The sequence below is a fragment of the Bicyclus anynana genome, chromosome 9 (assembly GCF_947172395.1).
Source record: "Bicyclus anynana chromosome 9, ilBicAnyn1.1, whole genome shotgun sequence".
NCBI lineage: Eukaryota > Metazoa > Arthropoda > Insecta > Lepidoptera > Nymphalidae > Bicyclus > Bicyclus anynana.
The window spans coordinates 13738036-14009083 of record NC_069091.1 but is presented as its reverse complement, the minus strand read 5'-3'; the positions used below and the strand labels follow the sequence as shown (position 1 = coordinate 14009083).

The following is a 271048-nucleotide window of genomic DNA, read 5'->3' as shown; positions in this document are numbered from 1 at the left end:
TTTTCTTAGTTGTTAAAGCGTTAGCGAATGTAGTAAAGAATAAATAAGTAACATGGCTGTTTACTGATATAATCTTCTGTAAATATTATGTCAGTAAAAAATAACTAACACCAGTACGCCTAGCATGCGACCAAAGACAGAAATAGACAAAATTTCGTCCAATCGAGGGGGAGTCCCATCCCTTCAAAACGCGAAAGGGATAAGCGATATTCCCGGATATTATCACCGGTTGCTAAGATATTGGTTGACAAGTGTCTATTTCTCTTAACGAAATACGTCGTTTGGTTCCATGTTAGGGCCAAGTTATTCGCAGATACAAAGAAAAAGAAAATCATACAACCTTATTTTTATTTTTATCTATGAATTGTTATTTAAAGTCTAGACCATTTCGAACTGGGTTAAAGTTGCGATAAAGATGATGTAAACGCCTCGGCGGCACACAGACAACACGTAAAAATTCTATTTAATTAATTCTATAAAGTGAATTTTAAACGTTAGAAACTTTATGTGCCAATAAATACGTGAACGATGGAGCAATATTTGCGAGTAACGTGTTTCGTTTCTATTTTTTCGCCTTAAAAATAGCATCGAGTTAACTGTCCGACGCGGATAGTTTTTTTTTAATTAATTAATTTTATTTTGAGGTTACACTTTTTAGGAGATAGTCATTTTTAAGGCACGCCATTAACGATGTTTGACAAACTTGCTTGTACAAATTGACTTTATCATTAAGCAACTAGTAGACGCCGTGGTTTCACCAGCGTGGTTTCCGTTCCCGTAGGAATACGGGGATAAAATATAGCCTTCCTCAATAATTGGCAAATCTAACACTGAAAGAATTTTTTAAATCGGACCAGTAGTTCCTGAGATTAGCGCGTTCAATCAAACAAACAAACTCTTCAGCTTTATAATATTAATATAGATGTTAGACAAATGCTTCTAACAAAGCCACAGATTATCACGTCTCAGGTTGTTCTAAGCGTTTTTTAAATTTGCGTGATGAAAAAGTAAAGATTGACTAGGTTGTTCTAGGAGCACTCCCAGGGATCATTTACTCGCTGAGTGTCAAGTTCTTAAACACAGAGGTCTAATTCGATACCAATCGGCTGGATGATCCCCTGGGGGTGCCCCTACAACGTCTATGAATTCCACTGTAAGAGAATATAATGGCCAGAGCTTCTTACAAATTGTACAAAATGAAAAAATCCTGTTTCGAAAGTTTCATAACGAGTCTTCAAGCCAGTCAGTATATTTTTGCATCTCTAGAGTCCCTTTTATTTGATGTAGGGTAACGTTCCGTTACCAAGCATCTAACGAGTAGGTACCATGCAATGTCATGTCGTGAACGCATATAAAAGTCATAGGTCAAGCATAAGTTATTCATGCTACACCCAAAACGCACTTGACCGATTTCGTTCCGCCACGAATAAAAGCACACACGTACAAGAGGTAACTGAGACGTCATTAACATAATGTAGTTATAATTATGTATAGCTTATATACATTGAACAGTCGAACTGTACAGTTAAAACTGACATGCTTAATGGTGTCTACACTCGGTAAGATTTTCAGTTGTGATATCTTTCCGTTTGAAGTTGAATGATAAAGGTCATAGCACACGAATGACCTCGGAGACGGATCGGCACCGTATCATCTCCAGCTGTAGCCGTTACTGATTCCTTTTCGATTCTATATGTGGCTAGATGTGCTTTAAATGATACTACGCATTTCTTTTGCTAACACACCTTCAGTTTAAACTGTACAGTGTTATCTAATGGTATTTCGATCATATGATAAGACAGGAAAAACGGATCTAATGACATAATGGTATCCGAGTGACGTCAAAAGAAACAGAGGTAGACAGACTAAAATATGGGAGGACGAGATCAGAGTGTCTAGTGGGAGCTTTCAATGTTTCATACTGTGACAATCGCGTAAACGTAAACGCGAATTTCCAAGGAATTGAAACAGCGCCATCTAAGCTTTCACTCGTACAAAAGACAGTACAGAGTGGAAATCTTTAGTTGAATCTTAGTCGAAAGACAAGCTGAATCAAAATATTGACCGTTAGCCGATATTTAACGTGGGCAAATTAAAAGAAAGAATAAACAACCAAAACGATAATAAGGATTTTTTTATTATTTTTTTAAATTTCATTTCGACTAGATTGTCAGTTTAACTATGTAGTTCTCAGATTTGCCAATATAGAGACGATTTAAATTTTAAATGAACAGTTTACTGTATTGTTTAAAAACTGAAGCTCTGTAACCCGCATTAGTATGTCTAGTATGGATTAGTAGAACTAAACCAAGAATCTAAACACTCGTACATGTATGAAGTAACAGTAAACAAAAACCCAAGCTATCAATGAAAGTTGCAACGCAGGAGGGAAATATTTAGAACCGTGTCAAAAGAATCGAGTGTAACATAAACATTGTACCGTAAAATATTTGTACTAAATGTAGAAAACTGGAACGCGCTACGCTACATCCTTCCCTGTTCCATTAGGAGCATTTCGCTTTATAGGGCCGGTGTAAAAACTGGAACTTGGAGATAAAATAGAACAGCAAGTTAACTGTACAACATTGAGTCTATTCCTATTCGTATTCTTCAGTGAACCCTCGAATAAAAATGTAAAGTCTTTGTATAAATAACTCCAGCGTGTGGAGTTGGACCGCTGTATGCAGGTGGCTCAAGTCAGTTGTCTTTGAGAGTCCTTACAAAAAGCCTATATCCACCGCTGGAAGTCCATCGGCTGATAATAATTAATTAACTATTGCTCGGCAATCTTTTCCAAGCTAATGATTCCAGTTTGTAAATCAGATCTCTGCCAAAAACGATCAAAATCTGTCCAGTAATTTCTGTGCGAACGGGTAGCATACATCTTCACACATTTCTGCCTCTTTTTTGTATTAGTGTGATTTTATTATTTGTACAATTTATTTTTACTGCGTGAAAGGTTATGTTTTTCGCGCATATCTTGTACATATGTGGCTATGTAATATTCATTATTATTATTACTAACTATTTGTAATTTATTTACTACTAACTTGTTTTACTCATTATCTCTCTGAGAGAATGTAAACCTTTGGTAGCGTTTATTATCACCAGCACTTGCTAATGATCTTTATCTTGTAGGAATAATAATTATTCTAAACCTGAGCTACTTGTTCGACGTTAACCGGTTGCGGAGGTCAAAAGACAATCGCTTGTCGCAGAGGTTAAGAATGTTATAATCAGATCCTAATCATTGATTGCATATTTTGAAGGTAATCGAATGGGTAAACAAAATGCAATGCTGTGTCTGCAAGTCTAGTTTTCACCACCGTTATAATTGCTTCTATAAAAGATCTGAGGCTTTGTATGACTGCTTTTTTTTGCGTCATAATGAAACAAAGCTCAAGAGAAATACATAAAATTACAAAAATAAAGTTATGCATGTGATTTAATTTTTTATTTGTCTTTAATGTGATTATAATTTTATGACAAGTTCAGAAACATTAAAGAACGTTCTTTAGCCGCCTTTTTTTTGTTTTATTGACACATTTTATTAAATAAAAATCTGCATCTAGCGCCAAGCGGAAGTAACCAAAAAGAAATTCCTAACGTTTATAATTAAGCCAGACGTTGCAGTTTAAAAAACAGATGTCCGTGCATTTAAGTTTATCGCTCCTTATCATCGTTTAGTCGGTACGTACATTGCGTAAGTAAATTTAGTTACATTAGTTAAATTGTTTGTATATCCGTCATGGTGATGGATTCCCAATGCTGGACATAGGTTTTAAGAGTAACAGGGTTCTGTAAATCCTTCTATCCTACCAATATTATAAATGCGAGTTTGTATGGATGTTTGGATGTTTGTTTCTCTTTAACGCCGCTACTACTAAAGCGATTTGGCTGATATTAGGAATGGAAATAGATTTTACTCTGGATTAACACATAGGCATACAGACTTTTTAGCCCGAAAAAATCCATGGTTTCCCGAGATTTGCGAAAACTGATGATTTTGATGTTGATATGAATGTTTGTTACTCTTTCACGCCTCGAATACAGAACCGAATTAGCTGAAATTTGGTATTGAGATATATTACAGCATGGATTAACACATAGGTTACTTTTATCCTAGGAAAAATTCATGGTTCCCGAGGGATTTGTGAAAAACTATGAAGTGCCATGAAGTTATCTCATGTCATTGTTGTTCATCTACTTGTAAGCCCAATAGCGTCCTTCTATTTAAGTTTACCATCCAGTACCTAGTGATAAAGATAAAGATTTTTCTAACCAAAATGCCTATCGAATCTATAATGGGGATGATGACTAAGTTTGAATATATTGATTTTTATGATACATTCGGGTAAATCGGGTCAATGTTAACTAATTTATACATAAAAAGCAAAGATTGACTGGATATTTGCAGAATAAATGAGTTTATAAAATTTCAAAATCTATTGAAAATATTTTATCGTAATTAGATGAAAATTCATACATTTTTAGCTTCGTTACATTAAATGTGACAATTTTTAATAAATGAACTATAAACATAAACGCACAAATAACAAAGATATTAGTAATTTTGTTTGAACGCACATACAAATCTAACGATCATTACATTGCCTACGACGTCATTAGTTCGTGCCATTTTGTATGGGGCGTTTTTGAGGTATCCGCGCGCCGCAAATCTGACTCTTTAATGACTCTTTAAATCCCTGTAGCTCTGAAAGTAATGATCGCAGATACCCTGTTCCTTTTACAAAATTGCTTTACTATTGGTATACTCTTAATTTATATACTACTAGCGGACGCCCGCGACTTCGTCCGCGTGAAACTCGATGTAAACTTTCAACTGCCCCTACCCAACTCTACCCCTATCCCTACCCTACCCTACCCCTACCCCTACCCTACCCCTACCATACCCCTACCCTACCCCTACCCTACCCTACCACTACCCTACCCCTACCTTTACTGATTTTTCTTTGCTATAAACCTCACGGAGCCCGAGACCTTTCCAACGAATGCAAAACCGTGAAAATCGGTTCGTACGTTCTGGAGTTATAGCGTCAGGAAGGAAAACCCGACTTATTTTTATATAGTAGATTTAAAAAACTGTCATCATCCCTATTCAAAGAACATGATTGTATAACACATTGTCGTATCTCTCGATGTTTATTGCATTACGTGTATGGTAAGAAGAATGGTTGTGAGGAATCCCTAGAAATTAATCTAATTTGTTATAAAAATAGGTCTGCGCTCGGTTCGATAAGGTTTCAGATGAGCGGCTTATTCTTACGTTATGAACATTAAGGCATTCCGGGCAGGGTATATAGCTAATTGTCTTCCACTAAAAACTCTCATACAAACTGTCTATATGTACAAAATTAATCATTAATGTAATGTTAATACTCTGTTTTTTGTAGTTCTTCGCAGTATTCTATTAATTCTTCAGAATACTTTAAATAAAATAGAATATGACAATGTTGTTTTCATAGTTAAATGCAGAAAATATAATTGCTATTTAGATTATAGTATGCGCGTTATCATCTGAGTCGTCCGGTCATAAAAGTCAAAAAAGATAGGAATGTGCAGCGCGCCTACCTGCGCACCCTAATTATCGATAAACGGCTACCTGCGCACGTGCTAATGATGAGTCAATAATGATTTGGACGATTCTGATTGGTCGGTTTCTAATGTAATTGCATTGCGTATTTTTTTTGCTATAAATGTGTTTACTGCAATTAAATAAATACATTCATGTGTTACTCGTTGCGCACTATGGATACTTTATTTTCTAACGTTGATCTGAAGAAATTACATGGCGATATTAGCCCTCAAGCTCGAACACTGATTCACAACGTATTCCTGTTTCTCAATGAATTGAAAAGTGATCCGAATAAAGTGGCTTCTCTAAATTTCAACAAACCACGTGAAATGGCCGCATTTGTTTGTGGTGTGAGCAGAGCGACAGTGGACCGAATCAAGACGGAAGTATCACAATCAGGCAGTACCTGTATACCAAGAACAAATTTTAAGAAACCACAAACCGTCACTAATATTGACGATTTTGATAAAAGTGTGTTGAAGCGAACTGTAGCTTCATTTTATGAGAATGGAGAGTATCCATCCGTGGCGAAAATTTTAGAAAAATTCCGTGAACAATTACCCGATTTTAAATGCGGCAACACTTCAATGAGAATACTACTGAAGGAGGTTGGGTTCCAGTATAAGAAAAATAGCGAAGGACGTAAATATTTAATGGAAAGAACTGATATTGTTTGTGCTAGAATGGACTTTTTAAGGAAATTGGATTTACTTAGAAGAACTAACGATCAGCGACCACGTTTCTATCTAGACGAAACATGGATTAATCAAAACCATGCAAGAAAGAGGATGTGGCTTGGAAGCAACGATGAAGGAGGTTTCAAGAATCAGCCTGTGGGAAAAGGCCAAAGATTAATAGTTTGCCATGCGGGTTCTGCAAGGACTGGCTTCGTTCCAGATGCGAAGCTAATATTTAAAGCGGTGAAATCAAAGGATGCTGATTACCACACAGAAATGGATGGCGAAACATATATGGCATGGTTTTCCGAATTCCTGAATCTACTTGAAGAGCCCTCAGTTATAATTGTCGATAACGCAAGCTATCATTCGATACAGTTGGAAAAGATACCCACAAGAAACACGAGGAAAGCTGAAATTCAAGAATGGTTGACAAAGAAAAAGATTCCATATTCCAGCAACGAAATTATTGAAGAATTAATAAGAAAAGTAAAAGCCAGTAACCCGCAGAAGGTCTACGCTTTAGACCATCTGGCAAATGAACGAGGTCATGAAGTAATAAGGCTCCCTCCATATCACTGTCAATATAACCCAATAGAATTAATTTGGGCACAAGTAAAGGGAGAAGTTGCGAAGAATAATAATACCTTCAAGATAGCAGATGTCGAAAATCACCTCCACCGAGCCATAGAAAATGTCACACGAGAAGACTGGGCCAAATGTGTTAGGCATGCCGAAGAACTTCAAAACAAAGATTTACAAAAAGCTCTAATTAGAGATCACGCGCCGCTTATAATAAATTTGGCAGAAGACGAAGATTCTGATGATGAAGACTCAGATGAAGATTAATTTTATTTAGTTAATAATTATATAATATGAAATATGTATTATATTAAATCAAATATTGTTAATTTTTTTAATTTTGTGAACAAGATACGATAATAAACTTTACTTATCGATAATATGTCTTTCATTGTTACACCCTTCACTAGACGGCTCCATAAGACCCATAAGTGCAAGCGAGATAGATATAGAGAAATGATTTATGGCCCTAAGACTCAGTTGTTAACGCGCGTACTATAGTTTAAGTTGCCTAACAAATCCGTGTATTGTACAGGAGAAATCTCATCTAATTCGAAAACGTAATCTATCTAATCTGGACAAATATTATTATAGGATGGATCAATACAGATTGTTATGGCCACAATGACGTAGCCAAGTTTCTATAGAGTCTTAACAATTTATAGATACTAATATTACCTTACCTTAACTTATCAGCCGATAGACGTCCACTGCTGGACATAGGCCTCTTGAATGGACCTCCAAGCACAACGGCCTCGAGCCGCAAGGATCCAGCGGCCCCTTGATACCCCCTTGATATCCTAGGTCCACCTAGTGGGGGGTCGACCAACAGTGCGGTTTCCGGTGCGGAGTCGCCATTCTAGCACCTTGAGAGCCCAACGTCCGTCGGCTCTTCGAACTATGTGACCTGCCACTTAAGTTTCGCGACGCGCTGAGCTATACGCGCTAAGCTCAGTGACTTTGGTTCGTCTGCGGATCTCCTCATGCCTGATTCGATCACGCAGATAAACTCCAAGCATAGCTCGCTCCATCGCCCGCTGAGTGCTTTTGAGCCTTCTTATAAGGCCCATAGTCGCTGACTATACTAATACTATTTAGAGGTAAATGAAGTATGTGAGGTTGATAAGAACAGATTTTTAAAATTCTTACCAATAGACAGCCACGTTATTTGTAAATATCATTGGTTATATTATTATTGGAACACAGAAAAGAAAAGTACGTGGGTGAAATCGCAGGGCGTCTGCTAGTTTTCTGTGTTCTGTAACAATGGAAGTTGTATCTGAAAGTAAATGGAAACCTTTTAGCGTTACTCTATGACTCATCAAAACACTGTCGCAAAATAAGGGTTACATTTGTTTGTCATGGATCCCTGAAAAGGAATGGTGTTTTTCATTCAAATTTTATTACATTAATGGTGTTCAAGGGCAGAGTCCCATACAATCACTACATAATACATTACACAATGTATTACGAAATTAATAGCAGATTGATTAATTGCCGCGATAGCCTAGTGAATATTACCTCTGCCTTCGATTCGGAGGGCGCAGGTTCGCATCCGGTCCGCGGCATGCACCTCAACTTTTCAGTTATGTGCATTTTAAGAAATTAGATATCACGTGTCACAAACGGTGAAGGAAAATATCGTGAGGAAACCTGCATACCTGAGAATTTTCTTAATTCTCTACGTGTGTGAAGTCTGCCAATCCGCATTGGGCCAGAGTGGTGGACTAAGCCTGACCCTTCTCATTCTGAGAGGAGACTTGTGCTCAACAGGTATCAACTCGTGCCGAATATGGGTTGTGAATGATGATTTTTTGCTATTGATGGAGTAACCTCAAAAAAATATATGAAGGATCAGTTTTATAATTTTGTTATTTATACACTAAACTTGTTCTACGAATCATCAAACAGGCCTAAAAGCTATATAATTTATCCATTTCTTGGATATGAGAAAAAAAATTGAATGAGAAATCTAAACCAGGTCGAGGCAATGGTGCAAATGGAATTTGGCCGTGGCGTGGTCAAATCTGTCTAATTTATCTGTCTAGATAAACATTCAAAAATGTAATGTATTGCTATTGGGATTTGCGAAGAAATTTATGTATTCAGGGCAAATCGAGTTTCGTCTTACTTACGATCTGACCATATGGTTGGCATAAATATTGGCTGCTTCATTATAGATTTTCGTCGCAAATAATACACAAATATATCATCATCATTATCAGTCTATTGTAACTGCTCACAACAGTAGAATCTCTCTATAGGAGAGAGGATGTAAAGCTTAAACCCACCACACTGCTCCAATACTGTCTGGTGAAGGATATGAACAGGTTGGCTATGGGGATATTAAATGTTAGAATCTTATTGACCATTATAATTGTTATAATGACCAGGGAATGTAGCCATGTGGCACGTCGCACAACGATCTCTTTCTACAATCGCAAACACTTCTATAATTAAAAAAATGAACCTATGGGACATTTTTGATCGACAGGACACCAATTTATCGATTGGATCTGACCTTCTCATACATTTTTTTTAGTTTTCGAAGCGTTATCGTTTGTAGAAAGAGAATCGACGTGCTACATGGTACTACAGGTCCAGAGCCGATGGCTTAACGTGCTCTCCGAAGCACGGGGTCTGACACCACCAATATCTCAACTCCAATATAAATAAGTATATTTAAAAAAAACTTAACGGTTTAGGTACCTATTATATAGTAATAGTATACAGAAATAATAACAGGATTTAGAGTAACTCTTTAAACCTTGAGAGCTTGTAACAAATGCCACTTTGTGCCACCGATCGAACATTCTGAATGCGTAACTAAAAGCAATTTATTAATATTGATTAACCACAAAACTGTGTATAATAACGTGGAAGCGTGACTCAAGGCGAACTCCTCTGGCCAATATAATAGAAACACCTTGCATACTGGTCAGAGCGGCATAGAAAAGTGGGAAGATTACAATCACTGCGCAAAAGTCTCCATAAATGACGCAAGAATGCGTAATACCATGGTATTGCAGTTGCATAGAGCAAAAACATAGATAATAGCCATAGAGATGAGTTACTACTCGTGGAGAGATAAGTTTATCATAAAAATAATTACTATGTTGACTCACTTTCAAACATAAACGCACAACTTCTCAATGTCTATACTCTATACATTGTTGTTTCAAATTGAAATGAATAGGTTGTAGATGTTGACATTAATATAAAGAGGAAAGATTTGTATTTTTATATGTACCTAACGAGTAAACTCGAAAACTACAGAAAAATTCTTTCACCAATAGAAAGCTATATTAAAAAGTAGTATCATATACTATATTTTATCCCCGTATTCTCACGGGAATGGGGACTACGCGGGAGAAACCGCGAGGTAGTACTAGTCCATTGTATGTTGGACGCTCTGCAAAGCAAGCTACTTTTTTTCTAATTATTTTTTTATCGTGCCTTAAACTTTTTATAACACAGGTCACAATATTTACGTAGTGTATGAAATAGATAATATTGTATAAAAAGGTAAATAAGTTTGGTTAGAACTCTCAGAATGTATTGAAACAGGTTGTTCAGGAATTATTGTTGCAACATACAACCTTGGAGACCTTGTAATAAATACAAATCCTACACTCGCGTTCTCTATGATAATAATTATGTACGCACAAGTAGTTGTCGGCATCGGTAATGCCAAAGCGTATATCTGTGTTAGTAATATCATATGTATACACAGTGCAAGTAAACAGTAAGCTGACGTAAGACTATTAGTGGTTGTTTTCTTTGATATGACAACAAGAAATTGGTTTCTAATGTTAATAGGTCAATTAGCTAATGATTTATTACACCACCTTCCATTACCTAGATATTTATTAGTGTTTAGTAATACGTAAACAGACACATAGTCACAGACATAAATGTTCATTTTATTCATTTACCCAGCTCCTCTAATTGGTCTATAATATCAACGGAATATCAATCAACGGAATGCAGAAAACAGTATTAATCTTTAGGGAAGACAAAGAACAGGTTATGAAGAAAGGTAGATGCGAGGAGGTCCCCTTTGTCTACTTTTTATCTTTCTGCATAATATGCATAATTCGAAACATTAATCTTTATAAAAATATTCCTATGATTTTGAAATCATCTGATTTTTTTTGGGAGCTTAGTCAAGCTGAGGGCTTTACCTAATAAAAATAAAATCCCATAATTCGTCATCATGATGGTTTTCGATGATTTTAATCAGGAACTATATAATATACACGCCCATATAAACCAAAGTTATATTTGGATTGTTGTGCCTATCCTATCCAAGAAAGGTTATGTAAAAGAAGACGAGAATATTATTTGTTTAAAACTAATGAGTACAAAAAATAGAGATTAGAAGAAGACTTGACAAAATTAAAATGTCAAGATTCTAGTTTTGTATTAATTTTAACACGAAATTGATTATTGTATAAAGTATCAAATTTAATGGTATTAAAGGCATTGTATCTTACTAAGTAATACCGTGTAATCACAATATGCTAGTTCAAGATACAATATACTATTGAAACTCGTATAAATAGAATCTATTATATTCAGCAATCTCCGCTTAAACAAACATCATAGAAGGTCTTGTAATCATTCAATTACTGCCCTTGTATTCCTTGCGTTTCGTGCGATGAAGCTATTTAATCTTTTTAGTGGATTATTATTACCTCGTATATAAATACATATTTAGATTGCTGCGATTCCTTTTTTACATGTATTATAACTAGCTGATGCGTCGACATCGTCTACGTGGAATTTTGCTCTTTTTGGATGTCAAGAGCATAAATATGTAGTCATTTCATATTTCTAACTTAAGAAATTCCGGCATAAAGGCAGCTATGTCCAATCTAGACTACAAGCCCATGGACAAAATTAACCTGTGAAACGTGAATAACGCTGTTACTATATCAGAAAATAACTCTGAGCACTATGCCGTCATTTCTGAGCGGTACTGGTGAGTACGTGAGTAATTGGAATATCTCAGGTACAAATGATGAATTACGACTTTTTTAGAATTTAAACTATCGTGAGTGTTATTCATATTAATTGATTATGAAACACGGCTAAAACTCACGTGATATTACGTCGGAGTATGCCCGACTAGTTTCGGACCCATACGGGGCCCTTAGTCATGAGCTGGTTCTTGCATCGCGGCACGATCCAAACTGCGAAGCGGCTGCGCGACGCGCTGCTGCACGCATTGCGCGCGCGGAGAGGGGTTGAGTGGTGGGGAGTGAAGGTTCCGTTACACTCTCCGACGGTTCATTAATGTTATCTTCATTAGACTCGTCTTCTTGTAAGCAAACCGAACTAATGCTATCTTGTTCCAAGTTTGTTGTATGTGACAATGAAAGAAATAGCGGTTTCCACGCTGTGGGCAGCAACCATCCATGATCCCGATTAAAACGACTTGTATGGCTTTCTTATAGTACCGTATAAAAAATACCTGGTGCCGTATAAAAAAAAAACTACTCGTCTCTCCATGAACAAATACTGTAGATGCATAATTTGTTAACTATACTGATTAATTGTAGTATTCAAAACATCCGGTGCCATTATCGCCTCGTAACGGTGAATTAAGCTCGTAAATTGGTATGTAAATCTCAAAAAAGCCATTACCAAACACCATAGCCGTCAGAGTTACTATACTCGGAGTTAAAAATAAACACAGCACGTGGGAGCATGAGTACAAAAATGACATTAATGGCTGTTTTTAATATACTTACAAGACGTATACACATATGTTAAATATATTAATTTAATAAACCAATTGAAAATATTGCTTGATCAAATTTAAATAATGTTTTGGAAATAGAAATAAGTTTATTGGATTACATTAATTACATAAAATTACATGCATCAAAAGTATTTACTTTAACCATTTTAACATAAGGCATTGTGCATTAAGAACATGGATTTTATAATACTGCTTGTGCACTCACTGTGTTGCAGTTTATTACCGCACGTCTCAGGAATGTGAACCTTACGCGATTGTGTAAATATTGTTTAATTTTATTTATATCAATAACTTATATATGATAGACGTAAAGATTAAATTAAATTGAAGGTAGTAGTAAAAATAACTTCTAATTATATTTTTTTTAAGAATTCTATTGTGACACATACCACAATACCTAAGCACTATTGTATCGTCTGATGATTCAACCACCTGAGCAAGGCAAGATATAAACTCAAGTGGCAGGAGCTTCAAAACCACACTGTCATGTTTGGCACATTTGATTTTAAACTTATTTCGTGGTTGTTCATTATGAATGTTATTTATTCATTTATGAATGTTATTTATTCCATGCAACTGGGTCGAAATATCGACATTAAAAATCTCGTCTTTTTATCGTGGTATGTACCCGTTTAAATTACATTCATAATTTGGCACATTTGTTTCTCAGGTTTGCGTTACTTTCTTTCCATATATTAAAATTACGTTAAATATTGTACTAATGGTCTTTACTATTAAGACCGAATGCAGTTCAATGACCATAAACGGTAGAGTCGTTTGTCATTTATCTTTATCAGATCCAAGTTTCCAAATCGTACAATAACCAACAAACCCAATTTCTATGTGAGAACCATGCGTGGTTGGTAAAGTTAGAATTGTCAAAGCACTTGTCCCTTTCACGTACGTAATGTACCGTTAAACAATTGCGTGGGAAGACGATCCGATGGAGACGCGAAGAAAGTTGTTTAGTTATTTGGATGAAGCAATTTTCGTTATATTACGAAATAGGACAAAGCCAAAAATGTATAAATACCTAATAGAATAACATTATTAGTAGCTATACATTTTCAAATAATAATGAATAGTACACAATATAGTACGAGTACTTATTAAAAATGAAGGAAGAAATTCTATATCTGATTAGAAAAAAACATACGAAATACCATTGTTGTGAACGCCTATTATAGAATCAGTATTGTAGATCTATCTAAATTGAACTAGCTAAGATTAGAATCTCTCAGGGTATTTTCTGATTATTATTTTTACAATGCTTTCGTCCAGTTTGCTTACTTTCATCTATGCCGCCATAGCTTACTGTGTTTACGAATTACATATTTTTAGTTTCAAAGAACATCCTTCAGAGGTGGTCTCATATAATTTTCAACGCTTCAGGGTAAACGTAGAAGTTTATTTCAGTAAATTTGTTGAGTAACATGATCTTTTACTTAAAATTACTACTACTGTTACTATTTTATACATTCTCTTCGGTGTCATTAAAAGTTTTACAATGTTCCGTCGGCTTTTACGGGGAAACTTTAACAAGGCCCATGTGTGTATGCCGACTATTTTAGTCTTGAAAAGAATATTTCAAAGGCAAAATGATTCCACAGACATTTTCATCGCCTTCAAATTATGATGTTGATGAGTTACGAAGAATTGTTATACATCGTTTATTGATTAAACGATGTATAACAATTCTTCGTTTATTCGTCTGCATCGTTTTTCTTGCAAGGTCTGGTGTTGAAAAGTTAGTCATGAGAATCAATAACAGCTTATTTAACAAATACCTATTATTTAAAAAAATATATTTACCTCTTCAACGAAGTGTACTTGTAATGTTATCAACATCTTTGACATGGCATCCTCAAATTCATCATTTGCAGCATCTCAATACAAATCCTGTTTCTAAATAAAGTCGCATCTATGTTTTTTTTTCTGAGTTTATTGGCACTCGTCGCATGTGTTATATCATAATGTGTGTGGGCTTCAAAGGATCGATTTCGAACATTTGGAATAGTAGTTGTAGCTATAATAAAATTGGATCAACCAACATTAATATAGTATCTTTGACATGCGCATTCTCAAATGCATCATACAAATCCTTTTTATAAATATACTCGGATATATGTTTTATTCTGAGTTTATTGGCACTCGTCGCATATGTTATATCATAATGTGTGGGCTTCAAAGGATCGATGTCGAACATTCGGAATAGCGATTAACCCGCATTGTCTAATGTCAAGCGGACACGTCCGTGTTGGCAGTGTGTTCGGAGTTAGCTAACTTTCTTTTGGCGACATTTGTACTGATAAAATTAATACTACCTATTTCTTTACATCTGTGGCTTGAATGTCAATAACTTTGTTATTTATTAATTTATTTTACCAAAATTTCAACTTATATTAAAAACATGAATAGGAGGTTTGTCTGTTTGTTACGCTTTTGCATAAATACTCATTCCATCATTACAATACTTCGCAGACATTGCGGTAAAAGTGCATACCTTTGCTTTTGAAAATAGTACTGTTTCCGAGGGATTGGAATATATTTTTTGTCGTAAACAATTATAAATAAGAGAAAAAAGTAAAAAATGGACAAGGAAATTGTTTCTAAACAACCGTTTCGTTGGTTAATTAGTCAATTACTATGGGTGACTGCACGTCAGGATTTGACAATGGTGTAGGTTCCTACATAGATTACCGGTTATCCGGACTTTAACACTTCCACTGTATAAACAGACATGATTTTAAACTTAGCTGAAATGCCCACAATTCTATAGGACGTCCAGTTTTTTTTAACTCGTAAAAATACGGGGATAAAATATAGACTATGACAAACACAATATCGTTGTTTATTAGTGGTAAAAGAGTTTTCAAAATCGGTTTAATAGATCCAGAGACTATCCCCCTACAACCACACAAACTTCACCTTTATATAATATTAGTATAAATAAACAGTATTATGTTACATATTTAGATTATGTTTTAAATATATTTTTTGTTGTAAAAAAATACCAGTGTATATATTTATAAACTAGTGAACGAAATGTAAACACGATAATTAGTGAAGCTCCTAATGTAAATTATAAAGAACATTTTATCACTTAAGTATGTTGGATATCTTTGAAATATGTTGTGAATGTCAAGTAAAACTCAAAGCTCTTTTTTTGTTTTAGGTTTTAATTAAAATTAAACATCAGTGCTGATATATAACTAAATAATAAATTAAACAATACTGATAGTCTGCGTTGATTATCATCAAAGTTGGATTAACTCATCGTCTGACGTAAACTGATGATTACTTTACCATAATAATGTGCTGTGCAAGAAACTATAAAAGCCAACTACATGAAGGTAATTAATTATTTTGATGTAAGCGTACTCGTAACTATGAATTATGTGACGAAAACATGCATTAACATTGAAAAAGCTCAAACGTGATCCTTATAAAAATAATAATTTTAAATTCTGAACAAATGCATCATAACAATTCATAGGTAATGTAATCCTAACATTTTGTTTAAAGAATGTTGTGGTGATCATAGATAGGTATTCACTTAGAATTACATTTAGAATTTCTAAATAATTTTAAACCTGTTTTAATGTCATTAAGTTTCAATAATGTCATTTAGTATTTCAATATTTTATTACAAATGTTATGACATGCTTTAATTTTATTTGATTTTGAATCTAATTTAATTTATTACTTCTTTTTGGTTAGTCAGTGGTTAGTTTTTTAACATCTCCTTACCATGGCTAGGTGGAAAAGTTCTCCTATCTATACTATCTTTATGCAAATACTTTAACTTTAATTACAGAAAGAATTACGACAAGTATCTCATTATAAAGCCTTATGTAATAACTTAGCTTCGCAAAAAGTTTATGAATTACTAGTGGACGCCCGCGACTTTAGTTTTTCACAAATCCCTCGGGAACCATGAATTTTTCTGGGATAAAAAGTAGCCTATGTGTTAATCTCGAGTAAAAATTTTAGCCAAATCGCTTCAGTAGTAGCGGCGTTAAAGAGTAACAAACATCCAAACATCAAACATACATCCAAACATGCATACTTTCGCGTTTATAATATTAGTAGGATATAAGGACCATTTTATAAGAATACCAAAAGCCGTTGAATCAAGAGCCGTTAATAGTAGTATGGTAGAAACAGATTATGAATCCGACCTAAAGGGAGCACGCGTAGTATTTTTAGCACACGCGACACCCTGGCTCGAACCGGTTGCGTCATTATAACTTAGATCAAACGACTGACACAGTAGAAAGCTTCCTTCACGGTCACAGTTTTAATCTAGTGTGAAATAACGTTTATCTGTATATCGTTCACATAGTTATTTGCATTTCTTTATGATTGTATTTATAATGAGATCTGTAGATTATGTTCGCTATTACTTATAATTATTATTATTAGTTTTATGTGTGTCTTTTCCTTGATGATTCTCTTTCTGAAGAAATATTCACTTCACATTTTTTAACTAAAATATTATGTGATATTAAAAATATGTATTTATATTTCTTATTAATAGCGTCTCGACATGTGGAATATGACAAATTTACAAGATTAATCAGTTGCTTTCTAAATCTTAGCTTATTAATATTATGATATTTTCTAAATATGTTTAAAAAATATATTTTTAAGTTTATCCAATATAGTTCTGTGCAGATCTCTAAACCAATATATTAATCTTTAATCTATCAAAACATTATCTAACAATATTTACTAGGAACACTAAATATTGTTAGATAATGTTGATAGGAAGTTTTAATGGTACCCCTATATTGAAGTCATTGAAGTAATAATTAATCAATAACGCCAAATAAGCATTGATAATGGGATAGTTACACGCGCCAGCTATAAATATATCGTAGTCAACGGGGCGCTCACTCTACAAACAAAAGTAATGACGTAGTAAAATGGAATACTCGTTAATATAAACTCCTTTACCACGCCTTGAAGGGGTCTGCAGTTTACATTGTAATGTAATTTAATGTTCCCATAATGGACTTTGATATTAAATTTCGTACGATCTTTGCTTGGGCAGAGAGTCTCACTTTTTGTGCACTAACATGTTTCCATTGTTCAAATTCTAAATACTTTGCGGTATTGCCTCCTAGGTTTTTGTGCCGAATTCTTGTGGTACCGCCTCCATTCGCTTACGAAGAAGTTGAACGCTTATTAGTGCTAATGTAAAGCGCCTTGGAAACGATCAAAATTGTTTGTGAAATCAAACATGTTTGTCAAATGATGAGTTTACGCTTAATTTGAAGAATTTGTCATACATTGATGACAAAGGCAAGTTTGCCAAGATTTGTTAAACATGTTTAATGGTTTCTAATGCCCTTAACGTTGTAATACGTATCTATATTGTTAACTTTAATAGATCATTGAACTTTACTTTTCGTACGACGTCGGGTGATGAAAATTGTTTCGATTTAAAAAAAACATACCAATCAACTTAAGAACCTCCTCCTTTTAGAAGTCAGTTAAAAAAGTGATGCTCGCATTTGTAATCTATGTTCATACTTATAAAATATGTGCAAGAGCAAATCATGTGCAATACAGTAATTACAGTAATTAACACTGTTCTTTCAACTTCCTTTTAGGTTTTATTGTTGTAAATGCGTACAACATAAATATAGGTATACTAGTAAATTGAACACTAAGTGTAGTTGAGTTTGCTCGTGTTGTTTTTTGCTGCAGGTTCTTAAACAAAGGTAAAAATTTCAATTGCTATTTCAAGATCTGTAATAAATATGTCACGCCGGCCAATAAACGAAAGAGCACTAACCTCGAAGGTATGTAGTGAGCAGTGACATAATACGCCTCATGCTCATTCCCAATAGGCTACTGGCTTCATGTCATCAATTACTCGGTTTAACTTGACTACTTCTGACCACACGGTTATCGCCTTAATCGATAATACCGGTTTAACTTCCCCTATTACTGTTTTGTCTTCGGTTTTTCGAATAGACGAAATCCTCGGCTTATCTGTGTTGAAATTATCTATAATTGGATTGTATTTGGGTGGTTGGTAGCTACCAGTAATATATTTTGTTCGGAGTTTTCATCGACGTGGAAACTTCAACGATGAACGAAATGCAGTGGGGTATCACATTACTGATGCGTCATCAGTAATTGTAGGTATGTGTGCAGCGATAAACGAGTATTGTTATTAATTAGTTATTGCTTGTTAGTCATCATTTTATAAAGGTTACAATTATTATCAATTTAAAGTAGTACAATCTTTTTGCGTCTATTGATATCGCTAATCTATTAATATTTAGTGCATTATTCGATTAGTCCGAGTGTAATAAATATTGTTGACTTCCTTACAATATATTATTTTATTGCTCTTGTGCGATAAATTATTAGATTAACTATAAAAGGGACTGTGTGTTAAAATTTACTTTTTACTAAAATTTCCAATTTATAAGATCAAGTAGTAACCTTGTTGAGCAACTTTCAGGAGGAATATTCGTTTGTTATCGGCTGGATCTAAAAGATGACGTGTAAGAAAAATGCCTCATCACAAAGGTTAGCTACGTTAATAATTTTGTCCGATTCATCATTGATGATACTTAATTGATATAGTTTGGGCAGTATGGTCTTAAATAAATATATTTTTCTTGACTATAGACTTACAGTCATGCCTTGTTTTCCTCAGTCACTCAGTCTTTGTAGTGTTGAGATATGTAAAATTTTGTATTTACTCCATTCTAATCAAAAAGTACGTTTACATAACAAGTGTTGCAAACGCTCGCAAGCTGCGGAGTGTTGCAGCGGTTCGTTGCATCACAAGATGCGCTGCAGCTTACATCGCGCACGTGTGAACTGGCACCTGTTACAATTGTACTGTGTCTTCACTTCTGTACTGTCTGTCGGATTAATATGATTGTGATTTTACTGCCTGACATTTTCCCCGTGTCCAAAATTTTAATCATCGTTATCATCCTATTATTTAAAGCAATGCAGTCTAAGTTTGTTGCGCGCTTGCCTATAAAATGTCTATTCACTCTTGCCTTGAAGGTGTTCAAATAGGTGGCAAGAAACACGGACATACATTCAGGGTATTAACTTTATCCTTCTAGCGCGTCGATCTATCCAGTCTAATGCATCAAGCAGGTAGCTTATGACCATACTTGTACACTAAAATTAAAGGTTGTGAATTTTTATATGATTACCAACTTTGTAAGTTTTGTCGTTTGGGACACCTTATCCTTACATAACGCATCAAATGCATACAAATAAAATTAACGCATCAAATACATATAACAGAAACTAAAGTATCTCTGTGATTTCCAAGTAACTGCTTTTTCAAATAGGTACTTATAGTTACACACAAACAAACTTCTTCTTCAATCGTCACTTTGTCTTTCCGTCTGATAGTCCGGACTAACCATTGGAACGGCTGAATTTATTATAATGGTATATCTGGTAGACAGAGGAGGTTATTGAGCGATATTTAGGCTTCTTCTATCCCATAAAAACCGTGGTTTTTGCTTGATTTATGACAAACAGATATCTACGTGTCGCGGGTGTCCTTATTAATTATTATTTACTTGTTGTATTGTTCTTGCGTTTGCGTTGGCGTTTCGTAATGTGCGATCAACACCGCCTATTCAAATGACATCCGAATAAATTAACAATAGGGTGGGACTTGGTCGTTGCGTGATGTTGCGCATCACGGCGTTCGCCGGACGCGAGGCACTTTCGCCCGTTATCCATAAACAATAATCGAATTTCACCTACATTTTCAGTATTCTAATTGCTAATAATGAAGATGCCGTTCTAGCTCGAACGCTCGATGAATAAACAACAGTTCGTTATTGATTCGTCGTTCGGTATTGTAGTACGTCACACTACAATACAATAACCGTGATAGCCTCCGATTCCGGAGGGTGTGGGTTCGAATCCGATCCGGGGCATGCACCTCCAACTTTTCAGTTGTGTGCATTTAAAGAAATTAAATATCACGTGTCTCAAACGGTGAAGGAAAACATCGTGAGGAAACCTGCATACCAGAGATTTTTATTAAGTCTCTGCGTGTGCGAAGTCTGCCAATCCGCATTGGGCCAGTGTGGTGGACTATTGGCCTAATCCCACTCATTCTGAGAGGAGATTCGAGCTCAGCAGTGAGCCGAATATGGGTGGATAATGATGATGAATGATGACTACAATACATTTTTGGGCGACCAGTGTTATTGTTAACCGATTTCAAAAAAGGACGAGGTTCTTTTAAGACCACAATTTTGTATAGAAAATGCTATATTATTGATCAAAGTCAAACTTGAAATTCATTTATTTCAATTAAGCCTAATTTACAAGCACTTTTGAGACGTCAGGTTGTTGGTTGATAATTAGTCAAATACTTAAAAATAAAGTCACGAGGGTTCTAAACGCACCTTGGTCTAAAACAAGCTCAGGATCCATATTCAGAGTTCTAATGTTTGTAGAACTGAAATTAAACGTTATTATTTACGCCTTTGCTACGCATTTCACTGGTTTACTGTTACATTTATTTTGTAAACATAAAAGAATTTATGCTTCCTATAATTCGGTGACTGCGTTGGGTAATCGGCCATAAAATAATGCAATGTTAAACTTGTCTAACCAGCACGAAGTCCTTGATTTCGCCAGCATGTGTTTATTTCGCTTGCGGCTTTACTTGGAGCCTACTATGTCCCATATCACCAGTAGGATGTTGGTTATAAAAATAAACAATCTTCGAAATGTTATTAACCCAAGTACAAATAATTTAGTACTAGGAGACGCTCGTGATTTCGTCCGCGTGGAAACCGTAACTCTTCAAAACTCAAAGAAAAGACTTTCGTACAAGTCCTTACGTATTCCCTTCACCTATAAAGTAATCATATGTCCTCCTTTTGAATATTGCTATCATTATCATATTCAAAAAATATTGCAATCCAATTGGTAGTTCCAGAGCTAAGCGTGTTAAACAAACATACAAACGAACTCCTTTATAATGTATAGATGTTAATAACCTATGCAAAGCTGAAATATTTTGAGCTCAAATTCGTAATAAAAGAAATAATTAATTTATCTTTTTATTAAAACACGTAATAACGTAGTTATAAATAACCGTGTCAAGTGATTTAAAATTGATAAACATCGTTGAGTGCAAAAATCAGCTAAAATTAATTATTGTTATCGTTAAAGCCGTAACTTAATACTTATCAATTATCGTCTATGTTTTTTGTGGATCAAATTAATCATCGTTATTATATTTTTACGCCCAAATAAAAACGGAGAAGCCTACAACAAATGCAGCTAGGCTAGGCTAGCTATTTTCTTGCATTTTTTTTTCAATGATTTAGATAAACGATAATAGAAAACCCTCGTGACAAGAACTTAACTTGTACTAACTCTTCAAGTTAAATTTATACACGGGCGTTTTAAAATTTAACTTATCGCATAAGGAAAACGTAAAAAGGCATATCACAACTAAAATAGACGTTCAGTTTCGTTTACGATCGACTTTACTATAGGGTATCCTGTGTTGTGGACTCGTCTTAGCTGTTTTTATTAAAATAGCATAATAAAAAAAGCGGAAGACGTTGTATCAACATTGGTATTTTCTCACTATAATTGATTTTCTTTCTAAAACCTCTGTATTTATTCCTATATACTCTATGTTCAGAGCAGTGATAGCCCAGTGGATATGTCCTCTGCCTCCGATTCCGGAGGGGGTGTGGGTTCGAATCCGGTCCGGGGCATGCACCTCCAACTTTTCAGTTATGTGCGTTTTAAGTAATTAAATATCACGTGTCTCAATCGGTGAAGGAAAACATCGTGAGGAAACCTGCATACCAGAGAATTATCTTAATTCTCTGCGTGTGTGAAGTCTACCAATCCGCATTGGGCCAGCGTGGTGGACTATTGGCCTTACTCCTCTCATTCTGAGCGGAGACTCGAGCTCAGCAGTGAGCTGAATATGGGTTGATGACGACGACTCTATGTTCCAAAACGATTTAACCACTAAAATTTATGTAATCATACTTTTAGTGACATTGGCCTTTGTGAGTAGAAATAGAAGAAAGGCTATTTTTGATTTTTTGCGCCTATGCCTTAAGAGAAATTTTGATTCACATCTCGGATCTCGGAGATTTAAATATACAAATTGTTTGAAGTCTGGTCTGGTCTTGCCCAATATTTATTATGACAAAAACAAGGCTTCTATTTCTAAATTATAACTAACGTAAAAATAAAATAAAAAATATCATAGTTAGAAGCTAAGATGAAAGCAAAAGCTATAGCATATTTGGATTGCATTCCGATGTGCCGGAAAAATAGTAGACGCAAGACAACTTATCATAATGACATAATGCTTGTGATATTGCCGCCTCCTTTACCCACTGACACTTATGACTCTGTTGCACAACCGGTAAATTGACTGCACTGATTGTGATGTGTCATACCATTTTTATAGTTATCATCTTATGTAACAGCTTTGGTATTTGTATTTGGTATTTTTTTATGAGTATAAGCAGTAACGGGGTATGATGATGAGGGAATAGCATATGTTAACTTATATTAATTAGTTTAATCATAGCCATCTCAACACACTTAAAAGGACATTATTGAACAATGCGCTTGTAATAAGACTGTGCACATTACCTATTTGATAAATGTGTGCATGTAATTAATCTCCCAAAAGTCTGCAATCCAATCCAATCACCCAAAAGTTTAGATAAGTTTATTGACAAAATTAATGCAGATACTCAGGGAGACTGATCAAAATTTAGTCTTCTTATGTAATCAATACATCTACGATCATATATCATTTAAATAAGTCACTTATTTTTGATTTTGTTCCTTAGTTCTTAAGTTTACACTCTTCTACATTTCAAAGAATAAATTATATTGTAATTTTGATTTGTATGAAATCTAGGACAATACAACATTAATAGTAACAGATTTGTTTGTTACAAAATCTCATTGTAACAATTGGAATGCTATCTAGTTTCCATTTGTAGTACGAGTATCAGTTTCAACATTTGTCCAGCATCACTTTTACTGTCCGCCATCGCCATTACTCGGTCACGCTTTCAATGATCGACGCAAAATAGATCTTTTCAATGTTTGTGAGACGGGAAAGTTTTGTTGTTGCTATTCAATCACGTGGTCTTGACTTACACTTGGCAACCGTGTCAAGTTTATTCACTAGAGTATTATGTTTGCAGCTGCATCAATATTACGTTTCGTTGTAAATACTATATCTATAGGTGTACCGAATTCTACGATACATTCTCGTAATGAAATCCCCGTACGTTATTTACTAATTCAATTTGACTGGTTGAGTGCTTTCAGTTTATATGAAAAATTGACTACTAACTGCTAATTCTTGATTTAGTTCAATTGAATTTTGCGATTTGAGAACTAACATCAACTGGTAGAGTGAAGTGATTAGCTTATGCTCGGCGTCCACAGATTCGCACCGCACGCACCGCACGCATCGGACGCATCGCAACGAAAGGATATTAGTATTCTTTGTATAGAAAGTCATACAAGTGCGTCCACTGACCCGCATCCCACGGATCGCATCAAACGGATTTTAACTTTCGTCAAATGAAAAATTCGTTTGATGCGATGTGTCCGATACGTACGATGCAAAGTGGATGCTGCATAAATTAATTTATCGTTTTCATATTGTCTTGTATATTAAAATCGCCACAGAAGCAATTGATATTTTGCAATTGCATAATTTGTAATTTAAATTTTTGCGGATATGGTTTCATTCCGGAAAGATTTTAAACCTACATTTTAATGCTTCTTTGAGCACTCTGATATATGTAATTGCTTCTTATACGTGTGATTGTGTAACACAATTAATGATTTTTATTCTGCTTTGTTTTATAACCAGTGTGAAAGAATGAGCTACCTCCTAAATTCCTTGCATGTTTAAAAATTCCTAAAATCCATACTTGGAAGTTATTTTTTTAACCACTAGTTGTTGTCATTTGTTTACATTGTTACTAGTATATCATCATCTAGGTCAGGCCTCTTTCCTTATAAAAGAGTGGATGTGGAGCACTTTTACTACTATAGAAGCTAGAGAGGCTTTTACTCGTAAATTACAGTTTAAAAAAAAATATCAAATGATAGCGCCACATTTACTTAAGATTCTTTTTAATCCGCTATACATTATTGCATCCGGGTCCTGCTGGTTTCAAATGTTATAAGCTGAAACGGCAATGAATCCTATGTTGTGATATTTTCAACCCAAACGTAATGCATTAAGGTCTGCTTTTTTATGTTTTTACATTCATTTCCTATAACCCGCCGTTTTACTTTGTAGTGGCTTCGAGGTTTTTGAAAAGACGTTCCAAACAAAAGATTTCCGATTGCCGTTCTCGGTGGATGCATCGCATCTTGATTCTTTCTTCTACTTGCATAATAACTATTTTAAAGCTGTGATGGATTTATATATGGCATCTTTTTTGGTGATCAATACTCGCCAAAAATCGGTATCTTTAAACCGAATAAGAAGCTTCAGCTTTCAAACTACAAAACCGCATCGATATCGGTCCATTTATTTACTCTTTTTTTTTTCACAAAATGTAATACATTTAGTTTTCCACTGGTTACGCAAGTAAAACCAAGGGCAAATACTAGCTAGATACAACAGTAAATCTGAAACAATGGTCGTGTCTTCCTTAACGTACTTCCTTTTCATACTCATAAATTATCTATCATACATGCATGCTCTTAATGACTACTGATTTCAATATACGATATTGCAAGGGCCTTCCATTAAGGCCATTGTCTTTGTCTTTGGACTAAAACCTGTGATGTCTAGTAATAATTACAATCGGTCTTGTTATTGTTACTAGACAATGTACGTTACTTATCAGGTTTAGTCGGGTTTGTTTTGTCTTGGCTTTGCCTTTACCAACAGAATTCGTCTATAATAAGTTTTATTAGAGTATAAACTTTATTTTTATGGGATCATTATCAATTATCAACCCATATTCGGCTCACTGCTGAGCTCCAGTCTCTGAAGAGGGGTTAGGCCAATAGTCCACCACGCTGGCCCAATGCGGATTGGCAGACTTTAATTTAAATTAAATTAAATTTTTAAATCTAGTGACTCTTTAAGAAACTTTTGCACTCACAGTACAATACAAAAATTGGAATACAAGAACATACCAATAAACTCATCACTCACCATCAGCTGAGATTGCAGTCAAGCGTAATCTGTCACCAAATTAAAAAAAAGAAAAAAGAACAAAAAATGTCCCACTTCCTTACTTTCGTTTTGTCTGTACATCCGATGCTCAGGCTTGTAGTAGGTAAGAGAAAGTACTAACTTTAGGTCATTAGAGTAAAACTGTCGCCTCGCTATGGTTACATATTCGGGCTGGCGTTCGAGTACGTGAACGAGATCAGACCGAAACACTACCAAGAAGAGATCTTTTGGCACTGGATCACAATGCTGCGCCAGTTTTTTCAGAAGTAGGTACTTCAAAGAGTATCTCAACTTCTAGGCAAGCGAAAAATATCCTAAGATTATTATTTCATCCATAGAGAGCTCTTAGATCTCGTTCAGCACCATCAGGGGCCCGCCGCTGTCGCCCTGACCTTTGAAATGAGAATAGAAAATAAAGAAAATATATCTTTATTAATGAACTAGCTGAACATAATATTATAATACTCTATGAAACAGTTGAGCACGTTTACTATTCACCGAAAATTTTGGTTTGACACAATTACGTTAAACTTATTCATGTGCATTATTAGTGATTGTCTTCATCTGTTAAAAAACCACAATATTTATTGCATGCTATTACCGTAGAGTAGTATGAAACGATGTATAACATTTTATAAAATGCGCTTGTGTTTTGATAACACTATAATTTAATAGTTTCAGATTATAATATTATATATTTCTACTAACATAAATAAGGCGCGTGTCTTTAACGATCAATCAGTAAGTTTTCAAAGGCATTTCATATCATTAATTATATCTAAGCTACCATTTGTAATACCTGCTTTCTAATGAATAAATCAATTATTATTATTATTCATCTAAAATCAAATTCTATTATGAAATATTTATTACATAATGTATGCTAAGACTTACATTAAACAGTGTGTCTTGGCAATAAGTGATTTAATTGTAGAAAAAAGTAAATCTGTATGCTGAGGTTTTAGATACTACTTTTTTGTCTCATTCACCTGAAAACAGATATTTTTATTATTCTATATTCTTGGTAATAAGTAATTTAGTTATAGAAAAAATTGGGTTTGTCTCAGCCCTGGCACAACATTCCTATTCAGTTTCGTGAGGCGGTGCGATGGTGAAATAAAGTGCAGACGGCAAGTCGCCTATTGTTTCTCTTCCGACGTGGAATTAGCAGAGCGCGACTTGAGGTAACCGTAACTCCTGTAATGGTACTTGTGAGACATCGCTCTTGTAATCAATTCAACATGTTGAAAAACTATATTAGGTAAACCGAGGACATCAAGCGGGTTGCAGGAAGCCGCTTATGTTGTTGGCTCGATACCTTTTTATTTGGAAGTCCTTGCAGTAGGCGTACATGGACGTGGACGTACATCAGCTTATAATGATGATATTGAATATAATATGTATCTAAATAAATGAACGCCGTAAGCTCGTACGTACGCGCATAACTTTAGAACAGCTGGAACGATAATATTGAAGTTATTTGCGTGTGTTTAAATGAGGACATAGTAAAAAAATTGGATGCGATGAGATCATACTCATTATTCAGCTTACGATTTATTGTATTTCAGATGTTATGACACCCAAACTTTTCTTCCACCGTTTCCACAATATCCTTAAAATAAAACAAACATCATTCGATCATGAGTTTGTAAATTTTGATATGACGTCCGTGAACTCTGCCAATATTTGTTATTTAAATTTTTAATCTTTTAATTCAATCAACAAATTGTTTAGATAGAACAGATATTTTGTCAACAAAAGTTAGTTGATTTTTCTTTGTTTTGTCATCAATCAAATGAAAAAGTTAATACACTATGATTACTTCAGACAGCCTCCGGCCTTGAATCCAATGCCGATTTTAGCTGTTGCGTTGTTCCAAAACATAGTAGGTACCCAATAGTATGAGTCACACGACGAAATTGATTAGGTCCGTGACCTCAGACTTACAAGTTTACTAGCACGAAAGTAAACATTACTTTCTATCTATATTACAAGCTTTTATTTAACTTTCCCTGATAGTAAATTCTTGGAAGCAAGTAAGCAATATAAACTTATACATTTTTGGCACATTTGTCAAGGTTTGCAGCTTCATAAAATATTTCAGAATTTAAACTATCGTGAGTGTTATTCATATTAATTTATCTTCATACCTGAATGAATCAATACTTGAATGAACATCTTCTTTTTAGATTGATGTCTTTTTTTCTAACAATGGCTAGGTATACTATACTACTGCGTGTTTTTGCTAAAATGTATAACAATTTCATAAACATCTTTATTCTCATAGTGCCATATTAGGGCTTTATGATAACTTACTCGTAGTCTGAAGTAAACGCTATGAAGTACGTTTACAAAGTAACAGCGATAAATGCGCTAGGCCTATTTTTACAGCTTCCCTGAATCCATTTGAAGGTATATTATTAGTATGACTCTCAGTTCATTGAAATGGATTATATTTGCGTTACGATCTGTACTCATACCGAGTTAATGCTAGTGATAAAATTATGACTCACTCGCACGACCTTTTCTGCGTCTAAATTTGCAGTTCACAGTGCCAATGTTCTCTTTGCGGATATTCATAATTATAAACCTGATTCATTTATGCATCTTTGCTCTATGTTAGTTTTTTGTCGTGAGTTTTAAATTCACTCTATGTATATTGGACTGTTTGTAATATAAATATCACTTTGTTTATTTCTATAATTTCTTATTTCTATAGGTCTTTCTCTATCTAATAAATAATTTTAAGGTTAATTAAAGAGCGGTAGGGTTGCCTTAAGTACCGGCAATATTGCAGTATTATTACGAGGGGTTACGACTTGGCAACCCTAGGTTATATTGTCAATAATACTGTTTAGTGTGTGGGACTACTAACTTGCGTTTCACGATGCTCTTCTTTATGGTCTTTTTTATTATGGGTCTTCACACATACCTTGCTACTTTTTGATAACGATCTTTCTAAATTACGCGGTCTTTTATACTTTTTTAATACCCACTGTTAATCTAAATCTCATCTGGATTTTGTTAAATCATTGTTTTATTTAACTTGACTTTTACGTCCATCGGTCAAGTTTCAAATTCTAGATCAAATCAGTTAGTTTGCTAAATAGGGTCATCTACGTTCCACGAATCTTCCCTTTTGAATTCTTCTTTATACATCAACAAGATATTTGTATTTATCAATTTTGTTCAGAAGCTAAATGTGCAGTGTTTTTATACGGTTTTATATCTATACTAATATTATAAATATGTAAAGTTTGTGGTATTTGTAGGGTTAACCCCTTGTAGGGTTTGTCTTTGGATCTACCGAATCTATTTTAAAATTTCTTTCACCACTAGAAAGCCATGTTATTTGGAAGTGTATGACACTTATATTATATCCACGTATTCTCACGCGAACGGGAACTACGCGCGTAAAACCGATGGGGGTCAGCTAGTGTATTAGATAGATGTTTGAACAAGTGTTTTAGCCTTGGTAAATTGATCGACATTTTGTTCAAATGTTACTTGCTGCCGTGTCAAGGTAAATTTGTACAACATTTGGTTTGCAACGGAAACAAAATCTCATTCAATCTTAAGGCAATTGAGTGTGAAACTTAGTTCCATTCAATAGAGATACTTGGTAAATATACCTACACCGCATCAAGTTTCCATTGTTTTTTAAAATATCATACGCCTTGTAACAGTCAGTTTCTTCATGTAAATCTAAAGTAACAGTAAAAGTAGTAAGTAGTAAAGAATACTTTATTTTTCAGTGAATAAGACCGTCGTTTTTGATTTATGACGTTACTTTGACTGTTAATTGCGATGAAGAAACTGGCCGTAAGTCTATGAAGTAATACGGTTACCACTTTTTGGATTTTTTATATCCGGATAAATTATCTGAATGCAAAATTAACTATCATGTTGTGTAGACAGATGTTTATTGTTGGAGTCTACAACCAATTACCTTAATTCTACATCATAAAACTGTCTATTTTTTTTCAGCAAAAGAAAGAATTTGACGGCCTCCGTGGCGTAGTCCAGGTCTGGGAGGCTTTGGCCGTGACTAGTTACCACCCTACCGGCAAAGACGTACCACCAAGCGATTTAGCGTTCCGGTACGATGTCGTGTAGAAACCGAAAGGGGTGTGGATTTTTATCCTCTTCGTAACAAGTTAGCCCGCTTCCATCTTAGATTGCACCATCAAATGAGATTGTAATCAAGGGCTAACTCGTAAAGAATAAAAAAAAGTCGATCAACAAATCGGATACCGTTCAACGATTCTCAGTCCGTCGAAGCCTCTATCGAAGTCGTATCAAAATAAGGGCATTATAAAAAATAGGCAGGCAGTTCTCTAGGTACAACTATGTCTTAAACCCTAATCCTATATCTAAGTATGGTCAAAACGTATGGAACAAACTTTCTATATTAGGACTTGCATGTAATGAATTCCGTGCTAGACACCGCCTTTGTGCCTTGTGCCACTAAGGTGAGGTCGTGCTACACCGGATGACCTACCAAATCCGAACGATACTTGCATTGAATACTAAAGATTGACAGCGCTTTGATATCGTGCCACCCATTGAGTTTACCATGTACAAACGGAAAGATTCAGGATAAATAATATAATTATCTAGTCGTAGTCGAAATTCTTCAGTTATAATCTATAGGTACTAATATTATAAAAATAAATAAAATAAAATAAAAATCGTTTATTTCACTTTCTAAATTTACATAAAGTAGTGCGAATTTGGAACCTTCTTTTAGGAGTAGTAAAACTACTTCTGTATTAGAAGGCTCCGCTCTTCCATAGCTAGTACAGAAATATCAGATTGTAAATGAACATTACAAAATTATTATAATAGGTTGTTTCACATGTGTGTGGGTGTGTGTGTGTGTGTGTGTGTGTGTGTGTGTGTGTGTGTGTGTTACTTTCGCATTATAAATAGAAAACCCAAATCCTATTTTGAGTTTTAATTCTAAAATTTCTTATATCACATTATATTTCGTAACCCTTTTCATTATTCATGCATTTATGCACGTAAAAATGCTGAAGGTCGAAAAAAAATATTTTATATTTAGTCCACTAAGAACGGATTTTGCGATAGGGCTGGATTAAAGGATTAAAGAGGTCTAAGGGCGGACGAAGTACTAGTAATAGATAATTAAATTAAAAACGATCGTCGACCCCCTGTAGATAGGTAATATGCTGGCGTTGATTGCATGCGGCTTAAAGCCGTGATGTTAGGAAGTCCATGCAAGAGGCTGATAATGATGATAAATGATGATGAAAATTTAAATATGAGGGTTTCTGTGAAATCGTATTTCTTAAGGCGTTAAATATACTTGTAGAAACATCTCGTAGAGTGAATAATCATTACCATTCAAAACTTGAATACTAATTAAATGGTGACGAACAGTTGCGGTTAATTTTTATGTAGGCACCTGAATATTTTATATGATAAGGTCCAATGTATTTGCCTATAATTTTTAACGAGCAATTAAAAAAATACCTAAGACATGGTCTTTTCACAGGTAGGTAGATAAAGTTAAGCCTAGAACAACGTTCAGGTTTAATTCATTGATGTTGAAAAAAAAAAAAGTGGTTCGAATGAATTCAAAATCCTAAATCGAAACCTTGACGGTCTCCGTGGCGCAGTGGTATGCGCGGTTTATTACAAATTGCAGTGATTTACAAAACGGAGGTCCTGGGTTCGATCCCCGGCTGGGCATATTGAGATTTTCTTAATTAGTCCAGGTCTGGCTAGTTACCACCCTACCGGCAAAGACGTACCGCCAAGCGATTTAGCGTTCCGGTACGATGCCGTGTATAAACCGAAAGGGGTGTGTATTTTCATCCTCCTCTTAACAAGCTAGCCCGCTTCCATCTTAGACTGCACCATCACTTACCATCAGGTGAGATTGTAGTCAAGGGCTAACTTGTAAATAATAAAAAAAAAAAGAATGAATGACTGTTTCTTTTTTTTTAAAAGCGCTATGCTACAAATAGACACTTCGGGCTAAAGTCCATTAATATGGTAACTCTACACATTTTTACCGTTACAGATTTAGCACTTTTGTGCGAGAAAATTGATTTGTAGAATTATATGCCTTAAACGAATGGTAACAAGATCTAGCGTTTTGACGTTTAAATGCCATATGTTCAGGGTATTTTGCGCCTGACTGCATGACTGCAGGTGTACTAAATTAATGGTACAAACATTAATATTTTTAAAGTATTACAAAAGTAACTCCATTAATTCGATTGTCACACGGAAACCACGAAATTTTGATTTTATTAGTTTTGATTTTTTTTTGTGGAGAGCTGACCATGAAGGTAAAAATTTAATAGTAACGGCATTTGGTTCACCTGATCGTGAGTAGAAACCCAGCGACTATAAACAAAGCAAAATATATTTCACAAAACATGCAAGGAATGGCAAAGTGCCGCCCTGTATCAACCCGATGCTAGCCACTCACCATCCGATATGTCCACACGACGCGACGATCAAACTGATCGTGTGTGGTCTCGATCGGCATGATGCCATGCACATCGCGACCAACACACGATCATTTTTATCGCTGCAGGCATGTGAGCTTATTGGTTCGTAAGTGGCTAACTTGAGTATAAGCCCCGAGGTTGCACCTGCGTAGTTCCCGTTCCCGTGGCAATACGAGGATAATGATAAATGCCTTTGACACTCACAAATAACGTGGCTTTCTATCGGTAAAAGAATTTCTAACATCGGTTCAGTAGATCCATATATTATATCCCCTACAAGAAATTTTACCTCTTTATAATATTAGTATACATTTAGTGTAGGTAGGTAGGCAATAGTCCAATATTTAGTGCACAACCTCTTCAACGTCGCGATAACGATACGCTGTACGAGTATAAAAAGCTCAAGGTTACAGCTATTATATCTGTGTGGTGCTAAAAACCTGTTGAATCATTTTCTGAATCATGTGGGAGATTGCCGCAAAAAAAACATAACAATAAGCGAAGTGAACTATCAACTGAATGCAAACAGCATTCTTTCCACTGGCTCATTATATAGGCAGACAATACGGAGGGAAGTAAGAACTAGGTGTTTTCGCAATGGCGTTATTGTTTTCTGTAGAATGCTTTCAAATTTGCCGCCTTGGTGTCGCGAGGCATCGGTGCAGCCGATTCACTGCAAGCGCACTATTCCCCATTCGCACGCGAGTTAAAAAAGCGATGTGTTAAAACCCAGCGTTGGCGAGCGTAGCGTATAGTATAAAGTTGAATGAAGGTCTATTTCTAATTCCCAAAATTGAAAATGCAACAGTGCTAAAAAAGCATCGTGTTTTAAAAACGCTGTCGTGTGAACATATCCTTGAGAATGCATTTGTTGTGTTTGAACGCTTTTTTTAACGGCCGTGAGTAAAAAAACTCTCGTGCGAATAAGGGCTAAAGGCATCGGAAACCAACAAACATTTGACTTTGCTTGTCAACCAATGTTTGATAAACGCTTTCAACAAAGCCGTAAATTATTTGACAAACATATTATTAAATCGTTTCCAATCGCTTTACTTGTTCCTATGAATTTTGTTACGTCTGTAGGTTACGTAAAGAACATTCCAAAAAAAAATCTAAATTTCCACCTTTAATGTCTTTTAAACATGATCCCTGTTTCCCTTTACACCGAAGTAAGCCTTTTCGTGTTTTAACCAATAATCCCCCATCCCCTCTGACTAAGCGAAATCTTGTGCTAGGGATGTACCTACACTATAATAGTATAGGATCCTAGACCTTACAAATTTTAGTTCAGCCTCACCCTTAGTGTTGTAACAAGTCGTCAATTTGACTTTTAGCTTGATTTGCATACTCGTAATATTAGATGTATGCTAGCCACAAACGGTCAATTATTCTCACGTTTCTGTAGCACCCACGACTATAATTGATCGTGTGTTGGTCACTGCGTACATGACTTGTATAGTATGCCGCGTGGGTACTGCCGTTTGCTTTCCAGGAACGTGAGAATAATTGACCGTTTGTGGCTAGCATTAGATAAAAATATAAGTTTTTGATATAAGAATCATTCTAGTTACAAAAGTTGTAATTACTCTTCAATTTTAAAACACAAGTGGTGTTTATCGTTTTGCTGTAATTTGAAATTTATCGCTTTTCGTACTGGTTATTTTATTTATAATGTTATGATCAATTACACATTCTGTGCAAATAATTTTTATCAGTCATTTGAGAGCTACGCAACACACGCCAAATTCATTCTTGATAGGCGGTGAATCATGTTCCTATTTGTGGATTTCTCTGACGTCGAAACCACAAATTTAATTGTGGTCAAACGAATTATAATATAGTAAATTATCACTATTAGTCATACATTTATAATGCATACAAATCTTACCTGAGTAACCTGTTGTATATCAAAAAAGATTAAAAAAAACCGTGTGGCAGTCGAGGACTGCCGTGGTAAAGCATAGAATTTTTAAATTTAGATAGAAGCAGGCGTTACTTTGCGAAAGTTCATCATGATTATTATAATGATTTATTTATTTTGCTATCCTCCGCGAAAAGCCGACGAACCCATGCGACAACGTCACCCAGGTCCGACGAAATACTCTCTACGTACGTTTCACACCGAAACCGGAGCATCCTCAGGAGATGTTGACTGTACAACGTGCAATTGCACGTTGAATAGAATTTTTTGTCAACTTATGCAATTATAATTATTTATTTATTTTATTTACGCAGTATTTTTTTTTCTTTAGAAAATAATAAAAAATAAAAGAATAAATAATACGTTCAGCTGAATCGTACTCTGGTTTAATTAAAAAGTTTGCCCCTTAGTTTCACAGCACTTGTCCAGTTGAGTCGATATGACAACGTCGAAATGCGTTAACTTGATGTACGGCTTGGGTGTTAGGTTTATTTTCGTTACGGAATTTCTTGATTCGGTCACCGCGCTCAAAGCCTGCGATAAAAGCTATGCAATAGCTTTTTAATAAACAATTATTTCAGACCCTCTTCCTCACTACTGATGATTGGGTAAAGTTTAAAAAAAATGGATTAAAATAATTAATATCTATGTACTTAAATTATCGGTTGTTTTTTGAATGGTTGTTATTTGAAAAAATATGGTAGAAGGTTTCAAGGACTCTGTACCCTTGAAACCTGCTACCTTCCAAAGCCACCACAGTCAAAATTCCATAGTTAGCTACTTATTTATTCACCTATAGACTGTTGAACTTTCAGTCTCCTAAAATTAGATGTCGGGCTATCGCAAGCCCTCGGTCTATAAAGAAATTGGTTGACGATGACATCGCACTAACCGGCCAACCGAATTCCAACTGAAACGGATCAATAAAATACCTACAATGACACTCGTTTTGCCATAAAAACATAGTCTGTAATGGCAGGCGTCCACAGATCCTCATCGGACGCATCGCTCAAACGGATTTTAGTATTCTTACGGATCTTATCTATCGTAAAATTAAAAATCCGTTTGATGCGGTGCGTGCGATTCGTACTATGCGGATCTGTGGACGCCTACCATTAGGGCGTTCGGACAAAGTAATACGTCAGACTCGTAATCTCGTATTGCGAACGCTTGCAACGACCTTCAAGGTTGCAGAGATATGGAACTGGTTTGGTGACTTGTCTTAGACGGCACTCCTTTGTTCACAGCCAGCCACACACGGTCAAGCATACCGTCATGTCTGCAGCGCGTTTAGGGATGTGGGTAATGAAAAAATATGGAAATAGCGTTATTGGGTTTCGATATTTTTTTTTCACACTGTCTTTTCTACAGACTTGATACGTATACTTGATCTTGTGTAGCTGGCTTAAGTAAAAGTCTACAAATACTTAAATACTTATATTGTAAAGTAAGAAAATTGTACACTATGAAACGAAAACGCGTATTAAGTTGTAAGCCTATCTTCTTTACGGAATAATGCAAATACAAAGTCAGAAGGTGTTATATAATATTTTAAGTATTTATGGTTCCGTACATACCTCAAATGGATAATAATAAGTATAAGTAATATAAAAAGAAAAAAAAAATCTATTAAAAAAAAAAAAAATTGTATTACTAATTTGTATGAAATAAATAAAGACTTTATTATTATTATTATTATTATTATTTACATACCTCAAATGGGCCCTTATAGGATCACTTTGTTGACCGTCTGACTGTCTGCATGTCTGTCTGTTAATCCTTAACTCTTCCAAGCCCACTACCATCTTAGACTCAACAATGAGGGGCTGTCCGCACTGGGGAATACTTATACTATAGCCATACTTGATGTGTAGGTAGTGCTTACACAAACAAATTAGAAATGAAGGTAGAAAATGCATGTCATTTCATCATTGACAACCCATATTCGGCGCTCAGTTAAGCACGAGTCTCCAGTCAGAATGAGAGGGGTTAATCGCGGCAATGGAACGAGTTGAAATTAAAACCATATACTCTACAGTCTATGGAAGCTATTTAAAATTTCTAAGTTAACGTAAAAATATTACACGACCGATAATGCCACAAATAACTATGAAAGACAAGTAATATCGTCTTATTCCTACTACAAGTATGGAGAAAAATCTAAGAACTATATTATATTTGTAAAAACAGGGTCCTTATGCGCAAGTACTTGTACGGAACCCTCGGTGGGTTAGTACAACTTGCACTTGTCCTTTTAAAGAATTTGAATACACGTACATTAATAATACCTATTAAGCTACACCACAGTAGATATAACAAGCAGTATAATAACTCGGCCGTATTTTTGAAATAAATACCTACAGCCGCGCGCTCCGTAAACATGTGATAGGGCTGCCCGCCTCCAGCATTTTAATTACATTTGCCAACTTTGTGTTTCCATTTAGTTATGTGATTGTAAATATACTTTTTTTTAAATAAACAAATAAAATACTTTGTAAATTGTAGTAAAATAGGAAGTTATCAATAAAATGCGTGTTGTTTTTTGATTGGTAGATTTAAATAAGGCTGATACTAATCAATGATCTTGAAGGACGTTCATATATTTATTTTGGTGATGCCATCTAGGTATTACCACCACACTAGGTGACCAAATAATAAAAAATCGATCAAGTGCGTTTCGGGCCACGCGCAGTGTAGGGTTCCGTAGATTATGTTAGCACTTTAATCCCTTATGTAATGCACAAAAATACCGATAACGATACCCCCACACTATAGAATAGACGATAAAAAAATTGATCCTGACTTGGCATGTAGGGAAGGAACTACAAAAAACAAATTGAGATTGACCGTGTTCGCTAGTAGTTTAATAAAAAAAATCTAGATAGGTATATTAATATCAGCTGGCTCTTTACTCTTTTTATTCAAATACATTAAAGTATGAGCAACACAATAATGTTGTTAAATTCAAACAACTTCTTTACTTAACTTCTTTATTACATTAAAATACCGGTATACAAAACATACATGTCATAAGATTTAAATCTATGTATTACATAATAATCAAAGAAAACAACCTAAATGAAGAAGTTAATAAATAATTATTTAATAATATTTTATTTATTACCGTTTACGTCATTTACCTATTTACACAATTTTATCATTTAAGCATTTATTTATATATATATATTTTTAATTATGCCTTTAGAATACAAAATATTAATCAAACTTTATAAAAATAAACTTTTTCCTAGTCGTCATAATTAAAAAATTCAATACACTGCGTTCGTCACCGCGGCACAGTCGCAACGGTCTTCACCCCACGATTACCCCACGTACGAGGTGCGTAGGTATAGCTCGCGTTTCGACCTTTAGTATGAAGTCCAACTACTGGTTATACTGTGGTTACACATACAAATTCTATTTATTATTCTTGCATAAGTAGGTATTTCTTACGATTATTATTAATGACTAGCCGAGGCTCGCAGTTTCACTCGCTTGGTTCCCGTTCCCGTGGGAATATGGAGATAAAATATAGCCTATGACACTCACAAACAACGTGGTTTTCTATTGGTAGAAGATTTTTTGAAATTGGTTCTGTAAATTCAGAGATTACCCTCTACAACCTTACAAACACACAAACTCACGAACTTCACCTCCTTACAATTCAGATGATTGAGCTTGATAAGTGGATCTCATATACATAACTATATTTACGACTAGTGGACGACCGCGACTTCGTCCGCCTTTAGACCTTACAGTAAGAACTCGCTGTAAAAATGGAGTAGCTTCTCCCGTTTTCCCAACATTTCCCTTCACTGCTCTGCTCCTATTTATCGTAGCGTGATGAAAAGTATACTTTAACTTGCCCAGGAGTATGAAGGATACCAAATTGTACCAAATTTCGTTAAAATCCGTAGAGTACTTTTTGTTTCTATAACGAACATACAGACAGACAGACGAAAATTTTACTGATTGCATTTTGGCATCATTATCGATCACTAATCACGCCCTGAAGATTTTGGAAATATATTTTATGTACAGAATTGACTTCTCTACAGATTTATTATAAGTATAGATATAGATATGTCAGCCACTGGCGATCAAGTAATCTCACATGCCTGCAGCGCTATCAGCATGATGTCATGCAAATCGCGACAACCACACGATCAGTTTTATCGGTTGTCAAGCCGTGAATATCGTTCCATAACCTCTTCGAGTTCAACTCTCACTTGATTCGTTTTTTTTATTATACGGGCTTATTTTTTTATTTAAATTAAAATCCTTTTATAAAAAAGTTAATATATAAATAAATAAAAAGTCTCCAATCAACTGCTGATAGGTTTAAGTTTTGCTTTTTAATTGGCTACATTTCATTCATTTAAAAGTAGCAAGTCGCAATTGACCGGTCTTTCCTAGTAATATCTGCCTACTAGGTAAGAAAATATAACGAAATGAATGTTTTTGTGATTAATTAATGTTTAATGGTAATATTCCCGTGTAATCTATATATTATCGTCATCAACGCATATAAATAGAACTGAAGTGTCTGTATGTGATTCCAAAGTAACTGTATGTTTTCAAGTGCTTATAGATATATACAGGATACCAAACCAAAACAAGTTTTTTAAATAAAAATGTGTTTTTGTTTGTCTGAGTTAATCTTTGGAACGGCTGAACCAGTTTTAACGGGACTTGCTTTGGAAGATAGATGAAGTTGTGGAGAAACATATAGGCTACTTTTTTCCCGAAAAAATACACGGTTCCCGCGGGATTTGTGATAAACTAAATTTCACGCGAACGAAGTCGCGGGCTTCCGCTAGTTTATATAAACGAAATGTTTCTTCTTGCTATTTGTAGTATCATTGTGTAGAAATGCCCTTTCCCTAGATAATCTATTATCCAGATTCAAAGAAAGAATCTAGAAGAGATTTAATTTAAAAAATGTTTATTTTGTGTTTAAGTAATTTCTTACAATATGATGAAGGGGACTGCAAAACTGTTAAACAATTGCCATAGTGTCAATAAAATTGTGATTCGGTGAGTAAACAAAACACAACAACTATGCCGTAAGCCATTATTATAATGTCTCTATTATCATATATTTTCGTTTATATTTGAATAATAACATTTTTATTCCCTAGTGATTTTTTAAATTGATTTTCAGAAGTTGGTGTCCGGTTAGTAGCGTTTCAAATAATGTAAATGTCTTAAGCAGAAGAGATGCTCACTCTACGATTGACACTAAAGATTTTTTCCATGGACCAAATGGCAAATTTAGAGCACTTCATTTATGGAACTATTTACGGTAGAAATATTTAGTTTATTATGTTGATTGAATTGCAAAAATCTAATGTCCATACACTTACCTGATTTAGGTATAAAAAACTAAACTGGAAACAATCAAGGAATATTATATATTTTGCATATAAATGTTTTCTTTTTAATTTGAATTTACTATTCTGTTTATATTTATGATCTATTCAAATAATATATATACTTAAGTTGAAATAAAATGATCTTGTTACTAGTATTTTTCAAATCATTTCATTATAGTATTTAATGATTTCGTAGATTACCTTTTATAAGAGATGGTCTTGTAGATGTAGCGCCTGGTGAAAAGTTCTCTACTTGTCTGAAAGGAAAGAAAATCCTAGATGTAGGTTGTGGAGCAGGGATTCTCTCAGAGGTAAGTGTGATAAATTAAACCTTATATAATTCAGAGAAAAAAACCCACAATGAGAGATAGGTAGAATAAGACATATATTTACAAACAAATTACTCTTACAATGTTTTACATTACTTACATTTTAATTTCAATATTTAACTTTACTACTTTAATTAAATTTGGCAATGCAAATCGAAAGGCATGTAAAATTATAAGTACAAAAACCGTATAAATAGGTGATTTTACAATATACTTTTTTTTTTATTCTTTACAAGTTAGCCCTTGACTACAATCTCACCTGATGGTAAGTGATGATGCAGTCTAAGATGGGAGCGGGCTAACTTGTTAGGAGGAGGATGAAAATCCACACCCCTTTCGGTTTCTACACGGCATCGTACCGGAACGCTAAATCGCTTGGCGGTACGTCTTTGCTGGTAGGGTGGTAACTAGCCACGGCCGAAGCCTCCCACCAGCCAAAACACTTACTTCACACTTACTTCCTTATATTTAATACTAGCAGACGCCGCGCGGTTTCACCCGCGTGGTTCCCGTTCCTGTAGGAATACGGGGGTAAAATATAGCCTGTAGCACTCAGGGATAGTGTAGCTTCCCAACAGTGAAAGATTTTATCAACGACGCCATTAATTTGTGCCGTTTTTCAGGGATCCGTGGCAGTGTCCCAAATCTGACCCTTTAAATCCATGTAGCTCCGAAAGTAATGATCGCAGATACCCTGCTACTTTTACAAAATTGCTTTACTATTAGCATACTTCTAATTTTAAAACTGTCATCATCCTATACACAATTTATAAAACTGTCATCATCCCTATTAATCATTTTAGAGTCTGGCTATGTACGGAGCCGAAGTTATTGGAATAGACTCGAGCAAACAAGTTCTTGATATAGCTGTAGACCATAGCTCTAAAAACAAACGCTTGGTCAGTAATAAGCCTACGTACATTTTATCTACAATCGAGGTAAGGACTATGACATTCTAAAATAATTAATATAGCTCTAGAATATATACTTTGACTAGTGGACCCGGTCAAGCTTCGCTTTGACTTATGTGCACTTTTTCCCTATCTCTACTCTACCCCTGCCCTACTCCTCTCTACCCCTACCCCTTGACTCTTAAATGTTTGTATGGGAAATAGGTTGTTTTTATGGTTTTCCCGGCAATTATTCTAATTTTTCTCACCTTTTAAACCTTCCCTATACCTTCACGAACATTTGAAGACCAAGATAAGATAAATCCGTTCAGCCGTTCTCGAGTTTTAGCGAGACTAACGAACAGCAATTCATTTATATATATATATATATATATATAGATAGGAGGTCGAAAGACAAAGGGATATGGTACAAAACTATTCAGCCACAGCCACACTACAGGGTAGGTGTTCTATGGATGGATGACTGCAGGATGGGTCGCCAGGAGCTGATTCTAGCTGTAAGACTTCGCTCCGGACATATTCCATTAAATAGATTTGCGTACACGATTAAAAGAGTACCCTCACCAAATTGCCCAGACTGCAGTGTACCCGAGGACGTTTACCATATCTTAGTGGAATGTGTCCGAAGCGAAGTACAGTTTAAAGAGTTTGCTGTGATAAATGTTGTTTTAGGAAGCCCTGCCAGCAGAAACGCAAGATTTTTGTACAAAATAGTAAAAGATAATTTAGATAAACGTAGGTAAAATTATTAGTCTTAAGATAGTTTTAGTTAATGAATGAACGAGAGCTACATAGTCACTTTACTGACTAAGCTCTTTAAAGGGAATGAAAAAAAATATGCGTCAAATTGAGCACCGCATTCAATACAACAAATAAAACAATATAATAAAATGTAATTTTATAAAGAATGCATTTTATAATCGGTTGTCTTTAACGTCGGTTTACTGACGATAGTTGAACGTGACAACGTCATAAGAAAATACTGATGGAATGGTTGCATTTTTTTTAAAAGAAAATGTTCTAAATTTCTATTTAATAATCTTCATAGACCAAAATATACTTTATTTCTTGTAAAAAAAGTTGGCAACCCTAGAGCGAGGGAACGACGCAGCCGGCTCCATTGAATTATCAGGAGTTTTCACAAAATACAAGAAGTCATTAAATACTTCATCATTATCATCATCATATCAGCCGATGGACATCCACTGCAGGACATAGGCCTTTTGTAGGGACTTCCAAACATCACGATACTGAGCCACCTGCATCCAGCGAATCCCTGCGACTCGCTTGATGTCGTCAGTCCACCTGGAGGGGAGTCGGCCAACATTGCGCTTATTAAATACTTACACACAAGTTATTGTGTTGATTCGTGTGATTTCCCAAATACGAGTATAATGCCATTTGATACTTAATTAAATGTTTTGTCTATTCCACAAATATAATGTTGTTATGAGAAAATGAATTTACACTAATTTATTGAGTTATATTTTTAACTATTACATTGTCTAATAGTAGAAAATATGTTTTTTTGTCATTAAAGCTGTAGTCTGATTCAGAGGCAAACTAATGCAAGTGGCTTCAATAAAAAAATTACTTATTATTTTAGGATCACAGTACTACAAACCCTGACTTCTACGACGCAGTCGTAGTGTCCGAGGTCATAGAGCACGTTGCTCAAAAGGAACTGTTCGTAGAATGCTGTGTACGCGCCACAAAACCGGGTGGAAAACTATTCTTTACGACGCCCAGTAGAACCCTTTACGCCCAGTTTACTTTAATATTTTTAGGTGAAAACGTTTGGCGATGTTTTGCAAAGGGTGTCCATAAATACGACAGTTTGATGACACCAGACGAATTGATATTTATGTTAGAAATGAGTAAGTAATCATAACTCTGTAGAAGGAGAAAATACTCCAATTTTTAAGCTTCCGTCGCCGTCGCGTGGTAGGGTAGGGGTAAAGTAAAGATAGGGTAGGGTTAGGGTAGGGGTAGGGTAGTGGTAGAGTAAGGATAGGGAAGGGGTAGGGTAGGGGTAGTAGTAGGGTTTCACGCGGACGAATTCGTGGGCGTCCGCTAGTCTATACTAATATTATAAATGCGAAAGTAATTCTGTCTCTCTGTCTGTCTTTTACCTTTTCACGGCTCAACGGCTGAACCGATCAAGGTGAAAATTTTGTATTAAAATAAATGGGACCTTGGAGCAGAACTACTAGGCTACTTTTTATTCCTAAAATAAAAAGAAAAGGGGGTGAAATAAGGGTTGAAAGTTTGTATGGAGAGTCGTTAATTTTTAGAGTAAAACAGTTTTGTAAGAGGGTGGTGGTAGGTTCTATGTCGCAGGGGTCGAGTTGAATGGATACACAATTATACAGAAGACTTTTTATTCTTCACTTTTCAGTACAATGGTTAGGTATGAGCGAAGTAAGTAGTCCTGTCCCTATTTGAGAGTCCCAAAGTATTGGAAGCACTCAAGGCGGAAGCAGGATTCCTATATCGTACAATGTCCAGCGAGTGTCTCCAGAGGAAAGCACACACCGAAGCAATGTACAGAACGTAATACCTATCTATACTACCACACAATAACATTGATGCTCGGCAAGCTATATATACATTTTAAACGACAAACGGTAGCGCGTGGTAATTCGACTAGTAGCGCCATCTGTTGATCGATGTTTTAAACTTTCTGTGTTACAATCTCCCCCTCAGTTTTCGAAGACGTCCCGACGAGGAAACTGGATAATACATGTCGTTACTTTCTTATTTATTCTTTCGAGGACGTCCCCTCTTCCGTAGGGGTTGGACCGGGGCTGGCAGTTCTTCCCTAGATCCAATATAGGGCTTAAGTGATGATGCATGATATGTTCCAATGACTGTATCAGGATCATCAATGTTTGCTAGCTTATAGGAGGCTGGACCGACCTGTGCTACTATCATATATGGTCCATCCCTTCTTGGGGTTAATTTAGAACTATAGCCTTTAGATGCTTTGCTTATAGGGTGAATGTTGGCTAGAACTAAGTCATTGGCCTTATAACGGGGACTCTGCCGTCTTTGCTTATCAAAATACTCCTTACGAGCTTCCTCCTTCATTTCTTGTACTTCTCTGGCTTTCTTAATAGTATATGCTAAGCTTTTGAGCTTTGGCGTGATTTCAGCAATAAAGTTTTCAGATTCAACGATTTGACGGAAATCATGTTGGATATCGTCGGTCGTTCTTAACTCTCTCCCGAAGGTCAGGTAGGCAGGTGTCTTTTCTGTTGAAGTGCAGACAGACGTATTCATGGCAAAACGAATACTTGGGAGCTTCTCAGGCCAGCTACTATGATTGCCTTCAACTAAGATTCCGAGCTGCGTTTTAAGATCTCTATTACGCCTCTCCACAGGGTTTGCTTGAGGATGATATATTGGTGTGAAGGTATGCTTGATTCCTAGGCAAAAACATAACTTTTGCATAACTGCGCTCACAAATTGACTTCCGTTATCGCTTGTCAAGCGCCTTGGGAGTCCATATCTTAGAATTACCTCATTGAGTAAAGTTTCGGCGCATGCTTCTGCTGTTGCACTTTCTAAGGCAAAAAGTTCAACCCAGCGCGTAGCGTTATCTTGTACTATCAGGATCCAAGCCTTTCCATCTGGGGCAGACGGTAGTGGACCGAACAGGTCGATAGCTATGGTTTCAAATCTCTTATTAATGGCAGTTGTTTGCAGTAAGCCAGCTGGCTTTAAATTGGTAGGTTTATAGCGTTGACAAGGTAGGCAATTCTGTACGTATGCCTCGATGTACTTGCGCATGCTTTTCCAAAAGTATCTCTTTGATATCCGAGCGTAAGTCTTCTCTGCGCCATAGTGTCCAGCCGAGGGATCGTCGTGATAAGCGGCAAGTATGCTTGCCCATTCGTGCTCGGGTGCAACTAATTGTGCGTCGTCAGCATCAGAGTCAGGTGCTAAACGATAGAGTAGCCCGTTGTTAGTGAAATATCCTTTGTTACTCCAATATGCAGCATTCTCATCGGCTTCATTTTCTAGCGTTTGTAAAATACGAGTGATAAAGCTATCCTTTAATTGCTCAGCACGTATCTCGCTTTGGCTGCGTGTTGGCATATCCACAGTAACAGTGCAGATACCACATTCCATCCTAGTTTCTTCAGTGCAAGGAGGTCGTGACAGAGCATCTGCAACAACATTGGTACGACCAGGTTTGTACTGTACGTTAATGTCGTACGCTTGGAGTTGTAAAGCCCATCTGGCTAGTTTTCCAGTAGGTGACTTTAAAGACATAAGCCACTTTAGGGATTGATGATCAGTTATTACCGTAACTGGTACTCCTTCGATGTATCCTCTAAACTTTGTAACTGCCCAGACTACGGAAAGGGCCTCCCGTTCTGTGGTGGAATAATTTCTTTCTGACGAGGTCAATAGGCGACTAGCATATTCTACCGGGTGTTCGTCTACACCCTCCCCCTGGATTAAAACAGCTCCCAAAGCGTAACTACTTGCATCTGTTTTGATGATAAAGGGTTTTGTTTCATCGGCCTGTCTAAGGATCGGTGCAGTTGTTAGACGACGTTTTAATTCATCATAGGCATCTTGCTGTACTAATGACCAAGTCCATTTGGCGCCCTTCTTTGTCAGCTGGGTTAGAGGTTCAGCTATAGCTGAAAAATTGTCTATAAATCTGCGGTACCATGAGCAAGTTTGTAGAAAGGTAACCAGGTGTCGCAGATTATTCGGTGTCGGCAGATTTGCTATTGCTGCTGTTTTTTCAGGATCTACTTTCAGTCCAAGTGGTGTAATGTAGTGACCCAAATATTTAATGGTCGAACAGCAAAATTTGCATTTCTTTAGGTTGGCAGTGAGGTTAAATTCTCGCATTTTGGCAAAAATCTGTGTCAGATCTGCAAGGTGGCTGTCGAATGACGTAGAAAATACGATAAGGTCGTCCAGATATGCCAAAATTTTAACATCTGGCAGAGACACTCGAAATCTGTCAATCAGTCTTTGGAAGGTAGCGGGTGCATTTCGCAGACCGAAGGGCATGCGTTTGAAGACATAGATCCCGTATGAACAAATAAAACCCGTTTTGTCTATATCTTCCTTCTTGACCTCTATTTGCCAATAGCCTGCTTTAAGATCAAGGCTAGACATGAATGGTGTAGGCTTGGCCTCATGCAGCAAGTCGTCAATCCGTGGGATTGGGTAAGAGTCAGGCACCGTTATAGAATTAAGGCGCCGATAATCCACACAAACTCGAACTTCTCCATTTTTCTTTGGAACAAGAACCACTGGTGCCGCCCATGGGGTTATACGTGGTTCAATAACTCCGTCTAGTATCATTTTGTCGATTTCTTTGCGCAGAACTTCACGGCGTGGTGGAGATAGACGGTAAGGCGGGACCGAGATAGGGCCATGCTCTGCAGTATTAATAGCATGTTGCGCGTATTTTGCTGGCTCACTATTTGGTGTAAAAACGTCTTCAAAAGTCGAGAGCAAGTTCTTAAGTTGGTTTTGATGATCTGGGCTTAATTCAATATCAGAAGGCAAATCTATATCCACTGTATTAATACCAACGTCAGGAAACAATGCTAGTGAATTTGGAGATAACTCTACATCTTGCATTTGAATGTTTATTTGAGCATCTCGGTACATATAATTCAATCTAGGCGAATAACCATCAAACAGGGTTTTGACACGTTTAGGAGTTCCAAAATTGATCTCTCTGAGCTCATATTTCCTATTCATTTGTTCAGTTTTATGCGGAAGGCTTGCCTCGTTCTTCGGGTCCGGAACAGAAACTAAACTCTCTGTGTCGGATGACAATGTACTTGCATTGGAACTCCAGGTTACTGCATTAACCGGTGCACATATTGTCGATGGTATGGCTGCATGTCGTGATGCGAATTCTTCGTTCTTGAACTTCACGAAATCTTCCGTAAACAATTCGTGTACATCATCGGGGTTATCCACGAAGTGCCATGTGAATTGCGGCAAATTCAATACCATCATTGCTGTTGTTAGAAATCCTATGCCCAGTAGGGTTTTATTCTTTCTGGATTCAGGTAAGATCATAAAAGTTGTAGGGAACACTCTATCATAAACTTCAACATCCACACGTACCGTTAATACTTTGCAACACCTAGACACTCCATCTGCTAAGGTAAGTTCTACTTTTTCTTCTTTAAATCCATATCCTTGTTCCAAGAGGCGGCAATATAATGAGTATGAGGCAATATTTGTCTTAGCACAAGTATCAACATAGGGAAATCCTTTTATTCCTCCTATGGTTGCAGGTATTACTGGGCGTGGCTTTGTTTCGTGGCGGATGCTTAGTGAGCAAAACCCGATTTCCTCTTTCTTTATGATTGGTTTTATCGTTTTCTGACAACATGTAGGACAATTCGTGCGAACTACATTTGGTGCACCGCAGCCGTAACAAGAAAATTTCGGTTGTGACGGTGACGGGGCCTGTGTTTGCGCCTGACCGTATTTTGATGTTTGAGATTGTTCGGCTCGGGACTCAATTTTTTTTTTCTTGCGGCACTCTGAAACTGAATGTCCGGGGTTCTTGCAAAACGAACAACGAATTTTGGAATGTTGGACATATGGGGCGTTGGGATGGCTTATCTTCCTTTCGTTGTTTATTTGCTCTATCCCTTTTGCCGTCTCTATCAGCTGATTATAGGTGGTGAAGGATGTTCGCGGCGCCTTGTCACGTATATCCAGACGCAGTAAATGATAAATCATATCAATCTGCTGTCGCTCACAGTGCTTGGGCTCGGGAAGAAGCGAAAATAGCATTCTTTTCTTTGTAATGAAATTCTCCGTTGATTCTAACGTGCCTTGAGTGATACTCATCAGTTCCTGGTATAATAGATGAGGAAGTTTTAGTGGTGAGAACTTTTCTCTTAAACGTGATTCAAAATCTGCTACTGTTGCTATTTCATTCTTGACACCCTGCCACCAGATACCGGCTTCTCCGCGTAGCACCAAGGGTAAGCCTTGAATGAAGTCTTCATCAGAAATTCCTTCCAGGTTTTTGAATAGAGTAATAGCAGAGAGGAAAGACTCCACCTTTTCTGTTTCTTTCTCTCCGTCAAAGAAGGATTTGCATTTGGTCATGTTTCCGCCTTTTTGCCTAGTTAAGGCGGCAATGAGGGCTTGCTGCTGCATGTAGTTTTGATCCAGCAGTTTTTGGAATTGTTCTGTTGTTAACGCCATGCTTGATTTTCTTTTCTTGTATAATGATGTCGTAACTCGACCCGATCTTGTAACGTAGGACTTTGAGCCTGTGGTGTTAGTTTCGCTCGTGTTGGCCGCCAGATTGTAGGAGCGGAGCGGGGCTTCGCCGCTCACGTTGTGCACCAGGTGTAGTGGAGGTGAGGCGTATACTGCTTGTAGGTGACGGGCCCCACGTTGGGCGCCAGTTGTAAGAGGGTGGTGGTAGGTTCTATGTCGCAGGGGTCGAGTTGAATGGATACACAATTATACAGAAGACTTTTTATTCTTCACTTTTCAGTACAATGGTTAGGTATGAGCGAAGTAAGTAGTCCTGTCCCTATTTGAGAGTCCCAAAGTATTGGAAGCACTCAAGGCGGAAGCAGGATTCCTATATCGTACAATGTCCAGCGAGTGTCTCCAGAGGAAAGCACACACCGAAGCAATGTACAGAACGTAATACCTATCTATACTACCACACAATAACATTGATGCTCGGCAAGCTATATATACATTTTAAACGACAAACGGTAGCGCGTGGTAATTCGACTAGTAGCGCCATCTGTTGATCGATGTTTTAAACTTTCTGTGTTACAGTTTTAAAATTTGCTCATAAATCTTGAAAAAATACGCAATATAATGTAATTTAAGAATTATAAAAATTCAACAAGTCAAGTCAATATGATTGATAAACAATTTAATTTCTTAACTTTTTTTTAAGGAAATTGGTAATTTAATGTAATGTATGTGTATTGGTGCGTATGTAATTTTTTTATAATTTTCACCTCTAAGGGGATTTAAATTGGGGAAATTGTCTATAAATAATCCGATTTTTGCGTAGATTTGCGTATATTTTGAAAACGTCTAATAACAATAATGGTGTATCTTTAGATTAACTGTAAAAGTTACTTGTAAATGTTTCTTTGCCCTCATAAAACTAAATTTTTACTGTATGCAATCGATAAAAAAAAGAAATAACATTCACGACCAGGAAAGACCGAGCTAGAATAGGATAGACAGAACTAAGTTTTCTCTTCTCTATTATTTCAGATGATTGCAATGTGGAAGTTTTAAAGGGTTACAATTATTACCCATGGGGGGAGTACTGGGCTTGGACTAATCATAAACTATTCAGCTTTGCTGTGCAGGCTGTAAAGTCACATAATAACAATGAGAATGACTAATTTCAACGTTGCGTAATATGCGTATTTGAATAAAAAACGCCTTCGCTAACTGTCTTATATATTTCTATATTGTACTTCAAAACTAACATTTGTCGTAGCAAATTAAATAAATATAATTTTATTATTACTATTTTAGTTTTTGTTTATCTTACCTATTTTAATTGTTGGCGACCCCGCACTACGAGTAGATGGATCAAGCGGGTTGCAGGGATCCGCTGGATGCTGGCGGTTTGAGACCGTTATGCTTGGAGGTCCATGCAAGAGGCCTATGTCCAGCAGTGGACGTCTATCGGCTGATAATGACTGGTTTGGTGACTTGTCTTAGACGGCACTCCTTTGTTTACAACCAGCCACACACGGCCAAGCATACCGTCATGTCTGCAGCGCGATGAAAAAATATCGTAATAGCGTTATGGGTATGGTTTCGATATTTCTTTTCTTTACAGTCTTTTCTACAGACTTGATACGTATACTTGATCGTGTGGCTGGCTAGCTGGCTTAAATAGAAGTCCATAAATACTAAAATATTATAAAATAAGAGAGAAGTAACAAAACGGTACAATATGAAACGAAAACGCGTCTTAAGTTGTAAGCCTATCTTCTTTCCGAAATAATGCAAATACAAAGACATAGGTGTTATATAATATTTCAAGTATTTATGGTTCCGTACATACCTCAAAAGGAAAATAATGGAGCCCCTTATAGGATCACTTTGTTGACCGTCTGTCTGTCTGCCTGTTAATCCTTAATCGCGGAAACGTAACGAGTTGAAATTAAAACCATATACTAACAGTTTATGGAAGCTATGAAAAATTTCCAAGTTAACGTAAAAATATTACACGACCGATCATGCCACAAATAAGTATGAAAGACTAGTAATATCATCTTATACCTACTGCAAGTATGGAGAAAAATCCAAGAACTATATCATATTTGTAAAAACAGAGTCCTTATGCGCAAGTAACGAAGTATGAATTGTACGGAACCCTCGGTGGGTTAGTACAACTTGCACTTGTCCTGTTTACGAATTTAAATACACGTACACAGCTTAATTAATAATACCTATTAAGCTACACATACAAATTCTTTTTATTATTCTTGCATAAGTAGGTATTTCTGACGATTATTATTAAAGACTAGCCGAGGCTCGCAGTTTCACTCGCTTAGTTTCCGTTCCCGTGGGAATACGGAGATAATATTTAGCCTATGACACTCGCAAACAACGTGGCTTTCTATTGGTAGAAGATTTTTTGAAATTGGTTCTGTTAATTCAGAGATTACCCTCTACAACCTTACAAACACACAAACTCACGAACTTCACTTCCTTACAATTCAGATGATTGAGCTTGATAAGTGGATCTCATATACATAACTATATTTACGACTAGTGGACGACCGCGACTTCGTCCGCCTTTAGACCTTACAGTAAGAACTCGCTGTAAAAATGGAGTAGCTTCTCCCGTTTACCCAACATTTCCCTTCACTGCTCTGCTCCTATTGATCGTAGCGTGATGAAAAGTATACTTTAACCTGCCCAGGAGTATGAAGAATACCAAATTGTACCAAGTTTCGTTGAAATCCATCGAGTAGTATTAGTTTCTATATCGAACATACTGACAGACAGACAAAAATTTTACTTATTGCATTTTTGGCATCAGTATGGATTACTAATCACCTGAAGATTTTGGAAATATATTTTATGTACAGAATTGACTTCTCTACAGATTTATTATAAGTATAGATATAGATATGTCAGCCACTGACGATCAAGTAATCTCACATGCCTGCAGCGCTAACGGCTTGACGTCCGATAAAACTGATCGTGTGTTGGTCGCGATCAGCATGATGTCATGCAAATCGCGACAACCACACGATCAGTTTTATCGGTTGTCAAGCCGTGAATATCGTTCCAAACCCTCTTAAGCAAGTTCAACTAGCGCTTGATTCGTTTTCTTTTTCTTTCAGTTATACAGGCTTATCTTTTTATTTAAATTAAAATCCTTTTAATTTATAATAATTAATCTTAATTTATACATAAACAATATAAAAGGTCTCCAATCAACTGCTGATAGGTTTAAGTATTGCTTTTTAATTGGCTACATTTCATTCATTAAAAAGTAGCAAGTCGCAATTGACCGGTCATTCCTAGTAATATCTGCCTACTAGGTAAGAAAATATAACGAAATTAATGTTTTTGTGATTAATTAATGTTAAATTCCCGTGTAATTTATGTATTATTGTCATCAATACATATAAATAGAACTGAAGTGTCTGTATGTGATTCCAAAGTAACTGTATGTTTTCAAGTGCTTATAGATATATACTATACGCGATACCAAACCAAAACAAGCTTTTTAAAAAAATTTGTTTTTGTTTGTCTGGCTGAACCAGTTTTAACGGGACTTAATAATCTGCGTAGGTTTCTCCTGGACAATGCGTTTTATGACATAAATGAATTTTTAACTTTGACATTTTAATATAAATTTATTCTTTTGACAATATGATGTAAATTGATTTTTGATTCATTTATTTTTTATTTGTATTTTCTTTTTTTCAAATTAATTAATATTGTTCTTCTATTCATCATTAAAAGTAATTTCTGGAATGATATAATATTTACTGTAAATGTAACTAATATAATATTTTGCATGCCAATCGGGCGTGATACAGAACAGATTATATTTATTTGTTAAGACCTTGTAAACTGTATCAGCAAATAAAGGATTGTATCTTTGTATCTTTGATTTGGAAGATAGAGGAGGTTGTGTAGAAACATATAGGCTACTTTTTTCCCGAAAAAATACACGGTTCCCGCGGGATTTGTGATAAACTAACTTTCACGCGAACGAAGTCGCGGGCGTCCGCTAGTTTATATAAACGAAAATTTCTTCTTGCTATTTGTAGTATAATTGTGTAGAAATGCCCTTCCTTATATACTCTTATCCAGATTCAAAGAATCCAAAGTATGGAGATTTAATTTAAAAAATGTTTATTTTGTGTTTAAGCAATTTCTTACAATATGATGAAGGGGACTGCAAAACTGTTAAACAATTGCCATAGTCTCAATACAATTGTGATTCGGTGAGTAAACAAAACACAACAACTATGCCATAAACCATTATTATAATGTCTCTATTGTCATATATTTTCGTTTATATTTGAATAATAACTTTTTTATCCCCTAGTGATTATTTCATGATTTTCAGAAGTTGGTGTCCGGTTACTACCGTTTCAAATAATATAAATGTCTTAAGCAGAAGAGATGCTCACTCTACGATTGACACTAGAGACTATTTCCATGAACCTAATAATAATAAAGTACTCGATACGTTTTGGGATCCCAAAGGCACATTTAGAGTACTTCATTTGTGGAACTATTTACGGTGAAAATATTTACATTTATTTAGTTTACCATGTTGATTGTGATGAGTTGAGTTCCAAAATTCATATACAATGGGGATGATGACTAGGTTTCAATATAATAATTTTTATGATACATTCGGGTAAATAAGGTCAATGTTAACTAATTTATACATAAAAAGCAAAGATTGACTGGATATTTGCAAAATAAATTAGATTTTAAAATTTCAAAATCTATTAAAAAATTTTTATCGTAATTAGATGAAAATTCTTACAGTTTTAGCTTCCTTACATTAAATGTGACATTTTTTTAATAAATAACTGTATTAATGAGCGCACAAATAACAAAGATATTAGTAATTTTGTTTGAACGCACATACAAATCTAACGATCTTTACATTGCCTACGACGTCATTAGTTCGTGCCATTTTGTATGGGGCGTTTTTCATGGATCCGCGGCAGCGCCGCAAATCTGACCCTTTAAATCCCTGTAGCTCCGAAAGTAATGATCGCAGATACCCTGTTTCTTTCACAAAATTGCTTTGCTATTAGCAATCTCTTAATTGATATACAATTTAAAAAACTGTCATCATCCCTATTAAAGTGATTTACATTTTGTACAAATGTTTCCTTTTCATTTTCAATTTGATTTTTTTATTTTGTCTATATTTTAATAATATAAATATATATATAATAGAATGATCTTGTTACTACTAGTAATTTTCAAATAGTTATATAAAAATATTTAACAGTAATTAATATCTGCAATTATCAATATTTGTTGCATACCTAAGAATTCTCTTAATTCTCTACGTATGTGAAGTCTACCAATCCGCATTAGGCGAGAGTGGTGGATGAATATCTCTATTATTTTAACTCCTCTATTATGAGAGGAGACTTGTGCTCAACAGTGAGGCGAATATGAATTGTCAATGATGATGATTAATAATATTTCTTTTTTAACTGGTATCTTGTAGATCACCTTTATTATATTATGAAATAATTTTGTAGATTACCTTTTATAAGAGATGGTCTTGTAGATGTAGCGCCTGGTGAAAAGTTCTCTACTTGTCTGAAAGGGAAGAAAATCCTTGAAGTAGGTTGTGGCGGAGGAATCGTCGCAGAGGTAAGTGTGATAAAAATATACCTATATATGATTTTCCACTGAAAACCAGCGCTGCAGTTAGCTGCAGCTTTATGGTGGTAGACCAGCGGTAGAGGTTTTTGACGTCCTTTGTGGCACAGTGCGCGGAGGACTTACAAGATGGAGGTCCTGAGTTCGTAATTCGTAATTGTTCTGACTGGAGGTAGGCTTCGGCCGTGGCTAGTTACCACCCTACCGGCAAAGACGTACCGCCAAGCGATTTAGCGTTCCGGTACGATGCCGTGTAGAAACCGAAAGGGGGATTTTCATCCTCCTCCTAACAAGTTAGTCCGCTTCCATCTTAGACTGCATCATCACTTACCATCAGGTGAGATTGTAGTCAAGGGCTAACTTGTAAAGAATAAACAAAAAAAAGACAAGACAAGACACAGCAAATCACAGCAAAAAAAAAAACAGCTACGAAATTGCCTGAACGGGCCGTGCAAGTGTCGTACGATGACGTCACGCACATTAAACGCGATGATGATCGCCTCTCGCCTTAAAATTCCATATTTTGAGAACTAATTAACGTATCGAAATAATTCTTTAACGAGATTTTTTGATTTTCAACGGATAATACAGAAAGCTAGCATATAAAAATAGTGTACATTCTCCATTATCATTTTAGGATCTGGCTAAGTACGGGGCCGAAGTTACTGGAATAGACTCAAGCAAACAAATGCTGGACATAGCCGTAGACCATAGCACTAAAAACAGACGCTTGGCCAATAATAAACCTACTTATATTTTATCTACTGTAGAGGTAACGTATATGACATTCTAAAATAATTAATTTATGCGTCGAATTCAATATAGAACAAATAAAACAATTACAATAAAATGCGCCGTGATAGCCCAGTGGACACCCTCCGATTCCGGAGGGTGTAGGTTCGAATCTGATCCGGACATGCACCTCCAACTTTTCAGTTGTGTGCATTTTAAGAAATTAAATATCAAATGTTGAAGAAAAAACGTCATGAGTAAACCTGCACCTACCAGAGAATTTAAGAAGTCTTAATTACTAGTTTTTGTGTTAATAAAAATACACAAGTTTTTGTGTTGATTCGTGTGATTTCTTAGATATACGAGTATGATGCCATTTGATACTTTATTAAATGTTTTGTCTATTTCACAAATATAATGTTGTTATGAGAAAATGTAATTACACAATTTTATTGAGTTTTATTTTCAACTTTTACATCATATAGTAGCAGAAAATGGTGTTTTTTTTTTCATTATTAAAGTCTGTTTCTGAGGCAAACTAATTCATTTTAGGATCACAGTAGTTTATACCCTGACTTCTACGACGCAGTCGTTGTGTCCGAGGTCATAGAGCACGTTGCTCAAAAGGAACTGTTCGTGGAATGCTGTGTACGCGCCACAAAACCGGGTGGAAAACTATTCTTTACGACGCCCAGTAGAACCCGTTACGCCCAGCTTACTTTAATATTTCTAGGTGAAAACATTTGGCGATGTTTTGCAAAGGGTGCCCATAAATACGACAGTTTGATGACACCAGACGAATTGATATTTATGTTAGAAATGAGTAAGTAATCATAACTCTGTTATTTACGTGTTCACCTCGCGCCTATCTATTTTATAATCTATACTATCTTTACTAATATAACAAATGCAAAATTAAGTCTGTCTGTCTGTTACCTTTTCACGGCTAAACGGCTTGATGATTTTTTTGTATTATGATAAATGGGACCTTGGAGCAGAACTTTTTATTCCTAAAATGAAAAGAAAAGGGTAAAGAAATAGGGCTTGCATGGTTGTACGGAGAGTCGTTAATTTTTAGAGTTACAGTTTTAAAAATTTGCTCATAGATCATAAAAAATACGAAATATGATGTGATTCAAGAATTTTTAAAATTCAACAAGTCAAGTCAAGGATGGTTGATAAACAATTTAATTTCTTAACTTTTTATTTTTTAAGTAACGCACGCATTTAATGTGATGCATTTTATGTGTATTGGTGCATATGTAATTTTGTATAATTTCCACCTCTAAGGGGAGTTAAATTGGGGAAATTGTCCATGAATAATCCGATTTTTGCGTAGATTTGCGTATATTTTGAAAATGTCTTATAATAACGGTGTATCTTTTGATTAACTGTAAAAGTTACTTGTAAATGATTTTTACATTGGTTTTGTCCTTGTTTTTATCGAGAAAAGGGTACATTTCTTCCGAGACTAGGTAGGTAGATTAAATTCAGATTGCATTAACCGCAAGTTTTATACTACTTATTATCCTTAGTTTCTTTGTCCTCATAAAACAAAGAAATAACATTCACGACCAGGAAAGACCGAGCTAGAATAGAATAGACAGAATTTTTTCTTCTCTATTATTTCAGATGATTGCAATGTGGAAGTTTTAAAGGGTTACAATTATTACCCGTGGGGGGAGTACTGGGCTTGGACGAATCATAAACTTTTCAGCTTTGCTGTACAGGCTGTAAAGTCACATAATAACAATGAGAATGACTAATTTCAACGTTGCGTAATATGCGTATTTAAATAAAAAACGCCTTCGCTAACTGTCTTATATATTTCTATATTGTACTTCAAAACTAACATTTGTCGTAGCCAATTAAATAAATATAATTTTATTATTACTATTTTAGTTTTTGTTTATTTTACCTATTTTAATTATTGGTCGACCCCGCACTACGAGTAGATGGATCAAGCGGGTTGCAGGGAGCCGCTGGATGCTGGCGGCTCGAGACCGTTGTGCTTGGAGGTCCATGCAAGAGGCCTATGTCCAGCAGTGGACGTCTATCGGCTGATAATGATGATGACGATGATTAATTGTCCTATACATGCAAACCTTAAAACGGCAATAGAAATGCTCCTACCCGTAAACTTGTCATCACGTAACTGTTATAACACCTACCTCTAAAATTTAAATAAAACCGATGAAGTGTGTGTCGATGTCTGACCAAATGGTATAGGTAGTATTCCTTATAGTAGGGGAGCTAGGGTTGCTAAATTTGCAGTTACTAAAGCGTCAGGGGGACTGATTACACATGGTAGATTTAATGATAGGAAGAATAAATAGTTATAAACTTTTTTCGCTTTGAGCGGTGGAAAAAAACTGCAGACTTTAAAAACAATTTTTATTACTTTGACTTACTGAAACTGTCTGAAAATTTTAGCGATTAATTAAAAGAACTAAAATATAAGGGTTTTATTTTTAACTTTGGGATTAACCTTCCATTCCATTACATTACGCTCAAATCGAAATGCACACCTTATACTAATAAAGTAATCTACTGTATCCTTATCTGACGTGCTGGTTGAGTATTTCTGAAGTTAGTTTTTTTGGTTGCCCTAAACGTACCCACCAATATAAAGGGCTTATACTTGATGGAGGTTCTCAACAACGTGAAAGGTATAGTCCCTTATGTTTATCTGCCGCGCTCGAGTAACTGCAATAATCCCCTCTTTGGCTTCCCTACTATTAATAGCATGTCACTCACTACAGTTCGTTTCACGTAGGATGGTGCAGGTGACAGACGGGTTGTTTCATTCTTGAAAGTTTGCCGCAATTCACGATAATAGTACGTATTATGAACGTCATAGCATATACATTAAAGAGATTTGTATATTTGTGAAAAAGAATCCTGAATATTTTAGAACTCGTGGTCTATTAATATCTCATACTGAACCAAGACACAAAAATAGACTACTTGCGCCAAAAATGAGACTCGTTCTGTTTAAAAGAAATGCCTTTTGTATGGCAATTCAAATATATAATAAAGTTCCAAGTTCGATCACAGAATTGACTTTTCCTGCATTTAAACGTAAATTACATGAGTGGTTATTATTTCATTGTTTATCTCTACGAAAGATTTTTTTAATTTTAGCTGAATTACTGATAAATCAAATTACATATGTTCTTCAATGTATTATGGATAATAATTACTACTGCAAATTGACTTATTGACATTTTGACATTTATTTTATACTAGCGGACGCCCGCGACTTCGTCCGCGTGAAATTCGTTGTAAACTTTCAACTACCCCTACCCTACCCCTACCCTACCACTACCCTATCCCTACCCTACCCTACCCCTATCTTTATTTATTTTCCCCCCCCCCCCCACCCCCGCGAGTCGCGTCGAGCGCGGCAACCGTTAGGTACACAAAAATAAGCCATATAGCATGAATTAATTCACGCGCGATGGCTTAGCGTATTTCTTGTATAACTTTGGTGTTTCTTTACCGATTTTTATGATTCTTTTTTTATTGAATAGGTAATAATGTAAACTTTTTTAGTTAGGGATGAGTGATGAGTGTTATAAACATAAGAGTAGACAAATATAATTAGAAAGCTCCGAACTGCTAAGCTATCGGGAGTTACACGTGTTATTGTGAGTCAACCATAAAAAATAGACATATATATGCTGTTGTGTTTTTATAGATAATTTTAAGAAGAACATTTCCGTCATACATGATTTCTATGTAGCTTTAACCATTAAGGCTGTACACGCGACGGAAGCTTCAAAAATTGAGTAACTTCTCCCGTTTTCTCAACATTTCTCTTCACTGCTCTGCTCCTATTAATCGTAGCGTAATGAAAAGTATACTATAACCTGCCCAGGAGTATGTAGAATAATTGTACCAAGTTTCGTTAAAATCCGTCCAGTAGTTTTTGTTTCTATAAAGAACATACAGACAGACAGACAGACAGACAGACAGACAGACAGACAGACAGACAGACAGACAGACAAAAATTTTACTGATTGCATTTTTGGCATCAGTATCGATCACTAATCACCCCCTGATGGTTATTTTGGAAATATATTTCATGTACAGAATTGACCTCTCTACAGATTTATTATAAGTATAGATTTTCCTCAGTCGCTATTTTCATTCTTTATATCTAATTTTTGAATTAAATATTTTTTCTTGTGAATAATTTTTAATTAATGTGTATAATATAAGTACTATTGTAAAATATTGCTAAAAATTTGCACGCTGATTTACTCGGTAAATTGTGTTGGAAATCATACCATTATTGTAAGATCTATTTGTAACCCACAATTTGGCAAAAAAATATTATTATTATTATTATAGCTCTGTCATAGGCGACTGTCACCGTACCTACCTATGCTTTCTGAAAAACACTTTAAGAGTGCTCTCTGTTTCTTTATCAAATTAATTTTCAACGGGATTTGTACGAAACTTTTCCTTCTCAAAATACATTTTATATGCTAACCTGAATAATACGGCTATCCGGCTATCCTGTATAATAATCGTTAAAAATCCCAAAATATATTTTGGGATTTTTAACGATTGTGGTGGATCGTTTTTACACAAAAAATTATTAAAATCCCCACCCTCTACGGGCTAAACGGTTGTTTATGGATACGTGAAAACTTCACGATAGTAAGATATACAGGAAGAAAATTTTTTTAGTGCGGATATTTTTATATTTTGTACATAAACAAAATTTAATGATCACGTATTTTTTCTTTTTTTTTTAACCGACTTCCAAAAAGGAGGAGGTTCTACGTTCGGCTGTATGTATGTTTTTTTTAACTCAAAAATAACAAAATTATCGTTAGCTAAAGTTATTTACTTTTGAACAGAATTTTAGGGTCACCCTATTGTGCGTTTATTTTATTTTCGTTTGATACCTAAAGGACGTCACCAGATCACTTTTAAGCTGAATATATCTTGTTTAGTAATAATATGTACATTATTTTGTTATTTTAGAGACATAAATTAAAAAAAAAATTACATAAAATGTATCGAACTGTTTGTAGATTTATATTCTATTAATGATACAGAACCACGAAAAAAAATATCCGCACTAAAGACCGAATCACCCTGTATAATGAAATTATATAACAACAGCTAATTAGCAATTGCTTTTTTAAGAGTAATAGTCGACCAACATAAAAAACGTAGTTGGAAATCGAAAATTGCGTACTAATTCCATCGTCAATTCAAAAGATAAAGCCAGTAAGAAGAGTCTGCTAAAACTAAAAAGATGAAATTTGGTATAGGTATGTAGTATATTATTTCCTTCTATAAAATGAATATAAGAATGTCTGAAAAAATATTTTTTCTACCCAACTGCGTCAGACAGAGGGTATTGTTTTTCGAGCGTATGTATCTGTGTTTGTGTGTATGTTTGTATGTGTGTATGTATGTCCATTTCTTTGGCACGCCCTACAGCATAAACGGCTGGACGGATTTTGACATATGAGGTGTCATTTGTCATTTGACATTGAGTTCGTTAGAATTGTGGTAGTGACATTGGCTGTATAAATAACTGTTTTAACACAAATTATCAAAAAAAGCGAACCAATTATATTGGGACCATCGAAGTAAAATTTATCAACTAGAAAGTATTCAAGTCAGGAATGGCATTGTCTGTACTTACTTATATTTAAATTAAAGGGTATGTCCTGAAGAAACTTAAAAGTTCGAAAAAAAATATTATAAAAACAAAAAAAACCCGACTGAACTTTCTTACGGACAAGAATGAAATACCAATGTTTGTCACCGCATGCGGCAACATAAAGAATTTAGTTAGAACTTTATACGTATATTGTGATAGCTACTTGTTTTTCTTTTTTTAGTCATTAAGCAGTCTGGTTTTTTGTTTTATAATAATATTTTTTTTAGGTTCCTTCCTTACATGCTAAATGAGGATTTATTTTTTATCGTCTATCCCATGGTGTAGGGTATGGTTGCCGGTATTATTGTGCATTACATATGGGAATAAAGTGCTAACCTAATCTACGGAACCCTACACTGCGCGTGGCCCGCACTTAGCCGGTTTTTAGTTTTAATAACAGAGATGCGATTTATTTGAAATACTTCTATTTAAAATGCAAAATACCTATTTTGTATTTTGCATTTAAATGCCTTTTAATAAAAACATTTTGTATTTAATTTGAAATACCTTTCGAGATGTATTTTGCATTTTTAATATTCATTTCAAAATGCAAAATACTTTGTGGTTAAGTTTGCCCAACATCTCCAGTCAATTAAAATGAAATGAACGATTGACGCTTGTATTGCCGATTTTGGGTAGTCTTTTTAGGGTTCCGTAGTCCACAAGGAACTCTTACAGTTTCGCTATGATCGTCTGTGTGTCCGTTCGTCCATCTGTCTGTTCGTCCGTCTGTCCGTCCATCCGTCCGCGGCTTAGCGCAGTGACTATTATTACTGGAAAGCTGTAAACTGAGGATGAATTTTTCATCGTCTATTACAATGGTGTAGAGTATAGTTATCGGTATTTCTGTGCAATTACATAAGGTGTTAAACTGCTCATTTAATCTATGGAACCCTACACTGCGCGTGGCCCGACACGCACTTGGTCAGTTTTTTTTTTTTCGTTGGGCTGAGTATGCGCTTTATATCTTGAGTACACTATTATTTATGGCATTGTTATACGTTTTTCTTTGGCTCGGCATTGTGTCTCATCTGTGATTTGGTCAAAAGGTATTTTATTTTGAAAAAGTATTTTGAAAATACCTATTTTGCATTTAGCATTTGAAATACGTAACGCAAACCTATTTGATATTTTGCATTTGAAATAGTAAATCTGAAAAGTATTTTGCATTTTGTATTTAAATGCTTTTTTAAAACCATCTCTGTTTAATAATAAGATTTATTGATTGTTCCTTTTGATTGGAGTTTACTTCTAAGGGCTTATATCATGTTTCCTGTACTTAATGTAAGTCCTCTCGGCAATTTATAATTAAGCTTGATTAATACATGGTACCTACCATAATACATACGGGATAGAAATTTCACCATGTATATTTCATTCGCTTACTAAGAGTAGCATCGATAGCAAGTAGGCGCAGATGGCTGTTGAAATTTTTAGTCATATTTTCTCAAGATTCTCATAATATATATTATAGGTAAGATAATATAAAAATACATATTTTTTGTGATAAAATAAATTTATTTAATTAATTTTTATTCTCTTCTATAACTACGAACACAAGAGATTTTTGTCCTTTACGGTGTCTTTTCAAATATTAATTCTAATTTAATTTTATACTGTATTGTATGTTAATGTAACGTTTGTTTAGTTGATTTAATTTTAAATGAGTTTTTTTTTTAATTTATATGCATGTACTCGTACCATGTCCATCATATTTTTCTGTTATTCACATAGCTCAAAGACGTGCTCAATATCCCGAGATTTCTAAATAAAAAAAATTGTGGTGTGTAAAAGTAAAATACTCAGAATAATTATGATGAAGACAACCGCAACACTAATCAATAGTGTCAAAACATTGAAAATTAGGTGAGTAACAGTATAATAAAGGAAATTTAATGAACTAAGGAACAGTTCATTAAATTTCCTTTATTATAGCTATGTCTATTTTCGTTAAGTTTTTTTAATTCCATACTGAAGATTATTTTTGTTAATAATATTTCTTTAAGGTTGTGTACAAGAAGTTCATTCATCGTACAATTACTTATTACGAGTACGTTTTAAATAACACATAAATCATTATCATCCGAAATCATGCTGCTGAAATCAGCTGATGAAAGTCCACAACCGAACGTGGGCCTCTATTATAAAGACTTCCAAAATGATTTGATTCCATAATAAGATACAAGGCACATTTTTTACAAAATGTAATATACCTTAACTGTCATGTTTAATTGAATAAATTAAATTAAACTAAATTTTTACCATTAAAATTCAAATAAAAGCTTGTTTTTAACAAGCTTTTATTAGAATGCGCTAAAATGTAAAAGTAAATTTTTACTTTGGTTTAATAGTGCTAAAAATAACTAGTCAGCCATCTTAGATACGCGATACCATATTGGATTTAAACTAACGTCACTTTATTTCTTAAATTATTCTTATTAAGCCCTTTTAATTTGACACCCATATTACAGAAGTGTACTACTATTACTAAGTTTAATACACTTCTGTAATATGGGTGTCTACTAATAACTAATCCGCCATCTTAGTAAGCCTTCATGTTGAATTTAGACTAACGTTACTTTATTTCACCAATTATTTTTGTGTATGTATATACCAAGTGTATCGCCATCTCAGATGTAAAATGACGCCAGAAAGTTAACCCGCATTGTCATCCAAAATAGCCCGCTTCCATCTTAGATTGCATCATCACTTACCATCAGGTGAGATTGTAGTCAAGGGCTAACTTGTAAAGAATAAAAAAAACCATCAAACAAAGTTAATGTATAGTCTAGTCTACGAGTATCTTGAATTCGACCATAATATAGGTATTACGAAGTCCCTTTAAGTTACAACTTTATGTATCTATACATACAATTTAGTACATCAATTTAAATTGGTTTTCAGAAGTTGGTGTCTGGTTACTAGCGTTTCAAAAAATGTAAATGTCTTAAGCAGAAGAGATGCTCACTCTACGATTGACCCGAAAGATTTTTTCCAAGTACCTAATTATAATAAAGTAATGGATTCGTTTTGGGATCCCAATGGTATATTTAAAGCGCTTCATTCACTGAACTATATACGGTAAAAATATTCTGTTTTTTAGTTGCTAGTTAAAGTATTTTAATATTTATAAATTGAACTATTCAAATAATAATATATACGTATACACTTACCTGGAGAGTTAAACTGGACTAAATGAATCTCCTAGCAATTTCCGAATTTCCATTTTAAGAGATGTTTAAAATGTTTTAACTTTAATCCTTAATTCTAGTATGAAATGATTTTGTAGATTGCCTTTTGTAAGAGACGGTCTCGTAGATATAGCGTCTGGTGAAAAGTTGTCTACTTGTCTAAAAGGAAAGAAAATCCTTGAAGTAGGATATGGAGCAGGACTCTTCTCAGAAGTAAGTAAGATACGACAAGAACCTTATAAATAAATGGAGAAATACTAAAGTTATAGAGAGCCGTGATAGTCCAGTGGATACGACCTCGGCCTCCGATTTCGGAGGGTGTAGGTTTAAATCCAGTCCGGGGCATGCAACTCCAACATTACAGTTGTGTGCAATTTAAGAAATTAAATATCACGTGTCTCAAACGGTGAAGGAAAAACATCGCGAGGAAACCTGCATACTTGAGAATTTTCTTAATTCTCTACGTGTGTGAAGTCTGCCAATCTGCATTGAGATTATCTCCGTATGTCATTCTGAGAGGAGACTCGTGAATACTAAAATTACCAAATCAATAGTATTTATTTTAACTTACTAATCTTCATTATGTTTAAATAACATACTAATATTATAAAAGCAAAAGTAGGTCTATCTGTCTGTTTGTTTGTTACCTTTTACGGCTACACCACGATTTGGATGAAATTTGATAAAGAGATAAATAGTATTTTAGAGCAGGACATGGGCTTATACCAGAAAAATCTATGGTTCCCACAGGTTTAAAAAAAACAGATGCGCGTCCTTTAGTTTACACATAAATGTGAACTTGAAATACGACAGACCCTTAAAACAATTCATTCACTTTTCATTTTAGGGTCTGGCCAAGTATGGGGCCGAAGTTACTGGAGTAGACACATGCGAAAAAATGTTTCAAATGGCCGTAGACCATAGCTCTAAAAACAAACGCTTGGCAAACAACAAACCTACTTATTTATTAACTAATATAGAGGTAAGGATGAATAAGTTCTGTGTTTAGGCTTCGGGAAAAGTATGCATCGAATTTTATTTATTTATTATTCTACAAAAAACATTTAAATTAAGCCTAACCATAGTGCAACACAAACCACAGTTGGTTTTACTGTGCACTGGTTATTATTACATAATACAATATTTAAGAAAAAATTGTGAAACACATTCTATTATCATAATGATGTATTATTATTCCGTGTTCTTTTTTTTTGCTGTACATGACGAACTCCGTGGCGCAGTGGTATGCGCGGTGGATTTACAAGACGGAGGTCCTGGGTTCAATCCCCGACTAGGCCGATTGAGATTTTCTTAATTGGTTTAGGTCTGGCTGGTGGGAGGCTTCGGCCGTGGCTAGTTACCACCCTACCGGCAAAGACGTACCGAAAAGCGATTTAGCGTTACGGTACGATGTCGTGTAGAAACCAAAAAGGGGTGTGGATTTTCATCCTTCTCCTAACAAGTTAGCCCGTTTCCATCTTAGACTGCATCATCTCTTACTATCAGGTGAGCTTGTAGTCAAGGGCTAACTTGTAAATAATAATAATAATAAACATAGTGCGAAGCAAACTAATGCAAAATGACTTTGAAAACTTAAAATAGATTATTGATTTCAGGATCATAGTATGTCTTATCCTGACACGTATGACGCAGTCGTAGTGTCCGAGGTCATAGAGCATGTTGCTCAAAAGGAACTGTTCGTAGAATGCTGTGTACGCGCCACAAAACCGGGTGGAAAACTATTCTTTACGACGCCCAGTAGAACGCGTTTCGCCCAGTTTACTTTAATATATGGCTTTGAAAACATTTTGAAATGTTATCCAAAGGGCGCCCATCTGTATTACAGCTTTATGACACCAGACGAACTTAAATTCATGCTAGAAACGAGTAGGTATTTATCTATACTAAATTAAAAAGAGATTCCAAGAAAATTAAATAGGGTAGTAACTAGTAAGTAGCGTAAGATAAGGTAAGGTAGGGGTAGGGTACATTTTAGGGTGGGGGTAGGGAAGAAGTAAGTGCATATAAGTTAGAGCGAAGTTTATTAATAAAATAAAATAAACACGTCATGATATATGTTTCAGTCCTAAAGAGAATAATACTCGTAGTGAGTAATACTCGTGATGCATACACTTACATATTTTTGTTTTTTGAACAATAACGTCAAATGATATAAAATGCCACCAATCTATAATAATCATATCACTTTTATAATCAGGAGAGCCCTGATATTTAAAGAAAAATGGGAGTCAGGACAATTTGGTAACGAATGCGCCACTATGCCATATCTATACGTACACTACATAAAATACTATACATGCACTAATTTTACCAATAGCGAACGTGTGTATGCGAAATTGTAAGTAGTTAATAGTTATTTATGTCACTGTATGAGGGTCATTGTAGCACGAGTGATTTTTGTGCACAATAGACAGCACGAGTGCTACAATGGCTAATTACGTGTATTTGCATACAATACTTTTTCTACGACCATGATAAAAGAATTAACTACGAGTAAACTTCAGCACGAGTGCTACAGTGGCTAATTACGTGTATTGGCATAAAATACTTTTTCTATGACCAGGATAAAAGAATTAACTACGAGTAAACTTGGTAAATAATAAATAGTTGGCGTTGTGCATGGCCTTCTCGATTGTGTATCGGCATGGCTTCCTAGATTTAGTCTCGGCGTGCCCTCCTAGATGTTCTCTCTTTTATGTAAGCCTGAATTTTTTGTAGCAAATGCCATGAAATCATTTACAAATAAAAAAAACCTTCTATGCACGGCTTACTCGTGTGGTAATGAAATTTTTCCCACCTTCTGGCGTTTTCGGAAAGAGGCGAAAAAGGGAGAAATTCGTTTTTGTTTATAACTTTCGTTAAATAATTCTATAGAGGTGGGGATTTTGAAAGATGGTGAAATTAATAATTACGTACCTTGTATTAAATTTCCCACCCTCTCAGGTGTCCGCAAAGGGATGAAAAGGGGGGCTTCGGGGTGAAGAGGCATAAACTTTTCCTAAGGGGTTGAGATTTTGAAGGATGGTAGAAAAAACAATTGGTTACCTTGTATTAAAACTTTCACCTTTTTTGTTTATTGCAAAATTCTTTATACATAATACAAACACGGTTTTTTAATTTCACCTCTTTTCACCCCTTTCCGAGCACGCCAGAGGGTGGGAATTTATAGGTTCATTTCTCAACGTATCTAACAACATCATACAAAAAAAAACGGTTTACCGCATATTGAGGCACATTTGTTGACTGGTCTATAAAGGGGTTTGAAGACTGTTGACTGTCCGCTAGTTGGTAGTAGGAACATTTCTGGTAGCAGTTTAAACTTATGCTTTATAAAATTTTATTTCTTCTCTACTATTTCAGACGACTGCCATGTGGAGGATATAAAGGGCTACATTTATAACCCTTTCTCGAACCATTGGTCTTGGATTAAACACAAACAGTTCAGCTTTGCTATGGAGGCTGTAAAATCACCCAATATTGAGAACAATAATAATTAGTTGCATTCTGAATTGCATCAAAAGAAGTTAATGCGTATTTTAAATAAAAAACGCTTTCATGTTCAATTTCAATTCAATAATAATTTTCTATTTAATAAAATAATTATATTATTACCGTTATAGTTTTTCGTTTTTTTTTTTCCATATAGAGCAGTCCGATCCACAGACTGTGGGCCGTATCGCGTCTTAGCTTTCCAAAGTCTAGATATAATTACAGACAAATAGTCGCATACTTTGCGTTTGTTTTTTTTAATTTTCCATCTTGACTCCATTGACTTGTCATGTTCAACACTTTGAATTCTTTAAGATTTTCCCGTAATCCATAAGTAGAAAGCAATTTTTTAAATACTTGTTTAAGTCGTTTCGGAGATAAGTCGGAAAGGTCAATTTTCATATAGTTTCTTGAAAAACTTGAAAATGATTTTTTTTATTAAAAATGAAAATTCGTTGTTTAATTATTTTTATTATGGTAGACGCCTACAAATCCGCATCGTACATATCGGACGCATCGCATGAAACTGATTTTTAATTTTACGGTATTTAAAATCCGTTCCATGCAATCCGTACGATGCGGATCAGTGGACTGAGAATGAGTGGAGAATGAGAATTATAAATGATGATGATAATAATGATACCTACCTATGAACTTTGATAGAAGTTGAATGTAATGTATTTAGATGTACTTCGAGGATACTTTGATAGAAATGGAACATAATAAGGACGTACTTCGGAGATGATTTAAGTGAACCGAAAAATGTTGTGTGCTTTGTGCAAAATAAAAATTCCCGTATCGATGAAGAAATATTAATTTTAGCAATTACCACAACAAAATGTTGACTATATTACAGCCTTTCTTGATGAGTACTGTTTACTAACAAACAAATTGAAAATGAAGGTATAATTCACTAGTTATTTAACACCTTATAATAATTATAATTTACTTGTTCTTTTTTTTTATTCTTTACAAATTAGCCCTTGACTACAATCAAGTAATTGATGATGCAGTCTAAGATGAAATTGGGCTATCTTGTTAGGAGGAGGATGAAAATCCACACCCCTTTCGGTTTCTACACGGCATCGTACCGGAACGCTAAATCGCTTGGCGGTACGTCTTTGCCGGTACGGTTCTTATATTAATGAAAATAAATTTGATTAATAAGCTTAGAACAATTAGATATGATTAATATATTTTATTTAACATTTTATAAAAAAAACCATACATAATTTAAAATAAATAATTTAGTACTGATCAAGAAAGGCTGTAGTATAATAGACTAATTGATTTATATTGCTATTATACCTGCGAAATACCGCGTAACGTACGCACAGGATATTCCGTCGGATCTGGGAGACCTTATCACTTGGTTTTTTGCATATAATAGCAAAATAAATCATGAGACTAAGAATGAAAGAAATGAGAATTGTATCAAATACAATTCCCATTTGACTTTGAACCTCTAGTTCCGTAAACGAGCCAATATCGTAGCGGCTAAAACCCTCATTCACCGTTTTACAATCTCAAAGTATTCTATCAACAAAAAGTACTTAACCAACAAGTTAAACAAACTTGGATTCAATGTATGGACTGGATTCGCCGACCGTGGGTGGACTGGTCCAAATTTACGGATTCGTTTTTCTAACGCCTCCGTGTGTAACTGTATCTACTGGTTACTACACGTCGGCATCTCAATGGGCCCACTAATGACACGTTGCTTCTTACATGTTTTTATTCTTTAAACCTATTATCTAGATTTTGTCTATGTTAAGTCTAATGACATTCGTCACTCTTCTTCTCTATGTCTCTTTTTCCTGAATAAACCGATATTATGACATTACTTACGAATTAGGAATAAGAAATGAAGGTGTATTACTTGATAGTTTCTGTGTCTATTCTACTCAATCCAATTACAAAAAAATCTTTCTTAAAAAACAAATTTCAGGAATGCGAACGAACTTACCGTTACGAATTTACCGGGCGATTTCAGTCTTGAGGAGATATTTTTACAATGTGATGTGATGTTGTTATTGTATTTACATTTGAGATGTCTTGGTAAAAATTTTAATGCTTGACGTAATTCATAATACTTTGATGCCACTTGATGATGATAAAATTACGCCATTTGATGATGATAAAATTACGTTGTAAAGGTAACTTCGTTCAAAAAACTGTGTATATTTTCTAATTTTTTTTTGTAATATGTAGTTAATATAATACTTTAGGTAGTCAATTTATGTAGGTAGTTTTAATATTATTTAAAATTTAATTTTTATATGTCCGTAGGTAATAGAATTAAAAAAAAAAAGAAAAGAAAAAAAGTGTCGTACACACAGACATTTGTAATGATTAAAATTATTATTTTGTAAGATGCTCGTAAAAAAAAAATATTGAGATTTTACAGAACGGGAATCAAAAGAAAAAAATGCATTTTATTTACAAAAAAAAAGTCGTTTGCATAAACGCCTTGTCGTATTTATGAAGCAATTACGCAGTTGAATGTCAGCGGTGGTGTTTTTCACATTTATGTATAAACAGGGTACCTACTAATCTAAGGTATTCTTTTTCCCTGCTTTTTAAGACTGCTTACCATTTACTTCTTTCTTAGTTTAATCACGATAAACATTTATTAAAAGGTTTCCATTATGCACGCTACTTCTATCAGCTAGTCCCAAAATACATGCAATCTCGCCATTCTTCTTCGGCTTTACTTTAATCACAATAATATACTCGTTTATTGGAAACACGAACTTTATATGCATATTGGCAGGGTTTCTTTTGATTTGCGTTTACTTTTTCAGGCTTAATAATAAATCCTCTCAGTAATTTATAATTAATCTTGATTTATGCTTATTTACATATTAGTAAATAAGCTTGCGTTTTATTTGGTTACATTCGCTTGTTAACAGTAGAAAGTATCGGTCTACTCGTACTAGGCAAGTAAACCTTAAATATATAGTAATAGATAAATTATAATTTAAATTCGCAGATTCTCTTCTGATCTATAAGGGTTTCTGTGTTATATTTATTTCTGACTAACCTGTTTTAAAACTTATATTCCATATACAAAATTTTATAGAATATTCTCTATGATCCACATATAACCCAAATTACGTGCTCAAACTCTGGAGGACGTTCTCTATTTGTGTGTTGAAAGTAATTTCTCACAAAATGTTGAAGATAACTGCAACATTCATCAACAAATGCAATAGTGTCAAAACTTTGATAATTCGGTGAGTAAGCAAAAATCACTTTGCCTTGGTCTATTAGATTTCCTCTATTATAACTATTTTTGATCAGTTCTGTTTTCTTATCTTGAAGATTATTCATTATTACATTACTATTTACAACAACTTAAATTTATTTACGTTTGTTTACAAAAAGTAAATTTACTATACAGTTCATCAACAGCCTGTATTCGTCCACTGCTGGACATGGGCCTTTCCGAGAGCGCGCCACCACACACGATCCTCCGCCTTCCTCATCCAGCCGCTTCCCGCTACCTTCTTGATGTCGTCGGACCATCTAGCTAGAGGGCGTCCTACACTGCGTTTGCTAGTACGCGGTCTCCACTCCAGAACACGTCTGCCACTTCAGTTTGCTAATCCTTTGGGCTACATCAATTATTTTCGTTCTCCTACGAATTTCCTCGTTCCGGATTTTATCCTTCAGAGAGACTCCTAACATAGCCCTCTCCATAGCTCGCTGAGCGACTTAAAATTTGTGGATAAGGCCAATCGTCAGTGTCCACGTTTCGGCTCCATACGTCATAACAGGCAAGACACACTCATTAAAGACTTTTGTCTTCAGGCTTTGGGGTATTGACGAATTGAAGACTCGACGCAATTTCCCAAATGCTGCCCAACCAAGCTGAATTCTTCTGTCAGCTTCCTTGTCGAAGTTATTCCTACCTAGTTCTATCATTTGACCGAGGTAGTTGTATTCCTGAACAACTTTGATGCTGGCATTATCGATAATTATAATAAATACAGTTATATTTTAAAATTTAATTTAATAGGTTTTGTTAAAAATATTTTATATTAATAAGTATTTCAAAGTCTCCAAGTTATTTTATTTACTTATACTTACAGTCAGTATATCAATTTCAAATGGTTTTCAGAAGTTCGAGCCCTGTTACTGGTATTTCAAATAATGTTAATTTCATAAGCAGAAGAGATGCCCACTCTACGATTGACTCTAAAGATTTTTTCCAAGTGTCTAATAGTAAACAACTGGAATCACTATGGGATCCCCATGGGATATTTCTATCGCTTCATTCGTTGAATTATTTACGGTAAAAATATTAAAAATCTAATTTAGTTCAGTGTTTCAAAGTCTTACAATATTTCTAAATTGAACTCTAAGTAGTAATGAGTTAAAGTTACTTAAAGTTTAAGTTTTTATTAAAATATTTACAGAAAAGCTAATTTAATAATAAAATAAAAATATTTTGTAGATTGCCTTTTATAAGAGACGGTCTTGTCGATATAGCGCCTGGTGAAAAGTTCTCTACTTGTCTGAAAGGAAAGAAAATCCTCGAAGTAGGCAGTGGAGCAGGGATCCTCTCAGAGGTAAAATAAAACAAATTGCACTCTTAAATTGCTGAAGCTATCAAATCAGTAAAATTTTTTGAAGTTTTATGCCGTTTTTGTGTTTTAATCAAATAATATTAAATTAATTAATAAATAAAACAGAAAGTCTGAAATTGGGCCAACTCTTCAGAACGATACAGAAATTAAACGTGTACTAAAAGTCTTGTATTTTTTACTAGATTACTGTATTTGAATCTTAGACGATATAATATTGGCAAACAGGGAAAATAAGCTGATTGCATTATTTTCATACAGATCCAGCTTTACAAATGCGTATTTCACTGATTGATATTGGCTATCTTTGCTAGCTGTCTTTGAAAATGCGCGCTGTCTTTGAATGTGAACGTCAATGACATCAAATACGTTTGACATTAAATTCATTAAATGTGTTATGTAAGTGTGTATGTAGGTGTCAAACTGACAGTTCTTGAAGATTTAGGCAAAATGTGTCTAATTAATGTCAAGGAATAGAAAAACTGTTCGTTGGGCTCAGATAATGCAATGAATTTGATGTCAAACGGATCCGATCAATTTGTGCAAATGCACCTTTAACGAGTAGTTCAGCTGATTAAGCCAACGTAAATTTCTCTGAAAATTGTCCTCACGGGACGGGATATTTATATGTTCTAATTTATGTTCAATTTTCAGCTTTGTATCGTTTATATTTTTTGGGCCCTGAGTCTGTATGGAGGTTTCTGCTAATTCAATCTTCAAAATACAAATGAAACAATACTGTAAACATTTCTCATTTTAGGGTCTGGCTAAGTACGGGGCCGAAGTTATAGGAATAGATTCGAGCAAAGTCATGTTAGAATTGGCTATAGACCATTGCTCTAAAAACAAACGCTTAGCTAACAACAAGCCTACTTATATTTTATCTACTGTAGAGGTAAGAATAATAACTTACTATGTACTAAAAAAGTATGCGGCGAATCGTGTACCTCTATCTATTATTATAACTTTACTAGCGGACGCCCGCGTGAAACTCGATGTAAACTTTCAACTACCCCTACCCATTTACGATCAGTAGCGTGCATAAGGTAGTCGATCAGGGTATGCACCAGTAATAAAATTAAGCTTACTAGAAAAATCTGTATTCAACAAGCACTAAGAAGACTCTTAGGGTATGCAGTACTTTAACGCATGTATAATTTGCACGCCACTGTTTACGATCTATGTTAAAATAAATTCTTTCAAAATGTTGTTATTAAATTTTTTAACAACTAATTTTTTATATTAATTCATTAATGATGCCTAAAGATACTTCAGTATTTAAATATTTTGTCAGAATTACTTTATACCAATTAATTTAAATTTTCTTTATTTTCTGTGTTTTCTTGATATTTTATGTGATATATTCTGGCATATAGTTAAACTAATGCAAGTGTCTATATTGTAGGATCATAGTATGTCTTATCCTGACATGTATGACGCAGTGGTAGTGTCCGAGGTCATAGAGCATGTTGGTCAAAAGGAACTGTTTGTGGAATCCTGTGTACGCGCCACAAAACCGGGTGGAAAACTATTCATTACGACGCCCAGTAGAACGCGTTTCGCCCACTTCACTTTAATATTTCTCTATGAGAATTTTTTGAAATGTTATCCAAAGGGTGCCCATCAATATGACAGTTTGATGACACCAAGCGAACTGAAATTCATGCTAGAAATGAGTAAGTATTCAGACCAATATTATAAATTTAAAAAACATACATACAGCCGAACGTAGAACCTCCTCCTTTTTGGAAATCGGTTAAAAATATCTGTGTGCTTGTCTGTTGATTAAACCCAAATTATGGATATTTCCTTTAACTTTGAGTTGTAAAAAACCAGTATAAATTTTGTATTTTGTAGAAAAATTAATTAAAAAACCGTAAAATTTCATTACTTAGGCCTCTTTCATGTTAGCTATCATCATGTGCTGTCATATGTCATGCCTATCATCATGCTGGCTGGTGGAAGGCTTTAATCGTGACTAGTTACCCTACCGACAAAGACGTACCGTCAAGCGATTTAGCGTTCCGATACGATGTCGTGTAGAAACCGAATGTGGTGTGGATTTCATCCTCTTCCTAACAAGTTAGCCCGCTTCCATCTTAGATTGCATCATCACTTACCATCAGGTGAGATTGTAGTCAAGGGCTAACTAGTAAAGATTAAAAAAAAATGCTACTTACAGGAAACCATGTATATTTTTGACATTACAATAGGAAGGAATCGTCACTTATACCATATATTACGAAGCTTAATTAGGTGTCCTTTTATCAATTTCGGCAACGATTTAGAATTTATTAGTAGTAAATAGGCACCCGTTAGCTGTTTTATTAATCTGTAAATTATAACCTCTATTATTTCAGACGACTGCCATGTGGAGGATATAAAGGGTTACATTTATAACCCGTTCTCGAACCAATGGTCTTGGACTAATCACAAACTGTACAGCTTTGCTACCCTGGCTGTAAAGTCACCCAACACTAATGATAATAAGAATTAATGGCATTCTTCCAGAAGTTTATATTTAACTAACAAACTCCTTCACGAATTATGTATCTTGCGACATAAATTATATACATATTAAATAAATATTTGTCATAATGAATAAGATAAATATAACATGAGTATTTTAATTTTTGTTTCCTTTACTTTTAGACTAATACCTTGGCCCTCATTCGCACGAGAGCTTTTTTAACGGACGTTAAAAAAGCGTTCAAATACAACAAATGCATTCCCAAGTACATGTTCACACGAAAGCGTTTTTAAAAAACGACGCTTTTTTTCGAGTAGTGTTGCATTTTCAATTTTGGACGTTTGTAATATACCTTCATTTAACTTCATACTATATTTGAACGCTTTATCAACGTCCGTTAAAAACTCTCGTGCGAATGAGAGCTTAGCATTCCATGGATTCACCGTGCGGGTGCCGGGTCCATGGCAGAGAGAAAAACTCTTAGCAGAGCCATGGACCAATGAAGGTAGGGTTAAGAAATTCTTATTTATCTCCTCGTCTGTCGTATCTGTCTACCTTTTATGTACGAAAATTTTCCTTTAACCCTTTTTATGATTCCGTACCTCAAAAGAAAAACAAGCGTAACCCTTATCACTATCACTTTGTTGTCCGGTTGACGGTCTGTCGAGATTCTTTATCACGAAAACGTGTGGAGTTATCGAGTTTAAATTAAATCCATATTAAAGATAATGATCGGGTCCAAAGGCTTCACGTGCTCACCGAGGCAATAGGCTTGTAACACTACCGACTTCATATTTATCTATCTATTCCTATTTATTTCTGGAAATAAAAAGGAATAGATATTTCTAGATGAATCCAGACTGAATAAAAGTTTTTATTGAAAATTTCATAGATGAAAGAAAAACACAGTTCTCTACACCCGTACCTACACTCGAACCCAGGACCACGTTATCCGAAGCCTTAAGCCACTTAAGCTGACCAATGAAAAAACAAGGCAGTATGCAACAATGCAACTTTAAAAAAAAATAATGATTTTAAACTTATTTCGTGGTTGTTCATTATGAATGTTATTTATACGGGTACATACCACGATAAAACGACGAGATTTTTATTGTCGATATTTCGACCCAGTTGCATGGATCGTGGTCACGACGGGACTGAAGTTGCGAGATGAGAAGTGAAGTCAGCTGTTAGGGGCAAAATCGATCTGTGAATCGATGTGCGTGTGTGTGTCTGATACCACTGCGCCACGGAGGCTGTCAAAGGTAATAGTCTCTGCGCTAAACCGCAGACAGACGACAGACGGACGGACACGGCGGAGACTTGTTGACTACGGAAATGAAAGGTCATCATTGATAATGTTTAAGTCCTGATAGCTTACAGTGCATAGATCTGTATGTTAAATTACTAGTTATTATTAAGTACTAGCGGACCCGGTCAAGCTTCGTTTTGACATAAGTGCACTTATTCTCTATCCTTACTCTACCCTTCTATACCTCTACCCCTACCCCTACCCTACCCCTACCGCTTGACTCTTAAACGTTTGTATGGGAAGTAGAAAAGGGCAGTTTTTAGGGTTTTCCCGGAAATTATTTGATTTTTTCTCACCTTTTAAACCTTCCCTATTATACCTCCACGAACATTTCAAGACCAAGATAAGATAAATCCGTTAGGCCGTTCTCGAGTTTTAGCGAGACTAACGAACAGCAATTCATTTTTATATATATAGATACATTGTGCAAAATTGCAAATATACTAACATTTCACATTTATAATCTTTAGTATTTCAGACTTAATGAGCAATCCTCCCGGCTATTTATAATTAAGTTTGATTTATACATATTTCTAAGTTTTAAGTTTAATTACTGTTTCTAGGTCTTAAATTTAAGTATGTACTGGTTTTTTCTTTGGTGACGTTTCATTTGCTTGCAAAGTCTAGTACCGACAGCAAGTAGCCACAATAGGTTTCTTATAAAACAAAAACATACTTATTACCTACTTCGTTCGCGATCCCTTCCATCGTATCATCCACATGCAAGTGCCGTCAAAGTACAGAGATTTAAAAAAATATTTTATTTGTTTTTAATTACTTTATTGTTCACAATATGATGAGGATAACTGCAATAATAAATAACTGTCATGGTGTGAACGCATTGACGATCCGGTGAGTTAGCTACTACAGTGTCTATTTAAATTTTCATACATCTATCTAATTATTATGGTAGAAAATATCAGGGTCTAATTATATCTGACCTACAGCCTCTTGTGGACCTGCTTTCTATTGAAATAAATAAGTTATTATTAAGCTTAGCATAGCTTTTATCGCGGGATTTGAGAGCGGCGACCGAATCAAGAAATTCCGTAACGAAAATAAACCTAACAACCAAGCCGTGCATCAAGTTACCACATTTCGACGTTGTCATATCGACTTAACTAGAGAAGTGGTGTGAAACTAATTAAAACTTATTAAACCAGAGTTCAATTCAGCTCAACGTAAAGACATTTTTTTTATTTATTTATTATTCTTTTCTAAATAAAAACAAAATACTGCATTAAAAAATTATAATTTCATTAGTTTTTTTTTTTATCACTTAATAGTTAGCCCTTGACTACAATCTCACCTGATGGTAAGTGATGATGCAGTCTAAGATGGAAGCGGGCTAACTTGTTAGGAGGAGGATGAAAAATCCACACCCCTTTCGGTTTCTACACGGCATCGTACCGGAACGCTAAATCGCTTGGCGATACGTTTTTGCCGGTAGGGTGGTAACTAGCTACGGCCGAAGCCTCCCACCAGCCAGACCTGGACAAATTAAGAAAATCTTAATCTGCCCAGCCGGGGATCGAACCCAGGACCTCCGTCTTATAAAACTACCGCGCATACCACTGCGCCACGGAGGCCGTCTAAAGTTGATAAAAATGCTATACCGCGGCAGTCCCTGAGTGCCACACGTACATATTTAATACTAGCAGACGCCGCACAGTTTCGCCCGCGTGGTTTCCTATCCTGTAGGAATACAGGTATTAAATGTAGCTCATAGCACTCGGGGATAGTGTAACTACCCAACAATGAAAGAATTTTCAAATCGGTTCATTAGTTTCAGAGATGCAATGCAAACAAACAACAATAAAATCTTTCCTCTTTATAATATTAGTATGAGGTACCCATTTTTTTTCCTCATAGACCACTTTCTAAATTAACTGGTTTCGGTAGACCCCTGCTAAATTTCTATCCAGAACTCGGCAAAAAATATGATTAGGCGGAACCTATGGAAATTTTATTTTTATTAGGTACTTAGTTAATTAATTAATTGATTGTGCTATGAATGGATGACAAAAAGTTAAATTGTCCAGGTAAAAAATTATTTCACTTGTACGAACGAACTAGAAGAGCATGTATATTTTTGTTTAATGAAAAAAAATTCTGATTCAGTTTTCCATAATTATTTTTTCATATTATATTTTCTCATGGGCGGTGACATTTTTATGTGTTTTTCGAAAACCCTGTTGTATGTTGAGAACCTTACAAATTGTCAGAGGATAACCATATATGATCATAAAATATAATAGTAATTTTGTGATTAATGTTAAAGTATAATATATAATGTACATTTATTTATTATTTATATGGAATAGATGATTACGAACTAGGTGATTATTTTGTACACCTAGCTCCATCGATTTAGGTAGGTTTCAGATAACGACATAATATCCGAAAAAACTAACGGCCAGTTTCTTCATCGCAAGTAACGTAACGTAACAGTCAAAGTAACGTCATAAATCAAAAGTGACGGTCTAATTCACTGAAAAATAAAGTCTTCTTTACTACTTACTACTTTTACTGTTACTTTAGCTTTACGTGAAGAAACTGGCTGTTAGTGAGGCAATTGATTTCCAGAAGTCGGAGTCCGGTCTTTAGCGTTTCAAATAATGTAAACATCAATAGCAGAAGATGTAGATCAACGATTAACTATAAAGATTTTTTCCAAATCACCAGTAATAATAAAATAATAGATACCTTTTGGGATCTCGATGGTGTAGTTAAACCTCTTCATTCATGGAACTATTTAAGGTATACCATATTTAATCCACTTGGTTTTTTTAATATTGCTTACAAAAACGTTAAAATTTATTGGAAATTGAAATACATCTAATAGTATACGAGTAAGTACAGTTAACTAATTATAAAGTTTGTTAATTTGCAAATATTTTCGTCATATAATGTTACTTAACAATTATAACTCAATTCCATTTTTTTAACCGACTTCAAAAAATTGAGGAGGTTTCTCAATTCGGCCGTATATATTTTGTAATATGACGTATTTTTGTAGATTACCTTTTATAAGAGATGGTCTTGTACACGTAGCGCCTGGTGAAAAGTTCTCTACTTGTCTGAAAGGAAAGAAAATCCTTGAAGTAGGTTGTGGAGGAGGGATCCTCTCAGAAGTAAGTAAGCTAAAACGTACAAGGTGTACGTATAATAACAGATAGTGATTCGTTTAGGTAAAACCTTGCATACTAATAATATTAAACGTCTGCAATTTCAAAATCGCATTACTTTATGTGTTCTCTCTTTGCTTATTTATATGATACTAAAACGAACTTTTTTTTATTATTAGTCTGCCTGTTTTTCTGGACTAATCTCTGGAACGGCTGAACCAATTTTAATGGGATTGATTGCAAGATTTTTTTATTAATTTACAAGTTAGCCCTTGACTACAGTTTCACTTTCGAAGATTAATAATAAAGGTGATCACAATTTTCATTTTAGGGTCTGGCTAAGTATGGTGCCAATGTTACTGGAATAGACACATGCGAAAAAGTGCTTGAAATTGCCATTGACCATAGCTCTAAAAACAAACGCTTGGCCAATAATAAACCTACTTACATATTATCTGCCATAGAGGTAAGGTTTTTTACCTTTCTGCATCTCATCATTCAGTTCCAGAAAAGTATACCTTTTATTCAACACCAAAAAAACAAAATTTTAAAATGGTCGCCTAATTGTTGTTAATTTCATCATCATCTTTAATTTCATCACTTAAGTTGGCCAAATGTGTCAATCTCTTCCATTATCTTTTATTATTCGTCAACTTCTTTAACAAGCGTATTCTCTTTCACACACTCCAACCATCTCATCTTTGGTCTTCCTCTCCTCTTGTGTTCTTCCACTTGCAATTTTATAATTCTACTGGTAATATGACTTTCAGATTTCAGATTGAATTTATATGATTTCCTATTGAAATCGTTTGACATGGTGCGATTTGATAACATTTTTTTTTATTATTTTTTTACTAATACATACAACCCTAGCTTGAAGTTAGAAATGTATTTACACCAGTCTATTGAGATTTGCTTTTCCAGCATGAGTAGAAAAGTGTGTTTTTAAAAACTATATACGTATCTCAACTCTCTTGACTTTATTTTTCCTGCCATACACTGTAAGTCATAGTTTCAAACAAACTAATGTAAAACGCCTTTAAATTTTAGGATCACTGTATTTCTTACCCTAATACGTACGACGCAATCGTGGTGTCCGAGGTCATAGAGCACGTTGCTCAAAAGGAACTGTTCGTAGAATGCTGTGTACGCGCCACAAAACCGGGTGGAAAACTATTCTTTACGACGCCCAGTAGAACGCGTTTCGCACAGTTTTATATGATATTTCTCTTTGAGAAAATTTTGAAATGTTATGCTAAAAATGGTCATCAATATGACACATTTATGACACCAAGCGAACTGAAATTCATGCTAGAAACGAGTAAGTATTACTAATGCCATGCGTCCACAGATCTGCATCGTACGTATCGGATATCGGATCGGATCAAACGGATTTTTATTTTTACGGTAGATACGGTAGATTTTGACGGCCTCCGTCTAGGTCTGGCTGGTGGAAGGCTTTGGCAGTGGCTTGTTACCACCCTACCGAAAAAGACGTACCGCCAAGCGATTTAGCGTTTCGGTACGAAGTCGTGTAGAAACCGAAAAGGAGTGTGGATTTTCATCCTCATTGACTCTCTTACCATCAGATGAGATTGTAATCATGGGCTAACTTGTAAAGAAGATAAAATCCGTTCGATGCGGATAAGTGGACGCACTTGTTTGACTTTCTATACAAATAATACTAAAATCCGTTTGATTCGATGCGTCCGATACGTACAATGGGGATCTGTGGACGCCTGCCATAATTAAACCTAGTTTCCTGACAAATCTATTGACAATTTTTCTGAACTACCGGCGTACTAGTAATTTGGTTTCATACAATGCTTCTGTTTCCTAAAATTTATTTATTTCGCGACTGTATAGAATAATTTTGGGGAGCATTGGGTGATATGTATATACCTATGTGAGCAGTGATAGACCAGTGGATATGTTCTCTGGCTTCGATTCGGAGGGCGTCGGTTCTAATCCATGGGAATGCACCTCTAACTTTTCAGTTATGTGCATTTTAAGAAATTAAATATCGCGTGTTTCAAATGGCGAAGAAGGAATAACATCGTGAGGAAACCTGCTTACCTAAGAATTTTCATTATTCGTGTGTGAAGTCTGCCAATCCGCATTAGGCTAGCGTGGTGGACTATTAGCCTAATTCCGCTAATTCTGAGAGGAGACTCGTGCTCAACAGTGTATAGAATAGACATGGGTTGTTAATGATGAGTGATGTATGTTAATGACTTTAGATTGAGATAACTTTAAAACTGTTTATTTTAGATGACTGCCATGTGGAGGATATAAAGGGTTACATTTACTACCCGCTCGCTGACCAATGGGCTTGGACTAATCATAAACTGTTCAGTTTTGCTATGAAGGCTGTAAAATTACCCAGTAAAAACGAGAATGATAATCCCATTATTGCTGATAACTCGTATTGATATAGCAACAAATTATTATCTTATACATAGGTACTGGAATATTTAAATATTTTTTTAATTATAGTTAAATAAATTATTAGATATTATTTGTATTTTAGTTTAGTTACCCTTCCCTATCTTATTTTTTTTGATTTTACAGGCAATTTACATTTCAACTGTTGTTGATTAAAAATACTGCATGTCTATAGTTCGGACTACTTTAGTATTTTAGTCGAGTACGAACAATTTTTGGATTTACCACCCAAATATTAGATTGTATTATTATAATAAAAGTGTGACTAGTATAATTATTGTGCTACTAGCTGACGCCGCGCGGGTTCACCCACGTGGTTTCAGTTCCCATAGCAATACGGGAATGAATTTTTCAAATCGGACCAATAGTTCCTGAGATTAGCGCGTTCAAACAAACAAAGTCATGAGCTTTATAATATTAGTAAAGATATAATGTAAGATATATGATATTGCTTGAAATACTCGTAAATAAATATATAAATATTTTGTTCTTACCATAGGTTTACGAGTCAGGACAGAGCATCTATGGTTCTTACAATTACTAATTATTGATACTTTAGCCACAGAATAGTAGGTACATCAGTCGAGATATCGCATTATAAACGACATTTAAAATTCTATACGTTACTTCACGCTCCGTCTCGGCAGATGTGTTCAATTACAAACGTTGAGAATTGAGATGCAGCTGCAAATGTGATAATTGAGATGGCACGCGTTCTACCTGCTCTGGGTAGTTATGGCTCGTCACAGACCCATACCAACAACAAGGTAAATACGACTTGAATAACTTACAACAGTTAGTTGGTAATTGTGTATATCTGTCACTTTTTTTTAATGGTCTTAGATTGATCATTATCGTTCTACTAGATCAATGGTACTCAACCTTTTTCACCAGAAGGCTACAAACACCTGTTAGACATGGTGTCGTGGGCCACAAAAAATAATAAGTTCTGGTTTTCGCAATAGTTTTTAAATCTATACTTAATATTATAAAGCTGAATAGTTTGTTTGTTAGTTTGTTTGAACGCGCTAATCTCAGGAACTACTGGTCCGATTTGAAAAATACTTTCAGTGATAGATAGCCTATTTATGGAGGAAGGCTATAGGCTATATTACATTTTAAAAAAAAATAGGGATCCTTCTTGAAACTCCAATAATGTAACCCAAGGTGTACAAAATTGTTGCTTAAATGGCGTGCGCTGCAAAAACTATTGTTAGAATAACATAATGTACTACAACTTTGCAGAACACGTCATTTTCTACAAAAAATGTCGCGACAGCATATATCTATCTTCTATATTTTTAGCAGATATAGTACTTTTTGTACTTTATTAATATTTGAATTATAAACTAAGGTTTACGTCATTATTTACACAACTAAACTTAAATCCTTATCAAAATGAATTACTTAATAATCAAGAGGATATTATAGAGATAAGATTTGCCTTTTACAATACGTTAATTAGTCTTATAGTTTAGAATTCATTCATTTCATTTCATCAGCTAATTTTAATATACAGCTGGAAAATCTACATGAATACGTTGTTTGAAATCTGTAAATAGTGTAAAATACGGGTATTATTCATGTTTGGTGTCTTTCCAAAAGTCTAACATACCGCGGTTATGAACACACCTCTCTCGAGTTATGAACTGCGCCAGCTGCTTTCTGAATGAACATTCAAGAGATATGTACAAAAAAGAAGCTTTTTTTGTACATCATTTACGTTTTAAAACCGGATCCCAATTTTATGAATAGGCTCGATCCGCGCGTGTTTCTGAACGCAAATTATTATATCGCTCTTTAAGTGGAACGGTAGACCTTAGCACGAAATCGGAACTGTCGTAAGCGTCGCAGTCGATCGTTCTTATCGAAAGTCTGTTTTGAGTCTAGTGTTACTTTAGTTTTAATGATTTTAATTATTTCTAAACCAAGATAAATCAAATAAAGGCCTCTTATTTTAGAACACGGATTTTTAAATTAATTCACATTACTATAAAATCTCGCCTGATGCCGGAACGGATATAACTCGTCTGGTAGAACACGTTTAGTCTAGAATGCATATTCACTCTTTTACTTATGTTTAAGTCATCCGTTCAAATTAAACAAGGAACGTAAGTCTACCATCTCCCAGACTTTAGCCAATTTATGTAAAAAATATAAAATTCTAAATTGATGTAGGCAGAGATTCGAGCTCAGCACTTATCGGCTATCGGTAAATCCTAATCGCGGTAGAGTTCTTTAAAACTGTTACACGCCTACAACTTAACACAAAAGGGAATGCCCATCCCCGCCCCAGGCCTATCCTAACCACCCAGCAATTTACTTAGATCTAAAAAATCTTGATAATTTTACTTTAATAATGAAATCATTTCTTTATCAAAAAAAGTTTGCTACTAAGTTTTACGACATTTTTAATTCATCATAAATTTGTACACAACGGGGGCAAGGCAATATCGTTGACAATACAATCTGAGTATTACGATATTATTTGAAGACTTAAGATTGGTTTGTATGTTCGTTTTCTTGTTTGTTTTAAGCTTGTTGGCAACAGAAAAAAATTATACAGCTTCAAATGTTACTTCGCCATTTTGGTATACCGGCGAACATTTTTATTAAGCCAATTATTTAATAATCGAGATCCAACCGATATGTTCTATAGAATTTCGTACTGTAAGTGTACGCACTCGTGCTAAACACTCTTGTGTCGTTTAAGATGTCACATTATTATATCCTTATCAGAGTAACTGGAAGCTTTCGAGTTTTTTGTACACTACGTGGCGATTGACCAGTAGTTTCCGGTCTAACGGCAATATTGGCAAACATATGTTCGGTATCTTCTTCACACTTCTGTGACGATTTTTTTCAAAATGAAACTGCACTTGTACTTTTAATTGAGATTTTAGTAGGGTGTTGTGACATCTTGACTTAAACTATACTACTAAAATAAATTGAAATCACAACCTACAAAAATCTATTACATATTAATTTATATTATCATAAATATTTATTGCAATAGTGTCCTCAAAATACCTTAATTGAATTCATATTCTCTCATAGGTGTTAATTGCTTAAAAAGCAGTTATCTTCTTCTTTCTTGCTTCTCCGCGCCTCTAGGGAATTTCTTGCGCTCATGTGATATTGTCTAATTTAAATTCAATCAATACCCTGCAAACTGAATTATGTATTATCAACACAAGGAAGAGAGCATTCAATGCTAGTATTAATTCCCGATAGTATTATGGTCTTAAAAAGAAGATTCTCCTGTCGACCTATACAGGATTGTATAATTGGTGAAAACATTTTGCATAATTTTAATTAAATTAAAAATCATTCAAACAAGTCGTTAAAAAGCTGAAACCTGTAAGTGGCACAAGTATGCTTCTTTGACTGAGAATTACATATTTGTACCTTTTGCCGTGAAAACCCTTAGGCCGTGGAGTCGAAGTACCCAAAAAATCTCCGAGCCATTAAACCGCGGCTAGTTGCCTCGACTGGTGACAAGGGCTGGCTCATTTTTTGCGCAAAGGATCCTTGGCTGTCCAACGTGGAAATGCTGCCAATATTCTTCCCACCATTCCACGTGGGCATGATTTTTATAGTTCAAATTCATATAATGTATATAAGCACTTTTGAAATGACGTTTCAAAAGTGCTTATATACATTATATGAATTTGAATAAAGAAAAATTTATTTAACCTATTATTTATAATCCTATTTTAACGGTCTACGACTTACATAAAAGAAAAAAGCTTAATATTTCACCTGGGACTCGAACCCAGGACCATGTAATCCGATGCCACATAAGCTGACCACCAATCCAACGAGGCATTGATATATTTAATTTACTTTTCATATAACATAGAATATAAAGAACCCGAAGTGCTACTATTGCAAACATATTTCGAAACTTCATTATTGTGAGAGAGACACTCGCAAATGCCGATATGTAATAATTTCTGCGGTTAACCTAAACCACAATTAATGTGATCTAGTAGCAATATGAAAATTAAGTAACAGTATTAAAAATTTCTTCTCATAAGAAAATATTGTCTACTTGCTTTTCTTTATTTGTATTTACAGCTACAATAAATAGTTCCTACCTAATGTTCTTCGTCGTCACCAACCCATATTCGGCTCACTGCTGAGCTCGAGTCTCCTCTCAGAATGAGAGGGGTAAGGCCAATAGTCCACCACGCTGGCCTAATGCGGATTGGCAGACTTCACACACGCAGAGAATTAAGATAATTCTCTGGTATGCAGGTTTCCTCACGATGTTTTCCTTCACAGATTGAGACACGTGATATTTAATTTCTTAAAATGCACACAACTGTAAAGTTGGAGGTGCATGCCCCGGACCGGATTGGAACCCACACCCTCCGGAACCGGAGGCAGAGGTCATATCCACTGGGCTATCACGGCTTAATGTTCTTACTCTATTAAAATTGATGTAATGATAACTAATGTAATTATGACAATAACGCCTTTGCATCCTAACTTTTACGTTTTGTAGTTTTGTATGCAATAAAGTAAGTGTTTCTTCTTCTTAGCTTCTAATAAAAAAATCAAAAAATTAAAATGTGCGCAACTGAGATTATAAGGGTTCCGTTTTTGTACTACGTACTTTCGTAACCCTAAAAATGATGATCTTTATCTCGTTTATCCCATAATGTGGGTGTTGAAAACAAAGGGATGAAGTTGGTTGGATACAAATAAGCTTTGTCTTTCTCTACAGTGGACAACTGCATAGACAAATAGGTGCTAACATTGATCCTGGAATTAGTTCCAACTTTAGACCGATTGGTACACAATTGAACGGACGTAGGGTGAAGTATATTAAGAGGTTTCCTTCCAATAACAACTCACAACAGTGGTCGATTCAACCGATTGTATTTGCTTCACATATGCTTCATGTATTTACCTATTAGCAATCTCTTCGTGCATGTTAGGTACCTAATTGATCTGACAAGTTATAATGAAATCTTCTGTACTCTTTACCCGTGTTACAGGCCTGTAATTTTAACTGAACAGTCGAACTGTTAGTTACGTATGTAGTGTCCTTCAGTTTTAACTGTACCGTTTTATCTAATTAGAACTGCGCAGTTTTGAAGAACTGAAATTTCGGTTAGATAAAACTGTACAGTTAAAACCGAACGCCTGTAGCACGACTGAGGCGATACATACCATCAGTTTGAACTGCGCAGTTTTGAACAACTGAAATATCGATTACATAAAACTGTACAGTTAAAACTGCACATTTAAAATTGTAGATCTGTAGCGATTCTTTTTCAAACTACGCAACGTATTTATAGCCTGCCAAGTTCGTTGATGACACTCCCATGATATGCGGGTGACAAGGGAAAAAGACTGCGCGGATGTGAAATCGTGCGTGCGGGGAAGTGAGGTGCATCAGTCGTCGGTTTTATAATAATAAATGTTACGTTTAAAGATTCCCAAAGACATGATAAGTCACACATTAGTATTTACTATTATAATCATGAAATTTAACATTATCATATTGCGTAGGCGAAGTTTATTATGATAACACCAGTTTATGGGTGCCATGAACCTTGGCATATGTTTGATATTAAAGCGAGCCAACTATCCTGGGTGTGCCCAATATGCATTTAGCACAGTAACAGATCTGCGTACTGTTTACTAAATGCTATATTACTGAACTCAATACTAAAGGTCATAAAGCTGTTGCCATAAAACGTTTTATGTGCTTTTTTTAGGTGTACACTGCATGTATTAGAGCCCAGTGGATATCTACTCTGATAGACCTGTGCCTTCGATTTGGAGGGCGTAGGTTCGAATCTGGTCCGAGGTAGGTTTGACGGCCTCCGTGGCGCAGTGGTATGCGCGGTGGATTTACAAAACGGAGGTCCTGGGTTCGATCCCCGGCTGGGCAGATTGAGATTTTCTTAATTTGTCCAGGTCTGGCTGGTGGGTGGGCTTCGGCCGTGGCTAGTTACCACCCTACCGGCAAAGACGTACCGCCAAGCGATTTAGCGTTCCGGTACGATGCCGTGTAGAAACCGAAAGGGGTGTGGATTTTCATCCTCCTCCTAACAAGTAACATTATCACTTACCATCAGGTGAGATTGTAGTCAAGGGCTAACTTGTAGACAATATATATATATATATAAATTACAAGTGTACCTAATATACATATATATTTATTAGGTACACTTGTAAATTCGACTTCTAATATAACATTTCAAGGATAGAACAGTTTTCTTAATTAGGTTCATGCATAGTGCTTTTGAGTGTAGTAACACCTTTGCCCTTACGACATATTACAATGGATCTAATGTGGCACGTTATTGCTATGGATCTATTACGCGCTGGGTACCTTCTAGCTGCTATTAGCTTGTTATTAATTTTTTATAAGATTAGTTAATGGATTTCATGATTGTTCTACTAGTAATTACTACTAGTAATTAAGATGTTGTATGTTTATGCGCTTCTATAATTTTTACGAGTAAATATATGTTTATGTTTGTAGTAGATTCCCGATTAACTTTTCAAAAATGGCACCACGATATAGAGGCGCAAATCTATTTGTGCATATTTGAAATTAGTATCTACGTTCCAATCATAGTCAATGTTCGGACGTGTCAACATACTGCAACGTACAAAAGCTTTGTCCATAACTATTATCATATTTACATTATCTATCTTTTTCGTTCGCATACATAATAATATGATTATATTATAATACACCTACTAAATGTAGTGACATTTCATTACTAATGTTTTTGTTCATAATTAAAATATTCGTCTTCAACTGACCTAGCTAAAGCTATTGGCAATTAAATGATGTTAATACTGTTATAACATGTCTTTGGCTATTGGAGGCATATCAACGCAACGGCTAAAAATTAAACCTAAAACCTGTCTTACATCATTTCAACTCATTATCTGGTGAGGAGTGGGTTTAAATTTGATTACCTACATAGTAGGTATTCGTTCGAATGAAACCAGTATCTTTTGGTAGTAATTAACTATCCAATTAGTGAAAATATGTGTATAAGCGGGTGTGTGGTTAAGGAGCATTATTTTCTATGTCCTACATAGGAGCGCGTGATCGTTCTGCATTCCTAGCTAACGCAATCGACGTGAACGGAGGAAGGTCGACGTTAAATTGTGATTCCACGTAATTTGCTATGGTTTTTACAATAGAAACCTTTTTTTGGTTTGCCTAAATATTATCTTCGTTGATACTATTAATTCTATATAATATGTATTATCCGAGAATAATCTATATTCCCGGAAATAACTGAAATCCTAGTTCTCATTGTTGTTGTGACAAAATAAAAGTAACAAGAACTATGTATATTTATAATATTAAATTATGGATGGACTATATACTTACTGGTGTTATCTACATTATCATGAAACACATGAAATATACATGAGACGTCGTATTTAGTTTCACTAGACGCGACCTTGACTGTTTTCAAGGCTGAAAACGAGTAGCATCTTCGTAAAAGTGGTCCTTTATAATGTGGGCTTAGATACTGAGATAGATAAGACACAAGAATTGGTTTCTTAATAAAGTTCATGATTTTTTATTAACATATTTATGTATTTTTTTACAAATTGTGTTGGATTTTAACTGCGTTTTTAGTTATTTATACTTTGTAGCGTCTATATTTCTACGCTTAAGAGCCTGGACTCAAAGTCTAAAGTTAGGATCCTCACCCTGTTGTTAGACTAATGGCGTTTGTCTTTGTTAGTGATTTAGATTAGAATGTTAGATGTGATCAAGTATTTACGTGAGGATTTCTTTCACAGGCCAGCCTCCGCCAGCTCGACTTGTCGCTGCTGTCAGAGTTGTGGACACTCAGCGAGGCGATGTCGTCGTGGCGCCGGCAGCTAGAGCGCGGCCCGCGACTGCGCCCCGCGCCGCCTCCCCCGCCGCCTCCGCATTACCTTAGAACTTGAATATAATATATTAACTTACTTGGATATTTTATTTGGAATCTCCTCCCTTTCGTCATTATCAGCTTGTATAGTTCACTGAAGAGCTAGGAGCACTTCTCTTTTTATAGGAGCGAGGATATGTAGCTTGACCGACCACACTGCTCGAATACGGGTTGGTGATAATATTGAAGTCATCAACGACCACTAACCTGATGTTAATGATAATGACCAGCAGGGTTATTCACTATATTTAACGTATGCTAGTTGACATATAGGAAATTGATATTCTATGTATCAAATTTCATCCCGTGCTTACTGGTGGATATCATCAGTTAGTTATTTGATTTTTATTATCAATAGGTTGATAATAAAAATCAAAATAGTGAATAGGCCAACAGAACCGACGGCTTTGTAACACTTTGTAACACCACCGACTTCCCTACAACGTGCTGAGATTTTGAAACGAAAAGATCTATATAGAAAGAAAAACTCAGATTCTGATACAGCTCGGGTGGCTCAAATGAGCTATGACCTTTATGGTCTCAAATAGTGCCAAGTTTAATTTGAATTCATTCGGTTCTTTCAGCGTGATGCCCGGTCATCATAAAATACGGACAGACAGACAGACTGACAAAAATAAAAAATATATATATTTTTTTAATTTTCAATTAATAGATACAATAGCAATTAAAATTTTCGAAATACATAATATCTTCATTGTACACAGGACCATGATTCATGACATGAATTAAACCTTTTATATCAAAAATTCTTCCCATCGTATCACAAAAACCGCGATAACTTCTTGATAAAGTTTGCTTTCTAACCATCGATTCCCTATTAAAAAGTGGGTGCACAATCAGCGACCAAAAAACGTCCCCACTCAATGAGTTAGGGATTTTGTTGAATATTGGACCTTTCAAGACCTTTAGGTATAATTTTCTTTACCAATAATTCTAAAACTGTCAAAGCAACTGGACAGTTTTAAGTGAAATTTTCTACATGATTGTGCGTCCTTTTATTATAAGAGGTCAAAGTTTGTAACAAAAAAACCGCATCATAATAATCGGTCTATAGGTACGTTACCACATCACAGATGGATCAAACTTATAACTCTAACCTCTCGTCTTTCTTTTTCCTCTTTTTCTAAGTCGAGGATAAAAAAAAACAAGAGCACCGCGTCGATATGTCGTCGCATAAATGGGGATGATGACTAGGTTTGAATATGTTGATTTTTATGATACATTCGGGTAAATAAGGACAATGTTAACTACTTTAAACATAAAAAGCAAAGATTGACTGGATATTTGCAAAATAAATGAGATTATAAAATTTCAAAATCTATTAAAAATCTTTAGATGAAAATTCATACAGTTTTAGCTTCCTCACATTAAATGTGACATTTTTTAATATATGAACTATAAACATAAACGCACAAATAACAAAGATATTAGTAGTTATGTTTGAGCGCACATACAAATCTAACGATCATTCATTGCCTACGACGTCATTAGTTCGTGTCATTTTGTATGGGGCGTTTTTCAGGGATCCGCGGCAGCGCCGCAAATCTGACCCTTTAAATCCCTGTCGCTCCGAAAGTAATGAGCGCAGATACCCTGTTCCTTTTACAAAATTGCTTTACTATTAGCATACTCTTAATTTATGTACAATTTAAAAAACTGTCATCCCTATTACCGCTGTTTCGGTTGTCGTTTTCTTACAGTGGACTAACGGCCTTAATTTCACATTATTATTCCAATAAGCCAATAACACTAAATTCGAATTTCAAATTTATTATAATGTTCATGTAAAATTTATAATTTTGCATTTCATGTATGTAGGTGTAGGTCGCGGCCTGTAGGTTGAACTGTGCGCCGTAACTCGATTTTGGGTGTTAACGCGTCAACATAGCAACACGTTGAAATAAATAAATTAATTAAATAAATAAAAAAACCCGACTGCATAAAGTATAAAAAAACTGAAAAGAAAAAAAACAAACTCAGTCCAGAAGTGTAGAAAGCAATTAGAAAACAGTCAGGATCTATTAAATAATGTAGAAGAAAATCATTCTATCCAATATCTAAGGTCGTCAGCCAACTTTAAAGAGAGCAATTTTATTATGACATTTTAGGTAACAACTAACTTTAGGTAACGAAAAAATTAGTTAGAGTAGCTTGGTATGGAGGAATGTCATATTACTAGGAAAATGTTAAATGTGCAAGTTGAAAGACAAAAGAGGAGAGGAAGGCCAAAGAAGAGATGGTTAGAGTGTGTGAAAGAGGACATGTGTGTAAAAGGAGTGGATGATGAGTTGACGAGTAATAGAGACGAATGGAAAAGATTGACATATTTTTCCGACCCATTTATGTGGGATAAGGGTAAGGAGATGATGATTTTAAGTAACAACTTGCTCGTCTGACGAAAAAGCCTAACGTATGTCATTTAGCAATTCTGCAACTATGCGTGGATTTATTACAAAGCGAGGCGTTTTATAATTTTTATTGGCAATTTTGTGTAGGTAAATTGCCTACTGAGTAAATCCAGTTTAAAAGAAAAAAATCTTGGGTTTTGAAAATTTAGATGAACTTTTTTACCGGTCAGGCTAAAACTGTAGAATTTATACCTGAAACAGACAGTCGTAGTAAAGAAGGTTTTTGACATTTGATTTTTTTTTTAATAAATAAATAAATATACTAAAACAATACACATCACTATCTAGCCCCAAAGTAAGCATACATAGTAGCTTATGTTATGGGTACTAAGATAGTTGATATTTTAATATTCATATACATTTCTAAACTACATGTAAATACTTATATAATGTATAAATGCACACAGACACTAGAAAAAACCCAAGTTCAACACACAAATATTTTCCAGTTGTGGGAATCGAACCCACGGCCGTGGATGCAGAAAGCAGGGTCACTACACACTGCGCCACGCGGCCGTCAACTTTTACGTTCCGAAAGTAAAGTCCAAATCACTTTTCTGAATACATTATTCCGGGAACAATGTATTCAGTAAGGTATTTATACCAACAATATACAATCATCTGCATAAGTATAGATACATAACAAGCACCTATATGCCTATAGGCAACCCGTGATAGCCCAGCGGAGTGTGGGTTCGAATCCGGTCCGGGGCATGCACCACTTACTTTGCAGCTATGTGCATTTTAAGAAATTAAATATCACATGAGTGGTGAAGGAAAAACATCGTGAGGAAACCTGCATACAAGAGAATTTTCTTAATTCTCTGCATGTGTGAAGTCTGCCAATCCGCATTGGGCCAGCTTGGTGGACTATTGGCCTAACCCCTCACATTTTGAGAGGAGACTCGAGCTCAACAGTGAGCCGAATTTTTTTATTTTTTTTAAAAGAATATTTGCCATATTTTTTTATAATATGACCAATATTCCCATTCCCCTCCAACTAGTCGGAAAAGACTGTGCTAGGAGTGGGTACTATAATAGACCAACGGGGCGGGGATCGAACCACCACCCCTCGGTGATGAGTCCGACCGCTCTTACCGTTGAGCTACTGAGGCTTCGTAACTTTTACATGGCGCTGTTATTAGATTCATGTTATGTATTAATGTTATTATTAGCTATAAATTATTTTAATTGCAACCATGGAGGCCATGAAGCATGCGATTAACACCTAATAGTAAAATAAATAAGTTTTGGTAGGTACCTACCTGACAATACAAACAACTGTCATTTTGGCTTTAGTTTGTGATGTTAAATATAAAACACAGATTAATCAATAATATACAGGAGCGTACGAAACACGACATTGTCGTAGCCGCTTCAAATACGAAATTAAAAAACGAATACATTCACGGGTCAGTATGACACGAACCGTCGCATCAGATATTTTGAATATTATTCAAGAAAAATGGCGTCTTATGTTTTTAAATATTTTAAACACTGTTAAAACTAATTAAATAAGATGGAGTATTTTTATTGGTAATTATTGATTATTATATTAAGTAACGTAATAGTTGTTAGTGTTAAATTTTGAAATATACATTAAGAAATAAATTTGTATATGCTGTTGTCAAGGAGACGCGTAACATTTGGTTTTTTTTAATGGGTTTCACCGGTTTCAGTACGTTGCTTGTATATAGTACCTACATAACGTAGCGTTGCCAGGCGTCCGGATAAAGCCGGACATAGTTAGGCTTTTTAAAGGGCCCGAAATATGTCGATATTATTAAATAGAGGATTTCTTAGAACACTTAATTTAAAAATTATGTATTTTTTCAATTTTTCCAAACGTCAAAACAGCTGTCGTCCATTTTGTGACGTCACGATATTATTTGACGTCACTGAAGAATAAACGGAAAATTAATTCATCATTAACTACCCATATTCGTCTCACTATAGTCTCGTCGTCGTCGTCATCAACCCATATTCGGCTCACTGCTGAGCTCGAGTCTCCTCTCAGAATGAGAGGGTTTAGGCCAATAGTCCACCACGCTGGCCCAATGCGGATTGGCAGACTTCACACACGCAGAGAATTGAGATAATTCTCTCGTATGCAGGTTTCCTCACGATGTTTTCCTTCACCGATTGAGACACGTGATATTTAATTTCTTAAAATGCACACAACTGAAAAGTTGGAGGTCCATGCCCCGGACCGGATTCGAACCCACACCCTCCGGAATCGGAAGCAGAGGTCATATCCACTGGGCTATCACAGCTCACTGTCACTGTCACACTATAGTCTAGTCTAGTCTAATGACGTGACGTAAGCCAGATCAAAATAATACAGACCATCATGGCCAAAAATATTTAATAATTAAAATTTTTATGTATTCAGGTCTCAAAAAATATAATAGTGTACATAGCGGCTTTCGATAAACTTTATTTCCGCTTCCGCTCTAAACAATAGGCTAGTCAACACTTTTTTTAAAAGAGACTTAAATTGTTTTAAATCATTACCGTTCTACTAGATAAAAAAAAACATTATATTTTTTTAAATTAATTTTTTTTTGACAATACGATGCAAAATGCTATCGGCTATATTGGTCTATATTTTATGTAAAGTAGATACCTAACACGAGGAGAAGAAACGCGGAATGAAGAACTCAGAGCGTCTAAACGCTTTATGTGTGGCCACACCCTAAGTAAATGTTCACCATCGGTTACGTAATAAAAGAGGTGGTACACCAAATTACTTTTACCATTCATTCCTGTAATAGTAACGATTGCTAACGACGGCTTAGATATTTTGTTTACGTTATTTGAAATAAGGCAAAATATTTCATGTAAGTAATCAATTACTTAGTTGATCACAAATATTTATTTATTTTAAACTAAATTACTTACATTTAATTTTTTTTACACTATTAGATTAATTGTTTAATATTACACAGGATTAAAAATATACATATTGGTTAAAAAGATATATAAAAAAATATTAAAATGAATTTTTAATAAATGCTATTATTTCAATAGATTTATCTATCAAACCATTTTTAACGTTATTCGATTAAAAATACATATAAATATTAAATAATGCAATAACTCAAACTTAGGATAACTTTCTTTGAAACATTTGTTAGGCAAATAGAGGTACATATTGGACATGATTAATTGACTGCATTATTGTTGCACGACAAAAAAAAATAATATTTATCAGGGGCGTAGCTAACTGTATCTGCCGTATCAATGATACGGGGCCGGACTACAGGGGCATCTTACATGTGAAAGCTAAAAGTAGTAAAATGTAATCCACAACCTCCTTTGGTTTGATAAACCTATGAATGGGGATGATGACTAGGTTTGAATATATGGATTTTTATAGTAAATTCGGGTAAATAAGGTAAATGTTAACTAATTTATACATAAAAAGCAAAGATTGACTGGATATTTGCAAAATAAATGAGATTATAAAATTTGAAAATCTGTTAAAAATCTTTTATCGTAATTAGATGAAAATTCATACAGTTTTAGTCCTTACATTAAATGTGACAATTTTTAATATATGAACTATATAAATATATAAACGCACAAATAACAAAGATATTAGTAGTTATGTTTGAGCGCACATACAAATCTAACGATCATTCATTGCCTACGACGTCATTAGTTCGTACCATTTTGTATGGGGCGTTTTTCAGGGATCCGACCCTTTAAATCTCTGTAGCTCCGAAAGTAATGATCGCAGATACCCTGTTCCTTTTACAAAATTGCTTTACTATTAGCATTAATTTATATACAATTTAAAAAACTGTCATCATCCCTATTCCCGTATATTCATAGGTTCAAACATCTTTTTTAGGAAATATTTACATTTCATATTGGGCCCCCTAACTAATTTTGATACAGGGCCCATCCAAGGCACGCTACGCCACTGCTATTTATATATTGTTTATCTATATTTTATTTTATATTTAAGTGAATCAAATGCTAAGTATGATGAAGACGTCCGCGCCAGCTAGACTATTCCACAATCTCCATACTTGTAAAACTTCTATGTATCGGTAAGTAGATACAATATATTTCACTAATAATTAAAATGTTATTAATTTAGGTAATATACTTATCACTAGAACTTAAAATTCTATAAAATAATTAATATATGTAGATAGGTAATGAAATTATTTAAAAATAAACCCACAAAAATAGGTATCTACTATATCTACCTATATCTTAGACCATATAGATATATTTTAGAATTAATTGATTATGAAACACGGCTAAAACTCACGTGATATTAGGTCGGAGTATGCCCGACTAGTTTCGAACCTATACGGGGCCCTTAGTCATGAGCTGGTTCTTGCATCGCGGCACGATCCAAACGATCATATAGATATAGTTGCAGTAATTTTTTCTTCTTGCATAAGTAGAAGAATAAAAAAGATAGACAAAACCTAACTAATACCTATAGTTATGTGTTTTTTTTTCTTAATTGTGTTCGTGCCGTAGACTTCTTAATGGGACTTTAGCGGCGTATCCGGAGGGTTTGGGCGAGCGCAGAAGCAGAATAGATGGGTGGAAAGACTCTCTAAGGGCGTCTCCTCTGGGACTCGGACCTCGGCTTAGAGGGCCATTCTAGAAGAGTGTTTTGGCCTGAATGTATCACTCCGAGCGTCCCCGAGATCGTGAATTAAAAAGCCAACGTTCGGGTGACGTCAGATATCGGGGACCTCGTCTTTGCTGACGAAGAAGCTATGCATAGCTTGTGTTTGTGTTTGCCTGGGAAGCATTGTCGGTCGTCATGTTGTCGTCAGGATCGTAAAGGACGTTTTTGGGTGTCTTGATATAAAATGGGTGTTAGAATCGGGGGTGTAGTTGCAAGCCTTAACCTCTAGTTGATTGGGGTGAATGGCAGGCTAGGGTTGCCAGGTCGCTAATTCTAATAGCCGGACAGACCAGCCAGTCAAGCTGGCCATTTGGGTAGAAAGGCCGGACACCCTACGTTATTGAAGATTTTGTCTTTAGTATTATAAGTAGTAGTATTAATAAGTGCGATGAGCGACCAACAGTCGTCTCGTTGCCTGCACTCGGCCACGCTCGTTTGCGAAATGTAAAAAGTCTAACAAAAGCCGGACACCGTTTATTTTGGCCGGACACGCAATCAAAAAGTTTACCTATGTCCGGCTTTATCCGGACGCCTGGCAAAGCTAGTGGCGGCTCTAGTTAGATTTAGTCGATGCTGGCTGCACCCATCGATGCTTAGCCCGGTCAGATAGTAACTGGCGATCGGGTGGTAACGGTGAACAGTTTAACAAGTTAAGGTCCGTTTACATCCACAGACATTTAGCGTGCCAGACACGTGCCGTGGCAGACAAAAGTTTATTCTTCTATGCAGTTATATCTATCGTAACGCGGCTGCACAGACGTTGACAGACACGGACCGCGTCCGGCCAGTATACGCGGAAAGAATATTTTGTTTGTGTAGTTCATGATTGTAGAGTCCTTTTCATGAAACCTTAACTAAAATTGATAGCGCTTTACACAAATGACAGTAAGACCGTCATTACCAAATTATATTGAGCGCCATTATGACATTAGCGCCGCATCTGGATGACTTCTTTCATGAAAAGGACTTTAAGCTACTTGTCTACGGACCTACCGAACAATTTAATAACATTAAATGTGGTTTATTACAGGAGTTATAACCCGATTGCAAGCCTTACAAATAAAGTAAATTTGAATAGCAGAAGAACTAAGTCAACAATCGAACCAAAGGATTTATTCCAGGCCAATCCAACAATTTTGAAATCGTTCTGGGACCACGAAGGACCGTTTAAGGCACTCCATGGTCTTAACTACTTTCGGTAAAACAATTATAATTTAATTATTCATGCGATTGATTTTGGTAATTTGTATTCAATTTATAATGTTCTAGCTCCGCGGTTTAAACCGTGAGAATACGAGGATAAAATATATACCTATGATACTATAACTATAATCGATATATTATGATACTCGCAAATAATGTGGATTTCAAGTGGTAAAAGAATTTTCAAAATCAGTGCAGTAGATCCAGAAATTGGTTTTTTCTTCAAGAAACACACTTTTATTAAGCCTATTATTAAACCAGATCCATAAACATCATATTAATATCATCTCTCATATACTTTTATACGGGGGTATACCTGGGTTCCCAGGGCCGACGTCGTATGGCCCAGTGGGCATTCCCCTTTCACAGGCCGACCTAGAATTCGAACCCAGGACCTTGTGATCCGAAGCTACGTCTACCACCACTGGACCAAAGTGATAAACATCAAATAATATATCATCATTATCAACCCATATTCGGCTCACTGCTGAGCTCGAGTCTCCTCTCAGAATGAGAGGGGTTAGGCCAAAGGTCCACCACTTGCAGACTTAACACTCGCAGAGAATTTAGAAAATTCTCTGGTATGCAGGTTTCCTCACGATGTTTTTCTTTCACCGTGAGACACGTGATATTTAATTTTTTAAAATGCACACAACTGAAAAGTTGGAGCTGCTCCGGACTGGATTCGAACCCACACCCTCTGGAATCGGAGGCAGAGGTCATATCAACTGGGCTTACACGGCTCAAATAATATATATAAAAAAAAAGATTCCGACCATTTTATAACCTCCTCATTTTTTAAAGTCGTTAATAAAACAGTTTTTATGTAATTTTATGCCGTATTTTGATATTTATTGATCAATTACTTTTATAGATTGCCGTATATTAGGGACAGGCTTGTAGATACTCGTATAGCGCCGGGTGAGAAATACTCAACTTGTTTAAAAGGGATGAAAATCCTCGACGTCGGTTGTGGGGGAGGCTTGCTCTCAGAGGTAAGTGAAAAAAAGCATAATCTGAAATTGTAGATTGGTTTAAATCACTTAATCAGAATATTTTCATCTTACTTCCTCGAAAAGTTACTTTTGCTCGCCCATATCAGCAAGCAAAAATCGTTATTTAATGTCTAGACGGGAAACATTTTTACCGCCGAAGTTTAGAAATGAGCTTGGTCCTTTAGTATTTAATGTTAGTTATCGTGTACGACCTAACTTTCAGTTTTGGTTTTGGCCAAGGTTCGACGCAAAACGGGGTTTCGGCTAAGTTTTGGCTGAAATCCGACCGACAAACTCTATTCAAAATTTCTAAAGCCACAATCAAAACTCTATTCCTGAAATTTCGTCGAACAAATGATTTTAAACTTATTTCGTGGTTGTTCATTATGAATATTATTTAAACGGGTACATACCACGATAAAACGACGAGATTTTTAATGTCGATAATGCCGTTTAAATTATATTCGTCGAACAAGTTGGAATGAAATATCACTATAATTTTTTTTTAGATGAGATGGGGCTCTCTAATCTTTATATAACCAGGTATTTCTGTTGTTTTTCTCTGCCTACATCCCTAAGGGTAGGTACTGCGGATTCCAATGATATAGACTTACGCCACGTTAACGGTGCCGTAAGTCTATAGGTAAATAATGTAAAGTAGTCGGTACTTTACTTACCGAAAGGGGTGTGGATTTTCATCCTCCTCCGAACAAGTTAGCCCGCTTCCATCTTAGACTGCATCATCACTTACCATCAGGTGAGATTGTAAGGACTAACTTGTAAAGAATAAAAAAAAAAAACTTCTTTATTCCTTATTTCAGGGTCTGGCTAAGTATGGCGCTGATGTTACTGGAATAGACGCATGCAAAACTTTATTTGATATAGCCCAAGAGCACAGCTCTAAAAACATACGATTGGCTGATAACAAGCCTACTTATTTTTTGTCCACGATAGAGGTAAGGATATTCAGTGGAAACTCTTCTATTTACAGCATATTTTTTTTCTCATTTATTAATTTTTAACAATGTTAAAAGATATACAAAACACTATTAAAAAAATATAAACCCTCCCGCTGCGGGACATATGAGTGCCCAAGCAACCGGTTGTCAAGCTTCCAGAGTGAAGAACCTCCTCACAATACGCGCCGTCTCAAGAATCACTGCCTTCTGTATCCGACTCTTGATCCAACAGTTAAGTGAAAGCTTCTTAAGGTGTTGGTCGAAGCTTTTCGCTATAAGACCATTAACTGAAACAACTATCGGAACAATAATATTTGACTCAACATTCCACATGGCGGTAATCTCATGAGCAAGGTCCAAATATTTTGACACACAGCATCATTATCGTTAACAACCCATATTCGGCACACTATTGAGCACGAGTCTCTTCTAAGAATGAGAGAGGTTAGGCTAATAGTCGCGCTGCCTTAATGCGGATTGGCAGACTTCACACCTGCAGAGAATTAAATAAATCGAATTTTGATTAAATCATCATCATCATTATCAACCTATATATCACTCGAGCTCAGCAGTGAGCCGACACTGCTGAGCTCGAGTTTCCTCTCAGAATGTTTAGGCCAATAGTCCACTACGGTGGCCCAATGCGGATTGGCAGACTCCACAAACGCAGAGAATTATGAAAATTCTCTGGTATGCAGGTTTCCTCACGATGTTATTCCTTCACCGTTTGAGACACGTGATATTTAATTTCTTAAAATGCACACAACTGAAAAGTTGGAGGTCCATGCCCCGGACCTAATTCGAACCCACACCCTCAGAAATCAGGTCAGGTCATATCCATTGCGCTATCACGGCTTAAACTAAATTATAAAAGTACGCAATTTAGTTGTTCGATATTCAGCCATTTTACAATTATTGTAGTCTGCAAGAGCTCTAACTCAATTGAAAATTCAAATTTTCTATTCTAATAAATACAAACTTAACGCATACATTAATATGCATGGTGATTGAAAGTAATACATATTTTAGCTACGAATTACATAACTATTACCTACCAGGTGTCTACCGTAACTACGTAAGCGATTTTTGTAATAAGTTGAGTCGACTGTTATTGTTCAGTGAAAAGCTTCAACCACACCATATGAAGCTTCGCTTGAACAGTCAAGCGAAAACTTGGGTCATACAAAAGGCAGTACCTACTCGTGCCGATTAACTTGACGCCTGGCTCGAATGATATTTGTACTGTGACTGGGTGGATATGTTTGGTAGTCAAGTGTCAAGTTAATGCGCAGTGGTTATACCTATACCTTAAGACGATGCGTATTGTACGGTTCCTCACTCTGGAGCCCTGACCACAGAATACAATGTACAAGCCCTGCCTTTTTGTCATAAGTTTTTTATATTAGGTATGGATATTTTGTATTTTATAAGCATTGTTAACAAAAAGTGCTTAATATTACTATAAGTGACGCCGCGCGGTTTTTTCCCGCGTGGTTCACATTCCCGTAGAAAAATGGGGATAATATATAGCCTGTAGCCTTCCTCGATAAATGGGCTATCTAACACTGAAAGTTAGATAGCCCAGAAATTTTTCAAATCGGACCAGTAGTTCCTGAAATTAGCGCGTTCAAACAAACAAACTCTTCAGCTCTATATATTAGTATAGATTGGAATATAGTAAATTAATAAATCTTAAGGATTTAATGTCTTTATTTAACATTAACGTGCCTAAATCTATATAAACTTATAGCCTTTAAAGTTGTGCCCCTAATTAAGGCTGGTAAGCAATTGGGGGTCCTGTCACCGCAATTTCTTTATATATTTTATATTTTGCTCTTTTTTAATCAAAAATTTAAAAAGCAAATTATTTTCAGGAGCACTGTAATAAATACCCAGAAACTTACGATGCTGTCATAGCCTCTGAGGTCATAGAGCACGTCACAGAACAGGAACTGTTCGTAGAGTCGTGCGTACGCGCCACTAAACCGGGGGGAAAACTCATCTTTACGACGCCTAACAGGACGCGTTTTGTACAGTTCTATATGATATATGCATTTGAAAATATTTTACGATGTTTTCCAAAGGGAGTCCATCAGATTGATATGTGTTTGAGGCCAAATGAACTCCAACTTATGCTAGAAATGAGTAAGTATTATTTATCATTACGTTTTGAGGGGTGTCAACAATTTTTAGGGAATTTTTCATGTTTTCTGATACATAGTGCTATTCTGCTACGATATCCTACTAATATTATAAACGCGAAAGTTTGTATAGATGTTTGCTATGCTGATCGTCGAGACTATTGAACCGATTTAGCTGAAATTTGGAATGAAGATAAGTTATGTCCTGGATTAACACATAGGTTTTCCTAAAAGAAACCATGATTTACGCAAGGTTTACGAAAAATTTATTGTAATGAGAGTATGAACTCTTTCTCACAATAACTACTGACTCTGTTTGAAATTGTGGAAACCCTAATTTCACGCGGACGTAGTTGCGGGTATATGCTAGTATTATATAACTCGCAACTCGCTAGTTTCGAATTCACATCTATTTTTGTCATTCTATAGTATCGTGTTAGACAGAGACATCAAGGTGAATTCGAAACTCGCTAAAACATAGATATAGAATAGCACTACGTCATATAAAACTAGAACCATACAACAGTTCTCGAGTCTCAGGAGAGTTCCTAAACCCTCATTCGCAAGAGAGTTTTTTTAACGGACGTTAAAAAAGCGTTCAAATACAACAAATTCATTCCCAATATGTTCACACGACAACGTTCTTAAAACACTACGCTTTTTCGAGCAGTGTTGCATTTTCAATTTTGGGCGTTGGAAATAGAACTTCATTTAACTTTATACTTCTTAATGTACGTTAAAAAAACACTCGTGCGAATGAGGGCTTAGATAACAACTCTGTAAGGCCAGCCATCTCACCTGTGAGATTGACGATAATTACCTGCAGCTAGACTATTCAAATTTATATTCTTGATGCACAATGTCATCTTTATTAATGAATAATTATTTATGGATCTGGATGTCCATATTTAATTTTCTATACACTGGTCGCATTTGAGAACCACTGACCACCGGTTAAAAGGGCACTCAAATGCCCCGCAACTGCTGGATTTATCACAAATCAAAATATCTTAATATCTTCAATGTATGACTTGTTAAACAGTTTCGTTTTAAGTTTCATGTCATATTGATTTACATGCAACGTCAAAAATTAAAAAAGTATATATAAAAATTGTCAGCTATTAATCTTTCTCTTCTCTATTGTTTCAGATGACTGCCATGCGGAATTAACAAAAGGCTACTTCTATTACCCGTGGAGCGACAGCTGGGCGTGGACTGATACTAAAATATTTAGCTTTATCATTGAGGCTACTAAGTCACCTAAATGATAAATATGAATTCCTGTCATTTTAACACCAAGTGTTATAGTTAGCTAACTAGGAAATACATCTCATAATAGTGTTTCTAATTCTAATCCTTATTAGTGTTGAGCATTTTAAAGCTAGCTGCGTACATTCGTTTTCCGTATGCGTTTTCCTAATGCGTAATCTCGATTTGGAATTCTGTGAGACTACCGTTTACCAGTACCGGGTTCGGAAAACTAATAGAGAAAACGAGTGTATGCTGCCGGTCTAAAGCATTTTGAATGAATAAACAAATATTTTCTAAATAAATCTTATTTGCTTTATGTCTTAAGCCCTATATGAATTTTATTTATTAAAATTCGATTAAAATTTTTATTACAATTTTTTACAATAGGCACCTGCCTACTTATTTACCGCAGAATGTCTGAAATATTTTGTTTATACGAGTTATTTGATTATACGAGGTCATTTAATATCTGCTCTTCTGACGATATTAATTATTTATTGTCTACTTTCAGTAATATAATACCAACATGTAGCCAATCCTGGCCTCTAAGCGATTGACTAAAATACTTATATACCTAAATAGTTGCTGTTATATTAAATTTAAATTTATAATAAATCAAATAATTATAAGAAGTATTTACACACCATCTAATTGTTCACTCAGAGGCAGAGGTACCCAATACGCTGGCGCTATTACCCCTCTGGATGGCAAGACTTATCCTCTTGGCCAAATAAGCGCCAGCTAGTGGGTCACCTGACGCATGGATCAATTTGTCAGACATAGTATTGACAATTTATTTGGCATCTGTTGGCCATGGGCCTAAAGTCTCAAAGGCAAGCGCCGCAAATACGTATAGTCAACATATCCAATATTATAACCATTTATAATCATAAATGCGAAAGTTTCAATGGACGTTTGTTACTCAAATTACGTCAGACACAGGGAAATCAGGAATGAAGAGATCTGCAGACAAACCAAAGTCACCGACATAGTTCAGCGAGTCGCGAAGCTGAGGTGGCAATGAGCAGACCATATACTTCGAATAGCCGATGGACGTTGGGGTCCCAAGGTGCTGGAATGGCGGCCCCCCACCGGAAAGTGTAGTGTCGACCCCCCAATAGGTGGACCGAGGATATCAAGCGGGTTGCAGGGAGCCGCTGGATGCTGGCGGCTCGAGACCGTTATGCTTGGATCGCCCTGTTGGTCTATTGTCGTACCCACTCCTAATACAGTCTTACCAGACTAGTTGAAGGGGAATGGGATTATTGGTCATATTAACGAAAGATATGGCAAATATTCTTAAAAAAAACTACTATCGAGTTACGAAAACATCGTTAAAGAATAGCGCTACCCACTGAAGGTAATTCTGCCTACGTCATTTTAATTGGTACGAACAATTGAAACAGAAAACTTAATTGCGTGATTGTATTAGCCTAATCCAATTACATAATTTGTTTTCAACAAATCAATTTGAATGTACTAAGACCGAATAAAGTCGTAAGTTCACTGTAACCCACTACCGACGTGCCGGTGATACGAAGGTAAGAACGTTTAGCAAGACAAGTTAACGCACATTAAACAGACGAGCAATCTATTTTCGCTTTCACAGGTAGACTTTGAGCCGTGATAGCCCAGTAGATATGACCTCTGCCTCCGCTTCCGGAGGGTGTGGTTTCGAATCCGGTCAGGGGCATGCACCTCCAACTTTTCAGTTGTGTGCATTTTAAGAATTTAAATATCACGTGTCTCAAACGGTGAAGGAAAAGATCGTGAGGAAACCTGCACACCAGAGAATTTTCTTAGTTCTCTGCGTGTGTAAAGTCTGCCAATCCGCATTGGGCCAGCGCGGTGGCCTTACCCCTCTCATTCTGAGAGGAGACTCGAGCTCAGCAGTGAGCCGAATATGGGTTGATGACGACGAATATTATGAAAAGGTGAAGTTTGTGGTATTGTAGGAGTAATCTCTAAATCTGAACCGATTTCGAAAATTCTTTTACCACTAGAAAGCCACGTTATTTGTTAGTGTCTTAAGCTATATTTTATTCTCACGGGAACGGGAATATTACGGTTGAAACCGCGGGGCATCGGCTAGTCTAATAAACAGTATATAGTTTAGAAGAAAAATTAATCGTTTTTAAAATCTAGACTAATTAACAAAACCAAATATTTTTACTGGTTAAAACTAACACTAGCGAATGTCTAACTACTTGAAACAATGATTGTTGATTGATTGATGATTGACAAGACAGTCAGTCAGTGAATGTGAATAAAATTTAAAAACTTAATGATTAAAAAATGGGTGTCGATATATCATAAGATCCTTGAACTCTGTAAAGTCTAAGTCAAAATCCATTTATTTCAAGTAGGCTTAGTTTACGTCAGGTTATGTTATGGTATATGATAATGGTGACAAGAAAAGGCGAAAACTTAAAATTAAAGTTACGAATGTGCCATACGCGTCATAAAATATTAAGATACCTACTTATTACCAAATTTTCCCCTTGGTTTAACTTTCGTATCAATGTATTTAAAAAACTGATATTGGTATATACAATCAGCTGCATATGTTAGCCTGATATACATAACAAGTACCTACTTACTTAGAGCGCGCACAGACAGAAAGCGTTTAGACGTTCAGAGTTCGGCGTTCTGCCAGTTACTGCGCAAAGTTTGTAACTTCATATTCATAATTGTTGTAGATTCACGTTATTATAGTACTAGCGGACGCCTGCGACTTCGTCCGCGTTAAATTTAGTTTTTCACAAATCCCTCGGGAAACATGGATTTTTCCGGGATAAAAAGTAGCATATATGTCAATCCAGAGTAAAATATATTTCCGTTCCAAATTTCAGTCAAATCGCTTCAGTAAAAAAAACTCTCAACGCGTGCTTGATTCGCGCATATTGCGCGCGAATCGAGATACCTTGTTGCGTCCAGTTAACGCGCGAAGTCCATGTTTCGCACTGAATTCCTCCCCAAATTCTCGCGCGTTGATACGCACCTTGTGGACGCAACGCGCGAGAGAATCGCAGCGAATTCGCCCTTTCTGGACTGAGTCTTAGAGAACGCGGAAAGAAACGCAGAAAGTACACCGCGCGCCGCGCGTGAACGCTTTTTGTGTGTGAGAGCCCTACATATTTTGTGTAGTTCACCATCGGTTAGGTACTCGTAGATACAATAAATTAATTGCTTGCATTCATTCGCTTGTGAATAACGTCCGCAGGTGACTGTCAACATCTTTTGTGTTTTAAGTTATTATTGAAATAAGGTAAAATATTTTTTTGTAAATTACAATTTTTTATTTTTTTGCACTAATTTGAGAATAATTTCTAATCTTAATAATCATCAATAAACAATTGATAAATAAAATTACAGAGGATTAAAAAATATGTGGCTGCATATTTTGATTTTTTTTATATTAACTTTTTAATAGATTATATTTATTAAAAGATTTTTCGGGCCCATATTTAAACCCTGTCCAAATTAAAATAAGTATAAATAATGCAAAGCTTTTAAAAATTAAATTATTTTTATCTGAAACATTTGTAATGTACCTCATTAAGCTCATGTGCCATAATGTAATATAAAACATCAGTCTAAAATCCAACGGTACTTTTTTAAATCTTAGCAAAGAGTTTTTATGTTAGAAAAGTGTTCACCATTTATTGAATAAATTAACTTTATGAGATAAAATATAATAAATAAACATTTAATTGTTTTATTTTATTGATTTTGACAATAAATGACAACCATTCATCTGTAACAGAAACACAAAAATATTAATTTACTTTATAAGTAGGAATACTGGCTCTTTTTGGTGCATTTGCTTAAAAAAACGCACGCACTTCGCTATCTGTGCCAAAATGACAAGCGTATCTAAATGTCACATGGAAAACAGGCAAAGATGAAAATTCATTTTCAGAAAGTGTGTTTCCTTGCAAATGTGTTATAAAACGTCGTATGACATACGGGCGTTTTGATAATTGCTGCTGCTCCCTTACTATAGCTCTCGCCTTCGGCTCGAGCTTGCAATATCACCTCGGCTGTAATTGTCAACTTACCGCACGTATATCATAATGTACTATTAATTGCTCATTTGTCATTTTTACCTTAAAATGTAAATGAGCGTCATTTTACGATTGATGGCACGATTGACTGCATCTATTTTTTGGTAACCACAATCGAAAATTATTAACACTACTAAATTTAATATCTGTAATTCTTAGTTTTAATTTATATGTGCCTATTTATACACATATAAATAAAACAAATGAATCTGTCAATATTTATGTAAAACTCTGAAAAATTACAGACACACTACTTACCTATTTATTTACCTAAATACTTTTTTTTCTCAGTGATTCAAATGCTAAATATGCTAAAGACGTCGGCTAAACTATTCCACAATTTCCATACTGTACAAACTTCTATATATCGGTAAGTAGTCACAATACTTCCATTTTCATTACTTACGAGTACATACCATTTCCACTAGAATTGAAATATTAAATAATTTAATTTATTACCAATAGAACTTAAAAAGCTAAAAAATACATTATTTATAATTATTAATCTTAAATATACATTAGGTACATGTGATTAATCTATATTATTATTATAAAGCTGAAGAGTTTGTTTGTTTGTTTGATTATACGCGCTAATCTCAGGAACTACTGGTCCGATCTGAAAAATTCTTTCAGTTTTAGATAGCCCATTTATCGAGGAAGGCTATAGGCTTATTATAATCCCCGTATTCCTACGGGAACAGGTACCACGCGGTTGAAACCGCGCGGCATCAGCTAGTGTAGGTATAAACGCTTAAGGATAGGTTAAAATAAATAAATTTTTCTTGATTTTTTTGTTTTTCTTTATTTATAATTGTGTACTTATTACAGAAGTTGGAACCCGATAGCAAGCCTCACTAATAAAGTAAATTTGAATAGCAGAAGAAGCACTCATTCAACTATAGACCCGAAGGATATATTCCAGGCTGATCCAAACATTGCGAAAACGTTTTGGGACCCCGAAGGTGTATTTAAAGCTCTTCATGCTTTCAACTATTTTCGGTAAAAATATTGGTTTATTGTTAAGTATGTACTCGTAGTAATATGCGATTTATTTTGTCAATTTATTATTACTATACTATTTTATTTAATTACTCGCTGACGTCCGCATGAAATTCGATGTAAACTTTCAACTACCCCTACCCAACCCCTAACTTGCCACTACCCTTCTCCTACCCCTACCCTACCCCTACTCCTTCAATTTTTATTTTTTTTTTCTGTCATAAGAATCTTCTGACAATAACAAACACATAAAAAAATAGGAAATCGATCCAGGCGTTCACGCTTGATGGCGTAACGTAACGGTATTTTTTTTATATATAGATTAGATACTATACTAATTTTGTAATTAATTTATAAAAAAATTGCGACCTAAGATTCGAACCCAGTAACTTGTGATCCAGTGGATCAAATAATATTAATATTTTTTTTCTAGTAGATAATCAATAATCATGCATTTTTTAATATTAATTTTTATTGTTTTTGTAGGTTGCCCTATATCAGAGATAGGCTAGTAAAAACAGCGCCTGGTGACAAATACTCAACTTGTTTAAAAGGGAAGAAAATCCTCGACGTCGGTTGTGGGGGAGGCTTGCTATCAGAGGTAAGTGAAAAAGCGTGGACTGACATTGACGATTAGTTTAAAGATATTTATTACTCCAAAAGAAAATACTGAACTTAAGTATAAACGCAGCTACCAGGGGCGACGTACATACTCCTATAACTCCATTCTTTATAGCTTCTATCTACCATAATTTTAACATAAATGTATTAAATGATTTTAATTTTATGGCTAATAAGTAATAATATTGTGGCAATTAGTAGTTTCAAACGGATATGACGTTGCCAGATGGCGCAACTTGTTTCCGCAAAGAGTAGGAAGTTAGAGAGGGGTAGCGAGCGGGCGGGAACGACTGGCAATGTAAGGCGCTCGCCGTACGGTCGGCTTTAGTATTCTGGTGGCGTTCGAACCGTCAACGTCTTACCACTGACTCTGGAGGGTTGCCTGTGTCATGCCTATGACTCGGGAGTTGTGCAAGTTACGTTACACATCACTCTTGATTAGGAAGAACAGAGAAATGTGGGGAGTCTGAGGACGTCCTTCTGTCATGAGAAATGCCGTGCGGGAAATAGTAGTCTGAGACGGATATGACGTCACTCGATCTCGTGTTGTAAATATTTAATAATTATTACACAAGAAGTAGGTACATAAAATGAAGTAATATCTTTATAAAATTTATATGGCATTGTACATCGTTGATAAACAATATAATATGAATATGATATGGCCTAAGGTGGTGCCTAGAAATTACTTATTTATCTATTCGCTTTTGTCTTAATGATATCCATGACACCAACAATCATCAGATCATAACAACATTAAAACAATAAGCAGTCACCTTGCGCTATGCGCTATTAACTTAATTATAGTTGTAGAAAACATCAAGACTTGGAACAATTATTAACCTATTTATAAAATACATAGTCAACACTTGTATGTGAATAAATTAAAGATTTAAATGGATGAAAATTGCATAATCAAATCGCAAATGGATTTAATGCTAGTAGTAATTTTGGAGACTTTACACTGACTCGGTATCACTTATCAAGCCTAAAAGTAAATCTTGTCGCGAACCCCCTGCCGTAGATTGGGGGTTCGCGTACCCCACTTTGAGAAACCCTGGCCTAGAGGAAACACCTCGAGCAGGTCCCAGGACTGGAGACCTTGGGCTTAGGTTTAGAATGCAATTAACACAGAGCTCCCCTGCCAAACATGGTCTCCAGGCCCAAACTAAACAATTAAATTTTTAATTAATTTTCCTTAAAGAATTTAATTTATGACATGTATTTTTATATAATGGGGGTAAAAATGTAACTTAAATGAATAAATAAATAATATTAACATTCTGATAGTAATTTTTACAGAGTCAAAAATGAGCCTAAGCCCGCCACTCCGCATCGATGCAGGGTGTAAGCCCCTCTCCTACAAGAAAGGAGTCCTGTCCCAATAGTGAGCCATTAAAATAGGATGTTGATGACATTAGTACTTGATTACACTTCAGAACAGACGTCATTTGTTCTTGGTACTGAGTAAAATGATTGCAGCTGTACAAATTGAAATTAAAACATTTGTTTAATAAAATAAAAGCCTAAACACCAATGTATTATGTATTTATTTTTACACACACTACAATATATACTATAGATTTGCGTGACTTTCTATACATATAGAATACGTTCTATGCGATAGAAATATGTAATAAGCGATAGTGATAAACTTTAACACCCGTGCGTAAGTGTTATACACTCCTTTGCGGTAAGCAGCAGTGGCAAAGGATGGAATTTTCACGAAAGTAAGCCGTCTCAAAGAAAGGAAATTCATACCGCTTGACAAAAACTCCGGCTTCTGAAACATTTATATTCATTACAATAATGAAAATGTATGTATAGATTTTTAAAAAGTAACCCGCCGGAGAATCGGCCTGTATGGACTCTTCGCCGCTGGTATGTAGTTATAGATAAGTTTATTCTCTATACTTTAACCTACATGACGATATATTTTATTTTAAAATCAGTGCTATGGTTTTATCCTGGTAACCAGTTTTGTCACGCCGCGAGCGGGGTATTTTTCGTGTGATTCATCTTGAGCAGTTCTCGCTTTTGTCGGGCAGTTGTGTGCGTTGTCTGAGGATATATAGAATACTAAAATATATTATATGCGATGCGTCCGATACGTAGATATATCTTATTCGTCTATGCGTAGACATGATGCGGATCAGTGGACGCCTACTTTAAGGAGATAGCGTCAAAAAACGGATTTTAGGCTCATTGGAGCAGTCGTCGTCGTCGTGGTTATCAACCCATATTCGGCTCACTGCTGAACTCGAGTCTCCTCTCAGAATGAGAGGGGTTAGGTCAAAAGTCCACCACGCTGGCCCAATGCGGATTTACACGCAGAGAATTAAGAAATTTTCTGGTATGCAGGTTTCCTCACGATGTTTTCCTTCACCGTTTGAGACACGTGATATTTAATTTCTTAAAAGGCACACAACTGAAAAGTTGGAGGTGCATGCCCCTGACAGGATTCGAACCCACACCCTCCTGAATCGGAGGCAGAGGTCATATCTACTGGGCTATCACGAATATACCTATCATTGGAGCAGTGTGGTGGTTTAAGATCCATTTTCTCTCTCGTTTAAGAAAGAAGGCCTGGCCTTGTAGTTGTCTAGATAATAACTATAGGTACTAATTATACCGTTCTAAGATAGAACTGCCAGGCTAAATACCTATTTAGCTACTCCCTTGCTCCCTTAGACGCTAACTAAGTGATTTGGTTCTCTTTCCTTTTTCGCTAATTGTAAAATTGTAATAGCAGACGACCAGTTTCTTCATCGTAAGTAACAGTCAAAGTAACGTCATAAAGCAAAAGTGACGGTCTTAATCACGGAAAAATAAAGTCTTCTTTACTACTTACTACTTTTACTGTTATTTTAGCTTTACATGAAGAAACTGGCTGTAAGAAAATGTAAAATATAAGTTAGGTAGGTATACTTTTTATTCCTTTTCCAGGGTCTGGCTAAGTATGGCGCCGATGTTACCGGAGTAGACGCATCCAAACCTTTACTCGATCTGGCGCAAGATCATAGCTCAAAAAACATACGCTTGGCTGATAATAAACCTACTTATATTTTATCTACGATAGAGGTAAGGAGATACAGTGAAAAATAGACTAGCAGACGCTCGCGACGCGTGGAATTCATTTTTCACAAATCCCGCGGAAACCATGGATTTTTCCAGGATGAAAAGTAGCCTATGTGTTAATCCAGGGTATAATGTATCTTCGTTTTAAATTTCAGCCATATCGGTTATGTAATTGCGGCGTTAACGAGTAACAAACATCCAAACAAACATCCATATAAACATCTATACAAATATCCATCAAAACAGCCATACAAACTTTCGCATTTATAATATTAGTAGGATTAAAAAGAGTAGGTATCAAGTATTTTTTTTCTCTTCTTAAATTCATAATCAAAAATCTAAAAAGCTAATTTTTTTTTTCAGGAACACTGTACTAAATACCCAGACACGTACGATGCCATCATAGCCTCTGAGGTCATAGAGCATGTCACAGAAAAGGAACTGTTCGTGGAGTCGTGCGTACGCGCCACTAAACCGGGGGGAAAACTCATCTTTACGACGCCTAACAGGACGCGTTTTGCACAACTCTTCATAATTCGTACATTTGAAGATATTTTACGATGTTATCCAAAGGGCGCCCATCATTTTGAAATGTTTATGAGACCAAATGAGCTCCAACTTATGCTAGAAATGAGTAAGAACATATAGATACCACTTATCATTAACTACATTTTGAGCGGTTTCAACAATTTTGAGGCTTAAATTTAAAAAAAAAACTAAAGCTGTACAATAAAAGAGCATTTCTGTACAATACGGTAAGAGCGGTAGGAGGTGGTGACACCGAGAGGTGGTGGTTCAATCCTCACCCCGTTGGTTTATTGTCGTACCCACTCCTAGCACAGTCTTTCCCGACTAGTTGGAGGTGAATGGGATTATTTGTAATATTATAACATGGCAAATATTCTTTTTTTTTTAAATATAGCAAATATTCTTTAAAAAAAAATGCGTTCTCAAGTTCCTCAGGAGACACCCTTGGTAACCTTTCCACCATCTCATCTTCTATCTTAATTTCATGAGATGGCGGAAAAACTATCCAAGCCTTCGGGCCCCATCGTAAAGTTGTCTTGTATTTTATATTTTGTGTTATTTTTGCATCGTTGAAATAAAAAAAAACATACTTAATCATTGACACTACAATCAATACAAATCAATCTCATATTTAATTTTTTAATTTAAATTAAGATATAACAAATGACATCATCATCATCATCATCATCATGATCAACCCATATTCGGCTCACTGCTGAGCTCGAGTCTCCTCTCAGAATGAGAGGGGTTAGGCCAATAGTCCAACACGCTGGTCCAATGCGGATTGGCAGACTTCACACACGCAGAGAATTAAGAAAATTCTCTGGTATGCAGGTTTCCTCAAGATGTTTTCCTTCACCGTTTAAGACACGTGATATTTAATTTCTTAAAATGCACACAACTGAAAAGTTGGAGGTGCAGCCCCGGACCGGATTCGAACCCACACCCTCCAGAATTGGTGGCAGAGGTCATTTCAACTGGGCTATCACGGCTCTTCGCATAACGAATAACGAATGTACCTCAAGGTAATTATTTATTTTCTGTATTGTTTCAGATGACTGCTATGTAGAATTGATAAAAGGCTACTTTTATTACCCGTGGAGTAACAGCTGGGCATGGACTGATACTAAAATGTTTAGCTTTGCCATTGAGGCTATTAAGTCACCTAAATGATAAATATGAATCACGGTCATTTTAGCACAAAGTGTCAGAGTCACGGGGAAAATACAGCTCTAATCAATATTAATTTATTGTTATAAATTTTATAGCATTATAAATGATTGATTTATTATATTTTCTAAAAATAAAGATGATTTGTAAATAGGTTTCGTCCTGTTTATTGCATCACGTTCTATATAATTATACTAGCGGGCGCCCGCGACTTCGTCCACGTAAAAATCGATGTCTACTTTCAACCCCTATTTCACATTCTATTTTGCAAGTTTTATAACTTATACCTAATAAATAGTCCACTTATCATTTTACATTTACAAATGTACCTAGAAAAATTAAGGACTTTCCACCCCTACTTCACCCATTTCTGATTTTGTTTTCGCGACAAAAAGTATCCTATTATTCTTCTACGTATTATGGTCTCAAATCGTCTTAAGTATCATTTGAATTCATTCTGTAGTTTCAGCGTGATGCCCGGTCAAAAAAAAGGCAAACAGACAGACAAAAAATAGAAAATAGGCTTCAGTATCGATCTCCTACCTCTACCCTACTCCTACCCTACTCGTACTCTAACTGTATCCTACCCCTACCCTACCCGTACCCTACCCTTCCCGTAATCTTCCCTTTCCCTAACCCTAGGATAGGGGTAGGCCCTACCCCTACCCTACCTCTAACCTAGGCATACACTCCCCTACACTGCCCTACCCGACCCTACCCCTACCCTACCTTTACCCCAACCCTACCCTTACACAAACCCTACCCTACCTGTACCCTACCCTATACCTTCCCTACCTTACCCCTACCCTTAGCAAAATCGGTTCAGCCCTATGAGCGTGGTGCGATGACAAAGAAAAATAGAGACTTCTATGCTAAAATTGTAATCTTTGGATCTACTGGACCGATTTGGAAAATTGTTTTACCAATAGAAAGCTACGTTATTTGCGAGTGTCATAGGCTATGTGTGATTCCCATATTCACACAGGAACGGGAACTACGTAATTGAAAGCGCGGGGCGTCATGTAGCGGAATTTCTGCGTCTTTTAGAAATTTTGTATTATCTCCGAAACTAATTAACATACTATAAAGGGCAAATCTTATCTTCATAATATCCTTGTGATTATTAAATAATTTATTTTGATAAGGATTTAAGTTAAGTAGCATAAATAATGACGATATAAAATTTATAATTTTTAAGACACAAAAGGTACTATATCTGCTAATATATAGAAGATAGATATATGGTGTCGCGGACTTTTTTGTAGAACTTTTAAAGATACATAAAGCCTCTATACATTAATTTCAATTTTACACAATGGTTAAGGCAGCGCATGCGAATAAGTCTGCTTAAGAGGATTTTCGGTCCGACCTGTATGACAAAAACTGTGTTAACTCAGCGAATATATATCATACTGAGATAGCCTATAGCATCCTCCCCGATAATGTAGCATTCTACTGGTGAAAGAATTTTTGAAATCGGACCAGTAGTTCCGAAGATTACCCCATTTAAAAAATGTGACAAACTTACAAACTTACAAAGTTTACCTCTTTTTAATATTAGTATAGAAGTATAGATGAGTCAACTACCTTCGTCATAATAATACGACGAAGCATAAGCGTAAAATATTATTTTCCCTATAGTTTGTTTTTCACTATAATTATACTTATTTGGAAAGCCTAAACTTTAGGTAACTACTATAATATTATAAAGAGGTAAAGTTTGTATGTTTATGAGTTTGTGACTAGATCGAAGGCAAAATAATACATTAAAATTAAGCATAAAATTACCTTGACTTAATGGACGACAAAATAACTGATGATGGTATATAAATTACACCAGTCACCACTTAACTGTTTATATCTGGCAACCCCACAGTTGCATTGTGAAAGCTGGCAACCTCAATGTATCAATTATGTTGGGTATATTATTTGAAGGAGTGTACGTTTTTTTAATTAACCATTGTAGGAACCAAGGGAAGTAGATTAAATAAATTTAATATTTAATACTATCCGGCCACAATTCAACTGGGCAACATATTCACAATCACAATGTGCCAATGCGAATATTTTCTATCATTTATTTCTCATCCCAAATAAATAACAGATCAAATGTGTCCTACGGATCTTTTATCATAGCGTTAGTAGGAATAACATACTATCCCATGGAGACAAAATGAAATATTAAGAACACACGGCGCCGAACCGGAAATATTCTTCTCTCTTTCGTTGCAAATTGGACGAAAGAGAGAGGAATGGAGGTGTTCGAAATTGGGCCCACTTTTTAGAACGAAACAGAAATGAAAAATGTACTTAAAATCTATACTAATATTATAAAGCTGAAGAGTTTGTTTGTTTGTTTGCTTGCTTGCTTGTCCGTCAGACCCGAATACATCGCGCACGAAGCCGCGGGCGTCCGCTATATACCAATAAGCTTTTAAATTTACCACAAAGGAAAATCGCACAAATTATTCGGTAATATAAATAGTTGGGAACACACTTTCCTGTATTCAGTCTTCCATTGGAGTAGGTGTCTCTATAGCTGAGTGTAGTAATATTTTTAACTATATCAAAATGCTGAACAAGCTTGTAATACTGGTCATTGCAATAATCGCTGTCAGCTGTCAAATTCCGAACCACGAGAATGGACAGTTATTATCAATCAAAACGGAGCTGCGATCAAAAGTTAACGAAGTAACTAACAACAAACTGAACTTGAATGTTCCAGAGATTCTGAAAAGTAATGGTATAGTCAGAAAAACGGACAATATAAACATTAATGGCAGTGATGGCACACCGTTTAATGTCAGTGATAATAAATCAGTGAATGACTGTGATAGTAAACTGTTTAATGTCAGTGATCATAAATTTATGAATGACCGTAATAGTAAACCGTTTATCGTCAGTGATAGTAAATTTATGAATGACAGTTATAGTAAACCGTATAATGTTAGTGATGATACAACAGTTTCCAAACCAATAGTCTGCAGTGGACATTCATCCCACGTGCCACATAATCAAAGCACGTCCAATACTACAGGCATATGTCTTTACAGCTTACTTAGTAATAGGTGTACAGAGAATAAGAGAAGGAAAAGATCGCTTATTTATGTTATCCGATATCGGTTTGACCGATGTTCACAGAATCAGAAATGGAATAACGCTTCGAAGATATGCCAAATGATAGCCGGCTCAGAAGATTTCTCTACTCTGAGACCCAACCGAAGAACCCTAACGAGAACGTCTAGCATTCCGGACAAATAGTGGCGGTCTTACCCATTGCGAGGCTCCGGACAGCAGGTTTTTGCGAGGCCCTTTGTTTTCCATAAGTCGTATGTAATGCGAAAGTAGGTCTAATTATTTGGTTAAGGCATTTGTCATGTTTTACGAGAAATGCATAAGTTATTAAAAATATATAAAATTTCAGTTTTAAAATCATTTTACAAAATTAAAAAAAAATTATAGATTTTAAATTTTATAATTGATGTTTGCTGCTTTTTCTAAAACTAAAATCTTTTATTTAGCCCAATGATTATATATGTATAACGAGCATTTTTGGAAAAACTTGCCAGCTTTGGCACACATTGACAATTATGCAAAATTCTCTATGTAAAATTTTAAATGTGGCCTTAAATGACCGAGTGTGGCTATAGGCGACTTTACCAGTACGCTTGGGCGGCATTAGCATTCGCATTTCTGACGTTAGCTTAACAGCGTTCTTGTCCTCGGTCCACGCCACGGAGGAATTAATCAGGAAAATTTTAGTATCCACACTGGTTAATTTTGAAGTGTCGTATAAGAACGAGGCCATGAATGCTTGGAAAACAGCTTGTCCGAGCACTGATTTACCAAAAAAATATTTTCCCAGAGACAGTGGGATGAGCCGCTCTGCAGACTGGTAAGAGAGTAACTTATTAGTACCTCCACCAACGCTGCGGGGCATGCCCGTTTTCTGGCTGTGGGAGAATGGGATTCGGGGCTTTGGCAACAAGCAATTCCTTCGTCCAGCACTGGTACCTTGTTGGACGACACAACATTCCGTATCGCTACCTGCCTTCGCTTAGGCTCTCCGTTCTCCGCATCGCAGTATCTGTGGAGAGCTAGTCGATAAACTCGGACACCACGGTCTTTCTTGCAGTAGGAGCACTGGCCGTATTCCGCGGCACGCTAGCCTGAACGACATCACACGTCGTGCTCTTGTCACCGCCGGCGTGCCAGCCGTTTTAGAACCTAACGGTTTGGCGCGTGACGATGGTAAGAGACCAGACGGCATGTCTTTGATGCCATTGAAGATGGGCAGGCCTTTGGTGTGGGACGCGACTTGTGTAGACACCCTTGCGCCTTCACATCTTCCTGGCACGATGGGATGTGCGGGCGCTGCTGCTGCCTCAGCAGAGACCCTCAAGCCGCGCAAATATAGCATTCTCGTCGGAGATTACATATTTGAGCCGTTTGCGGTCGAAACACTAGGACCTTGGGGTCCGAGTACACGCTTTCTTTACAAAGAAATTGCAAAGCGTTTAATTGACACCTCCCGTGACCAGAAGGCTGGCCTATATTTAGGCCAAAGAATTAGTATTGCCATACAACGTGGCAATACTGCCAGCCTTCTGGGCACTTTACCTATGATTGTCGATTCGGACGAAATCTACGACGCCTGCGCCTTTAGATATAATTTAAATTTAGTATATTTCCTTTTTAATTTTTATAACATGTAGTTATAGATATGTAGGTACGTAATTTTAATATTATTGTAAAACTTTTTTTTTACCATAACGAGCATTTTTTCAATACAAAATGAGCTACGTCATTTTTGATTGAAAAAATAGCAAAGGCTGAAAGCCTATCTTGTGTCATTAAATTAAGTTTTAATAATATTAAGCCTCGAAAAACTCCTTTCAGCAAATGCAACTGTAACAGCTGTCGTGGCAATAATTCTCTCCCTCCGTTAAAAGCTAACGCTTTATAAAACAACGATCCGTCCGATCTCAACCTACGCTAGTGTAGTGTGTAGTGGTCCCAAAAAGACCCTTAAGCCGCTCCAAACATTGCAAAACCGTTTTTGCGACAAATCACAGGCGCACCGTGGTTTGTACGGAACAACGACCTCCATTGACACTTAGATTTACCTTCAATAGCTAGTTACATGAAACAGCTCTCTCAAAACTATTACGACAGAGCTGCAATCCATTCCAACCAACTAGTGGTTGAGGCCTGTAACTACACTCCCAACCTCAACGCTAACTTCAAGCCAGAGGCGTCCCAAAAACGTCCTTTACGATCCAGACGATGACATGATGACCGACCGGGCAACACAACCACAAGCTACACAGCGACTTCGCTGGCGAAGACGAGGTCCCCGATATCTAACGTCACCCGGACGTGGGTTTTCTAACTCACGATCTTGTGGGCGTCCGGACTGATTCACTCAAGTCACGGTAAGCTAAGCCAAGGTCTGAGTCTCATAGGAGACGCCCTTAGAGAGTTGTTCCGTCCTCTATCTTCATTTCAGCCTTCAGGTCTCATCAGGCGATGCTCCTGCGCTCGCCAAAACCCCCCGGTGTCGCCGTAGAGGTCCCACATGGAGCCATCGGCACTACACCAAAAAAAAATTATAATTCTCAGGACACGGATGAATATTTGCACTTTGTTCAGTACCTTCACAAAGTATGAGCCCTTAATATTGGTGGGTACGTTAAGGGCAACCAAAAAAAAACTAAATTCAGAAATACTCAACCAGCACGTCAGATTAAGATGAGGAAGGTGAGTTGATAGCTAAAAGGTGTGCATTTCGAAAATCTAAAGATTAAAGGAATGGGAGGGTTCTAAAGTTACAAAATATAAATTTAAAAAAAATAAAAAAAAGCCTTCTATTTCCAGTACTTATATACAATTTTGTGAGAATTACCTACTTTTAAAAATTAGTATGTAACTATTCTATGGTATTTATTTAAAAAACAAAAATAAAACCATTCTGTAAATATTTCTGTTATCGAGCCACGAGCCACGGTTATTTTTTACTTATTTTGAATATCTAATATGAATGTTATCTAACGATTTCAGTAAGCCGAAGAATTAAAAATTGTCTTCAAAGTCTGTAGTTTTTTTCCTTACCGCTGAAAGCGAAAAAAGTAGGTATATAACCATTTATTTTTCTATCATTTAATTTACCAAATCGATTCCAATGATACTTTAGTAACTGCAATATTTAGCATCCCGGGCTCCCCTACTATGTCCGAGATAAAATGCGTTATATACCTACCTACTACTTCTACGTTGATTAGGTAGATTTAACAGCCTCAATAGCGTAGCTTAGTATTTTGGTATGAGTCCACGCCCAAGTTTGACTCCACGGATAGTAAAAGGAACCTCTTGTGGATACTACGTAGCAATCATCTGAAATAATAAAGATATTTTAATATACCACAATCCTGGGCCGGTTGCCTCCAGCGACTCCTTGCGACACGCTTAATGTTGTCAGTCCATCAGGTGAGGGGTCGACCAACACATCGCTTTCCCAACATCCATTGGCTCTTCGGACTACTTGCCCCACCCATTTGACTTTGGTTCTTCTGCATATCTCCTCACTTATGATTCGATCACGAAGAGATAATCCGAGCATAGCTCATTCCATCGTCCGCTGTGTGACTCTTAACCTTATGAGGCCCATAGTTAGCGATGAAGTCTCGGAACCATAGGAATGTTAGTATGGATATGTCCTAGTGCAGTCCCCTCTCGAATGCCTACCGCGGCAATGACCTCCCAGCCCACCCATCGCTACGCCCCAGTGGCTCTAGCTATCACAGGCTTTTAAAGGAAGCAGACATGACATTGGCTAATCTTCGCAAAGCCATAAATGAAAAAAAGTAGACACTTACTCGTTTCTAGCATATCTTGTAGATGGTTTGGTGCAATAAACTTTTCGTATTTATTCGCATTTTTCGGGAAACATTTCAAAACATTTTCAAACATAAATATCATATAGAATTGGGCAAACCGCGTCTTGTTAGGTGCCATAAAGAATAGTTTTCCGCCCGGCTTTGTGACACGCACGCAGGATTCAACGAACAGTTCCTGTTCATTAACATGGTCTATAACATCAGAGGCTATGATAGCATCGTATGAGTCGGCGAATTCATTGCAGTGTTCCTGAAATAAGCAAGCAAGAGCTAAGGTAAGTAAACGCTATAGTAGAATATCCGAATTAGACCTTCGACCTTCATCTATCTGTTAAATGGATCAAAACGCCGTTTCCAGGCGTTGGCCAGGAGTTTTTGAGGCAACCTACTTGACCAACGACCTTAGTAGACGAGTAATAATTTTGATATACATAATATATTTTTCATCCATTAAACAAATGGGTGAAGGTCGTTTCTATCACGGAATTTAGACCACTAAGTACATTAGTGTAGTAGTTAGCGTATGTGGCTTCGGATCCTGACTTTGAGACCAGAGTCGATAAGGTTTTGTTAGACCAGTGTTGGTGCCTTCGTTGGTACGATCTGATCATCTGAGGTTGAGTTCTGGGCTACAATATTGATCATCTCATAGTTCCAAGAAATTTTCTATAAAAACCTGTTGTTGGCGCTGTTACACTTTTTGCCTCGGATAGCATGTTAGCCATCGGTTTCAGTCATTTATGAATGATCGCACATTTTCACACTAAACCTGCTAACTGGACCTAATTGGACTGGAGCAGCCTGGTGCCAATCTCTCCTATAAGAAGACTTGCCCTATCGTAGGCCACTAAAATAAGCTGATGTTGCTATACTACAGTACAGTACAGTAGCTAATCACACATTTACTTCAGACCAGATATGAGCCTGTTTCTACGGAGCTGGGAATTTAATTTATTAACCAAGGCATCATGCATATTTTTTGTAATAATGGAGGATATATCTACCTCAATTGTAGATAAAATATATGTTGGCCTCTTATTCATCAAGCGTTTGTTCTTGGAGCTATGGCTTTTGGCCACTTCGATGAATTCTTTGCTTGCATCTACTCCTGTGACTTCAGCGCCGCACATAGCCAAACTCTGAATAATGGGTTTTGGACAATAATGTATATGATTAGTATTTAGTTATGTATTTACGAGTAGTTACTTCAGGAAAAATATAATCTCTGCTTTTGGAAAAATCACATTCCACTAACATTTTCATGTAAATTGCTTGCACTGTAAGAAGTTATCAGCGGCCTTATTATGTATCTCAGTGTACCATTCAAACAATGAATCACTACACCGATTTTTGTCGTATTTTCGTTTTTGAGATCATCTAATATAGTTATTTCTATGAAATTACCTTGAATATGTCATTAGACATCAAGTCGCAATGATCTTTTGTTTTAATTATCGTCTAACATGAATATTTCAACAAAATGACGTAAATATCAGTTTTTCGTTAAAATAGCGTTACTACCTGCTAATACCACTACTAGACCTATGTTACTTTACGTAAAATAACGTTTATTGTGTCATTCCATCGAAAATACAATGTTGAATGATTGCAAAAACGATAATACGATGAAAAACGATTTAGTGATTGATTACTTGAATGGTACACCGACTTACCTGCAGATTTCGTGGAGAGTCAACTCTTCACACCCTCTGACATTTTCTGACTCGCATATATCAAAAAAAGGAAATACAGGTTCACGTTCACTTAGTACCTACTTATGGTGAACATTGCAGTTCGATGAATTGAAAATCAAAGAAACGGCAGATTTGAAGAACAGAACATTCGCTCATCATCTTAAGATCTTTCTTTTAAAATTAGCATATGTAGATTTAACTATCTTATTGTCCCCGTGGTATAGTTTGGCTTCACACTTACCTCCGAAAGCAAGCCTCCTGCACAACCAACGTCGAGGATTTTCATCCCTTTTAAACAAGTAGAGAAGTTTTCACCAGGTCCATCAGCAAGACTATCTCTTATATAAGGCAATCTACAAAATTACCAATAATCAACGTTATCCAAACTAGAAACAGTAAATATTTGTTTCATATATACATATTAGTCCTCTTAAAGTATCATCATCATCATCATTATCAGCCGATGGACGTCCACAGCTGGACATAGGCCTCTTGCACGGACTTCCAAACAAAACGGTCTCGAGCCGCCAGCATCCTGCGGCTCCCTGCAACCTGCTTGATGTCTTCCAACCACCTAGTGGGGGGTCGACCAACACTGCGCTTTCCGGTGCGGGGTCGCCATTCCAGCACCTTGAGACCCCAACGTCCATCGGCTCTTCAAACATAAAGTATATAAGTATTTATTCATATTCAAATTAGATTTTAAAAGTTCCCGTTATTAAGAAAGTCAAGTTTAAATAAATACTAAGGTTATACCTTGGGATTTATCTGACTTTTTTTTTGTTTTTTACTGGTATGTTATTAAATGAAAATATGTTACCGAATACAGTTAAAGTCATGTATAATTTTAAATGGTCCTTTGGGATCCCAGTATGTTTTCAATATTTTTGGATTTGCTTGAAAAAAATCTTTGGGGTCAATTGTTGAGGAAGCTTTGCTGTGTAAATATACATTATTTATTATTTTTGGTACAATAGGACTCCAATTTCTGAAAATAAAAGATATATGAGTAAATTATTGCAATTGGTGACAATTTTCTAGCACAAACTATTATCAGAATTCCTGGCATCTACAACTTACCGATATAATATTGAAGTTTCAACACAATGTGGATTGTAAAAGACTCTCGTTCTCATTGCAAGTATTCAGTTAAATCTCTTGAACAACAAACAAGCATATAAGTAGGTAGTTTTAGAATTATGAAATAAGTACTATATGATTAACAAACGCCTCAGGGAGGCAACGGGCGTCCCTCGGGCAAAGAAAATTTCAATCACAATTCAACGTATGAATGCTGCCTGTATGATGGGCACCCTACCAAGGGCTGCAAATTTTTTAAGTATTAGTTTTAATTTTATAGTCTTAGTTAATTTATTTCAATGTACGCCTATTTTAATAGTTAAGATGTACCTTTTGTGTTTTAATAAATATTAGACCCTAATAGTTAAAATAAATCACAAATCACTTTCTTCTTATTCACTAAAAGGACATTAAGATACTCTGTCTTGCAGACGACAATCCACCTCGGACACTTTCTAATATGACATTGGTTTTATATAATATATTGTATGCATTTTTATAAAATTAATATCTTGCATTTAAGTTAAATCAAAATAATAGGATTATTTTAATTAGACATTTAAGAAGCTCATTTGCAAACAATATAATAATAGGATAACAGGAAATATCAAAGGACATTGATGTCAATTTACATATTTTTGTTATGATCATTTATGTAGGTATCATAACACTATAATATTAAGATACCCTATATACAAAAGTAATACCTACCTACCTATCTTTATTATTTTCAGTTGATATTACGTTATTATATTCAATCTACTGTATATTTGGATACTTAGTTATACCTACCTACGTAGATATATTTTTTTCTCGATAAAAAAAACATGCAATGCATCGGCAATGGGAAATTGAGTCTACCTAAGATGTTTTATGGGTATTTTAAACATTCATTTTCATTCTCTTACTAATATTAAATAAATAAATAGCCTTTTATTTGAAACAGCCTTTAGTAATATAGGTTTTAGGTAAGATCTGTTTATAGTATGTCCAGCTGTTCATAGTGTCTCCTGACATAGGCCTTCTCCAGCTGCTTCCACTGCATCCTGTCAGCCGCAACTCTGGTCCAGCGTGGCCCCAGGGTTAGGCGGATGTCGTCTTCCCGCCCTTGATGGACGTCCACGTTGTCTGGGACCATCTCTTAGGTACCAGAGTGTTACCTGCTTGCTCCATTTGTCGGTTTTGCAACGTAACATGTGACCCGTCCAACGCCATTTCAAATGGTCGATTCTTTTGAGAACATCCGTAAGGTTTGTCCTGTTTTTTATCTCATTTGAGGTGATTTTGTCAGTCAGTCTTACCCAACATACTTCTTTCCATTGCCCTCTGACACTTAGCTAGTTTTTCCTCTGTGATTTTGTGTAAAGGGCCAAGTTTCGCTTCCGTATGTGATACATGGGAGGATAGACGTATTGTAGGTTCTCCTCTTAATGGTCATACTTTCTTTGCTTTTCATTATTTCCTTAAGTGACCAGTATTTTTTCCGCCCACTGACTATCCTCTTGTTTAGTTCCTTTGACATTTGGTCTATAGGGGCAATTATCTGACCCAAATACACATACTCTTGTACATACTCAAGCTTCTTTCCATCCAGTACTATATCAACCTCTTTTGTGTTAGACATTAGTTTTGTTTTAGCAGTATTCATTAAAAGACCTACTTCTTTACTTTTACTGCCTAAAGACTGTAGCATAATTTGTATTTTGCATGGGTCCTCTTCCAGCAAGATGAGATCGTCTGCAAATCTTATCTATACCTACTAATATTATAAAGCTGAAGAGTTTGTTTGTTTGATTGATTGAACATTCTTTCAGTGTTAGATAGCCCATTTATCGAGAAAGGCTAAAGGCTATATATTATTACGCTAAGACTAATAGGAGCGGAGCACCAATGAAGAATGTTTCAAAATCGGGGGATTTTATCCTATTGAGGGAGCTTCCGTTGCGTGCGCTGCGTAAACGGTTAGAGTTTCGCAAAAATTATCTATGACAGAATTGTTCCCCTTTAAAAGTTTCAAAAAAGAAGTCCGCGACAGTATATGTCTATCTTTTATATTATAGCAGATATAGTACCTTTTGTACTTTAATAAATCATTTAAATCATATGCGAAAGTTTACGTCATTATTTAAAACTAAACTTAAATCCTTATCAAAATTAATTACTTGATAATCGAGAGGATATTATAGAGATAAGATTTGCCCTGTACAGTATGATAATAAGTTATATAGTTTCGGAGATAATACAAAATTTCTAAAAGACACAATAATGCCGCTATAAAAACATAGCCCAAGCTGGATCTACTGAACCGATATAGACAATTATTTTATCACAAAACAGCCTATATTACAGCCTACATTATTTTTGAGTGTCATAGCCTACTCGTATATTTTATCCCCGTATTCTTACGGGAACGGGAATTACGCGGGAGAAACCGCGCAGCGTCGGCTAGTCTGGTATGTACTTATTTGTTACACAGGTACCTGCGTTACTAATTAAGCCTGATGTTTAAAAAAGTTTTTCATCTCACTTGTTCTATAATCTCAGATTTCGATACTACGGGATTGGTTTCAGTATCTAGGTATTATATTTTTTAAACTTCATTTACTTATTAACAGTAGAACTAACCGCAAGTATTACACAAACGGCATTTCGTTGTCAACATCTTTGTATAAAAGTTGTTACGTGAGCGTGAAGTGGGCAGACCTTCTCCATTTTTAACCGACTTCAAAAAAGAGGAGGTTCTCAATTCGGTCGGTATTTTTTTTTATGTATGTACTACACCGATTACTCATATAAAACCTGAATGTTTGTCAGCGCATATTCCTACTGTTAGGTAAGTAGAAAGAGCTTCACGGCAAGAGGTAACCCTTTTTAGTATAAACTAGCCGACGCTCCGCGATTTCACCCGGGTAGTTCTCGTTCCAGTGAGAATACTTAAATTATAGCTTAATTACGCGTGGATAATTTATGTGGATCCACAGTTTTTTACAAATCCCACGGGAACCATAGATTTTCCGGGATGAAAAATCTATGTGTTAATCCAAAGTGAAATCTATTTCAATTCCAGATTTCAGCCAAATCGCTTCAGTAGTCCCATCGTAAAGGAGAAACAAACATACACACACACACACAAACTTTCGCCTTGTATAATATTAGTGTGATACCCGTACGAAGCCGGAGTGTGCCGCTATGTTTTCATATACAACGTTCACAGTTTTTCTGCAGTGTATTTAATATCATCATTGTACTCGTGCAAAGTCGGGGCGGGTCGCTAGTTATACAAACCTTCCTCTTCAATCACTCTATGTATTGAAAAAAACCGCATCAAAATCCGTTGCGTAGTTTTAAAGCTTAATACATAGGGATATAGGGACAGAGAAAGCGAATTTGTTTTATATTTATAGTGATGACACTCACAAATAATGTTGCTTTCTAGTGGTAAATAGATGATTTTTTTACTCGGTTCAGTAGATCCATACATTACCCTATATAACACCAAAAACTTTATTTACCTCTTTACAATATAATTATAAATATAAATAAATAAATTATAAGTATCTAGATGAATCAAACCTACTTTCTAAAAAATAGTACATCTTATAAAAGAAAAAAAATACGAATATCTACCCCTAACACCGGTTAAAATATAGCTATACTATACAGTCTTTCTTGATGAGTACTGTTTACCAACAAACAAATTAAAAGTGAGGTGAGAGTAACAAATTAGAAATCACTAGTCATTTCACACTTCATAATAATTATAATTAACTTGTTCTTAAAGTAATGAAAATAAATAGTTTATTGATTAATAACCTTATAACAATTAGATATGGTTAATGTATTTTATATTATATCTTCAAAAAATCAAAATCAAAATTTATTTATTTCAAGTAGGCTCAATTTACAAGCACTTTTGACACGTCAGTTGACTATTTGTAAAGATTCTACCACCAATCTTATAGACAAACCATACATAGTTATTAAATGATATGCGTTCTACCTCCATTTCTAATATATTTGTTGGTACACAGTACTTATCAATGAAGGCTGTAGTATGTAGTATAGGAATATTTGTATCTATCTACTTATGAAAGTACAAAACAAATTATATTATGTATCTGTGGCTTAAAGATTGCTTAGTGATGGGTAGGTATTTAATTGAAAATAAATAGTTTTAGCTATTAAGTAGACAAAAGTGGCGTCAAATGGTTCGTGCAAAGAAACTCGTCGCTTTGTTGTCCGTTCTCTTTAATTTAGCTGATGTTTTTTTGTGCGACTCAATTTTAATTTCATATTCTTATTCAATCAAATTACTTAAATGATTTTTAACTCTGTGTGTGTCTGTCCTTCTAGTGATAAAGAAAGTGATTTGTGACATTTTTATTTAGAAATCTTATAACTACGTGTTCTAGAGGTTTGACTGAATAATTAATAATTATGTTGATTATTTTGAGAACGAGAGTCTTAATCAGTCCCCATACTGTTGAAACTCCAATATATCGGTAAGTTACAGATGCACTATTCCTAGAAATTATAACCTACTTTTTTTAATTTTCAGCATAATATGGTCACTCAATATTTTTTTTAGTAATTTTTAACCGACTTTAAAAAAGAATTTTTCTTTGATTTTTGTTGTCTGTTTCAAAGATTTTTTCTTATTTTTAATAGGTATGATTATTTTTTGCAGTAGACATAGTTAATTACCTATAACTTGACGTTTTTATAATTAATATCTAATGTTCTTTTTCAAATTGTCATGCGTATATTTTTTTTCAGAATTTGGAGCCCGATTGTGTCAAAAATAACAAATAAAGCGTATTTACACAATAATGCTTCCCCAACAATTGACCCCAAAGATTTATTTCAAGCAAATCCGAGAATATTGAAAACATACTGGGATCCCAAAGGACCATTTAAAATTATCCATGATTTTAACTGTATTCGGTAACATATTTGCATTTTATAACAAAACCTTTATTATGCCTATGTATTTATTTATATATACCTACTTGATTGTATATATCTGTAGCCTTATATATTTTTCTGTGAAAATGTATTTTTTCGAGTTATTATTATTTACAATTTTCCAAGTTTCAGTAATAAGAAGTTTTCTGTACCTTTCAATATTTCCATTAGTGGTAATTTTGTAGATTGCCTTATTTAAAAGATAGCATTGCTGATAGACCTGGTGAAAAATTGTCTACTTGTCTAAGAGGGAAGAAAATCCTCGACGTTGGATGTGCAGGAGGCATGCTCTCAGAGGTAAGTGAGAAAATAAAAAAAACTTGACTTAGTTACTTAGTTAGTTACATTACTCTTAATTTTAGCAACTGAGGGCCTAGTGGCAGTTTGATACTGTTACTATCGCGTTAACGTAAACGCGAATTTCTAAGAAATTGAAACAGCGCCATCTAGTGGCACTACTGCAAAACAGTTTCAATTGCATATAAATTCGCGTTTACGTCAACGCGATAGTAACAGTATGAAAATATTGAAAACTCCCACTAGGCACTCTGATCTATAAAAACGTTGAGAAAAATGGCATCTTCTTAGTTAGGGACTCGAATCTAAAACCTCATTATGAGAAATATAAGTTGTCAAGGTACTAATGAAGCAGTCTAAAAGAATAATCTGTTTCTCGTCAATGTGCAACATACGTGTAGCTAACGGTCAAGCCACACTTTATTTATTTTTATCTTTTTTTTTATTAACTTATCTAGATTTTTTTTGTAGATAACATATGGCTAAAATTCATGCACGATAATGTGACATCTCTCCATGTGACCTGTGTGCCTAGTGGGAGTTTTCAATATTTTCATAGTGTTACTATCGCGTTGACGTAAACGCGAATTTATATGGAATTTAAACAGTTGTGCAGTAGTGCCACTAGATGGTGTGGTTTCATTTCCTAAGAAATTCGCGTTTACGTTAACGCGATAGTAACAGTATCAAACTGTCAGTAGGCCCGCTGATAACTTTTGACAGTACAACCCGTATGCGTTACATTAGCTTGAATTTTTTTCCATACAATTAATTAGATCCCTAATTAAATAATGTACCTAATAAAGACCAAAGTGGATAAGGGTTGCAAAAGACAGAGAGCAATGGGAGTCGCTGGAGGAGGCCTATGCCCAAAGGCACACAGTGCCAAGAGATATTCTTAAAAATTAAAATTGTAATAAAATTTAATGTTTGTAAAAAACGTAATTTCTTAAATTGTATTTCTTAAAAGAGGTTCTACTAATTTATATATTATTGTATAAAACGCTTTTCTCAGGGTTTGGCTATGTTCGGCGCCGAAGTCACAGGAATAGACGCAAGCAAAGAATTGATCGAAGTGGCCAAAAGCCATAGCTCCAAGGACAATCGCTTGGCCAATAAGATGCCCACGTATATTTTATCTACGATTGAGGTAGGTCCATTGAGGTAGGTTTTACAAAAACATAATTTTTGCGCCCTCTGAATCGCTATGGTTGATATGGTTATTAACAGAAAGGTGGATAAAATTTCCAGACCAGTAAAATTTTGGCTCTTAATTCTGATCTGGTCACCTCATCTCATAGATGCAACAATACCTTTCCTATCTTGAGGAGATGACCCGTAATGGATTAAGAAGGAATTTTACGTGTTGTATGTGCGTGTACGTATTGTGCAGTTAAAATCAATCCGCCACTGAATCTGATAGTAGACTTCAGCTGCGACAAGCTATTGTACTGTAGTTCATCTAGATTAGCCTATTTTTAACCGACTTCAGAAAGGAGGAGGTTCTCAATTCGGTCGGTATTTTTTTTTTTTTTTTTTATGTATGTACACCGATTACTCAGAGACGCCTGGACCGATTTCAAAAATTCTTTTTTTGTTTGAAACAGTATAGTCCCCATTTGGTCCCATTGCCATCATGTCAAGATCTGATGATGGAATCCTGGAGAAATTGAGGGGAACTTTCGAAAATTATATGGGTGTCTAATATGTTCGTATACTTTTCCATTTAGTACTTTTAAGCACTACAATTTCATGAAGGTTTAAAATCGATCTGATGATGGAGCTATAAAACAGACGAGGGAACTCCTCGGCGATTTACAGCAGTTACCTTGTGTTTGGGCTTGATTAATTTGTATTAATGAGAACTTTCCACATAGATAGGTTGTGACTGTCATTTAGGGGGTTGGTGATGGAGACCAAGGACAATTAAGGGAACTCCTTAACAGTTTACAGTAACTACCTTGTGTTTGGCCTTGATTAATTCGTATTGCTGAGAACTTTCTACCTAGATGAGTTGTGTCTGTTATTAGGGGTCTGATGATGAAGACCAAGGTCATTTAAGGGAACTCCTTAACGTTTTACGGTAGCTACCTTGTGCTTGGACTTGATTAATTTGTATTGCTGAGAATTTTGTACCAAGAAGGGTTGTGACTGTCATTAGCGGTCTGATGTATTCGTTGTGAGACTTTTACACTAAAAATGGAAAAATAATAAAAATTTTAATAAAAAAAATACAACCGACTTCAAAACCTAAAAACGTACCCACTAAACTAAAAAGCGAAAAATAACATCATAATATGTTCTACCTGCTGATCAGTATGAAGGCAGTGCTTAGCCGGTGTTGTCTTAATTTAAGCCATTTCTGACAGGACCACATCACATGGCTCACCTCACACATGGCTTGAATTAATACATCACCGGCTTAGCACCGCCTTCATACTGATCAGCAGGTAGAACATATTATGATGTTATTTTTCGCTTTTTAGTTTAGTAGGTACGTTTTTAGGTTTTGAAGTCGGTTGTATTTTTTTTATTAAAATTTTTATAATGGCCTACTACAGGGTTAGGCCCAGCTAAGGAGCAATCCACCACGCCGGTCCAGTAACAGTTTGGCAGGTTTAGGGTGAATGTGCGATTTTGTGTGACTGAGACTTGCGCCTTAACGTGCTGTACGAAGCAAGGGATTGTAACATCGCCAACAACGTTTATCACTGAAAATTTCTAGAAATAACGAAGACGACGAAAAAGACGCTTAATATTTCATAGTCTGTCTCAAACTGAGCACTTCATGATCAGAAACCACATTCCAACCATCACTGGACAGGGTCTTCGCCTTTACTTTTTTTTTTATTCTTTACAAGTTAGCCCTTGACTACAATCTCACCTGATGTCAAATGATGATGCAATCTAAGATGGAAACGGGCTAACTTGTTAGGAGGAGGATGTAAATCCACTCCCCTTTCGGTTTTAATTTTTTTTTGGTTTCTATACGACATCGTACCGGAATGCTAAATCGCTTGTCGGTACGTTTTTGACGGTAAGGTGGTAACTAACCACGACCGAAGCCACCCAACCAGCTAGACCACACCTCAATCAGCCCAGCTGCGGATCGAACGCAGGACCTCCGTCTTGTAACTCTACCGCACCACGGAGACCATCAAACCGTTCATCAATTGGCCCTTGGCAACTCAAACTCATGGGAGCTAATCTACATTAGTTAATATTAACTCATATTTCAGGAACACTGCAATGAATTCGCCGACTCCTACGATGCTCTCATAGCCTCTGAAATAATAGACCACGTCAATGAAAAGGAATTGTTCGTAGAATCCTGCGTGCGCGTCACAAAGCCGGGCGGAAAGCTATACTTTACGGCGCCAAACAAGACGCGGTTTGCCCAATTCTATATGATATTTATGTTTGAAAATGTTTTGAAATGTTTCCCGAAGAATGGTCATCAATACGAAAAGTTTGTCGGAGTAAGTCAACTACAACATATGCTAGAAATGAGTAAGTGTCTGCTTTATACCTTTTTAAAAATTTAAAAACTAAAATTTTCATGTAATCACGTCTCAAAAAAATATTTTTTTTTTTATTCTAGTAGTACGATATTGAACTAATTAAGATAAGGACCATTTAAAAAAAGTGTCAACCTAGCCTATTCATATACCTAGTCCATAATTTAAAAGTGCGTCCGCAAGTTCATAATACGTTTAAAGACACGCCATAGACTAAAGAAAAAAACAATGTTAAAAAACTTGTCTTCTCTATTATTTCAGATGACTGCCACGTGGTATCCACAAGAGGTTCCTTTTACTACCCATGGAGCCAAACTTGGGCGTGGACTCATACCAAAATGTTAAGCTATGCTCTTGAGGCTGTTAAATCTTCTTAAATAAACCTCTCTCTCTCTAAACTAAAACTTCAATAAAAATCTTTTTTTTTTGTTCACTTTTTAATTTTTATCTGTTATAAATTCTTTGATTCTTTCTCTGCCTGCCTCCTTATTGTCGTGACTCGTGAGAATTAACAACGTAAATCACGCTGCAAAGCAAATCACGTTGCGTAACGGGCCAAAAAGTCGCGCGCAGTGGCCCGACTGCTTTATTGACACAAATGGGGGAACAAACCACGAATTGGTTTGTTCTCCCATCAGTTGCGATGATACCTCGACCTCAAGACCGCGAAGCTGCAAAGAATACTTTATAATATTTTGTTCTATAACATTTCCACAATCATGTTTTGTCAATCGGCTTGTTCACGGTATCGCACGCTATAAGGACGAGACCAAGAAACAAAAACAATTTAAGTAAATTATTAAATGAAACATGATGACTTTTCTTTATTTTTGATCCTGTAAATGCTGTAGACTCTATGATGGCTTTAGCGGCGTCATCGGGAACTTTGAGCGGACGCAGAAACATCGGCAGCATGGGACCCGAAGGCAGGTGCCAGAAGCAAAAAGAAAACGAAGAGCGTTCATGTTTCATGTTCGAATTTTACCGCCGTTTTAGCCATTTTTAAAACATTACTGTACCGGAATCTAGGCTTTTAAGAAAAATTTTATTGGATTGAAAAATATAAAAAAATATTGGAAGGTTTTTGGTACTAATAAACTCTTCTTTGACAATTCCGGTCAATCTATATAAAAATATGAGAGTGAAGGACTGAAGGTACATAAAATCCCAACAAGCTGAAAATCAGTAAAATTGTTCAAAACATAAATAAAAAGAATGTATAAAAGTTGCCCATCATTCCCGTACTTATACGGAAAAAAATATTCAAAGTCAAAGATCGAAAAAATTGCGAAAAACTATTTTTTTTTTACCTTTGACCTTGAATAATTTTTTTTTATATACGGGAATGATGGGGAACTTTTAAACATAAATGAAAATTATGTTTTGAACAATTTTACTGATTTTCAGCTTGTTGGGATTTTATGCACCTTTGAATGTGTAATTTGACCGGGCAAAACACGCTCTCAGACGAATCTCTAACCACAGAGAATATTTAGTTTGATATTTTTTGTATGTCATAGACAAAGAATAATAGATGTCAACTCAATTCGTCAACTGTCACATTTAAAAATATTTTCTATTTCTAATTTTCTACGGGGATTGCTTATGACAGACAAGACAAAATAAAACATAAAATATTGGAAAAAAAAAGAAAAAACACATTTACGTAAATTCGTATTAAATTAATAATAGATATTAAGTATAGAAATTAAGAAACCGATGTCAGAAACTTCTTTGGAAGGACAACAAACTCCCAAAGAAGACCAAGCCGCTTCCAAAATACCGGAATCAGTGAAGGTAAGTGACATGGTATTTATACTATTATCGTCTCCATCATCATTACCAGCCGATGGACGTCCACTACTGGACATGAGCCTCTTCCTGAACGAGGGCATTGGATTACAAGGTCCTGGGTCAGGCTTTGAAATACTGATCTTTTCTTTTAAGAAATTAATATTGTCAACCAAAATTAGTATTGTGGGTGTAAGCTACACAGATCCCCTACTCTATCATACACGTCGCTAGTGTGCCGTTAAAAAATTTTTTAATCCAAATTTGCAGAGCCTTGAGAGTCTCATCTCTATATCCTTCTAGATAAAGATTCAAATAAAAATACGATGTTGAATTCAACTTGGAGAATAAAAACAATTTTATAGTAGAACTCTTACAAATCTATATATATAACACAAAGACAGGTTTGTTACAACACTTATAAATCTGCTGGACCAATTTTCATGGATTCCGATTCGTTGAGTTTGTCTCCACCCCAAATAGCAGAATAAAACAATGAAAACTCAACGAATACTATGATTATATGAAAGATAAATCATTTTCCCTAAATGTTTTGTTGTTTCGTACCTGTCAAACATTTGTTTTGTTGTCCATCCTGTCAAATACTGTATGTAATGATTGACATATGTGTGTGTTCAGAAATAAAGACAAATGGTAGGGTTAGGGTGGGGGTAGGGTAGAAGTGCACTAAGTCAAAGTGAAGCTTGACTGGGTCCGCTAGTTATACATACAGCCTAATTCTACTACTACTACTAAATAGTAAGAAGAATATATAAATATATACTATATATATATATTATACTATATATATATATATATATATATATATAGTATAATATATATATAGTAGTAACATCAGAAATATTGCTCTCTTGTTTTTTTTACTTTTATTCTTTACTTCTTTCACCCCATGGTAAGTGACAATGCAATCTAAGATGGAATCGTCGGGCTAACATGTTAGGTGTTGGATGAAAATCACACTCCTTTCAGTGTTGTAGGAAAACAAGGGAGAGATATTTTTTTAATTCTCTACAAGTTAGCCCTACAATCTCACCTGATGGTATGTGATGATGCAATCTAAGATGGTAGCAGGCTAACTTGCTAAGAGGAGGATGACAATCCACACATCTCTTGGTTTCTACACAGTGTCATACCAGAACGCTAAATCACTTAGCGGCATTTTTATTTTCAGAAAATAATCTCCATGGAGAAGGAAAATGATACCAATGCAAACAGAAAATCCCGTATTGATTTACAAGCCTTGCCGACGCGACAGTACCTTGACCAAACAGTAGTTCCAATATTGCTGCAAGGTTTGTCAGCTTTGGCCAAGGAACGGCCACCAGACCCAATCAACTATTTGGCAGCATATTTATTGAAGAATAAAAATACATTTGATAATAATGGAACTAATAATGCACCGAGTAATCCACAAACATAGAATAATTTGTAATTTAGCCTCTAATGTTGTACGCAAAGCTTACAGAGTTAAATGATATCAGGAACAAAATAAGCCTGTCTCAAATTATGAAATTTCTGGATTTAGGACTCGGACACTGAAAAATTACTTAGTGAAATATATGACTGAACCAAAACCTGAATTAATAGTTTCCTGTACTTCTAATAGTATAAATTGAATGTGTTTTGTGATGCAATTTTTTTAATATATTGTGTGTTATTATAATTTGTGGACAATTTTCCGGTGGTCTCAATAATTTTTTATAGTAATACAAGTGCATCAAAATATATTTCTGAATTTTATTTACTGTATTTTGAGAGGTCGCCATGAAGATAAGTTATTGAGGATTAGAGATACCTCATAGTCTAAGATCCATATTGTGTACCCGTTTAATGGATGAAAAAATATTTTAAGTAGGTAAATCAAATTTATTATGTTAAAAAAAATATGTTGCGAGTAGGTTGCCAACAAAACGCCTGGCCAAACTATCATTAACGGTAGTTAATAATGGTTAATAATAATTTAGCCAGGATATTTCATACTAAAATTAAGATGGGCGAAGGTAGTTTCTAGTTAAGATATTCTACTACTATTACTATCATTGTATTGGTCTCCTGCCTTTTTAAAATTCTATCTTAAGGACTTTCAAATGACTCTTCCTGATCAGTGTAACTTAGTATGATGGGGGAAAGCCCATAAACTTATGGTGAGGCAATAGGAACAGCAAGGCACTTGTTGGTTGGATGCATGATAGAGTACTTCAAATTATACGTGAAACTAATAAGCCTTATAGTAACTACTACTAAAGATCAAAAAGGATTGACTACAAAACTTCGTCAAAGCAGGTTAAATATCAAATTCGTCTAGTTATCTAGTAAGCCCTATTCAAACCTAGGTTCTGCACCTAATTGGATTTTATTCCTGGGTTCGATCCCCGGCTGGGCCGATTGAGGTTTTCTTAATTGGTCCAGGTCTGGCTGGTGGGAGGCTTCGGTCGTGGCTAGTTACCACCCTACCGACAAAGACGTACCGCCAAGCGATTTAGCGTTCCGGTACGATGTCGTGTAGAAACCGAAAGGGGTGTGGATTTTCATCCTCCTCACAAGTTAGCTCGCTTCCATCTTAGATTGCATCATGACTTACCATCAGGTGAGATTGTGCTAAATCAAGGGCTAACTTGTAAAGAATAAAAAAAAAAAAAAGAAAGGATGTTGTCCACAATAAAACAATAACAACAAGGAACTATAGTTTGTATTATTAGTTAGTCTTCGTTCGCCCGCGGGAGGGAGCGCTCGGTCTCCTCGAGGAATTGCTGTCGGTGCAGCAGCCAGGAGTCGTTGTCATCGTCGCCCTCCTCCGCGGTGAGGGTGGAGGGCTCAAAGCGGAGGACGTCAGTTTCCACACTCTCGTCAGTGAGGGAGGGCACGGAGTCGTGCACTGGCAGTGGCACCGGCTCCGGCGGGAGGAACTCCGCCATATATGCCGTCACATTGCGTGCACGCCATATTGCTACTTTACCTAAATAAAATGAAAAATAGCTTTAATAAACCAACCTTAATTAATTTAAAGAGCTACAAAAAAAGCAATCAGTCAAAATTTTCGTATCTCAACCGAGAACCGAGTTGTTGTAAAACTGAATGAAACCCTTTTTTAACCGACTTCCAAAAAGGAGGAGGTTCTACGTTCGGCTGTATGTATGTTTTTTTTTTTTTTTTTTTTTTTTTTTTATGTATGTCCAGCGATAATTCCGTCATTTGTGGACCGATTTTAAAAATTCTTTTTTTGTTTTAAAGGGTTTGTTTCCAGGGTGGTCCCATTTTTTTCATGTCAGGATCTGATGATGGCATCCTGGAGAAATTGAGGGGAACTTTTGAAAATCGTAAAGACGGCTAGTGCGTTTGTTAGTGTTTCCATAAGGTATTTTAAGCCACTACAATTTTATGAAGGTCTGGAGTTGGTCTGATGATGGAGCCGAAACACAGACGATGGAACTCGTCAACGATTTACAGCAGGTACCTTTTGTTTGGACTTGATTTATTTGTATTGATGAGAACTTTCCACCTAGATGGTTTGTAACTGTATTAAGGGTCTGATGATGAAGACGAAGGACAGTTAAGAGAACTCCTCAACGGTTCATAGTAGCTGCCTTGTGTTTTGACTTGATAATTTTGTATTGATGAGAACTTTCCACCTGGATAGGTTGTGACTGTATTAGGGGTCTGGTGATGAAGATGAAGGAGAGTTAAGGGAACTCCTCGACGGTTCACAGTAGCTACCTTGTGTTTAGACTTGATAAATTTTATATTGATGAGAACTTTCCACCCATATGGATTGTGACTGCATAGGGGGTCTGGTGATGAAGACGGAGGACAGTCAGACAGTCAGTAGGTTTGTTCATACTCAGTAGGTGTGCTAACACTAAAAATTAAAAAATAAAAATTTTAATAAAAAAATTCAACCGACTTCCAACTCAAAAATTAACCTAAACTAAAAAGCAAAAAATAACATCTTACCTATGTGCTACCTTCTGATCAGTTTGAAGGCGGTGCCAATCCAGTGTCATGTTTTAATTAAAGCCGTTTCTGAGAGAACCACAGAAATTTTGTAATTTAAACGGCTTGAATTAAAACATCACTGGCTTGGCACCGCCTTCAAACTGATCAGAAGGTAGCACATAGGTAAGATGTTATTTTTTGCTTTTTAGTTTAGGTTAATTTTTGAGTTGGAAGTCGGTTGAATTTTTTTATTAAAATTTTTTTAAGATGGCGGAAAATGCACATAAAAAATCTTGGTCGAATTTGAAGTTATGCTTTTTTAATTCAGCTTTCTCGGTTCATTTGCATATTTTCTAAGCCGAATTTTCCGACCTACCGACTGTAGTAATAGATACAATGACCCAGAACATAGGTTCCTATATAAAACAAGTGTCGAATGTGGTACCACTACGCAGTATTTGGACATACATTTCTTCTATGAAACTGCACATTTTAGATATTATCGAAAGTAAAACGCAATGTACAAGTAAATTATGTTTTGGAGCCATAGTTTCCTGAAGATCAGGCATAGATCTGATCTACATAACATTACATGTACCTACTTATATTGCCCAGTTGTTAAGATTGGTACGACTTTATCCAAACTGTCCTCAAATCAAAAAGAAAGTGCAAGTGTCACATTTACCTAACGTTTCATCTATCTCAAATTCTTCTTCTTCCGCCTCCCTCTCCTTGGGAATTTTGTCTTCCTTTTCTTCCTCGGCTTCTCCGTATTCTTCGAAGTCTGGATCCTTCTTGAGCAAGTAAAAGCCATGCTGCATGCAATTAGTATCGAACACGAAGCAACCTGGTCCTTTTGGCTTTCCTTTGACCCATGATCCATGGTATCTCACTCTTGGATATATAATTTGCCCGGGTCCTTCTATAGCACCCTCCACCCAAGTGCCCATAAACTTAATCTAAAAAACGTGAAAAATGTAAAAACCACGAAATAATTTAAGATAGATAGGTTGATATAAATAACATAACGTTGAAAATTTTGAAAACCCTCGAAGGTCATGAAATTATTAATTACAGTCATAATATTATCTTATAATGCGCTTTCATTTGGGACAACACTCGAGTATATTTTTGCAGATTTTTTTTTTAATTTTTTCGACCGATTTTCATCGAACATGTTTATGAACACTGGTACATCTTTAATACAAAAAAAAAAAACTATATTGACATCGTTTGATCCGTTCGGCAGCTATGGTGCCACAGACAGACAGACAGACACGTCAAACTTATAAAACCCCTCTTTTTGCGTCGAATTTAAAAAATAGGAAAAAATTGAAACTACTAAACCGATTTGAAAATATTTCTTTCACTGATGGGAAGCTACACTATCTCTGAGTGCTATAGCCTATGTCTATTTTATTCCCGTATTCCTACGGGAACGGGAACCACGTGGATGTAATAATAGATAAACAGAAGTAGTGTACAAGCCCACTGTCTAAGGTTAACTTGCCATTGAATAAACAATCCGAAAATGTTTTTCTGTGTACAATAAATGAAATATATTTTCATAGGTATTTACTTTAATAGGTCGTCATCATCAACCCATATTCGGCTCACTGCTGAGCTCGAGTCTCCTCTCAGAATGAGAGGGGTAAGGCATAAGGTATAGTCCACCACGCTGGCCCAATGCGGATTGGCAGACTTCACACACGCAGAGAAATAAGATAATTCTCTGGTATGCAGGTTTCCTCACGATGTTTTCCTTCACCGATTGAGACGAGTGATATTTAATTTCTTGAAATGCACACAACTGAAAAGTTGGAGGTGCATGCCCCGGACCGAACACGAACCCACACCCTCCGGAATCGGAGGCAGAGGTCATATCACGGCTTTTACTTTAATAGGTAGGAAGGTATGATTCACCTGATATTCAGCGAAGAAATACGTTCCTAAGCCGTGTCGCTTGCCCTTAAACCAGGCTCCTTCGTAAATGTCATTGTTCGGGTAATAGTAGGCACCGAAGCCGTGCTTCAGGTCATGCCTCCAATCGCCTTCGTAGCGTGATCCATCAGGGTATAGCATTGTGCCTACTCCGTACTTCATCGCCTTACGCCACTCGCCTGAAAGAGATATACCTACCATAATAGTCTTATGTTAGAGTCGTGATACCCTGGTCGATTTGATCTCTGCCTTCAATTCGGATTTGCCAATAATCATAGCAGATATGATGATAGAGATGTTGAAAATTTTACCTTCATATCTCGCTCCATTTTTAAGAAAAACATATAATCCTTTTCCGTTCCTCATGCCCCGGCAGTAGCAGCCCTGGTAAAAGTCTCCGTTAGGCAGCAGGGCCCAACCTTCGCCATGTCTGTCGCCTTCAGCGTTGCGATAGCCTACGTAAATCTAAAAGCAATTAATATAATGTGTATTATTGCTATCAAAATTATAGCAGGCGCGTTTGAAAACATGATAAATTAATGGCAAATTCACAAACTAAATTTTCGGTGTTGGAAATTACATGGTACAGTCAGGATATTAAATTATTTGTAAGTAGGTAAGGCTAGGTTCCCTAGGTTCTATCGTAGTTCGATCCAAATTACTTTTAATGTTAGGTAGGTAGGTAAGTATAAGGTAATTAAATAGATAATGCGCAAATATTTAAATATTTACACCAATCGTGTCCTCATCTTCGGGTCCTTCACCTTTATCTTCCGCCATTGTTATTCAAATAACTTGTTCAAATAAAAATGCGATCGAGTTGTAAACATTAAACATTGAGCCACTGACAATTATAAAATGATGACAAAAATGTCATAACAGCACTTTTGACTAATGATTAGTTAATGATAATTCATTTTTTAAATGACAAAAATAATAAAAACTTTCAACAAACAAATGTAATAAAAATTTCCTAACATAGTAGGAATGCGAATTTGAGTTTGTTTATTTGTTACGCTTTCGCGCCTTAATTATTTAACTGATTTTAAAAATTCTTTCACCGATGGAAAACTACATTAACTGTGAGTAGCGCAGACTATATTTTGTTTCCGTATTCCCACGGGACCGGGAGATACGCGGGTGAAAGCGTCTGCCAGATAGGTAATAAGTAAGAAAACAGAGCAAAAGCTCTATTTAGGCAATTAAGGTACATAATTAAAACAAAAAGTTAAAAACAGAAATATTTTTTTTTCAAAGACATCATAAATAAATTAAAACATCAATAACACACGACATACTACAGAAAGCAGGGCAAATGGATAGAGCTGGACATTTTGAATGTAACGAAAACAAAACTTCTAATGGTCGGCTATGACTAGATACAGGCATTAATGCGGTATAAATAGCAACTTCTAATTTTAAAATCTAAGATTCAAACAATATTAAAAATAGAAATAACACAATGGGCAACGATTTTAAACTATTAGATATGTTACGTGCCTATGAAATCACCGCAAAAAGTGATACGAATTTAACTACTACACTGAGCGCACACATGTACAATTTTGTGTTTACTGACATTATATTATATTTATGTATATATAGTTTTTAAACTTCCTCGACATTATAGACAAATATTTAGGTATTATTTGTTATACTATATTTGCTTTGTGACTAAATGAAATTAAAACAATAAGGCACTTTAATTTGCCTCAGTTTCGACGAGCTAGTGACATATCTAATAGTCTAAAATCTTTGATAATGGGCTTGGTTTGAGTAGCAGTAATGATTAATATGTCTCAATTAAAAGAAGAATAACATAATTGGCTATATTGGTGTAACCAAGCAATATAAAATTTATAATTGTTTTATTATTTCGAAATGGCAAACTTTGGCAAGCATGTTTCAGGCAATCCTTTACATCAAAGTACATTAAGTTAAATTAGATCCAGCTCTTTCAAATGACGGCCAATCACAGACTTTATAAATTATTTTAGCCTCATTAAACCTAATATCCATCTTTGAATTTAATATAACAAAATTATAGGCGTTAAAATTATAGCTAACTACTTAACATTAGATTTTTTCATAGCACAAGCAAATACTATGGCATACGATCTTACAAGGATGTCGCAATTTTAGTATATAACAAAGGCAATTGGAACTTAAGTGATTATAACTCCGTAAACTTATCCCTAATTTTGTACTTTAAGGTTTCATTTTTGTCAAAAAGTTAGGCAAAATATTAAATTGTTTCTGGCAAGCGAGTACGCGTTTCATAACTTACTACGTTCGTAATTACTAATGTTTTTGATTAACAACTAAAAGTTCTGTTACAACTGATTGATAAACAAGGCCGGTACCTAAAGCAGGCTGTAGGTCATGCGGTCGACTTCGTTCACCATGGCCTCAATCGAGGCAAATTCCAATCAAATGTTGAATTTTAAACAGATTTCTTTCACTTCCTTTTGTTTACGACCTTTTTCTTTTCACATATCAATATCAATCAACGCGGAGGTGCTTGCGGCGGAGCTTCCTCTAGTTTACCCCAAACTACATTACACATTTCTCGCACTAGTGCCTGTTCACCAGAGTCTAAATCTGGCGCTGGCCTTCTTCTTTCCCTTTCTACTCTTTCTCTTACTTCTAGAACTTGAAGAGCACGAACTACGGCTTCGGGTCTTTCGTTGTGCCCCGTCCCAACACCTTTTTCAGCTTCTAAACGTCGTACTTTTTGTTCTAAATCTCGAACATATTGAACTGTACGTTCTGCGAGTTGCGGATGCGTCATAGACACTGTAGGCGCTGGAGGTCGAGCTATTTCTTCGGCATTTGTTCCACTGCTGCTACCATCTCCGTCATCTCTTTCTCTTCCAGCAGCACGTCGGCAATTAACGCACGTACTCCTTTCTCTTTCTTCATCAAGATATAAACATAATTCTTTTAATTCTAAGTTGTCTCTTATCAACTCCTGTTGTTTGTCGTCTAACTCTCGCAATTTACTCTGATATGCTGACACTTCTTGTCGCATTACAGAAGCAGTATACCGACCGAACCTTTGCCATTCCCGTGCCAACTTTCGTCCTTTTTGGCGATCGTCATCCAAAAAACAACACAAGTCGCGAAGTTCTTGATTATCTTCACTTAAGCGACGATTGGCCTCCTTCAATGCTTTTATTTCATCTAAAAGTGTTTGAATTTGCCGCCTCTGATCTGCGGGTTGTCTGGCGCCGTCAGATTCTATACGCTTCGTAAACTTAAGCATGTCAGCGGAGCGCCTATGAATTTGCTCTTCTTCAAAGTTACGTTGTACTCTCTGAGTGTCGTCGGCACTTCTCGCCCGAGCCGTGGTCTCGACGGGCTCGTGAACAATCGCTTTCGTCACTATCTCACCTGGTGGTCTCAATGCACGAAGGGCGGCAGCAGGAACGGGATATCCAATCGGGTAACCCTGAAGATATTTCACTTGCGGATATGGGCCACTAGGATACAAAACTGGCATAGAACTCTGAATACCCACCGGGTATTGTAATGAAATGGGATCTATAACTTGTTTCACAGCGTGAGGAGGTTTAAACTCTTTAGCGGCTGCGTCTGTAGTGGCTAGTTTCGAGCCCGCAGCGGCAGGTGGCGGCGGATGATAGCGCGGTGGAAAGTTGACCGGTTCTGGGCCCTGTTTACCTAGTTGTTGTTGTTTGTGTTTAGTGAATTCGCCTGAATTTTGTCTGATTGACATTGTCGTTGGCACCGATTCGCGAACGGTCATCAGTTCAGTCGCGTATTCGTGTGGATATCTAGGCACATTTCCAAACCACGAGGATTGCGTTCGTACAATTGTAGCAACATGAGTTCAACGGCTGGTCCTTGAATGAACGGAGGTGGGGAACGTCGCCGGCTGCGTAGGCTGCGGACCGTGGCATTCACACAATTAAATATCGCTTCAGGGTTCACACTGCGGACTGGGTTTGCGATGTTGCGAGTTATGTTTGTAATTGATGATTAGCGGTTTGCATGTCAGTTTTGAGGTTGTATTGGTGTTGTTTGCGGAAAACAGGTTACGGCGGAGACTCTGAATGACGAGAAAACGCGGGCACGCGCGGGGCGCGCGGTTGTGACTGGCTCGGCGATACCTGCGCCTGCGCAGAGACTCTACGCAGTCGAAGGCTTCGCGGCGTCCCCGTCCCGCTCTGCCGCACTCTCTCTTACCTGTGTACGCACACATACGTGTCGCAGGTACTCATTCACACTGAACACATACAAATTCCTAGCTACACTACGATGGTACGATTTCGCTGCTTTTTTTTTGCTCTCACATTGTGATGTAACAGAAGACATCAAATACTTAACACAAGAAATATTTTCAATAAGTACCACAATGTTGAAAAACCTATATGCGGGCACTAATTTAGTCTCTTTATAACCAACTACAGGATTGTACTATCTAACTTATCTCATAATTTCAAAGTTAAAAATCTCTGACTACAAGTTACCTTTATTGAATTTTTTACTACAAATAATATATTTTTGTGACTCTAGCCTTTGGATGTCTTTTTAACAAGAAAAATATTATTTTCTCCGCTCAAATTAAAGACTGTGCTAGAAATTAATAGGTAGCATTGCTACCGAAATTCGTATCAACCCATATTCGGCTCACTGCTGAGCTCGAGTCTCCTCACACAATGAGAAGGATTAGGCCAACAGTCCACCACGCTGGCCCAATGCGGATTGGCGGACACGCAGAGAATTAAGAAAATTCTCTGGTATGCATGTTCACGGTTTGAGACACGTGATTTTTAATTTGTTAAAATGCACACAACTGAAAAGTTGGTGGTGCATGCCCCGGACCGAATTCAAACCCTTCGTAATCGGAGGTAGAGGTCATATCCACTGGGCTATCACGGATTATACCTCAATAGCCTAACCGAATTATTATTTTATACTTTATTAATTTATTTTACACTTGCACAATTTTGTGTTTAATTTCATTATATATTTTTGTATTTATAGTTTTTACACTTCCTAAATAGACAACCACAACTCGACATTTTAGACAATATTTATTGACTTATTAGGTGTTTATATAACTTTAGTTGTTTAATAAACGACTAAATGAGATCAAGACAATTATGCACATTTGTCTGCCTCAGTTTTGATGCGCTAGTGCCCTGTCTCTAGTATACAATATCGTTGTTATAAGTTTCATTTATTTATTTGTCCTTTAAAAAAAAACAATGTTGATATAAACACTATTAAAAAATTATAAATATATATATATAGAGAAAAATACAGAAATAAGCTTTTTACTTAAAAATTTCTGGAAAATTTTTAAAGTATGAAATTTTTGAATATGAAGATCACTTTTGGGGGGCAAGATGGAAAATACAAAAAGAAATTCAAACTGCATCATGCGACACATCAAATGAAAGGTCTTGTTGATATGAGGATTTTAAATTTTTTTTTGTAATTCTGAAATAAATAGTTTCCAAGTTATTTAAGAAAATGTACCCGAAGTCCTAACTCCTGAAATTCACCGGCGCTCCGCAAGCGACCGAGGCCGTAATCTATACATTGGCAATACTATATTTCACACGATTGCATTCACATCGTAACCACAGTAGTGGGACCCGACTCCTCGCTACAGTACGTGCAGTCAGTACTGAATGTCCCAGTGGCAGTTGTTGGCAAGGATGGCGCGCGAATTGGGCGCGATTGTCGCGCTTGCGTTATTTGCCTGCGGTATGTAAAGTTTTTATACGTGAATATTTGGAATATGTGATGTTTATGAAATGTAAGCGTGAGTAGAATAAAAATTATGCGTGAAGTTTGGTAATTTCGTTATTTTTGGAATGTTTTGATATAGAATTATTTATCTAAATTGTAAAATTTGTATTAATATAACCGGCTATTGAATTTAAATGCGAAAGTAAGTCTGTCTGTATGTTACCTTTTTACGACTAAACGGCTGAAACTTTCAAGATAAATAGTAAATGGGACCTTGGAGCAAAATATAAGGTACTTTTTGACCTTAAAATAAAAATAGAAAGGGGTTGAAAGTTTGTATGGAAAATCCTTAATTTTTAGTGTTACAGTTTTAAAATGTTGTTATAAATCATGAACAAATTACGAAATATAATGTGATTCAAGAATTTTTAAAATTAAATCCCTAAGAGGAGAAATAGGGGTTAAAAGTATACATTGATTTGCACGCGGACGAAGTCGCGGGCGTCCGCTAGTCTTTAGACAAAAATGCAGTTTTTACATCATGCAATGGAAGCAGTGCCTTGAAGTGTCGTCATCAACCCATATTGAACCCAACCCTTGAAGTGTAGAATACAATTTTTTTTTTCTTTGTACAATAGGGAACTTAAGCTAATTTATCCTAATATTTATACAAATCACGTCTACCTGGAATGGTGGCAAAAATACTGGCTGCATTTCCGCGATCAGCCAGGCTGATCCTTTGCCCAAAAAATGAGCCAGCCCTTCTCGAGTTGAATTGAACTTCTTCACAACTTCACAAATTCTTCACCACAACTTGTCGCTCTTTCCAGTGGTGGAGGCCCAACGGAAGCCCATCAAGGAAGCGTTGTTCCTCAACACGGACATGTTTAACTCCACGATGGAGGATTGCGTGTGGCGCCGGGAGCGAGAGCCTTGTCCTGATCCGAACGTCACTATTAACTTGTATACTGAAGCTGAACCGTTTAAAAAAGAGGTTAGTACCTACTCTTAGCTTCTTCTTCAAAAGAGCCGTGATAGCCCAGTGGAGTGAATGATAGCCTTCAATTCGGAGGGCGTAGGTTCGAATCCGGTCGGGACATGCATCTAAAATTTTTCAGTTGTGTGACGGTAAACGAACGACAGTGAAACGGTGAAGTGTAATTCTCTACGAGCGTGAAGTCTGCCAATCCGCATCAGGTCTGCGTGGTGGACTAAGACTAACCCCTCTCTCTCTGAGAGGAGACTCGTGCTCAACAGTGCGTCGAAGTAAACTATAAGTAATAGCGATTAAAGTCGACTTTACTTTGAAGTTCGAGGTAAATTCAGGCTTTTTTAATCCATGTTTTTAACCGACTTCAAAAAGGAGGAGGTTCTCAATTCGGTCGATATTTTTTTTTTTTTATGTATGTACACCGATTACTCAAAGACGCCTGGACCGATTTCAATAATTCTTTTTTTGTTTGAAACGGTATAGTCCCCATTTGGTCCCATTGCCATCATGTCAAGATCTGATGATGGAATCCTGGAGAAATTGAGGGGAACTTTCGAAAATTATATGGGTGTCTAGTATGTTCGTATACTTTTCCATTTACTACTTTTAAGCACTACAATTTTATGAAGGTTTAAAATCGACCTGATGATGAAGCCACAAAACAGACGAGGGAACTCCTCGGCGATTTACAGCAGTTACCTTGTGTTTGGGCTTGATTGATTTGTATTAATGAGAACTTTCCAAATAGATAGGTTGTGACTGTCATTTAGTGGGTTGGTGATGAAGACCAAGGACAATTAAGGGAACTCCTTAATAGTTTACAGTAACTACCTTGTGTTTGGCATTGATTAATTCCTATTGCTGAGAACTTTCTACCTAGATGAGTTGTATCTGTTATTAGGGGTCTGATGATGAAGACCAAGGTCAATTAAGGGAACTCCTTAACGGTTTACGGTAACCTTGTGCTTGGGCTTGATTAATTTGTATTGCTGAGAATTTTGTACCAAGATGGGTTGTGACTGTCATTAGGGGTCATGTATTCGTTTGAGATGAAATTTTACACTAAAAATGGAAAAATAATAAAAATTTTAATAAAAAAAATACAACCGACTTCAAAACCTAAAAACGTACCCACTAAACTAAAAAGTGAAAAATAACATTATAATATGTTCTACCTGCTGATCAATATGAAGGCGGTGCTTAGCCGGTTAGCTTAGTTGTCTTAATTTAAGCCATTTCTGACAGGACCACACGAAACAACACTGTCTGCAAAATCTAAATCTATAAGATATTCTCACATGGCTTGAATTAATACATCACCGGCTTAGCACCGCCTTCATACTGATCAGCAGGTAGAACATATTATAATGTTATTTTTCACTTTTTAGTTTAGTGGGTACGTTTTTAGGTTTTGAAGTCGGTTGTATTTTTTTTATTAAAATTTTTATTATGTTTGAAAGACTTTTTTTTTATATAGAATTACTAAACAGTTTTAGTAATTCTATGCTTTCGCAAATAGGTTGAGTGATGAAATATTTCCTAAAATTTATATGCCTGCTATGCCTAGACAAACAAATTTAATATATTGAAAAGAATGTAACATAATAATGAAAATAATGTATAATTTATGAGTAGAAAACTTTCTAAACACAAAATCTGCTTTGTATTCTCGAGGCGCGAATAACGGCGAAAAGTGCGTGCGACTCTACTGTCGTACTTACTCGTACAGAGAAACATTTCTGTTGAGTCTTTCGTTCGTTATCAACCTATATTCAGCTCACTGCTGAGCTCGAGTCTCCTCTCAGAATGAGAAGGGTTAGGCCAATAGTCCACCACGCTGGCCCAATGCGGATTGGCCGACTTCACACACGCAGAGAATTAAGAAAATTCTCACATATGCTGGTTTCCTCACGACGTTTTCCTTCACCGTTTGAGACACGTGATATCTAATTTGTGTAAATGCACGCAACAGAAAAGTTGGAGGTGCATACCCCTGACCGGATTCGAACCCACACCATCCGGAATCGGAAGCAGGGGTCATATCCACTGTCATATCCACTGAGCTATCACGGCTCACTGTTGAGTCTTTGCCTTTACCATAACTCAAAAAGACACATGGGGCTTGATCCTAGAACCTTTATACCCACGTAGGTCTGTAAAAGCATTGCAAATCACTCAGTTTTTGCTAATTTTTCACTTATACCATTTTTTTAAAATAAGCATAAAATCATAACAGAACAATGCATTCTGCTTCAGCAACTTCTGTATTATTATATTTATTATTTTACTAAAATTTTAATTCCGATTTTAAGTAGTAATGCCGATATTAGTTGTTGCATCTTCTTTAATCACTCGGTTGAAAATGAAAGCTTTTGAACTCATGGTTTGAATGGTTACGAACATAGACGATATGGTATGTCCATAGACGATATGCTAAGATTTTTTTTTGGTACAATGAAGTAGCATCGAAAAGGTAGGTAGGTAGGACGTAGGTACAACAACTAACTACATACAATAAAGGCCTAGGAAATAAAAAGTGTTTTGCTTACCATTCTCATTCTGAGAAGAGATTCGTGAGGATAATATGGGTTTTTAAAGATGATGATGATTAAAAAGTATGTGAGATCGAAGTCCTTGATAAAAAAATAAAAACCTTGTAATAGTGATCATGTAATACGCCCTTAGCCATTGTGGTATTAGATACTTATCGCAGTAACATGAGCACACTACCTTGGCCCTTTGGTAGACTTACTGCGTGACCTTTGCATCGATCTTCGTTCAATAGAAACACAATGAACCTACTCTACCTCTCTATGTGGTTGAAGCTTGTATTCACCTATTGTATTACGTGATCGTACATACGACGATATCCCAGTGGTTAGCCGTGATAACCCAAAGGATATGACCTCTGCCTCCGATTCCGGAGGGTGTGGTTTCGATTCCGGTTTTGCATTTTAAGAAATTAAATATCACGAGTCTCAATCGGTGATAGAAAACATCGTAAGGAAACCTGCATTGCAGAGAATTTTCTTAATTCTCTGCGTGTGTGAAGTCTGCCAATCCGCATTGGGCCAGCGTGATGGACTATTGGCCTAACCCCTCTTATTCTGAGAGGAGAGCTTAGCAGTGAGCCGAATGACACCATGCCTTCATAGGTCAAGTTATTTGTGGCTATTTTTATCTCTATAATCACATGGGAATAAGTCTTTTAAAAAAAGGTTTTTATTTAACATTAAAAGGCTCTGCTTCTTTCGAAGACACTAGGTAGTCTTATACGTACATCAGCACAGAACAGATATGTACAAGTAATAACAGTAAAAAATATATAAACTAGATTACCTACTGATTACGCAGATAACTTTTAGAGTATCATACTAGCTATCAGTGGCGAAGGATGGAATTTTGACGAAGGTAAGCCGTCCTAAAGAAAAAGAAATTCATACTACATAATTACAATAATGAACATGTATGTGTGGATTTTAAAAAGGTAACCCGTCGGAAATCAGCCTGTATGGGCTCTTCGCCGCTGCTAGCTATTATATATACTACGGTATCTATGTCAGATCGTTCTATGGAGGTATACCGTTGTCCGTTACTAAGCTATTGAGGTGTCCCTCCAAACTAGGGCTAGCAGTAAGTAGTACCTACTGGTTACTTACCAGTTCAATTTTCAAAGACATGATTTATTTTGTGTGTTAACGGAAATACTTACTGACATAATGTAATTTTATATCTACATCTTTAACGGCCTCCGTGGCGCAGTGGTATACGCGGTGGATTTACAAAACGGAGGTCCTGGGTTCGATTCCCGGCTGGGCAGATTGAGATTTTCTTAATTTGTCTGGGTCTGGCTAGTGGGAGGCTTCGGCCGTGGTTAGTTACCACCCTACCGACAAAGACGTACCGCCAAGCGATTTAGCGTAGATGCCGTGTAGAAACCGAAAGGGGTGTGGATTTTCATCCTCCTCCTAACAAGTTAGCCCGCTTCCATCTTAGACTGCATCATCACTTACCATCAGGTGACAGTGTAGTCAAGGGCTAACTTGTAAAGAATAAAAAAAAAAAACATTTTTGTGCATTAACACTTATTCTTTTAATCCTGAAAAATATAAAAAAATATATTAAAAAAGTGTATGTCAGCTCCGACGCACGAATGGAGTTTACTCTTTTAGATCGACTGTCTAAATAGCGTACATAGTGTATGTTGCCCTGCAGCATACACTATGTACGCTGCGTGCTCATACGGGCACGCTGTTGGCGGCAGCACACGGTGAAAGGTGCGCAGAATAGGTTGCGCACAAAAACGTAACGCTGTCATTCGTTCATCGAATTTTACTGCCCATATTTTTTCATACCGGGGGGTATAAATGAAAAATCGATTCTTAAGGAGTAAACTCCAAAAATGATACTGTAACAGCAATAATGTAACTTAATCATGTCCCTAACTCCCCATTCTCAATTAACTTAGCTTTGAAGCAACCCTTCAAATACACCGTTAAAGATATTGATTTAGTGGTTGCCACGAAGCTAAGGGTATACAAATAAGCTATAAGGGTATAAATACTAGCATACACGTAATTGAGATTCTATGTAACAAATGTCATCCCGTACTTCCTGGTGGATATCATCAGTAGGTAGATGACATTTTTGCACGTTGTAGAGTCAACATCTCCTGAGGATGTTCCGGTTCCGGACGAAATACTCTCTACGTACGTAGAGAGTATTTCGTCGCACCTGGGTGACGTTGTCGCGTGACTTTGTCGGCTTTTCGCGGATAATAGCAAAATAAATAAATTATTATATATTCATGATGAACTTCCGCAAAGTAACACCTGCTTCTATCCAAGATGACATTTTGGCGATTGATTTGATGTTTATTTTAACAGATTGACAATAAAGACCAAAGTAATGAATAGGCCAGCTGGACCCTTAAACTTGCTTGCAAAGCCATCACGATCCAAAAGCACTGACCTCATATGAGATCGATGTCCAAAAGCCATACTTTTCTACCGTACCTACTTACATACTCATACTTACGTATGAGGACGGTCTAACAAACTTTAAGCTTCATAATTTTTTATCGTAGGCTCTTGTAGTATTATATTTAATTTAAAATATCATCATCACACACATCATTGACAGCCGATGGACGTCCACTGCTGGACATAAGCCTCTTGCATGGACTTCTAAACGCAACGGTCTCGAGCCGCCAGCATCCAGCAGCTCCCTGCAACCCGCTTGATGTCCTCGGTCCACCTACTTGATAGCCATTCCAGCACCTTGGGACCCCAACGTCCATCGGCTCTTCAAACTATGCGACCTGCCTATTGCCACTTCAGCTTTTAAAAATATACTGCTATGTATTTGCATTTTAAATATCGACAGATTTCTTGTTTATACGTCACTTCATTGTGTAAGATAGTCAATAGTTATCTAAGCGATGGCTTGTTATGGGTAAGTATTATAACATATAACAATGCAAACAATTCTTATAATCTTTCGAGTTTCATAAAAAGATATTTCTAAAATTTTTGTGAAGACGTATTTACTAAAATCAAGTACAAAATACATAAAAAAGGACTAGTAACTGTAGTAGCAGTGGGAGCCTGAAATTCTGTCTTAAATATCTATTAGACCTACCAAAGTTATCTATCGGGTTGCAGATAGTTAGAGCTACCCGAGCGAAGTTGGGTCATATCATATAGTTACGAGTAAGTAGCTTGTACACTCACAAAACTGATAACTCTAAACAATGCGATGTTTTGCAAGCGCGTACCGCAGCCCATAGGTTTTTACACATCTAATGTAACGCATTCCTCATGTTTCACCCTAGATAAGTATATGTAGGTTGCTTTATCTTAATTGTAACATCTACAAGTATATTTTAATTGTTATACTTAATTATAATTGCCATGAAATACTTTATAAACAAAGCGCAATAGAAAGCGCTGGTTGGTCAACCCACAACCGATCGAGGCATAAAGCGAGTTGCAGGGAGCCGCTGGATGCTGGCGGCTCGAGACCGTTGTTTGGAAGTCCATGCACGAGGCTTATTTAAGTCCAAAAGTTGAACAGACGTCAATGATAACTTCGTAAACGTAGCTACAGACTTAGGTACTTACTTATGCCGTCGTCGTCAACCATAAACAAATTATATCTTGTTCATAGGATTTAAAATAAATATAGTTTCATACAAATCCATGGACTACCTACGAGTATTCTAACAACGGGTTAATAGTTTAGTGTGAACTTATTTTCTTTTTAAAAGTTGGCATTAATATTCTTCATTTATGAAATTCCTGACTCTATATACCTACTCAAACGTAGAACAATGAGACGACGACACTGTTAGATTTATTGAATGAGTCTCTGTTTCAGGTTGACTTGTTCAGCGAGGACTGGCTCCGTCAGAGCAGCTGGGAGCCGTCGCACGAGAGCATCCTGCTGATACACGGCTACGCGGGCGGAGACGACACTCTGCCTATTGTCGTGCTGAGAGACGGTAACATTTCCTGTTCAGTAGGCATTTACGAAGATCGTAGAAGTAGGCACCTACTATGTTCTCCGTAAAAAGTGAACATCAAATACATTAATACCAAGAGCAATTGATAAATGGAGTAAATAAGTAACAGTAAAAATGTTATAAATTTCCTCCAGGACAAAGAGTTCTGTTTACAACGGAACAGTTGACTACTTATGTTACAATAGAGTAAGATCCCAACACACACCCTGACACAGCAACCTTGGGTTTTTGTACCGTCTCATGTAATTTGAATACCTGCGTGTTTGTGGAGACTTACTCTGTGACATTTGGGCAGGTACCAGGTGAGAAAGGTACTAAAAAAAGTGTTACTTAGCTTAAAATAACTTGGCTGATTTTGTAGAATATTATTCTGAAACAGTATCAAAAGTATCACACTTTTCACTGACCAGAACTTTTGTCGACACTTTAAATCTCCAATAAAAATAATCCTCAGGGCAGTTGATGCTGCCTGGCCATTAAGTGAAGTGTTTTTAACCAACTTCAAAAAAACAAACGCGAGCGATTACTTACAGATTGATAGATAACGGGAATAGTGGATATAAAGTTAAAAAAAGTCATACCGATCAACTTGAGAAATTCCTCCTTTTCGAAGTCGGTTAAAAAAGATGTTTACGCGGATATTGTAAGTGTAGCGTAGGTATCCCGTATACAACAGGTATATATGTATATCTCATGTCTACATTTTTGCGATCAAGTGAAAGTCTCCCCCGAGAAGCTTTGGCGCCAACGAAACTGGCGGTGCATAGTGTATTCTGCATTTCCTTTCCCATGACTTTCACCGATAATGCAGTTCAATACCCCTCATATAACGAAGGGCTTGCATATTTGCGACGTTATTTTTTGGGTTTATGCGAACTTACTAAATATGGTGCTAGCGAATATCTGATTGTGAAATGGAATCTTAACTTATATAGATAATAGTTTACGGCTCATAAGAAACCATTTATTTTTTAAAGAATAGGTATTTGGCTTATCCATTTAATATTACTAAATACGGTGCTAGTGAATATCTGATTTTGAAATGGAGATAATAGTTAAAGAGTCTGCGGCAGTACGGCTTCTAAGAAACTATTTCTTTTTAAAGAATATTTGTCATATCCATTTAAATATGACCAATATTCCAATTCCCCTCCAACTAATCGGATACGACAAAAGTCCAACGGGCGGGGATCGAACCACGACATTTCAGTGATGAATCCCCTTTATTTCTCAGCTCTTGAGGCTTAATTGACAGGGCCGGCCCGTTCATATACGGTGAACGGAGCAGTCGCTCCAAGCCCTAAATGATAATCCTAGTCAACCGTAGATGGTACTGCGTCTGATTTTCAATTGATCACCCTAGAGTATAGTCGAGATCTTCGCGTTCCATTCTTACATTACACTCATAATTTGGCATAGGTCATCATCAACATTATATCAGCCGATGGACGTCTACTGCAGGACATAGGCCTTTTGTAGGGACTTCCAAACATCACGATACTGAGCCACCTGCATCCAGAGAATCCCTGCGACTTGCTTAATGTCGTCAGTCTACCTGGTGGGGGGTCGGCCAACACTACGCTTACTAGTGCGGGGTCGTCATTCCAGCACTTTGGGACCCCAAGGTCCATCGGCTCTTCGTACTATGTGCCCCGCCTATTGCCACTTCAGCTTCGCAACTCGTTGAGCTATGTCGGTGACTTTGGTTCTTCTGCGGATATTCTCATTTCTAATTCGATCACGCAGAGATACTCCTAACATAGCTCGTTCCTTCGCCGGCTTGTGAATCTGAGCCTTCTTATGAGGCCCATAGTTAGCGACCAAGTCTTGGCATAGGTATCTGCAATTATTAGGAGCAAACAGGAGAGGCGCCATAATTCGATCTCGCTCCATTTTAAAATTTACTTCGGGACGGCGCTGTTAATTGGTTTCTTTTAGTATTTTTAAACCAGAAAGAAGATCTTTTTTTTACCCGACTGCAAGAAGGGTTATGTTTTTCGCGCGTATCTTGTATGTATGTATGTATGTAATATTCTTTATTACCTCATATCTTCCAAACCACTGAACGAATTTACGTAATTAGGATATCGTTAGATTTGTCTCAATAACCCAAGTATTCTTAGGTGAAACTAAAAAAATAACAAGACGACTGTGAGACGCTATAGACTCGAGGTGAAATTTTTTTTTTTCAATACTGCAATATGGGTATCAAATTCAAGAACTTTTTGTGAGGATTCTAAAATGGTATATCAAGGCTATGTTTAAAAAAACTACAATTAGAAAAACATTATTTACTAGTTGTCTATACAAAATCCGCGAGGCGGATGACTATAGGCACAGTATACTTATTGTACTGTGCTATAGGCGCGAGCGAGAATGTCTCGGGACCTTAGATATTGGATAGAATGATTTTCTTCTATATTATTTAATAGGTCCCGACTGTTTTCTATTTGCTTTCTACACTTCTGTACTGAGCTTGTTTTTTTACAGTCGGGTTTTTTTATTTGTTTAGTCATTTTTTTTTAATGTCTTCAACGTCTTTGCAGCCTACCTCCGTCGCGGAGGCTACAACGTGTTCATGATGGACTGGGGCCAGCTGTCGCAGCCGCCGTGCTACGTGGCGGCCGTACACAACCTGCGGCCCGTCGCGCGCTGCGTGGCCGAGGCGCTGGGCTCGCTGCGGCGCGCCGGCTTGCGGCCCGACCGCCTCACGTGCGTCGGCCACTCGCTCGGCGCGCACATGTGCGGCATACTGGCCAACTACTTGAACTTCAGACTCAATCGGATCATCGGTAAGAAATAGGGCGTAAAAATAAATCTAGGTAAGCAATTTAACTACCTAGATTTATTTCTGATCGAATAAAGTTTGTTATCGCAGCGTTGCAACGACTTGCGGTTCGAGCCGTCCACATCTCTTGTTGTGTAATTCTTTATGTAATTATTTACTTGGGATAGGCGGGAAGAGTGACTTGAGTGGAAAAGGGGAGTGTTTGTTAACAGTCAAAGGATCCTTTAACCCTACACACAACGTTCACAAATGCGTGACATCACTCAAGGTCATGGTTTCAGTTCGATTTGTTAAGTAAGTTGTCCTGACAAATGTTGTGAATCATATAAACTTTGTTCGACATTAGTTTTTTTCTTATTTTTGTAATCACCTCTGAGTCTTCAAATGGTAATATTAATTTTAAGGGGGTGTAATGTTACACCACCATCAACTCCATGCTGCTAATGATATTTTTTGGAAGATGGAAATACCTAGCTCAACAGTTCCTAGTCCAAAATCAAAAAATCAAAAATTATTTATTTCAAGTAGGCTCAGTTTACAAGCACTTTTGACACGTCAGTTGACTATTTGTAAAGATTCTACCACCGGTTCGGAAGGCAGGTTCTGCTGAGAAGATACCGGCAAGAAACTCAACAGTTGCTCTTTTGAAAAAGTCATACAATATTATAATTTACAATTGATAACAATTACTGTTTACATTTCTTATAGTTTTACTTCCTGTGTGAAGGTGGAAGCTGATCCAACGGCCTCCAAGCATCTTTATCATTAAGGAACTCATCAATGTTGTAGTACCCTCGACTAAGTAAATGTTTTTTTTTAACACATTGCTTAAAGCTATGCATTGGCAGGTCCATCACAGTCTTGGGGATCTTATTATAGAAGAGTACACCAAAACCTACAAAAGATTTTTTTACTCTTTGGAGACGATTTGCAGAAATAACTAAGTTATGCTCGTGTCTAGTAAGACGTGGGTTTAAATCTCCTTTTCGTTTGTACAAATTAATATTTTGTCTTACATATACTATACTGTTATATATATATTGACAGGCTACTGTTAGTATACCTATTTCTTTAAACTTTTGACGAAGGGACTCGCGTGATTTTAATTGATATATTGCTCGAATTGCTATTTTTTGAAGTACAAATATAGATTGTATATCGGCAGCCTTGCCCCACAATAAAATACCGTAAGACATTACGCTGTGAAAGTACGCAAAATAAACAAGCCTAGCTGTATCGACATCAGTAAACTGTCTTATTTTTCTCACGGCAAATGCCGCTGAGCTAAGTTTACCAGACAGTTTTTCTATATGAGCACCCCACTGAAGTTTACAATCCAAGGTCACTCCCAGGAAAACTGTGGAACTCTCCATTTCCAGTGTTTCACCATCGATCATTATAGACTTATCTAATTTTTTAACATTTGGCAATGAAAACTCAATACATTTAATTTTCTTGGCATTCAAAAGTAGGTTATTTGCAGTGAACCAATGCGACACATGCGATATGGCACGGTTTACGTCGTCAGAGTTATCTTTATTTCTGTCGGACTTAAAAATTAAGGATGTGTCATCAGCAAACAGTACAATCTCACATATGCCGCTGACATGGTATGGTAAATCGTTTATGTACACTAAAAATAGAAAAGGACCCAGAATTGAACCCTATGGGACGCCCATTATGGTAGTGGAACCGTGCGACTTTATATCATTTATGCATACCTTTTGTGTTTATCACTGAGAATACGAATCAGGACCCCATAACCTGAAGCCATAAGATATCTTTATGGCCCATAAATTGAGGATTAAATTTCTATCCAAGTTTGTAAATTTGGCCGATATAGGTACCTAAGTAAAGTTATTGTATCTTCAGGGTTGGACCCAGCGCGGCCCCTCATCAGGTCTGCGCCAGCGCTGCGGCTGGACCCGGGCGACGCGCGCGCAGTGCACGTGTTGCATACCAACGCAGGACGCTACGGCGAGGGCGCGCGGCTGGGACACGCCGACTTCTGCCTCAACGGGGGCCGCAGCCAGCCTTACTGTGAAGACACGCCCAGTACGTATCCCCAGGGTTAGACCCAGCGCGGCCCCTCATCAGGTAAGCGTCAGCGCTGCGGCTGGACCCGGGCACACCAACGCTTGTATTTAATCCCTACCCTCTTGTACACCACACTGCCGGTTGCGTAACTACAAGATAGAAGGACTGCTAAAATAATGCCTAACTGGGCAGTGAGATGAGAAGTTGGTAATCTCTTAGATTAACTTGGTTGAAGTAGGTTGCAACTTTAACCAATGATATTTCATACTATATTCATTGGTTTTAAACCCGTCAAATTGTGCTTAGGGTTACCTATCTTAAGACTGCATCGTCAGGGTAGATCGAGTCAACGTCTAACTCTATCATTATTAATTAAATAAGTAGGTAAGTATATGAATTAAGCATCGTTTAGTATAGAATAACTCTCGCAGACGCTCTTTTTTTTACTTCCGTCTCTAGGTTAGCCCTTCCCTTTTGAGTGGTCGTGGAGTTAACTATGTATCGTAATTCCTATGTCTTTTTCAGACGAAGCTCTTTGCAGCCACGTGTGGTCGATCTGCTACCAGGCCGAGAGCCTCTTCAGGCCGCGTTCAGCCGCACCGTGCGGTCGAAGGTGCTCAGTAAGGGTTCCTCCGTCCAGGTCCTCCGCCTTACCTGTGCCTCTGGGACAACCTGCACCTATGACGTAAGTGGAATGTTTCATTTTTATTGCCCCCAGGCCCTACCCCATACCTAAGTTTGCACAGAAACACTATTGGTTCTTACGTTTAAATTATTTGTGCAACTAGATGAATAGTGAACTATTGTAGAAAGATTAAGGAAGAAAAGAGGATCAACATACAATAATAGAGAAACACGTTAACGCCATTTAAGTTTAATAAGCGAGGCCGTACCAATGCGATTTTGGTTGCGTTCAATGTTCACATCCGGCGTCCAAATCAATAGGAATTACTTACCGACCTCTCGGATTCGAACAAGACCTTTGATTTTCTAGGACTTCAATGCACCCGTTAACGCATCGTCGGGTCTTCCTATTAGTCCATTTAAACCTCTTGACCGATATTATATTTGGTAGGTATAAGGGTATTTTCAATCGCGGTTACATTTAGGGTATTTTCAATCGCGGTTACATTTTTGTGTGACAGAAAGTATGGCAGAACGTTTACTGGACTTGCACATATATCTGGGCGACTGAATTTTGAAATGTTTTATTACATGGGTAATTATTACTAATCCTCACCCGCAAGGTATTAGTAGTATAATCAATTTTTTTCTAAATCCCTCATCAGCCATCACTGCGTAAGCAACTTCAACTTAACCCATTTTTTCATCACCAAATCTTTGTATTCCAGTGCATCAGGCGCCTACTGCGTGGAGGACTTCACGACGCCCTTCTGCCCGAGCTCGAGCGGTCTGGCGGAGGGAGACGCGCGCTGTTGCCTCGACAAGCAGTACGCAGCCGCCGCCACCACCGTGCGTCCGCCGCGCACGCGTCCGCGGCCCGGCGCTCGACTGCGTGCGCGGAGACGCAACCAGTACGAGCGTGACGTCACCTTGGACGAGCGGAGACGCAAACAGTACGAGCGTGACGTCACATTGGATATCAACGACCATGCTACTTTTAGCTTTAATGCGACAGATTGGAATCTGTTCTGATACTAGGGTACTCGTTAGATTTCAAATAGGTAACACTCATATAATTCTTTAAGAAAAGGCAACAAAATAGCTTCTTCCAATTCTTATAGAACCTTAGAGACGAAAGGTGACACCTCCAAATGAAATTGATTGTGTGTGTAAACTTGCGTGCGGTCTTCACGCACACGTCCTCGGCCCGGCGCTCAACTGCGTGCGCGGAGACGCAACCAGTACGAGCGTGACGTCACCTTGGACGAGCGGAGACGCAAACAGTACGAGCGTGACGTCACTTTGGATATCAACAACCACGCTACGTTTAGCTTTAATGCGACAGATTGAATCTATTCTAATACTAGGGTAATCGTTAAATATAGGTAACAAAAATTTAGAAATATTTAAAACAAGGCAATAGAAATGGCTTTTTCCACTCAACAAAGAACTCGGTGTCAACGACGACGTAGATACACTTGGTTCTAAAGCATAAAATTTAATAACCAGACGATAGATGACACCTCCAAAATGAAATCGTTTGAATGTGTAAATGACACTTAAACTTATAACCTAAGGTATAACGACATAAGAAATTGGGAGAAATCAATTTAATTGGTAATGCTCATAGAAATCTTTTAAAAACTTTCCACTTCTCGTCGTAAAGTGGAAAGACTAGATTAACAACGGCTCTAGAGCCATGTGTAGTCTAGAGTCTAGACTAGAGCATAAAAATCTAAATAACAAGACGAAAGATGTACAGAAGAGATACAATGACTACTCCAAAATTAAGTTGTTGGTGTGTGTTAACTTAATGTCAACTTAGACATAATAAGTTAGTGATATTGCTTTAAATCCCTTTTCGTTCATCTGTCACTTTGCTGGTTCGTTGACTTACCAATCGTAAGATTCCAATCTTTGATCGGGGCTAATAAAAAACATTTGTAATTTATAGGTAATTGCCGTATTCCTAGGGTGTATCAATATAGAGTAGAACAAAAGATGGCTCTATAAAAAACCATTTGTAATTTATAGGTAACTAGCGGACGCCCGCGTGGAATTTAGTTTTTCACAAATATGCCTATAAATTACAAATGGTTTTTTATAGAAAAGCCTATGTGTTAAACCAGAGTGAAATCTATTTCCATTCTAAATTTCAGCCAAATCGCTTCAGCGTAAAGGAGGAACAGACATACACACACATAAACTTTTGCCTTTATAATATTAGTGTGATTGCCGAATTCCTAGCGTGTTTTGATGGCAGAACATCAACTGGCTAAATTATAAAACCATTACTTAGTATAAGACTTTATGTAATCAATAAAATGGTGTATAATATTTCAAGTCCTACCGTATAATTATAACTTATACTTAATTGATGTTTTTAGATCAAAATAATAATTAGTTTTATTAATTAACTAAATTTAAGTTCAAAAGTACAATGTTTGTGCTATAATTGAATTGTAAGCAGCCAAAGAATGTTCATAAATAAATAAATTATTATAAAAGTATAATGTTTTATTAATGTTCGAGTATCTTAACATGCGTAATACATAAATATAGCTAGCTAGGGAAAGACCGCGATTTCATTCGCGAGAAATTCTGTATTTTTTACATTTCCCGTAGAAACTACAGATTTTTGTGCGACGAAAAGTAGCCTATGTTCTACTTCAAGGGTCCATATATCTCTAGGAACCTACCAAATCTCACCCAAATCGGTTTAACCGTGAAACGGAGCCGACAGTCCAACATACTTATAAGGACCCTCGTTCTTACTATAAGAGAAGCTAAACACTGGCTCATCTCTACACTGGTAAGGCAAGCAGACCGCGCACGACCACTCAGGTCAAACGCCGGTAACAGACTGACTCATTGCCCCCACCCCACTAGTCACTACCAATGTACATGAGATAGTTTCTGTAGTATTGTAGGTATCTATTTAGTATATACAAACACTACAATACTGATTTACTTTCGTCTAACCTTACTTAAACCTACCGGCAAAGACGTACCGCCAAGCGATGTAACATTCCGGTACGTTTAAAAACCGAAAGGGGGGTGTGGATTTTCATCCTCCTCCAAACAAGTTAGCCCACTTCGATCTTAGATTGCATCATCACTTACCATCAGGTGAGTTTGTAGTCAAGGGCTAACTTGTAAAGAATAAAAAAAAGATTCCGACGAATTGATAACAGACGCGATGGAAGACTTTTTCTCACGTTAACTTAAAATACCGCAAAAGGTTTTGAATAATAAAACTGGCAAAATCTTATTAGATAAGTTTATTATGTTGTTTGTATGAGTATAATTAACTAAATGAAAACAAATCTATTTAAATACAAAACGCACATTACTCTATCGAGACACGCAAGTTTTTGTCAATGTAAGTTGGTCTATAATTTTAGGGTGGGTATCAGTGGCGTGCATAAGGTTGTCGATCAGGGTAAGCACTAGTAATAAAATTTAGCAAATTGGAAAAATGTGTATTTTATAAGCACTAAGAAGACAACTCTTAGGGTATGCAGTACTTTAATGCATGTATGAAGTGCACGCCACTACGCCACTAATAGATATAGATATACTGAGCAAATCAAGGATCGAACCTTGGACTTCTGTATTGTAAAGTAGCACTGAAAATATAACAACTAGAGTTTGGCTAATGAAAGTATAGACTGAAATCGCTTGCCAAATTTAATAATCATTTAAACAAATTAAAAAAACATGCGTTTTCATAATTATTTAAATTATTTTTTTGTTTGTGAATGCATTACTACCTATACTATAAGTATTAGACTCAGTTATTCCAATATTTGCACTATAATTTTAGAATACACTTGTTTTTTTTTTAATTTGACGGATGACATCATGATTGTGATGATGATTGTGATGATGATAATGATGATGATGACGATGATTATGATGATAAAGATTATTTTATTTTGCAGATTATCTCTCTCTTGGTAAATATTTCAAATATCGGCAATTTTCAGCGCATTCGATTTGTCTTCAATTCATATCTATTATCTATTTTGCCGCTATTGGTCGACATTCGACATTTGTATCTCCTAATCGTCGACGCATCCTAGGCCTATGCCTGGTTAAATATTTAGTTATTTATGACTAAAACGTGATGCTTATGTTCTTCGAGACGAGACAACTAAAAAAAAAATAGGTTAATTGACACTTTTTTTTAAATGGTCTTAAATTGCAAACGCCGTACATATTACTAGCGCAGGAGTCGAAAGATAAGGGTCGCAAGCCTTACTCTTCACTCGCGCACTCACCTGTACCGCTCAGAAATGACGGCATAGTGCTCAGAGTTATTTTCTGATATAGTAACAGCCTTCTGAGCGTTATTTATGTTGGTTCATTTCACATAATTTAATTTTTGTTTAAGGGCTTGTAGTCTATATTGAGAAAAATTATCATAATTTTTTGAGACGTTTTTAAGAAAGACCATTTAAGAAAAAGTGTCAACCAGCCTATTAACGATCTTATGATATGTTCCCATTTGTCTCTACTAACTCAATATAATGTGGTCATTCTGTTAGTTCATGTTGCCAGCCATCAAAAGAGAGAGCAGTGCTGCCTTCTCCTTCTCTTTCTTCCGCACAATGTCGAGCGAGCGATTCTTCCACGAACTCTTGCGCAACTTTATTGGTCGACTGCCGACGTAGCGACCTGACAAAACAAAACAAAAATAGATTGAGTTTATGAGCAAGGTTAAGTTATATATAATTTGTCCTTTTAACCGACTTCCAAAAAGGAGGTGGTTTTTTTTTTTTTATTCTTTACAAGTTAGCCCTTGACTACAATCTCACCTGATGGTAAGTGATGATGCAGTCTAAGATGGAAGCGGGCTAGCTTGTTAGGAGGAGGATGAAAATCCACACCCCTTTCGGTTTCTACACGGCATCGTACCGGAACGCTAAATCGCTTGGCGGTACGTCTTTGCCGGTAGGGTGGTAACAAGCCACGGCCGAAGCCTCCCACCAGCCAGACCTGGACAAATTAAGAAAATCTCAATCTGCCCAGCCGGGGATCGAACCCAGGACCTCCGTTTTGTAAATCCATCGCGCATACCACTGCGCCACAGAGGTTCGGTTGTATATATGTTTTTTATGTACATACTCATTACTCATGCTAAATAGATAAATTGACAGTTTTTAAATGATTAGGAGTATGCTAATAGCTTGGAGTTTCCCTGCGTGATCGAATCAGAAATGCGGAGATCCGCAGACGAACCAAAGTCACTGACATAGCTCAATGAGTCGCGAAGCTGAACTGGCAATGGGCGTGGCACATAGTTCGAAGAGCCGATGGACGTTGGGGTCGCAAGGTTCTGGAATGGCGACCCCGCACCGGAAAGCGCAGTGTTGGTCGACCCCCCACTAGGTGGACCGAAGACATCAAGCGCGTTGCAGGGAGCCGCTGGATGCTGGCGGTTCGAGACCGTTTTGTTGGAAGTCCATGCAAGAGGCCTATGTCCAACAGTGGATGTCCATCGGCTGATAATGATGATAATGATGATAATGATGCTAATAGTAAATCATTTTCTAAAAGTAACATGGTATCTGCGATCATTACTTTCAACGCTTACAAGGTTTTAAAGGGTCAGATTTGCGAAAACCAAGGATCCCTGAAAAACGCCCCATACAAAATGGAAACATCCAGTCAATCTTTGTTTTTTCATATTAATTAGTTAATATTGACCTTATTTACTTGAATGTCTCACAAAAATCAATATATTTAAACCTAGTCTTCATCCCCATTACAGCTCTCTAGTATTAAGACTGAGCTAAGCCGCGGACAGACAGACAGAGATGGCGAAACCATAAGGGTTCCTTGTGGACTAAGGAACCCTAAAAGGATCTATAAACAACAGCTACAAAAATACCATGACATGAGTCATGTAAGTCTTGGAACAGCGAGTTGATAATTTGACGCGCCATGTCATCGGCGCCGTGGCTTAGTTGGTTAAAGCGCCTGTCTAGTAAACAGGAGATCGTGAGTTCGAATCTCGCCGGGGCCTTGTGTGTATATATATATTTTGTATTTTTATACATTTTTTGAATTTTTAAAATTTTCAAAATTTATGGATACACAAAAAAATTAAATATGACTTTTAGTAACAGGTGATACTTTTTATCCTGATAATTATATGTGAGTATGTAATTAAGTAATTTTCTGTGAGTATGAAGCTACTCTTAACTTAACTTAACAGCCACAATGTCCTACAAATTGCGTGGTACATTATCTCGTTCCGACGCTCAGAAATTTTTATTACTTGGTAACCCAGTTAGCTACCAGAATCAACATTTTTCGTAAATAAAAAAGTTGAGCGTCTCATCAGATTGAAGCGACTCACGGAAAATTAACTTGGTAGTAATCAATGGTAAAAATGTTCCATAGATCCTGGGCATAATATGAAGCAAGAAAAAACATGAAAAAAATAAAATAAAAACTTTTATATGAATACTCAATCTATACCAAATCTCAAAAAATACATATAGCAATCTCAAACATGATGTATGATTCAAATGGGTTTGATTTGATCCATTCATACTAAAATGACAAGATAATAGTTATGGTAGGGGAGCCCGGGATGCTTAATTTGCAGTTACTCGAGCGTCATGGAGACCGATTGCATTTGGTAGATTAAATTATAGGAAGAATAAATGGTTATTTACTTTTTTCGCTTTTAGCGGTGGAAAGCAATTTTTTAAGTATACAATTTGTTTGCGTTAATTGGTTGAAATTAGAAAATAGATATAGATATATAGCAAAACAATGCATGGTGAGATCATTAGATGCTTTTATAGATATGTTCTACTAGTAATATTATAAAAAAGAATATATTTACCATCCATTTCCTTCATGGCTTTGATGAAGTCGCCGGGATCTTTGAAGCTGACAAAACCGAACCCTTTGCTCTTGTTCGTTCGTTTGTCCCTGATCACCTTGGCCCTTTGGAACGACGTGTATTTGCCGAACGTTCGCGTCTGGAATTAAAAAAAAATTTAAACATTAAAAAAAAAGATTGCGTTAGAAATAGTAATAAATTATTTGTTACGAGTAGGCTCAGAAACTACTGGAGCGATTTAAAAAGTTCCTTCATCAATGGAAAGTAACATTATCAGCGAGTAACATAGGCTACATTTTATCCCATTTAGCCACGGGAATGGAAACTAAGCGGATGATGTGACGGCGGCGTACAAAAAAAAATTAAAAATATAAATGAATTAAAATTCTATATACATTTTTATTACTAGCTGACGCCGCGCGGTTTCACTCGCGTGGTTCCCGTTCCAGTAGAAATACGGGGATAATACATCCTATAGCCTTCGTCGATAAATGGGCTATCTAACACTGAAAGAATTTTTCATTTTGGACCAGTAGTTTCTGAGATTAGCGCGTTCAACCAAACAAACAAACAAACTCTTCAGGTCCACTGGTTAGCAGCCTATGTGGATTCGGAGCCCGTAGTTCGTTATAAACATACATCTAGAAACACATAACTCACCTTTCTGCAGGAGGATAAAAATTATCTTACCAGTAGTTCGTCCGTGACATCGTTGCCCAGGTCCCCGCAGAACATCCTGAAGTCATCATCAGGCCAGTCCAGTAATGTCACGTCTTCCCAAACCTGCCCGCCTGCTGTCCGAACTACCTGCAACCAAAGATTTTATTTATTATTTTATTATTTATATTTATTATTCAACAAAAAACACATTTAAATTAAGCCTAACCATAGTGCAACACAAACCACAGTTGGTTTTACCGTGCACTGGTTATTATTACATCATACAATATTTAGGAACAAAAGTAATTCACAAACAGAAGAGGATAAATACCAAGAATAATCATTATAGGGTAGTTAAATAAAAGTGTGAGTGAACCGGTGCTGCGACGCTACACAGGCTGTCCCAAAAAATAATTCTTTGGTTTCCGCTTATGTACGTTCGTGAATCGTGAGTATATTAGAATCTTTTAGAAGATTCTTTACCGCATCCGGAAAATTGTTAAAGATTATTGGAACAATATATTCCAGTCTTCTCTTACCATACCCATTTATGAAATTCGGTACATACAATTTATACTATTAGATATGTCACTAACGCGTCGAAACATAATAATAAAAATGTTTTTCAGGTAGCATGGATATGGTGACAGTTCGTTTCACTCTTGAAAGTTTGCCGCGATTCACGATAATATGTTTTCTGTGATAATAGTACGTATTACGAACCTCAAAGGCCGTGATAGCCCAGTGGATATGACCTCTGCCTTCGATTCGGAGGGCGTAGGTTCGAATCCACTCCAGGGCATGTACCTCCAACTTTTCAGTTGTGTGCATTTTAAGAAATTAAATATCATGTGTCTCTACCAGTGAAGGAATAACATCGTGAGGAAACCAGAGAATTTTCTTAATTCTCCGTATGTAAAGTCTGCCAATCTGCATTGAGCTAGCGTGGTGATGTGATTGTTGTCAAGGGTAACTAGTAAAGTAGTCTGAAACTTATAGAAAAATCATATTATACTATTAATAAGGATAAAATAGCTTGGAATTAAAATGTATTACATGACTGGCTACTTATACACCTATTGTTAAATGGTGATAAACTAAAAAAGGAAAAACCTGGCTGAGTTTGTTGTAGGCTCTTCTCACCCTTTTTTCAAGTTCAAGGTTTGGAACCCTCGTAACTTTAATTTCAGGTTTTCGACTAATTATTATCACATTTATCTTGTAATATACACATAACCTGACGTTCCGAAAGTGCTTGTAAACTAAGCCTAATTAAATTAAATTTGTATTGACTCAATAGTCAATACAAATTTAATTTTTATTTTAGTTTAATTAAAAAAAAAAAAAAATTAAAGGGTAAAGAAAAATGGAGCAAAACGGTCATGCAATGGTACACAGGTCATATGCAAAGGAGAAGAGGAAGACCAAAACAGAGATGGGCGGACGAAATAAGACAGGTGGCAGGAGGCAACTGGGCAAAATCTGCAAGGGATAGGGAGTTGTAGAAAAGTTTGGAGGAGGCCTTTGTCCTAGGGGACAAAAAGAATGTATACGAACTCTGAATAAAGGCTTTTATTATTATTATTATAATAATCAATAAACAACTGAAACTTAGCATGTCAGTGACGCGCAATCGACAATCCTGACAGATAGACAGATACTTAAATGGAAGTTAATTTTATTTTAAATATAGTTTACCTTTCTATGTTTCTTCTCCTTCTTAGCTTTGGGCACGGCAGTCTCCGGCACGCTGATGACGGGCGGTGGCGGCGGCGCGGGCGCAGGCGGCTCCACCACCTCCGGCTCTATCTTCGGCGGCGGAGTCGCGGGGCGTTCTCGCTTCTGGAGACATCAGAGGATAGGTTGCAGCAGTCTAATGCTGTCACTGACATAGCTCAGCGAGTCGCGAAGCTGAAGTGGACACATAGTTCGAAGAGCCGATGGTGTTGGGGTCTCAAGTTGCTGGAATGGCCACCTTGCACCGGAAAGCGCAGTGTTGGTCGACCCCCCACTAGGTGAACCGAGGATATCAAGCAAGGGAGCCGCTAACAGTTTAATAAACTGTCACTGTTAGTGTTGATCCCACTAGGTGGACCGAGGATATCAAGCTATGCAAGAGGCCTATGTCCAGCAGTGGACGTCTATCGGCTAATAAGGTAAGGTGAGTATAATAGACATGACCCCAGGTAGCTACCGCCGTATTAATGATAAGGGGTTCCCGTACCCTTTACGTGTGAAAGCAAAAAGTTGTAGTAGTAATTGTAAAATGTTATCCACAATGTCATTTAAAATGGAGATTCAAGAAAAAAAAAAACATAAAAATCTGCCTATATCAATTTTATAAAATTAGAAATTTAGGCATTTTATTGTTTATTTCAATAACTTGAACCCAAAAAAAAATATTATGTTTGTGTAGTATGACAAACATGAGGATCATGTTCTAAGTTCGAGTCCTGTACTCCTAACGGCGTAAACAATATATTATCTGTTTTTTTGTCATCAGTTACATCTATCAGTGATCAGTCGCTTGACTATAAACTGAATTTTTCATAGCAGATCATGTTTCTAGTTAAAGGTCACTCCATTAAGTGACTCTTCGTGTTATGGTCCTTTTTTTGGGTATTACTGTCCACCACATAATTCATCCACAGTGGATTACTTTAGCCTTTTGGTCTTACCAGGCGTGATAAGCAATTTGGCAAGACTATTTGTGTGTTCTTGTAGTCCAATATATTATCTAGTGACGAGAGAAAATAGCGGTACAATCGAAAGTATCCAAAACATATGTCATGGATTTATGAATTAACATTTTCTGATAGCTTATTACAAAAACTATTTTATTTATACAATTTTGTTTTATTTATCACACTAATATATTAAAGGCGAAAGTTCGTGTGAGTGTGTATGTTTGTTCCTCCTTTGCCCTACGGCTACTGAAGCGATCGGAAAAATCCTTGGTTCCCGAGGGATTTGTGAAAATTTAATTCCACGCAAACGAAGTCGCGGGCGTCAGGGCGTTTCTATATAGAAGAAATATCAACTTACAATAATAAAAAATAAACAAAACTCTTACTCTTTTCTTGCTTTCGTGTTTTTCTTTCTTGTGTTCGTCCTCTTTGGGTTGTTTGTATAGTCTGGGAGCAGCCGACAGCACCACAGGCTGCGGTTTGGGCGGCGGAGGCGGCGCCAGCTGAGGACCTGGCATACCTGGCCTGAGGAACGGCATGGGGCCTGGGAACCCATCCGGTAGTCCTGGTGGACGGAGACGCTGCACCTGTAATTGAATTTATACAATAAACACCTTATTGATCATTTAATTTTGAAACGCCAATGAATTATAATTTACTTTAATAATAAAGTAATAGTCCAGTTACATAATATTTATTCATGACCATTCTGACATAATATTCATGACAAATGAAAATATTATGAACGTAGCAAACCATGGTGATGATTTTCTTCCAAATCATCTTCCACATTTTGGTGCTTTTGTATAACAAAATATATGCTGCTTAAAAACTGTCTGACACATCAGTTACCACTTGATGATTTGTGGTTCTCTACATTCATAATTTTGTAAGATTCACAATGAATCTATGAAAAAAAAAATTAAAAAGTTTAGGGTTCCAAGACAAAAGGATAAAGAAGCTCAAAACAAACTCAGCAGGTTTATTTTATTATCACCACCTTACTTATGATCTTGAAAACAGATCATTAAAAATAGGAGTATTATGTTTGATGTATCCTATGTACATATTAATCATAGAACTAAGCACAAATTGACGCAATAGAAGCAATCATTATTTTCATCAAATAATAGCTTTTAAAAGTACCTACAGGTTTATAGATATCATTTGATTTTTACAAGGAATGATTATAATGTTTATATCTGGTGTGTTTACATATTAGCTTCTGAAGATGAAGACCTGTAAAAACTCAGAACTGGCTGTTAATAATCTTTGCATTAGTATGTTATACTATAAATATAAAACAAGGTCATAAATTACACAAAAATGTTGAAAAAAACAATCAAAAAAGAAACATCACAAGACCTTATACAATCATGTAAACATAATATAGAATTTACATTAAAGTGATTTCATGTAATGAAAGAGACAACATTTTTGTCTTTTCCACAACATTGACATTGATGGAGTTATTGTGAACCAATCCCAGAACAAAGTGCCATAGACAAGAAAGGAGAAGACAACATTCTTGACCGGTATGCAGCTAAGTTAGTTCCCCCTGTAGCCCTATTGTATGTATGCATGACGTTGAATAATTTTATTGTATTTATGACAATCCAAATTGGATTGGAATGTTAGTAGAAAGTTGAGAAAACAAACCATACTCACTGAGGCGGGCACCATCATAGGGTTCATTGATGGTGGTGGTGGTGGTGGTGGTACACTGGGGTACATCAATCTCGCCCCCATCATGTCAAACGGTGGCAGGAGTGCCGGTGGGGGTGGAGGTGGAGGTATGGCACGCTCTAACTGTTGCTGCACAACCCCGAACGTTGCTGCCCCTATCACGGGGCGTAGTGCCACCATGTCCGTACCCGAGATCTCCGCTTCAAATCTGAAGAATTTATGTAAACAATGATTTTTTTATTCAGAACTGAAAATGTTTATCATGTTTTTTTTATTTTCTGTTGAGTGACAGAAAGATGAATATCTTAGCACTCTATAATTTCATTGTGTGGTCAGTTGGCACATTACGTAGCAGAGCGAAAAACTCAACAAACAAACTAACCACATGGCAATTTTAATTTGATTCATTTGTTAGGTCAAATGACTATGATTATGTATGCCAAATTTTTCTACAACAGCTCTGCTCATAGTCTGCCGACTGATTGCATGAGATAAACAGAACAAAAAAAAAAAATATGTATAATTTGTTTGGAAAAGATTATATCAAGTCACAACAACTATTGCCCCCGCATTCTGTAAATTTACAGCACTGTGATATTGTTGGTTTCCATAAAAACTTTGTTGATAGTAAAATTTTATTTTAGGCATCCCATAGAAATATAGTTCAAATTTTGATAAAACTTGTTCTACGTCAATCGTCATCATCACACCCCTGGTTTGAATATAAATCGATTTTGTAGACCAAGAGCCTGTGATGATAAGACCTTCCTCATTTTATAAAAGCTGAGAGCTACTCAGCCCATGTTCCTTAGGTACTAAAAGAGTTTATAGAGTAACAGTTTACCTCGACATTTCATCTTGCATCTGTTGGAATTTCCTGGAATCGTCCATGTTGCTGCACACGATTTTAACTAAAAGCAATCCAAAACGTTTACGCAGTAACGTTAATAATGAAGTTCAAAGTTATCCTCGTGTAATGGTACGTACACTGTGATGCATTTTAGGGTATCTCTCGCACTGCGCCTTTAGTTTAAACAGGCGCTGTTGAATATCCAGGTTATTTATGTAACTTGTGAAATATTTTATATATTTTAATAATCATTAATCAACAATCGCGCAAAATAATTATTAAATTATTTCTGTTCTCGACAAAATTTGGATTTTGGTTAATTTGGTTGACAATTGACATTTCATTGACAACAGTTGACGTTGACATTTCATACCACAGATTACTAAAATTCCATAGATATTACCAAAATACTCAGACCAATTAAAAATGGCCCAGTATCGCAGTTCGCACCCCTATTATTTATAATTCTCAAATTCAAACTCACTAACAAAATTGTCTGCTGCATAGAATTTTAATGTACAAAAAGGGCTGTCAAATATCAAAGTCAGAACGATTAATGAAATGTACTATGATTTATTCTGTTTAACAAAAAACGACAGACAATTTTGTTGGTCAATTTAGGTGCAATACTAGTCCATAGTTGTTTAGTCTGAGGTGGTTCTATTAATATTTAATCTGTGACGCAATCTGTGATCGCAAAAAGTGCTGTCTGTCATGGGACGTCATGTTAATGTCAAACGATTAGTATTTTTTACAAATAGTCAAGTAATTAGGAATTCTTTAAAATTCTTATATTTCTTCGTCTTCAAAAATTTATTTGCTTTTAAAAATTTACAGAATATTTTAAAACAATGATTGAAGAAGACAACAAAACGCTCTGGTGTGGCAATTTAGCAGAACAAGTCACTGAAGAATTGTTGTACGAACTCTTCTTGCAGGTATGTATGCATGTTGTTTGTAAAGATTTAATGGGATATTTTGTGGATAAGAATTCATAATATTCTTATAAGGATCATCTTTGATACATAGGTACATATTAAAATATGTAAAGTGCCGCGTAGAGATGTTGATATGTTGATATTTCTTAAACGTTTTTATTAGGTACCTATTTACTACTAAACAACTGAGGTAACTTGTTTGAGTTGTAAATTTTTACTTGTCTAGGAGCCAAATTAACTCCGTTTTGAGATTTAGAACACAATATTGATTCTATACAAATGAGTGTAGATTAAAAAATATGATAACGTCACTAGTAGCAAATGTTCTAGGCTAATTATAAAAAATTAATTCTTGTTTATTGCAGGCGGGTCCCCTGGAAAAGGTAAGGATCCCAAGGGATCGAGACGGCAGACAAAAAAACTTCGCATTCATAACTTACTGTCACGAGATTTCTGTACCTTATGCTATAAGTCTTTTCCGCGGAACCTCACTATTCCATAGAGCTCTGAGTTTGGATACGAGAGGAAAAATTGCAAGGCCTCCTCCCATGCGCTATGGAGACATACCCGGACCCATTCCTGACTTCAGTGGCCAAGCCAACATTGCTAAACAATTTTCAGATATGACCCAACGTCTATGGGAAGAGAACCCTAAACCTAGCCATGTGCCCACACACAGGCCAGACAGAAATGATAAGCTAGTTATGGCCAGTCTGCAAGGTAACTGGTCACACAGGCACCACCCTTACAAACCTAAGGACAAAGCACACAGCCAGAATGATTATAGACATAAAGCAGACAAGTATAAAAGAGGAAGCAAGAGCAAACACCCTTCATGGAGGGATAGGAGAGATTACGGAAACCGTAGGTGAGATTGGTTTCCAAGTAAAGACTAAATTGATGTTGTAAGGCGTTCCGATTATCAAATGTCTGGATAATTGATGTATGGAGAAATCTTTTTGTATTGTACATAGATTTTGCATCTATGCTATATTCTTTAGTCAAGTGACTAAAATCTTTGTTTATCAAAAGATTTGCATACTTGTTTGAGTTAAAATTTATTTGAAATTAAAATTTTCAAATTTAACATGTTTGCTGCGGTACCAATTTTTGTGTACTTTCCTCTGGTGCGGTATGAGGTTTTTTTGACTTCATACTAGAACTTCATGTGGTCTGGTATGAGGTCCATCGACCTCCTAAATCTTGAAGATGCTAGATGTACAAGGTCAATTTACCTTGTACCGCAGCAAATGTGTTAAGAAACTAAGATATTCATGAGTTATTCTTTTTTAAATTTCTTCATCAATCTGGTATGTGTATTCGTAAAACTGAGATCCAAATAGTTATACTATGGCAATTTAATATCTACCCTCAAAGTAGAGTAAACCAAAAGGTTTCTCTATATCTCAACAAAGTGTTGGGATAATTAAAACACACATATTTGAGATGTTAATATAATAAGATCCATTTTATATTTTATAATGTCACATCTTTTTTATTTTATTTGAGAGAACTGAATATATTGTTATCTTTTTAAAAATTTAAAATATATTCTAAAACCAGATTATCCACCACCACCTTTGATGTTATCTGTTATTATTAGTTGATAAATAACCAATGAAATAAAAACATGAAAATGACCCATTTGTCTACATAATACTCATATTTTCATTCTTGAAAGAATTTCTTTAAAGATGCAAATAACTATGGTTTTTTGTATCTCTTTTTTTATACAATTTAGACTTGAGCTTGACTGTAATGCCTGCCTGCCAGCCTGATGGAAAGCATTAATGGAGTCTAAGTTGGAGTGCGCTTACCTAGGAGATGCCTATTCACTCTTGCTTTGAAGGTGTTTAAATTACAATTGAAAGAAACACAAACGCAGGAAGGCTATTAAAAATTTTTGCTGTGCAAGTTAGAAATGTGGATGCAAATTGTTTAATATGAGTTACCTGAACATCCACAATGTAAGGATGTTCAGGCAGGGTCTGACCTTTGTCATTACAACACAACAATTTGTTACTATTATGCAGTTAAGCCATAATAATTATAGTGTATGTTTTAAAATTTTAGTTTAATTTTTAACAACAGCAGCAAAACAATTTTTGACATATGATGAATTAATTAAAAAAACCACACCATCTACAATAATTATATATCTGTCAATTGTTTAAAGTCTTTCTTTTAGACTAGTTTTAAAATAATTGATCAATATGTGAATAAATTTGCACTTTTTATTACATTTTAAACAAATGTCATGTTTCATTTATTGCTACATTTTCCATGATTTCGTTGGCGAAACCTTTAAATTCTTCCTGAAATTAAATTAATAATTGTTAAAACACATTGGTAACTTTCATCATCATCATCATCGTCGTCTGCCGGACGTCCATTGCAGGACATAGGCCTTTTGTAGGGACTTCCAAACATCACGATACTGAGCCACCTGCATCCAGCGAATCCCTGCGACTCGCTTCATGTCGTCAACACTGCGCTTTCTAGTAGGGGGTCACCATTCCAGGACCCTCATTAACATAAAATTGAAACCAACTTCAAAGACATATTTCAGTTATTTTGATTTTGATTTAACACATAAGTACTAAACCGATTTTCATGAAGATTAAGTGGGACCAGTCTGGAATTAGTCATACTCTTTCAAACAAAAAAATATTTTTTAATCTATACTTATAATAAATCTGTAGAGAGGTCAATTCTGTACACGAAATATATTTCCAAAATAACTATCAGGGGGTGATTAGTGATCGATATTGATGCCAAAAATGCAATCAGTAAAATTTTTGTCTGTCTGTCTGTCTGTCTGTCTGTCTGTCTGTATGTTCTTTATAGAAACAAAAACTACTGGACGGATTTTAACGAAACTTGGTACAATTATTCTACATACTCCTGGGCAGGTTATAGTATACTTTTCATTACGCTACGATTAATAGGAGCAGAGCAGTGAAGAGAAGTGTTGAGAAAACGGGAGAAGTTACTCAATTTTTTAAGCTTCCGTCGCGTGTACAGCCTTAATGGTTAAAGCTACATAGAAATCATGTATGACGGAAATGTTCTTCTTAAAATTATCTATAAAAACACAACAGCATATATATGTCTATTTTTTATGGTTGACTCACAATAACACGTGTAACTCCCGATAGCTTAGCAGTTTGGAGCTTTCTAATTATATTTGTCTACTCTTATGTTTATAACACTCATCACTCATCCCTAACTAAAAAAGTTTACATTATTACCTATTCAATAAAAAAAGAATCATAAAAATCGGTAAAGAAACACCAAAGTTATACAAGAAATACGCTAAGCCATCGCGCGTGAATACTAATTCATGCTATATGGCTTATTTTTGTGTACCTAACGGTTGCCGCGCTCGACGCGACTCGCAGGGGTTGGGGGGGGGGGGGGGGAAATAAATAAAGATAGGGGTAGGGTAGGGTAGGGTAGGGTAGTGGTAGTTGAAAGTTTACAACGAATTTCACGCAGACGAAGTCGCGGGCGTCCGCTAGTATTGGTTAATAAAAGAAGAAGCTATGAGGTAACTAACATAAAAAAAACATGCCCCGCGCGCACGACATCACACCCGTGCAGTCGCCCGCATATCATGGAAGTGTCATCAACGAATTTGCCAAGCTATAGCCACGACGTAAGCCTATCCTATCACCAGATCAGACCGGGGTCAAATTAGAAAATATTAGTAGAATATTGACACATTTTTAGCCTAAGAAAAATATGCAATTACAGCAATGCTTAAAGCCACGCTTTATATAAAAGTTACTATAGTATGTGCCAAACTTCGAGTCCACTGGGACATTCCAACAAAAAGCAAAAATTTATTAACCAATTTGGATATTATGTTTTTGTATATTGCGCAGCCTCCCCATGTTCAGAGTGGACTCGAAGTTTGGCCCATACTACACATATGAGTACATAATAAATGGTCTAAGATCCGGCTTGGAAATATATACCCTAATTTTTTATTTATTAGTAATAAGAAATAAATGATAGATAATAATATTCACAGTGACACATTGTAAATAGGCCTAGTTAAGTTGCGGCCAGACACATTTTTCATACAAAATTTAGGAAACCATGAACTAGATAAACAGCAACTTAATACAGTAAAATTAAGCATACAATCAGCTTTCATTTGACACATTAGACGACCAAATAACTTCTGATCGTATTTAAATAACATTGTTCAAAAGTTTACATCTGGCATCCCCACAGTTGCAGTACCAAAGCAGGCAACCTCTGCGTTTTCAATTCTGTTGGGTATAGATCTAGAGATGCGCCGACTATGACTTTTGCCGATTAGCCGACTAGCCGATTAGTCGGTTGCAAAGATGCCGACTAGTCGGCAATGCCGATCACGGGTCAGGGATTTCTGTAAATCTATGTTTAGATATAGATGATTTAAGCGCAAGTCGCTTGCGAGTGTGTCAGTGTGTGTGCTTGTGTGTGTGTGTGTTTTTTAATTTATGGTACTCGTACGTTATCTTATCAAAGGCGATGGTTTGTGAGTATAAACAATAAAAAAATTATGTAAACTTTAACTAAACCTGCTAATTTTAAATAATAACTATCTTATGAATATTTTATTTACCATCCTTAACTCAAAACTTACATATTTAAATAAAGTTACTTTTGCTTTGATGGACTTTTGCTTGCTGATATAGCTCAGCAAAAGTATTTTTTTCAAGCAAGTGACATGAAAAATATTTTTTTTGTACAAATAATACTGTTCTTGTTCATGGAAGTTAAGGAGTTGATTAAAAATTTAATCATGACAAAAAGAAAACTTTAGTTAAAATGTTTTTTTTCTTCCTCAATACATAATATTATTGAGAAATACATACAAAATAATAAACCGACTAGACGGCGCTTTTTGCCGACTAATCGGCTTTACCGACTAGTCGGCGCATCACTAACACTAGTATATTCTTTTATCAAGTGTACGATTTTTTCCCTACCAATGAAAGAAGTAGATTAAATAAATTAAAAAGAATATATTCATTCAATAGTGGATAGTATTCTGGATAGCCGTAATTTTACTAAGCAACCTATTTGCAACGTATGTTTCTATCATTTATTTCTTAACCCAAATAAATAACAGATGAGAGTACATAATTTTTATGCCGGATCTCGTATTAAAAGTATTAAAATGCACCTACTTACTTACTATTTTATTTTTATATTTGTAGGAAACGTAACTAAGTATCTCATACACTAAAATGAGAGACACTGCATATAGAGATAGGGAGATTAATTTTTCGTCCAAGTCTAGTATATCTGAGTTGAGCACTTTGAAAACCAGATAAGTGCAGAAAATTGCGCGAATAGTTAGGAACATGACGAAGTAAATTATCTCCACCAAGTAGAAAATGTATGTTTGGCCATATCCTTCGTACCGCAGCAACCTGGGGAGACAGGGTTCTATATTTGAAAATGTATGAAATTTGAAATTATTTTTCTACTACCCTCATGTACCTACGTCTACTCTCAACTTTATACAGTCATAATTAAGTACCTAATTATTATCATCAACCTTTTTTTAATGGTCTATAGCAGGACTAGGGCTGCCTCTCTAGTCTCTCCTTAAAGACAAGATGCTTTTAAGCCTAACCCAGCATACTGCTTCAGTATGGACTGGCAGTCACAGCGTGATAATGTTTGACATGGTAATGATCACTACCTAGTATTAATGATAATGGGCAGGACTGAAGGCTTAGCGTATTCTCCGAAGTGCGGAAGTCTATCACAGTTACTGAGAATTTTTTGGAAGGACGACAAGCTCAATATTCCAACGCCAATTCTTTCATCGATCCAGGACTTCATGATCTGAAGCCACATAATAATAAGTACAGAATTAGGATGGGTATCTACTAAGTACTAGATAATATATCAAAGGATGTTGTTCATTCAAATAATGTTTTGTGAGTTCGTTTTAGTCGTTGACGATTGGTCACTATAATGTCGGTAGGTAATCGGCATATTTAAGTACGCCCATTTAAAAAATCCTACCTTTAGTAAGTAATAGATGGATACGGGATACCGAAGACAGGTAAAATAATTCTCCTTAATTCTACCCTCTACTTAAATTCTCGGTAGGCATATTAGGATGCATCAAAGATATGTGACGAGAGAAAGACAATAGCGGGTGAATGGAAAATTTTGTTTTCGCCCCTCGCTGCTATTTCTATTGGTCGATAGTACCTATGTTTCTCTTGTTAAAATCGCGCGTGATCTCGTGTCGCGTATCTTAGAACTACATGTCTGAAAACTAAATAACCATCGAGTTTGTAGAAACGGATTTGTTATCTCCATTAGAGCCAGCGTGCAAGCAAAAGTGCACCCAGCGTAAGCCTTGCTCATATACACATTGACGGCGACGAGAGCCACGACGTGGTGCGCCAGGATGACATGGCTGCCGTTCCAGTACAGCAGGCACCACAGAAGGTCGAACGCGAAGTAGCCCCACGACCAAAGCATCAGGGCGTACTCCGCGTATGTTATTTTCACTGAAATTATACGAGTAATGGCGGAATAAAGTTTTCGGGGTTCATACATAAATTAATTTAACATAGTATATGCTTCTTTCCTAAAATAGGTCTGGATTTGGACATACGCTGCTTAAATGAGGGTTAATCTTTCGATAAATCTCTAGAGTGTAACACCACCATCTTTTGAGAATTTCTTGGAATGAAAACGAACCCAACATTAGGATTTGAGGATTCGACATTCGTACCTACAACCTAACAATCACTGATGGCTGAACTAAGCCGTGATAACCCAGTGAATATGACCTCTGCTTCCGATTCCGGAGGGCGTGGGTTCGAATCTGGTTCGCATTCACGTGAGCATGCACCTCCAACTTTTCAGTTGTGCGTATTTTAAGAAATTAAATATCAAGTGTCGCTAACGGTGAAAGAAATCATAGTGAGGAAACCTGCATACCAGATATAACTTTCTTAATATTCTCTGCGTGTGTAAAGTCAGCTAATCCGCATTGGGCCAGCGTGGTCGACTATTGGCCTAATCCCCCTCATTCTGCGAGGAGACTGGAGCTCAGCAGTGAGCCGAATGTGGGCTGAACTTATACTTATATCAAATGCCACTCACAAATCTCTTTATCATCGTCATCATACTTACCTGTCTACTCCTTTCCTCTATCATACTTACTGGTAAGCCTGCAACGGTCGACAGAGGTCATGCCACACTGGCAAAGTCCGGCCAAAGTAGCCACAGACCCATGCAACAACGTCACCACCCGCGAATGCCATTCCGGGCTCTTTTTCGGCTCCACAAACGTTGTCCAAACGTAGAACCATCCCCAGAATACAAACGAGCACAGTTTTAGCACCGACGCCGATGATAGTTCATGAGACAACGCCATAAATAGTTGCAAATTATTTAGAATTTAGATTTTAACGTATTGGTACGCTGTAGTCATCATTGCGTCTACATTTTCATATCATAATATAAGTAGGTAAATACATTTCTATTTTGTATATATTTTTATAGTGTATATCTACTTAGTGACAAAACGTGATGTCGATTTTTGGCTTAGATAAAATACCTATAGGTATTATGTCAATGATTTTTGGATGATTTTTGGTTTGTATCTATGATCTATGATTATAACTTTTATGACGTACTTACAGTAAATCGTAACCATGGTAATGAACACACTCGTATAGCGACATAGAATTAGGTACTTGTACCGAATCGTAAATCTATGTATAGCGAGCTAGCGCTTAGATATAGTTAAAGCGCGTGAAGTTTACATAGGTCTTAGTAATGATATGACAAACAGACACCCGCGACTTCGTCTGTGGAATTCGGCATTTATTGGTTTAATTTTGTCAAGGGGTAATTTTTTCCAACATGACTTTAAGTAGCCCAAGCCTAAGTAGCCTGTATAACGTCAGCTATCAGCTAGTAAAAACTGACAAAATCGGTCCAGTTTACCAGAGATTAGATAGAACAAAGAACCAACATAAAAAAATAATTGAAAATTGTAGCTACCTACTTATCTTCTTTGCACAGCGGCAATCCTGAGCCATATTATGTATTCTGTGCCTGAGCTTCAAAGCTGAGGTCCCCATATGCCTACGGCACTTACACAATCAGAAAAAAATAGTCGGTAGGTTCAAGATATACTTATAGTATGCGCGTTATCATCTGAGTCGTCCGGTCATAAAAGTCAAAAAAGATAGGAATGTGCAGCGCGCCTACCTGCGCACCCTAATTATCGATAAACGGCTACCTGCGCACGTGCTAATGATGAGTCAATAATGATTTGGACGATTCTGATTGGTCGGTTTCTAATGTAATTGCATTGCGTATTTTTTTTGCTATAAATGTGTTTACTGCAATTAAATAAATACATTCATGTGTTACTCGTTGCGCACTATGGATACTAATATATAATAAATTTGGCAGAAGACGAAGATTCTGATGATGAAGACTCAGATGAAGATTAATTTTATTTAGTTAATAATTATATAATATGAAATATGTATTATATTAAATCAAATATTGTTAATTTTTTTAATTTTGTGAACAAGATACGATAATAAACTTTACTTATCGATAATATGTCTTTCATTGTTACACCCTTCACTAGACGGCTCCATAAGACCCATAAGTGCAAGCGAGATAGATATAGAGAAATGATTTATGGCCCTAAGACTCAGTTGTTAATGCTATTATAGTATGCGCATTATCATCTGAGTCGTCCGGTCATAAAAGTCAAAAAAGATAGGAATGTGCAGCGCGCCTACCTGCGCACCCTAATTATCGATAAACGGCTACCTGCGCACGTGCTAATGATGAGTCAATAATGATTTGGACGATTCTGATTGGTCGGTTTCTAATGTAATTGCATTGCGTATTTTTTTTGCTATAAATGTGTTTACTGCAATTAAATAAATACATTCATGTGTTACTCGTTGCGCACTATGGATACTAATATATAATAAATTTGGCAGAAGACGAAGATTCTGATGATGAAGACTCAGATGAAGATTAATTTTATTTAGTTAATAATTATATAATATGAAATATGTATTATATTAAATCAAATATTGTTAATTTTTTTAATTTTGTGAACAAGATACGATAATAAACTTTACTTATCGATAATATGTCTTTCATTGTTACACCCTTCACTAGACGGCTCCATAAGACCCATAAGTGCAAGCGAGATAGATATAGAGAAATGATTTATGGCCCTAAGACTCAGTTGTTAATGCTATTAGTATAGTATAGTTCAGTTGTTTGAAATGGACGATTATGAGTAGTAAAACATTTGACACAGTACAGACCTTTGAGTAGCAATTAATTAGTGTGAAAGGAATGAATTACCTATTGTACGTAGGCTAATATTTCATTGGGCAAACTCCTGACATACCTTATGCTATGGCTTTAGGTTGTGATAGAATAGGTACTAAGTAGTAAGAAGATGAATACGGCAGCTGAAGATGACATTGGTAAATAAAGGAATAAGTAATTAAAAAGATAGTACTTGATCAAGTTCATAATCTCTGCCTTTTTGAAGTCGGTTAAAAAATTAAACCTCCTATAAATATCTCTCTTTTTTGTATTCTGAGTATCTCTCTAATTCTTCTACAAATTCTAGTATCACTCTTTACTTGACTCTGTTTAAAAAACTACTGAACTGATTATGATGAAACTTGCACTGTTTACTAAGTTGTAGTAGGTGGGTAGAACATTAATATAAACAGTTAGTAGTTATATCTATACATTTATTAAAAGTAAAGAAATAGGTACAATACAAAATAATTCAACAACATCGAGTATATTAAAACTTTTCCTTTTCCAGGATAACAATATCTTATCTACTACTTATCTTGCTTTTTTGAAATCCATGTAAAAATCAAAGCGACAAATCCAGTCTGTTTATTTGTCGGTTTGAAATTGGAACGTTAGTTCCTGTTTATTTGTCGGTTTGAATTTGGAACGTTAGTTCTAACGAACTATTGTCGAAAAATGAATGAAATTATTTTCCGAGGCGTCAGAATTTTTTTCTGAACCTTCTAATACTATGTTTATTTATGGGGTTTTAGTGTTGTAGGTATAATTTGTTTAGGCACTATTTACCACATGTAATCACATAAGAAGGTATTTACACAAATGTTCTTCGGGAACTCCATTAACAAAGCTGATATTGAGGTATCGTGGATTGAAATTATAGACAATACCTACTAAGTAACATCATTTTCATGTAATCTGTTCAGAGATATTAATCACACAGTTTTCTGTAACTTCCATAAATCACATAACAATACTGTGCGTGTTCTACAATTTCCAATCAAATATAAACACATCAGTTATACTTTCTGATATTATAATATCAATACCTAATACCTACGCAGGTAGCAAGGTAAAGTTGAAGGTAAAGTGATTGACATTAACATAGATACTGGTACCAATACCTCGATCGATCGAGGCACATATTAATTTATTAAATTACTTTAAAGACTCCTCACGAAAGCTATTACTTATTTTATCAATGCGATATTTGTATGCTTAACCATATTGTAATCATTACTATACAAAAATACATTTTTCACAAATCAGTCGTGTCGTAATATTTCCATAAAATCTAATCTTTCAATAGGATTATCATGTATCCATAAAATCTTCTTACGTAAGTATTTTACAAGATTTTTAGCTATTCCATTCATAACCTTCTTCATTCCGCGAATGCTTGTGATACATTACCGCTTTTGTTTTACTTTAGTGTTATCGACAGCGTAATTTGTCGACATATTTCTCAATAGCACGATAACGACTCACCGGCATTGCATCTTTCAACAGCTGCCTGAAGCGCGAGTCCTCAGAAAATGCAATATAAAGGTGACGGGCGTGCATCCTAGCTTCGGGACTCGCGTCAGCTATCAACTCCCCAGCGGCACGCAATATAACGGTGCGAGGCTCAACGGGTAGTTCCAGAATTCGTGCAACTCCGTGTTGTTGTACTAACCTGGTGAGAGCTTGAGCCGCGGCAGCGCGCACTGGTCCGCCGCGATGCGAGGCTCCTCTCCGGGCCAAGGCTACGCCAGCGCGAGCGTAGTTCCCACCACAAGCCACTCGACCGAGAGCAGCTGTAGCGTCCGCTCGCAGGAAACGGTTCACATCCGCACAACGTTCCAATAACGCACTGACAGCTTCCTCTAACTCAGGGTCAAGTCCGCGACCGCGGAATTCGAATAACGTGCCGAGGGTCGAACAAGCAGTTCTAGCAACGCGCGAGCGAAGTGACCGGACGTGACCAGCTACGGAACGAGTGACAGCCCGCCAGCTGGATGCGGGCGCGCGAGCCCACTCGTCTTTTGCTAGCCGCTCAGTTTCAAGGAGACCATTTACAATCACTTCCCAATCTTCATGTCGAGCTGGTACCATACATTCCACGAGTGCAGTCCGAACGTCGCGTTCGCATGACCTGCTCTCGAAATCTCTCGTGGGCTCCGGAGAAGCTGGTTCACTTCGCAATGACGAAGCAATAGATTTCCCGGGGCTTTTTGATAGATTCGATAGCGATAACGATTTCGCACTAACAGGTTTAGGTGTTGCAGATTTTATTTCTTCAGGCGTGATATAACTTTGCCGTGAACTTGCCGAGGCAACGTTGCTGCTTTGCATTGAAATTTGCTCCGCGACAGTTTCGACACTGGCCAAGGAAACATTTTTCTCGGACACATTTTCGACGCCACCCGAATCCGAAAAATCCTCTCCACGTATCGATTTTTCCGATAAATCCTCAACATTTACAGACTCTACGGAAATGTTTTCCGCGTGCAAAGATGGAGTTCGTATTAACGAAATGTCGTTGGAAAGTTCGTCTGGCTTGCTTTCTGTTTCTGTCGTCCCCGCGACGGTAAAAAGTTCCTCAACTTTCTTTTCGTCGTCCTCTAATTTGTCTTTATCCTCTTCGCCAATGATGATGTCAGGTGTGACTCTGCGAACAAAATGATTACTATAACACACATGGTAAACTGCAGGAAACAGGAATTTTGGGAACAGGAGTAATGGTTACCGCTGGAGTGGAGGTAGATCGGCGACGAGGTCGGGAGTCTTAGGCGCAGGTTGCACCGGGGCGGCGCCCCCGCAACAGCACAGGCGCCGCATGCCGCCGGCTATCACCTCGGCATGGCCTCGACTGACGCCACAACACAACACGGCACACAATACCCACCGCAATCAATGGCTCGCACGAGTGTTGATGAACTCACCCCTACCTGCATATTATGCTAAACACACACTAAATAACTGCCGGTGTTATTTTCATACAACATAGTTCGCATTTTGATAATACGTACGAATTATTTTGGAAACAGGTTGAGGTATAATTTTCTATTAAAGAATTAACCATGTGTAATTGGCTATTAGCGCCAACAAATAACGAAAGTGGAGCGATCCTACGATAGCATAAATAGGGCGCCTATAAGTGCCTCGAATGGACGTATAGGCAATTTCAGTTTATAAATGTAGGTTAACGGCAACACGCGATTTAACATAGCCGGTGGTCACCTAACAGCGCGTGTCGGACGATACTGAACTTTTCAAGTCATTTGAATGGATAATCGAAAGGTGTATCGTATCGATATACTCGTACCTACTTACTTGTAGATGTATTGAGACAATTTAATACGTTCGTATATCGGCTAAGTAACGTTAGCGCCTGTAGCTATCGACCCATTGACCTGATTGTTTCCCGTGTATGTATTCAAACAAGGCGTCAGGTTCTCTAGTATTAGCCCCTTTTAAATAGGGCTGACACACCAAGGTGTAAAGAAAACTGACACCGAAAAATCTTTTACTTTTGGATGACCGCAATACCTTCACCGTGGGTTACTTAAGCATTAATAAATATTCCTCGAGAATTGTTTGATTTTTTTTGATTGAAGCGACTCTAAATAACAAAACATATTTGATAAAAAAGTGTGTATGTCTGCTATTCCTTCAACTAGAGTAAGTTAACACATACGCGACTTTTAGTCCATAGGTACCTTCAGGTTAGTAAAGAAAAGACTCGGAATAAGTCCTGGGCATCATAATATTATAGTATTTTACAATGTGCTTAATGATTAATTAATTAATCAGCCTAGTTGTCCAACGCAGAAAAGCAGCCAGTATTATTGCTACCATTCCACGTGGGCACGATTTGTATAGCTATTAGGATTAGTTAGATTAAGTTTCTTATTGCACTCTATCTTTATTTAAAAAAAACCTTAATGATATGAACTCTTAAACGTAACGTCCAAAAAAATTATAATTCTTGCTACATCGCAACAGTGACAACCCTACTATCAAGCCGAAGTCGATCCTTCGTTGCTATGAAACACAAAACTCCACTAAAAACACAAAAAGGCAGTTATATTTTTTACGAGCCCCTCGAAATAAGGGCTGACGCGTCAGAAACGAGCCGTTTGATTTGTGGAACACTTCCCAGAAAGCAGGCTTGCGCAATATTTTTAGGAAAATGACTGTTTTGTTGTGGTTGCTTTCAAAGAACGCGTCATGTTGATATCGATTTTTAGCACGTGCAATATGGAAACACGCGCCTGTTTTAAATTGAATTTTGAAGTCGGATTCATTTTATTAACCCCAGAAGTGTCTGTCTGTCAGTCTCTCTGTGGCACCATAGCTCCCGAATTGATTAAGGTCACTTGGATTCGGAGTTTGGTTGTGGCTAATTACCAACGATAATTACCTACGGTAATACCAGCGCCGGACCGAGGTAAATTTTAGAATGGAGCGAGATCCAATTATGGCGTCTTTCCTGTTTGCTCCTAACATTATACAGGGTGATTCGGTCTTTAGTGCGGATATTTTTTTTCGTGGTTCTGTATCATTAATAGAATATAAATCTACAAACAGTTCGATACATTTTATGTAATTTTTTTTTAAATTTATGACTCTAAAAAAACAAAATAATGTACATATTATTACTAAACAAGATATATTCAGCTTAAAAGTGATCTGGTGACGTCCTTTAGGTATCAAACGAAAATAAAATAAACGCACAATAGGGTGACCCTAAAATTCTGTTCAAAAGTAAATAACTTTAGCTAACGATAATTTTGTTATTTTTGAGTTAAAAAAAAAAAAGAAAAAATACGTGATCATTAAATTTTGTTTATGTACAAAATATAAAAATATCCGCACTAAAAAAAATTTCTTCCTGTATACTAGGGACGTTTGAAAAGTTCGTAGCCTAACGTATATCGAAATTTTACATACATTTACATACATTTTTAACCGACTTCAAAAAAAGGAGGAGGTTTCTCAATTCGACCGTTCGATTTCGATTCGATTCAAGCCGTTTAAATCATAAAGATTTTAACTTCTTTTCGATCTTGTCTTTACCATTTCATAAATTTCTATTCGATCTTGTCTTTACCATTTCGGCGCCCCCTAGGATTTGGCGCCTGGAGCGACCGCTCCGTTCGCCGTATGGACGGTCCGGGCCTGGGTAATACGGTCGGTAAAGACGGAGATATCTACTTCTATGTATCTCGTCCAATACCTCTGTAGAGACTCGTATAGTCTCTAATGGGTTTTTACATAGGTCCAATGAGTACCAATGAGTAGTGAGAGGTACAATGGGTTACTTACTAATAACCCACTAGTGATGCAGTGCACGATAGTAGTTAACCTAATGACCTTCAAGTTAGCTACTATATTACACTGCATCACCAGTTGACACTGGTGAGTTGATTGTCTTTAAAAAATTATTCAGTCATCATCATCATCATCATATCAGCCGATGGACGTCTACAGAACATAGGCCTTTTGTAGGGACTTCCAAACATCACGATCCTAGCCGTCTGCATCCAGCGAATCCCTGCGACTCGCTTGATGTGGTCAGCCTACCTCGTGGGGGGTCGACTAACACTACGCTTTCTAGTGCGGGGTCGCCATTCCACCACCTTGGGACCTTGGGGTCTCGGTTCGCTTAATAACTCGTACTAGAGTGATTTAAAATTTTCAATTTTCAAATAAAATTCGTTTAAATCGCGGGTAAAATTAATTATTATCTTACCTATTATTAATCAGATGTATCGCAGCTCTAGGTTTCAAAACAAAATCTCTCCCAGGCGGTGAAACTCCTGCGGTAAAAAAAATACGTTTTGAATATCTAAACAATAAAAAACGTAAACGTCCACACAATCAGAGGCATGGAAAAATGGAGCAAATGAAATTGGGCATGCACCGCCAACTTTTCAGTTATGTGCATTTTAAGAAATTTAATATCACGTGTCTAAAACGGTGAAGGAAAAACATCGCGAGGAATCCTGCATACCTGAGAATTTTCTTAATTCTCTATGTGTGTGAAGTCTGCCAATCCGCATTGGGCCAGCGTGTTTACTCAATAATAAGCCGAATATGGGTTGATAATGATGATGATGATGAACCGCATTGGAACAGTGTGGCTGTGGTTGGTTTAAATTCCAACTCACTTATTACAGTGGAATTCACAGACTAGTTCTAGGGGCACCTCCAGAGGATCATTCACCCGCTGAGTGTCAAATTCTTATACAAATAGAGGTTAAATTCGACACTCAGCGGCTGGATGATACCCTGGGGGTGCCCTACAACGTCTATGAATTTCACTGTTAGTCCTGCCAGGAATTATGTACAATTTTTTATTATTTTATTTTATTTTTACAAGTTAGCCCTTGATTACAATCTCGCCTGATGGGAAGTGATGATGCAATCTAAGATGCCTGACCTGGACAAATTAAGAAATTCTCAATCTGCACAGCCGGGGATCGAACCCAGGACCTTCGTTTTGTAAATCCACCAAGCATACCACTGCGCCACGGAGGCCGTCGCCTTGCCTCTAAGGGTCATTATTGGCTGATGATGATGATGATGATGATGATGATGATGATGATGTAGGTACCTGGCAAAGGTGCGGAGTCTGGTAGTGGTCGTAATCTGCGAGGCCGAGGCGGCGGCGCGGCCGGCGGCGTCGACCGAGCCCGCCGGCGGGTAGCCACTGGGAGGTGCGAGTTCCTGCCGTCATAAGTGAAGTAGTCAATTTTAGTAGCATAGTAGACACCTAGACTTCTTTGTGACATCGTTTGGAGAAGTTGGGAGAAGAAGAGAAGAGAAGAATTGGCTCAGCTTCTACCACATGTCATAGTTCACATAGGAAGTAGAACTGAAAGAAATTTTAATGATGTTAACAATTTGTAAATTACTATAACATTTTTGCATAATAAAACTAGTGGACGCCCGCGACTTCGTCCGCGTGGATATCAATGCAAACTTTTAACCCCTATTTCATCACTTTAAGGGTTAAATTATAAAAATAAGTTCTTGAATCACATTATATTTCGTATTTTATTCATGATTTATATTGTAACTGTAAAAATTAAGGACTTTCCATACAACTTTTCAACCCCTATTTCACGCCGTCTATTTTTATTTTAGTGTCAAAAAGTACCCTATTTTTGCTCCAAGGTCTCATTTACTATTATACCAAAATTCATCTTGATCGGTTCAGCCGTTTAGCCGGGGAAAGGTAACAGATAGACAGACTTACTTTCGTATTTATAATATTAATATAGATATAGGTAGGTAAAGCAATTTACCTCGGCGCTGGTGTTGGCTTAACGTGATCAACTGGCCGGGTGAGACGTTCGCGTAACTGCAAAGAACACAAGATTGTTGCTACTCTGAAACTTTAATACCCATGGCATGGCATACGAAAACAGTAGTTTATCCCTATTTATAGGTTATCTAAATCCTAGACCAATCTCAAAGTGGGGTAAAGTCGGGTTTTTCAAATGTCTGAAGGCTTCCTATTGGTTTTTGACGACTATAATTGTCGGTTTAACGTTTTATAAGTGGTACTTTTTTTCTTTTTTTTATTCTTTACAAGTTTAGCCCTTTACTGCAATCTCACCTGATGGTAAGTGATGATACAATCTAAGATGGCAGCGGGCTAACTTGTTAGGAGAAAGATGAAGATCCACACCCCTTTCGCTTGGCGCGGTACGTCTTTGCCAATAGAGTGGTAACTAGCCACGGCCGAAACCTTCTACCAGCCAGACCTGGACCAATTAAGAAAACCTCAATCGGATCCAGAACCTCCGTCTTGTAAATCCACCGTGCATACCACAGCGCCACGGAGGCCGTCAGGTACAAAAGTCCTATAAACAAGCACACCTAGTACATTGATAGCACATTACCTTATTGCAAAAAGCATCAGCTCTGGGCGATCCATTGAGTCTTCGTCGGACGGCTGCCAACACGGCGGCTGGGCCTGCAGCTCTCGCTAGGCACAGCGCTGCTCGCAGTTGGCCGTTCTCTGTCTCTTTATCTGATCCCTGATGACAATGCACTATTTATTACTTATTTCTGGAGCTAACATGCGACCAAGTGAAGAGAAATAGACAAAATGTCGTCCAATGGCGGCAGAGTTCTCACATTCCCATCTCTTTTGTCCCAACGCAATGAAAGAGCGTTATTTCCGGATGCGCCGCTATTGAAAGAAAGTAAAAAGGAAGTAAAACATTTATTTAAAAAATTGTGCTTCATTGACACCTTAACACTTGTAGTGCCCACTTAGAAATGTCAAAAACTAAAGGTAGGTTGAAATTTGTCTATTTCTTTTCACGAGATTATCAAGTTGGTCGCATGTTAGCGCCACAGATATGAGTAATACACAAGAGCGTCGCCAACCCATTACCTAGGAGAGGCAGAAGTTGATAATATTATGGGGAACCAACCCCCCCTTGATGATGTCCTTGGTAATAAAATCCTTTGTCGTATACACTCATAAATTAGTTTAATCTTGTACTATTATGAAGGTATTATATATACGACAAATCCTTATTCTTACCTATAGTAGGTAGGTAGTAAAAGAAATTCAGCGGGCTTAAGGTAGGTATAATGCGAAGAGCTTTTATACGTAATTAAAGCTTGTATTAAAACATATCTCGGTCATGTCGGCGTCGACAGTGATGGTTTAATTCCAACTTTAGCTGAATCATGCCGAAATAATTTTGCAGTTTTCGTGACCTTGAATTTAACACAGTCAGAAAAATGGACCTACTTACAGAAAATTGTATACAATAAAAGCTCATTGTTCGCGTGGGATACGTTCTCTAAATGTGTCGCGAATAAAGAAACCTTATGGAATGGAATATATGGAATGGTATTTTGACATTTTTTAAAAGCTATTCAGAGTGATTTTAAGCAGTGGCATTCTTAAGCCATCCATTCACAATATCGGCAATAGTTATTTGCAAGCTAAAGTTTAAATTTGCAGATTTTACGTCAGTTTCGTCAGTCAGATCCGCGAATAACGAAATATTTAGCCGCGAATATAGGAATTGGGACGCAATTTTTTAATCTGCAAATAGTGAAAACGTGAATAAAGGAAGCGTGAATAAGAAGCTTTTACTGTACTTTAAGTATTTATATTAAGCAGTGGCCCGCGACTTTTACCCCTAATTAATCATTTTAACATTATCTAACCTATATCAACTATCAATTTTTTTTACGGCGAACGCAGCAACTTAACTTGACTTGAAGACTTTGGAAGCTATCCGAAAATAAATAAAATAATAACAATAATATAATTCTAACATAATTTTCGTGATAGAACACGATAGATAGATTTCTTTTTTGTGTATACAAGTACAAGCTTGTACATATGTATTCTGTGGTACATGTAAGTACAGAAGTAACAAACCCCAATGATGTCAGTGTCGAATATCAGCTCGACGAGGTGATGCAGCGCCATCCTCTGCAGCAACGCGTGAGGCAGCGCGGCAGGAGGCGGCTCCCGGCCCATCCGCCGCACCAGCGCCGGCAGCATGCGACGCACGCAGGCGCCGCTCCCGATGCGTACCACTGCGCACACGGCGCCCTCTGCCGGCGCCCGTGCGGCGGACACCTGCGTATAGCAAAAACACCATGATTTCCAAACCAACAGGGGCTACCGTCCCGCATTCCCGCAACTGGAAAATATTTGTGTGATGTGCTTGGATGTTTTCTAGTGTCATGGAGGGTCTGACGATGGAGACAAATGAGAGGTACTGGAACTCCTGAATGGTTTACAGTAGCTACCTTGTGATTGGGCTTGATCGATTCCTATTGATGAGAACTTTCCACCTACATAATTATGTAGGTGGGGTCTGATGATGAAGACGAAGGTCAGATAATGAAACTCCTCAACGGTTTCCAGTGGCTACTTGTTTGGGCTTGATTGATTTGTATTGATAAAAACTTTCCACGTAGTTGGGCTATGACTGTCATTAGGGGTCTAGTGATGAAAACGAAGGACAGTTATTGGAGCTCCTCGACGGCTTAGAGTAGCTACCTTGTGTTTGGGCTTTGAGCTTTAAATAATTTTAACTATGCGACTAAATGAAATTAAGACAATTAGTCACCATTAATCGCCTCAGTTTGACGTGCAAGTAGCATATCTAATAGCATAAAATCTTTGTCTCTCACCGCATCACTGAGCGCCCACATGTGCTGCACTAGTGACGTCACCTCGGGCTCCACTGCGTGAACATTGTCAGCGTCTAACAATGTACTGTGGAGATGGTCGGCTGCCTTTACTGCTGCTATCCAGTTTTCCTGTTAAATATAGATAAACGTTAAATTACAGAAACGAAACTACCTACAAGGTTTACTTATTGACTACGGAATCGTAAATCTCAGTGAAACATTACCTGTTCGATAAATAACAGATTTTTTCATTTTCATCATTTTCATATAAAATAAAAAAAATATTTGGTCAACAAAGGAAAGTGATATTTCATGACAATATTGATAAATAATGCTTTAATAAAATGTTGAGCAACAGATTCATATGGTTTTGTTTATTTACATTGTGTAAAATACCTAAACGTTTTGAGTTGTAGAATAGGTGTCGCGATGCCGATGAAGGTGTGTTTTAATAGTAAAAGCAAAGGAATAAAATAACACAAGCTGGAATGTATAAACTGTATTTCAAATAACTTATTACTCATTCTTAAACAAATCGTTACTTTGGTAGATGGATAATACATTAATTAAATAAACTTCACGCCACATAATCGCATGTTCGCCTCTTTTACATAGAGTATATATCACAATACCCTACCAACCTCAGAATAAAACCATTATCATTAATAAACAGTACAGATTAAAACATTTATCTGGAAGAAGGAGTTTTTATATGTTGTCTTATGTATTTATAATTATTTAAATAATTAAAAATCTAACATTCGGCCATACTGACTACAAGTTTGTCCTCAAACTTTGTAAACACAAATAAATTCTAACATTACATTATTATAAAGATTCACTGAACTATGTCTCATAGTATTTAAAATTTTAATTTATGTTTATTACCACAACTCATTAATTCTCCAATAATTTCTAATTATAACAAAAGTGAGTCCCAATTAATCTATTATTATTACTACTTGCTAAATTCACTGATTTACAAGTAGTAAAATTCAATTTTGTCATTACAGATATTTTCTAATTTTAAACCTTGATTTAACAATATGTTGAAACACCCTACAATACATTTAATTATTCTTTAAGAATTATATAATTATAGTTTAACAGATTTCTCATTCAATATTTACAAATTGTGAATACAGACCTATACAGATTTTGATAGTGATTCTATTGATAAAAATCCAAACACTTAAATTCAGTTAAACTGGTATGTTAATTCTTGTTTTTACAAATTTGAAATAAATTCAATCTTTAATCACTTCCAGATTCAGTCCAATTACCCAAATTCATGACAAAATTGTCTGTCATTTTGTCATTCCTAAACTAAACTAAAAGTTATGTTAATATAAAGTTATAACTATGAAACCTCGATTCTACTGAGACAGTTCTTATAATCGCATTAGATCATACAAGTAAATCATGTACTTTGACGAAAAACAACATCTAGCGAGGTAGGTCTTATGTATGTCTGAGCTTCCAGATGACAAGAGGGAGCTTTACTCTAGACAGAGACTTATTAAATATTGTAATTAACTTAGACAGAGTAGTAGATTAATTTAAAGCATTAAGTACATAGACGATATGTAATATTTACAAATGTAATGTCTTTATCTTCTAATATTTGTCTGAGCTTCCAGATGACAAGAGGGAGCTTTACTCTAGACAGAGACTTATTAAATATTGTAATTAACTTAGACAGAGTAGTAGATTAATTTAAAGCATTAAGTACATAGACGATATGTAATATTTACAAATGTAATGTCTTTATCTTCTAATATTTGTCTGAGCTTCCAGATGACAAGAGGGAGCTTTACTCTAGACAGAGACTTATTAAATATTGTAATTAACTTAGACAGAGTAGTAGATTAATTTAAAGCATTAAGTACATAGACGATATGTAATATTTACAAATGTAATGTCTTTATCTTCTAATATTTGTCTGAGCTTCCAGATGACAAGAGGGAGCTTTACTCTAGACAGAGACTTATTAAATATTGTAATTAACTTAGACAGAGTAGTAGATTAATTTAAAGCATTAAGTACATAGACGATATGTAATATTTACAAATGTAATGTCTTTATCTTCTAATATTCGGCCATCCTTACTAAAAGTTTGTCCCCAAACAACACAAGAATATCATGAAATTATGACATTACTATAATATCAACTATAAATAGAACAATGTTAACAATAAAATTTTATAATTAATTATCACACAGCATCCCATAAGTTATTTAAAAGAATCCAATGAAACTATAATGAAATTCTTGATTTCTTCTATATACTTTTATCATAAAAATGTTAAATAAGAATAAGAGTGATACATATTATAAATAAACATAATGTTCATGTGAAGCTTTTGTCAATCAACTTATCTATTTTCATCATTTCAAAACATTATTTATATTTGTCAAATTCGTCATCATCGATTAATGGCATCTGCACCGAACCCCTCACCACCCAGTCCAGAACTAGTAAAGTTACAGGACTTTGTGATCGTGTTAGACTTCCAGATGATGTGTGACATCTGCACCGAACCCCTCACCACCAAGTCCAGAACTAGTAAAATTACAGGACTTTGTGATCGTGTTAGACTTCCAGATGATGTGTGACATCTGCACCGAACCCCTCACCACCAAGTCAAGAACTAGTAAAGTTACAGGACTTTGTGATCGTGTTAGACTTCCAGATGATGTGTGACATCTGCACCGAACCCCTCACCACCAAGTCAAGAACTAGTAAAGTTACAGGACTTTGTGATCGTGTTAGACTTCCAGATGATGTGTTGCATCTGCACCGAACCCCTCACCATCAAGTTCAGAACTAATATAGTTACAGGACTTCATGATCGTGTTAGACTTCCAGATGACATGTGATAGAAGATAATCAAAATATAAAATCAGATATAAATACATATACATACATTTTTAAACGACTTCAAAAAAAAGGAGTTTATCAATTCGTTGGAATCTTTTTATATTTATTTATTTATTTTATTTTGCTGTGTAATAATCAATAGAGAAATTATTATACAACAAATATATCCATAGTCATTCACAAAACAAATAACGGTATATTAGTCGTCATAACACTACTATACTATAATACTATCTAAAATATTATCGATAACACCGGCCGACAAATGAATACTTTTTGAACGTTGTTTTGATTTCAGTAAAAATTATCAGTAATTTATAGTATTTTGAACACAAAAATACCTGCACAATTAATCTATCACATCAATTTTTTTTACAAAAAGGAAAACAAATTTTACTTTAAAAGCTTCTAACATACAGCAAAAATAACAATATCTGTATGATTGTCTTGCTTTCACTATATCATAGGTAGTACCAAAAGGTAGAGATTGTCTTTTGCTGTAATTTTAAACAAATTTTTCAGTTTTTGCTTAGAATCATAAAGTTTCAACAAATGTAACAAAATATATCTGGACTATTGTGACACTTTATAGAAGACGTTATGTTTATCAGACGTTTTCCAACAACAAAAAAAACCATTAACTAAAATATATATATATTTTTTTTTAACAAAGGCACTATAACAGCTTATTTCCACGAAACGCGTTACAAATAGGTGTGTCGTTGTTATAACTGAAGTAATTTCTCATGAGAGGTCGCTTAATTCAAAGAAAGAGTGCCAAAACTCGAAAATTTCACTGAAAAATCAAAACTAGCGAATATATTAATTTTACTAAAAATCTGATGTGATATGATAAAATTAGGTCTGATTTCGTAATCAGCACTACAAAATCAGTAGAAAAAAAATAATTATATCTTGGACAACGAAAATCGTGTCGGCCTGTGTAATACATCTATCCTTATATTAAAATTTTACCAAAACACAAATCGTCATCAGTAAGTCATAATTAATGAATAACATCATGGATGTGAGCAAATATTTAAAATATATGTATATATGATATCAAAACTAATAACTCTCAATATAATACATAATTATAATATCATCATATCATAAATAAAAATACTAAATTTAAATCGTGTGTTATCAATACATAGTGTAACTTCTCTCATCTTTGTGATTTGGGTCAACTGTCGAATAGGGCTGTGTTCAACCCAATGATTATCACGAGAATCTCATATATCCCATATTCATCAATCAATATCCATGCATCTCGGATCTGTAATCAAATATTTTCACACAGTATCACATAGCTCAGTCACTTAATCGTTCAGATAAATATCATACTTGTTTGACAAATAATTTAATTTAACATAACTAGCATACCTAGCATCCAAGAGAAAATCAGTCTATAATTGAATGAACCTTAGACCCGGTACATAAAATGAAATAAAATGTTAAACATGTGTTAATCTATCAATTTACTTTAATTCAGACAAAAGACTCTTTCTCTTAAAGAAATGCTTTTTTTTTTTAATGATAATAAAGACTTCTTGAAAATATTGCGATTTATGATTGTAATAATTTTAGTATGTAATCCAATCCTAGTAGTTATCACTAGATAAGAAAAGATGATATTTGACTATGTATTGTATAATTATCTTCAGACTACCCCCTTTTTTGTAATAATAGTAGCATAAACCTGTCTTAGACCAGACCACCCCCTTTGTTATATACCTCTAGTTTGCTATCAGAGGTTTTACCTATTCATTAATTTTAGTATATTCTTTTTTTTTTAATTCTGTTAAATTTCTTTTTTTTTTTTTTTTTTGGCTATATCCATTAATTATTTTACTGATGTAATGATTTAAGTCTCTATATTGATTCATACTTGATGCAGACCACCCATCAGTTGCATGCAGGTATCAACAACTCGGTGGCGTGCACTTTGTAGATGCACAAATGTACTGACTACCTAAGGACCCAATACAAATCTATATTCAAAACCTATACCACTTAATATGTTGGCCAAGGAATTTTCTAATTTTTTTTTTTTACCTTTAGTGTACTAGTATACCCTAGTTAAAACCTTATGCACATATCATTGTAACCATCCGAATATATAATTCTAACCACAACCCCATAATAATTACTTATTTTCATAATTATACAAAATGTTGCAATCTAATAAAATGCTAGAAATAAACAAATGAGACATGGATTAAATACACTAGTGTATCTGCAAATAATAAACTGATTGATTGAATCTAAAACAACAGCAATAGTATGGTTAATTTACTTGTATGTAGAATCTATACATCTGCACATGACCATTAATGAAAAGAGAGCCCAACGTCACCCACCCACAAAACTGTCAAAATATGTCTTAGACAAATATTTTACAACCTATTTATGGCAATCTGTGTCTCTTTACTTGAAGTCCATACAGACTGGGCTCTAAGACAATTTGTGATCAATGATATTATTATAATTAATTATTTATTACTCAATTGTCACACAAGTAACTTTTTAATATCACCCTAAAAAAAAAATCTCCAATTTAATTAATTATAAGATTTCATTAAGATGAATATCATAATATCTCTTAGTACTCTTGTAGATAAGCCGAATATAATAATATTCATGGATAAGAATCATTTACTGTGTTGCTGCAGATTGTTAATAACTGTTCTATACTAAATAGGCTGAAGGCATGTTGTCAACGCTTGAATAGTTAAATAGGTTTTCAAACATAACTACAAATTTATTTTTCAAGAAATCTATCAATCCAATTTCTTAAAAGATTTAAAAAAATTTATATTAAGTACATACAGTAATCTACATAATGATATATCTAAGCAAATCCTATCTGAAAATATTGTAATAGCTGTCTCAAAACTTGTTATCAGGTACCTACATCAAGGCCTAAAATAATACTTGAACCATTACATAAAACTTCATATATTTTTAATTTTTATGTTATTCAGTCATAAAAACTCACATATAACAAATGTATAGTTTGAAGTTACAGGCACAAAAAAAAACAATATTTTAGTTAATTCATTTTAGTCCCATGTCAGCAACGGATGTAATGTAGTTCTATAATTAAGATTTCTCAATATTACATTATGCCAGTGTCCTACATCCTAACAACCCTAGAGTGGTCTGTCTTCATACGTTAATTTCTTGAGCAGTGTGTATGTGTGTGTGTGTGTGTGTACTTTTCACTTAAATGATTTTGGTTTCCTAGATATAGTCATCTAACAAAAATGTTTTGACAATAAGCCAGACAAACTGACAACCTATCAACCATACTTAGTTTCACCTAGTGATTATTTATTCTTTGTAATTTTATTTCATATTAGTCACAACTGAATAATTTATGAGGCTGTTTAATCAAACTAATAAAACTCACCAGACACCTAGTTTAATATATTTAGACATCATTGGTATTTCTCATCCGTCAAACCAACAGGATTCCATCTCATATAACTCTGCAGCTAACACCACACATGCATCTTTGTATTTTGTTATTAATTTACACGTTCTTCTCTGTTCTCTCGCAGTTTTTCAAATAATATCCTCTTATGAGTGCTGTTGGACTGTTTGACTGTTTTGCTCATAAATATCGTCAACATGGTATAAGTGTGTTACGTTTACGTTTCTTCATTCTTGTTAGATATTGTAAGCATCGACAACCGACATCGCATAAATACTTTTACCGGGACCATGCGGCGTGCGTCCCATAGCCGTCAGTGGTATACATACTTAATGGTTGTACACACGTATGATTTTTATCGCATTTCTCGTAATGTAAACCACTGTTTCCCAAATTCACACTTCATTTAAATGCCGTTACATTTTCTTTCTGTAGATCGACTTTAATGTAGGTAATGACATCGTGTTCGTAGGTACTCTCACTTCTGATAAAAGCAAAGGAATAAAATAACACAAGCTGGAATGTATAAACTGTATTTCAAATAACTTATTACTCATTCTTAAACAAATCGTTACTTTGGTAGATGGATAATACATTAATTAAATAAACTTCACGCCACATAATCGCATGTTCGCCTCTTTTACATAGAGTATATATCACAATACCCTACCAACCTCAGAATAAAACCATTATCATTAATAAACAGTACAGATTAAAACATTTATCTGGAAGAAGGAGTTTTTATATGTTGTCTTATGTATTTATAATTATTTAAATAATTAAAAATCTAACAATAGTAATAAAATACTGTAGTAAAATACAAGCAGATATTCCACGGTTTACCCGTGTTACTCGCTGATAATCTAGCTTTCCATTGATAAAAGAATTGTTAAATACGGTTCAGTAGTTTCATCAAATCCAGTAGTTACAAGTACCTCTTTGAAATGTTGATTTATTCTAAATCTTACTTTGAATAAATTCTAAGTAAACATTTAAGTTCCTTACTGGTGCAGATTGATAGAGACGCATTATAAAAAAATCAGCTTGTTTTTTGTTATACTTAATTTTGAGAATATATTGTGAGTCGTTATTTTTGAATACGCCAGATTGTCCATCTTGTTGCGTGTTTGGGTTTGACATATTTATATTTGTTTAGATTTATAGCACGAAATAATAACTAAAGCATTTAAATATAACATTAGTAGTTAAAGCAATCATTTATGCGAAGTTAATTAATAAAGCGAAGAAAACATTCTTCGGTTCGTGTTAAGGCGTGTCCAAACATAGCGGCGATAAGTGCGCGGCAGCAACATTCGGTAATCGTGGCAAACAGCCCTGCAACGCGACTACTCGACTAGTGTAAAGCAACATTTGACGAATACATTCGTGCGCGTCGGCCGTCTAAACGCAGCGCAGCTTGCACGCGGCGTGCCGCTCACGATTGCCGCGCTATGTTTGGACTCGCCCTTATTGTGACGTAACATGAAATCGAAAGGGAGGACTGTAATGCCTGCAACAGCCAGACCTCCTCAATTTAGAAAGTTTGATTTTTATTAGCATAATATGCTCATACCATAGGTAACTACGGTAGCCAATTATGTAAGTTTGGATTGTGATGGCTTTAACTTTCAAAGGTCCAGATACTCAACCGTCCAAATAAATATAAAGCTTATTTTTGTAATATTTTCCTCAGCATAAATGAGTTCTTTTCTCAGCTGTCAGTCACTCAGCTTCGCAGCAACTCTTCGAGAAACACATTCCTTTTTTCAAATCGGACCAGTAGTTCCTGAGATTAGCGCGTTAAATCATACAAACAAACAAACTCTTCAGCTTTATAATATTAGTGTAGATTGGGACGCAATTTTTTAATACGCGTATTGTGAAAACGCGAATAAAAGAAGCGCGAATATTAATTATTCCTCCTTATTCGCGCTTCTTTTACTGTATTGCAGAAACCTAAGTATGGTAGGAGGATGGGCTGACAAACTTTCAGTACCTATTCCTAGAATGATGTATGTCTAGGCATCGCAGGCCGTCGGTCTAGAAGGGACACTTTCGTAGACTGTTTTGGTGTGAGAGTATATTGGTCAGGGTCGAAAATTCTAATAGAATATTCATTAATTCTTTCTCCTCCGGCGTCGTCCAAGGTAAAGCGTGAAATGCTAATTCAAGTAAATTGACTGAAACGATATTGTCCTATAAAGATTTGTCCTAGATATACCTAGTAAGGTTTTATTATACCGTCCTAGGTAAATCTGTACGGTGTACACGAGATTAGCGTATTTAAATTATTTTTTGAAGTTATTATAAATAAATATACTTAAACAATACAAATCACTATCTAGCCCCAAAGTAAGCATACAGAGCAGCTTGTGTTTAGGGTGCTAAGATAGTTGATATTATAATATTAATATACAATTATATACTACATATAAATACTTATATAATGTATAAATACACACAGACACTGGAAAACACTCATGCTCATTACACAAATATTTTCCAGTTGTGGGAATCGAACCCACGGCCCTGGATGCAGAAAGCAGGGTCACTACCCACTGCGCCACGCGGCCGGCCAAGTTACAATAATATGTTTGCTATTGTCACTTATTTAATTTAAAAGTGTAGTTTTCTTCTTTCTTTACAAAATTTAAAATTATCTTTTCCTAAATTATATTTGTCTATCTATCTATTATAATATAGCTAATCAATTCCTTTGCATTCGTTTTTTGGGTGGTTTATGAAAAATCAGAAAATACCCAAAGAAACCAGAAATTAAGATAATCCAATAAATTGAATTTAGAAATTGTGTATGCCCTCTAATCTATACTAATATTATAAAGCTGAGTTGAAACTGACAGTTCGTTTGTTTGTTTGAACGCGCTAATCTTAGGAACTACTGGTCCGATTTGAAAAATTCTTTTTTCTTTTTTTTTTTTTTTTAATTTATTTTGTACCAATATTAGTAACACACAAAAGTAAAAAGAACAACAGTATACAAGGAAACACTTATCTCTATAAGAGATCTCTGTCAGTGACCCTTGGCAGTGGGAGAGATTTAAACAAAAGAAATGGATAGGTACAACAGAATAAAAGTAAATAATATTAAATACATTAAAAATAACACTAATAAATAAATAAATTATAACAGTACATATCAATACTATATATAAATAATAACTAAATAAATACATATATACATACATACATATAATATATCTATGATGATAAAGAAAGATAGTGTTCACGAAGTCGATGTTTGAAGGTGTCAACTGATGGGTTTTTTTTGAAAATGGTATCTGGTAGCGAGTTCCACAGACGCGCTGCGATAACTGAAAAAGATTTAGCACAAAAAACAGTGTTATAGGGAGGCACAGATAGAGATTTTAATTTTACACACGAACGCACCGGTCTGAGACGGCGTGGGGATTCGCGGAAGAGCTCCCGCAAGTAGGAAGGAGAAGAGGTATTTAAGATTTTGAACAGCGTCGTGAGTATATGGATATTCCGGCGATGACGAATAGGGAGCCACTTCAGTTTATTACGGAAATAAGAAATACGGAAGAATAAATATCTTTTAGTGTTAGATAGCCCATTTATCGAGGAAGGCTATTGGCTAGGAGCGGAGAACCAATGAAAAATGTTTTAAAATCGGGGTTTTTTTTCCTATTGAGAGCTTACGGTGCGTGCGCTGCGTAAACGGTTAAAGTTTCGCAAAAATCATGTATGACAGAATTGTTCCCCTTTAAAAGTTCTAAATAGTCCGCGATAGTTTCCATGCTATTTGTGATAAACAGAAAAACACGCGAACGAAGTCGCAGGCGTCCACTAGTTACTTAGTAATAATTATCAATGTTTTTACCGTGTTATGCAGCTGATCGGAGATGTGTTTCGGTACCACGTGAAGGTCCTCCCAAGCGTAATGACCTTGCAAGGGTGACGATGGTCGGAGAGCCAACAGCATCGACTCGGGGGGAGAAGATGCCACGAGATTGAGGATAAACCTGAAACAAACAGCCTCAATAGCTCAGTGGTAAAGAGGCCGGACTCATCACCGATGGGTAGTGATTCGATACCCGCCGGCTGGACTATTGTCGTATTGTCCACTTCTAACTCAGTCTTTTCTAACTAGTTGGAGGGGAGCTGGAATATTTGTCATATTAAAAAAATATATGGCAAATATTATTTTCTCTTTCTTTGCAAGTCCTATCCTCAGAGATTGCCTGGTAGAGATTGCTTATAGCAATAAGGCCGCCTTTGCATGCTAATTCTAAGTTTAAATTAAACATTTTTATTTTTTTTTCATTTTTGTGTGCAATAAAGAATTTCCTTTTCAGCTTCTTTTAAAAAAAAACTTACTTGTCCTTTTCAAGTGAGTGTGAGTAAGAAATTGATACATGCTGAGCCATAATATAGATTTTCACATCCTATCTTGACATCAAAAATTGCCTTATTATTATTATCTAAGCCATCCGAATCCCGTCTAATTCTAAATTACCTATAATAAGTAACTTACTATTATACTACAGCCTTTCTTGATGCGTACTGTTTACCAACAAAGAAATTATAAATGAAGGTAGAAAAAGCATGTCCTTTCATAACTTATTTATCTTAAATTGTGTATGGCTTGTGTATAAAATGTTATATGAAATATATTACCCATATCTAATTATTGTTCTAAACTTACTTATTTATTTTCATTAATTTATGAATAAGTTAATTATAATTGTTATTATTAGATGTGAAATGACTAGTGATTAATACCCTCATTTTAAATTTGTTTGTTGGTAAACAGTACCTACTCATCAAGAAAAGCTGTAGTATAGGTACTCCATCTTGAGAAAATATCTTAACAAAGAAAGGCATAATATAAATAGCTAGGTATAGCTCTCTATAAAATATGAGAGCCATTTTTTGATGACGACCCAATATTCTATAGAAATTATGAATTCAACCTAACTAAAGTAAACATATTACATAGTCTCTCAAGATGATATTATTATTGTCTAACACACGTAGATGCATTTTATCAAGATTTTGCAGTTACAATCAGCAAATACTTAATAATAGAATTAGCTATCGCATCGAATGTGCAAACTTTGTTGAACTAGAAACTGGGATTGTAAATGTACAGGATTATTTATATCTTGGCAACAATATAACAGTTTATAATATTAGGTACTCAACTAAGATTACCATTCCTACTTAATTATACACGTAATAAAAGTTCTTAATACACGAACGAGTGAAGTGTGTTGCATGTAAACTATTGATCTTGGAAATCCCAATGTTTACCATGTGGTATGTTATTATTCTTGGGATATTCCCGTTGTTTTAACATTGATACTAGTTTTACTAGCTTCTAACACACAATCAGTTGCTTAGATTAAGGTAATTTCTTAAAAGTATAATCAAAAGTTCGTACTAAACTTTTGAAATAAATATTAAAGAATAGAGAAAAAGCTAAATAGCTAGCTTTTTTTAGCTATTAAATTATGATGTTCTGGTTAAATTTACCAGTAATCCACGTAAATATATCTGTAGGAATATATTCATTACAGATGTATATTTACGTTTTACTGGATTTCCTGGTTATAACCTAACTAGTTTTTATAAATAAATTACCTAAAAACACAAATGATGATAACCTTAGCTTGGATTATTGCAAACAAACAAAAGTTTTTACACTTTTTCAAAATATAACAGTTGATACTAAGACCCCATTCTCACGAGAGTTTTTTTAACTGACGTTAAAAAAGCATTCATACAACAAATGCATTCCCAAGTATATGTTCACACGACAAAGTTTATAAAACACGACTCGAGCAGTTTTCAATTTTGGGCGTTGGAAATAAGTTCATAAGAACTTCATTTAACTTCATACTATATTTAAACGCTTTTTTAACGTCTGTTAAAAAACTCTCGTGCGAATGGGGACTTATAGTTTTTAAATCTGATATATGAGTAGATACTTTAACTTAGTAGATATGATATACCTATATAATATGGACTAACTAAATACTATGCCACACAACGATATTTTAAAATCTTTGATGCCACATTAATTTAGCATTAATTTCACGCATTATTGAAATGAGTAAATCAAAACGAAATCTTACTAAATAATAATATTTTTCTGACTATTAAATAGGCTTACCTATCATTGTCCACAATAACACGAGTCTGTTGTCTGCGGGGTGACAGTGTCGGACTCCTTTGTAAATTGTGTAAAACTTCAACCTCTCTGTGAGATTCGACTGGACTGGGAATTTTGTCCGGATTCTGCACCTCCATTAATGTCAAAGCAAACCTCGACTTTTCTCTTGCCTTGCTTTCTGGAATATCATTTTTCTTATTGAAGTAATCATATAACTCGCTAAGAGATTTAGATTTGACCTTCACTTTAGTATGTTTTGAAACACCCTTATGTGTCTTATTGTTTATAACTGGTAATGGAATACCACTTTTTCTAGATGTACGTGATTCTCTTTCTTGTGCCTCACGCATTAAATCATTCATCTTATTCACAATGGCTGGCGTTTCTGGTAACACCTGTTCTATTCTAGACTTTTCTAATATACCTAAAGGACGATTATGATTAACGTCATCTTCACTGGTCATTAAATTGTCACTGTCAGGGGTCCGAATTTTTACACTTTCACCACCGAATCGCACTTTTTTAACTACAACATCTGAATCTTCCTCTGAATCACCTTCACTATATTTCAGCATGAGACGATCAGAGCTATCACAATCTTCGTCGCTTATCGTGTTTTTGTCCGATTCTGTTTCGTTTTGTTCTAACACAGTCATTGTTATAGCAGTATCCGAGTCAAATTTAATTTCAGTTTCTATAATCACTTTAGCATAATTATTGTTATTAAAAGGCACTCTGAAAGAATCTTCAGACGACGAGTCTGTAGATAGATAGATTGGGGTCAAAGGGTTATTGAAGACACGATTTATATGTACGAGAGGCTGGTTCCTTACTTTTCTCGGAGCATAATAAACGTCTAGCGAATCTTCATCGTAAGCCTCGCACAAATGCTTAAATCTATCTTGAATTCTTATATCTAACTGTGAGAAAACGTTTGTATATTTATGAGGTCCACATACCCTGCGTAGTTTCATTAGCGATCGGAGAGCAACATCTTTGTGCATTGAGTCAAAAAGTTTCTCTCCTAAAATTTGGAATATAGGAAACATGTCCAGATCGGCTGTTCGGCGTCTCAATATCCCTATTACTGACGGTATAGAAAGTATTAAACCGGTAATTACATTTATTTTGCTGTCCATTTCAGCGGAATGCGGTCTAATGTTGTTGTAGGAGAACTTATCTATGATCGCCCGAGCTGCACATTCAGGATCTTCGCAGTGGACGCAGAATACTTTGAGCGCGTCCAAGGCGGCCTTGCGGACGTTAGGGGAACTGTGTCCAAGGTTGTCGATGACTTGATCGAACGGGAAGGAGAGAGCATTGCCGGATAAGGGGAGCAGGTCAGCGAGGACTCTCAGTGCGTGCAACCGCACTTCCCACTCCGGATGAGAGAGGCGGTCTTTAATGGCCACGTAGAGGAGTTGTACGTCGAGGTCCGGGGGCAGAGCCCTGGCGCGGAGGACGCGGTCCCAGAGGGGCGCGAGTGGCGGTGGCGGAGGCTCGGGTAGTTGCATCGCGGGTCGTGGGTGACTGAGCGGCGGAGAGCGGTCGCCCGCCCGCGCGCCGGCACACTACTGGGTTAATGATCGGACGTAGCACGCCACGCCGCCCGCCCTCGCTTGACCAATCGATCACGGAATGTGTAAGCAATAGCACCTTAAGGCAGACTGAGTAGCATGACGGTTTCTTTTTAATTAGTTAAAGTATGTATTTCAGACATTATTATAAATAGGTATATCGAGGTTTTTTGATCACCTCATAGGTTCTAGGTTAACCCGTGTGACTATGAGTCATGAATTCTTGCATTCGAGTCTTGGCTATGGCTATTAAGTAAATATTAGATTTTCTTGAAAAATTATGAGCAGCAGCACGGATTCGGAAAGTTAAAGATTGCCGTTGGTCCCGGAGATTCCATTAATTAACAACTGATATAGTTATTGTTACAATTTACAAAGCCAAAATTTTTCCTCTAAGCCCAATAACCTATATTGGAGCAGCAGGGTGATTAAACTCCAAATTACTTTTCCTGTAAACCAAGCCTTCAGTGAAAAAATTCTGATGTTAAAAATGATGACGATATTCTTTTATTATACAAAATGCCTTTCAAAGTAGTTATTTGGTTTTGAAATAAAAAACGTTGGTAGGTAATGTCTTAAAAATAGTTTATTTACAATCAAACAATTTAGTGGTTCAGGCAACCCAGTAGGTACCTATATAATCACACATTTTATTTATAAATATTTGTAGTTACCCCTTTCCTACTGGCGCTTCACAAGCATAGACGTCTATCGAGCTTAGGTCGTCATCAACCCATATTCGGCTCACTGCTGAGCTCGAGTCTTCTCTCAGAATGAGAGGGGTCAGGCCAGTAGTCCACCACGCTGGCCCAATGCGGATTGGCAGACTTCACACACGCAGAGAATTAAGATAGTTCTCTGGTATGCAGGTTTCCTCACGATGTTTTCCTTCACCGTTTGAGACACGTGATATTTTATTTCTTAAAATGCACACTACTGAAAAGTTGGAGGTGCATGCCCCGGACCGGATTCGAACTCACACCTTCCGGAATCGGAGGCAGACGTCATATCCACTGGGCTATCACGGCTCTCGAGCTTAGGTAGATACTTGTATATTTGTATTCTGTGGAATAGCTTGTACATGGACATATATTCGAGTCCTCTAGACAGGGGTTGCCTGGTAGAGATACCAGGCAATAGAGATACTTATAAGGTATTTTATATATTATACTTATACAATTTCCTATTGGGCCATTCATTATGTTGAGCCATGTTTTTTTTTAAACTTGGTGTTAAATTTAAGTACCTTATTTCCCTCCAAGAGAAAAGCTTATGTTGTGTTGAGTTGTTGCAAATTGTCTATCTATGAACCGAAGACCTCTCGGTTTGGGATCCAGCCTCTTAACCGAGCAGCTATTATGGGCTTTTGCTCCCATAAAATGTTCTGTAAAATATGGAAGATAACATTGTCAACGTTTGCAACAATTTAGATAGATTATCGAGATCGAGATTTAAGGAGCATTCACTAGGTACCTATAACACTAAATTTCTATAGCGCGATACTTCACAGAAGCGAAAATGCACTGCTTACTCATGAGGCCTCATTAAAGACGGAATTTCCTTATTATATAAGGCCTCATTCGCACGAGAGTTCAAAAAACGATGCCTTAAAACCCAGCGTAAGCGTAGCGTAGCGGGCGTAGCGTAAGTATAAGAAGTTGAATAAAGGTCTACTTTCAATTCCCAAAATTGAAAATGCAACACTGCTCGATAAAAAAATCATCTCATATTTTGACATCGACTTCACTTTGGAGTGGTTAAAAGTAAGCTCATGGTAAAAAATGCTTTCCTATAGCGCGTTCACCTCCATCTTAGCAAAAATTCGCACGAGACTTTTAACAGACGTTAAAAAAGCGTTGTAATACAACAAATGCATGCCCAAAAGTATATTCATATTCACACGACAACGTTTTTAAAACACAACGTTTTTTTCGAACTGTGTTGCATTTTCAATTTTGGGCGTTACAAATAGACCTTCATTTAACTTCATATTTTCAGAGCTTTTTTTACGTCCGTTAAAAAAGCTCTCGTGCGAATGAGGGCTTAGTCCAATTCATACTTATTTACCATCGTGGTCTCTTTCATATGAAAAACAAAACAACTTTTAAAATTGATTTATCTATCTTAATAAAATGCTTCTTTTATTTCTATCTAAAAAACTTCGCCTCTCCTTCTATCTTCGGTACATTCTTCATCAGTTCGCTTGTCAAGCTTAACATTAGCTTTGGCGGCTACACTCCTCGCCACTTGGTCGATGGTGTCCATGAGGGGCAAGTCCCTGGTCTCCGGCGTGAGGATGAGGAGGCAGCTGGCGACGACGGCTGTGCAGCCGAAGCAGACCGGCGCCAGAACTGGTGATACAGTTGCCTGGAAAAATATTTATTTCGTACATATGTTTTACTAGCAGAGAGAGATTTCGTCCGCGTGGAATTCAGTTTTTCAAATATCGCACGGGAACCATGGATTTTTCCGGGATGAAAAGTAGCCTATATGTTAATCCAGAGAGAGCCAAATCGCTTCTCTAGCCGCAGCGTTAAGGAGGAACAAACATACACACCCACTTACACACAAACTTTCGCCTTCGATTTGGGAAATTCTTTCACCGATAGAAAGCTACGTTATTGGCGATCGTCACAGGCTTTACTACCTTTACGTTCCTACGGGAACAGGAACTATGTGGGTGAAACAGCGGAGCGTCTGTTAGCGGTATTTTTTTTTTATAAAATTTGTATTATCCCCGAAGCTATATGACTTAACATACTGTAAAAGGAAAATCTTATCTCTATAATATCCTCTTGTTTATTAAATAAATCATTTTAATAAGAATTTAAATTTAGTTGTGTAAAGAATGACGTATATTATTTAAATAATTTATTAAAGTACGATAGGTACTATATCTGCTTAAATATAGAAGATAGATAGGTATATTCTGTCCCGACATTTTTTGTACAAAACGATGAGTTCTACAAAGTTGTAGTACCTACATACCTACATTATTTTATTCTAACATCAACAGTTTTAGCAGCGTACGCCATGTAAACAAAACTTTTGTACACCTTGGGTTACATTAGGTATTGGAGTTTGAGGAAGGATCCCTATTTTTTTTTAATATAATATAGCCTTCCTCAATAAATGGGCTATCTATCACTGAAAGTATTTTTCAAATCGGACCAGTAACTTCTGAGATTAGTTGTTATGCTCGGTATTTCTCCGCGTGTTCGAATTAGAAATGAGAAATGAGGAGGTACAGCAGAAGAAACCATCAAGTCACCGACATAGCTCAACGAGTCGCAAAGCTGAAGTGGCAATGGGCGGGGCACATAGTTCGAATAGCCGATGGACGTTGGGGTCCCAAGGTGTTGGAATGGCGACCTCGTTCTAGAAAGCGCAGTGTTGGTCGATCGCGACCCTGTACCAGGTGGACTGGCATCTCAGACTAAATACATAAGGACTAGTATCGCACCCAAATTCACAAACAAAATTTTCTGCCATTTTCTAAGGAAAACGAGCTTAGATTTCATACATATCTTATACTAAACTAGCAGTTTTTGTTAGTTTTTTACACCATTTAACTACACAAAAAGGTATTTTTGCGGAGGTTTTTAACTGACGGACACGATTGTAAACTATGAAACATCGATTCTATAGAGACAGTGTTTATAATCGCATAAGATCGTTCACCTTTCGATACCGCCTAGATGGCACTCTCTCGTCTCCTAGGCCCATCCGAGCGGGAGTCCCTCAAGGATCCGTGCTCTCCCCGCTTTTATATTCACTCTTTACGAGTGATATACCCACTAACCATCCAGGTGTGCACATCGCCCAGTTCGCGGATAATACCGCACTGTTTGTGACACACCCTTACCGTAGATCCATAATAGCCCGCCTCCAGAAAGCGGTAACACACTTAGCAAATTTGGTGGTTTCGCAAATGGAGGATAGAGGTAAACCCAGAGAAGAGTGCAGCAGTGCTCTTCTCAAGGAAACTTGCACGCCATTACTTCGATTTAAAAGAGGTCTCCTTACATGGAGCACCTATCCCGTGGCAACGCACTGCCAAATACCTAGGTGTGACCTTTGATACCCGTATGAGCTTCGCGACTCACATACAGAAAGCCAGAAAAAGAGCTGCTTATGTGATGAGTCGTCTCTATCCTATGATATGTGCTAAAAGCAAATTATCCCTCCGCTCTAAGGTCACTCTCTATAAGACCTGCATCCGTCCAATAATGACCTACGCTAGTGTAGTGTTTGCCCATCGCCCAAAGGCGACCCTAAAACCCCTTCAGGTCCTTCAGAACCGATTTATGCGTCAGGCCACGGGCGCTCCGTGGTTTGTGCGCAATAACGACCTACATAGAGACCTAGATCTCCCCACAATAGCTCAATATATGAAACAGCTCTCGAAAACTTATTTTGAGAGAGCCGCCACCCACCCCAACCAACTAGTGGTTGAGGCTTGCAGCTACATCCCCGATATCAACGCTGATTGTAGATCTAGACGCCCAAAAAACGTCCTTTACGATCCTGACGATGACATAACGAACGACAATGCTTCCCAGGCAACACAAACACAAGCTACACAGCGTCTTCGCCGGCGAAGACGAGGTCCCCGATATCTGACGTCACCCAGACGTGGGCTTTTTAACTCACGATCTCGGGGGCGCCCGGACTGATACACTCAGGCCAAAACACCCTTCCCGAACGACCCTCTAAGTCGAGGCCCGAGTCTCAGAGGAGACGCCCTTAGAGAGTCGTTCCGCCCACTACTTTCTTCTGCCTTCGGGCCCCATCAGGCGATGCTTCTGCGCTCGCCCAAACCCCCCGGTGACGCCGCTGAGGTCCCATAAGGAGCCTACGGCACTTACACAATCAGAAAAAAAAAAAAAATTAGATCGTTGATCATATACTTTGACAGAAAAATAATGTCTTTCGAGGCAGGTCTTTATCTAATTAGTCTGAGACTGGCATCATCAAGCGAGTCGTAGGGATTCGCTCTATGCTGGCGGCTTAGTATCGTGATGTTTGGAAGTCCCTACAAATGGCCTATTGTCCTGCAGTGGACTTTCATCGGCTGATATGATGGTGATGATATCACAGACATACAGATTTAATTTCGAATTTATAATAAGTCTTCAGTGAATGTCTCACCATGACCGGCGTCAAAGAGCCACCATGTTTCCCACAGAGAAAACGAGGGTTATATGCACCCTCGTTTTCCCAGTAAGAATCTCTCACGCTGGTGCGGGAATAGTTCCATGATGGACGTGATGAATGATGATGTCTCCCAGTTCCACTGCAGAATAGTTCCATGGTGTACATGGCGATGTCCCCATACAATAAGCTGACGTCACCACCTTATGAGTACGAGTAGATACGACTTAAGTTGTCTCACCATGACTGGCGTCAAGGGAGCCAACATGTTTCCCACAGAGAAAACGAGGGTGCACAGACCCAGTAGAGAACCCCTCACACTGGTGCGGGTATAGTTCCATGGTGGACGTGATGAATGATGATGTCTCCCAAACTCAGTATAGAACACCTCAAACTGCAGAATAGTTCCATGGTGTACATGGCGATGTCCCCATACAATAAGCTGACGTCACCACCTTATGAGTACGAGTAGATATGACTTAAGTTGTCTCACCATGACTGGCGTCAAGGGAGCCACCATGTTCCCCACAGAGGAAGCGAGGGTGCACAGACCCAGTAGAGAACCCCTCACACTGGTGGGGAACAGTTCCATGGTGGACGTGATGAATGATGATGTCTCCCAAACTCAGTATAGAACACCTCACACTGCAGAATACTTCATTGGTGTACATGGCGATGTCCCCATACAATAAGCTGATGTCACCACCTTACGAGTACGAGTAGATATGACTTAAGTTGTCTCACCATGACTGGCGTCAAGGGAGCCACCATGTTCCCCACAGAGGAAGCGAGGGTGCACAGACCCAGCAGAGAACCCCTCACACTGGTGGGGAATAGTTCCATGGTGAAAGTGATGAATGATGATGTCTCCCAAACTCACTATAGAACACCTCACACTGCAGAATACTTCCTTGGTGTACATGGCGATGTCTCCATACAATAAGCTGATGTCACCACCTTACGAGCACGAGTAGATTTGATTTAAGTTGTCTCACCATGACTGGCGTCAAGGGAGCCACCATGTTCCCCACAGAGGAAGCGAGGGTGCACAGACCCAGTAGAGAACCTCTCACACTGGTGGGGAACAGTTCCATGGTGTACGTGACGATGCCGGTGTAACACGCTGACGTTACCAACTTGCCGAATAGGAACAGGCATATCTTCAGCCAGGTATATGCTGTCAACAAAATCATACTTATGCATACTATTTAAATAATCTATACTAATATTATAAAGAGGAAAGATTTGATTGTTTGTTTGCATTGAATAGACTTCGAAACTACTGAACCGATTTGAAAATTTCTGTCACTCTTGGAAAGCAACATAATTACTGGCTATATTTTATCTCCGTATTCCGGAAATTACTAATAAATTGGTTATTAAGTAAATAGCAAAGACGTACCGCCAAGCGAATTAGCATTCCGGTACGATGTCTTGTAGAAACCAAAAAGTAGTAGGAGTAGGATTTTCATCCTACTCCAAACAAGTTAGCCCGCTTTCATCTTGAATTGCATTTTCGATTACCATCAGGTGAGATTGTATAGTCAAGGGCTAACTTGTTAAGAATAAAATAATAAAAAGAGTCAATCAGTCTGTCCTGTCCCTTTTTATCTTGTCTTTTTAACCTGGAAAATATATCTCTTCGTCATTATTTAGAGACTGCATGGTCATTTGCATGATGATACATTTCCACTATCTATCAATATCTGTATTTATGTAATAGAAGAAACTATAAAACTTACATCCAGGAACGACACCACAAGCCACGCAAGATATTCCACAAAGCAAATAGCCGCATATGAGCGGCTTCTTCCTTCCAATCTTGTTCATCAGATACATTGAAATAAGTTCCCCAGGGAATGACATGATCGCAGCCAGCAGGAAGTTCGTATATTTATTCCCGGGCAACCAAACAGAGTTGATTATGAGACCGTAGTAAATAAAAGTCACCGTGAACCGACATACTGTTGCAACTAGAAACCTTTTCAGAACTTCTTTACACCGAAAAACTTCTCTGAATCCTTCTGTTGTTGAATTACCTTCCATATTAAAGGTTACTTTGAGTTTTTCTTCATCCAAATGATCTATATCATCTATGTTTGTATTTAGTTTATTAGTTTTTACTATCAGTTTTAAGGTGTCCTTTGCTGGGATTGCTCTGCCAGTCAGTATTTGCCATCGCGGACTTTCTCTTACGAGGAATATGTAGGAAAGGAATAAAATTGTTGGACTGCATATGATATGGATGAGAGTTTTCCAATAAGGCACCAACATGGCAATCACCGCGAAAACAGCTTCACCCATGTATATAGCGTAGGCAAAAAGCACTCCGGCTAGCATTCTGTTTTTCTTATTTCCAATTTCGATCACTAAAAAACAAAACGCCTTTAAGTTATATAAAGATAGGTATAATATATACCTAGCTAATAACTAATGCTAACCTTACCAAACCCACCATCTATTAAGCCCATGTGCCTGCAGCGCTAATACCTTAACATCCGATAAAACTGATCTGTGTTTCTGGTAATAATGACGCAACGACTTATAATGTACTTGTATTGACGTAAACGAAAAGTTCATAGGTTATAAATGTGACTTACTTATAACTGAACCTGCAGTATAAACTCCTCCGGATAGAGCTGATTCCAGAAACTCAAGTCCAATGTATACAGGGTATGAGTTTGCCAACGTCTTGAAGTTGCCAATACAGCAGGCTACTGAGCAAATTACTATTGTAGGTTTGCGGCCTATTCTGTAAATGAAGACTAGTTATTTACACCTATCTGGCTCTGGGGTTAGTCAAGTGAAATGCTTGTAATCTAAACGATGACGAAGATTGCAAACTGTTAAGTTTGAGGAGAGTTTCTCGAACGTGAACGACGATTATTTATGCAATAGTGGAGATAGAGCGAGAGTCTGTGATGGCCGGAACTTCGTGGTTTTATAAAAGCTGGCTTGTCAGCCCATGCTCTTGCCTTATGAAATTGTTCGTAGGCCAATTTGGAGTTTGGGCCGTAGGGTCTTTGGGATTTTGCAGGTTTCAAAGGTCCAGACCATCAATTGTCTAAGTAAATATTATCAAACGTAAATTTGTACTAATATTATAAAGTTTGACGGCCTCCGTGGCGCAGTGGTATGCGCGGTGGATTTTCAAAACGGAGGTCCTGGGTTCGATCCCCAGCTGGGCAGATTGAGATTTTCTTAATTGGTCCAGGTCTGGCTGGTGGGAGGCTTCGGCCGTGGCTAGTTACCACCCTACCGGCAAAGACGTTCCGCCAAGCGAATTAGCGTTCCGGTACGATGTCGTGTAGAAACCGTAAGGAGTGTGGATTTTCATCCTCCTCCTAACAAGTTAGTCCGCTTCCATCTTAGACTGCATCATCACTTACCATCAGGTGAGATTGTAGTCAAGGGCTAACTTGTAAACAATAAAAAAAAAAAAAAAAAAAAAAAAAAAGTCAAACAGTTTGCGCATTTTTTTTTAACGTGTTGGAGTGTAATTAGTAATTATTTTTGTATATGATAGCAGGTCTCACGAGGCTAGTCTATTAATTAGTATAAGGCTATTTAATAGCCTAGCCTCGGATTTACAGTTATTAGTAAATACATTATGCTGTTTAATTTCTGCCACCACCACCTTTAAGAAATTCGATACCCTGTGTACTGTACCCTGTGTAACCATGCTAATTACATTTATTCTGGCAAAAAAATTGCAACTTTACCGAGTACAATTGATCTCGTTTTCATTGCTATTGAATTTTCAAGACTCCTTTTTTCTCTATGATGATTTCATTATTACTGTACAACGGAAAAATATGGGACCAATTTGCTGCCTCCTAATATCTGCCACCCTGGCTACCAGCCATCTTAGCCTCATCATCATCATCATCATCATTATTAACAGCCGATGGACGTCCACTGCTGGACATAGGCCTCTTGCAAGGATTTTCAAACAAAACGGTCTCAAGCCGCGAACATCCAGCGGCTCCCTGCAACCCGCTTGATGTCTTCAGTCCACCTAGTGGTCCATCTTAGCCTACCTATTGGTAAATCCGCCACCGTGCCTTACTTGTTGCTTGCTGCCGAGCTACTAACTACGTCCGGAATGGTGATACGTAAATCGCCATCTCAATTTCAGCAGTTAAGCTTCTCGTACTTACGTGTCAGCCATCCATCCAGCTACCAGCATTGCTAGCGCCATTCCGATGTTGTGAATGGCTCCAATTAAACTCACTTTCCATGGCTGACACGCCAAGTTGAGCTGAAACCAACGTATTCTAGTTAAACTAAAATCCTTTCAGAGTCCTACCGTCTTTGAGTAGTAGGTATTTCTAGTATAGTCTAATGTTAAAGATGAGATCGAGTAAAAAATGCGAAAATATAAATATAAGGGGGAGAAAGACGGGTTTTAATACATCGATTTTCACTCGGACGAAGTCGCAGGTATTTAATATATTACATTATTTTTTAATATATTATAAAAAAATATACATATTAGTCTCTTTAAACAGGACATTGACCTAAACAGTAGTAGGTACAAGTAGGTGCATAATTAAAATGAAATTACCACGGTATACATTTTTTGTAATTTGTGACAATTGCTACACGCAAATTACTGGTAATTAGTTAATGGTTATTGGAGTAAGAATGACTTATGTAAGATTACCAGCATATGATATCGAGATACACGTAGGCTTGGTAATGTTTGCCCGAAGATTATATGCCATAGTCATCGTATTCCCGAATTTCATTTGCCCCAATTTATGGAATTAGGGTTTGGAAGGTTTTTTTTATCCTCTACAAGTTAACCCTTGACTACAATATCAACTGATGGTAAGTGATGATGCAATCTCAGATAGAAGCGAGCTAACTTATTAGGAGGGGGATGAAAATCCACACCTCTTTCTTTTTCTACACAACATTAATATATTCTTGAATTCGATATTTTTTTGGAAGACAGAAAGTCTTATAATATGGACCCAGGACTGGAACTTAGACCCCAATAATGCGAAGCCACATACTCAAACCAATGGACCACCGTGACAGAAAAGATTACCTACCGTAGAATATACGGTATTGTTGTTCTCATATATCCAATCCCTGCATTCATCAACTGCGACGGTAAAGCTGTTGTTGGTGCAGAAATCGCCTTGTTGTTGTGCGATTGTTGTGTTTAACACTGGTTTGGCGCAGTTGTCGACATGAGTTGTCGGCCACCATGGTACTTCGAACTTCGGAGTTGAAGAATCGCATTCTGGTATACGACATCTAAAATAATAATAATAATAATTTATTTATTCATGAGAAAGTACAAAAGGTTTACAGAACTTGCTATAGACATACATACTTTCTACCTTGACAGGTGTATGAATATTAAAAATAATATTATACTAAATAATAATTCCAAAATTCCAATAATTAAATATTCAATCGGTGAACATGGTATAAATAAAAAAAAAATACAAGTACAATTAGCATAATTTGACGAAGCATTCTTAACATCAATAAACAATATCCTTCGATTATAAAGTCAAGATTATAAAGTCAAAGTCATAGTCTAAAATAAACAATATCCTTAGATCATGTTGACAATGATGATGATGATCATCATCATCATCATCATCATTGTCAACACATAATCGGCTCACTGCTGAGTTCGCTCTCCACTCAGAATGAGAGGGATTAGGCCAATAGTCCACCACGCTGGCCTAATCCCTCTCATTGCGGATTGGCAGACTTCACACACGCAGTCTGGTATGGAGGTCTCACAATGTTTTTCCTTCACCGTACGATGCTAAAATCTAATCAAAGAATACCTACAAAAATCTATTTGATGCGATGCGTCCGATACGTATGGTGCGGATTTGTGGACGCCTGCTATTAATTATCACTTTTAAAACGCCAGGTGTATCGTCGTAACGTCATGCCAGGAGAAATAGGGATGATGACAGTTTTTTAAATTGTATATAAATTAAGAGTATGCTAATAGTAAAGCAATTTTGTAAAAGTAACAGGATATCTGCGATCATTACTTTCGGAGCTACAGGAATTTAAAGGGTCAGATTTACGGCGCTGCCGCGGATCCCTGAAAAACGCCCCACACAAAATGGTACAATTTAATGACGTCGTAGTTACATAATGATCGTTAGATTTATATGGTCATTCAAATAAAATTACAAATATCTTTGGTATTTGTGCATTTATGTTTATAGTTTATTTATTGAAAAATGTCACAATTAATGTAAGGAAGCTAAAACTGTATGAATTTTCATCTAATTACGATAAAAGATTTTTAATATTTTTTGAAATTGTATATTCTTATTTATTTTGCAAATATCCAGACAATCTTTGCTTTTTATGTATAAATTAGTTAACATTGACATTATTTACCGGAATGTATCAATATCTAAGCCAATAGTCCTCCACGGTAGCCCAATGTGGATTGGCAGACTTCACACACGCAGAGAATTAGGAAAATTGTCTGGTATGCAGGTTTCCTCAAAATGTTTTCCTTCACTGTTTGTGACACATGATATAGGTATAATTTCTTAAATTGCACATAACTGAAATTTTGGAGATGCATGCCCCGTACCGGATTCGCACCTACAAACGGAATCGGAATAGCTTTTTTTACTTTTGTCATGACTGCATTTTTTCCTTTCTTTTCCTGGGAAGCACCGCCAGATTAAATGTTATTGTAGACTAGCTGACGACCGCTTGTTCGCCTCAGTTTCAACGCGCTAGTGACATATCTTCGGCCAAACCAATAAAGATTTGGTTCATATTTTGACCATAAATTAAAAATGAAGATGCAAATTTTTTTTTTTAAGAATTAACAGTGGTTTAATTTTTAATAGTTATATTAGCTATGTCAGCTGCTTTCACTGTACCCTGACGGCATGATTTGTATTGTAATGTCACAAGGCCTTCATGAATTAAGTATATTCATTTGAGATAATTCTTTTGTTTTTGATATCCTTTATTTGACACTGAATTTTAACGCTTATCCAAACCGGTTTCACAAATCTTGTGAAGGAATTAAAATAGTAGATTGTTATACAAGGGGCTAAAAACCCATTTTAAACGAGGTATTTTTAGGGCACGAGCCGAAGGCGAGGACCGCCTAAATAGAAACCGAGTTTATAATGGGTTTAGCCCCGCGTGTTACACAATTATTTTCACTACGATTGCGAGAAAATAAAATAACTAGGTACAGTATTCAATGTTTTATTTTATTTGAAAATTAAATGTAGGTACAAAATTCTACAACTTCGGATGTTAGGGGAGATGCTTTTACCCGGTAACTTAATTTCCGACTACTGTAAAGTTGAATAATGAGTATGAGGGGTAAACATGGGAGATAATTGTTTAAAAAACACCATCCGTAAGTGAATGCACTTGTTGTTCTTTTCTCCACTTATTAAATTTTTCGTAAGTAGGTCTTTCATTTGTAAGTCTTTTTTGATCCATCTCCAAATTAGGGTCACCATTCTCACTAGATGAAGATATAACAATTAATGTTACGAAACATGTAAATTACGGTCATAGCTTCATAATGAGTTTATTAAAAAAATCAAGTATGTATGATTATTCACGTCAATTGTTTTTAAAATTCTCGCTTTTTAATTTTATTTTTATTTTACATGAGAAATAGGAAAAGGTAAGTATTACACCGTACAGGATGTCACATGTCTTCAAATCTCGCTCTATTCGCAACTCAATAAAAATTAAATAAAAAATGAACGCATTCCACAGACAAGAACGCTGCATTTTATTCAAATTTAAAGTTTTTTAATTATTTTTCAAAACTATCAGGGCCTTACCTATAATGATTCTATTTTCGAATAAAACCTCCTCCTCCGTTTTATAGTAAGCTAGTGCTTGGCTAGTACTCGTAACAGACAAGAATTTAAAAAACAAAATTACTTTAGCCCCTAGAGGCTGAAATGCTTGTTTAGCCCCGCTGTGGAGTAGTAATATGAAAGTTGATTTTGAGCAAGAGTAGTGAAAAATAAATAGGACATACCCTAAATCCTAAATTGAAAATCCGTAAATTAACTTTTACGTAAAAAAGAGGAATGTTATACATTTGACTTGTCTGTACGTGTCTGCATGTATGTGGCATCGAAGCTTCTAAGCGAATAGACCGATTTTACTCCGGGCGTAGCTTTTGCCGTATCCTGCCGTTTATTAAGTACTAGCTGACGCCTCGCAGTTTCACCCGCGTGGTTCCCGTTCCCGTAAGAATATGGGGATAATATATAGCCTATAGCCTTCCTCGATAAATATGCTATCTAACTCTATCTATGCTATCTAACATCTAACTGAAATAATTTTTGAAGTCGGACCAATAATTCTTAAGATTAGCGTGTTCAACCAAACAAACAAAAAATTGTGCATCAGTGCGCTCAGCACAATCGGATCACTTTTTGCGTTGATTTTGTAGGCTTGTTAACTAATAACAAATACACGAAAACCCAAAACCCAAAACCCAAAACCCAAAATAAAAAATATAAAAATTTACCAATTTTAGAAACCTACCTGTGATTCACCTCTCCCGCTACGAATATGTAGTTGACGTTCATCATAGAGACAAACATCGCCGGGAGGCAAGCGTAGAGATATTGTAGGATTTGATATTTGCCGAACGTTTCCAATATATTTGACACACCGCACTGTTCATCTTTGCATTGCTTGGATTTTTTAAACATATTAAAAGTTTTTTTTTTATTTCTAGGTAGGTGTGTAGGTACCTTTTGTATTTTCCCGCGTTTGTTTGTTCCTTTATCTATTAATTAATATTAATATTTTAATAATATAGTACAAGCTTTACGTAATAGGTCTAAAATATGTCGGTATTTAATCGTTACCACCAGCACCACTGTTTTATATATTCACTGATATCTCACTCACAATAAAGTATTAATTCTATTAACTTTAGAAAAATAATATCTATCTACTCTTAGATACCTAATTAAGTAGGTAAGTATTTTTAGTTTACATATATTCTGTCATGAGCATTTTAAAATTAAATTAAGTAAGTTTTAAACACTAAACATTATTAAGAGCCTAATTTATTTATTTGTAATTTATTCGGTTATTTTATTTATATTATTAACGGCCAGTTTAGCCTTCAACTTAGATTCCAAGAAAGTGTTACATAGTGTTTTATTGAGTGTGAACAACTGCGAACTGTTACTAACTCACAATACTATCTGTTATATTTAAACGTTATATAGATAGGGTAATTACACACGAGAATCGCGTTGTTAAATAACACAACACAAGTCAGCTGAGACAAGAGCGCAATAAGTATTGATAGGACGTAGCTTTGTCACAAAACAAAGGTTATAGCTCATTGATCCCGCTCGGCGTCTGATCACCACCTCGTCGCTCGCTGTCCACTCGTTATAAGGTGGACCGCGGTACGCCGCGTGACAATCAGTGAACGTCACGTAGTCCGCCGATGGTCATCACGTTGTTCTTCTCTGGCGCAGTTAGTAGTGCTGTGAATCTCAACAGAGAGGACCTGGGTTCGATTTCTAGCCCGGGTAAGTTTAGGATTTTATATTTTCTAAATTGGCTTAGGTATGGTGGCATAGGCCGTAGGCAGTTACCACCCTACCGGCAAAGACGTACCGCCATACGATTTAGCGTTCCTGTACGATGCCTAACTTGTATAAATAACCTTGTACCTCTTTCAAATAAGCCCGCTTCCATCTTAGATTGCATCGTCAGTTAACATCAGGTGAGATGGCAGTCAAGGGCTAACTTGTCATTGAATAAAATAAAAATAAAAAAGAGGTATACGTCTTCCTGTATACATGACTGCGGAGAACGCGCAATCCATTCGGGAACCGCGCGTGAACATCGCTAGGCAAACATGCAAACCACGGCTGATACACACTCAGCACGTCATCCCACAGCTGAGGCGCTCCGCAGTTGACGTAGTAGCGTATGAACATAGTACTCCACACAAACGATACTAACCACTCGAGGCGAGGCGATACTTATCAGGTGTCGGGTGGGACCACTGAGTTGTGACCTTTACTTGCTCGTCTTGATATTATAGTAAGTACCTATTATCAACGAATCAACGATCTCTAAACCTACTTTTATAATAGACTTTTGATAGACAGACATAAAAAAATCCGTTTCCGGCCGTCCGTTTAGGCTTTAAGTTTTTCCTTTTGAGGTACGTAAAAAATCAATTATGTATGTTATGTACCTAGTACGTACCTAGGTAGCAATGTGCAATACTTTAGAAAGGCTGGACCGAATTTGATGAATTGTTTTGTTGTGTTTGAGTAGGCGTTTGCCTCGATAGGCCTGTGCAGCATGAGGTCCAGGTTCCAGTTCTTTCAAGAAATTCTTACTAAGTACATAGTAAGGTACCCCACTAGCAAGCTAGTTTATCTAGAGTCATATTTTAGAGACACGGCGAATAACACCACTAACTTTCCTAAGTTAGTGATGTTACATGCCCTGTCTCTAATTATGGGTTGGTTAACAACCTAGTAGGTATAATATATCAATGGCCTGTTGTACATTTTAGAATTATGTGATATAATTGAATTATCGTGATAGCCCTGTGGATTTGTCCTCTGCCTTCGATTCTGAGGGTGTAGGTTCGCAACTGGACCGGTTCATACACCCCCAACTTTTCAGTTGTGTGCATTTAAAAAAAATTAATATCACGTGTCTCAATCGATGAAGGAAAACATCGTGAGGAAACCTGAGAATTTTCTTATTTCTCTACGTGTGTAGTCTGCCAATCCGCATTGGGTCCGCGTGGGTGACTATTGGCCTAACTCCTCTCATACTGAGAGGAGATTCATGCTGAACAGTGCGCCGAATATGGGTTGATAATGATGAAAATGATAATATCGTTGTAAAACTTGGTGTGCCGTGTATAATAGTATTTATCTGTGTAAACAACTTATCCGTAGTAAAATATTAATACCTACTGGCTAAATTACATCTCGTTAACGACCCTCGCAGCAGCATATAGTTATTATTATAGCAATTAAGGATGGTTTACCATTTCTTATTTTTAAATTGACTCTATTTAAAATATAAAAATGATTAAATTGATCTTTATAAACAATAGGTATAGGTTCCTGAAGATATTTAGTTTGGTCGAGAAAACGTTGAGAGCACCTACGTTTAACTAATCTATACTTAAGTATAATAAATCTGTAGAGAGGTCAATTCAGGTAAAAAAAGTAAAAAAGGTACATGAAATATATTTCCAAAATAACTATCAGGGGGTGATTAGTGATCGATACTGATGCCAAAAATGCAATCAGTAAAATTTTTGTCTGTCTGTCTGTATGTTCGTTATAGTAACAAAAACTAAGTACTAGATGGATTTTAACGAAACTTGGTACAATTCTTCATACTCCTGGGCAGGCTCCTAGAATATTTTTCATCACGCTACGATCAATAGGAGCAGAACAGTGAAGGGAAATGTTGGGAAAACGGGAGAAGTTACTCCATTTTTACAGCGATACTACTGTAAGGGCTGGATTAAAGAGGTCTAAGGGCGGACGAAGTCGCGGGCGTCCGCTAGTATAAAATATCAATTGATCAGTAGGTACATTCATTCATCGTTGATGATTGAATATGATTGGGCACACCGTCTCACTTAGTTTGTCAATGATGGAGCTGTACACGCAATCATTATCACAAATGCTTCGTTTCAGGGGTTAAATTTATTGAACCCCGCTACCTACCAACACATCCAAATAAAGATGAAGGTTTGGTATGTTTGATTAAACTCGCTAAGCTTCGGAACTACTGGTTTTAATTGAAAAACTCACTCTAGATTTTTATTTAATATTTTCTACTTCATACCTACATTCTACAATACGAGGTATAATGCTCCCGTCGCCAATTACTTAGCATCTTGGGAACCCTTTAAAAAAAGTGTGCCGATTGAAGATCTTTTGAACATCGATCTATTTTTTTGAAACCTGCTATCATTTAAAGCCACCGCAGTTGACCATGGTCTTTACTACATACCTGGCTACTGTAGTTACCTATGGTAGGAACACAATATGCTGACTAACAACGTTCATAAAAATGAGATGTGTCTGGCTACGCACGCTTTTTTTTATTCGACCTGCGACGTAAAATGGCTGGCTAATGAAAGTAGAGACTGAAATCGTCCGAAAAATTTAAAAATTAATTTAAACAAATTAAAAAAGCATACGTTTTCATAATTTGTTTAAATTATTTTTTATTTGTGAATACATTACTACCAATAATTATAAGTATTAAACTCAGTTATTCCAATATCTGCACTATAATTTTCAAAATTTACTCCGACTTTTTTAAATTTGGCGGGCGATTACAGTCTCTACTTTCACTAGTCAACACAAAATGAGATTTAAAAAGATTAAAGTCCCCGCCTTCATTTGTAGTCTGTGGTCCCCGCTATTTTCATCATAGATTTATTACAAGTCTATGGTTTTAATTATACTTGTGGTATGGTTTACTTCAGAGGATTTTCTATTTTTAGATAGCTGACCACTGACTAGTTGACTACAACGTTCTTGTTGAGTGTCATAGAGGAATATATAAAATAAAAAATAAAAATTAGAAAATGGAGATCCATCGCACTCAAATTCACGAACAAAATTGACTGTCGTTTTTCTTTTACTAAACTAAAAGATTTTGGCCGTTTTTTATGCCATTTAACTACACAAACCGGCATTTTTAGGGAGATCACACACTGCAAGACTGCTTACACGACGAAAACGATTACAACAATGAAACATCGATTCTATAGCAACAGTTTTTATAAACGCGTTAGATCATGGCTTATGATGCCATAGGGGTAACGGTTAGCGAGGCAGGTCCTGTTATTTAAATGGTCTAAGTTGAGTGTAGAGCCATTTTAAGTCATAAACAACAACAAGTGTAATCAATCAAATATTTTATTGTACTCTGTGGCGAAAATGCTGGATGTTTTTCAGGGTTCCCAACTTAGGGGTTTTCCCCCCAGATTTAGGGGGCAAATAAGTGAAATGGGATTTTTTTAGGGGTCTGAAATTTTTAGGGGTATTTTCAGGGATATTTTGACTGTTTAATGTTTTTAAATTGATGATGATTTTGATATTTCTTTCTTGGCCTAGCGACTTATAACGACATATAATACGTTATTCTACAACCACTCTGAGGCAACTGGCGGCAATTTTCATCGAATATAAAAAAAATGGTAAATTTATTAATTGTCAACATGTATGATTTCGAAAAGATCTGAATCTTCAGATAAAGACGTAGTATTTTGTCTGTATTAAATATAGACTATTGAAACTTATATTATTTCTAAATTATTATGAATTTATATTTTTCAGGGGGAGAACTCAATAATTAAGGCGATTTTAGGGGTTTTTGACACAAACTTTAGGGATAAATATTTTAGAGAGTTGGTAACACTGATGTTTTTATTTAACAACAAACGCATTTTTTTATAAATTTCTAATTATTTTATAGTTTTTTGTGAATAAAAGCACAATTTTATACTGGAAGTGTAATTGAAATTGAGCCTAATTATGAAACCGCAGCAGAATTCTCAGTTAACCTACACGTGTAAAGAAAATCATTATCAATTAGTGTGACGGCGAAGATTTGATATTGATAAGATGAAGTTGATACTGCTAGTGTTCACAAGTACATTTTACAGTACTATATTAGCTCAAAATGAGAACTGTACGAGGAGTAGCAGCCGCTGTGACTATAAACCGAACGTTCGTGTCTTGTCAGACACCTTGGCGTCAAAGTTCAGTGATATAGTGATCAAAGAGCTCGGAAGTGAATACACATCGCATTTAGAGATTAGAACTGCTTACAAAGTGAACCGCTATCAGGCCTCCGACACTAATACATTGATCAATATAGCTGATAAGTTGAACTACAAACTCTCATCCGCTATAAACATTTTGATGGACATGAATAATGATATAAACAAAACCGACACTCCGTCCTTTACGCATCCTTGTCCATTTAACTCTATCCGTAAGTCTGTTCTTATAAAAAGTTCCAATGTTTTTGTTGATATATCTCCTGCGAACATGAGGTCCAATATATTGGACAGATTCAAGGACTTGAAGGTCAAAAGGCAGTATTTCCTATCGCACAAGGACTATGCGACAGACAAAGACTGTGCTGCCATGCCACACTCGAATTTAAGATACTTATATCACAAGATAGTGCATTCTGTACCAAAACTTGTTGTCTTCATAATCAATAACAATATGAATGGTGAGGCGCTACAACAAGCCATCAACGTTGCAAAAGAAATAGTCTATTCTCTACAAAGTGTTGATTTGTTTGCATTAAAAGTAACTAATATGACTGGCTTTATGAAATTTGAAGACAGCTGCAGTAGTGATTGTATGTCGAACCTGGGGAACGCAACAGACAATAATAAAATGCTATTTCGTGAATATCTAAGCACTTTGGAAATGTCAACTATCATCATATCACCAAATATAATTAACGAAGAAATTATAGAATTATTGAACGAGAAGCAACTTCCTGTATATAAATTATTCATTTTCCTGACTGATACAAAAATATTCAGAGATGAAATGTGGTTTAAAATATATCCCTTCAACCAATATATTGATGAGACAGTTAAATTTACTATTGGATTAATTAATACATATGACAATATGAAGAACAGTTCGTTGGAGATACTACATTTTGATAAACAACACAATCGCTACCATGAACATTCAGTTATGAAACTACATATTAACAACAGTGAAGTCATAGGTCAAATTGCCTCTGCGTTCATTTCCCTGCTTCCATACAAATATGAAAATAAACTGCAAGCGGAGGGACCTGTGTGGGAAGCCACCGAGAGAGACTTCATGATATCACTTGTGTACCCCATATCCACAGGTATTATAGGACTAGATCTCTATTGGTCTGATTTAGCGGAAGACATTATTTATTTTAAGGGATCAAACCATAAAAAGAGAGCATTTATAATGGATTTCTCTGGTAAGGTACTAATGCATACATATTTTCCCAGGCCGGAATCTGCCTCAGGCAAAATTAAGTTTACAAATCTTGATGCTGTGGAAACCAGCACCAATATAAGTATTGTTAAGCAAAAAATATTTAATATAGCTTCAGGAAACATTACTGTGGATCATAATAATTCTTCTACAAAAATAGTTTACTCATGGGAATGGGTGCAGGGCTTATACATTGTATGTGTTGTATCAGAAGTACCTGACAATAGTTTAATGAACAAGACAAATGTATTTTTTACAAGAACGAGCAAGGAAATATTGTTGCATAGGATAGATTTATTTCCACCTAAAACTGGCAAAATATGTAGGCATTTTAAGCAAATTTCAACCGTAGACCAGGGTACTGTTTACTTAAGTCCTTCCAGTTTCCAATCGCCGTTCACATATCTATATGATATGGGCGATGGTCAGGAAGCTGTTACCTACATGCAAAATTATTTAGCTTATTTAAGAAGTGTAGCCCATGGGTTGCTTTCCAATCCAGGGTTGAAGAATGAAATACAACAGGATGTTGGATTCTTAAATTCTATTTTATCCTTTTACAAACGGCAGCATTTACATGGTCCTCATTCTAAATACATAGTCAGGAGGTATGCAGTTACAGAGAATGGTGTTCTGGTTATGTTTCCTGGTACAGTGTTAGAATATGATTATGAACCAGTGCGAAGGCCATGGTATACTTATGCTTTAGAAAATCCTGGTAAAATTATATTAACTCCTCCCAATTTAGATGTAGGTGGGGCAGGATATATTGTAACAATTTCCTATGCAGTTCGAAGTCCTATCTACCCGACGATGGTTGTGGCTATGGATGTCACCATGGGATTTCTTTACAAGCTTCTCATTGATAGTTCACCTCTATGTGCTATACCATATATTAAATGTTTCATTATGAATAATCGAGGATATTTAGTGTCTCATCCGGGTCTGATGGACCCTAATAGCTCAGGTCCTATTGAACAACAACATATAACACACAAGGAATCAATGATAGCTATTGATATGTTGAATCACAAAGGTTTCGTCACCAAAAGGTTGTGCAGTAACTTTTATGATAAAACTATTCAGAGATTCTATGAATTCAACACATCTTTACCACATGTGCTGTCTAATGTTGTGTCAGGTGACCATTGTGTGCACTACTACATTGCATCAATTCAGGGTACAAATTCTTTTATAGGCCTTGTCAACGCATCTTGCAGTGTCGGAGCTTTTTGCCCTTGCAGTATGGTCGATCGTCTTTGTCTTAATTGCAATCGCATGGAACAAACGGAATGCGAATGTCCGTGCGAGTGCAGTTCGGAATCCTATGAATGTCCCAATGCGAATTCTTCTAGACTCGATCAGGACGTACCAATTTGTGGAATGACACCTGAAAACAACAATCATAAATCTCACTACTTCCACAATTTTGCTGAAAATTTAAAATCCTGTTTCGATTTTCAATGTGAAACTTACGTCACACACTCGTCGTGTTTAGGTGTTTTGGGATGCGAATGGTGTCAAATAGACGCGGACGCGAGGACGCCTCTTTCGACGCCATTCTGCACATCGCAGTCCACCTGCTTCAATGGTGTTCTGGGTGCTGTCACACCTTATGGTGAGGGGACGTTCGGTCACGTGAACAGGGACGCTTTCGCCAGTTATTCCGCAATTGGTCCCATAGCCGGATGTATAGTCACGGTTAGTCTGATCATAGCTGTCGCTGTATATTGCTACAGACAGAACACTTCGTCAGATAGCTGCCACAACTTGTACGTTGATGGACCAGCTGAAACCTGGCATGATGCTGATGTTCAATTGAGTCATTTGCCGTCTGATGACCTGCCTGATATGTCTGGACAGGATAAATTGTTGCCTGCTATGGAAATTGAAGCTCCTATTTCGCCGTATCGTGTCATCACAGGGTACAGGCGACCCCACACTGCTGGGGGTTCCGACCACGGTTATTCGACAATGACACCACATGAGGATTCTGAAGCTACTGGTTTCTCAGTGAACGATCCTACAATTTTATCGGATGACACCAAATCAGATGCTAGTTTTCCTGCCCCAGCAAAGATCAAACCAAGGCTAAAAGTTCCCGATCTTACAATGACAGTACTGCCCTGTGGAAAGAATAGTGTTATAGCACCAGTGACTGTACACAGAGATAATGAGGCATCTTAATTGTGTTTTAAACTACCTCTTTTGTACAGAAATAAAATCGATGTTGTGATATAAAATAGTTACTCGCATACTTTAAGTTTGCCAATTACAGTTACAAAATGCTATTTTTGTATTTTTGTTTTTTAATTTTCGGTGCTTGACAATAGGACAATGGATACTATTACTATGTATAATAAAAATATAGTAAAACTATCAACTAACTTTCGATAAAATTATTAAGCATTATTTCCTGTTTAATATTATAACAATTTACTTTGTAATATTTTATTAAGAAATCTTTTAAATGTACTTATAGTGACTTAAGTTAAGTGTAAGTTTTAGTTCAATTTACATGGAAATTTTGGTTATGTATATTTTTATACAAGCTATTATACTTAATTAGTAAGTAAATAAACTAATCTTTTAAACCTAAAACATTATATAAGCGTTAAATGTATACTCTTCTAGCTTATATTGTATGACAATTCTAATATTTTTTTATAAACATTACATACACTACAAGTATTTATGAATTTTAATCATTGAATCATATTTGGGAATAATTTTCTGAAGACATTGTTATGTTTTATCAATCACTATATCAAATATACCTATTTATACTTATAATATTAAAAACTGTTACTTCTAGTCTGAAATAATAACTAGTAAAAGTAGTTTGTATTACAATATGTACCTACTTTAATAAACTTAAAAATATACCTACTATTGAAGCTGATATCGACTAAATATTTTTTTTATAAATTTCGATTTAATTAATATTTAAAGTTTTTAGAAAGTTCAAATCAGTGGCAGCTATGATATAGTTATATCCATTTAAGCAAATAGGCAGTGCCTACCTTTGCCTATCCTTTTGATGCATTGTACCTATTTAAATGATATTTAAGTAAATTAATCAGGTTGTACCCTACAGGTAAAATTCATTATTAAAATAAGCATACTATGTATTCTGTGTAGCTACTTATTGTGTAATTTAATTTTGTTATAGTACTTATTGTTATATTCTAGAATTTGAACGGACATCTGTGTTTTCTACAATATTGAAATAGGTAAACTCAACTCGGGTGAATTTGTCTGATTATAGTGTTTCTCAGATAGCATGGGTACGGTGAAAACTTTCAAGAGTGAAACGAACTGTCACCCGCACCAACCTACATGTACACAAACGAACTGTATTATCTAAAGTCTAAACTAGTTTTCATATGTTGCATGAACAAACTTATAATTATGCTCCTTGTATGTGTTTTAAACTAATCGAGCTTTTTTGACAAATTCAGTGGAACCTATTCTGTTTATCTATTTTAATATTATGTATGTGCTTATAATCAGTGGCGTGCACAAGGTGTATGACTAGGGTATGCACTATAATATGTAGGTACTTGCAATTTGTACAAAATGGAAAATTTCTTCTATAATGCAGATGAGTTATCAGGGTAGGCACAGCATTTTTGCATCTATAAAGTGCACGTCACTGCTTATAATGTAAGCAGCTCGCGCTGATTAATTTGACACCTGCTCGGATGATGTTTGTTTGGATGTATATGGTGTCAAGATTATTGCGCACGAGTTATATGTACCTACTCTGTGAAGAATTTGTTTTTTTTTTTATAAAATGTGCCAGTGCCTCCTGTATTATTAAGCAGTATGTGTACGTATTTTAAGACTGACTTCGATGTTGCATTTACATAATGTACAATAAATTTTGTAAAAATATCTAATGTGGTATGTCATTTAGTATTTTTTATAATAACGTAAATATATGCTACTCTAACTACTATTAAATGCCATAAACTATTAGGAAAACATAAGTAGATGACAAACATTACTGCTATAATCAAAGCCAACATAAATGCAATAGGTACAGTATAATCATATCCGACGCAACCGATAGACAGGCGACGCGTCGCCTGTCTATCGGTCTTTTACCGGATAAACTTTAAAAAAAGAATATTTGAAAATACCATTTTGAAATCCTCTTCGTGAGCCCTCGAATTTGATACTCAGATAGCAATATTCGAAAAAAAAAATTTTTTTCACCTCGAGTCTATAGCGTCTCACAGTCGTGTTGGTTTTTTTTAACTTCACCTACCTATCTAAGAACATTTGTGTTGTCAAGAGAAATCTAATAATATCTTAATAACGTAAATCCGTTCCGCGGTTTAGAAGCTATGAGGTATTATACAATATTACATACTTACATCATCATCATTATCTCCTCTCAGAATGAGAGGGGTTAGGCCATAGTCCACCACGCTGGCCTAATGCCGTTTTGCAGACTTCACATACGCAGAGAATTAAGAAAATTCTCTGGTATGCAGGTTTCCTCACGATGTTTTTCCTTCACCGTTTGAAACACGTGATATTTAATTTCTTAAATACACACATACAAGATACGCGCGAAAAACATAACCCTTCTTGCAGTCGGGTAAAAATAGCCCGTCAACCCGCGTTGCAACAGCGTAGTGGGTCTGACTAAGCTCCAAAACTCATCCTAAAAGAAGAGGGCGGCCGGGCTCTATAGTGGGTTGTTAAACATTCTGATAATAGGTTTTTTACAAAACGGAGGTCCTGATAAATTCTTTTACCACAGGAATGGGACCTGTGCGCGTGAAACAGGGCGTCGGCTAGTGAAGTATAAAGTTGTTAAAAGTCGAAATAAAACGATTTACTCGTAATTGTAGGTAGTTTTTAATTGAACTTCCAAAAGTAGGATATACTCGCACCTGTTAGAACGAGGGTCTACGATAGCCTTACTTCATTTTTGGAGGCTTTTTGTCAGCGTCAGACTAATTACATAAGGATTAGTATCGCACCGAAATTCACAACGAACGAACGAACGAACAAATCTTAGGTTAAAATCGTTAATCATGTATATATCTTATACTAAGCTAGAAGTTGATCACGTTCGTCGGTTTAAAAGCTCCGTAAAAATACCTTTTTGTGTAGTTGAATGGTGTAAAAACGGTCAACACCGTTACACCATTCAACTACGAACGAACATGATTGCAGCAACTATAAAACACCGATTCTATAGAGACAGTTTTTATAATCGCATTAGATTGTTAATCATGTACTTTGACTGAAAGTAACATCTAGCGAGGCAGGTCCCTATGTAATTATTCTGAGTTATCAACCCATGCTCCTAACATAAGTACGACAGCACAGTATGGAGTTTAGACTGTTGTGGGTTTGGTTTAACAAGTTTCAAGAGTCCAGATTCTCATTTGTTCAAGTATAAAAATTGTTTTTTTGGATATTTTCTACGGGGTATCATGAGGAATTATATCTCCAGTTGCAAAACTCTTAGCTTTGCGGCAACTTTTTACTAGAGACCCCTTAAAGTGACATCTTTATCTGTGTTCTTGAAAGGTTTCCGCGAAGCGAAGACAAGTGACTGCGAAAGCCGAGGAATATATTAAAAATACGTTATCATTTGGACGGTAGATGGTCCGGATCCTTGAAACTTGCACCACTCAAAGCCAAAGTCCAAAGATCGTGATTGACTGCAGTTTGATGCTTACTTTATGACGTCTCGGTAATAAGCTGCAAAAAGTACGCTAAAATCAAGACGCGAGAAGTGATAGCGGATGACTGGGAGATGAGGTTGCGCGTGCGGGGTGATGGCCTGCTACCGCGCCCCTACGTTACCGCTGATACCTAAAATTTCGTATTGCGCAACTTAAAGCACGATGTTACGAAACGACAAAGTTTGCATCGTACTGTTCCGGACTTACTTTTTTTTAGAAGCAGACGAACTTTCACCCTTAGTAAAATGAGGTACCTACAACTATCGCAGTCTTAGTCCACACTAGCGGACGTCCGCGACTTCATCTGCGTGAAAGTCGATGTAAACTTTTAACTATCTCTAGCCTAGCCCTACTCCACCCCTAACCTACCCCTACCCTCCCTACTCCCTTACCCATTAAGGCTTCACACGCGACGGAAGTTTAAAAAATGGAGTAACTTCTCCCAACATTTCCCTTCACTGCTCTGCTCCTATTGATCGTAGCGTGATGATATGAAATGATATGAAAGTATACTATAACCTGCCCAGGAGTATGAAGAACAATTGTACCAAGTTTCGTTAACATCCGTCGGGTGTCACACACAACAATCCGTGTTTCTTTATCGAACATACAGACAGACAGACGAAAATTTTACTGATTGCGTTTTTGGCATCAGTATCGATCACTAAACATTCCCTGATAGTTATTTTAGAAATATATTTCATGTACAGAATTGACTTCTCTATAGATTTATTATAAGTATAGATAAATTGTAAATAGTAATAATTAGTATAAGTAGCATTAGTTATTTATCTTGAACAAAATTTGACATAGATAGGGTCTCTAGAGCGCAGCACGAGCTCACTGACGAACACGATGTCTTTGTGCCTAGTGACGGGCTCCAAGCGATACTTCCGCAATATACTGGACACTAAAGTCTTCATCTCTAGCATGGCGAATTTTTGACCTGAAACATGAATAGGGAATGTATTTTTGAATCTGTGGAATATACACCACTGTTGTAACCATGAAACACTAAAACACACCAGATTTCAAACTGGCAAATAAATTAATTATCTCGAAGGAGTTCGTTCGTTAGAGTTTTCCATTTTGTACGTAGGTAGTAGGTACCAGTGCTTGAACTAACTGCCCTAGTTAAAAACAAGCAAATTGTGCAAGCCCCTGAGATGAAACATAAGATAGGTACAACAAGGATGATGTGATGAATAAACATTTTTTTACGAGCCTGACTATGTATGTAGGTACCTACCTACTGAAATCTCTTGAGCGGGATTCTTTAGGTAAAAGGGTAGGTCACCTACACCTTTAGTCTATAAAGGATATCTAAAATATTGTGCAGTTTAACGCGCGATGTTCAGTACAGTTCGCGCGGCGAGAGTTTGGCTTTGACCTTCGGATGGAGGGGATTACTGCGCATGGGTACTGTCACGCACACAATACTTTTCCTTTTTTATGTACCAGGTTGGATATTTGAGTGGGTCAAAATTCATGTATAGTGATAATAATGCTAGAAAATAATACGAAGTAGATAAACTTCTTCATTTATTAAAACTATTGATAGTTATTTTACATATTTAAAATGTTTATACAGAGTTTTTGAATCTGAGCTAATTTACTGACTACTCTATTTAATTTAGAAACAGTTTCCGTTTTCATTACCTGCAAAGTCTCTATAGTTTGGTTATTTTCCGACTGACTGAGTAAAGAAGCAACTTCCTCAATCTTACTTCGAATTTGCTTCAATGAATCGATACATTCGTCAGCTTCTTTCTTTAAAAAGCAATTCACGTCATATATCATTTTCCGTGCTTGCCTTTTTAAAACAATGTTTTTTTTACGCATTTTTAAATCACTTTTTAATATTTAACAAAAAAACTTAAACAAACAAACTCAACAAATAATAACAATCGACAACAATTAACGAAAATAGCAATTCATTTGTGAACGTGATTGTACAACAGGAGTGCGCGGTACGTCGTTTCGGTGCGAGAGGCAGGTAACGACTGGAGCGCCAATCAGAGCACCGCGCACCCGCCCCGCACCCCGCTAATGCCCGTTGATACCCAATTTCTGATTTCTGCGCAATAACGGTCAAAGCCAAACTCTCGCCGCGCGAACTGTAACGTCATAAAGATTGCATCCGATAATACCTAGGCGTAAAAGGTAAACAATTAACTGTTGAATGTTGAGTCAAGTAGCAATTCTCGGAATAAAATCCCTCGGGTATGAAACGTTTAAGCTCACCTAAGCAGTTCCTTGGCCCAGCACTTAAAGGTATATATGCGTAGGGATGTCGGTTGAGGCAGTTCTCTGGAGAGAATTTCTCGGATATGATACGCTGTAGCTCACCTATGCAGTGCCTTGGCCCAGCACTAAAAGATATGTAGGCGTAGGGGTGTCGGTTGAGGCAGTTCTCGGGAGAGAATCTCTCGAATACGAACACTGGAGCTCACCTATGCAGTGCCTTGGCCCAGCACTAAAAGATATGTAGGCGTAGGGGTGTCGGTTGAGGCAGTTCTCGGGAGAGAATCTCTCGAATACGAACACTGGAGCTCACCTATGCAGTTCCTTGGCCCAGCAATAAAAGGTATATAGGCGTGGGGATGTCGGTTGAGGCAGTTCTCGGGAGATAATCTCTCGGATACGAACACTGGAGCTCACCTATGCAGTTCCTTGGCCCAGCACTAAAAGGTATGTAGGCGTAGGGGTGTCGGTTGACGCAGTTTTCGGGCGAGAATCTCTCAGGTACGAAACGCTCAGGTTCAGGGTATAAGTCCTCTCGACGGTGTAAATCATATATATGGATTTGAATAATCGAATTGGCTGGTACTGTGTAGCCTCCTGGAACCAAATCAAGTTTTATGACAGAAATAACTAATAATAAAAACAGTAATCGTTGGTTACAATGGTTCTGTTAAGTACCATAACCCAATTATTTATTCCTTCTTCTTTAAGTGCCCCTCCATTAATGAAGGTCGGCGGTCAGCTGTATTTCTCTTTGTTCATGGCTAGGTGGAAAAGTTTTTCGACTGTTTTTATGCTAGTCCACTCCCTTATGTTTCGTAGCCAGGACTTCTTTCTTCTTCCTACTCCCTTTTCCCTGCAATCTTGCCCATCATAATAGTTTGAAGCAAACAGTATCTATCGTGATACAGAATATGTCCGAGGTACGAGATCTTTCGCTGCTAATATATTGCTGCTGCGATATTAGAATTAGACAATTATAAATCCAAAAGTACTTCCTTCTACTACCTTTTCACGTCAAAACAGCTTAACTGATTTATTTGAATTTTGATAGCTACTGAGATAAATGGGACCCTGGTGGAGAATATGGGTTACTTTTTTCCCATAAAAACCCATATTATCTGCGGGACTTGTAAAAAACCAAATTTCACGCGGACGAAGACACGATCGTGTGCCAGTGAGTTACTAATATAATATTAATAGCGGACGCCCGCGACTTCGTCCGCGTGGAATTTAGTTTTTCACAAATCCCTCGGAAACCATGGATTTTTCCGGGATAAAAAGTAGGCTATCTACTAATCCATGCTATAATATATCTCAATGCCAAACAGCTAATTCGGTTTAGTAGTCGAGGCGTGAAAGAGTAACAAACATTCATGTCATCAAAATCATCAGTTTTCGCAATTTCGGGAAACTATGGATTTTTTCGGGATTAATACGTGTAAGTTTTTTCGTCTCTTTTCTATGTGTAGTATCTACTTATAGATTATAGATTCCACAAACCTAGTTCCACATCCTCCGTCACATATCTTGCTATGTAGTGCACACTGGGATATATTCTCAGCGACTCCTTGATGCAGCACTCCAAATACTTCATCTCCTTGATATCCTCCATTGTGGCGGGCCGGTCGGAATCTCCAAATATTGATTTCATTTCTTGGTATATTTTCTCCTATGTGAAATTTGAAGCAAAAAGAAATCAAAATCCCATAAACAAATTAATGTTTACAACTCGTGGACACGTTTCAATTAACTAGGAATATGTGACAGTTTTTTATGTGCATTTTAGGAGTATGTTAACAGTAAAGCAATTTTGTAAAAGTAATTGGATATCTACGATCATTACTTTCGGAGCTACAGGGCCATATTTGCGGCACTGCCACGGATCCCTGAAAAACGCCCCATACAAATTGGCACGAGTTAATGACGTCGTTGATCATAGTGATCGTTCTAAGCTAAACTATATCGGCCAAATATCTATACAGGTTAAACTCGAAACCCGTTTTTTATAAGGAGGGAAGTTTGACTCAGATAGTGATAGGTTACAGTTAGTTAGTTACATTTAAATGGGCTGTTATTAATGATTTAAGTTGGAAACTTATCTATGTAGAAGTTTTAATCTTTTCTCACCTGTATTTGTGGTTCATCAGCTAATCTCATGATGAAAAATGTTAGTGCCATTGAAGTCGTGTCGTGACCCTATAAACACACAAATTACACACGACTATAATATTATTGCCTTTTTATTAGTCCATTTTAGAGGTTGACGTTATTGTTGCGACTACGTGAGTAATGCAAAGCTTTTGACAGGTAGGTATACGTAAATAGTACCTACTTACTTAGATACGCAATAGATTTGCCAAAATAAATAATTGTACTTTGGTGTTAGGTAGTACCTATTTGAACTATAAAAAGGTTTATAATCATCAGACATTGTTAACTCTCTCTCCTTTTATATTGAGGCCAAAACCCCCCCCCCCCCCCCAATTAATTTTGATACAGGGCCCCCCAAGGCACGCTACGCCACTGGGTGGTAGTGATACACAGTTGACGCAAAAATGCCTATCTTGAGTACTCCGTTATTAACGAATGAACTTTTGTTGTACTTTTGTTTTTGTACAATTTGTACTTACACATTTGTACTAACTTTGTTTTGTACAAATAATTATGACAGTGAATTAACTTATGTAGAATGCTACCAACTTTTGGGCGCACGCTTAACCAGGGATAAAAAGAGATTGTGGATTACCTACATTTTACTAATTTTTGTTTTCACACGCCCCGGTAACTACGCCTCTATTGAAAACATTGAGCTCGCCACGGCTAACTCTCCTACTACGTATCACTCACCCTGAACATAAACGTATCGACTTCTTCCCTAATCTCTTCATCATCAATACCCCCTTCGTTCTGGTTCTGGATCAACAAATCCAACATAGCGAGGCGACCTTTCTTGTTGGTTTCGTCATCGTAATCCAAGTTCAATATCGAAGGATTCTGCTTCAAATACGTTTTCCTCTGACGAATTACGTCCCTCGTGAAGCCATGCAGATCTTTTAGAATCTTTTGCTCTTTGCGGGCGTATGAGGTGAACTGGTAAGTGAAATCTACGAATAGCCATAGTGTGCAAATTCGTCGGACTAAAATGGCTCCAAGGTTTTGTATTGCATCGAAATATTTTGCAGACAACGCCTGTATGCCTTCATTCATTGAGGTTCCCATTGCTGTTTCTGAAAATAGCAGGATTTTTTGTGAGAGGAGTATTGAGCTACATACTAGGACTTCGTCCGCGTGAAATTCAGTTGCTAATTCAATGTTTTTTTTATTCAGGACTAGCGGACGCCCGCGACTTGGTCCGCCCTTTGTCCTCTTTAATCCAGCCTTTACAGTAGAATCGCTATAAAAATTGAGTAACTTCTCCCTTATTCCCAACATTTCCCTTCACTGCTCTGCTCCTTGATCGTAGAGTGATAAAAATATAATTTTTATGTATCGTGAGTAATATGAAGAATAATTGTACCAAGTTTCGTTAGAATCCGTCAAGTATTTTTTATAACGACAAGACAAGACAGATTGTCAAAAAAATACTGATTGCATTTTTGGCATCAGTATCCATCACTAATCACCCCCTGATAGTTATTTTAGATTATTTCATGTACAGAATTGACCTCTACAGATTTATTAGAAGTATAGAGTATAGACACAGAAAACATAATATGGTATATATAAAAGTAGCATAGGAAGTTTGACGGCCTCCGTGGCGCAGTGGGATGCGCGGTGGATATACAAAAACGGAGGTCCTGGGTTCGATCCCCGACCGATTGAGGTTTTCTTAGTTTGTCCAGGTTTGGACGGTGAGAGGCTTCGGCCATGACTACTTTCCACCGCACGGCACGTACCGCCAAGCGATTTAGCGTTCCGGTACGATGTTGTGTAGAAACCGAAAGAAGTGTGAATTTTCATCCTACTTGTAACAAGTTAGCCCGCTTCTATCTAAGATTTCATCATCATTTACGATGAGATTGTAGTCAAGGGCTAGCTTGTAAATTTAAGAGAGCAAAAAAAATATGAGACAGTTGTGTTTTTAATTACTTCCACGAAGCGAAGGAGCAGGTTTTTAATATAAGCACAAATATTCTTATTATACCTACTTAGTAGTATAAGAGACGCGATAGCCTAGTGAATATGACCTCTGCCTCCGAACCCGGAGGGTGTGGGTTCGAATCCGGTCCGGGGCAATGCACCTCCAACTTTTCAGTTGCGTGCATTTTAAGAAATTAAATATCACGTGACTTAAACGGTGAAGGAAAACATCGTGAGGAAACCTGCATACCAGAGAATTTTCTTAATTCTCTGCGTGTGTGAAGTCTGCCAATCCGCATTGGGTCTGCGTGGTGGACTATTGGCCTAATCCCTCTCATTCTGAGAGGAGACTCGAGCTCAGTAGTGAGCCGAATATGGGTTGATAACGACGACCTACTTAGTACAAATATAAACGAACTTACTACACACTGCTTTGAGCGTCATGTTACTGATAAGTTTCCCGATGTCTGTCCTTTCGTTGCTCACTTCTGCCTCGACCTTTTTGAGGAGTTCCTCTGTCTCCTCCTCGAAGGTACGAAAGAATCTCCGCAGGATATTGAAGTGAAATGCTGGAGTGAGCAGTTTTCTCCTGCGTTGCCATTTTTTACCTATTTCAGAATTAATTATGAAATTAATATTATACTTATGTATCCTTTCAATCCTAATTTTCGGAGGCTTAGTCCCTAGATTGGGCCTAATTAACTAATTTTCTGATATTACATATAAGCAGATAGTTATACTTAATTTATCTAAAAAAAACGAACACTTTTAATGATCATATAGTCATACTATGATCTTACTAGGTACAATAATTTATTTCGGATAAGTGTGAAGCTATACAATAGTTATTAGCTTTACACATAACCGTAATAAATTAACTTTTTTTTGCTATTTTTACTATATTCTTTATGCCCATCGGATAAGATTTGTAGCTCAATGTAATTTTATTACTGACTAGCTGACGCCGCGCGGTTTCACCCGCGTGGTTCCCGTTCCCGTAGGAATACTGGGATATTATATAGCCTATAGCCTTCCTCTATAAATGGGCTATCGAACACTGAAAGAATTTTCCAAATCGGACCAGTAGTACCTGAAATTAGCGCGTTCAATCAATCAAACAAAACAAAAAAACTCTTCAGCTTTATAATATTAGTATAGATTCTTTTTTTATTCAGCGTCATGAAAGATTACATGCAAGCCGACCGACGAGGCCCATAACCTAACTTATGACAAACGAACTAAACTTATAATTATGACGTGTAAGTTGTTCTGGCGATAATTTGCGACTTCGTTTCTTATGACGTGTAAGTTGGGCAACTGTAGGAAGTATGTGACGTAAAACCCGGGTCACTTTGTTATCTGATAAAGTACGAAATATACCTACTATTTCGTAATGTTGCTTCAGCAGTATTACGATCATTTGACTTGCGCAAATATATAGGTCACATCTTGAGAAATATTGTCCTAATTTGTTGACGTGGCTACATGTGGTTGCTGCGACCTTTAGGATACACCATATCTTACCTATATTACTTAATCAACAAATAGGCCCAAGGACTATTCACTATCGCTGAATGATTCTGAGCCTTCTTAATAAGGCTTATTGTTAGCTACCAAGTCTCAGATCCGTAAGTCGTCACTGGTTACATTTTTCGAAAATTTCTGACCCTTTTTACGAGATCTAATAATTAGCGACCAAGTCTCGTATCCGCGTGTAATCACTGACATGCACTGTTCAAAGACTTTCGTCTGTAATCACAGGAAATTTGGACAAAAAGATATCGCAGTTTCCCGATCTTCGGACGCTACTCGGTTGTTCACCTGCTTCCTTTAGGTATTTACCTACCTATTGTGAGCAAAACCATTGTAGGTAGGTACGTAATAAATACTTATACCTAGAAATATATATGTAATTAGCAGACGCCTCGTGGTTTCACTCGTGTAGTTTTCGTTCTCAGGAATTCATCCATGAGAGAATTTTTCAAATCGGTTCAGTAGTTTCGGAGCATATTCAATGCAAATAAACAATCAAATCTTTCCTCTTTATTTTATTAGTATATACTATAGGTATGTTTTACCGTAACTAGTGAGCAATCCTTCACCCAGCCATCCTCTCAAGAAAGTGTACGGTTGTTGCTTCTCGATATATTTAGTAGACGAGAGGATTTTCTAAACAATGAATAAGAAAATATAAATGGAAATTACTAATGGTCTAAAAATTATAATTATGATGACTTTTATTAAAGTGACGTCATTCTTAAACTAATATTTTAAGTAGTGGCATAACATGCATTGTCTGTATCTGAATATGGGGGAGGCCCAAATAAAGCGTATGAAGCTATCATACGTTTTATTTGGCCTCCCCCAAATTAAGGGTAAAGATTTCTGGCAAAAACTGTGATTTAACCCATGTAAGATACTACGATGTTTCCAACTTCTGGGCGCACGAAACCCAGGAAAAGAGATTGCTTTTTTTGACTGTTGTCATTTGTGAAGTGAAAACTCTAGATTGTGGATAATATTTTACTAATTTTTGATTTGACACGTATGGCCCCAGTAGTCCAGAGACTTTGATGAATGAGGAATGATACCTAATTATTGATACGGCGGTAGCAAGGCTCTTGATTTTAAGGATGGCGAAGCAGTTTATTCATGCACATTAAAATTTAGGCTCAGATTATTCAATAAAAGGCATTTGTGTAAATGTAAAAGGTCTAGAGTCCGGACCGTTAATTTAATACAAGTGTTTTAAGTATACCTAACTGTTTACATGTTTTTTATGAGATGTCATGAAAAAACCTATCTCCTACGACATGTAACACTAATTACCTGCTGAACTTTGTCCATTAGATAAGTACCTAGTTAAATAATAATTAATACCTACCTATCTACTTTAATTTTCCTATATCTACGATATAATCGTACCTCAATATCATTAGGGTTATAGATGTTAATAGCGACAATGTCCAATGCACCAAATCCAACGACGTCTCCGTATTTTTTGTTCAATGTTCTCAAATAGATGAATAATTTATCTGAAACAATTATGAAGAAATATAAACGAAGGATAGTATGATGTAACTGGTGAGCGCGGGACGATGTTAGATCAGCGTTTCCCAACCTTTTTCAGCCACGGACCCCTAGGAAATCAGACACAGTTTCACGGACCCTCTTAAATAAACAGTGTCCCGGTCATAGCCCGAGCACCGTGGGTACTTTAAATATTGCTTCACCTGTAGTGTGCGAAGGCAGAGCTGGCAAACAAAATAAAAAAAACATATGCAAGTAAGTTTGCATCATTTCTAATATCTGTGTTAGTTAGTCTCTCATCTGAGAAGAAAAAAATCTGCTCGCTTTAAGTAAGCGTAGCGATTACGAGATATTAGAATTTATGTATGGTCCAGAGACAACACCGCGGACCCCACACATATTCGCCGTCCCCTAGGGATCCGCGGACTACAGGTTGGGAAACGATGTTGTAGACCAATTCTACACACACGACCAATAAAACACAAAACGCGTGATGGGACTTAAAACTAGCGAGTATATGACGAGTAACAGAGACGAATGGACATTGGCATATTTTGCCGACCCCACTTAAGTGGGATAAGGGAATGGCGATGATGATGATGATGATGATTAAAACTAGCGAATTTAGAAAATAATATCCAGCTCTGAGGATTTAAGTCTATACTCAAAGAAATAAGGTTGCTATTTACACTTAAACCGTAGAAGTGGCAGATTTGACGACTTGCCGTCAGTGGACTATTGAATTTTTGCAGCCAGGTAATGCCTTAAATTGTGTCAATAAAATTGCAATTTTTAATATTTTAGTATACGACTGTACAGGACTAAAATATTAAAATTATCAATACATTTTCTTTGTTTCTGTAGAAAAAAAAGCTTTTTGGGAGAAATTTGCGGCTCCCGCCTACTTAGCCTACCGGTAAATCCACCGCAAAACCGTACGCCTTAATTTATTTTATTCATACCATCAGTCTTACTGATAGTTTCTTTAATATTTATTTTAAACGAATTAGTTAGGCAGATAAACTCTGGGAATGACTCTCGTTAAGAGTCGTTAGCCCAAACTTCTGGTAGTCCCCACTCGGATGGGTCAAGGATACAAAAAATGCGATTGGTGAGGATGATAATTTAGACCCCTATATACGATTATGTAGGTAACTGTACTCCCGAGGTACCTGAGTATATATTGCGGAGCCCTTTGGACTAAGGTTGTCTTGCAGGGGGCGACTTTTGAGAGCTGTTCCCCAAAAGGCAAAATGTTATTGCCGTAAGTATATTAAGGCAATTGCACAATAATTAACAAACAAAGCACACTGGACGCTGAATGGGTGGGTAACAATAATACTAGTTAGTAGGTAGGTAGCATTATCAGTATATAGATCATCATCATCATTATCAACCCATATTCGGCGCACTGCTGAGCTCGAGTCTCCTCTCAGAATTAGACGGGTTAGGCCAATAGTACCACCACAGATTAAGAAAATTTTTTGGTATGCAGGATTTCTCAAGATGTTTTCCCTTCACCGTTTGAGACAGTCATGTGATATTTAATTTCTTAAAATGCACACCACTAAAAAGTAGGAGCTACCGGAATTGGAGGCAGAGGCCATATCCACTGGGCTATCACGGCTCTATTATATACTTATTGCAAAATCACTTTTGTAAAACGAACGCTCAGTGGCTCAGATATTATGAATATCAAGAGTCAAGGTGGAGGTACCCTTTAAGGTAAAACATAAAAAAGAAAATCTACGTAAAACCTTTTACAAAGTCAGACCGTCGAAATCCATTCTTCAAACCGGTATCATGGGAAAAGTTTTTTTTTAACGGTCGTGTCAATTACACCTACAAAACAAACAAAAAACCCACCTACGCCAAATAAATACGAGAATTTTATTAAAGTCAAAGTCAAAAGTTCATTTCATATAAATAAAGGTCCCTGCAAAAAAACATTTATTTCAATTATTACGAGTATCCACAGATCAAACAGATAGAGTTTACGAAACAAGACGGTGTCGTAGCCGCTCCAAATACAAAATTCAAAAACGAATACAATCTTGAGTCAGTACGACACGGAACGTCGCATCAGTCATTTTCAATATTATTCAAGAAGAAAAATGGCGTCATAGGTTCTAACTATTCACAAAAACTTAAGAATTAAGATGGAGTATTTTTTTATTGGTAATTCATTATTATATTAATTTACGATATTGTTGTTAGTGTTAAATTTTTAAATAGAAATTATGGAAAAAGTTTGTTTATGCGGATGTCAAGAAGACTCTCAAGGGAATGGAACTATGCGGGCGAAACCCCGAAAATAAGTAATACTTCTTTTTAATACTAGTATAGAAAAATATAAATGCGAATTTCTCCAGCTACTGTACGCGGCACGCGTTTCCTTTCGAGTTTTTTTTTAAATTTATTTGGGTTAACCACAGATTAAATACAAAAAAAAAGTACTTAACATTGAAATAAAAGAGTTCGAGGCGACGTCTTTGTGAACGCTTGAAGTAAGTATACACTGTTCCTAGTAAATACTAGGGGAATATAAAAAAGAACTGTGATTTTTCAAAAGTAGATGTATAAGGGTGGTTTTCCACCAGAGATGTGCTTCGCTACGTTGCTATGGATGCGTTTGATATCCACCAATCATATTCATTGGTGCACATAACTTAGCACTGGTGGAAACGGATTCAACTAAGATAATGATTTTTATAGAAGGATGCGTGCTATGGATGCGTGCTATGCTTTCCTACTATCGATACATCGCATCGAATTGCATTGTAGATCGAGCTGCGCATTGTTCTCGCGCAGCTAGTTATTTTGCGGTTGTGCATCTTCCTCGCACAGGAAACGTGTATTGGTGGAAACGGTCACATATTTTCGTAGCGTAGTTTTCTCATCTTGCAACATATCTCTGGTGGAAAAGCACCCTTATACGTAGATACAGTGATTTGTCCACACACGTTACGTGTTAGTGTGGCGGTAACATTAGATAACTTAACTTACCATGAGGGATTAACGTCTCAAGGGTATTCCCAACTAAAGGCCAATATGTTGGCCCTGGAACTTTGGCCCGTAACCTCCCCCGCCTGCAAAACCTTTCGTATACACTCAAACTAACCACCAACAAAACGAGCACATAAACTATGAACATTGTATATTTGTTGTCTTGTTGTTTATATAATATACCGGACTAAAGGTAATAAATATTTTATAGATGACAATTACTTTAATTTGAAGTTAATTCAGTACCGCAGTCTTTATCGGTCTGCGCGTGTAGTGAATGTTATTATACATTTTATATTGTACGTATACAATATAAAATGTATACTAATAAACATACTTTACATATTTATCTTTATTTTATTTTAAGCGTGCGATTGCGTTCGCGTGTTGTGTTACTAAAAAATTTTAAATCTATTAAGTTGTGTATTACTAGCGGACGCCCGCGACTTCGTCCGCGTGAAAGTCGATGTAATCTTTCAACTACCCCGGTCCTACCCCTACCCTACCCATTAAGGCCGCACACGCGACGGAAGCTTACAAAATGGAGGAACTTCTCCCGTTTTCCCAACATTTCATTTCTGCTCTGCTCCTATTGATCGTGGCGTGATGAAAAGTAGGTATACATATATCTGCACAGGAGTATGAAGAACTATGTATGTATGTATGTTACACCGTAGCGCCTAAACTACTGAACTGATTTTATTGAATGAGGTTTCAAAAGATTCGTAATAATATAGATTGAGACATAGGCTATATAAATTAAAAAAAAATATAAATGACGGAATTTAAACAGATTCTAACGTCAAAAAAAACTGAGATAATCGTCACTAGTTTGGTATCAAAAGAAAGGTCTTCGCGAGCATATTACAAATATGTATTTATATAAAACAATGTTTAAGTGAAAATATATCTTTATAATGCGATCGTAAAGTTCGCGCGGACGGTGGTAGGTACATATTAGGTAGGTAAATATTGCAGCGCTAGTGTAGATCCGATCAGGAAACGGAAAAGTATTGATTAAAAAATAAAATTTCAAAAATATAACCCGAATACGTAAAAAGTGGTCTAAAAGAACGAAACAAGAAAATATTTCAGATCGTAATTGAAAAATGCATAGGAACAAAAATGGTCATGGCAGAGTCGTGGTCGCACCCATTATATACCTAGCATCCGATCGAAAAACGGAAAAGTGTTAAATGAAAAATAAAGTTTGCATAACTATAAGATAAAATAGAAGTGTTCCTGGCATATCACATTAGACCGTATACAGTGACCGTATACGGTGCGAACACCGTGACCATTTTTGTTCTAATGCATTTCTCTATTTAGATCTGAAATATTTTCTTGTTTCGTTCTTTTTAGACCACTTTTTAACCGACTTCAAAAAGGAGGAGGTTCTCAATTCGGTCGGTATTTTTTTTTTTTTTTTTTATGTATGTACACCGATTACTCAAAGACGCCTGGACCGATTTCAAAAATTCTTTTTTTGTTTGAAACGGTATAGTCCCCATTTGGTCCCATTGCCATCATGACAAGATCTGATGATGGAATCCTGGAGAAATTGAGGGGAACTTTCGAAAATTATATGGGTGTCTAGTGTGTTTGTAAACTTTTTCATTTAGTACCTTTAAGAAATACAAAGTTATGAAGGTTTAAAATCGATCTGATGATGGAGCCATAAAACAGACGAGGGAACTCCTTGGCGATTTACAGCAGTTACCTTGTGTTTGGGCTTGATTAATTTGTATTAATGAGAACTTTCCACATAGACAGGTTGTGACTCTCATTTAGGGGTTTGGTGATGAAGACCAAGGACAATTAAGGGAATTCCTTAACAGTTTACAGTAACTACCTTGTGTTTGGCCTTGATTAATTCGTATTGCTGAGAACTTTCTACCTAGATGAGTTGTGTCTGTTATTAGGGGTCTGATGATGAAGACCAAGGTCAATGAAGGGAACCCCTTGACGGATTACGGTAGCTACCTTGTGCTTGGGCTTGATTAATTTGTATTGCTGAGAATTTTGTACCAAGATGGGTTGTGACTGTCATTAGGGGTCTGATGTATTCGTTTGAGATGAAATTTTACACTAAAAATTGAAAAATAATAAAAAATTTAATAAAAAAATACAACCGACTTCAAAACCTAAAAACGTACCCACTAAACTAAAAAGTGAAAAATAACATCATAATATGTTCTACCTGCTGATCAGTATGAAGTCGGTGCTTAGCCGGTGTTGTCTTAATTTAAGCCATTTCTGACAGGACCACATGAAACAACACTGTCTGCAAAATCTAAATCTATAAGATATGCTCACATGGCTTGAATTAATACATCACCGGCTTAGCACCGCCTTCATGCTGATCAGCAGGTAGAACATATTATGATGTTATTTTTCACTTTTTAGTTTAGTGGGTACGTTTTTAGGTTTTGAAGTCGGTTGTATTTTTTTATTAAATTTTTTATTATTACGTAGCCTTTTACGATAAACACAAGATTTACGAGACAGTAAACGCGTGAACTAAGTGAAGAATAAGGAATGTTAATTTTTTCACGTTTTTCAAGTTAGTCCTTCATCTAGACCAGGGTTTCTCAAAGTGGGGTACGCGAACCCCTAGGGGCTGGCCTTTTGACGGCAAGGGGTTCGCGACAAGATTTACGTAATGGTGACTTGATCACTGATACCGAGTAAGTGTTAAAGTTAAAATTGTCCAAAATGACTCCTAACATTGAATCCATTTGCGACAAGAAACAAGCCCATCACATTAATATTACAAAGACATTTTTTATGTGTTACCTTTTATTCAAATTTATTTACCTTATTTTCTTCACAGTCAAATTTATTTTTTTCTTAGGGGGTGGTTCATTAGTTAGTAAGGAGTTCGCTGTCACTTGGAAATTTTAACAGGGGTCCGTGGAGCCGAAAGTTTGAGAAACCCTGATCTAGACTAATCTCTATAATCAGAATAAATAATAACTCTATAATCTTTTGAACATATAATTACGAAAAGGGCGCATGTCTGAAAATTTCTAATGTGCAGGAATTAAAAAATAATTATTTTCCAAACCACTGCTCAATTTCTTGTTACATATTGGTGTTAATTATCCTTCGAAAATTTCTAATATTATTTAATTTTAAATTAATCTAAATAATTATGTTATTTAGATATTTTATATTTGTGAGATGTATGTACCTACTGAATATCCGACATGTGCCGTTTTCGAAATTGCATATTCAATTAATCATCACGCATGCAGTCACTTAACATCTTGTGATTTCGCAGATAAAAGATAACTCGTTAAGATAGATAAAAGATACATAATTAACAGTGGCGTAGCGTGTCTTGGGCCCTGTATCATAATTAATTGGGGGCCCCAAATAAAGGGCACTTACAGAGTTCTCACAAAAAAAAATGTTCACTTAAAATAAATATGATAGTAACTTATCAGTGTAGTTATGATGTTTCCAAACTTTTGGGTGCACTTTTAATCCGGAAAAAAGGTTTTTTTTTTACTTTTGAAACTACAGTATTTTTTATGATTTTTCCCTGGAAGCTCCAGATTAAGTGAGAACAGTGAGTGACCGGTGATTGAACCGGGGCCCCAGTAGTCATTAGCTAGTTAGCTAGTAATTAGCTAGTTCATTGATTAATTTGCACTACTTGCCTTGTGGAAGAATGACATTCATCGAATTTCCCATAATCGGCCAATATCTTGGACCAGGTATTCTAGCCCTCAGTCTACCTCGTCTGCTATAGTTATGGTACAAACACATTACTACAACGTATAGAAATAACACAGTTGTTAACACTATAAACAACATTGCTGCGTCAGTTCTCATTAGTTACTATGAGAAATCACAAAATTAGTACTCGTAAGAGATCAAATATGTAACGTAATAGAAGATAGATAACACAGAAAAAAAGTTAAATAAATAACGCATCGCCACAACTATTCTGAACTATGGCCTTAATGTATCTGAGCAATGCAATGAAGTACAATGGACTGCTATTGTTAGACAACAATTTATATATATAAAAGCGAAATACCACTGACTGAGTGTTCATAAAGTTGAAGGTACGTTCCTGAAAAAACGCGTGGTTACGTGGTTAACCAAAACCACCCAACCATCTGTCTGCATCCATACGCACGAAGCGTTTCGGGTACTCATTTTTGATCCGCACTACGAAGTTATGGAATGCCCTATACTACCCGGCTTCCGTTCCCTACTATCTAAAGCAGTGGTTCTCAAAGGTTTTTTTTTCCCATAGACCAATTTCAAAATTTAGCTGGTTCCGGTGGACCCCCTGCTACTTTTCTACATAAAATTTTGCCTTCCGAACCGGTGGTAGAGCCAGTACAAACTCCGAAATTTCAAAAATCCTTCTAAACTAAGTTAACTAAGTAGTTTGAAATAAATTAATTTAGAATTTTAAATTTTTTATTGATTGTCTTCTTTAAAATTAAACTTTTTAATGTTACCAAAACCAGCCAGATACAAATGAGATTTTATTACAAGTTCATACAATTTAGGTAACTCCTCATTCGGTATGTTTGTAATCACTATGAAACCAGATAAATTTTCGTTGACCCCTGCTTACGAATTGTAGACCCTAATTTTTTGGGGACGCCGACGTAGACCCCCAAGGAGCCCCCCGTGGATCCCTGGGGGTCCACCTGGACCACTTTGGGAATCACTGATCTAAAGCATGGGTATATTCTAGTGACGGCCTCCGTGGCGCAGTGGTATGCGCGGTGGATTTACAAGAGGAGGTCCTGGGTTTGATCCCCGTCTGATTGAGTAAAAAGGCCGGACAGCCTAAATTATTGAGGATTTTGTGTACATCAGTATTAATAGGTACGACAATGTTTTTTATTTTATTCCCACACACACTCGTCGTTCGCTCATTTGCTAAATGTAAAGCCTAACAAAATCCGGACAAGCCGGACACCGTTTGTTCCGGCCGGACACGAAATAGAAAAGCCTAACTATGTCCGGGTTTGGTTTATCCGGACACCAGGCAACTATAGCCCCATCAAACTACTGCGAGTTGGCGGGCTTAGGTTGATAGTGTAATTTTTTTTTAACATCCACTAATGCTAGCCACTCACCGTCCATTAAATCCACGTGCCTGCAGCGCTAATCAGTTATCTTTGGAACAGGAAGAAACTTCGTTCTTAAAAGGCGTTCCAGGATAGATTTCCAGGATATACAAATACAAAAAAAAGGACTGACAAAGTCGCGGACAAGAACACAGTCTATTTATGTTTACGTACCTATCAGTTTATAATAAAACCGCAAAGGGTCAGTGTCCGTAGATGTATAAATATACCTAATAAATAATATTACAGTGAAAGCATAATTAGTTAGGTTAAGACTGTGACATAAATTATAAAAATATATAAAAAAATCCGGACAAGTGCGAGATGGACTCGCCCACCGAGGGTTCCGAATATACATAAATAGTTCAGGAATCGAATTGCGCAGCTTTTGCCGAGCTTTTTAACCGACTTCAAAAAAAAGATTTCGCTTTTAAGAGCCAATTTTTGTTAGAGTTATGTGTTCCCACCCTCTACCGGCTAAACGGTTTGCCATTTATAGAGTTTATTTATTTATTTATTTTTTTATTTATTTGTCCACCAGTGACTGTCGCAGCATTTACACAAATACAATCTAAAAAAAAAACACAAACACAAGAGTTATAGCTGAAATTAAAAAACGCACTCGGGGCAAGAAAATCCCAGGATGTAGGTTATCATGTCGTTATCAGTATTTGCATTTGCATTAATTAAGGTTTTAAAGTGCTACTTTAATCTACGGAACCCTACAATGCGCGTGGCCTGACACGCACTTGGCCGGTGCACGCATTTTTTATTTAAAATATTCCCATACATTGTTTTTAGAATGGATTTCCATGCATGACGGTTTTAAATTTGTAAAAAGTTTTAAGTGATTTTGTTTTTAGTCTTACCTCATATCCAATTAGGTACCTATCTTCTTCTTATATCTTTAGGGTGTTTTAGGTATATTCATACACTTGAATACATCTACCCTAATTGTCGTGACTTTTTTGTAAGTAGGGTGACTTTTTTGTAAGTAGGGTGACTTTTTTGTAAGTAGGGTGACTTTTTTGTAAGTAGGTACATTTATTTTAAGTTTAAACATATCCCATTGGTTTTTAGGGTTCCGTAGTCCACCGTCCGTCAGTGTTGTTTCTGGATAGGTACGTGAAAAAACTCACGTAAGTAGGATATACTGTACATCTATATCTATATACCTACCTATAATAAATCTGTAGAGAGGTCAATTCTGTACATGAAATATTTATATTTCCAAAATAACTATCAGGGGTGATTAGTGATCGATACGCAGGCACAGAAAAAAACACTGACTGAGGCCAAAAATGCAATCAGTAAAATTTTTGTCTGTCTGTATGTTCGTTATAGAAAGAAAAACTACTCAACGGATTTTAATGAAACTTGGTACAATTATTCTTTATACTCCTGGGCAGGTTATAGTACCTATACTTTTCATCACGTTACGATCAATACGAGCAGAACAATGAAGGGAAATGTTGGGAAAACGGGCGTTCGCTAGTATTTAATAAAATTATAAGGAAAAATATAAACTAACTACCTACCTAGCAATTGCTATTTAGAGAGCTCGACAGAGAGAGAGAGAGAGTTAAAAAAACATATAAAACGTAATTGTATCTCGAAAATTGCATAAAAATATAAGGTATGACAAAAACTGTGTTAACTCGGCTAATATATATGATACCAATATAAAATCGGACCAGTAGTTCCGAAGATTACCCAATTTAAAGAATGTTACAAACTTACAAACTTTACCTCTTTATAATATTAGTATAGATTAGTAAGGTAACTCAGTTTGTAAAAACTAGGAAGCTGAAATTCACTATTTGAAAACACGTCTATAAAATATTTTTTTTTTTTTTAAAAGAAGCTTCATACCCTCCTCGCATGTAAAGTGAAAATGTTTTTTTTCTTGTCTATGCCATAGTGTGTGAAAGTGATAGTGTGTACCGCTATCGGTATTTTTGCGTTATAAGATTTAAAGTGCTTATTTATTACACTGCGCATAGCCCGACACGCACTTAGCGGGTTTTTTATCCTTTTACGGAATAAAAAGAGAAGCTTTTGGATCACTTTTTGCAGTGATTTTGTAGGCACGTAACATATCTAACAGTATAAAATCGTCGACCTAGCGTTAATCGTGAGCCTCACTTCGCGATCGTAAAACTAATTTAATTGTAGCGAAAATACCTAACTGCTTTTTTTATTAGGTAATTATTTTTTTCACTAGAATTACCTACGCAACGTTTTGCTTGACAAATCTATACTTTTAATAAAACTGTAATAGGTCAAATACCATACATTGAAGATATTTTGAAAATTTTTGTTGGAGGACATTATAATATAATCGATATTGAAACCAAAAATATATATTTTTTAATTTTTTGTCTGTTTGTCCGTATTTAAAATGTTGACCGGGCATCACGCCGAACGAATTTCAATGAAACTTGGCACGATTTGAGACTATAATACGTAGACGGTTATAGGATACTTTTAGTTGCGAAAAATAAATTAGAAGGGGGTGAAACACAGGTTGAAAGTTTGTATGGAACATCATTCATTTTTCAATTATATTTGTAAAAATTGGTGTACCTACTAAAGAATACTAAAAATAATGTCATTAAAGGTTTTTCAGAACTCTATATGTTTAGGATTCCTTATAGTAGTAACTAGTAGTTCTATATTTTTAGGGTTCCTTATAGTAGTAAGTAATAGTCTCTGTGCAAAACCACGGACAGAGAGGCGGAACTATAAGGGTTTCTTGTGGACTATGGAACCCTAAAAAACACCATTTAATGGCCAAAATTAACGCGTGTCCTTCTCTTTATTAATATAGGTATCTCTAGGCTTTATTAAGAAAAAATCAAAGCAAATTACTGTTCTACGTCGCGTAATACTGGCCGAGGCTTAGCTCAAGGAGACCCTTTATCACCTTTACTATTCAATATAGTGTCATCTAATACATATATATAGTCAAATAAGAAGTCCAAGCATTTAAAACATGCGTACCTACACGTAGTAGGTAAGTTTTACATATTTATAAGTAGGTACTTGCTTTGCTACAAACCAACTATGTTGTAAGTACCTAAATGTACCAGTTAGGAATATTCCATTTTGTACATTGCCTACCCTAGTTATCGCCCTGTGAACGACATATATGAGGGACGCGAGGAGGGGGAAGCTCACGTGTAGTAACGTCTAATGAGATAAATGATCTCGAGACCACGAGACCAACTAAAATACTCGGTTTTAGATAGCGATGTCATGGCGCTGACCTTTGTGATGTGACATCAACGTAAAGGCCTAGGCTTTGATTTTTTTTTAATAGCTAACTGCCTAATTCAATATTAAAGAGTTCTCTTAATTGTCCTTGGTCTTCATCACCAAACCACTAAATGCACAACCTATCTATGTGGACTCTCATTAATACAAATTAATCAAGCCCAAACACAAGGTAACTGCTGTAAATCGTCGAGGAGTTCCCTCGTCTGTTTGATGGCTCCATCATCAGATCGATTTTAAACCTTCATGAAATTGTAGTGCTTAAAAGTACTAAATGGAAAAGTTTACGAACACACTAGACACCCATATAATTTTCGAACGTTCCCCTCAATTTCTCCAGGATTCCATCATCAGATCTTGACATGATGGCAATGGGACCAAATAGGGACTATACCGTTTCAAACAAAAAAGATTTTTTGAAATCGGTCTAGGCGTCTTTGAGTAATCGGTGTACATACATAAAAAAAATACCGACCGAATTGAGAACCTCCTCCTTTTTGAAGTCGGTTAAAAACATCGTGAGGAAAACTGCATACCTGAGAATTTTCTCAATTCTCTACGTGTGTGAAGTCTGCCAATCCGCATTTGGCCAGCGTGGTGGACTATTGACCTAATACCTCTCATTCTGCGGAGACTCGTGAAACAGTGAGTCGAATATGGATTGTCAATGATGATGAATAAAAGGAAACTCTATGGACACTTATAATAGGTACCTAGGCGCATTTCTTTTATACAATAGCAGACTGCAGATGACGTCGATTATAAAACGCAATGTAGTTGGAAGTTACTCTTTAATTGGGGATTACGAATCACTATAACAATAATTAAAAAGGCAACCAAAAAATGGCATGTATCCAGAGGCGTAGCTAGGTAACCAAAGGCCCTGGTGCAAATTAAAAAATGGGCCCGCACTATCTAAACTGGTTAGGTTTTAGCTAGTTTTTTAGTTCCATTTTTATTAACTTCTATTTTTTACGTCGCACTATAGTTGAAAGTTACTTTTATCGTAGATGGTTGCATTATTATTAATTGAATAATGAGAATCACCTGCACTTAATTACCATTGCTATAAAAAGGAACATCCTTCGTAATTATCATAGGCACTTATCTTGTTCTGCTGCAATTTATTGTTGACTAGCCAACGCCCCGCGGTTTCCCGTTCCTGTATGAGAATATACAAATAAAATATAGCCTATGACATTCACAATTAACGTGGCTTTTTTTTATTCTAGTACCGACACTAGAGCTATCGCGTAAGGTCTAATGCTGTTCGTAATGCCGTTAAAATTAACGCGTTAAAATCGTGGCTACACTAACGTTTAATGCCTTAAGATGGAAGCGGGCTAACTTGTGTTATTTACATAGTAGTATTATACCTACCAATACTAATTTTACCAAAAAAAATTTAACGTAGAAGATATCAATGGTTTTGAAGGCTTTGTGAAAAAGTGAATTTTACGAAGACGATTATAGTGCGTGTATGCATCTGGTATCCGGTACTAAAAAATAATGAAACGAATGAAATATTTTAGAGTAATTTATTATATCATTTATCAGGTAGTAGGAAAAACCCATCAGACATTGAAATTCACCAACAAAACTCCTAACACAACACCCCCCCCCCCCCCCCCCCCCGGAATAAATTTAATATTAAACTTATTCCGTGGTTGTTCATTATGAATATTATTTAAACGGGTACATACCACGATAAAACGACGACATTTTTAATCAGACGGGACTGAAGTTGCGAGATGCGAAGAAGCGACGACATCGCTTTTGTTATTAGGCGTATCGCATGCAACTGGGTCGAAATATCGACATTAAAAATCTCGTCGTTTTATCGTGGTATGTACCCGTTTAAATGAAAGAGTAAATGCCTGTAAAGTGGGTAAACTACGCAAATAATAGAATAGAATAGAAATCATTTATTTATTTGTATAATGAAATCATTCATCAAATCGTATGTGCGTGTGCGTGGGCTGCGGCGAGGCGGGCGCGAGCGCGGGCGGCTCACCGAGCGCCGCCGCGCGCGCGAGCAGGCGCGTGCGTCCGCGGACGCGTTTGTTCGCGCGCGCGCTCTCCGCCAGCCGCCATTGCTCTTGCTCCTCCGCGCCGCACACCACTCGCGCGCGGTTGCTCGAGTTCGCACAGTACTGTGGGCAAAACAAGTTGAAAGGAGATCATTCATTTTGGGCCCTCTTTGAAAGTGCCGGCCAACGAAAAAAAATGGCACGAATCGTTAGAACTAATCATTTGAAGTAATAGATAATATGGCATAAAAGTTGTCAGGTGGATCTGAACCAAATTATACAGGTTCGATGATTCGTTATTTCCATACATTTTGTCAACTTTTAAAAGTGCCGCTAAGAAAAAAAACTAGAAATACAATCTTTGTGCCATACTAACTATTGCTCCAAATAGGCAGTTCTAACGATACGTATCAGTTTTTTTTTTCTTGGCGGGCACTTTTGAAAATCGACAAAATGTATGGAAATAACGAATCGTCGACCCTGTATAACTTGGTTCAGAGCCCTCCTACAACTTTTATGCTATATCAACTATTGCTCCAAATGGCTAATTCTAACGAGTCGTGCCATTTTTTTTTTGTTGGCCGGCACTTTCAAAAAAGAGCCCAGAAATGTATGGAGCGTGAATAATCTCCTTTAAAGTTTTTAACAGGGTTCCCAACTTAGGGGTTTTCCCCCTAGATTTAGGTGGCAAATAAGTGAAATGAGATTTTTTAGGGGTCTGAAATTTTTAGGGGTATTTTCAGGGATTTTTTGACTCTTTAATATTTTTAAATTGATGATAATTTTAATTTCTTTCTTGACCTATAACGCCATATAATACGTTATTCTACAACCACTCTTAAGGCAACTGGCGGCAATTTTCATAGAATAAAAAAAATTATTAAATTTATTCATTGTCAACATATGACTTCAAAAAATCTGAATCTTCAGATAAAGACGTAATATTTTGTCTGTATTCAATTTAGACTTGAAACATATTACAGCATATTATTTCTAAATTATTATGAATTTATATTTTTTAGGGGGACAACTTAATAATTAAGGTGATTTTAGGGGTTTTTGACACAAACTTTAGGGATAAATATTTTGGAGTGTTGGTAACACTGGTTTTTAATAACCAAACAGTCACCAATTTAACTATAGCCTGTATTAACCAGACATACCATAACAATCAATAAGTTCAAAGTTTTATTCAAATACATAAAGGATAAAAAGCTCTATAGGATAGATTGTGTACTTAGGTTCTATATAAATTTGTAAAATTTCTATATAAACAAAAAAATATGAACCCTAGTTGAGTTTGTTGTAGGGCCTTTTCGGACCAAGGCGCTTTTGGAACCCTCGTAATTTTAAGTTTTCGACCAATTATTATCATTATTATTTAATAATTGTCTGACGTTTCACTGTGCTTGTAACCTAAGCCCAATTGAAATAAATTAAATTTTGGCTTTGACTTTGCCTTATACTTTTACTTTATATTATTTTTTTTTTAAAATTTGACAAATGAAGGACTTTACGTACAAACAACCCCTTTGCAACCCCTGTTTCACCCCCTTGTGATTTAATATTTGCGACTAAAAATATCCTATAAACTTCCATATATCAAGGTCTCAAATAGTGACAAGTTTGATTGAATTCATTTAGTAGTTTCAGCGTGATACCCGGTCAACATTTACGAACAGACAGACTAAATTCCACAAAAAATTTCAAAATAACTTCAATGTAATGTGTGTATGTTTGTCCTGTTAGTTTTATTATAAGTATGGATTGTTGATTCAAAAGATGGTACTAACTTCATCAGCAGCTTTCGCTGAATCAAAACGAATGATGACATCTGGTTGGCCTTCCTTGACGTCCACGTGCAAGACGTGGATATTAGTTTTTATCTGTAAACAAAAGAATGATAATTATAAAAAAAATAACTAAATTGCATACAGCTCGTGCGAATTAACTAGAAACCTGGCTCAAATGACATTTGTTTATGATATTGAATGCAAAAATGTCTTGATTTATTAGTGTCAGACGGAAAAAACTGGCTCCGTTGCAGTAAGTAGTTCATTTATTAACATTAGTTTATAATACACTTTAATGAACTATGTCGATCGCTACTAAAAGCGTACAAATCAGTTGATTTGTTCCAGAGTGATCATATTTAAAGTGTTTCAAAAGAAGTCCTTTTAAAATTTAAATTTAAGTACCAAACTAAGTTACCACATAATTTGTGGAAGTTTCGGTTTCGCCTTGCAATGGTGATAACTGAGATACTAATACTACTTAGCGCCCTCGCGCGGATTTCAAGACAGGCGTCAAGTTAATTCGCACGTATTATACGTTTTTATGACAAACAGTCAAATAAATCCACATATTTCAGTTAATTTTAGGTTTTAATTAAATGTAATCTTATACGAAAATCTCGAATAATCAAAACTAATAATAAATTAATTAAAATTACTGTCATAATGCTAATAAAAGATCTCACACAAAAAACATATTTTATGACAGATATAAAGAAATTATAGAAACAATAAGAAGTTTTGAGATTGTAATTAGGAGATAAGAAATAACAATGAGAGATGAATCACTTTGAACTAAAACTAGCAAATGCCCCGCGGTTTTACCCGCATAGTTCCCGTTTCCGTGGAAGTCATTATCAACCAATATTCGGCTCACTGCTGAGCTCGAGTCTCCACGCTGGCCCAATGCGGATTGGCAGACTTGACACACGCAGAGAATTAAGAAAATTCTCTGGTGTGCAGGTTTCCTCACGATGTTCTTCTTTCACCGTTTGTGACTCGTGATATTTAACTTCTTAAAATGCACACAACTGAAAAGTTGGAGGGGCATGCCCCCGACCGGATTCGAACCCACATTCTCCGGAATTGGAGGCGTCGGTCGGTCGTATCCACTGGAATATCACGGCTTCGGTGAGAATACAGGAATAAAAATGTAGCCTATACTCATGCACTATTTTGTGTTTATTTACATAATAATTGTACAGAAGTGGATTACAAAAATAAGAAAACTAAAGAACAAATCAAACTGTAACCAAAATAAGACCCTAGAATGCCAGAATGACCTTGAGTGGAGTCACGCACTTGTGAAGGCTGTGTGTAGGATTAAGGGTGCCCTTGACAGTTAACCACCACTCCCCTTTTCCACTTAAGTCACTCTACCCGCATATCCCAAGTAATCCATAAGAAATTACACAACAAGAAACGTGGACGGCTCGAACGCCACGAGTATACTGAAAACGACCGTACGACGTGCGCGTTATATCGCAAGTCGTTCCCGCCAGCCGATCGATACCCCTCTCTAACTCCCCACTCTTTACGAAAACAAGTCCCGCCACCTTACATCATATCCGTCTCAGACTACTATTACCTACAATATTATATAAAACGTTTTAAAATTTTACTCACAGTCCTCTTAGTAAGTCTCACATCTAGACACGGCTCTGGCAGCACTTCTTTAACAAACACACCAGGAATCTTCTGTAGGGGTTCAACGTTTTTTGTACTGTCTATATCTTGTGTACTATACTTTACTGTAAATTAATTGGAAAACATTTATTTAGTTATCTATTTAAGATCTAAAGTATACTTAAATCTAATAAGAAATATCATTGTGGGCATACCAACCAATAGCCAATAGGTAGTTGACTCATATAAAATTTATTGTAAACAATATTATTTTCGTATAGTAAATGAAATACGGGTCCGAAATATATCGATATATAATAAAAGTCCAGGATTTCATGAAAAACTCAATTTATAAATTATGTACTTATTTTATAAAAAAAATCCAATGTCAAAACGCTGTTGTCCATTTTGTGACGTCACGATGTTCCTTGATGACGAGGAATAAACGTCAAACTAATAATTAATTAATCATTTTGTTAAACACTTTGGTTAATGTTTAGTGTTTACGTGACGTCATGAAACGACAAAACATAGACCATCACGACTGACAGCGTTTTGGCTCGTATTGTCAAATAAGTATAATTACATATTAAAATATTTATGTATCGATATTAAAAAGTGGATGCACAATCAGAGACCAAAAAGCGTTCCCACTCAATGAGTGCCAAACACAACTTCTTGGAACTCAATTCAAGTGCATTTGCAAATTCAACCTTAAAGTAAATTCTCAAGGTTGAATTTGCTCTGAATATGGGATTTTATTGATTATTGGATTATATTTAAAGGCCTTTAGGCATAATTGATAATATATTGTAACGCGTGATAGCCCAGTGGATATGACCACTGCCTCAGATTCCGGAGGGTGTGGGTTTCGAATCCGGTCGGGGCATGCACCTCCAACTTTTCAGTTGTGTGCATTTTAAGAAATTAAATATCACGTGTCTCAATCGGTGAAGGAAAACATCGTGAGGAGACCTGCATACCAGAGAATTATCTTAATTCTCTGCGTGTGTGAAGTCTGCCAATCCGCATTGGGCCAGCGTGGTGGACTATTGGCCTAAACCCTCTCATTCTGAGAGGAGACTCGAGCTCAGCAGTGAGCCGAATATGGGTTGATGACAGGCATAATTGTCTTTACAAATAATTATAAAACTGTCAAAGTAATATTGGCCAGTTTTTAAGTGAAATTTTCTACATTGCACATTGTTTAAGTATAAGAGGTCAATGATTCACGTCTCACAAACATATGATTTTTTTCTACCTAGTAAAACAATGATGAACAATTTAAGACCATTTATAAAAAAGTGTCAACTAGTCTATATATGAAAATTAACTTACCAGGTTCAACCTCCATAGATGGCGCGGCCGGGTCGGGGATCCCTGAATAAGCGTGTTTGTTGTTCCTTAGATTTATTTTCACCTCCTTCATATGTCTCCTTTGTAAGTTTAAATACTTATTTCTAAGTGATTTCCATTCTAACTTTGGCAGCACCTATACAACATATATAATTGTATTATAAAACAAAAATGTCCGCTGCGTCTATCTGTCTGTCATAGATCTCCTATTAAAAAGTGAATCAGCGACCAAAAAATGTCTCCACTCAATGAGTGCCAAACACAACTTCGTGGCACTCAATTTAAGTAGTAGCATTTGCAAATTCAACCTTAAACTTAATCCTTAAGGTTGAATTTGTTCTGAATTTGGGATTTTATTGAACATTGGACTATATTAAAAGGCCTTTAGGTATAATTTTCTTTACCAATAATTCTAAAAATTTCTAAGCAAAATTGGCCAGTATTTAAGTGAAATTTTCTACATGATTGCGAGTCCTTTTATTATAAAAGTAAAACTAACCATTACTGAACTGAATAAATATGAATTAATATAATCAATTAATCATTATTAGCATATTTTAACTACATCACTTACTATCAGGTGAGATTGTAGTCAAGGGCTAACTGGTAAAGAATAAAAAAAAATTATTTATTAGTGAAATGTAATTATTAAATAACATTCAACACACCTGTAAGCCCAATAAGGCTCCCTTGAGGGCTTCATCTTTTGCTAGAGCCTTGGCTTTGCCTTTTTCCTTGGATGATCGCTTTTTTATTTTTTTCTTCCTCGCAGTACTGTCCGAGGGTTTCCCTTCATCATGGCTGGTTAAATCATCTTTGGACTCAAGTTCCACGTCTGTGGTTTTACCCTCCTGTTGAATTCAATATAGACAATGTTAAATAATAATGGTCGTTGAAATCTTTATACTCGTATGTATAAACAAAGTTAGGCACCATTTATAATACTGGGCTTTTTTTTGGGCTAGTTTGGCCGCAGTGGCCATGGTCGATTGTTTTACTCTTCACAAATATGTTGTGGCATGTTGTGTGTGTTTTTTTTCCCCTTTTAAATGAATGAATATAAATATTTTTTTGCCAGTTAGATCTATAGACAGATAGTAAACCTGAAGCAGTCACTTAATATAATAAATAACATATAATAATATAATATTATAATGATGTAATAGAATATTTTATTGAATAGCTTACCTCACTTGGAGTAGTTACACTTTTGTTGTCTTCCTGAAAGAAAAATCATTTTCAATATCTTTTACCAAGATTTTTATGTACACAACACCACAACACTACACAACCAAGATGAACATTACAATAAATCTATAATCACAATAAATCTTATTTAATTTATACTATGAAATGACTGATTATTTTATATTCCTGCAATTAGATCCTATTCTTATTTATTTCACAAATTAAGATCATTTATTATGAAAGTGATCGAGATGAAGCTACTTAAGAAAAATTAACTTGTTAGTAATCAGTTGCACAAAATGTTCTAGGATCCCTGAATATTAGGGATTGATGATGTTTAAAATTTATCCCAAATTCAAAACAATCTATTGTACTCATAGTTCATCAAAAAGACTTACAGTTGGAGTATCAATCCGTTTTTCATTATCAGACTCTTGATCATGTTTTAAGTCTAGTGTCTTTGGTGGTTTCTTGTCTCTCTTCTTTGTCTTCTTCTTAGGTGGCTCATACTCTTCTTTACCATCAGGATTGTTTTCAGTGTTTTCATGGATTTCAGGGTTTTCTTCAATATTGTCAACACTGAACATTTTGATTGATGACAGTTCCTCAGGCGCCGTACTAGAAGGTAGTTTGCAGCCCATTTTGTTGAATGCATTCAAGCATTTTTGAGCATCTTGTGGTTTATCATATTCTATGAATGCAAACCCCTGATAATGATAAAAAAATCACATATTATTATAATTATATGGTCAAGAGTGCTAAGCAGGTATCTTTTAATTTTTTTAAAATGGTTTTTAATGCATGCTAAACAAGAATAGTTTAAAAAATAAAACAACTTCACACATATGATATGATGTGTGAAGTTGTTTTATTTCTTTATTATCTATACCTCAAAAAACTACTAAAGCGATTTTGATGAATGTTATGGTCTTTACCAACACAAAAAATTATTGAAATATGCAAGGCCAAACATACATACAATACAGACATACAAACATAATGGATAATTATTTTTAACCCATCAATTGTAAACTCATACACATGTTAGGTTTGTAATGTAAGTTAGCAAGTTAAACACATTCATTTGCATAAACTAGTAATAATAAAATAATACCTTAATTTTATTTGAATTCTTAAATTTTGGTAGAGATATGTAAGCAACATGACCATAGTCTGAGAAGACTCTCTCAAGCCATTCCCGACCCGCCGTAACTGGTATGGATTCAACATAAACTGTTCTCGAGTCTGCATCATACGGCAACATAGGTGTTCTTCGTTTCACCTGAAATATAGTATAAAGTTGTTTTGTATACAAAATAAGGCAAAAGATATTAATTATTATTTTCATCTACATGTTTCCTTTAACCCACTTAAGTGGGGTAGGGAAAATATATTGATTGATTTTTATCATACATTCAGGTAAATAAGGTCAATGTTAACTAATTTATACATAAAAAGCAAAGATTGCATTATTATATATTATATCTATATTATATTTGCAAAATAAATAAGATTATAAAATTTCAAAATCAGTAGTAAACCATTATCTTGGTTTACCTGAGGAATTTAAACTATTGCAAGTGTTATTCATGACAATTTATTATTAAACAAGGCTCACATGATACATACCCATGAAGTCTTGAAGTTCAATATTCCAAGTTCACAGTAGTAAGGTAGACCCCCACTAGATGATCAGACAACATAGAGTGAGTTGGTTTTAATTAATAATGTATATAATACTCACTTTTAATTTATCGTCCGATAACTCTAGAAACGTAGAATGCTTCATCGCCTTCGCAATGTCATTTACATCTTGGGTCAAAGAGCGAATTTTGTTAAATTTTAGGAATTCAGAGAGCGGTACAAACGGGTCGTTTTTCACCAATTCCCCGAGGAACCTATCCTTGCTAAGGTTTGCATCGCTGAAGTAAAATTCCATTTGCTTCATTATATTTTCGTAAAGTTGCTTCTTTCGATGCCGAAACCTTTTGCGCGGGTTGTTTTCATGTTTCGTTGCCGGGTCCGCAGTATCAGCCGATTCCGATTCCATTTTAAAGGTATGTTACGCGTAAATTATATATAGTTCTTGTTGCACTTAAAAATGCATATAGTCAGTAATTTAATGTATTATTAATATAAATGGATACTATTATAGTATTTACTATTATTCGACTAATATGAAAGAAATAAGATTTGATTTCAATGTCGCCATGCCATTGCCATTTTTGTTTGACTTTGACATTGACATGACACATTACTTTACTTTTTTTTTTTTTTTTTTTTTTTTTTTATTTGTCCCCAACTTTGGGACAGGCAAAGATCGTTGACCATACAGCCTGTTCATACGTCAATGAAGTTATTTCTTGAGTTTGTATTTTATTAGGCAAAGCCTTGTCTGTCGTGTGTTATCTTATAGATTTTCTTCTATAAATATTAATCTTTGAAGATTCATCTGATTGTACTATAGTCAAATCGAGTAGGTATTATTCTGATCCTTAATTCATGATAAGGCACAAGGCCATTTCTTCAGTATTTTCCAATCCGGTGAATTCAAATGTCTTCAATTGTAGAAATAATATACTCATATATAATCTTGTAAGCTTCCATGTTCTTTAAAAGCTCTTGAGTTGTGCGCGGGATAATTTTTGGTGGTTTATAAACTTCTGATAATTTGTCAATAAATAATAAACGCTCTATATTAAATCTGGGACAAACGAAAAATATGTGATCTAAACTTTGTTCAAATCTATTATTGCAGAATGAGCACAACGGGGAGGAGATTATACCCATCCTGCTAAGATGAGCGTTAAATCTACAATGTCCAAATCTCAATCGTATAAGTGTGATGTAAAATCTTCTTCCGTTATAGTTTTGCGATTTAGCGAACCAGGGTTTTTTGCCCACCTCTTCATTTATGCCTGCATACCAAGAGCCTTTCAGATTAGTAGTATTGGTCCATTCATTTTCCCAATCTTGTATCATTATCTTTTTTGCTAGTGCAAATAAATCGTTGTAAGGTATTTTATGACTTGTCATCGGATTATTAATTTTACAACTTGTAATGGATTTAGCTAAATAATCTGCTCGTTCGTTTCCTTCGACTCCTATATGTGCTGGTGTCCACATAAAATTAACTTTAATATTCTGCTGTTGTAACCGATATAGAATATCTTGGATCTTAAATAAAAATTCACTTGATTTTACATTCAAAGCATTTGCTTTAAGTGCTGATAATATGCTCTTGCTATCGGAAACAATTAACCAGTTGTTCTCATATTTACAATCGTTAATATACTGTAATGCTCTTAAAATAGCTAAAGATTCAGCAGAATAAATGCTCATGTCCTTATGTAAACGTTCTCCATGTCCATATTTTAGGTGAGGTATATAGAAAGCAAATGAAGTGATATCTACAGTTTTTGATCCATCAGTAAATATTGTCTTAACGTTCTCATATTCGGATATCTTTTGATAAACTTCCCTTTTATTTCTTAGCTTAGTGTCTATGTCTATGTTTATTTGTAAGAATCTACTATCATAATCTCCAGAAAAGCAAGCAGAATTATTTTCATTTTGTGATATAATTTGTCCTAAGTATGAATTTAATTCAGAGAAATCGTGAAGTAAGAAAGGTGTTTTAGATGATACAGAAAATGAAAAATTAGAGTTTATAGAATCAAGTTTTTTGTAAAGAGGATCTGATTTTTGTGATAACAACCTTATTATAAACTTTGATCTTAAATATTTAAACCTAATTAGTAATGAAGGAACGTTACATTCATTCTGTAAGGCATTTATAGGAGTGGTTTTCATGGCACCAGTTATGACTCTTAAATTATTATTTTGGATAACGTCTAATTTAGAAACTAAATTATTAGATGAGGCAAAGCACAGAAATCCATATTCAAAGTTGCTGCGAACGAGAGATTTATAAAGACTTAACAAAATTTTTGGGTCAGCACCCCAATAAGTTTTTGTTAAGGATTTGATAATATTTGATGCTTTAAAAGCTCGAGTTACAACGTAATCAACATATTTACTCCATGTAGTATTCTTAGTAAAAATTATTCCTAAAAATTTTATTTCATCCGATATATTAAGCTCGATGTCACTATAATATATTTGAATATTAAATTTGGGATAGTTATTGTTAAAAACTACTACATTTGTTTTGTCTATGTTAACATCTAAATTTAAATATTTAAAATAATTGTGTAGCTTAATTAAAGCTTCATTTAAAACCTTAGTGCATTTATCAATATTTGAGTCATTACTGTAAACTACTAAATCATCAGCGTATTGAAGATTACTAACATTAGAACCTAAAACTAAATTTAATCTACGTATGTACAGAATAAATAATAAAGGACTTAAAATTCCACCTTGAGATACACCTTTGTAAGAATATCTAGGGCCTATTAATGAATTACAACTTTTGACGTAGACTTCTCTACCATGTAAGAAATTAAATATCCAGGAAATTAATTTATTTGGTATTCCTAGCAACACCAATTCTTTTGTCAGTATATGTAAATTAACATTATTGAAAGCTCCCACGATGTCGAAAAAAACAGCGATAAAACATTGATTTTGTAAAGAGGATTTATAAATATCTAGTTGAAGATTTGCTATACTTTGTCTCGAAGAACGACCTTTACGAAAACCGAATTGATTAGATGGTAATATATTATATTTTTCAATAAAAAATTCTAACCGTTGTTTTAAAAGTTGTTCGAAAATTTTAGCCATGCAAGAAGTAAGGGCGATTGGTCTATACGAATCATAGCAATTAACATTTTTATTCGGTTTTAAAATGGGTATTAAACAATCGGTTTTCCAATTATTAGGAATAAAATTATATTTCCACAAAGAATTCAAGATCTTTAAAACAACACACTTACTACTTTCTTCTAGATGTTTCAACATCTTATAGGGAATACCGTCGAGTCCAAAGGCTGTGTCTCTTCGGGAATTTATTGCTGAATTTAATTCTTGATATGTGAACGGTTTAATAAGAAAATCATTACTAATACAATTGTTCAAATTATTATCTAAATTCAAATGTGACTCGACAGTGTCTGGGGTATACTTTTTAAGAAATGTATATATCCAATTGGGAATTTTACTATTGTTATGTGGTAAAAAAGAGTTATTAAATTTTCTAGACATATTCCAAATGTAACTTAATGGTGTATTCCTATTAAAAGATTCACATAAATTTTGCCAGCTAAGTCGTCTTTCTCTATTTAGAACAAATTTTTTAAAGGCTTGTAATTTTTTAAATTTTAGATATTTTTCTAAACATGGATCACTTTTGAACTCTATATATGCTTGTTTAGAATCTTCAACAGCCTTAGAACATAAATAATTCCACCATGGAAATGGTATTCTTTGTTTATTATGTCTTATTGGTGTGTTTTTTTTAGGTCCTGCTTTACTTTTAGTTACCAATGACTTATCTCTGGCAAAATTTAATAATTTAATCAGATCATGATATGAATCCAGGGGATTGCTATAGTGAAATGTATGGTTTAACAATAAGTCATTACAAAATGTCTTATAGGCTTTCCAATCTACAAGATTTGAATTAATTTTATTTGGAAATATGTTACTGTCTAGGTCTTCTAAGTTTTTATTTTTAAAATTTAATTGTATTGTTACAGGTAGATGGTAACTCCCCATCGGGTCATCAACCACCTTCCAATAGCAAGATAAGGCTAATGATGAAGAAACAGCTGTGAGATCTAAAGCATTTGGCTTCCAAATGTGTGTTCCTACAGTAGTTTTTTGTCCATCATTTAAAAGAATTAAATCATTTTCTTGTACACATTCTAAAACATTGGAACCTCTTTTATTTGTTGTAGAGCATCCCCATACTGTGTTTAAAGCATTAAAATCTCCAGCAATTAACATAGGTTGAGGAATAGATTTAATTAAGTTGCTAAGTTTTTCTTTTGTAAATATTGGTGAACAATTACCAGGACTATAACAACTAACAATAGATATTTGTTTGTCTAAATAGGTTAAGGATATAGCAACATTTTGAATTGAATTATCATGAAAAGTGTTAATATGTTTAAAATGTAAAGATTTGTGTATTAAAATAGCTACTCCATTGCGTTTATTACCTGAGTCTAATCTAACTAAACTGTAATTCTTTATACTAAATTGATGATGAGGTCTTAGCCACGTTTCACAAATAATTGCTACATGGATGTTATTCTCTTTTAAAAAAAGTGTAAATAAATGTCGATTACTTTGCAAGCTCTGAGCATTCCATTGCATAATGTTTAATGAATCCATAAATTAATTTAAATGTTTTTTGTTAAATTTATTGAAAGTTTCAAGAAGAACATCTTTTATATTTTGGGTTGAAATTTCTTTTTCATTTACCTTATTTAAGGTTATAATTTTAACTATTGAGTGTAATAGAGTGTTAAGGATGGAGTCAGAATTTAACAGGGAAACAAATTGATCTGATGGGGAAATAGGCTTTGATAATGGAGGAAACGATTTCTCATTTAAAATAAACGAATATGATTTTCTTTCTACTTTGTTTTTATTTTCTTGAATTTTTTCCTGTTTGACTGGACATAAAGAAGATATTGCAATATGCTTACCGCTGCAATGACAGCATTTTGCCTCTGTAGTATTTATTGTACATTCTTTATAATTGTGGTTGTTTCCGCAAATAGAGCATCTCTCCGAGTTCTTACAAAATTTTGCAATGTGGTCATACCGGAGGCACCGTAGACACTGCTTGACTGGGGGGATGTATGGTCTCACTTCAAACCGCCAGCTGTTTAAATCTACACTCTCGGGTAGGACGGGACATGAAAATGTAATGGAAACAGTTTTTGTAGGCTGCAACTGAGAAGAGTTATCGGTCTTAATTTTTTTCATAAATCTTCGCACACTTACAATATTTTTGGAGCTGTCTATGGCAGAATATATTTGTTGATTGCTTAATTCTATTGGGACATGCATAATTACACCTGTTATTTCTGTGGCTTTCGCAGGTAAGGTAGCATTCATTTTGAAATTGTCTAAAAATTTTTTATTTGTTAAGGCTGCATTTGCTAGCCCTGGTCGCTCAAATAATACTCCTATTTTGTATTTATTCATTCTTATTAGTTGTTTTATGCCTTTGTTGTATCTTTTTAAGTTGGATGATAGGGACATCATATCCCTATCTCCTATAGGTTTCATATTATCGACACTTTCGTAGAATACTATATATTCAAAGTCAGTACTGTTTTCTGGGTAAAGTCTTTGGTAATTAGGAATTCTAAATGGAACATATTTATTTGTACTTATATTATCTTCTCTCGCTTGTGTGAAAATTGAGGAGTCGCTGTCGCCGTCGGAATCAACTGAGCCGACGGACTCCATTACTTCTCCATCCTCCTTTTTGCGTTTTTTCCTCCCTCTCCCCATAATAAACAGAAAATAATCAACTAAATTTATTAATTAAATGATACTTTATAAATAAAAATTTTAAGTTATTTCCAAAACGCGTCTTGGCTCTTCGAAAGTTCCCGCGCTTTTTCATTACTTTACTTCACTTTGACCGTTGTCAATTTTCAGTTTTTTTATATGACTGGCGTACAGTCTTTTTGAGTCTATGAAATATTTTATTGGAACAAGACAAGACTCAAGTCAATACACCGTATGTATATTTTTAATAGTATAAAACTAAGATCATTCCGAGTTAAGTATATTTTTATATTTTAACAATTTGCGATTTTTGATTTGTCCATAGACAACAGTTAATATTGACAGTTAACAAATGACTAGATGTTTTAGCCTAAAGGTAACGCCATTACGCCAGTCAAAATAATAAAAGTGTCTGTGGGTCCTCTATAGTCCAAATTTTGTCTATTCTTTAAAAAACAAACAAATGAAACAAGTTGTTCCCCAACTATTGGTTTTCATATTTTTACCTAAAATGTAATTTTAAGTTTTAACAAAATCCATGGATTATATCAGGAAGTAGTTAAACTTAATATTTTTCTAACTATTAAATTGAAATGTGAAACAAAATGTGTGAAAGATCCATTGCTGTAAGTAATTTGGAAGCTTCTTTATCGATTTATTATTATAGTTCAATCTCGAGAGTAATCAAGCCGTAACTCGATAAAAGGATTTTGCCGATAACCAAATTTAAACGAAAGAAAATTTTCTGTTTTCTGTCTATACACTTTTCCTTAGATAAGTGTTGTTAAAAAATAGTTAATTATTTTCTTTAGAGAACATTTATTTAGCCAAAGTATTAGCACTTAATTAGATAAGCTGCAGGTATTTTCAAATAGCTTTAATATATCTTGTATTTTAATCTGAGCCTGTGATGGACACACTTTCGTCAATTTATTATTAGCTGGAAGTTTATTGGATCATGCTTGTACTTTGAGGATAGTGGGGGTCAGGTTTCTAGAGACCAGACCCTCAAATGTCCAATTAAGTAGTTAGGTAGTTATCTTTATGTTTACTTACCTATTTAAAGTTTTGTATGGGATATCCTTAAACTAAAAAAATAGGGGATATTATAAGTAGTCTTGCCCTTAGTCGCCAGATACTTAGTATAGAAAAGTAGGTGGGAATTAAATTAAATTAAAAATAAAATGCATTTGCCTTATTTTTCAGTCTCGTCCAAGCCTAGAACAAGTAGTTGCCATAGTTGATTTTATGGAAAAGCACAAATCCCTAGCCCTCGGAAAGTTACGAGGTTTAGAAGGGCGAGACGAAAGTAAGAAGCTCTGGTTCAAACTAACAAGGATTGTGAATAATATATCAGGACCTACACGACCTATGAAATCTTGGATCAAAGTAAGACTTTTGTTTCTTCTTTAGATAAAATATGAGCAAATATAATACAATATGAATATACTTTATTAAGTTAAGATAAGTTTATTAAGTCATGTTAGGCTTATTAAGTGTATTAAGACTATAATTTTTTTACATTTCTTCACTATAGGATCATGGACTTGTAAGTCCTTTAAGACTATCATAACAAAAACAGATAATGTAAAGATACTTTCATCATCATCATCATCATCATCGTCATCAAAAGTCAATGGACGTCCACTGCTGGACATAGGTCTCTTGCATAGACTTCCAAACACTGCAATCTCAAACTGCTACCATCCAGCGGCTACCTGCAACTCTCTTGATTTCTTTGGTCCACCTAGTGGGGGGTCAACCAATACTGCGCTTTTTGGTGCAGGTCGCCAGTTCATTAAAATTCCATTTCATTAAAATTACGTCATAATCATGATAAATGACATAGATTCAAGTACCAAATACTTTTTCAATACATGTCTTATTTATACACACTATTTAAATCAATTTTACTTTAAAATTACATTATAATCTATTCAGAAATTTGTACCAAACCTCGTGAGAACAATCTTCAAATATGTATTCTATAAAGAATACATGTTTCAATATTATTGGTATAGTAGAATAGCAAGGAATCAATTATATCTAAGTTATTAAAAAGAAATCTTTTTTATTTACAGTACTGGGCGGACAAAAAGTCTACAGTTAGATCAAAAGTAGTTTCTAGTGGCAGTGATCCCAATATACTTTGTTCTAATATAGAAAAGAAAATATGGGATTTATTTTTAGCCTCTAAAGAAAAGAGTAGTAATCGTAAGTACTTATAAACAACATCTCAGTTCATACAGTTCAATATTCTAAGTAACAATAACAACAAAGATGTATAATATTGAAACAATTAATTTGAGATTTCACATTTCATGTATTTGTCAATAAAGTTACATTTTATAAAACATAAAAAAATTTCATATATTATATGTACAGTATATCTTATTATATCATCACAATAAGCAAACCACAATATGTTAGCAGTCCTTGTCCACATAGTAGGTTCCAAGTTAAGATGTTAGAGGTTTTTCATTTAAATCTTATTTATAGTACTTATTAGTATTTTATACATTAAATAAATGACTTCTATTATTTATATTCCTAAATAACATTATTATTATTATTTGACATCTCTTTAAGTTGTGATATTATTAAGTAAGGGCTATCATAGATTACTAAATCATACTATCTGCAGTAATACAAGAATGTTTAAAAATATTGATTGCAAATTAACATATAATTTTAATTAAGTATAGCTTGCAATATTGCATTCTGATAAAACAGAGTTTGGCAGCAGATATACAGGGTGCTCGGGAGTATTTCCCATAACTTCAAGGTGTTGACGAGTCCACTTATTGGAGCCAAACTGCATAATTAATATTTTATCAACTAAAAAAAATAATTGTTTATGTTTTCATACATTTTAAAATACGTAAAACTTGGCTACGCCATAATTATAAGGATGCGTATAATGGACACATTTAAAGATCTATTTACAAAAGAAATAATTATTTACCCTGAAAATATTAATTTTAGAACACATGTTTCTTAAACATTTTTAATTAATTTTCGGTGAAGAAAATAACCGCAGAGTTATGGGAAATACTCCCCAACACCCTGTATACATACTTTTTGGCGTAACATTTATTTGTAACCCAGTTTTTGGCATAAAACATTTTTTTTAAATTTGTACTGCGATGGCGGAGACACTCAAGCCATTTGCCGATTATTCTACTTTTAAAATTACTTTCAGGCAGCCGCAATAATTCAGTGAAGTTGGAGCCACAGTTCACAGAAGAGCCGTTCCTCAATGATGATGATATGGATGAAGATCATGACAATGAGCCAGTTCTGAATTTTGAAGAGCCAGCACTGGACTTCGAGGAACGCCAAATGGTTGTTATGGAGAAGCTGGTTAGTAAATTAAAAATAAAAATAAAACTGATATCATATTATCATTATCAGCCCATTTTAACTGCCCCACTACAGGGCTAGGCGTCCCTCCTTATAGCAGAGGATAAATACATAATTATAATATTTGAATAAGTTGAAAACATGCCTAACACAACTGGAGACCTGGCTGGATAGTATTGGGGCTGATTTTACATTTTGCAAAAACTATTTTTAAAGATTTTTGCATAAAATATCATTTGAGGCATTCTGTATTATATTAGAGTTATACAACCATTAATTGAAACGTTTAAAAAGTAAAAGAATTACCTCATACCTTAAAATATAATGTTAACATTAATCTTAAGATAGTGCATAATATTAATAATGCTATAGAAAATACTGTGCTCCTATGTGCCATGCTTGTATGGTTGAAATATAATAAGTTTCATACTCAAAGAAAATTAAGTGCTGGACTTATCTTTACCTTTACCAACTTTGCAATGTCTATTCAATGTGAAAACAATAATCTATTAAACTAAATCCAATTTTCTCAGTAAATATAGTTAGCATATGAACAGAAATTCAGAAAACGTCGTTTTCTCTATTGTATCTCAAACAACAAAAATATCATGTTGTTATGTTGTTTATAATCTGCTATCCATAGCTGATTTGTTTCGCTTTATTACACTATTTAATAAAGAGGGGTAACAAATTA

At 36.1% G+C, this 271048-nt stretch overlaps 21 protein-coding genes and 1 non-coding gene across 32 annotated transcripts in view; 12 read left to right on the top strand and 10 right to left on the bottom strand.

The window, feature by feature from the left end:
• Nucleotides 1-32729: 32729 nt before the first annotated feature.
• LOC112048979 (ubiquinone biosynthesis O-methyltransferase-like) lies at nt 32730-84396 on the top strand. Of its 2 annotated transcripts, XM_052883722.1 has the most exons (10): nt 32730-39555; nt 39822-39936; nt 40758-40892; nt 42472-42742; nt 49128-52342; nt 52468-52644; nt 78269-78383; nt 78709-78843; nt 79428-79698; nt 80649-84396. In XM_052883722.1, exons 5-10 carry the CDS (start codon nt 52281-52283, stop codon nt 80807-80809), a joined length of 921 nt encoding a protein of 306 aa, XP_052739682.1. In that variant the 5' UTR covers nt 32730-39555; nt 39822-39936; nt 40758-40892; nt 42472-42742; nt 49128-52280; the 3' UTR covers nt 80810-84396. The 2 variants fall into 2 exon arrangements, 1 of the variants encoding a protein (XP_052739682.1); XR_008251102.1 differs by lacking the exons at nt 32730-39555; nt 39822-39936; nt 40758-40892; ... (4 more) ...; nt 79428-79698; nt 80649-84396 and adding exons at nt 53633-53747; nt 54394-54528; nt 55041-55311; nt 56121-56840 and having other exon boundaries at nt 52504-52644.
• LOC128198386 (uncharacterized) lies at nt 43623-48333 on the bottom strand. Its single transcript, XM_052883621.1, has 2 exons — nt 46224-48333; nt 43623-44549 (listed from the first exon to the last, which is right to left on the bottom strand). Exons 1-2 carry the CDS (start codon nt 48078-48080, stop codon nt 43623-43625), a joined length of 2784 nt encoding a protein of 927 aa, XP_052739581.1. The 5' UTR covers nt 48081-48333.
• Nucleotides 61884-67008, top strand: LOC112048980 (ubiquinone biosynthesis O-methyltransferase, mitochondrial-like). Of its 3 annotated transcripts, none has more exons than XM_024086694.2 (6): nt 61884-62043; nt 63082-63258; nt 63467-63581; nt 64216-64350; nt 64985-65255; nt 66750-67008. In XM_024086694.2, the coding sequence occupies exons 1-6, from the start codon at nt 61991-61993 to the stop codon at nt 66884-66886; spliced, it is 888 nt and encodes a 295-aa protein (XP_023942462.2). In that variant the 5' UTR covers nt 61884-61990; the 3' UTR covers nt 66887-67008. The 3 variants fall into 3 exon arrangements, with proteins under 3 accessions (XP_023942462.2, XP_052739684.1, XP_052739683.1); XM_052883724.1 differs by having other exon boundaries at nt 64985-65259; XM_052883723.1 differs by having other exon boundaries at nt 61887-62043; nt 63085-63258.
• Nucleotides 69470-74097, top strand: LOC112048978 (ubiquinone biosynthesis O-methyltransferase, mitochondrial-like). The gene is made up of 5 exons (XM_052883725.1): nt 69470-71175; nt 71338-71452; nt 72228-72362; nt 72873-73143; nt 73828-74097. The coding sequence occupies exons 1-5, from the start codon at nt 70991-70993 to the stop codon at nt 73962-73964; spliced, it is 843 nt and encodes a 280-aa protein (XP_052739685.1). The 5' UTR covers nt 69470-70990; the 3' UTR covers nt 73965-74097.
• Nucleotides 84397-94813: 10417 nt separating the features above from the next.
• On the top strand, nt 94814-102666 carry LOC112048999 (ubiquinone biosynthesis O-methyltransferase-like). The gene is made up of 6 exons (XM_024086720.2): nt 94814-95237; nt 96870-97037; nt 97917-98037; nt 98859-98993; nt 100871-101141; nt 102287-102666. Exons 1-6 carry the CDS (start codon nt 95161-95163, stop codon nt 102403-102405), a joined length of 891 nt encoding a protein of 296 aa, XP_023942488.2. The 5' UTR covers nt 94814-95160; the 3' UTR covers nt 102406-102666.
• A 2869-nt stretch (nt 102667-105535) lies between these two features.
• Nucleotides 105536-113006, top strand: LOC112053655 (ubiquinone biosynthesis O-methyltransferase, mitochondrial). The gene is made up of 7 exons (XM_024093136.2): nt 105536-105656; nt 106747-106825; nt 107284-107454; nt 107941-108055; nt 111022-111156; nt 111517-111787; nt 112736-113006. The coding sequence occupies exons 2-7, from the start codon at nt 106755-106757 to the stop codon at nt 112852-112854; spliced, it is 882 nt and encodes a 293-aa protein (XP_023948904.2). The 5' UTR covers nt 105536-105656; nt 106747-106754; the 3' UTR covers nt 112855-113006.
• Nucleotides 113007-115110: 2104 nt separating this feature from the next.
• LOC112053650 (ubiquinone biosynthesis O-methyltransferase, mitochondrial) lies at nt 115111-123867 on the bottom strand. Its single transcript, XM_052883343.1, has 6 exons — nt 122522-123867; nt 122262-122429; nt 121683-121794; nt 120752-120886; nt 119727-119997; nt 115111-119244 (listed from the first exon to the last, which is right to left on the bottom strand). The coding sequence occupies exons 1-6, from the start codon at nt 122575-122577 to the stop codon at nt 119129-119131; spliced, it is 858 nt and encodes a 285-aa protein (XP_052739303.1). The 5' UTR covers nt 122578-123867; the 3' UTR covers nt 115111-119128.
• A 2660-nt stretch (nt 123868-126527) lies between these two features.
• LOC112053656 (ubiquinone biosynthesis O-methyltransferase, mitochondrial-like) lies at nt 126528-131734 on the top strand. Of its 2 annotated transcripts, XM_052883342.1 has the most exons (7): nt 126528-126667; nt 126875-127023; nt 127298-127465; nt 127672-127783; nt 128799-128933; nt 131023-131293; nt 131563-131734. In XM_052883342.1, the coding sequence occupies exons 2-7, from the start codon at nt 126959-126961 to the stop codon at nt 131676-131678; spliced, it is 867 nt and encodes a 288-aa protein (XP_052739302.1). In that variant the 5' UTR covers nt 126528-126667; nt 126875-126958; the 3' UTR covers nt 131679-131734. The 2 variants fall into 2 exon arrangements, with proteins under 2 accessions (XP_052739302.1, XP_052739301.1); XM_052883341.1 differs by lacking the exon at nt 126528-126667 and having other exon boundaries at nt 126701-127023.
• A 1129-nt stretch (nt 131735-132863) lies between these two features.
• On the top strand, nt 132864-134836 carry LOC112053652 (protein dpy-30 homolog). The gene is made up of 2 exons (XM_024093134.2): nt 132864-133098; nt 134285-134836. Exons 1-2 carry the CDS (start codon nt 133021-133023, stop codon nt 134531-134533), a joined length of 327 nt encoding a protein of 108 aa, XP_023948902.1. The 5' UTR covers nt 132864-133020; the 3' UTR covers nt 134534-134836.
• Nucleotides 134837-135785: 949 nt separating this feature from the next.
• LOC112053229 (radial spoke head 1 homolog) lies at nt 135786-139767 on the bottom strand. The gene is made up of 5 exons (XM_024092591.2): nt 139720-139767; nt 139299-139452; nt 138970-139166; nt 137732-138005; nt 135786-136069 (listed from the first exon to the last, which is right to left on the bottom strand). Exons 1-5 carry the CDS (start codon nt 139765-139767, stop codon nt 135813-135815), a joined length of 930 nt encoding a protein of 309 aa, XP_023948359.2. The 3' UTR covers nt 135786-135812.
• Nucleotides 139768-140215: 448 nt separating this feature from the next.
• Nucleotides 140216-143115, bottom strand: LOC112053243 (coiled-coil domain-containing protein 85C-A). The gene has a single exon (XM_024092615.2). It carries the CDS (start codon nt 142751-142753, stop codon nt 141494-141496), a length of 1260 nt encoding a protein of 419 aa, XP_023948383.2. The 5' UTR covers nt 142754-143115; the 3' UTR covers nt 140216-141493.
• LOC112053247 (pancreatic triacylglycerol lipase-like) lies at nt 143079-161294 on the top strand. 2 transcript variants are annotated; one of them, XM_052883338.1, is made up of 7 exons: nt 143079-143220; nt 145539-145702; nt 152078-152201; nt 154769-155014; nt 156883-157065; nt 157573-157732; nt 158400-161294. In XM_052883338.1, exons 2-7 carry the CDS (start codon nt 145592-145594, stop codon nt 158701-158703), a joined length of 1128 nt encoding a protein of 375 aa, XP_052739298.1. In that variant the 5' UTR covers nt 143079-143220; nt 145539-145591; the 3' UTR covers nt 158704-161294. The 2 variants fall into 2 exon arrangements, with proteins under 2 accessions (XP_052739298.1, XP_052739297.1); XM_052883337.1 differs by lacking the exon at nt 143079-143220 and adding an exon at nt 143272-144723.
• On the bottom strand, nt 160938-170756 carry LOC112053236 (RNA-binding protein 42). 2 transcript variants are annotated; one of them, XM_052883339.1, is made up of 8 exons: nt 170554-170756; nt 170411-170477; nt 169540-169774; nt 168267-168467; nt 166892-167035; nt 165224-165340; nt 164534-164672; nt 160938-162351 (listed from the first exon to the last, which is right to left on the bottom strand). In XM_052883339.1, exons 2-8 carry the CDS (start codon nt 170455-170457, stop codon nt 162218-162220), a joined length of 1017 nt encoding a protein of 338 aa, XP_052739299.1. In that variant the 5' UTR covers nt 170458-170477; nt 170554-170756; the 3' UTR covers nt 160938-162217. The 2 variants fall into 2 exon arrangements, with proteins under 2 accessions (XP_052739299.1, XP_052739300.1); XM_052883340.1 differs by having other exon boundaries at nt 169549-169774; nt 170411-170755.
• Trnat-agu (transfer RNA threonine (anticodon AGU)) lies at nt 163629-163702 on the top strand. Its single transcript has one exon. It is a non-coding gene; the product is annotated as a tRNA-Thr (tRNA).
• Nucleotides 170757-171135: 379 nt separating the features above from the next.
• Nucleotides 171136-173607, top strand: LOC112053237 (RNA-binding protein 7). The gene is made up of 3 exons (XM_024092608.2): nt 171136-171181; nt 171254-171354; nt 171720-173607. The coding sequence occupies exons 2-3, from the start codon at nt 171268-171270 to the stop codon at nt 172224-172226; spliced, it is 594 nt and encodes a 197-aa protein (XP_023948376.1). The 5' UTR covers nt 171136-171181; nt 171254-171267; the 3' UTR covers nt 172227-173607.
• A 1223-nt stretch (nt 173608-174830) lies between these two features.
• On the bottom strand, nt 174831-178913 carry LOC112053228 (TLC domain-containing protein 5-like). Its single transcript, XM_052883620.1, has 3 exons — nt 178549-178913; nt 177636-177887; nt 174831-176802 (listed from the first exon to the last, which is right to left on the bottom strand). Exons 1-3 carry the CDS (start codon nt 178760-178762, stop codon nt 176537-176539), a joined length of 732 nt encoding a protein of 243 aa, XP_052739580.1. The 5' UTR covers nt 178763-178913; the 3' UTR covers nt 174831-176536.
• A 2207-nt stretch (nt 178914-181120) lies between these two features.
• Nucleotides 181121-204913, bottom strand: LOC112053246 (uncharacterized). Its single transcript, XM_024092618.2, has 9 exons — nt 203347-204913; nt 201052-201193; nt 190870-190998; nt 190106-190309; nt 188598-188735; nt 187998-188053; nt 187304-187416; nt 186440-186506; nt 181121-183352 (listed from the first exon to the last, which is right to left on the bottom strand). The coding sequence occupies exons 1-9, from the start codon at nt 204858-204860 to the stop codon at nt 182137-182139; spliced, it is 3579 nt and encodes a 1192-aa protein (XP_023948386.2). The 5' UTR covers nt 204861-204913; the 3' UTR covers nt 181121-182136.
• Nucleotides 204914-207022: 2109 nt separating this feature from the next.
• On the bottom strand, nt 207023-218930 carry LOC112053227 (organic cation transporter protein-like). 2 transcript variants are annotated; one of them, XM_052883631.1, is made up of 7 exons: nt 218619-218927; nt 215138-215345; nt 214238-214338; nt 212678-212829; nt 211820-212446; nt 211073-211254; nt 207023-207290 (listed from the first exon to the last, which is right to left on the bottom strand). In XM_052883631.1, exons 1-7 carry the CDS (start codon nt 218786-218788, stop codon nt 207075-207077), a joined length of 1656 nt encoding a protein of 551 aa, XP_052739591.1. In that variant the 5' UTR covers nt 218789-218927; the 3' UTR covers nt 207023-207074. The 2 variants fall into 2 exon arrangements, with proteins under 2 accessions (XP_052739591.1, XP_052739592.1); XM_052883632.1 differs by lacking the exon at nt 211073-211254 and having other exon boundaries at nt 218619-218930.
• Nucleotides 218931-223501: 4571 nt separating this feature from the next.
• On the top strand, nt 223502-229006 carry LOC112053235 (VWFA and cache domain-containing protein CG16868). Its single transcript, XM_024092606.2, has one exon. It carries the CDS (start codon nt 223727-223729, stop codon nt 227294-227296), a length of 3570 nt encoding a protein of 1189 aa, XP_023948374.2. The 5' UTR covers nt 223502-223726; the 3' UTR covers nt 227297-229006.
• Nucleotides 229007-231496: 2490 nt separating this feature from the next.
• LOC112053241 (cytochrome P450 4c3) overlaps nt 231497-271048 on the bottom strand; it is a 45665-nt gene continuing 6113 nt past the window's right edge. Inside the window, exons 1-9 of one of the 3 annotated variants that reach the window (XM_024092611.2) lie at nt 246849-247151; nt 240073-240182; nt 239226-239316; nt 237570-237755; nt 235915-236294; nt 235195-235263; nt 234568-234736; nt 233482-233661; nt 231497-231766 (exon numbers count right to left, since the gene is read on the bottom strand). In XM_024092611.2, the coding sequence (XP_023948379.2) occupies nt 231609-231766; nt 233482-233661; nt 234568-234736; nt 235195-235263; nt 235915-236294; nt 237570-237755; nt 239226-239316; nt 240073-240182; nt 246849-247023 (1518 nt within the window). In that variant the 5' untranslated portion in view covers nt 247024-247151 and the 3' untranslated portion in view covers nt 231497-231608. Of the gene's footprint in view, nt 231767-233481; nt 233662-234567; nt 234737-235194; nt 235264-235914; nt 236295-237569; nt 237756-239225; nt 239317-240072; nt 240183-243183; nt 243463-246848; nt 247152-271048 lie in introns of those variants that run through there. The other 2 variants (XM_024092612.2, XM_052883389.1) reach the window with 2 other exon arrangements.
• On the bottom strand, nt 253490-261763 carry LOC112056944 (la-related protein 7-like). Its single transcript, XM_052883386.1, has 9 exons — nt 261299-261763; nt 260669-260836; nt 259953-260261; nt 259555-259587; nt 259035-259217; nt 258349-258502; nt 257011-257135; nt 255385-255477; nt 253490-253714 (listed from the first exon to the last, which is right to left on the bottom strand). Exons 1-9 carry the CDS (start codon nt 261602-261604, stop codon nt 253508-253510), a joined length of 1578 nt encoding a protein of 525 aa, XP_052739346.1. The 5' UTR covers nt 261605-261763; the 3' UTR covers nt 253490-253507.
• Nucleotides 267441-271048, top strand: part of LOC112053245 (uncharacterized) — a 6020-nt gene continuing 2412 nt past the window's right edge. Inside the window, exons 1-4 of one of the 2 annotated variants that reach the window (XM_024092617.2) lie at nt 267441-267617; nt 268198-268380; nt 269073-269205; nt 270194-270354. In XM_024092617.2, coding sequence (XP_023948385.1) covers nt 267597-267617; nt 268198-268380; nt 269073-269205; nt 270194-270354 — 498 coding nt within the window. In that variant the 5' untranslated portion in view covers nt 267441-267596. Of the gene's footprint in view, nt 267618-267697; nt 267853-268197; nt 268381-269072; nt 269206-270193; nt 270355-271048 lie in introns of those variants that run through there. The other variant, XM_052883399.1, reaches the window with a different exon arrangement.

What these genes read in the sequence shown, in the direction of transcription:
- LOC128198386 (XM_052883621.1), bottom strand. Translation starts at nt 48,080, where the DNA reads ATGGCGTTAACAACAGAACAATTCCAAAAACTGCTGGATCAAAACTAC. An exon ending in TATCTCCACCACGCCGTGAA is followed by an intron (nt 44,550 to 46,223) that starts GTTCTGCGCAAA and finishes GCCATTAATAAG; the next exon opens with AGATTTGAAACCATAGCTAT.
- LOC112048979 (XM_052883722.1), top strand. Translation starts at nt 52,281, where the DNA reads ATGATGAAGGGGACTGCAAAACTGTTAAACAATTGCCATAGTCTCAAT. An exon ending in CTCAATACAATTGTGATTCG is followed by an intron (nt 52,343 to 52,467) that starts GTGAGTAAACAA and finishes CATGATTTTCAG; the next exon opens with AAGTTGGTGTCCGGTTACTA. An exon ending in CATTTGTGGAACTATTTACG is followed by an intron (nt 52,645 to 78,268) that starts GTGAAAATATTT and finishes GTATTTTTGTAG; the next exon opens with ATTACCTTTTATAAGAGATG.
- LOC112048980 (XM_024086694.2), top strand. Translation starts at nt 61,991, where the DNA reads ATGATGAAGACAACCGCAACACTAATCAATAGTGTCAAAACATTGAAA. An exon ending in CATTCACTGAACTATATACG is followed by an intron (nt 63,259 to 63,466) that starts GTAAAAATATTC and finishes ATGATTTTGTAG; the next exon opens with ATTGCCTTTTGTAAGAGACG. An exon ending in TAAATTCATGCTAGAAACGA is followed by an intron (nt 65,256 to 66,749) that starts GTAGGTATTTAT and finishes CTACTATTTCAG; the next exon opens with ACGACTGCCATGTGGAGGAT.
- LOC112048978 (XM_052883725.1), top strand. Translation starts at nt 70,991, where the DNA reads ATGGTTTTCAGAAGTTCGAGCCCTGTTACTGGTATTTCAAATAATGTT. An exon ending in ATATTTTATCTACTGTAGAG is followed by an intron (nt 72,363 to 72,872) that starts GTAAGAATAATA and finishes TCTATATTGTAG; the next exon opens with GATCATAGTATGTCTTATCC. An exon ending in GAAATTCATGCTAGAAATGA is followed by an intron (nt 73,144 to 73,827) that starts GTAAGTATTCAG and finishes CTATTATTTCAG; the next exon opens with ACGACTGCCATGTGGAGGAT.
- LOC112048999 (XM_024086720.2), top strand. Translation starts at nt 95,161, where the DNA reads ATGCTAAGTATGATGAAGACGTCCGCGCCAGCTAGACTATTCCACAAT. An exon ending in CATGGTCTTAACTACTTTCG is followed by an intron (nt 97,038 to 97,916) that starts GTAAAACAATTA and finishes TTACTTTTATAG; the next exon opens with ATTGCCGTATATTAGGGACA. An exon ending in GGGGAGGCTTGCTCTCAGAG is followed by an intron (nt 98,038 to 98,858) that starts GTAAGTGAAAAA and finishes TCCTTATTTCAG; the next exon opens with GGTCTGGCTAAGTATGGCGC.
- LOC112053655 (XM_024093136.2), top strand. Translation starts at nt 106,755, where the DNA reads ATGCTAAATATGCTAAAGACGTCGGCTAAACTATTCCACAATTTCCAT. An exon ending in CATGCTTTCAACTATTTTCG is followed by an intron (nt 107,455 to 107,940) that starts GTAAAAATATTG and finishes TTGTTTTTGTAG; the next exon opens with GTTGCCCTATATCAGAGATA. An exon ending in ATATTTTATCTACGATAGAG is followed by an intron (nt 111,157 to 111,516) that starts GTAAGGAGATAC and finishes TTTTTTTTTCAG; the next exon opens with GAACACTGTACTAAATACCC.
- LOC112053650 (XM_052883343.1), bottom strand. Translation starts at nt 122,577, where the DNA reads ATGAGAACGAGAGTCTTTTACAATCCACATTGTGTTGAAACTTCAATA. An exon ending in CAGGAGGCTTGCTTTCGGAG is followed by an intron (nt 120,887 to 121,682) that starts GTAAGTGTGAAG and finishes CCCATTATTCAG; the next exon opens with AGTTTGGCTATGTGCGGCGC. An exon ending in ACAAGATATGCTAGAAACGA is followed by an intron (nt 119,245 to 119,726) that starts GTAAGTGTCTAC and finishes TTATTATTTCAG; the next exon opens with ATGATTGCTACGTAGTATCC.
- LOC112053656 (XM_052883342.1), top strand. Translation starts at nt 126,959, where the DNA reads ATGTTGATTATTTTGAGAACGAGAGTCTTAATCAGTCCCCATACTGTT. An exon ending in CAGGAGGCATGCTCTCAGAG is followed by an intron (nt 127,784 to 128,798) that starts GTAAGTGAGAAA and finishes CGCTTTTCTCAG; the next exon opens with GGTTTGGCTATGTTCGGCGC. An exon ending in ACAACATATGCTAGAAATGA is followed by an intron (nt 131,294 to 131,562) that starts GTAAGTGTCTGC and finishes CTATTATTTCAG; the next exon opens with ATGACTGCCACGTGGTATCC.
- LOC112053652 (XM_024093134.2), top strand. Translation starts at nt 133,021, where the DNA reads ATGTCAGAAACTTCTTTGGAAGGACAACAAACTCCCAAAGAAGACCAA. An exon ending in AAATACCGGAATCAGTGAAG is followed by an intron (nt 133,099 to 134,284) that starts GTAAGTGACATG and finishes TTTTATTTTCAG; the next exon opens with AAAATAATCTCCATGGAGAA.
- LOC112053229 (XM_024092591.2), bottom strand. Translation starts at nt 139,767, where the DNA reads ATGGCGGAAGATAAAGGTGAAGGACCCGAAGATGAGGACACGATTGGT. An exon ending in AAGATGAGGACACGATTGGT is followed by an intron (nt 139,453 to 139,719) that starts GTAAATATTTAA and finishes AATTGCTTTTAG; the next exon opens with ATTTACGTAGGCTATCGCAA. An exon ending in AAATGGAGCGAGATATGAAG is followed by an intron (nt 139,167 to 139,298) that starts GTAAAATTTTCA and finishes TATCTCTTTCAG; the next exon opens with GCGAGTGGCGTAAGGCGATG.
- LOC112053243 (XM_024092615.2), bottom strand. Translation starts at nt 142,753, where the DNA reads ATGACCGTTCGCGAATCGGTGCCAACGACAATGTCAATCAGACAAAAT.
- LOC112053247 (XM_052883337.1), top strand. Translation starts at nt 144,648, where the DNA reads ATGTCCCAGTGGCAGTTGTTGGCAAGGATGGCGCGCGAATTGGGCGCG. An exon ending in CTGAACCGTTTAAAAAAGAG is followed by an intron (nt 145,703 to 152,077) that starts GTTAGTACCTAC and finishes TCTCTGTTTCAG; the next exon opens with GTTGACTTGTTCAGCGAGGA. An exon ending in GGACAACCTGCACCTATGAC is followed by an intron (nt 157,733 to 158,399) that starts GTAAGTGGAATG and finishes TTTGTATTCCAG; the next exon opens with TGCATCAGGCGCCTACTGCG.
- LOC112053236 (XM_052883339.1), bottom strand. Translation starts at nt 170,457, where the DNA reads ATGGACGATTCCAGGAAATTCCAACAGATGCAAGATGAAATGTCGAG. An exon ending in ATGCAAGATGAAATGTCGAG is followed by an intron (nt 169,775 to 170,410) that starts GTAAACTGTTAC and finishes TAAATTCTTCAG; the next exon opens with ATTTGAAGCGGAGATCTCGG. An exon ending in TGCCCGCCTCAGTGAGTATG is followed by an intron (nt 168,468 to 169,539) that starts GTTTGTTTTCTC and finishes ATTCAATTACAG; the next exon opens with GTGCAGCGTCTCCGTCCACC.
- LOC112053237 (XM_024092608.2), top strand. Translation starts at nt 171,268, where the DNA reads ATGATTGAAGAAGACAACAAAACGCTCTGGTGTGGCAATTTAGCAGAA. An exon ending in TGTACGAACTCTTCTTGCAG is followed by an intron (nt 171,355 to 171,719) that starts GTATGTATGCAT and finishes TGTTTATTGCAG; the next exon opens with GCGGGTCCCCTGGAAAAGGT.
- LOC112053228 (XM_052883620.1), bottom strand. Translation starts at nt 178,762, where the DNA reads ATGGCGTTGTCTCATGAACTATCATCGGCGTCGGTGCTAAAACTGTGC. An exon ending in CGACCGTTGCAGGCTTACCA is followed by an intron (nt 177,888 to 178,548) that starts GTAAGTATGATA and finishes GTATAATTTCAG; the next exon opens with TGAAAATAACATACGCGGAG. An exon ending in ATTTAGTTTTCAGACATGTA is followed by an intron (nt 176,803 to 177,635) that starts GTTCTAAGATAC and finishes TTTCAAATATAG; the next exon opens with AACCCTGTCTCCCCAGGTTG.
- LOC112053246 (XM_024092618.2), bottom strand. Translation starts at nt 204,860, where the DNA reads ATGCAACTACCCGAGCCTCCGCCACCGCCACTCGCGCCCCTCTGGGAC. An exon ending in CCGATCAGCTGCATAACACG is followed by an intron (nt 190,999 to 201,051) that starts GTAAAAACATTG and finishes TATATTTAACAG; the next exon opens with GAAAACTGGATAGCAGCAGT. An exon ending in TCGACACTGACATCATTGGG is followed by an intron (nt 188,736 to 190,105) that starts GTTTGTTACTTC and finishes CATTGTCATCAG; the next exon opens with GGATCAGATAAAGAGACAGA.
- LOC112053227 (XM_052883631.1), bottom strand. Translation starts at nt 218,788, where the DNA reads ATGTTTAAAAAATCCAAGCAATGCAAAGATGAACAGTGCGGTGTGTCA. An exon ending in GCGGGAGAGGTGAATCACAG is followed by an intron (nt 215,346 to 218,618) that starts GTAGGTTTCTAA and finishes TTATTATTTTAG; the next exon opens with ATGTCGTATACCAGAATGCG. An exon ending in CTCCCTTGACGCCAGTCATG is followed by an intron (nt 207,291 to 211,072) that starts GTGAGACAACTT and finishes ATATTTTTCCAG; the next exon opens with GCAACTGTATCACCAGTTCT.
- LOC112053235 (XM_024092606.2), top strand. Translation starts at nt 223,727, where the DNA reads ATGAAGTTGATACTGCTAGTGTTCACAAGTACATTTTACAGTACTATA.
- LOC112056944 (XM_052883386.1), bottom strand. Translation starts at nt 261,604, where the DNA reads ATGGAATCGGAATCGGCTGATACTGCGGACCCGGCAACGAAACATGAA. An exon ending in TATCGGACGATAAATTAAAA is followed by an intron (nt 260,837 to 261,298) that starts GTGAGTATTATA and finishes ACTATATTTCAG; the next exon opens with GTGAAACGAAGAACACCTAT. An exon ending in AGAATTCAAATAAAATTAAG is followed by an intron (nt 260,262 to 260,668) that starts GTATTATTTTAT and finishes TATCATTATCAG; the next exon opens with GGGTTTGCATTCATAGAATA.